Here is a 288,358-nt window from a genome sequence, read left to right on the forward strand (position 1 = left end):
CACGTACGCATCACTCTTCCCAAGCCTCTCAGTCTCTCTTTTTCTGTATCTGTCATTCTTTTCAGTTTTGTCCGTCTGTCTGTCTCCCATTCTATCTGTCACCATCTCGCTCCACCTGTTCAGCGTTAGTTAGCGAATCCCTCAAGTCTACAGCAGAAACCTTCCTTTGACACACACAGCAAAAGCTCCTGGACTGACAGGATGAGGCCAAACTTACCCAAAAGTTATGTATGCAGTGTATGTAAGAATGTTTGCAAAAGCAGAAAAATATCAGTTTGTGTAAACATGTAATATAAAGTTAAACATTTTTCAAATACTTTTTTGCAAGATACAGTCATCTGAATATGCCTAGATACACAACATCCACTCAGAATTTGGCTTGAACAGATTACTTACTGTATCCATAATTCACACTGGTGGTGTAATGGTGCCAAAAGCATTTTCTTGGGACTCTTTGATTCCCAAATGGGCATCATTTAAATTCCACAGCCTACCTACCAGCACCGTTGCTGATCATGTCCACCCGTTTATGTCCAAACTGTACTCATCTTCTGATGGCTGCTTTAGCATCATGTCACAAAGCTCAGATAATCTCAAACTGGTTTCTTCAATATGACAAGCTGAGTGTATACTGAAATGGCTTTTGATCTCGATTCACCTTTGAGATGTCGTAGAAAGGGATATTCACATCAAGGAGGTGCAACCTACAGCTCTTTAGCAACTGAGGGATGCTATCAATGTCACTGTGCCCAGAAAAGAATAAGAAATGTTTCCAGCACCTTGCTGAATTAAGAATTAAGAAATTTCTGAAGGCAAAAGAGGGTGCAACCAAAAGGTTCCACCTCAGTAATATAGGAGAATAACAAAACAGGAACAATACACTATGACAGAGATAACACAAGTTAATGGCATGCAGGGTGACATTATTTCGTGACATAGCGTCAGCAATGCACAGGATTATATTATTATGGACTCTCTATCTTAAGTGCCAAGAAACAAGGCATCAAGGAAACAGGGTTGCAATGAAACTGTGGGTTCATATGATAAAAAAAAATGCAATAAAACTGATCGGACCAAAGCCAAAATACATCATTTACTGAGCCTTTTTACTGAGGCTTATTACATGATCAGATCGGACCAGTTTTGCAGGCGATACATCTGTCATAAAAACCTGTCTGGAACAAGGATGACTTCAGGGGGAGGGAGAAGATAGAGACAGAGAGAGCCTTTATTAAGCTCTTGCTGCCTCTTAAAGCTTACTATTTAGTGAGACAGTTGGCCTTGTTTCAGATTTCAAAAATAATTTATTTCTGAATTATTTTTGACGCCACATGGAAAAAATTACACTGGGAGGTTGTTGATGACATGAGAGAGAGAGAGGCTGATGAAGTAAATCTACTGTTAGTAGGTGCACTCCCATCAGATGATGAGAATCAGTGAAATTACTCCAAATCAATGCACAATAATTGTGCACATAGACATAACAAGCAACCCATGAGCCATGTGGGGAAAGAAACCCAGTATCCTCCAAATGTCATGCAACAGGCATTATTGAGAGTCACGTGCACACTGCAGAGTTTAACATGAATTTATTATACATAACAAAACCATTAGATTTTCTTACACTTTATGCATTTATAAAAATAGTCATTGTAGTGTTAAAAAAATGGTTGTTATAAATTTGAAAATTTTGAAAGACAAACCTGAAATGTTGCAGCTTCTGGGGGTGACCTGAGCCTTTAAGCCAGGTATCCATGACATTTATTACACTGAAGATATATTGTCTTTTTACCACTGCTGCCACATTCTATAATACAGCAACACTCCAGTTTAAAGCAGTACTTTCATTTATGTAAGTTCTAGTCACCAGAAGCAGCAGAAAGCAGACTGATGGTGAGCACTCAGAGGGGTGAGCAAAGATAAAATCTGGTGCAGTGTTTGATTTTACATGGTTTGAATTGTCTCTACGGGAAGTCATCCCTCACTGCTGGTGTTCAGCATGTTTTTGTCATTTCACACCAGCCTGACATTGACATTTTGTGCCTAATTTAATCTTTGTCCAGAGTTTGCATTTTGAATATCCTTCCCATAACAAATTTCATGAATGCTTGAATGACTAACATGTTTAGGCTCCATCTGTTAGTCCACAAGGGATCTGATTCATTGTATGATGGACGGACATGATGGCACAAGGGCTAAAGAAAAGCATGCTGTTGGACCCTCAGTTTGAGCTTTGCATTATATATAATTTTGGTTGCCTTTAAGGTTGTATACATTTATATTACTCTACTATATAATATATATTTCTATATTATATAATATAATATAATATATATATATATATATATATATATATATATTATACATTATATATTTTATATATATCAAATTATATATAACAATTATATATTAATTAATTAAGCTAAATATCAAATTCCATAGCCACCTTTTTACTTTTAATGTTCAGTTTTCATATAGAGCAGTTTTCATTTATCAATTCCACTGAAACATTGAAGCCAAAGAAAGAATTATGCAGATCATCATAATCAACAGAAGATTATGAGAATTACACCTCGCACAGATGATAAGATCAAAAAGTCGGTCTGAAAAATGCTCAGAACAAATTATCCTGACCACTACCTGATGGCAAACAGTGTGAATATATGAGTCACAGTCTCTAGACATGGCATATACAGATGTAGGTTTATGTACAGATAGGTCCATAAGTATTTAGACAGTGACATAGATTATACACACACATATATACACACACACACACGTATATATATACACACACACACACACACACATAAACAACAACACCCAGCACGCCCCTGCGGGCGGTTTATCCTTCAAGCTCAGGTCCTCTACCAGAGGCCTGGGAGCTTGAGGGTCCTGCGCAGTATCTTAGCTGTTCCCAGGACTGCGCTCTTCTGGACAGAGATCTCCGATGGATCTGCTGGAGCCACTCGCCTAGCTTGGGAGTCACCGCACCTAGTGCTCCGATTACCACTGGGAACACCGTTACCTTCACCCTCCACATCCTCTTGACCTCTTCTCTGAGCCCTTGGTATTTCTCCAGCTTCTCGTGTTCCTTCTTCCTGATATTGCTGTCATTCGGAACCGCTACATCGATCACTACGGCCGTCTTCTTCTGTTTGTCTACCACCACTATGTCCGGTTGGTTAGCCACCACCATTTTGTCCGTCTGTATCTGGAAGTCCCACAGGATCTTAGCTCGGTCATTCTCCACCACCCTTGGGGGCATCTCCCATTTTGACCTCGGGACTTCCAGGTTATACTCGGCACAGATGTTCCTGTACACTATGCCGGCCACTTGGTTATGGCGTTCCATGTATGCCTTGCCTGCTAGCATCTTGCACCCTGCTGTTATGTGCTGGATTGTCTCAGGGGCATCTTTACACAGCCTGCACCTGGGGTCTTGCCTGGTGTGATAGACCTATATATATATATATATATATATATATATATATATATATATTATAAAAAAAAAAAATATAATATAATATAAAGGTTGTTTTTAATACTTGTAAACCTTTTGTAGTCAGTGACTACCTGAAGTCTACAACCCATGGACATCATCATCAGTGCTGAACGAGAGAGCGCTTCCAATTCCTTGGGGATGATCTTATAACCAGGTTTTTCCCATATTTGGGCCCATATTGTAGTGATTTGTCAAAGTAAAAGTGTATCAAAGCATTGAATCAGTCTACCATGACTAGGTGTGTTTAAAAACGAAGCAATTTTCTATTGAGACAGAGCACTATTTTTTTCACGATGCACAAATATCCATTGTGAAACCATATCATCGAAGGACAGATTACCAAATAAGTTACACGGTCACTGACTACTACAGTGCAGTTTCACAAGGAAATACTTGAGCATCAACAAATTGCCAAGTTGACTTTGCTATTTTCTTCAAGGACATTTGCTCCATGCTTATCTCTTCGACTTTGCGGGCTTGACTGGTGCAATGGAACAAAAAAGTTGACACCTTGTTTCAACAAATGAGAAATGACAAATGCATAAATCATTCAAGCTCTGGCGCGTAGAGATTTCAGTTTGACACAAACTCGGGCTGTTTGATGCTCTGCTGATGAAAACTTCCAGGAAAGCCCACGGAAGTCTCATGTCACCATTGATATGCAAAAATGGTCAGAGCCGTTGTTCAAGCTTCAAACCACGACATAAGACCATTACATCATACCACTCTGTACATATATGTTGCTGCACTTTTACAAATGCAATCATTCATGCATCTCACTTGTGGGCATACGGTCAATATAATTTAATAATAAATATTGTGAATCAATGTTCTAAATTAAGAATAAGGGACTAATTCAATATATTCTACATTATAGTTGATATATATATATAGTTGATGCTATATTGCCACTGATATTGTGCTTGACCTCAATAGCAAAAGACTCTTATCTTTGTCAGAGGTTAGTATTCCTCAGTGAAACAAAGCAATATGTGAGATTTCCAGGGAGAGTTCATCTTATTGGATGAAGCTACACAATGGTAGCTTAGATTATATTGTAAACACAAACCCAAAGTGGTTCGATATTTGCTCTTTTCTGAGAAAACATAATGGCGACAAACAATATTTTACAAAATCTGAAAACACACTTTATTTACTAAGAAAAAAAGCAATTTCACCTGGTTTTATGGACTCGTAAATCAGTAGTTATCATAGTATGGCATACTGTAAATTTGCTGCTTTGCATTTCTTCAAAAATTACTGCATTTCAAAGCATTCCTCAGAAGCATTAATTTATCTTCAAGCCCATCCAATTATCTATTTAGCCAATCGTATAATTACTTGTCTGTGTGCCAAGAGTGTTTATTAGGATTCCTAACACACAAATTAAATTGCCCCATAAACAATTTAGGAGCCATTAGAGCATCCTAAGAAACGATTCACTTAATGAGGGGGTGGGATGGCTATGGTGAGATGAGGAGACAGGGGGTTGTAGCAAATAGCAGCATCAACTGACATTGGGGTAACAGACAATTAAATCTTGGCAAGCTAAACTGCTATACAACCGATATGATGGCTTGTTTGAAATCCATATAATGAGCTACATGCAGAGTCTTGTAAATTTTTTATTTTTTTATATAACAGATGGAAAACACACCCTCCCTTGCTATGTTTATGAATGAGTACCTGTATAGAAAACCAAATTACAGACGAATCTTTCACTGTATCCCACTGGTGGTGGAAGCGAGTATCATCATGTCACCAGCATCTTGTTGAAGTTGATTTCTCCTGAAGGCAAAATGGTAGGCGTGTGAGTAAAATAATTACAATATGTAACAATCTGTTTCTCCTGCTCACAATAATTAATTTAAACAATTAATGTCCGAAGGTTAAATTTGCTTTATAAAACAAAAGGGTTTTCAGACAAACCCCACTCATAAAAAACGTCCAATATAAAAGATATTAGCATACATATACATATACACAATAGCAACACAGTTAAGTTTAAGGAGAAAAAAGTCCTACAAAAATAGAAAATGTACTTATTTTTTGCAGATCAGTTGTTTCTTTGGTTGGTATACAATACTATATTTTATAATTTCACAAGTTTTACTGTTAGATGTTAAACATTTTATCTTCTTTTAACTACACCTATAGCATATAAACCACAACCTTATACCATGAAATATGTTGCCAGCATTACTTTTTGCAGCATTACAAGTATGTGTTTTTAAACTTCTTCCAAACAAACCTTGAAGAATCAAATTTTGTCCACAAGAGGTGCTGTCATAACTTATTCAATAGCAAGTGAGGACTTGTGTTTTGACACCTAACTTCAAAGTATCTGGATTCTTTTTCATGTCGGCATTGGAGGAAAGTCAAAAGGATGCCAAATGCAAAATCCGTCACCGAGGTCAAAGCTACTTCCCAAGATGACAGAGGGGTCGGCAGATTCATTGTCAGTGCAGAGTCACAATGCCACCTGTCCTTGAAACACTGTTCTAAGCATCAGCTTTGTCTTTTCCATCCAGCATGACCAGCTCTCCTTTCTCTTTAGCTGCTCTTTCATCTGGTATTTAATGGAGGGATTGTCGACATGAAAGACATGACCACTTTGCCTTTCATCACAATGACATCATCCCTCTGGGTGCACCTGAGAACTTATCTTGTTAAAGTGGAATTCTGTATATTAAGATAAAATCCCACATTTCATTGGGAATGGTTCGCTTACACAGAAGAATGATAACATCGGGGGGGATAAAGCTTCAACATTTAGAATGATTTGTTGACAGGATCTTTGACCCTCTTTTTATTACACTATAACCATTTTAGGAAGAAAAAATGTAGTCCCTAACATTTACGTGCAATAATGAAATGTGTGTATTGTATTAACTTTTACTTCAAATGAGTTATCTGATCAAAAAATTACTTTTTTAGTATTAAATATTGTGTATGTAAAGCTTTTTGCTATTCAAATCTCCGTGTGACTGTTGACTGAAACTCCCTATGCTTCAGTGTAGTATCATTTTGAGTAACAAGCAGGATCTCTATTAGCAAAAGCTTTATTTCCCCTTGATAAAGCTTTAAGGACCTGTATATTTTTAATGGTACTTGTAGGCGAGGAAATCAGTGAACCACACAAAAAAGTATTATTTCACATTTAATCTTACTATCTGCGTGTTTGAGAAAAAGAGAGAGTGTGTTGAACATTACAGCAATGAAATGGATATCCTCTAAATCCAATAATTACGCTGCTAAGACACGCACTTCTGAATTTAATCAAACTTATTGAACAGAACCTCTTGTACCCCTGCACTGAGTTTAACAGGAGCTCCCTCTTTTTTATTGAAGTTGTAATGTTTTGCGGTACTTGGTCCCTCTGAGACTGTAGACACATCTTCAAAAGAACACCTGCCCTTATCTGTGTGCTTGACCTATTTCCCCAGCTTCTTTCCTCTATCCCTCCCTCTGTACAGCTTGGGCTACAGAGGACAGGTAATCCCATTGACAGTAGCAGAGACTGATGCGGTGCACCTGTGATCTGGTTATCTTGTCTAATCTTAATCATGAATAAAGCTGGTAGCAAACCAGTGAGGCTTTTGTAAGAGTTCCTGGGCTGTCATAGATCATTAGACTTAAAATAAGTGAGCACTGAACTAGATATTGTCAGGGGAAAACACTGGACAGAAGAGGTGAATGAAACTGCTGATAACAGTTTGTATGTAGGTAATGTTGACGCTTTTATGGAAGAGAGTCAAGTTAAAACAGCACTGATGGTATTCATAAAGAGAAAGAAATGATAAGGCCTTTAGTTCAAGGTTTAGCAGGACAGTTTAGAAATGCTTTTGATTGTGTTTTCTAGGACAAACTGAATTAACACAAGAAACCTAGACAAAACAGTACATGCAAACCTAGCGGCTTGGAGCTGTTGCAATATGAAAACAAAGACAAGAAAGGAAAATATTAAGTTCCCTGAGCATGGTCAATAAAGTGAAACAGCTAAACATAAACAAACTTAAATATTGATGGAGGATGTTATTCTCCTGGGAGGGAAAGCAAAGGCGTCTTCTGGTGCCTCGGCGTCTGTGTGAGCAGCAGCATAACGCAGGGAGCCTCTGTAGCTGTAAGAGATGAGAAGCAATGAGTACAGTCAGTATCTTTGCTCAGCCTCCAGGTGCTTAACTCGTTTTTTACTCGTTTTATAACGTAATGTGCACTTTGTTTTTATCAAAGCAGTGAAACTCGATCCATGCAAGAGTTGTCCACTCATTCAATTAATTGATTTTGCTGTCATCAGCCACTCTCTGCTGAACACTCTCTCTATCCTGTGCAGTCTCTCGTTCTTTCCGACCTCTCTGTGGGCTCTTGATGGCAGCTGAACGTTTATAGAGAGGCCCAGCAGGTATTTAGGCTTTCAACAGCTCAGGATAATGTGCATCTAGTGCACGAAGCTAAAAATGTAGCTACTCAGGCCTACCTAATTCATTTAACACAGCCCAAGGAGGCTGTGTTCTGGATCTTCAAAATCCATCAGCTTGTGGAGGAGTTCAGACACAAGTACAGCAAACAAACTGTTCCCAAGAAGCCGAGACAAGTGTGCGGAAGAGTTTTAATCCTCTGACACAATTTACTGCTTCCCATCAGATGAGGATTCATAATCCAGATTTACTGTGAATCAGAATCAGAATCAGAATACTTTATTCATCCCGAGGGAAATTAGGGGTTACAGCAGGCAGCACGCTAATGGCGCATGCGCACTCACAAAGGAACCTTCTGACCAACTTTACACAAACATCACATTGGGCAGACATGTCAGAAGGTAGGCTGATAGGAAAAAAACAACGAAAATACACTACATGAGGTAAGAGGAGGAGAAAAAAAACTCCACTCAGACTGAGCTCCTAGTGGGAGAACAGTTTGATAAAAGAAAAAACACCTCAGCACAAAAGCACATGACTATCAATACACCATAGAAACACGAGACAAGCAACAGGGGCGGGTAAAGGGTAAGAGAGGGCCGGCGTAGACAGCGCATCCGGTCCTGCAGCATCTGTGCTGGTCCAGTTGACTGCTATCATCCCCGGTAGGGCACAAGCATCGAAGGCGTTGGAAAGGGAGGGGGATGAGTGAGTGCTTATCAGTGTAAGTGTGTGTGTGTGCGTGTCCATAGTTTAGCTGAGACAGTGTCCTTCGGCCTATCAGGCTAAGTAAACAGTCCTCCAGCCAATCCAGGTGTCCTTCATGGGGCGGGAAGAATAGTCATCACACAGTCGTTATCAGGGAGTTGTTTTGGTGGGCTCCAGCCTTGGGCCTGCAGCTGGGGCCGTGGTGTCCAAATGTTGCATATTGTTGATTTCTCCTTTGTGAGCAGCTCGAATTCTAGCACTCCGAGGCTGGTCTCTCGATCTCCCGTTGAAGAGCTGCGAGCCTCCCCATGATGGTATCAAACTTCTGTTCCGTGGTGTTGTCAGTCTTTTGATTCTGAGACCTCACAACTGCAGTGATCCGTTCCGCGATGTTTTCCAACTGTCGCTCAAGGGTCTCATTTTGAGCAGGCCTCTCTCTGATGTTTCCCCTCATACGCTCAATGGTGTTGTTTTGAGCCTTCACAGCAGCTGTAAGCGTCTCCAAGGTGTTGACCATATTACGTTCGTTGTGAGAGGTCGCACCTCGTCCCGTCGCTTCGAATCCAGCGGGCAGCCTTGTGGGGGTTTGAACAGCCGGTTCCGCTTTCTTATTTCTCTGATAAACCAGGGCTAAGCCAACGCCGATCAGCGTGAACCCTGTTATCATGGTTCCGAATAGGTAGATATCTTCAGCCTCCTCGATCGACAGTCCCGCCAGGCACACGGTCCTCCAGTTCTGCCACCCGTCCAAGGTGCATAACACTAAAATAATGACAGAGCTGCTCATCGTTCTCAGTATGGTCAGACTCAATCTACTTAGTTTTGCCTTGTACGAGAGTTTCCCTTTTTTCAGAGCTTTTCCTAATGGTTATTTTTTATTTGCTGCATTCAGGCAGATTGCATCTTTGTTCTGGGGTTGTGCAGGAGATGCTCATCTTTCTTGCTAAGGAAACCAGGGCAACCACCTTCTGACAACTCCCTCGACTCCACTGGCTTATGGAGTCAGACAGTGAACACATGCATACACAGAGGCGCACGCCAACACATACTGTAGGTGGTGATAGACAAGTTAGAGGAGGAAGAATGCATTCACATACATACTGTATAAGGTGAGAGAGAGGTTCAAAGATGGATTGGAAGGCAAAAACAAGTGCACTGTAAAATTTGATTCTGGTTTTAATTTTTGTTATTAATAACATAGATAATCACATCATCCATAATCCTTAAAAAAAACATACCACTACATCAATGTGACAAAATCTGTACCATTTAAAAAGCTACAAATCCTTTTAAAGTACTCCTGAAAAAAAATATTCTATCTAGCTTGCTGATATGGTGGGGTTTATCAAAAATTCTTAAAGCTTGTCTACCCCAATATATTTGCCCCACATTAAAGAAAAATACCATCTTCTAACTTTTTTATGCATTCACACAGTCACAAAATTTTCTCTTGCAGCGACAGAGGTATTGAGGCCTGTCTATACGGATGCGCTGTGGCATGGTTGTCTTCAGCTGGGAAGAGGACTGCAGAGGGTTTTGACAGTGTTCACTCCAGATATCCTGCTCCAAGTGGAACTGATCAGAATAGACGCCTCTCTCAGCACTGCCGGGTGAGCTCCACATCATGTCTGTCACTGCTGTCAAAAAGTGGGGCCTGCACTTGGATGCTCACTTTATAACATAGAGATGGGCTGTAACATCTTGTTAAACTCTCAAAATTGCCTATTTTCTTTCTTTCTTTTTCTCATTGCATTTTTTACCGTGTTACCTACTAATTTAAGACTAAAAAGATTATCTGAATGATCTGAATAAAAACTACTGCTTACTCACGGCCCTCAGCTAATGATGAAACCCATCTCTTTGCAGGTCTTATGACAATTAGACAGAAAGCAGATTTGTTTATTTATTTATTCGTTCATTGAATCAGCACATTGGCAAGTTTGTTGAATGTGCTACATTATACCATACAGTTATTATTTCTCGTCATATGGTAGTTAGTTCTGCTTCCTCACAGCCAGAAGGTCCTGCTTCTGAATCCTTTCTGTTTGGTATTGCAGGTATTCCAGCTTCCTCCCACAGTCCAAAGGTTAATTTTTGGGTGTAGGTGTGAATGGTTGTCTGTCTTTATGTTTTATATCAGCGACTGATCAGTGACCTGTCCAGGGTATTCCCTGCCTCGTGTCCTATGACAGCTGGGATAGGTTATATTCCCTTGTGATTCTGAATTGAATGAGTGCAGGAAAATGAAGGGATTATTATTTCTTTTAATTTCTTTGTGCGTCCAATGAGGCAAATCATTTTGAGTGTTCCATAATATCCTAATATTCTATTCTAGATAATTGTACATAATAATCACTATTTAGTATTTAGAAACAAGCACCATCTTGACAGAACCACAGTGGTGAAATCTTCTGATAAATACCCAGTTATGTCATTTACCCTCATCTTTCTCTGTGAGAACATAGTAAAAGTAAGAAAAGATTTTTGTAATTTCATTAGAAAATGAGCCTGAAAAAATGAAGTGAGTTGTGTGATGCTTTTCTCATCAGTATTTTGATAAAGGCTCTGTCGAAGTGTTTGGCTGCTGTACTGGACGGGTGGAGAGTGTCCCCATCAACACTGAGGTGAAGTGAAATCTCAAACCGACGGAGCTTTCCCTGGTGACTCGGCAACATGGCTAATGGCTTTGCTCAGGGCCTGTCCAGGCATAGCTTGTCAATACAATTCTGTTCCGCTTTTCCCACTTGCCAGTTCCCATCTGGAGCCAATTCATGAACTAAGATGGTGTGTACCTTTCCCATGAGGTCACTGCCTGTTTCTACACAACACTTAGCCCCAGTCCTGCCTTTCACATCCCATGTGCTCCTCTTTCTTCTCGCTCCACTGAGCTTCTTTTTCATTGTGACAGACCATACAGGGAAGTGCTTTACAGTAACTTAACTTCCTCTTTACTGTAAGGCCTCTAAGGCCTTTATGTCAAAGAAAGTAATGAAGATGTTGCTATAGGTCAAAGCACAACTTTGTGATCTATGTATGCAGTAAAAACATAGGTGCACGTGTATATAATATTCCTGAAAAGTTTGGGATCATTGTAATTTATTGTTCTGTTCTTCATGTATAGCCTCTTTTTGTGTCAAAATACATTTGACTAGAATAGGAAATTTATGTTTACAGTTTAAGTTCACTTGAATTATGGACTGGATTTTCATTCAACAATTCTGAAATGCTCAGTAAAATGGTAGAAACAAAATCAAAGAGAGGATGCTGGTCATCTGCAGTGAAAGAGGTTGATAACAGCAGGTACAACCTGCAAATTATTGGCCTGCTGTTGTTAGTCCACTGGCCATGCTGGCTCCCACAGTTAAAGCATGCAGCCCTACCCAAGTCTTGGGGCCATTATTTTCAAAAAGACAGTGTATTACACATTTCTAATTACTTTTCATTTTAATTTGTTACACTGGTCATACGGCTTGTTTTGCTCTCTGCAACATCACCAGGGATCCAGTGTAACTTAACTGACAGTTAATAATAGAAACCCTGAAACTGCCCAGGTATTAGCACAAATCCCTGATCTTATAAGCAGAACACATGCAAGATCTCTGCACTTTACCATCACATCCTTTTGTTGATCAGTTTCAAAGTAATGTGCATATCTTCAACCCTCAGCAGCCAAGGATTTCTGCACCTATTGAATTCAGGGAGCTGTTGCACGAGGGAGTATAAAAGGCACTTGTTGGTACCCTTCTCAAAAATTTCAGCTGGGGATAAACAAGTACTTAATTACTTTTACATACGACAGTTCCACAAGTATTTCTGAAGGGCGCCAATTCTGTATACTGCGTTCTTCTGTTACTAGGTCAGTAATTGCATTCTGACACCACTTTAGTGGAAATCACTGTCACTTTGATTGTGGCATAAGAAACAAACAAAGAAAGAGGTTAGATAAATTATATCTTTATCTAACCTCTATATTTATATAACCTCAATACATACTTTTATTTGTCCTCCAAATAGATTCCTTGTCAGTCTCCAAATAATAATTTGGTAAATTAAGTGACCAAGCTTAACAAGTATATAATAAAGTTTTCCTCTTATCATTTAGGAGCAGCTTAGCTTTTGAGCCACTAAAACATATCATCCATAAAGAAAAGAAATGTAAGCTGCCACAAGTCAAGTACTAAACAGCAGGAGGTTGTCAGACAGCCTGGCTAAGGGGGTTACGGTTTCTACTCACCCAGTTAAAGTGCATATTCATTCTTGCTGCTCTACTCTGGTTCAGCACTGAACTGTTCAACTGTGTCTCAAGGGTGAGCATCAGACAGGCATAATTCCAGGGCCATGCACTGTTGCTCACATTACTATGCTGAGCCATATTTACCTGTTTAGTTGAAGGAAGAACGAGTGAACAAGGAGAAACTGTTAGATCAACTGAAGGAGCATCAGGGACTTTGGATTTTGTATTAGAACATTTAAACAATGGTCTGTAACTTGACTGCAAAATAAATATTTAATCTTTTTCTGACCAACTCTGTAACCTTTTTGGATTTGAGAAGTTTGAACATTTAGCAGTGCTGGGTAAAAACACAGAAATACTTTTGACAGATCTTCAATATATCACAAAGAAAAAACACACGTTAAACCTAGGAGTATCTGCCTGCTTGTACAAGTAAACTAGGAAGTGGACGAAAAGTAATACAGTCAAAAAACATACAGCCCCAAAGGATGGATGGCTACATTTGTAAATTTGCCTTTGAATTTTGAGATATACTGCACAATAATTATTACACATTATTATTTTCACTCATGTAATAATGTGGAAACAGCAAGAATGACCCATATATAAGCAGTTACACAAGAATGCTTCCCAAGTCTGCTGATTGCTATTTCTTATTATGCCCCCTGATCAACGTGCCTTACAATGTGTATTTGCCCTTTTTCCTTTTCTATGCCTGAGATTTTTATACATTTTAAAACTTATAGTTTACTTTTTTATATTTTATACTAACAAGAGTAACTAGAAGGGGAGCCAGAGAGTACATTTTGAACATCGTATAAAATCTTACAACTTACTTCAGTCAGTTCTGATGTTGCCCATGCTACAACTCTGGCCAGGGGCCTGTTCTTCGTACCGCGCTAAGTGAGTTAGCTGGATGAGATTGTTGACGATTTCGCGTGATCCTGGATCGTTCGGTTCCCCGAAGCCCATCCGGGACTTGCTGTCATAGCAACAGAGCCGTAAGCGTAAACCTGCTGGGGAGCAGGTTTACATTATGTAAACAGGATTAGATCGCGGCCACGCAGGTATGTCCGCGTCATTCATACGAAAGCAACAGCGATATTCCACCACTGTTTCACCATAAATAAATAACATCAATGTAACTAAAGATAATGCAGCACTTGGTCCTTTTATTGATTTCACACAGATACATACAGGTCATTCCCTAAAAAAGGGAAATGTACTATTAACATTCTATTACATGTATGTGATTATTACAGATGTAATTCATATTTCAGAGTAGTAATTGTAAATTACTTCGTGTAATCAAGATGAGAGACCACGGCTATAAAAGCGAAGGTGGATTTGGGAAGTCTGTCGCAGCCATGTCCTGTCCGTTTACGCGAGCCACCCATTGCGGAAGGTGCAAGATTGATAAGGAGAGTCCTCAGAATTCAGCGTATATTGCGGGACAGACAGGATCCTTTAGCTCAGCGCGACAGTGTGCTCATAGAGAGATATCGATTTTCCCGTGAGGGTATTATTCACTTAACCAACTTGTTGACGAGGGGGTGCAGGACCACCACCTGTCTTTTTTTTTGCTCTGCCCTTTTCTTGGTTGCTGTTATGAACAAACAAACAGATTATTTCAGGGTCTCTTTCCAAGAGACGACAAGCAATATAAGTGATAAATATTACCATTCTGTAGAATATTCTTATATTTCACTTTTACTTGTTCCCATGTTCTAGTGGGTCCTGTCGTCGCTCTAATGTGAAAGGGGATATAATATAACATATTATAATATAATATAATGTAATATAATATTGGATAATATGGTGTGATATGATAAATCTACCCTACCGCCTACTGGTGTTGGCCAGAGGGGCCGATGGCGCGATATGGCAGCCTGGCTTCTGTCAGTCTGCCCCAGGGCAGCTGTGGCTACAACCGTAGCTGCCTCCACCAGTGTGTGAATGTGAGAGTGAATGAATAGTGGCATTGTAAAGCGCTTTGGGTGCCTTGAAAAGCGCTATATAAACCCACTCCATTATTATTGTTATTATTGAATTACTTACGAGTTTGATTTGTCAGCAACTTTCTGCCAGCCCTCTCTCCTTGCTTTTGCAGCCTTTGCAGTGTTCCCTTGCGTTTTAATTAAACTCTGAAACTCCTGAAATCCCTCACTCAAGAGTTCTTGCTCTGCTGCCGAAAAATACCGAGCGCGCTCCTTCGACATTTTCGCCGACCAATCAAAGGGTTGCCGATCAATGTTTCTACTATCGATGCGTAGCCCCTGTTGGGCCACCCAGTGATCTCACATTACTTCATCCAGCTATACTAATCGTCAACAACAGGTGTGTTCGGGGAACCGGAATAGCGAGCTCAGAGTTAGCGCGATGATTTGGTCTTGGATGTTTCATTTGATCTTGGATGTAGTAAGCGACGTACGAAGCACAGGGCCCAGGTTTCATGAATTTTTGTTTGGTCAGTGTCCTTGTAGTCTTGGTAAATTCTAAATAAATAAATAGTGTACCTTTAACTTCTTAAAAAAGTTCTTAGAAAGTTTGAAACTTTGCCGCAAATAAGGGTTTCAAAAACTTTCCCTCTTCAGATTATAGTTTTACTATGTTTACTATGTATCTACAAAGTTTCGCAACTTGTTGCTTCATTTATGAATTAATCCAGAGGGCTGACTAGAATGGTGGTCATTCACTAATATTTATGTGAAAATGGTCCTACCCTGCACAAAAAACAAATGCATATGTACGTTTACCATCATAAAACATTCATAAAACCCTGTGCACCAGAATATTTTGTTCTTACCATTGAAAGGCTTGTGAAATCTGCACACAATCGGCATAGTGCCCCATTTCTCAAACCTCCAGGTGAAATGGAGAAACTGGTTACAATGTGAAAGGCAAGCCTACACCGCTAAAGGCAAGAAAGTAGGTCCCTGCATTACAAAGGGAGTTCAAAATACCTAGCATACGTCTCTGTTATCTGGATTCCCTTACCCTTAGTTATCAACTCTTTTTGTTAACTCAGGGTTTCCCCTGCATGAAAGTGCACATGAAAGACATGACCTTGGCAGCATCTGACCAATTCCAGTTACTACAAAGTCTAATGCCAACAAGTGGAAGATGAATCTATACTATGGAGAAAAAATTTGAAGAAGTTAAACACAATACAAACTGAAAACAACACAGCTGCTCCCGACAGATCAATAGTGTAAATGTGCACAAGAGGAAAAACACTGTAGAGTAATATAGTAATAAAGGTGTATGCTTTAAGCACTTTGGTAGGTAAGACTGGAACAGCGCTACTACATTAATAAAGTCCACCTTATTCGAAGAAAGGAAAGAAGGCCTGGAAAAATGTTAACAGACTCGTCAATATCATATCTCTATCATTAAGACACAGGAGAATCTGATGGTTTATGATTGAGTATTGCCCTGGGGCAGACTGACAGAAGCGAGGCTGCCATATCGCGCCATCGGCCCCTCTGGCCAACACCAGTAGGCAGTAGGTGAAGTGTCTTGGACACAACGACCAGGACAGAGAGCCCGGGGAACAAACCGGCAACCTTCCGGTTACAGATGCGCTTCCCAACCCCCTGAGCCACGGTCGCCCATAATCTTTAGACTAACCAGATTAGGTTTAGATTAGCTTTACAGGGTAAGATATAATGACTGTATACCACATCATTGTACTTTGAATCCAGTGTTAGCCTGGATAAAATAAGTTACTTGAAGAAATTCCAACAAAAAAATTGAAACAACAGTGGCCACCAAGGAAGCCGGAAAAATTACATTTTTCCATGGTTTCAAATATTTAATGTGGTGACACTTTAGCTCGGTGTATAACCAGATAACAACATACGACATCTACACTGATCCATTATGCAATTAGTTTTTAATTAATTACAAAATCTGAGGCTCCAAGTTCTCAATGCTGTTTCTCCAGTGCTAGCAATTGTATTCAGTTAAGGGTGTGTGTAAATTATCTGAGATAGCTAGCCCTTAAACTTAGTTTGCATATATGGTCAGAGGGTCTTCTAAATTTGTTTGGAGAGTATGAACACATTTAGGAAAATATTGACAAATCAGTTTTGTGAATGAGGTCCATTTTTGGATCTTCCTACCAAAGTATTTGAACTAAGAACATGCTAATGATGTGGATACAGTAGCCTAATGAACAGATCACACAGTTCTCTCATGATCTTGCTTCAGTGGGACAACATGACTGGCACATATATTTCCAGGCTGGGCTGCTGTTTGGCTCTTTGGAAGCAGTGGCTTGAACACAACCATTTTATTATGCATTATGCAGTTCTCCTGTAAAGTTCTGCTCAGGATATTGTGAATACTATTTCTCTCCCTCCCTCTCTCTCTCTCTCTAACTGTGTTGGCATTTAGATAAGCAAATGCAACAATCACATCTTGGCTTGGCATAATTTTCGTGTCATGTTTGTGTCCACTCAGCAATTCTATAGTAGCATATGGTTACAGTATGCTTATGTTACAATGGGAGTTAACAGAAATGCATATCTGTGTATGAAATGCATGTCAACTGAACAAAGAGTCAGAAGCATAGTGACACATGTCTGATATTACACAGTGTGTGTTTGTGTTTAGAAACATTAGCTGTAACTTTCTGAAACTGACAGTTTCTGATGTTTACATCTATTTTATTTAATGGTAACAGTGAAGATTCTGGCTTTTTTTTTTTAAATTTCCCAACATCACATTCCTTTCATCTTTATACACTTGATTTTCAACAAGTCATAGTTATGAGATGCCATGACACAATGCTCTGTACTGTCTTTACATGTCAGTGACCTAATCTCAAATGGTATTCAGCAGTGTTTTGCTTAAATCACATTCTCACATACTGTACTGTCACTTTTCAGCAAGGTTGCTGGAAATAATCATGACATCTCGGTGTGTCATGCATCATGGTGGATAGCTCAGGTGACACAGGGCTGATGTCAGCACCCCACATCATATAAAAAAGCTCTCATCATTCATACCCACAGGTCTCTCCCTATAGCAAAGAGTGCTGAACCTGACACACGCCAACCGTCAGGGAAATGTGCTACTTCCCACGTAGCTTTGCCTGTTGGAAAAGTTGGTGCAAACATGCAGTATAGCGTACAAGGTTTGACTCGGTGCTCAGCACTGTAGGCCTAGGCATCTGTCTCTCACACCCACAGGTCTCTTCTTGGCCCACAGGTCTCTTCTACAACACCCTCTCTCAGTCAGCAAATGCCACCCACCAGCTATCCCAGCTGCCAAACAGTAGGTGGTGGAAAGCAAAATAGGCAGGTGTATTAAGTACAACAACACCTCAAACCACAAAGCACAGTCTCATCTGCCTCCTCCTGGTTCTTAGCACAGATACAGGAAGCAATCCACAGTTTCATTTGTAGGTAATAATTACAAAATTCATTTTCACAAGAAATGTATTTAAATAGCACAAGAACAATCTTTTCAGGGCACTTTACATCATAAGGGGACTGATTTACAAATGTTATATAGGAAGAAATCTAACATTGCCTTTTAGGCAAGGACTCAAATGTGCAATATGTACATAAAAAATATGAAATAACATAATAATAAGACTGTGTTTAACTAACTGAGCCATTTCCATGCTACATGTAATAAAATAGAAATCAAGTGGTGGGAGATTATTTCTTTATGCCATACTTCCCCATTGCAGGAGATTTCATGAATAATTCACCTTGAGTGGACATAAATGACATGTAATTGTTGTTAAATTAAAATGATAGGATGATTTCATGGGGTATTATATGTTCATAAATGGTAAAATGAGCCATTTTAGTCCATTGGTTACTAGACAACATCTCGGTATCTAATACAGCTAAGAACCTTCAGGTGCATAAGATATACCTGTGTGTACAATCTGGCTAGTAAACTCCATGTGGTCAAGGAGTAGTTCAAGGACCAAGAAACAAACAAGCGAACAGAGCATGATTTTGTGTATCGTAGTAAGATTGATGTGCCTCATGCAATTTCTGTCTGCGCCTTACAAAAAGAAAAAAAGTCTGCCCCCTTCTTAACCGTTCATCCACTTCTGAGGGAAGCTAGAGCCTTTCTCATGTGTTATAAGGCAAAAAGCAGGGTACACCATGGAGAAGTTGTCATTTAGTCTTTTAAAGGGCCAGAACAGAGAGACAGACGGTCATTCACACTGATGGCCAATTCAGAATCATCAGTCAATCTAACATACATGTCTCACCCCAGTCTTTAGAGTGTGGGAGTATGTCAGAATAGCCACACGGGCAAAAGAAGAACAAGCTCCATGCAGACAGGCCCTGGCCGCTTAATGGATTCAAACCCAGAACCTTGTTGATGGTAAAAGGTAGTACTTACCACACTGCCACTGTTGCTGCACAGAAACACACTGCTGACACTGCTAATTAAAAGGTTAGTACAAAACATGTTGCAGAAAACTTCCAGACCAATGGTGTCTTTTGTTTAGGTATATGTAAAATTGGAACTGCTTATAAACTGTCTACGGCACTCTTCACACAAGCAAGGTGTGGACTTTTAATATGATTCGCAGGCAAGCCTTTTGTCAGAGCTGTGCTTCTTTCCTTCTGTGAAACACCACCTATTATGATGCAGAATCCAATTACAGATGGCAGAGGCTTGTCAGGTGCAATGAGCTCTAGTGACCCCTGACCCTTCAGTCAATGTTTTCTAGCTTTCCCTTGCAGCTGATCACTGGTGCTGTCGAATTCTTCCACTGAACGGTTATGCAAAAATTTAAACAGCGATAGCGATGAGTTAATTAGTGATGGATGGAGTCAGTCATGACTGAGCTAGGTATCAAACTTACATTATGAAACAAGCACATGTTTTAAATGAAATGATGGTTCATATTGTGAATTTTACTTCTGATAAAGGTTTCAGTTTTTTTTATGTTGCTTTGATCCTGCTACAGTCACTTTAAGTAAATACAATATTGCACGAGGCTGTTTGGGTTTAAAACTGATAAAATACAATTTGAGTGAACATTTTATAGCAATGAAAATTTGAGGATGTATTCAGTACATTTTTCAGCTTTCCTGGTAAATAATTTACAAAATGCTCTCATTATTTTTCTTTAAAAATAATTGTGGGTGAAATCGAGGAGATATGGTTGGATTTAGAGTTAGGGTTATGTTATTGCACATGATCCCAGTGTTGTGTTCACTTGCTTGTACTGGGTCCAGTTGTATTTGTTTCTTTACTTATGTCCAGACTTGTTACATTGTTTGCTGCCTTCTTGGCCACATGTGTCTTATACAAATAAAAGATTATTGATATTAGACCAAAACTCTTTTTGCAGTAGTTGTGTCTACTGACATTGCATCACAACATCTTCTGTGCCCCATGACTTATGAACATTTGAATTAAGAGTCAGTGTCAGCTGCATTAATTTTTTAAATTAAATAAATAATCACTCAAAGCACAATCATACAGAGTCTAGAGTCTCTGAATGGAATATAATATTGTTGAATAATAACTATGTGGTGAGGTGTGAGTACTAGAAATTTGGATCCATGCAAACGACAGGTAACAACAGACGCAAGCCTAACGAGGCTTTCAAACTTAGAGCCTGGCTTTTCATGTGAAATGAAAAGAGTGGATCTTAATATCCTTGCATACATGGCATTTCTGCTGCTCTCTACCTGCCAGCCTCTCTGAGGTAGGGCGAATATTACATGGCTCCTTTTTTAATGTTCTCTGCAAATCCTGGGGGGAAATTACCCAAGCCCGGTCACCGCCGTTTGTGACAGATGGAAAACCTTTCCAAAGGGATTACGATGCCCTAGACTTACTCTCATTCTCATTTCTTTTAAAGCCCAGGTATCAGGTATCTGTCAGGCGAGCTTGGGATTGCCTTGACAGAGGTTCTCATGTCTCAGCTCACCCCTCGTCAGAGAGCAGATGAAATTCCCCGTTATAACCCCTCTGTCTCTGCCATTCACAGCTGTCAGGCAACACAATGACATAATGGCAACATTTGAAATGCACCCTAATAGTGCCGTGTTGGACCTTGTTAACACTATCATCCAAGCCAAAGAAAAGGCTTTATAGCCCATCAGACGTGTGCCACATTCACAGTTGCCCCTTGAAATGGGATTAACTTTTAAGTACACATCTGAGGGAGACACTATGAGGAAGAATTGATGGACTGCTCCATTAAAGGAGATGTTGTTTGTTGAGATTTAAGGTACCTTGGGGAAAGTCACAGTGAGTGTGTATCCATGGTGTTGACAACATGTAAGAATGTGTGCCCATTGTTCTCTATTTGTAAGAATGTTCCCAGGTACATACTTAAGAGTATGCAAGTATTTATGATCTGCATTTGTTGTGGTTTCAATTGATTTTGATAATGTCAATATTATTTTTAAATAATAGTATAGTATATAAAAGTATTATTTATAAATGTTTATATATATATTACTGTGTAAAAGTCTGTGCAAATTAGTCAATCCCCATTTCTCTATATTTGCTATGAAAGTGGGAAAAAGGAGCAGCAATGTATTATTACTGCTGATTTAAATGCATTGCATGAGGCAAAAGCAGTGTTTGTACAATTCAAATAGACCTGAAAGTTAATATTTGACATGACCACCTTTTTTTCTTCAGAATAGCCTGAACTCTCTTGGGGTAGCTTTTCAGTAATTTATCAGTGGTCCTCCCAAAACACTTCCCCACACTTCTTGAAGGACATTCTGAAGCTCTTCTTTCATTGTTGGCTGCCTATTGTTCAGTTCTCTGTCAAGATGATCCAACACTGCCTCAATATAGTTGAGGTCCAGTCTCTGGGGAGCCCAGTCTATGATTGTGCTCCATTGTGTATTTTTCTACACTGATATGTTTTTAGTGCTTCAGTCCTAGTGGGTTTGGGATTATTGTCCTGATGAAAAATGATCAACCAGACACATTTTTTTAAATATGATTGTATGGTGAGTCAAAATCTGACCAAATTTTTCTGCGTTCATTTTCAGGCCACTGCCTGAAATGCAGCCCCAAATGAAGACAGATCTTCTGCCATGTTTTTGGAGATGTCTATAGCTATTGTACATGTGTCCTGACCTCCTTTGTACAATCTGAACACAAAGTTTGATGTTTCAATTCATCATTCCATAAGACGAAAGTTGCACAAGGTTTTCAGTCCAGTTCTTGTGTAATTTGGCATACCTCAACCTTTTCTGCGCATTTTCCTTCATTATCAATAGCTATTTGACAGCCACCAGACTATTTTTGATGAGGCCTCGGGAAAATATTCAGTTCAATTCAGTTCAGTCCAAATCAATTTTATTTATATAGCTTCAAATCAAAACAACAGCTCCCTCGAGGCATTTTATATTGTAAGGTAAAGACCCTACAATAATACAGACCAAACAAAGAAATAGTAGATGGATTAACTGAAGGGTCAGATGTATCTGTCAGGTCCTGTGTCAACTTTGCTTGATTTTTTTCCTATTTCATAATTACTTGAATTTCAAATACTGTTCATCTGCTGTATATAGCTTTAAGCCAGCAGCTTTTTCTTTAGACCTCAACTTGTCCAGCATCCTCATTTTTAATAACACAGTGTACATCATGTTGAGTAAGTTTTCAGCAGCTAACTTTTTGGAAATTACATTTTTGATGCCAACAATGTAGTTTTATGTCTGTCAAGGTGTGTTATCTTTGGCATTTTTCACAGATTTGACAAAAGAAATTGGTACAATTATTTGTTTTGCCAAAAGAAATGATTTGAAATTGATTAACTGTCTGAGTTGTCTGTTATGTACAGACACAACACTGGCTCAGTGCCACAACAAACTAAATAACCTTTCCTCTAAAAAATGGTCAAGCAGAAAATATCAAAAGAAAATTTCTGAAATAACTTCAGAAAGCCTGGAGAAGTATTCCTCAAAACCAGAAAGCCATGCTCCTTGGGGGCAAAATAATGAAATAAGGGGTGACTATACTTTTGCACAGTACTGTTTACTAAATATTGCATATATGTTATTTATCAGTCTCGGTAGGCGGGGATCAGCCAACCGAGGCCTCCGCTCCTAGCCGCTTGGCACACATTGCACCCGATCCCTACGGCACCTCCTTTGGGTGGTGGGCCTGCAGGACGATGGGCCCATGTCCCTTTTTCGGGCTGTGCCCGGCCAGGCCCCATAGAGTAAGGCCCAGCCACCAGACGCTCGCCCTCGGGCACCCTCCCCAGGCTTGGCTCCAGGGTCTAGGGCCCCGGTAACCTTATCCTGGGCAGTGTGAACTGTCCAGGCAAAGAGCCCCAGTACAACATATCCCCTGGAATCCCTGGGACACACAATTCCCTGCACCACAATAAGGTAGCGATTCGCGAAGGGGAACATTAACAACAATTATCAGCAACAATCAAAATTATGCAGTTTATGTTTAATTTATGTTTTTCCATGTGGACTTGTTATTAAAAGATAGTCAGTGGAAGTTATCTTCCACTGACTATGTGTTTTTGTTATGTTTTATTATGTTTGTATCCTGTTTTAACAGCATTGGTATTAAAGGTTTTTTAAACTTTCTGTTTTATTGTATTGTGATTATTCCTAGTTTTTACTTATATAGCTATATAGGGCTTTGTGACTTTGAAAAATTTTTCTGTACAGTGTAAAATATATAGATAATTTTACTTGTCCATCCCAAGTGGAATTACTTTCTTATTTGTGTATTACTAGTACCTCATTTATCCATGTTCCTGTCACACACTATGCTGAAAATACTCATGAAAGGTCCCAAAGGTTGCTTTTTGAGTGACATTCAGAATATTTAAAGAAGCAAGACTAAGAGTCTACCGTTCTTCTATAGCAAGTCAAGCTGTACAACTTTAACAATACTAACAAGTTGCTGTTTAGCAATATTTATTGTGATACCATGTCCACATCTACTAATTGCTGTAGCTCTAAACACAAATTAGAAGTCTACACACTGAACAGAAACATTTTAATGACAGTCTATCCAATAGATGTTTAGGCATTTTGGTCAAAACTTTATGTTAGCCCCAAATAAAAAGTCAAAGAACAACCAGAGTCATTAGGACTTCTCTAGACAGCATGAATATTTGCCTAATTAAAAGTAAAAACCAAAGGCTACAGAGACAGTTTTAAAAAACAAAAATATAAGGTTGTTGAGTTGAGGAATTGTTTGGAAATCCACCAGCCAAAACTTCAGTTTAACGCCTCTGGACAATCACTAAAACCCAATGTCAATTGAGTACAGGCATTCCATGTTTAAACTGCAGTATGCAAAAAATAAATGACACATTTAACAGTATGAACATCGGACACACTTGATTTTTTTTATTTTTTTTATTTCAGGCTGCATTTGCTGTTATTGTTAATACTTTCTCTTTGTCCAATAAGATATTCCCACTGGTCACTAAGCACTTATTCCAGACCAGCCACACTATTAAAATTAAATAAAACCTCAGAAGAAACTAATTTCCATTTGCTTTAACTGAGAGTGGAGACTGTATTCTATGCATTGTCTACAGGTTCACCATCAGCATGGATATAGTTCTTTTCATCTTTGATATTAATTTAAATTCCATTGTCTGTTTCAATTGCAAATTTTTTCAGGTCCATAATTTCCACTCTCCTCATTAATGCTCAAAAAGCATAAAGAAGAATATGTAAGGAACTGGTTAAATAACCCATTAAGAAAAAAATAATTACTTAATGCACAGAACACAGTTTGTAAGGCTGTTGTTGAACTGCATAGGTAATGCATGCTTTTGTTTGAAGTGAATCAAAGACTCATCACCCTAGGGGTGATAGAGTCAAAATTAAAGAACGCTTTCAAATATTGGGAAATAAACTCACTTGTCAAGAGTGATGACTACTGTGGTATGCTAGGTATTCAAGCACTGTGCTTTTGGGTTCAGACATAGATGGAGCCCTGCGCACCTTCCTAATATTCATACCATCTCCTCCCAGCCACTAACAGCCACTAACAGCTCATTACTACCTTTTACAATTCTTCATAATTATTAAGAAAAATATACTGAGATTAGCAGCATTTTTAGTTCTGCAATAAGTAACCTGGTGTAAGGTTAAAGGGATAGTTCAGCATTTTAAAACTGTAAATCTTAATAGTAGTCCTGCCAGTTATTTGAAAAGAAGCTTCTCTTTGTCTTTGTCTTTCTTTATAGAATGAAACTGGTTCAAGCTTAACTTAATTTAGCTCAACTTAGCCTAAAGACTATAAATAGGTGGAAACCTCTATGCTACGCCCAAATTTTATTAAGCCGTGCAAAGACAATATATAAGTGTGAATATTCTTAAATGTGACTATACATATTTAAATACATTCCCAGTAACTGGAGTGGATTCTGCTCCTTGTCAGTTATAGAGAAGCACAAACCAACCCTGTAACCAAGGCAGTCCACTACACATTTCTCTTGATGACTGCTCAGTAATGATTTAATATTATGCCCACGGACTGCAAGAGCAAATATCCACTGTGCATTAAATGAGGGATTTCAATTTGAAACACAAGGGTGTTTGTGTTAACATCGTGATTCAGTTAACCAGAACGCATCAGGTTTCGGAGTTCATCTCTCCTACGCTGATGTAGTCCAGGATCCATGTGTGAGACTTTCTTTCCAAGCTCCTTAGACGACTTTCTTGTGGTCAATCCAGGCGGTGTGCAGGTCAGTCTGGGGGGCTGGGGCTATCCTAGCTACAATAGGGTGTCCGGCGAGGTATACACCCTGGACATGTTGACAATCTGATGAAGGACTAACATAGAGAGACAAACAACTATTCACTCTCACATTCACACCTACGGGCAATTTAGAAGCACCAGTTAACCTAACCCCACTAACTGCATGTCTTTAGACTGTGGGAGGAGGCCAGAGAGAGAATGTGGAGAACATGCAAACTCCACACAGAAAGGCCCCGGCCAGAAGGTGGATTTGAACTCAGGCAACAGTGCTACATATATATGTTAAAAGATATAAACAAAGATCCATAACTATATTAGGAAGATGGCCACGATCAACCAAGTGCTTAGTGAATACTTCAGGCAGCAGAAACCTGAGAAAGAAGATAAAGCAAGAAGAGGAACCACCATGGTAGGACAGGCCCCCGCAAGGCAAGTGCCATTGGCAGATAGGATTTCTTTATGTCAGCAGCTTCTTCTATCAACGGCTGGACATAACTGGGCTGAAAGTCAGCACCGAGACACTATTCATTCTGTAAATTTTAGCTTTCTTTTTGTAAGAAGGCTCCAGTCAGGTGGTAATTCAACATTGGCTTCCTTCTTTCTTTTTTTTATTTTGCTGAGTTGCCAAATGCGTTGCCACTTGTAGTAAAAGTGAATGTTTATATTACATAATATGTCAGAATCCTCAACAAAACTAGAATTTTGTTTAATTATAGGCATGACAAATTAAAATTTCTGAACTATTTTAAAACAGCACCTGCTCAGAAATACTCTACATACTCTTACTTTGGTGTACTGACATATGACGGATTTTGCCAAAACCAAACATGGCCTGGAGCAGAGAGACCTGGGTGTCCAGGTGGAGTGGCATAGGAAAACATATGAGCAGGAAAGGTTGAATAAATAGTCGGAGAGCATGGCAGACAAGAACAGTTGCACTGGAGCTAGGAGACAGGAGAGAGACCTCAAGAGGTCACCAACTGAGGTGAATCCCCTCTGTAAGCTGGGCAGGATTCTGAACTGACTCTTGAGCAGAAGCTGAAAAAGACCAAGGCCAGCCAAGGGCCTGGAAGCATTAGAGGCCAGGGAACTGCAGTGGCTGCAGGACCTCCAAAGCACTAGGGAACAGTGACCCTGGCACGCTGGGCAGCTGTGGGTACAATGAACATAAATAGCTAAGAGAGGGGCAACATAGACTGTCAAAAATCTGGCTAAAAGTTATGGTCGTTTCATTCTATTAATATAACACAGGGGAAAAGACCCAAATGCATGACCGTGAAGCATAATTAATAATGAGAAAGTAAGTCTTCAGTGTCTAAAACAAAAAAGCAAGAAATATTTAGCTCAATGAGCTACTTAAAACAAAACAGAATTCCAGCGTGAGTAGACACAACTCATACATTCAGGGCTGAACTGTTGTGTATGAGACAGACGGTCACAGAGGATGAAAAAACATAGCAAAAGCACCAGATATGCTGAAGAAGCTCAAAATAAAGCAAAGGGAGGACAGGGAAGCTAACACTGAGAGAAAACAATAGATGATAGACAATGACAAAGAGATACAGGAGGCACTGCAAAAATGTGAATAATTACTAATCGCTTAGAAATACAAGAAAACATGTCAGATAAATGAAAACAGGGAACAAATCTCAAACATAGCCAGGAAAGCTAGACTAAGAAATTATCTAATTGAAATATAAAATGATCAAGTTTATGCGACGAGTCCATCAAATGCTCTGACATCTCAAAATTAAGTCTTTTAACTGCCAAACAGGGGGAGGGGGTGGACTAGGGAGGGTAATCTTTGGAGACAGGGTTGTAATTTTTCTAAGTGAGTCATCAAAGATAGCCATTTAATCCCACATCTGTCCCAGACAGGAACAGAGAACTCTTTTGATCAGGAAATGAGGCCAGCACTGGGCCTCCAGAAAAATACCCAAATTCCATTTGGGGGATTGAAGTCAATTCAAGGGATGAAAAGATCAACAAACCATCGATTTGTTACATGCAATGTGCATGTCATCTAATTAAGTAAAATGTACACAAATTAGACTACTGCTGTTTCGCGGTTCTTCTTACCCACATATTTTAGATAAAATGAATGACCTGTCAGCTTGCTTTTAAACTCTGTGGATACGAGGGATTCATTAGAGAGCAAAATATGTTATTTATTCTTCTATAACAGTCTATACATGCTGTAAAGGATGTAAATACATGTGTAATAATACACACTGTTGGATGTTTATGTTTTTAGCATTATTGTAAATGTGCTTTATATCTTTCACTGTTATGCAATCACCACTCTCTTACACATAGAAATATTACAGCTTCAACTGCTGGCCTCTATTATTGAACAGAAAGAGGAAAAATATTGCAGGTGGTTGGCATTTAATATTTAAGAGGTTTTGCTGGATTCAAGCACCTGACTCGCATGCTGAAGAAAAACTGAGGATTTCTCTGCAGACCTGGCCTGCAGACCCTGTGGCCTCCACACTGCCCTCTATCCCACAACACCCCCTACCCACTCTCAAGCCATCCCTGTCTTGGACACAAAGCCTGGTCTGCACCCAAATACTTCGCCTTCATGCCTTATTCATTTTCCATAACATGAACATCCCAAGTAAGTCTCTGTCTGTCAGCCTCTCTCTGGATTCTTGGATTAATGTAAATCCCAGCAAACAAAGAAGATTCAGTAGTGGGTGATAAAGAATAGCTGCTATTTGCATCGTAATGTGAATTTATTAGATCGGTCTATATCCTGGAGATGGCTGCCTATTTCAGCAGTGATGTGGTGTTTTGTTGTTTTTGTGGAAAATGATGCTTCCTCCGGATGAGGGGTGGAGATAGAAGTGTCCTTGTTCATCTGGGGAAATGTTTATCATGATTCCCACACATTTCTTTCTCTTCTGACAAATCAGCTGCAACACTTTTTACACCAACATTTGAAGTAGATATCCCAAGCGACCTCCTTTGGGACTTCCAATTCTGAAGACTCTTGTTTGTGTCCTCTCCGAGGCTCTCAGCAGGGAAGGATGCAATGTTCTATGTTTAAAATGAAAAGAGGTGTCATGAGGTGTCACTAAATGCAGCGGGACTGTTTGATTGCTTCACTCGGCTATGAGGGGCTGTTCTCGTGTCTGTTTGGTGCCTATCACTTGCTGCTGGTTTGCCTCATCATAAATAATGCAGTCTTCATCCTGCCCACCCAACAAACACCTAAATGAAGGCAGCCTGCATTGCAGATTCTCAGAATGGGAAAGGTTACTTCAAGGAGTACAGCAAAGCCGAACGAGAAAACAACAGGAAATGTTTGACGAGGATGCCTCTGTTTGAGGGCGCTGTTTACAAATATGTGTATTCTTGTTGGAATGATATGTGTGTGCTGGTGTCAGCGTACTCTTCTGCATATGTATCTATCTTGTGTGGGTGGAATAAATAAAAGTAGCAACATATAAGGGGTAGTATAGAGAGAGAACAGAGAACACTATGGGCAAATTCATAAGCCCGCAAAATACAGTAGCTCTATTTCCCAAAATATCGTGTTTTGGGGGAAGATGAGATTGGCAGAAAAAAAATATGTGATGACAGTTATCTCCAACATAAAAGTATGCTCACGCAATGCTCCAGAAAACTTGTGGCTGAGACATTCCAACAATTGGAAATCTGCTCCCCCTCTACTTTTAATCACCTGAGTTTCTGATGAAATACTGAGCTGGAGGCATGTCAGTATCTGTTAATACTGGGAGCAAGACAAACCAGTTGTTGTCATTCTCCACTATATGTGTGAATGGGGATGAATGCATTAACAGATGATCTTATAAACCTGGTCTAACCTCAGACTAACCTGGATTTGGTCTGGAAACTAACTTTTTCCAGAGTCCATCCCTGAGATTACAGACGCCACGCTGGGTAATTTGTGACTATTACATAAGGTGCAGTCGATAATGAATCTTTTTTATAACAACTATTTAGAAATAATAATATCTTGCCGTGTTTGGTGGCAAGAGACAAGCAAGTTAATAGTCTCTGAAACAGCAGTAAGCCAATTTCTGCACTATTCTAATTCGAAAGTGAAATGTGTGTAGTTTGGAGGAGCTAGTGGGAGCAGGTTTGTTATTCCTTCTGCTGGCTGGAGTTTTTGAAGATGTGATCTCTGCTCTCCTGATAGTAAAGAAGCTCATGCAACTGAGTTCAGTTTACGAGCAGCTAGAGTCAATAAAAAGTAGATTACGCATGGATTGGTGACTACTTAGTTCAGCATTTGCATATCGCATATGCACACAGAAATCAAGACAGTGGACTCCTTTTTTTTTTTTTTTTTCTTTTTTTTAAACATTCCCATAATCTGGGAATCAATATTCTGAAACCACACAGACACCAGAAGCAGTTTTTATGTGAAAATATGTTACCCTCAATCAAAAATAGATTAGGTAGAGGTCACGGACTACCTTGTTGGCTGCCAATGGTCCATGTTGAAAATAATGAACCGCTGAAAACATGACAGACGCAAATAGCATGATATATGGGAGTAACAGACTGTGCAGGCTTAATTGATAGTCAGGTGATAAATAAGGCAGAACACAAGAAAACTCCTATCAATTAATAGCATTTGCAAGAAAACATGCCCATGACAATGCTTGTAAAACAGGGGGAAGCATTTGACTGTGAACAAGGATTAATGAATGACTGATCAGAACTTTAATTAATGACTGTTAAAACAGTGGTCTGTCCTAAAGTGTTTTAACATGTGCCTAGCATCAGCTGGTTAAACTCAGTTTTGTCTCCAGAGTACCTCGACAAGCTATATTCAGAACTCTTGTTCTTTGTAATACAATCCAGTTTATAGATAATTGATTCTGGGATATAGTCCAACTAAGTCAGCCTTCTGGGAAGTATGTTAGTGGTCACCCAACTACTGAAAAGCTTCTAGACATCCATACCGAGCCAAGAAACAGCATCCCACCCTGAATCTAATGATTTTCTTTTTTATTCTTCCTGAAAATTTCAGGGAATTTAATAAACTTTACAATGTATAAGTGACACAGCAGTTTCTCTGGATTCTGGCATTAAACCTCACCAAATGTTATGCTGGCAAAGATAAAGCCAAACAGCAATTACGACCCAGCAAATAGGGTTACCAAAAATCTATTTAAAGTCTGTTTTAGAATCTGAAATTGTGAGTCACTGTGCTGTGGAATAGACTGTTAGCATTATGATCCACCAGAACTCTTGGAAGAAAACCTCAGCTTTCCTCTGCGCCACATAAAAAGTCAAAACCTTGTCAAGACACAGCAAAAGAACCTCAGGGAATACGGGACTTTTTGGCATGCCATACCTAATAAATGTCAAGAGGCTCACATGGGTTTGTGGACATGTGAATCCGATCTTAGAGCTATCAGAATCAATGCTTTTGTTTAAAAAAAAACAAAAACATGAAAGGCTCCTTCAGTCTATTACCAAGTCGAATGTTCTTTTTCACCTCCAAACCTTGAAGTGTTTTTATTTTCAGGCTTGTCCACTCACTTTCAGGCTTGTTTTGTGAAACCTCAAGCACTTTGATTCTATCATTGTGAATACAATTTTTTTCAAGGTCATCTTTTCATGAAAATTTGAATAAGCCCATGGCGAGTATGAGCTATCTGCCGCGCATAAAGCCACAATTGAATACTCAATAGCATCATCTCATCTGTCTACTGAAGTAAAAGGGCAGGAAATAATCAGAACGTGTCAATTGGCCTATCGTTCAGATGGGAATCGTTCACAGTTATCACCTCATTAGAGGTTTTAAATTTTAGCTGTCGTCCTAAAAGAAAGCCTTTACCTCCTCTCAACTATTAATGAGCGCGCTTGATGAACTGATTTGTTGTTACGGTTAAAATTGACTTATGCTATCCATCATGTTGTAAAATGTAGAACAGCTCCCAGAGAGTTTGGCTTTTTGCCAGCAGCTCCCAAACCAAGTGATGCTGGGTTCCAGCTGCTTATGAGCCCTGGTTTTGGGGCCAGATCATAGCTGGCAAACAGTTTAGGTGTACTACCCAGTACCCACTCAACACAATATATTAATATATTTATTTATAGTGATGTTTACAATGATGAGCCATTCCTATATGTAATGTAAGGTGCTTCTTGCGTTTTACACAAGACTATAGGAAACTACTGGGTTTATTCATAATGTGGTTTAAGCTCTGAGAAAGATTTCCACTACTACTGTTAGCCTGACAATCAGTGAGTATCTCTGCTTCTTTTCACTTGTTTAGTCTGACATCGTCTTTAGGTTTCTGTTTTTCAGGCATAGAGAACAATCCATAGTGGGGAACAAGAGACGGCAAGAGACGACGCTCACTCAAGCATATCCATGAATTGTTCAGGCAATAATTAGCATGATTCACCATGCAAGTCTTGCTGAGAAATTCCGATAAATTAAACTTTAATACAAAAAACTTTCAAATCATAAATCTAATGAGATTTTGAAATTGCTGGCATTAAAGGAGAAGCGCCTTCATTAATTTTGTGCTCAACAACAACAACAATAACTCGTCTGGCTAGGCTGCGAGTCCTTTACAAGGTGCGAGGCTCCACGAGGCCACCAGATTCAAACCCAGGACCTTAATGCTGTGAGGCAACAGCACTAATTAGTGTACCAATACTCTACCCAATTCCTGCTCAGTGGTGGGTCTGCTCTAATGAAAGGTGCAGACAGCATATAGATTTATTTGTTGTTGGCAGTTCTGTTGTGTTGACACTTTTTTTTGTGCACTGGTAAATAAAAGAAATAAAGATTTTAAGATAGTGATGTAATCCACTAACTTTCATCTGTAACATCTCACCAAAGAAGTAAATAAGGATGTTTACAAACTTAAGTGTCTCAAATGAGCAATACTCTTGCCTGAACACACATGTACTCAAACAAACAAACACATGCACACAAGGACACACTGCAAGTGCTTGAACCAATTCCAAAGAGTGTTTCCTGCTTCTCCCAGCTCCTTCCTTACCCTGATCACTTCCTGTTCTAAGCTGCACCGCAGTGGCTTTGGCATACTCTCCAGAACAGTGTCACATATTCCTTCTACACAGACACTTTTAAGTGTGGTAACAACCCACTCAAATTCACAACTATGTCTTGCCGGGTGAAAAGCTATACTGTCACATGCCAACACAGGGTTGCTCAGCTCATCATTTCAGAGGTGACGTTTCACTTCAATTGTGAGTAAGCTTCTAGTGATGCAATCAGCACGTGTAAACAGTTATAAGAACCTCTTCACCTAAATTCTGCAATAGCTGAGTGATGTTTGTCAGAGCATGTGAATTTTACTTTAATTATAGCCGGCAGGCCTCTGAGATCTTTATGTAAATCACCAATACCTGAAAAAAACAGCTTTTGGGTTAACTTTCACAGGGACTTGGGAAGTTATCTAATATTTATACCCCCTCTAATTGCATGCCATAATTACAACCTTGGCCTTAAGAAAGGTTTCTGAATAAATTGAATTAATTTGGCAGCCATAAGTTGTGCCTGCATGCTGATTCACTTTGCCCCACCTCTAGAGAGAAATAAGATTAAATACACCAATAATACATTTAAATAGGATAGAAATGTGTCATTAGGAAAAAAGAAGGAAATCTTAAGCTAGGCAGAACAAAGAAAATGTTTGGAATTTGGAAAAGGTGCAGCTCACCAAAAACATCTTATCTATCTCATCTCTGCAGGTCCAAATGTTTCCTTATCATCTCTGCATGTCAGCCTCTCCTTCTTTTCCTCTTCCTCTTGACTGCTCACACACACTCTAAGTACGAGGCTGCTGATCCTGCTGTCCCACTGTGGTCTTCCAACATGCAGTGGGGTCACAGATGATTAAAGCAGTGGCAGGTGGACTCCACTTTGAAACTATCAATAGACCCCCGGGAACTGAATCAAACAGCAAGCGCTCCATCTCTGTCAGCCTAGGTTCTTGGTGGCACCAAGGGAAAGGGTGTGCAGAGGGTGAGAGGGCAGACTCCACCTCTGTATCCTCGTCAAACACTGTAGCACTCTGCTGAAAAACTGTGGAGCTGCTATGGTGGAATTCTAACTCTCTGATGTGATTTCAAGGAGGCTTTGTCTATTCACTGAGCTGACCCTGGAGCCTTTGACCAGGGGGGGCTGAGGCTGGGGTTTGCAAGAGTAGCAGTCTGCATTTTTTTATATAGATCAACTTGAATAGCAGTCTGCCTAGATTAAAGGTCCCAGTACTTCACCGACATTGTGCAATCAGAAATTACAACTATATCAAATTCACATGGTCAGTCTATCTACCTACCTATCTATCTATCTATCTATGTATGCCTCAAATCAAAATGAAGCGGGGCAGTCATGTGACTGTCAGGGTGGTATGGTAGTATTTCCAGGAGGAATGATTTAATGGAAATGTCAAGAGCAGCAGTAGCTGGAAGCAAAGGCTGAACCCTCTGATACAGCGTGAGACACTTTACTCACTGGGGTTGAGAGACTTGTTGTCATGCAGCTCCAGTCCTAACCAAAATCTGCCTTTATCAGAACAGAAATGGCATTGTCACTTTTTAATGGGATTACAGGTCTTTCATTGCATATCAATTTGCAAGAAATCAATATGGGCTTTGGTGCTATTTGGGGGCATTTAAAACACATAACTGCTTAGCTTACATTCTACAAAACCAGGGACAAGCAGGGAAATGAAGGGTAGAAATAAGACTTCTATTCAGATTTCTGGAAGAAAAAAAAAGAGGCGGGAGGAAAGGGAACAAAGAAGGAATGAAGGTCAAGTAGATGCCTTGAAAATACAAGAAAAAAATTGTAAATTAGATGGATGAATGGATGATGAATATAAGAAGGGAAGAAAGGAAGGTCATCTGCATCCATAGATATGAGAAGAAAAGGACAGAAAACGCCAACAGCCAATACTGGAAAGCCCTCGGCTTTCAAAAACGCAATAATTATTACCTATTATAGCAAACAACTTCAACGCAGAGCTTTGAAACGTCACATATTTGAAAAATATTTTGCTCTTATTGAAAATCCACTTATACAGCCGGTCAGTTTGCCTAAAGGGCGCAAGAGCCGCCCAGAGTACTCAAGATTCATGCGAGTCGCAAAAACGGTGAAAATGTTTAATCGGAGAAAAGATTATCAGAGAAATATGGATATTTGCATTTCTTATTAAACTTACAACAGAAAAAGACCGTTTTTCACTTCGTGCCTCTGAATGTGCATAGTAATTTTGCAGCTGGTAGAAATATGAACTAAGAATAAGCGCGAGACTTATTGATTCTGATTGCTTTAGAAGTTTTTAAACGGTTCCAGCGTCGACGTGAGATGCGGACTGCTCAATTACTGTGGTGACCTTCAGCTGGGCGCGGTTGTTCTTATCGTGCAATCGCCACCAGTTGGCATTACAACACAATTAAAATGCGTATTCAAAGCGACCTGTCACCGTGGTTGTTTGCCGTGCTGCTTGGCACCCTGTAGTGGAGCGGGTGACATCTGTGACTCCGCGCCAAGGGAGCCCGCCAGACGCACCTAACTGTAGTTATTCTTTTAGCTCTGCCCGCAAAATTCAACGAATAATTACAGCACGAACTCCGACCGGAGGAGTTTTTTTTTTTCACTTATCTGTTTTACAAGCGCAGTTATTTCCCCACATTGTAACATGTACAGGTAAGATCTTTTTTCCCCTTTATTTATTTTCTGATCGCATTAAAACCTGAGGCGGTGATGTTGTAGTAGCAATCAATGTGTCAGACAATCGGGCGGTTATTGGTGCATAGATGAATAACCTATATTATATTTTTAGAGGAGGGGGGGGTCCTTCACTTATTTCTTCCGAGCTCGTGTTCTCAAAACTCCGCAGGCTGCATTCTAATTGTGCTGTACTTGAAATTTTCGCCCCGAAGAGTCGCAGCTGTCAAGTTTTGGGGGGTTTTACTCTTCACGTGCAGCCCTTCCTTTTCATGGTTCGTGCGATGTGATAATGAAACCGCAGTGAGTTTTGCTGATGATGAGATCTGTGCGGCAATAGGGTTAGATTCAGAACTGTTATACAGTAAATCTAGGTGGACATCATTATTGTGTGTGCGCGTGTGTTTGTATGTGTGCGCAGTGCAGCTGTGGTTTCGAAATATCATTAGCGCATTTACAGTTACAGCTGGCTTCAAATGAGTTGGAAGCTTATGTAGAAACCGATGTAGTCCGTTGCAAGAGATCATGGAGCAACTTTATGAATATTATTCAACTTCAAGACTACAGCAAGTTTGTCTACTTTGGAATAATTTAATGTAGATTAAAAATAATCAAATGCTCAAATATTCTAGCATTTTTGAAAAGCGCATGTTTTATTGTGCCTGCTCTGATTACATTTAATTTGCGCGTGAAGGGGAACTGGCTGTAATATTCTGGTAAAACAACGACTGAAGTTGAGATTTACCAGCCAGTCAGTGTTATCTTTAGGACCCGGCGGAGCGCTCATATGTAACTGGACATAGTAGCTCCATTTGAGAAAGATTGCTTATCTCTTTCCTCCTCCGAGCACAACTCGGCTGGGCTGAGAAATCAGTCTAACCTATCCAAACGACCCCGAGAGTTGTTCTTCATCGGGATGTATTTTAATAGCCGTTGATGGACTTCATCGAATTTGGGACAACTGAGAATTACCTTAAAGGCTTCTGAAGTATTCGCGTGCGCCATTCGGATGAACGCTGCGCCAACCAGCGCTGCGTAAATCAAGGAGCCGCTTGTTTGGACACCCGTGAAGGCACAGTGGCGTTTGTAAAAGGGGGAAGAAAAGCTCTGGTGATCGGGTCCCCGTGTTCATTATTCGGATGCAAAAGTTTAAAGAAAGTTGGGAGCAAGAGAGAACATCGTAGTCTCCAGGTCAGTTCCCGCTTTCTGCGCACACATCATTTTTATTGATCTATGTGGTGCAAAAAATAGAAGGAAATTAGAAAGAAAAGAGCCAGTCAGAGACCAATAAACGTCTTTCTGCAACTACCGGTGGCCTCAAAATAACTTGTTGAATGAGCAGATTGTCCCAGGAGCGTATTTAAATGTAAGTGTTATGTTTTGAGCATTCAGATGAGTTTGTACGTTTTCGTTATTTGTGTACTGTTGCTTCTGTGACCGGGATCGTCGTTACTAAATGGGCCGCCGTAATAGGGTAATTGCAGTAGGCTGTTTGTGGGAACGGTAACGTTTGTTAGGTGAGAAGTGGGTAACATAACCACGAGTTTTATATGAGATATATAAAAACTGTTGTGCATGTCCATAGTGTTTAATTGGCATCCTTCTTCAAAGAGTTTAAATGTATTCAGAAGGTTTTCTTCATTTAACAAGAAACTGAAATGTGTAGTCTGCACCTAAACCTAAACCCTTTCTTCAAGTCCGCCCCCAAAATTTAATAGTGGAAACAATGTCAGTTTAACCTGTTGCGCAGCAAGTCAGCAAAGTCAAATCTAGGTGTGCCATGTCTCTGCGCAAAACTGGATTCAGAACATAAAAGAACAGCTTCTTTAAAATATGTCATTTTTTCAAGCTCTATCAGATATTTGCATGTTCCATTTTGAAATCATTTAGAGACCAGAAAAATACTTTTTTTTTTTATTTAAAAAGACTTTTGCTCGAGGCTCTGTCTTTGAACATTACATGTGCTGAACAATAATTTCAAAAATTTGTTTTGATGCTGTGCGTTTTTGCATGTTAGTCGTCCTGGAGAAGAACTCATGACAGCATGATTTCATATGTGATTGTAGTGAAGGCTGTCTGGCTGTGTCTGGGGCCATCACACTGTAACTACATCAACCACATCCTAGAGTGAGTCCTTAAATAACAAGTGACCTAACGTGGCTCCAGTTGGAGAGGTTAAAGGTGCAGCCCAGGGGCAATAATTGTATGTTTTATGTCAAGTGTTCATATTGGGAGAAGCTAAGAGACACAGTTGTAAACAGAGAGAGAGACAGAAAGAGATAGTTGAAGAGAAATAACAATTGAATGAAGGATCAAGACGGAAAGGAATGACAGTCAGAAGATAAATGTGTTACAGTACAGACATGCTTCTGCTTGCCAGTCGATCCCACTGTGACTCATATTGGGGGGTTTGTTCTTGGCTGTAAGAAATTTGGAAGCATTAACCCGTTTATTGTTGCACTCATCAGCCAGAAACAAAGCATTAGTCTGCTCAAACTGGCTATGGATCATAAGTTATTGGTTGGAATTCAACAAAATCAATGAACACAATAGGAGGTATTGTATGTGTGCACATCCAAAAGCCTGACTGATGCCCAGTACAAAAAAAAGAAAAGAAAAGGCAAGACGGTAAAATAGCAATTGTCAGTAGAAAAACCACAAAGCGCAAATCAGACTGTCATGTTAGGGTCTTTTTTTTATTTCAAAATCAATACGAGTGTTATTTTGCAATCATTGATGTCAGTTGGTGCAGATTATTGGAGTAGATCTGAGGTCCTGCCTTTCAGCACCATGGACAGCTCTCTTTCACGTTGGTTAGAAAATGAGAGCTAAGAGGGGATCAAAAAGCCACACTCAGAGACAGAGAGAAAAGCCACACTTAAGCAGGATTACTATAAAATGAATGGAATACATCCGTTATGGTTTTTAAGAGTCTGGCTGGGAGTTTGTAACCAATATAAGCCACGGGGCACGACTGCCTGCTGACTTTTAAAACACTCTGCTATGCTTGAGCTGCCCAGGGGATGGAATGCAAGTGGACACAAGGGGGTGTTTCAGAGGCTTCAAAAACAAGTAAAGGAAAAGAGATGAAGAGAGAGGGGAAGGGAGAGAGAGAGAGAGAGAGAGTGTGAGAGAGAGAAGGAGTGGGGGGGTGGTCATCCAAAGTTCTGAGCTTTCTCCCGGCATATGGAGGGCTACTCAAATATTAATAACTTCTAATATAGAATCTGACTCATATTTTTCTCAGTGAAATTATGACATTCACAGGTTTCTCCTTGCACTTTGAGTAGCACAGAATATGAGGTAGACATGCGATGACAGAGGAAACAAGTGTTCTTCTGCATTTAATTTTTTCAGTGTAATAATTTTGATGCAAAATATACAGTGCTGCCAATTATTGCAATGTGTTCCCATGTGCAGCCAAAGCAGCTCTGGTCCATCGGGGCACTGACATTTCTATGGTGTCCTACAGTGTCAGGCTAGAGTACATTGTCAGCTGGTATTATGGTCCTCTATGGAGCTGCCTTGTTTTGGTACCTCCTATGGATGCTTAATCAATTTGGGATTTGTGGAGACTGGAGGTCAACACACAGAACGCGTTTTCTTGAGAAATGTCCCAAGTGTTAAACAGGTTTTCATGTCAGTGGTTTTAATGTTGTGGCTGATGGTGTTGCTGTATAGCCCAATATGCAAACACTACAGCACGGAGGCATATTATTAATGCAGTACAAATTGCTGTGGCTATCACAAATGTCACCTCTCTTGGTCATGTTTCATTGAAAAGCAGTTGAATTTACTTCATAAATTGTGTGGGAACGCTTACTCGGCGCACTAATTTTCTCTTTTAGAGGAGTAAAGATTAAAAAAAATTGCAATTCCTTTTTCCTACCTTAGCACCAATGAGCATACCTGTCTATGCCGATTTACTGAGCTACCTGATACCTGCCTTTCATCTGGATATAATTTCATTGCTCTAGATGTCTGTGAATTAAATCCAGTATCCCATGGTCAGGCCTATTTGTTGTCCCTTATTAGCTTTGAATGTTCCTAGCGATAAGTGACCTACACCACCCTGCTGCTGCTACCTAATTTGACTGTCTTATGAAAGCCAACCTCAGCATTATGAAAGGGGGTGTGGGACTTTGCAGTATCACGGTGTGTGTGTTGGTTTGCATGTCAATCGTAAGTGCTCCATCCCATGACGCACCTCCGATCAGCCACTGACATTTATATTTATGAAATCTTATACACACATCCTGCGAAAGAAATTACTTAATCAACAATTACACTTCCAGGCATGTTTTAAAGACACTTTGCCGACTGATACGAATGCATTTAAAGAAAAAGAATTCTACCTTTTCGCCTTTATTTCCTCTACTTTCTTTCTTTTTTAAACAACCATTCATCTATACCTTTTGTCATGGCCCACTTTGAAGGGTCTGAAAAGCAGCTCAGTAATTTCTCCGGCTCAGATGAATAACTTTCATTACATTTGGAATGTATTCAAGCCCATAGTCATTTTGTAAAAGGGGCATTAGGTTAGAAAAAGGAATGCAGTATTTCTAAGGAAGTCTGAAATGTGATCTTAACTCCTTCAAATTGGCACCATTTTCAGTCCAAGACAAGATGACCAAATTAAAATATTGAATTCTAATACCTCCATATGCTAGCAGGCATCACGTAGTATGTGTTCGTGAACAGAGACATCGCTCATTAAAATGAGTTTCTCTTGATAAATATTGTTAAATTGCTTAATTGATTAATTTGATTTAATAACCTCAAATATGGTAATACTTTGTGTTGACACACCAAATTTTCTCACTCTTCTGAACATAAAACTCCCTCCACACGCTTCAAACCCCAGGTTACCTAAATAAATAAATAAATTTCAGCTGTAACTGTCAGTCACAGGGGGGGTGGCTGTAGCCTGAAGGGTAGAGAGGAAAGCTGCTGACCGTAAAGTTACGGGTTCAACTTCATGTACTGTATCAGCTGGAGGAATCAGAGCAGAGAAATTCAATGAGTAATGGTTCTGCCTCAACAAGTACTGCTGAACTCCCCTTGCACAATGCGTTTAACCTGCACTTAAGAGGATAACCATGCGGGTTTCTTAACATTGTGACCTGTGTGGGCAAAGGTTAGATTGAAATGTATTTTTTCTGTACAGCTATTCACAGCAACAAATACTTTTCACTAAGGCAAAAGCTCTGGCAAATTGACAGTCAACAGTAGCTTAACTCTTATTTAAAGTGATACTCAGTTGGAGGTGCTAGTGTATATGCTTGCTTCATTTAGTCCCTGCTACTGCACACACTTTTTACCTGAGTCACTGAGATGGTGCAGGTCTCCGCTGACTGCTGCCAGGCACCATTACCTGATGAGTCGGGCCATCTGACTGATGGCTTGCGATTGCTTTGAGAAATGTACAATCCCTCAAATAGACTATTTCTGTCTTCCAATTTTACTTTAATATTTCCCAAATGCCTCTTAAGGTGCTGAGACAAATGCAACTCCACATTCGGCTATAAAGGAGCAAGAATCAGAAAAGGCAATAACTTAAATGTAGTGACTTGACACATGGAAATAAGTCTTTTTGCACAATGTATGAAAATCACATGGAGATTAGACTCTACCGAAGAAGCTCAATTTGAATTGTACACAGTGATTTTGAAAAGGTTATTATTGAGGGACCCATAAAAGCAGCAAAGCCATACATTACACTTGTGCACTTATTGCACATACGTGTGTCTTTGTGTCTGGGTTTGTGCATGTGTTGGAGTGGGTAGTAAGATGTAAGACTTCTCCACCTAGCTCCCTGCAAGCCATGCTAAAACTCATTTAATATTTTAATGTCGCATTTCAAATGTTTTGTAAATGTATCCAATCTTTTTAATTCATTAAGCTATCCTTTTCTTCTGTCCTTTAGGATGCTGCTGGTGCCAAAAAGTATACTTGGGGATCAAGCTCAGATATCTGCTGATTTATGAGGAGTGTCACTCCTCTGCACATCACATCTGACCGTTAGTTCACCTTTTCATCAACTACCAACACTAGCGAAGACACCCCCTTGTTGACACACCTCATCAGCCTTGCAGAAGCGGTGGCAATCAAAGACAAAATAACTGAATGGGGGCTAATAGTTGCCTGAAGCTCCTCACACAAAACTAGCAAGATGCTGCCACAGTTCCTAAATGCTCTATTGCCCCGTTCAAAGCTGCTGTTAAGTTAGAGTGCTATCGTCATTTCTGTGACTAAGCAAAAGACAAAAAAGAGAAAGAAAAGAAAAGAAGAATCCTACAGAAACCATACTGAATGAGATCAGCGATGTTCTTGCCTGTGTTGTTCGCTCTGCAAGCTTTGTGCACCAGTGTGGGCCACGCTATGCAACATTACCCTGCGGTCTGGGGACACTATGACGTGTGCAAGTCCCAGATCTACACAGAGGAAGGCCTGGCATGGGACTACATGGCCTGTCAGCCCGAAGCCACTGACATGACAGAGTACCTGCGAGTGACCCTCGACCCTCCAAATATCACGTGTGGAGATCCGCCAGAAACATACTGCGCTTTGGTGAGTCGTAACCTCGGTTGTCCCCTGATGGAGACAAATGAGGCTGTAGGCAGGATCGCACAGCATACTGGGTCAGGGATAGAGAGCGGCGCATACAAGGCAATGAGCTGCCGCTGCAGCGGAGATTAATGTACATGTAGACCTGTGCATTAGGACAACAGCAGCAACATACACACACATGCTGTTGTGCAAATCTTGGAGATGAATTTGGAGAGACTGGTAAATGTAAAAACAGACAGATGCACAAAACAACTGGAAACCGTTACATGCACAAACAATCTGTAAATATGTCCTTGCACAACTGATGCACAGGCATACACAAATCTGTATGTGTACATTAGATGTACACAAATTTGGAGCCATTTTTTTCCATATTGTGTTGAAATTCTCTTACAAATGTATTTTTTATTTAAGTTTTTGATGTCCTTCCAACTGTTGCCCTTTAGCGGTCATACAAAGGAAAGTTTTAGGATCGCTCTAATAAATATGTTTTAATATCAAATTATACTGGGGCAAAAATATTGTGAAAATGGATTTATTACTAAGTCTAAACAGACAAAGTACATGCAAATACATAAACAAACATCTATCTTTATAGCTGACTGAAGACTGACTGCATCTGTGCAGATGACTGCAGACACACACACACACACACACACACACACAGGCACTGACAGGGTAACTGCACTGGTGCTGGCACTGTTATTAAACAAAGAACAGTGAATGCAGTATTCAGCCCCCTTATCAACCTTCATCAACAGTTCAACCCCAGGTTGCATTTGTTTAGAATCACACTCAAAGTAAGCTGTAAGAGCCCATAGGCTTTAAAGTGCTTCATTAGACGTTATGTTCATGCCTGCCAAGAGCTCGTGCGAGTAAATATTTACCAATTAAAATGGGCATCTTTAAAAGGAGGGCTTTTCTTCTCACAGCTCCAGATGGCATTGAGACATTTAATGCCACTGTAGGATGAAAAAGGAGCTAGTCTCCAGTCGGGTGTGACGTTCTGGTAAGCTTTTTTTTTTTTTTTTTTCTCTATCAAAACACAAACTGAAACCTTTATCAGACCAGTAGATTATCCTGAATGTTCAACATTTACATAACACGGGGCGCATAAAGAACAGAACAGAGACAAACAGAGTCAACGTGGTTGGAATACTTTGTATGTTTGTTTGATTTTTCTTGTCAATACAGAATTTGTTCATAGAAAAGATGTCTTATATTTCTTTGCCATGTCATTTTTTTATGCATACTCAGCTTATGTATAATTTAGAAACACTTGTGTTTTATATTTCTTTTGTTGTAATCTATTTTTATTTTTATTATTTATTGATTTTTTATTAAAATATTAATAGCACATGAAATCTCTATCTATTTTGATGTTGGCAAAATACAGAACTAACAAAATATATTGTGGATCAGTTTTCTCCACAGATGTTATGATACACAGGGACAAACTAAAAACAATTTTACGTAAAATAGTTTCAGTTCAATTTTATTGAGTTGTATTTATATACGGACAAATCGCCACAGCAGTTGCCTCGAGGCACTTTATATTGTAAGGCAAAGAGCCTACAATAATACAAAGACGACAGAGAAAACCCAGACAAACATATGATCCCTTATGAGCAAGCACCTTGGTGACAGTGGCAAGGAAAAACTCCCTTTTAACAGGAAGAAACCTCCGGTTGGGGGTGAAGGGGAAGAAGGCAGGACAAAGACATGCTATGGAAAAGATCCAGAGATTAATAAGAACTAATAATAAATACTTCAGTCTGAAATCAGTCTGTCAAGTGAGTCCAGCACTTAAATTCAGACTGAAATATGTCCGTATTTACAAGCAAATCTGTATGTACGACCCCGTTCACAAGATGGATGGTATCAAATTTTTTGAACAAGCATTCATAGTTCGCATATGATATCATAAAGATTTTGGTGGAATTTACATGTTTCACAGGACTTTTATAATATTTGGTTCTGACTTTGCTACAAAATTTCAGTTCCCCCTTGAGATGCTTTACATAATTTTTTCTATGCGGAACACTTTATTTACAACAGATTACACTGCTAAACAAATGACATCAGCAAAACTTGCTGTTTCACTTAGGAAGTGCCTAAGAAAACAATGTCATGTTGAAAATAATCAAACTTCGAGGATTTTCCTTCACTGGATGATTGCATGTGCGTAAAGACACAAGTAGACTGTGTTCAGCCACCAAATGAAATAAATTGAAAAGATTAGCTGAGGACAAACCATATTGATCTGTTGTGAGACTTTTCTGCCTCATTGGTAGGACAGAACAGTCCCATTAGTGTAAATTCCAGCTGTATGGTAACTCTCAACTATTCTTGCTTCTGGCTAGAATGCCTTTCACCTCTGACATGAATTTGGGGTCATGATTATCTAGATCATCAAGAACACAGACTCCTTCTGGAAACACTTAAATGCCTGTTGTGTGTTTGATCTGTTTACATGCAGACTGACACCAGTGACCTTATCCACCAGTGCTTCCTGAGACTTTGTTGAAGATGAGAGGAGCATGCAAATCAGCTCTTTCAGCCAATCACTAAGTTGCCTGTTGTTGTGAGCCGACTCTAATCAGTTTTTCCCAGGAGTTGGTTTTCCTCATAGTGGATGGTCAAAGAATCCTCAATGTCTTGGCCCCCATCCCTTTCTCCATGTGTTTATGATTCCCATTTCCTATTTCGATTGCTGCTCAAAGAAGATTTTATGCATATGAAAGGTTCATTAATCATTCAATTGTGTTGTGGTTTTGCTAAAATGACAAAGATACAACCTTTTGAATTAGAGACTCAATATTCAATAATGAGACTCCAGGATATACAGGGTGTAGGAGATGTGTTCTGCATCAAGGAGTTAGCCTTGTTTATATTTTTAGCTGCAGACCTTCAGGGGTTCTTCAGAATGTGTTGGTATTAAGCCTGTTCTCCTACGGTGTGCTATGGCGCTGTCACTCAGTAGCACTCAACACTGGTATTTTTTACTGTACAGGTTGTGTGAAAGGAAGGAAACAATAAAATTGTAATATTCCGTATTAATACAAATGATCCAATTAAATGTATTTAAAAAGTTGCTGGCCAAATGATAATTATACTATTGTACCACTTGGGCATTAATGAAAATTAGCTGTTAAAACAGAGAAACTAAATAAGTGTTTTCAATTACACACCTTTTTTCTGTCTCTAAAAGCCATATTAGGCTGGCTTGTGGGGATCTGATAGTAATTCACTAAAGTAGCAAACCATTGGATCAAATGCAGCGAGAAATGAGGTTTAATGTTCAAGCATTTCATAGATAGACTTAATTTTTTGTAGTTCAAGTGCATGAGCATGGATATGTTTACTCCACAAAGCATAAATTAGCATCAGGAAGATGGATCTGGATATACTGGATAAATAAATTCTCTTTTGCTGAATAGACCACCCTGTCAAGCATTTCCCTCTGAAGCTGCCATAGTGTAGTAGTGTCTGGATTGTACCTTTCTGATTAGAGAACCCAGTGGTTTGGTGATTTGAAACGTGGCAGAAGATGAGAGATACTCTGTGCTTCCACAACATCTAGGGATCTGGCAGTTAATCTAAACGAATGAATGTGAGCTCTGAGTTAGGTGTCATCTGCCCACATGCTCTACGCTATCTTGAGCCATGCTGGTTCAACCACATCAAGTTGGCAATTGTGTAAACATTTCTGAGAGTGATTCAGTAATCGTGCTTATGCCAGCTACTCTGGGTCTAACTGGGTATATTCTTGTAATTCCTCTGAACTTTATTCAGCTCTCTCAGAATGGATGAAAGAAGTTGTGGCTGCCAGTTTGCCACACGGCCCCCTTTGGAGGCTTAGTAAGGAGAGACGAGACGAGAGCCCCGAGTAAGCTGCTTGGAGACTGCCACATTATTGACAGTCAATGCAGCAGACTTATCTTTGCTGGCAATGACAGCAGTCATTGTGAAATTTCAGTCTGTGTCTTACATGCACACAGAATTGGCGTAATAGACTTTAAAAAGACAACTAGATTATGGGGGAGAAAAGGGGACGTAACCTTTGATACATACATTGGATGTGAGGGCAATGACAGATGAATCTCCAAAACGGCTTTTTTCTCATGGCATGTAGGGGCCAGTTCTGTGGTTTCATGAATCAATGAAGACCTATTCTATGAGAAAGTCAAACTACATCTCACTCTGTGACTTTGGTAAATAGCCCCCCTTACTTGCCAGCTTCCAGTTATTTTCAATAGATCATGGTGTGCATTTATTAGATTGCAGTGAAACATCTTGCTTGTCAAGTTCAAGTTTCAAAATACAAAATGCTCAGCTGTTAACAAAGCATATATCATGTGTGTTTTTAGGCCTGAGTTGGTGAAATATTTGGTTGTGCAGAGCTTGTAATTAGGGCTAAAACTTGGTAAAGTAAAAAGCATTAGGTCTTCAATGTCAAGTCTGCACTGATGTTTGGATTAATCTGTAACAAAAAGACCTGAAGCACACATCAGTGCAAGTCCAGTGATCCTTATTTTCAGCATCTTTCGTGCTTTTCTTAGAGCAGCTTTCCAGCTACCTTCTTCACTCAACACTTCACACACCACTCGCGTCAGGTCCCTACAACTTACTAAAACAGGGAAGGCTTGACCAGGTGATGAAGAACAGCGGTGTGGGTCAGCCTCCTATGCCACCACACCCTGAACCAACTGCTCCACCCCTCCCCTTCAGCTGTGCCACAAACCACACCCCATCACATAATCACGCTCACACTATACCATCAATCTAGTACCAACTGCAAGGCAGAAAAGATTAGATTATATAAAATATGAGAATACATTGTAATTGTATTCTTATGGTTTTGACCAAAATCACTTTTTTACACTACTCCCAGTTATTTCAGTGAATAAAGAAGCAGCATTATTCATTTTATTATTTTGTATAGTTTGTGATCAGCTGTAATCTCTCACTAGTCCAATTTTCTGAGATAAAATGAGGGTCAGCAATAAGTGATGAACGTGTCTGTGCAGAACCAGGTTAAGTAGTGGTATCAAGAGTTATGTGTCTATCTCCAGTTCTGGAACTAACCAAGCAGTTCAGAGGTCAAGCCAGAAACTGTCACTGGACCTCTCTGATCTCTGTACCCCTCCTCCTCGGTGGGGAATTCACTCATCCATGTATTTGTTTGGAGACAGGGAACAGTTGGAGCATTTAACTTGCCGTCACCCCGATGCCCTTGACTCTGTTCTGAACTGGCCCTGCCCAGCACATCATCACCGCACCACTGCGTACCAAGACACCGAGATGACATGCAACATGTCCCCTGACTCCGAGAGAGGAGGAGAGTCATCATTTATTCTTTCACTCGCCTGCCACTTCTTTTGTCTCCTGGCTTTTTAATTTCCTTCTCCCTTGTTTTCTGTCAGCTGATGATGCATAATATCCATGTCTTGTTTGAACATGTGGAGGTTGGATGCTCCATATGAGGTGAGCACTTGACAGATAGAGATATGTCGGCATTATTGCCCCAGGATCTGTGACAGGTTAAATCTTAGAGGGTTGTAAATACAAAGACGGATGAATTATGCATGGAGATATAAAAGAAAATGATGGGCATTGTGGCTTAAATAGGCAGAGTATTCCTGGCTTAATATTCAAAGCATGTTTTCACTCTGATTTAGAGCACATACAGTATTATTGCTGTATATCGTAATTGCTTTATTCTGTTGTCGAGTACACAAAAGCCAGTTTTGACATTTTAATGTGTATATGAAAATACTGCTTCCTGAGCAAAAATGTTACTAATTGTGTTGCTATAATCTCAAATTACACCCCCATGATATTTGCTATCCATATAAAAGTGCATGCCTATTAAGATTATCTATTATCTATTACAAAACGGGAAAGCTTACCATTCTGATTCAGTGAAACAGATGGTTCAGTTCTTATTGTGGATTTGTGAGTTTTACACTCCACTACTTTCACCAGCATGTGATGGAACCAAGCTGGTTGGCACGGCAGATTGTCAGACCGTGATGTTTCTTGACATTATGTTTGCCAACTGCTTTTGAAATCAAGTGAAAATGTGACATACATTTCCACTTAACACAGCTGGGGTCAAGCACATGCAAGTAAGGAAATGCAGGATTTTTCAGCTGAATTACCAAAATGTATTTAAACTTCTATTGTTATAACATTGGCCAGCTGTTTCACAGATTTTTCTTTTTATATATCTCTGCAAATCCTAAGCCTTACATTTTTGCTACATATGTCAGCATGTGTTACCCTTTTTGTGGGTTTTTTGGTAATTTATCTGCATAACTCTTGATCCATTATCAAAGTGTATTCACTTTGCTGACTCAAAGGCTCTGTAATTGCTATTCATCAAATTGCTTTCTTGCCAAAGTAAGGTAAATATTATTTGTGACCCCAATCTTTTCATTGGAGCATGTTTAATTTGGATAGCTGGGTTTTCATTTTCCACAGAGAAAGTTATTAAACCTATACTGGAAACATTTAGCAAATAGAATAATTCAATAAAAAACACTCCCACAAACTTCATGTAAGAGAGATTATCGTGAGCTGAATACATCTCAGTACCTCATCATTCTCTGTTTCAACGTCAAAACATTTCATTATGAGTAGTGACACAAAGTTCCACGATTCTGTCAACGATAACCAAACATTATCCATAATTTAAATCTGCCCGATCCCCCCTTCAGAGTTGGTTCATGGAGAAGGTATGTATGCTTTCTAGTGCATTTGTAATGTATTGCTTTAATTTACTTTGAGAAAAAGGACACAGTCAAAAGACAGAGACAAATCTGGCAAGTAGGGTGGGATGGTTAAGGGAGGGTTGTGTTGGCGTGACAAAAATGTGGGAAAATTCTCAGAATAAAACCCTGTAAACAAGCATGCTTCTGGTCACATACCTGACATCATGTGCTGCCTTTGGGTTTGGAAGCTGCGTGCTTGTAGTCTGAGACCCGCCCTGCATCCATTGTGATGATTTTCAGCACAAAGTAATTTGGATACAGAAGTTGTTGTTTTCCATGCACTTTGAACTTCATGGTACAATGACAGATGCACAAGTAGAGATGAACTCATCTGTATACCAAAGTATTCTAGACTCAAATGTGAGGCCATCTGTTTGACACCTAAAGCCAGAAAGAAATTGTGTCATGTAATAGGACAATGACGGCAAGCACATCAACAAAAAAGAAAAGAATCAAGTGTTGCAATAGCCCAGTCAACTGAAGCCACATTGTCAAGAAGAACGGGCCAAAATTCATACACAGCATTGTGAGTCTTATAAAGTTATATAGAAAATGATTTCTTTGAGTTGTTGCTGCTAAAAGCAGAAAGCTACTGAGACATGGGGTGTACTTAGTTTTTCACACAAACGCACAGTCCTGTGCAAAGTTTCTTTTTCACAAGACTGTAGTAGGAATATGTATCTCAAAATGATTCAAAGGAAATCCACTTACATCATCTATGACACATCTTTTTTCCCATAGTTTAGCCACATACAGTTAGTTCGCTACACATGCAAATGCTAGCACGTGTCAAACTCAAGGCCCGTGGGCCAAATGTTGTCATTTTATGTGGCCCACGAGAGCTTGTGCACGATTGTCTTAAAATAAGTTTAGTGTACGCTGCCTAAAAGTGCTCATTGGCCGTAAAGCAGCATGTATGAAACCACAATGCATTTCAGTTATTTGAAACTCAGTGAGCCCTGGTACCAGGGACAAGAAGGAGAACAGCTAGTTTAACGTGATGTACTGCCAGATCTGTTATTTAAATATAGTAATGTGATAATGTGTGGTATCGACAGAAAGGTCAGAATCTCAGCTAAAAGTTTATAAAACCATTTCAATGACCACCAAAAAGCTAAAACAGCAAACAATTAAAGAGCAGGTAAACAGATTCTGCCAAAAGATGTAAACACAAAGCCCGGATCCCACATACAGGACATGCCCATCGGGCATGAAAAGCCAACATTTGACAGCTTCTCAAACTCCAGATTTGGTCACTCTCCAACCGAAAATCACTGAACCAGCAGCAAAAGAAGACCAGTAAACTACACTTCATATTTGAAAAACATTGTGATGAATCCCCACTTACTTTAGCTGTCTTGCTTCCACCACAATCAAATCACACTTCCTTCACAGCTCTACCTCAGTGTGCTTCAAGACTAGTTTCCCACCAAAAATCTTTATTTTCTGTCTTATTTGCTTGCTTATTACGCACCGGTCTGCCGTTGTGTACAGTGTTGTCAACCGCTGGGTTTTTTTCCCCAAAAAATGCCATCTGACAAGAAAGCCTACAGCACCAGACATTTCAGCTTTCACAATTTATGCAAAATGCTGAACTATATCTCTAATAAAACCTCTATGACTTTGTTTCTGTTTTTTTGCTTTTTACTATAGAAATCTCTGGTTTTTTTATGACTAAAGTTAAAAAAAACAACAACAACCACAAAAAATGGACAATCTGGACAATGAGCTACCAGAACTACTACTGTAATTTTATACATTTATTTCTTACAATTTAAGTCCAAAGAGTCATGCTGACCGATTTCTTTCTTTGTCACAGCAGCTTTTTCCTTAACAGGTGGAAAAAGTAAAATATGTGACTTTACACAGAAAGGGGAGTGTCATGTGTCCGGGCCTCCTAAGATCAAAGTGGGCTGTGTGTGGTCTGTAACTGTGCTAGCACATTCGTGGCACTCTACTGGCAAAGACATAATACAAACATGAGTAAATGAGCACTTAAGAAATAATTTGTCATTTCACTGGGCATGGTGCCTGTCACTACCAGTGAGCCAGCTTAACTCTTCAAGAGAAGTTATAATTCAGAGCTGTTAATGAAGTGCTTTCCCAGTGAAGATATTGTTGCAGTGACTTCCATGTGAGCATGTTTTGCTTTGCACACCTTGCCTCCTGTAGCTTTTCAGTAAAGACATAAAGGTGACTGGACATTGTCTGCTGCAATTTAAAAAATAAAAAGATATTCTTTCACTATTAAGCTGCATTCTTTGTGCTTTCTCGGCCTTCAGTGCTTGTATATCTATTCAGCATCCTTCATGCTTGACAAGCTGAACTAAATTCTTATTAAGATATAGTAATTGAATTACTCAAAACCTACTTGGCAGCATGGCTTTCTATTGGTGCCCCCTGAAAAAACTCCACTTGGTTCATCCATCTGTGAAAAAAAAATTTTTTCTAAGATGTGAAGTGCATGTGTGTGTGAAGGACTTCCAATCCCTCAAGACATTGCCTATAATTTTGCCTAGAATAAAGGGTTTCAAGCAATCAAGAAGTTCTCTCACAGGGGAGGAATGCTTTCAAAGCAGTAAACACAGAAGTCTTTGTTGGTGAGATGTTTAACAGGTTACCAGTTATTAGTGTTAAAAACACAGCAAATGTTTTAATACAATAAAATGCAAAGTAATGTAAAGTATTAAAGTGTTTGAATTTTTTTATTCAAATGTTTTTGGAAAATAATGTTAGTGCTCTTTTGCCAATTTCCAGAAAAAAAAAACATTTTGTTGAATTTCCAGAAAGGCATTCTTGTCAAATGTCTACTGTGCTGGATATGGAGGATTTAGGTTGATCAGAATGATCAATGATTATTGAGCTGATTAATAGATGAGAGGCAGTGTTAATTCATACAAGGAAATTAATCAGAGAGATTGAGCACACGCACTGAAACAAGCACAGTCTATCTACAGCACTGTGGAAAAAGTGTTTCCCCCTTACCGATTGCTTTGCTTTGTTTTGGTTTTTGCATATTTGTCAAAAATCTTTTCGATCATCAAACAAATTTTAATATTAGAAAATTATTCATGAATGCTTCCATTTTCTATCACTTATCTGGGTTCGGGTCTCAAGCTTGAGCAGAGATGCCCAGAATATCAATCTATAGATATATAGAGAGATATAGCTTGTATATAAAGATGTATAATATTTTTTTTTAATTAAATCAGTGCCCGGATACGAGAAATGGTCCCTGGAGGAAGAGATTAAAAGTTTAACTTGGGTTTGTATAATGTGATTTTTTTTTTTTGTGGCTGGCAAGAATGTCCAAGAATTACATGAGGCCGCATCTGGATATTGGCACCACCTTCATTTGGAGCTAAATGTTCAAAAAGTTGAGTTACAGACTATAGATTCTACATTTTACTGCTTTACTGTTACAGTATCATAAGGTGAAAATATACATCTTCCTTAAAAAGTTATCCTATTTGTTATTTTTTATATTTAATGAAGCAAATTAACTTTCCATTTTCAAGTCTTTAAGCTAAGCAGGCAAACAGCTTATCAATTGTAGCTTCAAATTATCCACAAACATGACCAAAACAATTCTGCACTGTTCTGTTAAGGTGATAATATTTATATTGCATCAGACTTACCATATGTTGCCTTTAAAATCTCAAACAAGTCCAAATGAGAAAAATGAAATTTGAAAGGGTCAGCCCTTACAGAGCATTGTTTTATGTTTTTGTATTTTTTTTTAAAGAATCATGCACTGAGTAATAGGGGTCAGACTTGAAAGACAGAAATGGTTAGGAGATGACAGGCAACTGTTGCAACCCACCTCCCCTTAGGAAACCCAGCCATCATGTTGTCAGGCCATATTGATCGCTGAGAAAGAATGAAAAGAGAGGGAGGAAGTGAGAGGTAGAGATGTAAAGTACAGAGGGGAAGAGTGTTCGTTTCCAAAAGTGGCTGGTGCGATTTTATCATGCTCAGTGAAATGGTGACATTTCAGTAATGTTTTATTCCTTACTTTGGCATTTCAAATTAATAAAAGCCTCTAATAACTATGCAGACTGAAAAGATGGAGGTTGAGTTGACACACTATGAGCTAACACACTGATGAACAATGCAGCAATTTCACTCTCACACTCGCCTCATTCTTGCTTTCACTCTTTCAATTTCATCCCAGTTTCTACCAATTTCTTAGAGATGGCCCCTGCATCCCATTGTGAACAGCTAAGGACTGAGTAGGTGTCTTTTGATTTTCTTCTCAATTAGAGTGCACCTAGAACCAGTGATCGATTTCTATCTGATTCCAAGCTGCTTATATGAAACAAATGAGTCAAATCAATAAAATATTGATTTCACGGCAGCTTATCAATGTATACTTAGCCTGTCAGCATTCTGAGGCAAGAATTGGATTACACTTTAATTCTAATTTAGTTTCAAAATACTTGCAAACTGTAGGGCCAAATAGGACTGAAAGTGAGTGCACTGATGCAAACAGTTGCCATTTTGTGGGTTTTATGTGGCAAATGTTAAACAGGACACAAGCCTCTTTACTCAGCAAGTTTACCTGGACTACAGAGTGAAAAATATGTTAATTCCAGTGGAATAATTTGTTTATGAGGTCAAATTACTTGGTATTAATAAGTTTGACTTTGGTGAACATGAACTTCCAGGGCTGAAAACATTTGAACATGCATTTAATGGCAAGAGGTAGATAAGAAGGTGTTACAGATTATACTCTATAGCTGGTATTAGTTCAGAATTATGCCTGAAACAATGGTTTATATGATCTCTTTAGGACTGTTTGGAGTCATTTACTTGCACTTTTGGATTAACTGATTAGATTTAGATCTAATATCAAGGTCATTGTGACCTTAAGTTTGTGGACCACTATTCTGAACCCTGATATGATTGCTCATGTCTGGACAGGTAAATACTGATTTCACTGACACAGGCATGCAAGTAAGACTTTGTATCATGTAAAAACAAAATGGCATTTAGCCAAAATGGAAAAAAAATAATTCATGCAAATAAAAGTTTGCTAGAAGGTGTAAATAAATCACTTCCAATCTCCAAATGTAAACACAACCTACTGTTTTGCATTGCTATGGAAACTTGAGGTGGGCCTCTATTATAAGCAAGTTTCATACTTAATATTTGTGTATAAGACATAAACACAAGATGTGCAAGATATCTGTGACTAAACTGGCAAACAAAGAGTATATGTGCTAAAAAGTATAATGTCAATATATGCAGTCACATAAGACAAAGGCTCAAAATGTAATTCTGTGGTTTTTCACGTCTTGCTGGGTTCTTACTATAGGTACAGAAAACAACTCTTCCAAAAATACTGTCAAAGTATTTGGACAATGATTTTTTTTGTAATTCTGCCTCTGTACAACACCAAAGTGCATTTTAAATTGAATAGTCAAAACGAGGTTGGACTAATCTAGTGACTTTTAGCTTTAATTCAACTGATTTAAAAATACTGCACTAATTATGTAAGAAATACAGGCAATTTTGTAAATAATTCTCCATTTTTAGACGCTTAAAAATAACTGGACTTTTGAGCAGGTTTATGGCAAGTGAGGGCTGTTTTCTTCTTTCTTTCTTTCATGACAAATTAAGCAGATAAAAAATCTGGAGCTGATTCTTTCTCATGAACTTACATTTGGTAGCTGCCTATTGGAAATCTCAATATGAGGTCCAAAGAGCTGCTGGTGCATTTGAAAGAGGTCCATTATTAAAATGAAGAAAAAAATAAATCTATCAGAAAGATGACAAAAACTTGCTAATAGTGGTTAGAGTAGCAATCTGGTCCACCCTCAAAGAAAGTGAATCTACAGGCCTGCTCAACAACACCAACAAGCCTGAAAGATCACAGAAGACATCTCGAGTGGATGATCACAGAGTTTTTCCCTTGATTAAGAGAAACCACATCTCAGTGTCTAGCCAAGTCAAAAATAGTCCTGAGGAGGCAGATGTATCATTGATGACATCTACAATGGACAGACACCTCCAGCAATAGAAATACAGACAGTTTAGAAAAGGTGTAAACCACTGCTTAAACTCTATAAAAAGCTCTTAAAGGCAGTGCCCAGTTGTGGAAAATGATTCTTTGAACATATGAATGCAAGCTTTATGACATAGAATAAGGCCATATTAAAAAAAAAAAAAAAACAGTATTGTTGATCATTTTGAAAATAGTCAAAATTGTATTTTGAGGAAAAAGTTGAAATAATATTTTGAGAAAGACAAACTGCCATATTTGCTATACCCTTTACAAAAAAGCCTTGTGTAGTAGAGATAGTGGAACAAACTGATCAGCCGTCTTGTGATAAAACATACTTCCTCTTTATTGTGCAAGGGTGTAACCATCCTTGCATCTAGCCATGAACAGAAATTTAATTTTGTACAAATCCACTCTTCCAAGTTTGTGTGGTTTTTCTGACTGAGCCGCCGCAGCCGCAGATTTCTGCACCAGCTTTTCAGCATCCTTATACTCATCACCACAATATGTTTATGTGACAAAAGAAAAATTATTTCCTTCCTTGTTACTAAAGCTGATTCTGAAGTATGATTTCACTAACTTAGAGGGTATAGCATCTATGGCAGTTTGTCTTGAAACAACAATTGTAAACACTATCTCAACTTTTATCTCAAAATGATTGATAGTATTTTTTTAATGTGCCCCTAATACTCCTTTGTACTTTCACAAGAATGATGGCAAAAGTATGGATAGGGAAAGAAACAGCTCATAGTCTGAAGAATAGCATCAAACATAATGGAGACAGTGTTAGATCATGGATCTGTATGGCTGCCAGTGAAACTACTACTATTTATTTATTATGTGAGTGCTAATATAAATAGGAGAATGATTTTTGAAGAGTACAGGGCTATACAGTCTGTTCAGATTCAGCCAGATGGTGTAGAACTGATCACTGATTACTTCACAGTGCAAGTGGATAATGACCCAGAATAAACTGCCAAAGAAAAATAAGTTTTTCAAGGCAAAGAAATTGGATAGTTTGATCTTAACCCAGCAGAGTCTGTTTTTAGTGCTGAACACAAAAATGAAGATAGGCACTCATAAACAAGCGGAAACTGAAGATGGTTGCAGTAAAAACCCGGAGAAGCATCTCAAGGGAAGAAACTCAATATTTGGTGATGTCCATGATGTCCGCTATTTAAAATTATGTTAGTCTGTCCAGCCTGTCCAATTTACTTTTGCACGCTTGCTTACTTTATACAGAATCAAAACCTTTTAAATTTGAGTGGTGTTTTTTTTTTTACACAGAAATATCTGACTGCATTAAGTGTTCTGTCTGACAGGTCTTGACAAGAGAAATATAAATTGTGCCATATAAGTAGGCAAAGAGATAGAAATCTACCAAAGAGAATTAAACATCTTCTATTAATCACTGAAACATCCACTCTTTATAGCATTGCTAAAGCTTTTTATTGAATTCTGACACAAGAGAGGATATATCCCACACAAAGCAGATACCTACAAAGCACACACAGCAATACACAGATACACATGGGTGTATAAACATACACATCCACATATACACATATACAAGCAAAATCAGCCACACAAATACACAAGTACAAAACACATTAATTCACTTCTCCATATATAAATGCACAAATTTCATACACAGAATCAAGTGCTCACCTCCAACATCCCCCATGATAATAAGGCAGTGTTAAATATACCCCACTGGAACTCTGCCACATGGGATAGATAATGAGGCCAGGTGTTAATTAATGTGGAGTGCGTTTCTCCTAGTCTGTTGACACCCTGTGAATCCCAATCAAGACTGGGGCACTGGATCGTGGTGCGCTTGATTTGCCAAGCAGTGTACTTTAAAAGGCCAGACTGGCTGTGCTGCAACCCTCAAAGGGACTCCTTTGGCAAGAGCTGTGTTCCAAAGGGCGGAGTGTTTGGCATGTGGCAAATTGAAACACGAGCGCCGGGAGAAGTTTGTGTTTTCGTTTTGATCAAACGTCTGCACCAATAACACATTACAACACCCTCCGATATGTTGTTTGCATAACTATCTCATGCATAAGATTTTATCTGCAGTATGCGGTGTCATGCGTGACACTCAGAGGAACATACTGGTGTATTTGCACAGTTTTCTCAAATAACCATTGAGTATATGTCTTATTTATTATCTTTGACGGGTATAAAAACTCTTGCTATTACATTTGTCATGGGGCTAAATTTTTTGTCATGAGTTTAAGGACTGGCTAATCTTAATTTCCTGTTTTATTTTGAAAATATTTTATATCTTGTGTCTTTGGTGTCTTTTGTTCTTATCTTTGTTTTCTTGCCTTTTGTAATGTCTGCCCTAATTGTTTTCACTTGTGTGACATTGTCAGTTTCCCCTGAGAATGCATATATAGCCTAAGATCTATATATAAGACCTTTATATAGCCTCTTTCTCAGATTTTTTGTTTTCCATGTTCGGTTTTGTATATCAGTCTGTTTTTCCAACCTTGTGTCCTTGAGGGTTTTTTTCCCCTGCGTTATTTTTTTTTCCTTCGTTAGATTTAATATTTTTCTGCCATCTTTATGTAGCATCTTGAGTTCCTACCTTTTTGTAACTGGTAAATGGACTGGTTCTTATATAGTGCTGTGCTACTCTATCCGAGCACTCAAAGTGCTTTATACAACTTGCTTCATTCATCCATTTACACCCATTCATACAGGCATTCTTTCTTTGCTTTCTATGCAGTTAAGGGTTAAAGTGAGATTCAGAAGGTGGGGGAACCCTAATATCTGTGCAGTGGCTCAGCACAGGGGAAAAAAAAAAAATCACAGTAATTTCTGTTGTGAGCTTCAGTAGATTTTCTTAGTCTGCAGGATATAATCAGCTGATGTGCTGCTGATTGTGGATTTACACATCAGAATCAAGCAAGATGTACACAGTTTGAGCAGTTATCATGCCTAATGTCCATCCCTTTCACTGACACTATACTGTTTATACTCACAGTATAAAGTTGGAATTCAGTCAGTTAATTTGAATTAATCAGCTTAATGCAAAATGATCTCTGCTACACTTGATGTAAACCTAAATCTGACCACGAGCACCACAGCCACTGTGAATTCTACTGCAAGCTAACCTGCTTATCCTGCACAAAACTATCCAGTATGTTCATGCAACATTTGAATAACACAGACATAGTATACTTTGTTTTGCAGGAGGTTTCACAATATGAAAATACATAATTTATCAAAACACATCCTATACAAAACCAATATGTGATTAAAATTATGACATCAGATATAAGCTTTAAATTTGCAGTTTATCGAGTGTTACTGAGCAGGCCTTACCTTTAAATCTAACCTTTTTTCTTCCTCTCCTGTCCTGTCTGTCTTCCTACAGCTTCCTTAAAATTACCTGACAAAAATCCTCCTCCCTTCACATTTCCGTATCTTCTGTAGTGCTAGCCAGATGCAATGTAAGGAGTAGAAAGTAAAAAGTTGCTAGAAAAATAAATACTCAAGTAAAGTACAGATACCTGAAAATTCTATGTAAGTACAGTAACAAAGTATTTGTACTTCATTACTTCACATCTCTGAGGTTAAGTAATGGTTATATTAACTTTTTTTTTATCTCCTCTGTAAAGCTCCTGCAATTTATAATAAGTATAATTTTACTGTTAAAAATATTTAGTTTAAACTATCCTATTGTCTTGTGTATTAAATGTACATGTTTTATATATAATTTAACTTATGTGTCGTCAGGTCAGTAACACCCATATCCCACCAACCTCAGAAATGATATGATAGCCCGCCCGCCCGCCCGCCCACCCCCACCACCCCACACACACACACACACACACACACACACACACAGGTCGGATGTCCTTCATTCCTCTGAAGGTCAGAAGAATGAAAAGTCTGGCTCTGTTGTGAACCACTGCTGGCCCTGACTGCAGGTCATTAAAGCTCTATTGAGTTTCTGCCAAAGCTCTGACTCTACCAATATCTCACCATGGCTCATCTCAGCTGTCTTTTCTGTCCAATTTATACCAAGCCCTGAAAAGATCAACACCCAGCCTCTGTGCTCACTATACACATGTGCATTCCTGGATATCATCGTTTTGGCCTGTCGCCTGTGCATCATTACAAATGTATCATCCTCACTTAAAGCCAGGAACAGTATGAGTTCAGTTCAAAAGAGAGTTTTCCTGAGAGTTGAGAATTTATTGTCACATCTGATGGGCATCTTCTGATTTTGTCGAGTGGCGCTTCAGCTCAAATTATCGCCATTTTGGTTTTCTTGGATCAACTACCTGAACACTGAATCGCAGCCGAGTTACATCTTCAAACTGTCATTTGTCAGGGTTTCTCCTCCTCTGGTGCACCCCATGAATGAGGATGGGCATCCGATTGTGTGATAAAGGGGGTTTGGGCCAGCGACAGGTCTGCAGGTGTCATGCGGCAAGTCAGGAGGTGCAAGGCCGAGCAGGATGATGGGCTGATTAATCCAGCAACACCTCAGGTCCAATGGGAGAGATTTTGCTGCCACAGAGGTGCTGAGTCAAATAAGTTACTGAAGTCTCAGTACAAACTAGCGAGGCACACGCAGGTCACAGATTAATATTACCAGGGTTCATATTGCACTTTTACTTCAATTTGTACATATAAACAAATACTGAAGCATCTTAAAAATTGTAGTTGCAGATTTCATGAATAAGAATGGAAACCACAGAATTATACTACAACAATCTCCAAAGTACCAAGAAGTCATGTTGTTGTGTATTTCAGGAAGCCCACAGGTTAGTCAGATTTACCGGGGAAGAAAAAGTGTGGGTGAGTGGAAAATTATCATAATATTATATTATCAAAATAATTATCAACCTCTATTAAAATTATTCAAAATCTTGCTAATTTAAACTTTTCCATTTTAAGTCCACTGCTATTTTCTATAAACCTCCAAATAATGCGGTTTAGATAATCTAGATAAACTCTTGTTTTTTCCCTTACCCCCTCAGATTTTATCATGCAAATAGTGCTTCTGGTTGTCACATTTACTTTGGCCACCCACACTGCAAGAAAAAAATGCTTGCTGCATTTATATGCTTATTTTTGTTGCATTGAATCTGATGAAATTGCATTTTTGTTTTTTAACATAAATGCTTACTGAATCATTGTTATCAAGTTGTCAGTTTTAGCTAGAACTGAAAATGTGGTTTCTCTCCTTTTTTGTATAAATTTGTTCTCTACTCCATTTGTATAAGCATGCATACAGAGTATCATTGTAGATATGTATTATTTTGTATATGTAGGTGCTAATGTGGGTTAACACTCCATATGAAAACCCATGGAAGTTGTTTGATTTAGTCTGACTCTTAGTAATAACTTGAAAAATATGACTTTATAAATGTCATCATTATGTCTTCCTTTTGTTTTTCTTAGTCAAGGTAAACTTAAGTGCACAAATTGCATCTCTCTTCATATCCTCTGAGCCTCTTTTTGCACCTAAAATTGAACACATTTATCACAGGGTAGTGTGTAAATTTAAATGAGACATCACCATGAAAAAAGTGAAGTCTAATTCACTTAATACACATTTACTATGCAAAGTGATATGTCTCCAAGCAATAGACAGACAAAGTAAACCAGCCAAAACATGTTAATGTTCAGTCTGAAAATAGTCTGAAATAATAAGCACGCCTTAAAGAAGATGACTGGAGTGCAAAACTATGCTGAGTTCAATATGTAATCTGTGCTTCAGGTCCAGAAATCTGTCAGCTAAACTGATTGGTTGGATTGCCTCTATCCGTTCTTCAGCAGTGGCTGTCACTGGCCACAGAATTTATCTTCCGAGCCACATCCTCTGTCAAACGGCACCTCAACAGGAGGTTGCACTTTGTCTATCTCACAGGCCATATGTCACTCATTTAAGCATCTGCCTCACACGTGTGTGTGTGTGTGTGTGTGTGTGTGTGTGTGTGTGTGTGTGTGTGTGTGTGTGTGTGTGTGTGTGTATAAAATGTGGGTCTCCCTCATAAATGGCTGTACAGTATAGGCTCCAGAGATTAGGACATCATTTGCTGTTCAGGCCTCCTTTCACTCTTTCACTAAGGCAGTGCCCCCGGACGGATCATCTAGCATCAATAGAAACTGTGCTCCGTTACACAGCAGCCATGAGGGTAACAGAGATGTCAGCAATGCCAATGAATGATGACCCATTAGACGCTCTTGCAGTGTTGTATGTTCTGTAATGTCAGTGGGTGTGAGATACATAGGAAGGTCATCAATCTATAACATGAACCTATATGTACTATGCAAGATAAAGATTTAATGAGAAATTATAGTGATAATATGGATTTGTAGATCTGCATGAAGAAGAAAATTTTCACATGACTATGCAGTTCTGTAAAAAAAAAAAAAAAAAAAAAAAAAACCACAAAGTATACTACCCCATGAGACAATGGTTTATAGAAACACTCTTAGCAGTGATAAGTTGAAGCAATTATTTTCTGTATGAGTTTTTCGGTCTCTTACATCATTGTGGAGTTATTTTACAACATGTCTTTAGTTCATTGTGATTTGTGGACTTTGTTTAAGGACAGCTTTTTTTATTCTCTACCACCACATTTCAATCAAGTTGAGGTCTGGACTTTGACTTTGTCATTGCAACATTTTGATTCTTTTCTTTTTCTTTCTTCAACCATCAGCTGAATGCTCTAGACGAGCAAACTATCAAAACCTCTGTCTGCAGAGAGTTTCTTGGACTTCATGCAGTTAAAATCAGCCCTGACTCGCAGTCTGCATTATTTTTTTTTACTGTTTTTTCCATCTACAAAACTGTCAGGTTTTCAGAAAGTATTGCAGAGTGGTTGATAGGTCTGAGTATTTTCAAAAGCCACAGAAAATTAAGCTAGCTAATTTAGGGCTTTTTAAAATGGATAACTAAACAGTTACAAGCAAATAAAAGTTGGTTTCCACCTAAATTATTCTGTTTGAAGGAAAAATATGAACTCAGCTTTCAAATTATTTTGACCTGCAGGTCTAACAGTACTACTTGCTTGCACTGTTAATGTTCACTGTCTTTTTGTAACAATCAGTCAGTTACAATCATCTGACTGTGAAGCCACTGGCATCACTGTGTGTCTGCAATCATCCTGTGTGCAGAGACCTCTTTTATAGAAGTGCTCCCACTTATTGATAATTAATTTATTAGCCGCACTGTTTAGGAGAACCTGGCTGCTATTTTTTAAATACTTATTTATCCAGGTAAAAAAATCTCATTCAGATACAAATCTCATTTCCAAGAGAGACCTGGCAACTTAATTCCTGAAAGTAAGAATGTTTTTCACAAATCTGCATAGAGTCCTTGGAAAACTTTGCTTTTCACGTGACCATAAGGACCGTGCAAACATGTTGGCTACTATAATTCTTCTAATTTGACAATTAGTTTTGTCTAAATGCTTTCTGTCTGTTAAATGTGAAATAAATCTTCTTGTCTACTAAAATAAGGTGATATTTAAAAAAAAAAAAAAAAAAAAAACAACATGCTGCTTTAGCAAAAATGTGTTTTTAGTATTTCAAACATGCAGTGGAATTGATATTGTAGTCGAATCATATCATCACCATGAAACATTTTGGTTAGAAGTGGTGCCATTATTACTTCAATTATATTTTTGTGGCACCAGTTAATTTGTTTGGCCACATTTTTCATTTGATCAATATCTCATTTTAGTCCAAAACTCAGGGGTTTTTTTTCCCCAAATCCTCTGCTGACTACTTGCCCCTATGATCACAGGTAAAGGATCAAGTTGAGAGGGTTTATTGTTTTTTAATAGCTTCCCCCCCGGCATAGCGCTGTAGCCTTGGTCTTGAATGACCACAGAAGGTATTGATCTTCATAAGGCACTGTTTTTGTTGTTAAATAACCACCACAGGAAATCCGATGGAAGGTCCTGACCTTTGTCTAAGTCTTTCATTTCACCTAAACTGGGCTATATGAAAGCAGTGAAGTATGGTGGGGTTTACTGGTAGAAACTAAATACTGTACATGTCACTTCACGTTCAACTGGAAAAGAGACTTTAGATTATTGTTTGTTATTAATGATGGACAGGGCTTTTATGAAAGGTTTGTCCCTAGCCAGCTCCCAAATATGAATGGGCTGTTTGGTTAGAGTGATCACTTCCCCGAAGGCCTGAAAGTTGAGGCAGGCACTAAGAAAATGATTATGGATCAAATTTATGACTGCTTTCCACTGGTCTCCCAACACTTCTACTAGTGTGATGAAGCAAATTTCTCTCTTTTTAAAGCGTCTGTTCACTCTGTTTCTCACTGTTCTGCTGGGAAATTGTTTTTCTCATTAGCTACGGACGCCGTGGTCGGAGTTCTTCATATCGACTGTGAATAAGGCTGCCATTTCGGAAGATGCAAAAACAGCCACCCCACTGCTCCCCGAACCAAACCATGACAACAAATAAATCAAATATAGGTGAAAATTCATGGTCTTGAATGACAACAGGGAAATCACTCTCTTACAATATATTTCTCTCCCTCCCTCTCTCTCTAGGTAACATTAAGGTTTGAGCTCTGAGCAGACCTCCAAGGCTGTTCAAGCACAAGTAGGGAATATAAGGAGCCTTAGCACACATCACTGGTAAACAGTTGACTCAAGTACAATTTATTGTCCCTGTGGCAGAACTCAGGCAGCCACCAACCTGCCTATTACTGCGCAACTCTCTCCTTCAAATCTCTCTTTCTCTGTGTTTCTACAGCCCGGCCTTTCAAGCTTTTGTGTTAGCTTTGTATGTGTGTGGGTGTGCATGGGCGTGAGAGGAGAATACTTTTAGCAGCTGAAGTCTTGCTTTAAAAAAGGTTACATTCACTTTCCCTCCCACTCTCTCTTATTCTTACAATCTGTGGTGGCAGCATAACCCTTATTACCCTCCTAATTGGATCATGCAATGCTCCTTTGAGTCAGCTGAGCAGGCCTAGTGACCCACAATCTTTCAGTCTTGTCATCAAATAGTTATCACTTTTAGCTGAGGAGTAAGGAACTGATAACATATCATAGTCTCACAGGAAATAATGCGGTCTCTGGAGAGCTATATCTAAAGCAGGGAAGTCATCCATACATTTTCCTGTGAAGAAAATAAAGCATCACTTTTTTTTTCCCTCTTTGGGGAGGAGATATTTGATGCACTTACTCAAAAACAAAAAGCAGCTACTGGTCTTTTCAAATGAAATATAATAGCGTCTGCTTATCAGTATTCCTGGCAGTGATCTTCAGAGAAAGTGGCAGTCTGGGTTGAATGCACTACAATATTGGAGAGATAAGTGACTAATGTTGCAGATAGCACTTTTCTCACCTTTAGATAATTTTGCGTGTAGAGTGTTGGATGATTGCTGATTATCGAACCGCTTTACAGTTGATCTGAATCTCTTCAGCACTTAACCTCATTGTTCCTGCAGCAGAGGTGAGAGGAATGTCAATTGGAGTGTGTCTTCTGCTCTCTGGGCCTGTTTCAGCTCTCTCTGCTCCTCTCTTTGCCATCCACACACACACACACACACACACACACACACACACACACACACACACACACACACACACACACACACACACACACACACACACACACACACAAATACATACACACACACAAACAAACACATTCAGAGCTCTCTATCCCTCTCACTCACAAACAAACACACAGACATCAAGAGCTCCTCTTTTCCTCTCACAAACATGCTCACTCAAACATCCAGACTCACTATGGTACAGAGCAGACACAGGCCTATGAAAAATGCATGTCCCTTTGCGTGTTTCATAAGAAACACTCATCAGGATTCCATTCCCATCTCACCTGAAATACAACACAGGAATATCAATTACGAAAGCAATTTGGGTGGCAGTTTAGGCAGGGAATTCGTGCAGCTAGAATATGGCATCCACAGTGTCATCTTAGTGAGAGGGTCACTGTCTCCTGGAGCAGATTATAAAATACACATTGGCCCTGAATGTGATAGAATGTTACTGAGTACAGCAGTGGGATCGTGAGCCAACAAGGCAATGTAAAAGTAAATAACTTTTCAAGTTAAAGTACCTCAACCTGTGGGATATTTTTGGATGAGAATATTGCTCAATGTTGCCTTATAACTGTTTTGTAAGTTGTGGCATTTCTACTGAATACTTTATGAAAAACTAAATATTTACCTACCGTTTTGACAAGTCACTTGCCAAGCTTTCTTTTCTAAAACCACAAAGGGCAGCTTTTAAACTGTCAAGTACATAGTAGAAAACAATTTCTGTGCAAAGGTAAACTGGCACGTTAAAATGTTTCAGTATTGGCTGCATTTCTAATGTTTTACTGCTGCTTTGATCATTGCCTGCCTGCCTGTTTAGCTGAGGGAGTTGCTCCCTGATAGATTGTACAGGTGTTAAAAGGGAAGCAGTGTATAAAGAAGTGCATTTTCAACATACCTTGCACACTGAACGCTTGTCAGCAAATTGTGAAATCTTAATTCACTCTCATGAATAGGTCGTGCAGTTTTAACTTTCTTTTGGTAAATTTGATGTTGCATTCATTTTTATGCTACAGTTGTCTTGTGCTTTTCACTAAAATTATTACAGATTCTGAAGTTTTCTTGCACATGTTAAAGAGCTCACATCATCGCTCAATGGGCATTTTTAAAGTAATACATTTTTAAGAATATACTTTTAAATACTGGATTGCATCACATACAGAATGGGGCAAAAACAAACATGTTAATCGATACTTGTATCTTTTTTTGTTTTTTTATAGGAGAATCCTTATATGTGCAACAATGAATGTGATGCTGCCACTGAGGAGCTGGCTCATCCTCCAGAGTTGATGTTTGACATTGAGGGTCGCAACCCGACAACTTTTTGGCAATCAACGTCATGGAAGAAATACCCAAAGCCTCTGCAGGTCAACATCACGCTGTCATGGAACAAGACAATTGAGTTGACTGATGACATCGTACTCACATTCGAGTCAGGCCGACCAGAACAGATGGTCCTGGAAAAATCACTCGACTACGGCCGGACCTGGACCCCTTACCAGTTCTACGCCACTGACTGCCTGGACGCTTTCACCATGGAGCCCAAGACAGCGAATGACCTCACCCAGCAGACCTTGCTGGACATCATTTGTACCGAGGACTACTCTAGAGGGTACGTGTGGAAGAATGACAAGACAGTACGTTTTGAGATAAAGGACCGCTTTGCATTGTTTGCTGGGCCTCGACTACACAACATGGCCTCACTATATGGCCAGTTGGATACCACCAAGAACCTGAGAGACTTCTTCACAATCACTGATCTAAGGATTAGGCTGCTGAAGCCAGCCACTGGAGCCACCATGGTAGATGAGAACAACCTATCTAGATACTTCTACGCAATCTCTGACATCAAAGTGCAGGGCAGGTAAGCTCTTTTACATATGGTAATGTTCAGTAGTAATAGTTTCCTCAGAAAGTATTCAGATTCTTAGCATTTATGCACTTCAGCTGTTTTTTTCCACGTTGAGCAGATTTTTACCTGCTTTATTAAGATGGACTTGCAAAGATGAGCATTTTGGGGGTCAATATTTTACTCCCAGTCTAAACAACTTAGCCACGATGAAGAAGTAGTAGTAGTCTTTGGACTCTTTGATTTGTGGCTGATTTCATTCCCGTGGCACATCTGAGCATTCTCCCTGTCCTTGCTATTGAGGTTCACCACCATGTTTCACTGTAAAGGTATTTGCCCTTAGGCTGTTCAACAGACATAGTATTCGACAGCAGGGTTCAGAACAGTCTGTCTAATCAGGACATAGAATCTTTTCCTTTATATTTTACTTTAAATTCTGTTTGTCAACTCAGATGTGAGCTTTCATGTGTTTCTTGGTTCATTATATTTAGCATTTCTAGTATAAAGGTTTGACTGATGAACAACGGCAGAGTTGGTTGACAACCAACTCCATAAAAAGGTCTGGTCATTCCAAACCTCCCTTATTTCAGAGTCACTGAGATGACAGATTTATGGAAACTGAAACTTTAGAAATGATTTTACACTGCTGATCCACACCGTGTCACAGTTTTAACAGAAAGGTCTGCAGAGAGTTTCTTGGACCTTGTGTCAGTTAAAATCAGTCCTGGCTGGCAGTGTCCATTATTGTCAATTACATCTGCAAAAATTTAAAATCATCTTTCCATGTCATCATTATGAGCTATTGATTTTTTTTAAACTACGTAAATTTCCATCTACAAAACTGTCAGGTTTTCAGAAAGTACTGCAGAGTGTTTGATAGGTCTCAATATTTTTGAAAGCCACAGAAAAGATAGCTAATTTAGGGCTTTTTCAAATGGATAAGTAAACAGTTACAAGCACGTAAAAGTTGTTTTCCCCCTAAATCATTCTGTTTGAACAAAAACTATGAGCTTATCATATATATGCATGCATGCATGCACACACACACACACACACACACACACACACACACACACACACACACACACACACACACACCTTAATAGGTTGTTGTAGTTGCATATTTGTGTTTATGTTCAGTGCTACTGAATGAATGACAAATGATTTTGACTTGTAGGTCTAACAATACTACTGGCTTGTATTGTTGTTAATGTTCACTGTTTGTATCAGTCAGTTACAATCACCTGACTGTGAAACCACTGGCATCATTGAGTGTCTGCAATCATCCTGTGTGCAGAAACCACTTGAAAAAAAAATTGCCTGGAGACAGTACTTTACATTTTGTCCCCCACTGTCCAGATATGAAGTGAGATGAATGATTGAAAGACTGGATTCATGTTGATAAGCAGGCTTCCTAATGAAAGAAATTGGTACAAAGGTACACTGTTAGAAAAAACATCTTTAAAAAAAAAACAAAAAAAACAAAAACAGTAATATTCCGGCAGCTGGGGCGCCAAAATAATACCGTAAAATAACAGAAAATAACTCAAAAATACGGTTATTTCCAGTAATGAAAATACAATTTGTTGCCCTAATTTTACATGGGATTTTGCCTTTTTCAAGTGCTTTTAAACATTAAATTAGGAACAAATTAATGGATTCCATTCATATCGCGCATTTTGAGACCCTCAAAGCGCTTTACAATTCCACTTTATAATTCCCCTCTGGCCAATATCAGTAGGCGGTAGGTGAAGTGTCTTGCCCAAGGACACAATGACCAAGAGTGTCGGAGCCGGGGCTCGAACCGGCAACCTTCTGATTACAAGGCGAACTGCCAACTCTTGAGCCACGATTGCCCTAAATAGCAATAATGATAATAATAATAATTATTTGATGTAAAAAAAGTTTATAAGAATCATTTTATGCATTTTTCCATAGCATTACATTTTCAAATAACGGACAAATATTTGTGAAATCATGATACATTTGTGAATGTATTTTAACAATCTAAATATGCATATGTACAGACAAATACATAAAAAAAAAGAAAATTATGTTTTATTACATTACAGTGATTTTACGTTAATTTATGTAGCGAGTAAAAGCCACCGAGTAACTGCTAAGGGCCTCTATACTACTCATGCAAACTTTCAGGACCAAAGCTCTTACAGAAACGAGCCCAGAATAAACGGGACAAGAGGGTCGATATCAGTCAGATACGTTAAAATTTATTATTTTAAAAGAAAACAAAGGGTTTGCAAAAGGCCTAAAACATCAAAATGGGGAAGGTCACTAACGACCACAATATAGTTTTATTGGTGCAACCTGCCCATATGGAAAAGATATATATAAATCTTATAAAGTTTGTATCTGTCTTGTGTGAAACTTGTATGAAAAGCATATAAGAGTGAAAACAGATATAAGGTCCCTTGAAAAATTATATAATGAAACTTGTATGTTTTGGATACTTACTAAAACAATATATGAAAGTAATGAGAAAGTGGCCACTTTCATGAGTAATCACATTTTTTACTATTTCTTTCTGTATTCACAGTTTTTACCATTTCTTTTCCGTATGGGTGCCAGCAATGCAACTATCACCTGAGGGCTTGCTCTACCCCGGTGGTCCCAGATGCTCGCTGCTTTAAAAGAAACAAATCCACCCCAAATAAATACGAGCCCAACAGAACACTTATCGCATGCACTGTGTTTTAGTTCAGGCAATAATTGGTGCCACTAAAATCACTCTTAATAAAACTTATTCACTGCAAATCCACACGGAGCACCTCTAAAAGACCTAATTCCCCTAAGGTAAGAGCCCAGCTCCGGGATTGCACATTGCCCGACTAATATTGCACCAGCCCAGTAGAAATAAAAACAAACCCAGCATAAAAAACAAATAGTTTTAAAAGGTGACCCTACTCTAAAACCAACTTGGGAGAAAAACGCAAAGAAAAAGAGAAGGAGGAAAAAAAACAGTGACAAATTCACATGTGCAGCCTGTCCTGCAGAAGGCAGTACAATATAAATTAGATTGTAGTGCATAAATATACTTTTTTTTTTTTTTTTTTTTTTTAAATGTCAAATGTATTAAGTTAACATACCTCCAGCAGACAATTGTGTTTGCTGCACACCTGGCTTGTCTTCTAAAATCACTACTAGAAACATGAAATACAATAAACATCAAATACATTTCAACGAATTTTTTAAAAAAGCACTGAAAGAAAAACAGCCTGTACCTCGAAACTCTGCTGTAGAGGTTTAAAACAACCGTTTGTGTAGAAGACAATTAAAACTTCTCAGGCTCTTCACCTACTCACACAACAATTGTTCACAGCCGCTCATCAGTACAAATGAAACGACGAGCACCTGCTGCTACTTGGGTCCCCTGGGTCCTAAAGCCTTCCCCATTGCATTTACATTTGAAATGTGAAATCAAAGTCTATTGATGTAAATGTAACGATATTCTAGAAGAACAGTACAAAACTGTAAAATACACAGTAAAATACTTTTATATTAGGATTTTTTTTTTACAGTGTAATTCAGAAAGATAGGACGCTGACTCTTATAGTAACCTTTTAAACTTTCACAAGTGTTTAGTTTGCAAAGGCTAAGTTCAATGCAGCCTTTTTATTTAATTTGACCAGAATTTTGGGAGAAGGAGCAGACTGAGCTGATACTAAATTTCTTAATTATTTATCAGAAAAATAACTTGACAGACGAATGGCTGGAGGATTAAGAAATAATCATTGAGTCAAGCTGTAGATCAAGAGTTACCTTACTTACTTCAGTTAAGTGTTTGCTTTGAAAATCTTCTGGCCGTGCAGTCAATAGCCAGTCAAGACCATTACTGTCAGAAAAATAAATGCCTGAATTGGTGTTTGGTGTGATGGCTATATTTAGTGCACAACTTGCTATCTGTTAGGTTGTATACCTACAAAATATCCCAAGATGAGAAGAGCATAAACTCAACAATATTTGCTGTAACTTAGATGATGTCATGAGAGGGAGGAGCTGGGGAAGAGTTGGGTTACAAAGCACCTTGCAGATGTGGAGCAATTGTAGAAAACAATGTAACCATAAATGTGGCGAGAGATGGCAATGAGAGCTACTGATATTTTTATCAGTAGAATTGTTTTCTGATTATGAACATCCATTATTTTTGGGTAATTGTCCAAAAGATCTGTTTAATTAATTTTGCCATTCTGTCCACTGGCACCTAAAAAAGGCATTTGGTGCTGAGCTCTTTTTCAAGCCTATAACCATATTTGACATATTTTAATTTCAATACTCTTCAACAAGAGTCAATCCCTCTTTTTCCTATATTTAAACAACCATGCTTTGTTTAGTAAAATCAAGGGAACTTATGGTGCGCGTTTAATTTACATAAAGTGTGATATTACAGAGAATAATAGCGTTTTTTTTTTTCAGTGAGTCATCAGAATGCCTCTGTGAGGAAAGGAAATGGAAACACTGTCATTTCATGATGCATGGAAATCACCCACATGATGATCATAAAGCCTCCACAGCTGCTCTCCAAATGGGACCTGTGCTGCTTTCTGCAGTGAGTTTATAGGAGGGTAACTAGGTTGGTAATGACCCATCAGATGGGCCCTAGGTGAATTAAAACAGTTAGTCCCTAATTAGAATTCAGTCAACTTCAATGGCAGATTAGAACCATTAGCACATTGGCTAATTGGTAGGAGACTAATCTTGTAATTAAGAGCATTTGCAGCTGATTAAATGGTAATCATCAGGGACACATCAGTGAAACGTGAATACATTTACAATTACCAGGCTGTTGTTCCAAATTTAGCCTTGCCTTCTTTAATAACGAGTAGATTTATGTTGTGTCAATGAGGTTTCCTATTTGAGCGAGCAACACTTTTTGTTTCAGAAGTAACAGTTTCACAGGTCTCTAATATTCTTATTATTACACTGCTCAAAAGATTAAAGGAACATTTTGAATACACATCTGATCTCACTTGGAAGAAAAACATGCTGGATATGTATACTAATATGGGCTGTGTAATGTGTTAGAAAAGAAAGGATGCTACATCGTTTGATGGAATTGAAAACTATCAAACTACAGATGATTGAATTAACAAACACCAAAACCTCACAGTAAAAAAATGGTTCTGCAGGCTTGTTCTTTTTCGGAAATTTCATTTTAATTGCTCAAAATGTTACTCAGTAGTTTGTAAGGCCTCCACATGCTTATATGTAAGCCTGACAATGTTGGGAAATGCTCCTAATGAGACGATGAATGCATCCTGTCAGGATCTCCTCCCAGATCTGGATCAGGGCATCAATTGAACTTCTGGACAGTCTGAGGTGCAACCTGCCTGTGTCAGTGGTATCAAATCCTTCATTCTCCAGGAACTGCCTGCATACTCTGACTACAATTACCACTCCCGGTCATGGTTATGAGCCAGAAGGAACCCAGGACCCACTGCACCAACACTGAGTCTGACAGTAGGTCGAAGGATTTCATCTCAGTACCTAATTGCAGTTCGGGCGCTGTTGCCGAGTCTGTAGAGGTCTTTACATCCCTTCATGGACATGCCGGTTGAGTTGGTGAGCACAAGGCCCACTAGCCCACCAACCGCCTCAAGGCACCCTCATGAAGTCTGTTTCTGATTGTTTGGTCAGATACATTCACACCAGTGGCCTGCTGGAGGCCATATTATGATGCTCTTGCACTCGGAGCTCTCCAAGAATAGTTGCCTGTCTCCTGGAATCTCCTCCATGCTCTTGAGACTGTGCTGGGAGACGCAGCAAAACTTCTGCCAACAGCATCATGATCATGTGCCATCATGAATTTGGAATACCTGTGCAACCTCTGTAAGGTCAGGTGTCACCTTATGCTACCTGTAGTGACACTGAGCCAATACAAATGCAAAACTAAGGAAAAATAAAAATATGAGGCAGGCATAAGACAGATATACAATACATTCACCATGATCTTTATGGAGTACATGATACTAGTACCAGTGAGACACCTTTTTAGCATCAAAACATCTTTAACGGGCGACCGTGGCTCAGGGGGTTGGGAAGCGTATCTGTAACCGGAAGGTCGCCGGTTCGATCCCGGGGCTCTCTGTCCTGGTCGTTGTGTCCTTGGGCAAGACACTTTGCCCTACTTGCCTACTGGTGTTGGCCAGAGGGGCCGATGGCGCGATATGGCAGCCTCGCTTCTGTCAGCCTGCCCCAGGGCAGCTGTGGCTACAACCGTAGCTTGCCTCCACCAGTGTGTGAATGTGAGAGTGAATGAATAGTGGCATTGTAAAGTGCTTTGGGTGCCTTGAAAAGCGCTATATAAATCCAATCCATTATTATTATTAACCTTTCATGACTTTCATTAAACAAGCTGCTGGAAGTATTCCTCAGAGACTTTGGTCCTGAATTGTGGACACAAGGCAAGATCGATCCATGCATTTGTGTTTTTTACTCCAACTTCTGACCGTACCAACTGAAAATAAATATGAAGCTCTTCAGGCAACATTTTTCCATTCTTTGTGCAAATTGTAGTATCAGATTACTGTTCTTATTTGGCAGGAGTGGCCTTCGCTGTGGTCTTCTACTGCTGTAACCCAACTGCTTCAAGACTGTGTTATGAGTTCAGAGATGCTCTTCCTCATACTTTGGTTGTAATGTGTGTATATTTGAGTTACTGTTTCTTGTGAACTTGAACATTTTGGTTATTTTCCTCTGACCTCAGGCATCAAAAAAGTATTTTCATCCAGAGAACTGTCTCTCACTGGATAATGGACCATTCTCTGTTAACCCTTGATATGGTTGTGTGGGAAAAACCAAGTAGACCATCACTTTCTGAAATATTTGCACCAGCCCATTTGGAACAATACCCATGCCACATTGAAAGTCACTCCTATCACAGTTTTTTCTATTCTGATACCAGGTGTGAACTTCAGCAGGTCATCTTGATGTGTCTACATCCTAGATGACTAACAGGCGTACCTAACAAAGTGGCCAATGAATGTACATATTTTGCAGTAAACATAGTCTTTCAATATTCATTCTTTTTTGTGTAAACATGAATTGATGAGTTTTAAATTGCAGAGATTGCTCCACAGCACAGAATAGCATCTCCCACAGATATCTTATTCTGCCATTCATTAGAAAGAGTAGCAAAAGGTTGAATGTGAGGAAAATAAGCTATTTTTCCCAATTTTCCACCTTGCCCCTGGGCATCAAATTCAATTTTTGACCAAAAGTTTGCACTGAGAAAGAAAAGAAAATAAACATACGATTTTTGTCCAGAGGTGGATCAGTAACTCACATGAAAGAGGGTGATGGAGGCAGGTGGGGAGAGACTGATTAGAGTTCCCACCAGCCTCAGCAGCCTTCTGGCTACAACCAAATGTGAAAGCCTTATCACAGAATGGCCATCCTGTCCAAGAATTCCCAGAATACTCCACAAACACTGATAAACTTTAACTGACGTATACACACAGTCTCTCTCTACCACACACACGCACACACACACGCACACACACACACACACACACACACACCAGAATATTTAGTCTCAAGTTACATCCTGAAGTGTTTGTAAATGTGATGTTATTGCTCTGAACATAAATATTAAATTATTTTTTCACGGTGATCTATAAGTTAGGATTTGGATGTACATATTTTGCAGTGACACACTGTCTTTCAATATCCTTTTTAGTGTAAACACAAATTGTTGGTGTGGATTTATCCAAAAAATGTCATTTTCAAAACCCACAAACATAACATAGTAATGATAATTTTCCTTTTTTTGTTTATTGCATGTCATGATAATTTGGGGCTTTTTACGATTTTTTTTTTTTTTTTGATAAAATATAGAGTGCGTATGTAACCCCTTACTCACTTCAAATGGTTTAGAACAGCCAAAAGTACAGACCAGTTGCTAGGTTCGGCAGGAATACAATAGGAACTGAGGTGAATGCGAAATGAAATGGCTGGAGACAGGAAATGAGTGACAAAAGGTTTTTTGTTTTTTTACAGAAATGAAAATAAAATGAGACACAAATTCCACAATAACAGCAGTAATAGTAATAATAAGCCAGCATAAGCTTGTTGTATCCATTCCAAAACCAGTCTTGATATGTGTTTGGAATCATTGTCCTGTTGGAACCCCCAACTGTGTCCAAGTTTCAGCCATTTGCCTGTTGGTTTGAGGGGAAGTTGAAGATGTTGAGAAGTTGCCACGTCATAACTTGTCGTACTAAAGGCAGCTCAGTCCGCTTCCTACTGAATGTCTTTAAATCTGACAGCTTCATGCCCAAGAGGAAGGATTTCAGAGCAATGAAAAGCGTTTGGTTTCTCTATGTGGACAGCTTCAAATTTCAGGCAAGCTCGATGCTGTCGATTTAGCAGATGGACTCCTTTTTTTGATCAGCAGCCTCTCCGTCCATGGCAATGTAAAACTCATTTTACTGTGTACAGTGATCCAGCAGTTTTCAGTTCATGGCAGTCTTGAACCTTGGTGGTTCCTGGGTTGTTCCTAAACATCCTAATCAGTTTCTTCTAATCTAACAGTCACAGTTTGTTACACATCCAATTAACTTGCATTAGTTGTTAGAGCTGATGGTTGTGGAATCAGCATCGGTTTAGAAATGTCTTCCCAACTTGTCCTCCCAGTGCACTAGACAGGTGTCTCAACGACTCAGCACACAACTAGAATGCAATTAATAATTATCCTTCTAAGATATCAATAAGTTACTTTCCCACTATTTTCAGTATCGGTCAGTTCAATTATTGCTGTTAAGCAAATCCTTTTTATGCTGTCAAAGAGATCATTTGTAGTCAATCATGATTACTAACAAGAAGTTTATAGACATTCAAATATCATGTTTTGCCTAAACTGCTATACATCACATCTCTATCACTAAAATCTTATGATTTTTCACTGAATGTGCGTTCATCCATACAGCTGTAGTAGCTATCACAAATAAACTGACAATGTGCTTTAAAAAAGAAAACGGCAGCTTTTCCTATTTGGTTCATTTATAAAAGGCATGCAGATGGCATATCTTAGCAGATTCACATTACAAAAGTGAGGAACCTTGAGTTTACCTCTTAGGGCAGCCAAGAAAAGGAGTAGATTTCTCCTTTAATAATCTACGAGTTGTTTATAAAATGCCTCAACAGTGCTTTGATTCAAAATGTACCAATACTGTCACAAATCATCCCCTGTAATGATTTATTGTGACAGAAAGGAGATGGGTAAAAGGGAAAAGAATTGAAATGGAGTTCTCCTTTTCACCTTTTCTGAATAGAGAGTCAGAGAGTGCGGCACTGCTAGCTGTGCTATTGATTTCTAATGTTATTCCACATCAACAGAAAACAAAAACCTTGAACCATGCAAGCGGGCCCACCTTTCTCGTCTCCCTCTCCATCTTTCCTCACTTATTGATCAGATGTCTGCTTGTTAATTAAGACATGACCGCTACCGGCAGGTTGCGCGGTCACCGCTGCACATCTGCAGGGCTGCAGTGGGGCCTGGGAACGAGAGGCATCTAATCTATAAGTGCTAATGTGCTATTTCTCGTATTCTCCATGTCACGCTCTAGATTTTTTCACCTTTTCTCCTTTATTTCTTTCTTTGAGCATCACTGTTTCGTTCTCCTTCATTTCCCATTTTACACAGAACGGTCTCAAAGTAACATTAAAATTAGCAACTGTCAACAACATGGCTACGGTTGCCTCATGATGGATACTGTGTAAGATCACTTCAGGATCACAGATTGCTAAACATGAGGTTCTTTTTAGGTGAGACAGAACATAGAGAAAATCTGTGGGTTTTGCTCTGTTGTATGAACAAAATCACCTTAGTAGATAAAGCGCCTTTAGATGCGTTTAGATGAACACTGTCCTGTGTATGAAAGGATTTAAACACCCCCTGTTATCTTGCAAGTGCAATTTTGTAAATAAAATATTGATTTGTCTTCCGCCTGCTATTCATTTATTTGTTTGTGTCAATTTTTGTTAGTCTTTTTAAAGTTCCTGTCACAGTCCAATGTTGGGAAGGCAGTGAGGACATCCCAAATGCACACCAAAGCAAGTCAGGAAAAGTTGATTATGGGTTAATTGGGGAAAAAAGGATCAAGCAAACAAAACAGGAGGGTGAGAACAGAATAAAGACTGTAAGTAAGGCAAGAAATCTCAGAAGGCAATAAAGTAAACAGGACAAAACAAGGCTGGAATGCTTGATTGAACATCCAAAGACAACCTGGGAAGAGTACATTTGGAGAGACAGAGAATCTTGAATATATTGTACACTATGCCAGAGTGATGAATGGAAATAGACAGGCTAATGGGAAAACTGGGAGCAAGGTGATGTGGGTGTGGCAGACATGAGACTAGGTGGAAGGGGTGAGGAAAAGCAGCACTCTCACATATCTAGTATTAAAACTTGATATCTTAGCCATGAAAGACTATAGCACTTTCTAAGTTGACTGTTGGTTGGGAATTGTACAATCATTATACTTGTGTTTAGTGTAGTTAGTGTAGCTGTGTTTAGTGTTAGCAAAGATGCAGATTTTCTTCTCTTGTGTGAGTATTTGTCTGAAATGTTCATTTAATCAAAGTAAAAGGTCTGAGGTCCATTAAACAGCCTTCTTACTGACAGAGAAATTTCATGACACAACAAAGAAAAAAGCATTAAAAGAAGACGTTGTGCTTTTTCTTTGACTGATGTCAGTCGTGAATCTTTAGAATGACCATAGACTGGCTGAATATAGATCAACCAAGAGATATTGCTGAAATGCCACAATCATTTTCCAAGACATTGCAGTTGCTTGGTCATATGTTTTGTTAATGGTTGAATGTGATTGCTTTCAGAATGCACCTGTATTTTCATTTTATTTTCAATGCTGTGGTTTGACTGGTAGGTCTCACTGGGATGTATTTCCATTTTGAATAGGTTTAATTTGTAACAACTGACCATTATGACATCTTGATAAAAATGAATATTTTACTTTGCCATCTGTAGTAGAGTAATGCTGTGGCTGCATCGGTTGGTTTAGTTAGATATGCAACCAACTGGCAGATACTGCAAAAGCATGAATAGATTACAGTTGTTGTGGGTGAATACAAGATTGCAGATGGCATGCCTTGGCTAGGATTATGGGCTGTACTTGCGTAACTTTTGTGTAATAAGCCAGTTTTAAACTTAGAATAGACATGATATGCTAGTTTTTCTATCAACAGATCTAGTGCAGATCAGTGTAAAACACAAGCTTTGTAACACATAAGAGTTGTGTTGACATAACTGCAGGCTTTCAGAAATTAAAAAGAGATCCTTTATCCCCCACTGACTTTTTATGCTGACAAATTTTAAACCAAACCAAATTTTCAAAGACCAAAAATTATTTTATCCTGAACAGTTCCTCTGAGGTAGACATGGGAGTTATTCAAAGGCAATTTTAATAAAAAGAATAATAGGTTTAGATAAGGTATGAAACATTTTACTGTTATTTTACACTCCCAAATGTTCCCCTCAAGCCACAGAAAAACTTTACATCTCCCTCCCCTTGTGGGAATCCTAAGTGCATAAAAGTACTGTATCCCACATTTCAACTGTATCTTGCACTTAAAAGAAGACTAAATTTGTAGCTCTTCCCCAGTGCCATCACATGATGGTTACCACACCCCATTGAACTGCATAAAGAAGATCTAAACCCAGAGGATATCTATCAGTTTGTGTCTCAAAGAGCTGCACACAGGAATTGGGGAAAAGCAGAGTAATGACATTATGCCACGTTATCTCCTGTATAATGTGCCTACACATTTCCCTCCCTCATTTAAACTAGAACTGACATTTGAATATCATTCTATGCAAAAGATAGCCTTTTTACTGTCTCTGCAGATCTTTCTTTCAAGTTTCTCAGTTTATATCAGTGTTTGTAGCACTATAGATTTTTTCCTTAAGTCTTAGTTTAATCCATCTCCCATATTCTACAATTGAAGCCTGTGCTGCTGACAAATGGCAGTAGTTTGACCTTGATTGGAGAATGTTTTGCAAGTTCATAACATCACAGTGTATCTGATTTGGGAAATGCTTAGCAGTTTTGCTCTGCAGTGTGGTATTTTGTGCTGATAATATTGTAGAGCTGCTAGTTGTGTTCTAGGATGTCACCCTTAACAGGACTGAGAAGTGACTTATTTTAAAACTACTGCACAGAAAACCCATGCTCTGTGAATCAGCTTAGTCGCTGGGTTCTTACCATGGCTTGTTCAATTTTATACTTTTTCGTCCTGAAGAATTTTTACATGGAAATTTTCCAGAAACCAAAATCACCTTCTTTGCATAATTTCTCTTTCCCTCCCTTGTAGGAGGTTGCCCTCAGAGTGTGTCAGACCTTGCTGCCATGGCCCAAGATTTAACTGTGCACTAATTGCATTTAAATAATACCCAACCTACAGGTATATACAGTACGTAAAAATCTAAGTATAGCGGGTTAACGAGCTTGAGTGACCATTTATCATTATCAAGCTATAGAAAACATAAAAAGTCCTTATTAGTTGTTGTGTACAGTTACAGCACAGTGTATCTGAAAGAAATACTGATAGAGTTGTTACTTTTTAGGTTATTAATAAAGGGTGATTAATAAAAGGATTTTTGATATTTATGCTTTTTAAAAAATTCAAATTTTACATTTTACAAAGTTTCACTGACACACGACAAAGTGAATAGCTGGAAGGAGATATATTGTTCAAAGCACTGTGTCTCACTGTGACTTAAACACAGCTTTGTGTTTTGCAGTTTTTTCTTGTTAGTTTTTTTGTTACAGAATCTCTATTGCTGACACTGTAAATGCGAGCTTGCTCTTCACATAGCCACAGAAGCCAGCACAAACTGCAAACATGCTTGCACACAAAACAAGCACACCGACTTACTGGCTCTTATCCAGTCTTTTACATACAGTACACACACATACACACACTCCCAATCCTCTAAGCCCATGCCCTGTGAACCATGACAGCTGTAGCCAGCTTGATTGACAGAGTTTGAAAGTCAGGTTCAAGTGCAGGTTCACACGACCCCAGCATTACTCTGCTTCCAATGTAAGGTTCTTCCCAGCTCTGCCAACGCCTGCTCACTTATCTTCCACCAGATGTCTGTCACATGCTGCGATGTTTTCTGCCAGTCATCTCCTAGTCTCCAGTGTTTAATTAGTGCTCATTAAGGCCTAGGTTTTCTTTGTAAATAATATATGGTAGATAGAGAAAGTAAATCAACATAAGCAGTCTCCGGAGAGGCATCAGTCATTTTTCCAGTAAAATCATCACAAATTTTCTCTTGCTACATTTATTGTATGATATTGTATGATAAGGCTATACCAGAAGTGAAACAGACAAGGTTGCTTTGGCTTCTTGAGTGCTAATGCTATATGGGCATATAAAGGTTTATGTGGGTGTTTCCACTCTTAACGAATGCAGTGGCAAATTGTTTTCTCTCCTCTTCCTATTAAAGTGCTAAAACTATTTTCCTGAAAATATTGTATTAATGCTTTCACTCATCATAATGCACTAGGTGACTGCGTGCCCATGCAAGGGCCTATGCTGTCAGATATACTGTAGAGCATGCAGCCAAACTCTGATTTTCATATTAATATAGCTTTCCCTTTCTGGTTCCTTCACTACTTCCTCCTTGTCTCAGCTGCTTAGATCACATCACGAATGATACAGCTCTCCACCATGAGGAGTGAGGTGGGATTAGGGGGATAGACATTACCATACTGTATTCCTACATCAAAGCACAACCTCAATAATAGGCCCTGTCATGTAAACAAATCACAGGCTTTCAGGGGCAGTGGCCCAAGCCATGCAAATTCAAATTTCATTTCGCTTCAGCAGAAAATTGGAGCAGGGGGAATTAACTTGTGATCCATTCCTAATATTTCTCCAGCGTTTTGTGGAGCCTTGGCGGTGCTACTCTATATTTCAATGGGGAACACAAACAATTTGCTTGATATGTATTGCATAACACCGCGAAGAATGACAAAATTGGCCACAGCGTAGAGCGACAAAAACAAGCCTAATCGGACTCTTCAATTTCACGGTGACACAGGCTGCTGTAATGAGGTGACTCTGCGACTCACCAGCCTTTTTGTGAAAACTTCAATGCCATCTGAAATGTGAAGGAATTCAATGTAAAGAAACCCTGGCAAGCTCACTGTGTTAGCTGGATTTGTTCTGTTCATGCTGTAGAAAGACTTGTGTTTTCTTTTCATTGCATTTTGATGTTATGCCAATTTATGAAAGGTAAAGGTGAGGCCTTCAAGCTTAAGAACACTGTACCAACTGTCAAGCATGGTGGTGGCAGCGTCATGTCTGGGACTTTTTTGCTGTCTGTGATATTTATACATTGCAGAACAATGAAGAGGACTACCTCCAAATTCTTCAATTTCTCCTCAAATCAACAGCTAGCTGGTAACTAGGGCCAAAATTTTGTATTTTAACATGACGTTGATCCCAAACACAAATTAAACCTGGTTCTGGAATGGATTAAGCAGGCTAACTTTAAGTTTCTGGAAAGGCCCCAAACTCAAACCTGTGTTTTGGAAAACCTGGTCTGTGCCAGGAAACCAACCAATTTAAATGAACTCTACTTTGCCAAGAATGATGGTCAAATATCGGAATTATGCCACACACCTGTTAATGGCTACACGCACCTGGTCAAGTTGCAATTTATTAACCAAGTATACACACACACACACACACACATTTTTTCAATAATAAATCCATACATAATAAATCAAATAATAAATCAATTCAAACTTGTACACCCAATTGCTGTTTGAATGCAATTATTACACCCAGGAAAAACAAAACTTCAAAAAGATTACCATAGTATTCATACCCATTATGACTTCATGGCCACTTGTAATATCATTAAACCTTGACACTCACTGATATATATTTCCCCAATAACTGGTTTTAAGGTTATTCCAGAAATGTAAATATTGTCTTAGCCACTTAAGCCCCACGCCCCTGGTACCGGGGGAAAAAGGAGGAGATCACGTTTAATCGGTTATAACACGGGTTGAGAAATATAAGTCCCAACATGTGTGGTATCCACAGAAACCTCTGAATCTCAGCTAAAATCGCTTATAAATCGTTTCTACAACCACCAAACACAACGAAAACAAGCCACGATTAAACGAGCAGTTACACAAATCCGCAAAACAAACAACACCAAACAAGAAATTCTCCAAACTTCATGTAACTGGCTAAAGACAGGCTGGTTATCTTCCAGAGCTATTACTGACCCCAAACACCAAGTTTCACCACGCTCTGACCAAAATTCACTGAATGCGTCGCAAAAGAAGACCACAAAAACACACACTGCGCAAATGCTAAGACAGAAATTGGCTTACCGTCCTGATTTCTGTTATTTTTGTCGTAGCCGGTAGCCACGTGATTATCAGCAGTTACCATGCCTAACTAGCTGCATCAGAGCCGTTTCCGTCAACAACCTCCATTTTAGACCCACCTACAGACACGTGACTGGACAGACATGCAGTAAATTTGGGCCCACGGGATTTGGCCTTGCAACTTCTGATTGGTTGAAGTAACATGACCGTGACATCGTTATTGTGCTCCTATTGGCTCAAACGAATAAAAAGAGGTGTCAATCATGCAAATTGACCCAAAAAAACCAAAGTTACAGCCCCTCAAATTTTAAAGGGCCAGTGGCCAATTAAATGCTCCATGCGCACGGCAGAAAAGGCCATGTAAATGTGTGGTTAATTCCTAGAAAAATATATTTGTAAAAAAAAAGCATTTATAGGCTTGTTAATAAAATTAATTAATTTCTGCTCTTTAATACCTAAAAAATTCAACTGACCTAGTGTCCAATGTGTACCAAAAATTGACATTTATTCATGTATTGATAGTGTTGTAAATTTTTCACTATTTCACTGTAGAAACAAATCAAAATAAATCTTTGCACAGATGATGTTTATATGTTGGTTACTGAATTTCTGGAATGAAATGTGAACTGAAGCATATTTTTAAAATGGTTATATGCTGAAAAATAAATAAAAGAAATTAGGCGAGGTTAAAATCTACTTCCTTTTTCTGTGTTCCAGTCTCAGTAACTTTTACACAGTAATATCTGCTGCAATCTTTACACCTCTGATGAAATTTCACAAGTGTTAGCTTTATTTTGATACCAAGATTGTAAGCACAGAGTTTGTAATTGCAGAGAAATAATCAAATAATTTTGGGCATTTCATTTTCGAGCACGAAGCTCAGAAACCCCTTTGGGGATAAAGAGGTTAGATATTGTTTCAGGGGAAATAATTCTTTTTAAAATAAAACAAGGACTTCTGATTTTCTTATTTTGGAGCCCTGTAGCGTACTTGCACTACAGTGTTCATTCAAACAGCCACCATCTCTCTGTTAGGTGGTGGCCTTTTTTCTGTCTTTCCCAGCAACACATTGACATTCTAAAACTCTCACCAAGGCCAAAGTTTCCCTCAACAGCCTTGATCTCTCCATATCTGTCAAAGCTATCACTGGTCAGGATATGTGAGGCTCAGTACAGTGTCTTGTAGAGAAAAAGTGTCAGGAAACCTCAGTATGTATTTATACAGCATGGAGGCACATTACGGACTCTGACCATGGGTGACTTGTGTGAGGAAACAGGTGAGATATGGAGCTGAGGGAGACTGGTTTGCTCAGTCTTATCAGTCAAAGTGTCGGCCATGGGTTAAATCTCGAATGAAAAAGGGAGAAAGGCTATCCATTCTAAGATACTGTGTGTCCATTTTAGAAAAAAAAAATCTGACAGTAGTACCAACATAAACATTTTCAGCTTTTTTAGACAATTTTCTTGCAGTGATGCTCTTTGACAAAATAGGAATAATAATGAATAATAATAATAATAATTTAATAGTATTAATCTGTTGTATTTTTTAAGTGTAAGTTATATGGAGGTGTTCTTATTTTGCCTGTTTTCATAGCAGTGGACAACGCTCTAGCAGTTTATATCCTAACTATGTAGAAGTGTTAGTTTGCATGCAACCACAGTAAATTATATCATTTCAAGAATCCAAGTTGAACCAGCTACAACAAGGCACATCGCACATTAACACATTAACATGAAATAATATTTATAGCAGCAACAAATTAATTGAAGTGGTAAAAGAAAAAAAAAGGGCTTCCAGCTTCCTCCTACAGTCCTGCTATTAAGTTAATTAGTGATTCAAAATTGGCTATAGGTGTGAATGGGACTGTAAATGGTCTGTCCCTCTGTGTTAGCACTGTGATGGAATGGGATCTGTGGAGGGTATATCCTGTCTCTTGCCCTGTGACAGCCGTGATAGACTCATTAGATAAATAACTAAGACGGATCGATGGATGGATGGACCTAAGATAAAAAAGTAAGATGTGAAATAAGTTAGAAACAGAGAGTTTGTAGCATTTAAGCTTTATGTAGCTTTTTGGTAGACATGGATTTGGTGATTTATTAATCTGCTAACAGTAAAATATTACTGGAACAAGTTTATATATAACCAACATCTTCTTTAATGTCAGTGGTCTGCACACATGTTCCTGCACACCAGCACACTTGATTGACTGGACCTATGTTCAGGCTAAAGTTAGCAGCGCTATCCTGGGAATTATAAAAGGTAAAGGCCAGACTCAGTGCACCAGCAGACCTTTTCAACATGGAAAATTTGTAGGAAAAGTATATATGTTACTAATAATATTGATTCTGTCCTAATAAAGTGCTTCAGAAAACATAAATTGCAGACAGGTTTCTCTTTCATCTTAACTGTATCTTGAAAGTGCCGTTAAACTAATGCAGAAAATGTAATCTCACAAAATGATTTTTTTAAGTCTGTTTCCATTGCACTTTGTCACTTCTTACTTTTATTTGTTCAATAACACATCAACTTTGCCTTTCACACAAACCTGAAAGATTTTTTTTATAAAGTGAATATAAAAAGAGCTAGATCAAGATGCACTTAGAGAGCCCGCAGTAACCAATGAGACCTTGAAACCATGACAGCTAAATTGAATTTGTCACCCATCAATTATATCATTCATACCGGTCCTTTAGCTTATATAGCTTGTCAAAAGGAAAAAAGAAGTATATATTTTTTCAGATTCAGACCAGTGCAGAAGCAAAACATTATGTTCCTCGAGTGCCCACTTGAGGCTGGCTCCACAAGCCAACTGTGGTCACCTTGACCTCTTTAAGTGGATATCTAGTCTTAGATCGAAAGTGACAATAATTTAAGGAACTAACTCAAGGAATTCAATCACTTGACCATGATTGTATTGCATTTTAAAGGGAATTATCTAATATGATTCTTTAAGGTAACGTTCCTAACAGACTGTCCAAGAAGTCAATTTTGGGGGTGGAATTACATTTTTATTATTCATGTTAATAAGCACAAATTAGTAGGTACCTAGTGTGATGCCTCTTTTCTCAACTAAGATTTCTTGTTATTAAAATGTTTGAAATGTTTTCTTAAATGAAATTGTAATAAAAATATAATTTTTATCAAAATAGTTTATTACAGTGGTTTATTAGTCAGTGCTGCTTCACAATAATACGTTTATATAACTGTAGAAAACAGCAGTAATTACAGGTATTTGTCTGAAGTAAAACTACACTCTAGTAGATAAATTAATGGGGGGTTTTTTCCGTTTGGAAAATCCAATTTGACGGTTAGCAACAAAAATGTAATAAAGGGAAATGAAAAAAGAAAGAAAAACTATAATAAAAACAAAAAGAAAGTTTCTCTAACCTGCCAGTTCAGGCTCTCTATTTAACTTAAGTTCTGTACTTCTCTCTTGTCTTGAATCAGTGATGCTAGAAGCTGTCACAGGGAAGAAAAGCTGTGTTAGACATAGTGAGCCTGTCAACACAGTGCCAAGCAGCTAGGAGAAGCCAAGGTTAGGCAGCAGCCAGAGGAGAAGAAAAGGCACTTCTGCTGTCTACTCGAGAGTATCAACAGAAAATAAACCAAAAATCCATCTTGCTTAATAATTTGCTAATTGCATGAGCAGGCAGCAAATTTAGTTGGAATCAAGATCCGTATGTCTCTTTATTTTCCACATGTAGCAAAAATTAGCAGTATTATAATGTCTTCTTTTTTAATGTCAAGATTAAAGACTCCTTTTGCTTTATTTTGTTTTGTTTTGTTGACAGCAGTAGTAGGATGAAACATCTATTCCACCCTGTTAAATCTGCAGTGTTGCTCCTTTTAAATTACCACATTTTAAAAAATTTTCTTTCTTTGCACAGCAGCAGTCAGCTGTTTTGGCATTTGAAATAGAGTTCATTGTTACTTTGTTGCATAATTGACTGATGGGAAGATTTTAATATTTTAGTGCTAGTTACCTGTTTGTGTCATTTGTATTTATTGAGATGCTCATGTTGTAATTGTTTAATAATCCCCTCACTGCAGACAAAACACGCCTATATCAGTACTGAACCAGCAATTATAAAATGTGTTTTTATAGTGTTTTGAGCTCAATAGGTTGGAATTACAGGGGACCGCTTTCCTCTTGTGGCCAAAACCATTTATTAAAAAATAAAATTCTCTGATTTCAATATGACAATGCCAGTGGCAAAAGCGTCACATCCCCAAGCTCCCCCGAGTCCACATCCTCTACTCTATCAGCCTGCTAGCTGCACCGGTTGGGCCTGATGATCCAGATTTTGCTGGTTTTTAATTAAGTGGAAGGTCAAATCTCATCGCTCTTGACTTCAGGGAGCTGATGCTGTCTGCATGGCAGAAGAGCTACACCCAGTCATTAATTTTATGAAGCGGGGACTTTAATTGATTAAAAAGTTAAGGACTATAGGGAATGCGTGGTAAGAGGCACTAGTATTTCATTGCTGTGATTGTCGTCCAATATTCATCGCAATTTATAATGGTTGCTAATGAGGAAAGATGATTTGTGTGCGTGCATTTAGACACAGATAGATAGATAGATAGATAGATAGATAGATAGATAGATAGATAGATAGATAGATAGATAGATAGATAGATAGATAGATAGATAGATAGATAGATAGATAGATAGATAGATAGAGACTTTTTCTATTCAATTCGGTTTTATCTATACACAGCCAAATCACAACAGTCAGTCACCTCGAGGCACTTTATATATTGTAAGGTAAAGCCCCTGCAATAATACAAAGATGATCCCCTTTGAGCAAGCACTTTGGAGGCAGTGGAAAGGCAAAACTCCCCTTTAACAGGAAGAATCCTCCAGCAGAAGCAGTCACAAGGATGTGACGACATCAATGTCACGATGTCACACAAGTCACGATGGTTTGGGGGAGAGGGGAGGGAGACAGGACAAAGACATGTGAGAACCAGAGATGAATAAAAACTACTAAAGTTGTGTATAAACGCAGCATGAGTGAAAAAGTATGAGAGAAGGAGAAACACTCACGCATCATGGAAAGCCCCAGTAGCCCAAGTAATGTAGCATAACTAGGGTTGGATTCAGGGTCAGTTTATCCAATTGTCATTGTACATACTGTAAGTAAAAAAGGAAAGTCTAAATCCTAGTTTTAAAATAGTTCTGATATTATTGTGCTGATGGTTATTTAATGTCCTGTTTTTATCTAAATTCTACTATTATTTTATGTAAAGTACACTTTTGAGCTTCTTTTGTTGGTATTGATTGAAGTAGGCCATGGCAGAAATAGTTTGAGAACCGCTCCTTTAAAGCTTATTCACTGACTCTCTAATTCTGTTTAACAGCAATACCAGACGGGGTCTAGTTTCCTTTGTTTCCCGCAGTTATCTATCATTAAAGTGAGATGTCACAGTAAGGCCAGAAAGTCAATTAGAACAGATGTATTTCAGATTGCTGCTGCTATTTCTTTGTCTCATGTTCAGCGGTGATTATAGGAAACAGATACCCAGATCCTGACTCTCAAATGAGAGAAATCTTCCCTCGGAAGCACATTGTAAAAACAAACATAGGCATGATGTGAAACCATGAGCTGACCAAACCTCTGGGGAGGTCTCCCGTGTCAGATTCACTCAATGGCCTGCATCCCAGCTGTTTCTGTATCAGTGCCCTCCTCCTTACAAGATCTGAGGTCACTAGCTGTAACCTTTTACCCTCATGGGACTGAAATCAAATAAAAGGAATTATATTTGGAACACTTACTATATGAAACTGTATTATCTCATTTGGCGACAAAAACAGCTTGTTCTGCCTCGGGTAGAGCTCTTTCCTTGGAGTTAACACAAATGGAAAAAAGGTTATATTCTAAGTGTACGTAGTTTACTGTCTGCTCATTCAGGTTGTTTAGAAACACTCAGAGGAGACTCAAATTGCAAACAGCTTGTTCTTTTTCAGCAAGCATAGGCGCATGCTTCTTCCATGTGGTCAGAAGGGAGGTGGATTTGGAGCGCCTGAAAGCCATCCGCCCTTTTCTCTTCTCCTGTCAGGAGAATCTGTCAGCTCTGCCACAGTTCGGTCTAATAAACCAGCTTTGCCAACTGGTAGGGTTTCCTGCCTGGAAGCTCCCTTGCCAAATAACTTTGAAGAGAAAGAAAAAAGGAGTATTCTCTGGCTGCCCAGCTTCTTTTTATTGTATCATCTCTCTATCAGATCCCTGCTTTGTGCTCAATTAGCGAATCTTACAGAGTGCCTTTCATTTAGAGCAAGAGTGGCAAAAGTGACCTTATTCGCATTGCCGTTCTCTCCGCAGGGGCAGTAACAAATGAGGCCTTGTTTTTTTTAAAGGAGAGCATAATGAAGCTTTGTGGAGGAACAATCCAAGTCAGATAACCCACCAGGATTTTAATTTACCACTGTCAAAAACTTTGAAAGCTGCAAAAAAACATACCGAGGGCAGGGTATGCATATTCCCTCCAGAAAGTATTGATTCAATGGATGCAGAATGATGCCTATTCATGTCTCTGTCTTTTGTTGTTATTCTTGTGTCTCAGGTGCAAGTGTAACCTGCATGCCAACAGCTGTGTGTTTGACAAGGGGAAGCTGGGCTGTGAGTGTGAACACAACACCACAGGGCCAGACTGCAGCCGCTGTAAGAAGCACTACCATGGAAGAGCCTGGAGTGTGGGGTCCTACCTCCCTATACCCAAAGGAACTGCAAATATATGTAAGTACGGAAGCGCTTGTAATGCTATGTGGACAAGCACTGGCCATGCAGCTAATTTGCAAGTGGCTGGCAGCACATTGTTTCCACTCTTGCTGCTTGTTACCAATAAAGGGAGCCACAATGAAACATCTTTTTTCATTCTCTTTGAGAGCTTATTCTGCCTCTTTATGATTTCAGCTCTTTGCCACTGCACTGCATTTTTGCCAGATGCTGTTTGTAGCCTAGTTTTTTGACTATGTTTTCTAATGCATTGTAGATTTAACAAACTGCATACTGAGGACTTGCATGTCACATCATATTTGACAATGATCAGTAGTATAACTTGTATTTTTGACATTTGAGGTGAAACTCGTTAAAAGACCCATGTTTACATTGTGACAAGCTGACTGGTGAATAGCTGGGTATTCCAAGAGTGCACAGCCTTTCAACATAGTTTACTCAAATCATTTGTCAAGAGAAATTACAACATATTAGTTATAAACACAAAAACATTAAAATATGAAAAAAAATTCATAAATAAAAAGGGTGAGCTTTCATTTATTCAATATTCATTTCATGTAAAGTCAAATAATATAAGCTTTTTTGTGTTTTCACAAAAAAACAATCAAACTCAATTGTCTCAATTTATTAGAATAAATGATGTACAGCTTTCAAAATGTATGTCTATTTAAACATTCGGTAGATTACCAAGAATTACTTGGTAAAGTGTGGTGTGGTTTGGAGCAGATCAGCTTTTGGCACTTTAAAAGCGGTCTTTGGCTCATCTGTATTTCTGGGTCATTTGTTTCTTATCTGTCTTGACAATACCTGGTTCAAGTCTGGCAAGTTGGCTGGTTAGTCAAGCACAGTAATCTGAAGGTCAGCAAACCATTTGGTAGTAGCTTTGGTGGTGTGGGTAGATGTTTGGTACTGCTGGGAAAGGAAATCAGCATCAAGCTCTTGATAATACTAAATGCACTAGTATTTGTTCTCGCTAATGATTTTTTTCAGATCCTATAATTTTCTTATTTTGATATTGTATTAAATTGCTACTTATAAATAATTTTAAAGTATTTCCAAGTAGTTAGCAAAGCCAGTATAGAAAAAATATAGAAAAATACAGCGGAAAAAAAACCCTGTTCACATTCATGTTTTGTCAGACAATAACCAGATGGGCGACTCAGTCCAAACATGTGACATATGGATGTATGTGTATGTAAAGGATTCATCGGTGTCACATTTAAACATACTGAGTAAGTCTCCATTTTTCAGTGTGAAGGGTTAATGTTGGGAAGGGGAAAGCTCCTGAGCAGGTCACAGACAGCTTTCTCCTGTCTGACAAACGTAAGGCATACTATAGCGAGCTTTAACAGAGAACTTTAATCTCTCTGTGTCTAATATTGCTGCAGCCAGCAAGTCAAGGCACTGACACCAAAGGACACCTTGTCCATATCTCTGCATCTGACGGAATAGAAGTATTTTGTGCCCTGGGATGCGAACGCAATGGGATCACTGACTCAAATTCAATGTAACCTGTTAGTCTTAGGGTCTTTGCATCACTGGTAACCTATTTTCTGTATTTCATTCATTTAGTATTCACAATTAAATAAGTGTCAATAGTCCTCCTACAGTAGTAACACTTTAACATTGAATTTATTATTGCTACCTCAACTCCATGACAAGTGTGAATTTGGTATCTCTGAGGCAGAAGGTGCTCTTTTGCATTATCCCCATTATAATCTTGGACTGGAGTTGAGTCACATTTATCAAATCCCATGCCTGAGGCAGGGGGCTCATTGCTTCAATAAATCTAATACAGCCACGCAGGGATATGGTGGTAGACGGCCAGGCAAGGCCAGATGGTGGAAGATCTAGCCCTCTGGTCCCCCATTCGCTCTGATTCAGCCTCCAGTCAGAAACACTCTCATAGCAGCCGTCTGCTGGGATTGACAGCAAGTTCTTCAGATGTTCAGTTTGATTGTCTCACTTGAATTCTCAGACATCGTGTTATGATTAGATTTGTACAGAGATATGGTATTGCTATCGATCCGCTGTGTTGGTAAATTTGTGCAGTAACACTAGTTTTCTTGCTCTTCTAAGGGAAATTTCTCATTGATGGATTGGATGATTATTCGTTCATTAGAATTTTTTTTATCAGTCTCCTGTTTGCATGTATGCACGCTAAGCTGTGTGCACGCACACGCATGACATACACGCTCACGCACCACACTCGATTGTGTGTGGGAGTCTGTTTGTGGGAACATTTGTGAACTCTAAGGAGATATTGCTGGATTTACCCCTACACCTCCTCTGTGTTATGAATCTCCTGGCAATGTGGTGCTCACTGCCAGATTGACAGGGTGTTATTAAAAAATCCAACACTTGGCCGCATCTGCACTGAACTGATGAAACCAAGGTCTACCCATATCAAAAGCAATATTAGCAGTTGTTTGGAAGTGGCATAAAATGCAATAATGTTGCACATGGTAGTGACGTAACAATATTGGTCCCCCAGGTGTTGAACGAACACACTTTAGTCTTGAATGATTCTTATTTCTAAGCTTGGGTCCAATAATATGCCTTTACCTATTATGTGAAGCTCATTTTTCCCATGAGGATATTAAACATACAGCCCTTATATTACCACAAATATGTGGAACATGCGAAATGTAATTACGATTTAATAGCTTTCATCTGTCATCAAGTCTTCCTCTTTAATCTCGGAAGTCATTTATCTCACCGCTCGGAACAGGGCAGGGTCTATTACATATTCAAAACCACTGTACATGCAGATATATGGACATACGTGACCCTTCATCTAATAAATTTTAGCCCAAAATGGTGCACTGAGTTGCTAGGGGCCATAGCTGTCAGCAGCAGAAAGACTGAGAGTGATTCAAATCCATGATTTTCTGAAGTAAATAGCTCTGTGTGTGTGTGTGTGTGTGTGTGTGTGTGTGTGTGTGTGTGTGTGTGTGTGTGTGTGTGTGTGTGTGTGTGTGTGTAGGTGGTGGTGGTGGGGGAAAAGGGGTGTTGTCTGTAAGTTGCCTTCAGAGCAGAAGAGGAATCACTTCAAGAATTATGTTGACAGTTCACTTTGCAAAGAGCGTCAACTCATCTTGTGTTCCAAAGCAGGTTCAGAGGTTAAGGCAGGTTGGGTCTGAGAGTTTGATCAGACTGTAGAATGTGCTTTGGCTTCAAAGGGCAATATTGTTTGCCCTCCATTTCTCACATAAAGCTATGAGTGAGAAATTGCAGCCTAAATGTGCTTTTTGCAAATTGGAGCTCAGAATCTCTGATTTTCCGTTTTTTTCAACAGTTGTTGTAACAGGTAATTTAGTGATGAATAGGCTGCAAACAATATTAAAACCCCCAGTGAAACATAATCACGTGACGCAAAGTGATAAAGCTTGTGAAAGGCATCCAAAATTGCACTAATCCTGGAGTCACATTTGCTTGGTGATAAATATCACACAAAGATGGTGAATCCACAGCCAGATCGAAACACACATGGATTGTCAGGTTGTCATTGTTTGCAAATGTGTGTTTTGTTTTAAGACAGTTGAAGGTAATTTTTTGTTGTTCTTCTTCCCCAGTGTGTTTAATGAGCTACATATTAGGAAGTTCCACGAACCTGACAATGAAAGACGATTACAGCAACTAGCATTTGTAGATGACGTTTGATGTGTTGATTCATTCATTCAAAGATGATATTGAAAAACGGTGAACATAAGCCAAAAGCAGATGAGAGAGAAAAACTCTGTTTATTGAAAACATGAATGAAACTGCTGATGACAAGACTTTTTCAATAGAGTTTTGATTCGGTTGACATTTTGTTGCCAGCAGGCCTGTTATTATCATCAGAAGAAGGCGGAGTGGTCAGGTTCTCTTTAGAGCAATACAGTAGCTGCTGCTAATCAGCGAATGCACTGGAGATCAATGTGATAAGTGCTGGTGTTTTGTTTTTTGTTTTTTCAAAGTAAACAGCACCATCAACAATATTTTCTCTCACGAGTAAAAAGAAATGAGTCGATGCGTTAATGATACATTATTTCCTTGCTCTTTCCGCAGGTATTCCCAGTAATCACGGACCAGTGCGTAAGTTGATCAGGCTTTTTTATTGGCATGCTGACTAATATTTTCCTCCCTCAGTCATGGCTAACTCTTGTTTGACTGATGATGTTGTGTGAGAAATTGTGCTGTACGTTGCCATTACCATTGATCAGCATGTTTTCCACAGTGGGGAAAAAAATCCATCCTACCAGGGCACTCATGTAGAATTGAATCCTAATACCCACGTCTATTGAGGGGGTGAAACGATGCATGGCGTGAGGTTGAGTTTCTCCAGTGTAGTTCTAATAATGATCACTGACATAAAAGTAAGAGTGTTTGAAAACTTTAGAGTTTATCCTACTAATAAAAATTTAACCTTTTAACATTCCTCTAATTTATTTCAAACCTTTTCCACATTCCAGCAGTTTTTCATATTTCATGCTGCCGGTTTTCATAGTTTGAAATGATTGTTTTGCCATATTAAATAAAAAACAATGTGCATTAATTCCCATATGGCACTAAATCAGTTACACTTCTTTAAATTAAGCTATCAAATTTCTGGGTTTTAATTATACCATAAGCCAGTCTGAATAATCTTTGAGGTTTAAAACAAATTCAGATCTTAAGATTTGCCATATTCATTACTTTAAGCTATGCATAAATTGGATTGGTGGTTAGAAATATTATGTATATTTGGTAGCTATTATGTGAAAACTTGCAAAATAATGGTAACAATTGATACATCTTGGTACTGGCGAGTTTATAAAATATGGTGGAAGTCCCGAGTGTCTGGCCAGTGTATCAGAATGATTTTTCCTTTCCAAACTAGAATATTTGTTCTAAGCGCACAGACAGATATTTGCCCTAAAGAAAGGAAAACCTTTTTTTTTTTTTAAATGAAGGTGTGGTTCCAGCCATGCTTCCCTCTGCATGTTGATGCCTGAAGGTGTCTCCACATACTGGATAACAAAAGCAGCTACCATGCATACACATTGCTATCTTTGTACTGTGGAAAATTCATTTAAGCTGCATGCACACTATTCTACATTAAGCCATTTACTACTCCAAATGTATGGCAGGAATCTTCTGGAAAATTGGACATATCTTTGGCCTGATAAAGGTCATTATTGTAAAAACCAGCAACTATGCATGCTGTCCCTGTGCTTTAACTAAATAACAGCATGACTTATTTGACAGCCAGTGTAATACATAACCTTTCCCATTTTTACACAGATCGGGCAAATGCTTCATCTCTTGGTGTTGCAAATCGTAATCAAGGTAGGCTTATTGGCTTTGTAACTTCAGCGTGACATTACCCATAGATAAAAAATTATCGACTGGTTATTGATTGACCGTTTGGAAAAAAACAAAAGTGTAATGTAGAATATGCAAATTCTTGTGTGCAGTAGGTTGTCTTCCCAAAGCCCCAATGCTTTCATCCTGCATGCAAACAAACACACGCTGGTCCTTACAAGGCAGACCTTTTGTTGTGAGAACACTGCAGGGAATGGACCACATGCCTCATGATCACCGAGTCCACAGCCTTCTAACCCCTTTGATCATGCCCTTTTTTTAATTACCCAGTATGTTCTCTAGGGGTGCACCCTTTCTGCCACGTTCTGAAAGGAAAAAAATGAAGAAGAAGAAAAAACAGGGAGAAAAAAGAGGAGAAGGAGAAGGAATGAGAGAATAGGCTCCAGGGGGGGTTTATGTAGATTGATCTCCAGCTATCTCCAGATAATCCTCAAACCCAGATTTTCTGTGTAGTGTGTGTTAAGTCACATCTGCACCACTGCTCTCACAACCAGGAGAGAAAAAAATTAAAAGAAGACTTTGAGGATTTCCACAATTAAGATGGGGAGGGGGGTTCCCTCTTTTTTTTCTTTTTCTGGATTTGTAAAACTGTGTATGAGATTAAACAATAATCTAATCTTTCTGCCGTCAAAAAATAATTAAATGAAACTGGCCATTAAACAACAACTCCATCAAGAATTTTCTAAATCAAACGTGACATCTTTAAATGGATTATGTTACTCCACCAGTAGTTTGAAGCAGACAATGTTTTGAGTAATTATTTAGAAAATTATCTGTTAATTTTCTGTTGATTTGTGATATATAAAACTAAAACCTTAACCTGAACACCCGCTGATTTAATTGCTCTTAAGTGTAAATAGCATTTACAACAAACCAGTCTGGACTATAATAATGGGTATATAGTTGACCTAATACGCACTTCTGTTGTTTGCGAAGACCCAATAAAAAGCAAAACACACAAAAAAATCAACTAACAAACTACATTAGCAGAGGTTTCTCCCGTGTTTCCCGTGTGCTAAGCTAAACTGGTAGCATGTTAGCTGCATTGAAGTATAGCATATCAACATAAAAGTGATAGCCTTGTCCTCATCATACTGTCGGCCCAGAAGTAACTAAGCACATATACTAAAATTTTCTTAAATGCAACTTTCAGATCTTGCAGTTTTGAGTTGACAAGCAGTAACAACTGCAACATTCGAGTAAAAGGAAAATCATGCACTTTCTGTCTTCAGATCCTCACCACCTTCAAGTGCTACTGTACAACTGACAGTTTATATTGAACTTCAGAGCGCTGAGTTACTGACTAATGATGAAGCCTTCATGCTAATACGATAACTGGGGATATGGCTGAATGAAAGTTTCAGCTTTCACTGACATCATGGCAAAAGATATTGACTGAGTGTAATTGAAACAACAGTATTCTGTCTCCAGGCAGATAATAAGATGCTGTATCTGACAACTGTCTCCAGGTAAAGTCAATTACCTGTACGAATCCATAGTTATAGAGACATTTTAAAAAATATTAAATGCATAACTGTGAATGAATATATTTTAAACTTAAATTAAATACAGGGGCATTTTGTTTCTGCAGGGTAGTCTTTTTTAAAAATTGGATCTTAAACTTTATGACTCACTTTCAGTCATCATGAGCAAACCTCATTCATGTAATAAACCCGATTGGCTGGTACAGACAGATGTATGTAACAAGATTGGATGTTCAATAGAATACACCTCCACTACATGACATATCTAGATCTTTCATTAAAAGAGTGACACTAGCTACAGTGTGATCCAGCTTATCGATTTGTGCCTTTTAACTTATCGTGCTGTGATTTTCGGTATCTCAGACACTTCATCTGCGGAGTATGTGAGGACATCAAGAGTTCACAGAGATGAGAGGATAAAAGAACTGTCTGAGTGTGCTTTTGGACAAACAGACTACAATCTCCTTTTAAAAAACAGAAAAGAAGGATGAATAAGTCCAAAGTGTCACAACCACAATAGACTCAATGTATCCACAATAGTCTAATCCAGTTGTAGCACAATGCAATTGCTTTAAATTGTGTCACAATTGCAATTCCACAAACAACAATGGGAAACATAATTCAGGTGTTTGTCCTTCCTGTCACTTCTGTGCTGTTGCTTTGGTAAATGTTCTCCATGTTGCTTCGTGCAGCACCAAAACCCCAGAGTGGCTCTGTCATAACAGTTATATTGCTAAAATGTCACACATGTGACAGAGGTGTGAGGTGCACATATGTCTCCCGCAGAGTACGCCGGTCCTTGGGTACGACTGGAATTGCTGTGTCTTCACTTGCACAAGCCCAAGAGTGAATGATGTCACACAGGGTAAATTTGTAGACCCACTGCATTAAAAAAAGGGGGGGGGGGGGATTTTTAATGTCTTCTGGAGGGTGCTTTACAAAGGCTGAAAAATAGCCCTTTAATGTTTTCATTAATTCCTCCGAGCCAGACTGAAGACTACAAATTTTAAGCTAAGAGCTGGTGTGGCATACAGTGAGGAATCTCTACAGGGACGCTCCCTACAGTGTCCCACGGTGTCCTTTCAGATTCCATTATTCTTACATGGGAAAGGCTCATCTATGTAAATTGAAGATAGAAGGAGGACCAGCTCTGCCAAATTTCCCACATTATTACTGTGCTGCCAGCATCCGCTCCATTGCCTATTGACTAAGAGATGCATATGTGCCACTGGATGGGTTTGAAGCAGGAGGACAGTTTAACTTTCACTGCCAGTGCACTTATTTAATGTGTCACTTAAAAAAGTAAACTACATAACAATCTAGCTCAGGAAATTTAAACTACCCATAATAATGAATTTCTCATTCACATCTTCCGATTCAAAAGACACTTTTCTCTCATGGAAGATGGTGTGATACCTAGTGTTAGTAAACCACATCTAATAGCAGGTCTTGAATAAATATTCATGTCAGGAATTATTTTAGATTATATGATCTTGCTGCTTCAGATTGCAGGCCTGGAGAGACTGGGTGCATTTGTTGTCTTTATAGAATATTTCTTGATATAACTTGACAACTATTATCACCACAGGGGAGAACTGAGTAATAGATTTACTCTAATGTTTGTCCAATAGTTTAAAAAATATTGGGTATATACGAAGACTTCATGATAAAAGTATTAGTCACTTCAGCGATAGCAGAAGAGCTGAGAAAATAAATACGATTTATTCTTTAAAAAAAAAAAAGTAAGTAATTTAACAAACGTTCCACACCCCAATTTTAAACCTAGGGAGCACTCTGGGTTGAGGGCTGGGGTGGATGTAAGCCAATCTGTTCTTCTTCTGTTGTCCACTCTGTACACGGTTATGTGAAATGTATTGCATCCAGGTAGTTTACTTTGTGGATGTTGTATTCTACCATGCTTGGTTTGCTGTCCTTTGTTACTATAATACAACCAACTGAGAAAGTTTTCATTTCACTTTAGATAACAAAAAAATAATAATTAATTTATAGCGTAAAGCATCTTTTGTCACGACAGCACAACAAAGACAGAACAGTCTTAAGCCTCTGCATAAGCAAACTAATTGGTTTTACAGATGCTTTTAGAGAGGTAATGGTCCTGAGGGTCTGCTGGAGGATACACAGATTATCCTTCGGCCACAGGCAACAATGTTAATGTGTTGACTAAACTACTGAGACTTGAAGTGTTTTCCAAAACACACTGAGCAGGTGTTTGCATTAGCTGTTAGAATTTTTATTTATTTTTTTAACTGACTAGAAATCACTGATTGGGGAATTGCCAGAGGGCCATTAATGTTTGCGCCCACTCTGGACCCATAATTCATGAGTCCATTCCCACCACACCTGGTTAAAATATCTCCCCAGTCATATTTGTCCCTTCTTTGAGAGCAACAACTACAACATTGTTCCCACGTGGTGGTCCAGTCAGTCAGTTTCACACAACAGAAAGACACGATTAATGCATTGACATTTGATTGACACCTATTTAGTTATGAAATGGTTGTAATCTGAAAGTCCCACAACCTTCAAACCGTGTACAGAGACTGGATTTGCCATAGGCCCATTTTATTATTAATTAGTTTAGTTTGTTTATTGCATTTACATATATCTACATGTAAATTATATTCCTGTCTCATGTGTTACTTAGCCTATGTGTCATGCTTTGTCTTGCCCTGTCCTTGTCTCTATTTCAGTCAGTTTGATTGCTTTTCCCAACCCTGTTAGTTTTACTTGTTATGTTTTTTAGTCAGCTGTTAGTGCATGTGTGAGTTATTTTGTGTTTCCTGCCCATTTTCACTTGCTTATTTCTTTCTCTTACTGTTTTATTTGGTGGGGTGGGTTGTTTCTTTGCTTTTTATTTTACTGGCTTGTTGATATTACACGTCTTAACCCTCCAGCATCTTTTTGTTATTCATCTCTAGTAAATTTCATTAAATTTCACCTTTGTTTGCCTTACCCGCCCTTCTGCATTTGGGTCTTTTTTAGAACTCTCCTTTCCAGACTCATTCTTTTAAACAGCTACACAAAGAAAAAAACTTTTGCATACAGTAACAAACTTACTATTAAAATAAAGGGTTTGACTACCATATTTGCTTGTTTAGTGCCACTGTTATTGACGCTTTAAATAAAAGCACAGAAAGGCCATTAAACATAACAAGGCTAACACAAAACAAGTCTGGAGACTGTTCAAAGAAGATGTAGACATGTCAGGAAAAGCAGATCTACCAGAGGCATCATTTCCAACACTTCATCGCAAAGTTATTGAAAATCCTATATTAAAGATAAAACCCTGTGTCCACAGCTGGAATTTCCATTTAAAGTGCATAACAGCAGTGGTGTCTATGTGCAGTGGGTGGGAATATTATTAAGTTAAATGCAATACCAATGCCTTCTTAATCGGTTTTGGCATGAGCAATGATTATTTGTTGAGTTTATTCTGATGCATGAGCCACATTACTGAAAACCAAAAATGTGATTACTATTTATGCAAGGAGAGATATCCAATTACACTGAAATCTCTTGGCAAATATTACCTCTTCCAGGATTTCACCTCTGCAAGCAGAGAGGCTTCCTGGGATAATTGAGTTGTGAGTTTTTGTCTGGAAATGTGGATATTAACTTATGTAGTCCTAATCAGCCTACATCAAAACAAAGAAATGTTTGTTAGCCGGTAAAACTCCAGCCACTGATATTACATCCTTCTTCTGACAATGTTGTATTGCTTGCTGTAAGGTTAACTACAGAGAAGAAAATAACAGCTACTGGTGAAATACCTGGAAATGCTCATTTGCATATGAAAGGTTGTGGTGATGTGATGGAGCCAGGTATCCATCCCGTGTCTTCTCCTCTTTCTGTTCTCTTCACCTCAGCACAGAGGGGCTGTTTCACAATACTCTGGCATCCTTTGATTCTCAAATAATTAAATTCACCTCATCAGAGCCATGGTTTGCTTGCTCTTTTGTTTTGCCAGAATTATTTGCTATAAAGTCCCTTTGGCGCTACTAAAAATATCCATGAATCCATACAATGTCTGTGTTCCTTTGTTAAGTATTTTCAGAGGCTGTTGGCAGCATTATATTCTTTTAATATGTACCCTTGCTGTCGGTGTCCTCTTCCTTTTTTTGCACACTTTCTGAAGTCCTTGGCTTTACCCTCTCTAATGTGTCAGCTGTGCTCTAAGGACACAGAGCAGTACAGACAGGACAGGAAGAGGCAGCTTGTGCCCCGTGAACCTGCCTGTTGATGTTCTCTGCCGCCCTATCACTGAGTGATCTATTAATCACGCTTTCCTGTCTCCCCTGCCCTTTCTGCTTTGTCTGTGCAGCTCGGGTGTGTGACAACGCGATGCTGCGCTGTCAGAACGGCGGCACGTGCCACCACCATCAACGCTGCCATTGCTCCCCCGGCTTCACGGGCATCCTGTGCGAGAGAACTCGCTGCCAGGGTCCAGGAGACTGCGATGACCAATTGTCTGGACAGGCCTCGCTCCATCATCGCCCCACAGGCCGCCACCACACTCTTACCCTTGTAGTGTTCCCGCTATTATTCGTTTCCCTTTGCTGAGGGACCTGAACCAAATCCTCAACCAAAACATGAAATGCTGAGAATGAACACTCAACCTTAAGGACATGAAGAACAAAGAATGTGTGGACAATGTGCTCAGCAGACAATATAAGCAACTCTTTTTTGTATATCCAAGGCCACAGTGGTGGATGGCAGTGTTATTAGCGCAAATGGCTGTGCACTGATGTGTTATACTGAATGATAGAAGGATTTATGAAAGGTCTGGTGAAATCACTGCTGTCTTATAACTTCCCAGAGGAAACAGTTGGAGCCTTTGCTTTGTGATCTTGTCATTGGCTTATACTTCAATAAAGGCAGACTGGATACTCCACTCAGATAAAGATACCCACATCCTGAGAGCAAACTGTATAAAACTAGACACATGATTTCTAAGTATCATCTGAAGTTTAAAAAAAAAAAAGTATATATATATATATATATATATATATATATATATATATATACATATATAATAGTGTGGACGGGACTAAAATCATGTTGCCTCACTGCCTCCTTCCTTACTTGCTACCATCTTCTCTCCTTTCCTCTTTTCCCTCACTTTCTCCTTCATGTGCTTTGGTGACCCTGGTGATTTTACTTTGCGGAAGGGCGTCTGTTGTTTTGCCAAAAGCTGCACATGCGTTTTCAATTCCCTAAAAGTACCAATCTAGTATGTTTTTTTTTTTGTTTGTTTTTTAAGAGGCTTTGTAGTCATGCTTGAACTCACCTGTATGGGGGGAAAAAAGGTGTAACATACTGTAACTGTATTTAATTTTGTATAAAACAGATATTTTCATGACTACGCAAAAAAAAAAGATGTATTACTTGTTTTCTATTGCTGGCGACCTGTCATATAGTAGATGTGGACTATGAGTGCGTAAGGAGTTTTGGTTGTATTATTTCTTTGCTTGTGTGGCACATGGTTCTCTTCATGGTTTGAGAACTGCTGTCAAAACTATGTTTACATTCCCACTTACACAATACACTTCCACCAAAGCGAAAAAGCGAAACATGTCTTTGTGTTGTTGTTGAACAATGGTAACATTATTAGAAACAACATATGTAGAGTTACGGGTTTATTGTTTCTAGATAGGTGCAAACCAATGACAATAGATGAATGTCATTATAAAGGATTTTAAACTCAACAGCAGTTGCTGATAATAATATCAGTTAACGCGTAACTCCCTGGTTCTTTGTCCATGGCTGGTTATTTTACTGTGTTGTGACACGCTCTTGTTGTGCTCATGAAACATGGGAGAATGAAAAGAAACTCAAGACAAAATCCCATCAATTTTATGTAAATTTAACAAGAAGATTCAAAGAAAAGGAGATTGCTCCGCTGTCACAGAGGTTGTTCAGCTCAAGTCTGTAATCAGATCTAATCCTTGAATCAAATGGGAAGAGGGGACGTTTTTCTGAGCTAGTGCGACTGAAAGCCTGCATCCTGCTGTGGCAGCCACCACAAAGCTACACGTTGAGGAAATGAGCTTTAATTCATGCAGGGTCAATGAATAGAAATTAAGATGCATCCCACTGGGTGACATATTGAGCACTGAGACCAATTTCATTTGAGAGATTAATTGTACTCCCAAAGGTTGTCATGAAACATCTAATTGTGCTAGAGTCTATTATAAGTGCCTCTCATTAAATTACTATCTATGATAAGAGTTGCAAATGCCTTTTTTGACAGACTCTTGCTTATAAAGCGTCCTTTGAGAACCAACACAGGGTATTTGAAAAAGGCTAATTCACTATATGTAATCACTAGAAAGGTATGGGTGTATTTTATTTAGCAAGGTTTAAAGTTTTGGAAGAGAAAAAACAAAATCTTTTGCTTAGAATTTCTGATGCAGAAAACACTAACAGACTTATCAGTTATTCAGAAAATGAGTCAGCAGCAGCAGGTTTGGTCTACACCCGACTGTATTAAAAAGGCTAAATCTATGTTATCTAGTTGAGGTGTGATGAGCTATTCTGTTTACTTACAAAAAGAATACAGTGGAAGACCAGATGTCCCAGTTTTCAAATAGGACTTGAATGCAGCTTACATTCGTGGATCTGTGTGAAAATCTGTCTCAAAACCCTATGTGGGCCTGCGACTCAGTGCCAAGCCCGTGCCAAGCTACATCAGCAGCAGCACAGAAGGGTATCAGCTGACCCATAAGGTGTCATCCCGATGGATCAGCAAAGAAAGAACAATCTCCAGGATCCTAGAGACTGTGATGACCAACTGTCTGCATAGGCCTCAGTCCATCATCACCCCGCAGGCCACCACCACCACACTCTTACGACTCCTTGTTTTGATCTCAATATTATATTATTTGTTTACCTTTGCTCAGAAATTTGAACCAAATCCTTAACCAAAACGTGAAATGCTGAGAATTAACACTCAGCCTTAAAGACATGAAGTACAAAAACACATGTGGACAATGTGCTCAGCAGACAATATAAGCAAGTGTTTTTGCTGGCAGTGTTATTAATGCGAAGAGCTGAGCGCTCTTGCTCTCCCCACGTATTATTTCCAGGTACAGTTAGATCTATATTGTGCATGACATGTAGCTTTAATGCAAGGGGTTTTACAAAAAAACATATTAAGTGTTTGGGAATTACAGCCATTTTCATACTTTCCCCATTTCAAAATTAATTGATAACTAACAGCTGGGTAACAACTGACTGACAATCACTTTCATGACCAGCTGAGGCCTGTTGATGAATAAAGCAGACATAATATCTGAAGCTGATTAAAAGGGTTGAATTTTACGTTAGGCATTGCTCTTTCAATTACGAGGCCCAACAGTGCCATGCTGCCAAACTACTGCAGATGGAAATTACAGAAGGGAAATTACTTTTTACTATAGTTGTCCCATCCTCTGTATATTAATAATGACAATAGCCAATGTGACATCACCCACTGGTTAATGGAGACGAGTCATGAAGCACTGAGCTGAGCATTTTTATCTTGACAACACAAGTCAAGGAAACAAGGGATGCTGCACACCTTACCACTCCACCCTAAAAGCACACACGGCTATAGCCTATATAGGATTCCATGGGAGCAATAATGCATTATGTGAGCATCATGTTGTGTTCAACCAGACTTAAAACGAACAAATTAGACCACAGTCGTAATGATATCCAAAAGCTACGTCTAACTTTGAAATACAGTCATCTGACTGAGAGGTTCTAACTGAACATTACGCTAAGGATTGCAAGCTAACTATTTACCAGCAACAGCAATAATTGAGCTGCTTTTAAAGCCAAGGAAAATTTCATATTTTGAAAGTCTCTACTCAGAGTAGTGCATATACTGTGGTGTATTTGTCTAATGTCTGTAGGTGCCAGATTTCTGCCACAAATTTTGTCCGACTTGTAGTTTATAGACTACTTGCAGTTCTGTGATGGATTCATGAAGGTTCACACACTACCAAATATCCAGCTCTGAGTTTATTACAGTTTTCACTAAAAGGGCTGTAATAATAATAAAAAAGAAACATACAGGTGGACAGACAAAAAACGTAAAAGCCACGTTTTCTATCTTGTTTATTCAGGTATCCTATGTAGCAAGCAAGTGCGTAAGCGAAGCTGCTCAGCTATAATTAGGCCTGTGATTTATTATACTTGTTTTATCTTAAAAAACAACAGCTTTTTTATTTGAATGTCTGAAATCATTAGCTGGTGATGCAGACTTTTCCCTGGGACATACAGCTTTAGCTTCAATTATTTCACATTATATTGCAGGCATCAGATTAATGGAAACTTTCATCCTTTTTTTTTTTTTAAATGACCTGATCTAAAGCAGAAAGAAGTGAGCCAGAAACAGCACTAGCTAATAAAATCTATTTGGTAAAAGGTGCTATTATAATTAGCTAGAAATGACTATCCATTTTTCATCCGGAATGACTAATACATTTAATGGTAAAGTTGGCTCCATTGTTATATTCACCATGTGAGAACAGAAGACTTCATATGTGTCTCTGCAGTAAGGGGATTGTGCTCAGCTCTTTAGGATGTGTGAGTAAATTGGCAAATAACTACACTGTTATCCTAAATACAGCAGCAACTTCATCTGTCCAGCATTATATCGCCTTCAGTGATTTAATACTTTGCTTCAAGGTTCCTGTCTCCGAACTGGCTTTGGAGAATGTGAAGTGGTCCACTTGAGGCTGTGGTTATAGTTCAAGGAAAAGAAGTTTTTAGAGCAGTGTGTGTGTAGAAAAGAAAATTACCTTTATGACATGTTAGTGCAATAAAACTAGTGCTTTATGACCCTTTCTCTTAGCTTTGGGCTGTATTTAGCTATTGCCACTAAAATGTTTTAAGGTTAAATCCAAGTCTCTTGCCCTTAAATACTGATGAATGACTGGATAGGGAGCATTGCTCCAACTCAAAAGCTGCTCCAACACTCTTGCAATGAGATTCACAAGGAAACAGTCTGCTTAGCACTGACATATTTTAATGGTAATATCAATATGTTTTTCTCACTAGTTTATCTGTCTTTGGAGAGAACAAAAATAAAGGTGGAAGGTAGATATTTTTATTCAAGAATTTTTACTAACTTATTGGTGGCAACAGTGGAAGTTGAATAACTGGGATGATTTTGTAAAGTATGATGATTTTTCGGTCACCAGAATTTAGACCACAGAGAGAAAGAAAGTTTTTTTTTCCTCCACTAGCTCTGCTCCCTACTGTTTTATGTCACAGCAACGCCTTGTCCTTTTTACTTTCACATCTAAGACTCAGGAGGGGGTATTAGGAGGACATTTTTAGACATGTACAGTCCTTGTGTTCTGCCACTGTCAGCACTGGTGGCACCAACAGAAGGTTACATAACGTAAGACAAGGGGTATTCAATATCGAGGAAAGAAGAGGCTCAGCAACATGACTGGAGCACTGAGCAAACCAATATCCATATTCAGCTCTAAAATACCCAGCAATAGAACTGGTGCTGTTCCACCAGAAATCTCCACTTTTCTGTCAATCGGCATTACAGATCGTATTAATGATCTGCACTTTGTTATCCATAAACCTATCAAATTTGTCTAAATATTTGAATATTGATAAACTCCATTCTGTTTGCAACATGAACTCGTCCTTGACCCTGTCGCTTAGCAAGCTTCAACTGCTGGTTCAGCTGTCGCTGTAACAAAAGAAAGGATGAGAGGATGTCTTGTTCATGCAGCACTAAAGCAACTTTATCCATTGCGGTGAAAGTTGTTTTATTTATTCACTTACTAACTTATCGTTTCATTTATTGAGTTACGCTTACTGACTTACTTACAATTGCGTTGTTCATAGTTTTATTTGTTTGTTTTGCAAATGCCATTTGAAAAGAAAAAAGTTAAAGCGACTCTTCTTTAGACACATCAAACTAAAGGCATTTTTTGTACATTATCTTAATAAACTTTAAACTTTAATCATTTTTAGGATAAACTTTTGATTTGAACTTAAGTACAGTAATATTAAGTGTCAAGTAGTCAGGTTTAACCATCAGTTAGTGAGCCTAGTAAATAAGGGACACCACATCTCTCATAACTGTCTTAAAATAATTCCTTCTGTAGTTCAGTAGCATAAAATTTTCATTGTGGACTCTTTAGAGGAACCAGTGAGCGGACAGTCTTGATCCTTTCAAGTAAATCTTTTCATTACAACAGTCCTGTTTAAAATGATTTTACTTCAAAATTGGGTTCGTCTAAATGCCACCATGAGGAATAAGACCATGTAATAAAAAATAATAATAATAAAAAGACCATGTAGGTGCAGAAAACCTCTGCAAGGAGATATCTGCTGTTTTAACACAGCTACTGTATTCACATATTAGCAGAGCACAAGTCAGGTGTTTTGAATAAAAAATAAGAGCATTTATTAAACAGATAAATGGCAGTAATGTTGTTTTGGTGCCAGAATTGAGCAGCGTAATTTAGCACTTTTAGATATTTACTTTTTGAGCCAGCATAAAGAGGTTTAACACCTTATGTGACAGCCTGAAAGAAGCATACTTGCAAACCTGCATCACCTGTGCGCTTATGTGTACACTGACTCACCAGCATCTATAGGACTTTCCACCCCCTCCATCCTGATCAATGTTTATCGACTTCATTTATGTGACACCACATCAGGAATGGCACTTATGGAGAGGTTGGAGCAGCATGCCATATGTGGCTTTATCAAACTGCTATTCACATTCCTGACATTGCAAGGACAGCTGGTGGGTGGTTTGCTGGCTTGGCACAGAGAGCCAGAGTACGCTGGAATCAATAGACAAAACAAAGAGGAAGTTAAGCTGCCCCTGCTGAAGAAACCTCGAAATACCCATTTACTCTGTTTTTAAATATGGAAGTCCTTTTACTCTTTAACTATTTTGTGGAACATGGGATTAATATTATTGTTCAAAATGTTTTGATATCAGTCCTTGTGTTGTTGGACACTTGTGCTATAATAGTTGTCTCACTAAGGGGAAATAATTACAAAATATTTCTTATTTGCTTGAAAAGCATAGACAGATTTAAGCAGAGCAGCGTCATGTTGTAGAGATTAAAAGAAACCTTACAGAAAATTTTGCTTAAATCAATCTGAAGTCCCCCCTCACTTCGATACAATCTTTGCTACAGATTGCAATCTTTTTCAGTGTCAAACATGATCACAGCACTTGTCTTCTACTGTTTTCTTCAGAGCCAGATCCAGCACTTCTGGCCTTCAGTGCCACACCTAAATTGCAAATCAGCCCCGTCTGGGATTGGCACCACGAGCACCCCAACACCCTGTCGAAGAAATTATTTATGTATCACACCAACACTGTCCATAAATAAAAGATACCTTTCACAGTCTGTTCCTGGGTTCCTGGAGCTCGGAAGAAATGGTTTATCCTCATTTTTTTGCATGCTGGTAAGAAAGTGTTTTTTTGTGTTGAACCTCTAGGTTGCATTACAAACACGTCTGACTGGAAAAATAAAAATAACGCACCTGGAGAATGTGTGAAAGATTGCCACCTGTTATTAAGTACAGTCTACACTCAGACTGTGATATATAAACTGAGCTGCAGTTACAGGCTACATGTATATTAAGAAAATCTGAGTTGTTTTCTGGGTATGGGAAAAATATTTTTCCAAATGAGAGATTCAAATGATTGAAACTTAAAATTGAAGTTGCATTGATCCTTTTAGTCCTAAATTGCAGCTGTAGCAGGCCGACTACCAAGTCAATCAGTCTCTGACTTCTCCAGTCCAAGTAACCCACTGTTCCAGTACCTCCCGATGCATTCATTGGAGTATTAGAATATAGTGAATATTAGAACGTGCTTAGACACATATAAAACTGATGATTGTGGGACCGGGTGAATGAGACTTCTACGAGAACACACTTTGAGTGCTCAACTGAGTAGAAAGAGGCTATTTAAGTACCAGTCAGTTTACCATTGTGGAAATACCTACATACTAAATACCTGAGCGATCCATCCAGCCCTTCAGCAGATCCATCGACTGTTCCCTGAAACCTGATTTCAGTGGAAAGGTGGCTGTCAAGAACCCAATCTTAAGAACAGAGACAGGGAGAAAAAAGGCTGAGGTGCTCCAAATTACACAAGAAATATACTTGTGAAGTGATGAATATATATTATGAGTTTATGCTATGAAGGATGTTCCTCCAGCAAAAAATAAAGCTGAAAATAATATAAAGTTTATTTTTCATGCACGAGTGTCTGCATTTGGGTCCACTTCCTGCCTGCCCCAGCCATACATGACACAAAAAAGACATGCAAGGTAACTTAATTAACTTTTTACTTTCATTTTCAACTAATTTTCCCAATTGTAAATTAGATTTAACAAAATAAGTATGTTACGATTAAGTTAAGCTCATTTTACACATCATCATTTTTTCATTACAGATCCCAAAGGTAAAATATATTTTTATGACCGACTAATAAGCAAAGGGCACAACAGCACAATTCCTCAATACATCTAAATCATTTAATTGCTGTAGAAAAAGAGCCCTAGAGAAAAATTAAAAATGAACTTTGGATAGAGTGTGGTATTAGTTATGCTAAAATAAGGAGATATAAATAACAGAGCGCTCACTGTGAAATATTTGAACCGATCACTGCCTGTATTTTAAAACTGACCACACAGCTGGCTACAATAAAACAAAAATATGTTTTAATAAATTACTGTAGAAAGGTTAAAGTTTATCACCTTTTTCACATCTGCCTGCAGCTTCCCATGCCTGCCTCTCAGCACCATTCGCACCGCTCTGCCTCATTTTTGCAGCTTTTACATTCTCAGCTCTACTTTTCAGGCTTGAAACCATCTGATTCTTCTGCTCTGCTCCAGATTTAAATCTTTATTTACTCGGATTGGTTCCCCTGGTTCTCCATGTGTCCACAATCCGCTATGCCACAGCTCAATATTCCATCCATGACCCTCAGTGAGCTAGGTGCTATGTTGATGATAATGGATGGCTAATGTGGGTGATTGCTAATAAACAGCTAACATTACCTTGTGCACAGACCAAGTTAACATTTTATTTAGTTAATACTTGATATTGCTGAAACAGGAGCTTTACTGACCTTTGAAATTCCTCCTAAAGTGATATGAAACTACTTAACTACTAATTACAATATTCATTTGCAACAGCATCTTAATTCAATTTTAATGTTTAGTATGGATTGATGTTTTTTTACAACTCTATTTCATTGTATATGTGCATGTTTCAATAAATCAGTGCACCTATTTTCATTTTTCTAGCAACATGTAAAAAAGTGAGCTGTGACTCAAGACTGCTACATATCACTTTTTTCACACAGTTGCATAATGTGAATACACTGACTGCTGGAATGTTTTGCTTTTGGCAGGAATTAGCTACCTTCTTTATCATTTCCCTCCAATTAAAGCATATTTGGACCTTATTAATCTGTTCTTTACACCTGTAATTCATGTTCTGCAGCAGACATTTTTCACAGCCATAATCTTGACATGAAATAGTAGCATCCTCTTTTGTCACATCAACCATCTGCATTTCCTCCTTCACTAGATCCATGAATCTCTCTGTGGTCTTTCCCTTGTCCTCCTCCCTGGCAGCTCCTTCTCCAACATACTTTGTCTAATATATTCACTATCCTTCCTTTGCACGTGTCCAAGCCACAACAGCCTCACCTCTAACTTTGTGTCTTTTACCCCCCTCTGATATACTCATTTTTAAACTTCCATCCTGCTCAATCTCAATTAAAATGATGAGATCTTCAACTCTGCCACTTCCACGTCAGCACCATGTCTTTTTGTCCGTGCCATCATCTCCAAACCATACATTATAGTGGATCTCACTACCATCTTGTAAATCTTCCCTTTCACTCTTGCTTGGTGTCCTTCTGTAACAAATCACCCCTGACACTCCTCTCCACCCACTTCACCCTGCCTGCACTCTCTTTTTCCTCTCTCTCGTGCAGTGTCCTTTGCTTTAGATAGCTGACCCAAGTTATTTAAACTCATCTACCCGCACTATCTCTACTCCTTAGACATTCACAATTCAAACACATGTATTCTGCTGTGCTTCTACACACCTCCACTTCTCTCCAGAGCATACCTTCGTCTCTCCAGGCTCTCTTCCACCGGCTCGCTACTCTCACTACAGATCACAATATTATCTGCAAACATCACAGTCCACAGAGACTCCTGCCTGTCCTCATCTGTCAGCCTCATACATCACCATTGCCACACTTACATACTTCTCTGATCCAGCCACAAGGGGGTCAAATGCTGGTGTACATCTAGTGCCGGTCCAAGCCTGGATAAACAGGGAGGATTGTGAAAAGCCAGAATACTTTTTCCTCTGTTTCTGTCTACTGCCCTCACACAGACTTAACGTTATTTTATTAAGCATTTATTCGTGATTTATTACAAAGCAGTATTGACTTTGGCAATTAGTGAATCAAAGGATTGCTATTACATGTATTAAAAGAAAGCTGGAGGTAGTGGCACAAATAATGGGGTCAAACAAGCAGAAGAATATAAACAGAGAATGACAAAAACCGAAGTAACATGAAGATAGACAGCTTACAAGGGGGACAAAAAAACAAAAAAGGGAATCAAGTGGGAAGAAATAATAGCGGGAAGACAGAAACCTTCATCACAAAAGGCTGCCATGAAACAATGGTTCCCTGATGGAGGAGGCAGCTGTAAACATGAACACCCCCATTTGGCAGACCTGAAGGAAAGGGTTGGAGGAGAAGAGGTAGACATGAAGGGGGGTGGGGGATGAGCAGGTGGGGTTAGAGACAGACAGACCCTGCCAAAGCAAGCCCCCATGACAAGCACCACCACCTCGTTAAACCTGTCCCCGGGAGTCACAGGCAGATGCTCTGCTTTTCCTATGATAATGACCGACCTGCTAAGCAGCTACCAGCGTCACGCTCCTGTGAACAACTATTGACCTCAAAGCTGTCACTCGCTTTCACGCCACTGCTGCTTCCAACTCGCCACACTCAGAAGGGGCTTGTTGCATCATTCGTTTTAATGCAGGCCTGGACATTTTAATACTGCCTGTTATCAAACGTTGTATTAAATCTCTTCCTGCCGATGGGGTCCTCAGAGGTTTTGTGCACTGCATGTGGACATCAGATACAGCGGCTACAGATTCGTGATCGTCAATTATGTCTTAAGAGCTTTGAAAACATGCTCCCCAACCTGTGCAAATTGACATTAAGGATATGAAAGCATTACCCATTAATACACATTTATTCACCATTTTACATTTAGAAGACCCACCGCTGTCAAGCATCAAAGCGCAGTCAGCACATGGAACCCATGAGTCAAGAGGAAGTAACTGGGGTGAGGGAGACACGGAGAGAGAGACAGACAGAGAGCAGCGGTTCTCTGAGGATTAGCTCATTTAGACTGCTTTGATCTGTGAGATCTTAATTGCTGGGTAGCACTGATAGAGTCCTCATGGAGACTTAGCAACACCATACAGGCGAGCAGGGAGGAGGGTGGCTGTGTTCTTACCTTCTCTTCTTCTCTTGTTTTACTGATTAACTCGTCTCAGTTCGACAGACCATTCAGCAATGGTGGCCTATGGCATACTTAGCAATCACTGCATGTGACTACAGCAAAAAGAATTAATGAGCATTTTCAACTTTGTCACTGATACTCACTAAGTTTTCTGTACAATTTCTTCTTTCCTCGATACCTTTCCTCATAATGACATTTTTGAAGCGTTAAAGTCAACCGCTCATACTTCTTCTATTCTCTTGTAGGCACAGAATTGATCATTTCCCTAGGGTTTTCAAATAGGTCATGTGACTCAGAGCCTTTCTCCTAGTGGGCCAAGTAACTAAGGACTTCCAAAAAACAAAAGCACTGTGGTCAGATTGAGTTATTTTCTAGCATATAAATTAATGAATTAAGCAAAACTACCGTTCATGTTTGCTCATGTTTCTAAATGAACAATCAATACAGTTTTTTGTTTTTTCTTATGAGGGCAACTTCCCCATAAAATCCCAGTAAGAGCACTAAAAAGAAGAATAACACATTATTTTCAGATTTTAATCAGAATGTTTTGCATGTATGAGGTGGAGCTGCCATCAGATCATATATGTCATGTTATAACAATTCAATTCATCCACCCATTTTCTTCCGCTTTTCCAATTCAGGGTCGTGGGAGGTTGCTGGAGCCTGTTCCAGCTGCTATGGGGTGAAGGGCTAACACAGGGAGAGATTCACTCTCACATTCATATCTACAGCCAGTTTAGAACTGGCAGTTAACTGAACCCATTGCATGTCTTTGGACCGAAGCCAGAGTACACAGAGTGAACTCACACAAGCTCTACATACAAAGGCCGCAGCTGTACGACCCCAGCCGGCAGATTTAAACCCTTCTTGCTATGACGCAACAGCGCTAACCACTGTGCCATCATGCTGCACCCCTACCCATCCATTTCTGTTCACTTATCCAATTCAGGGTCAGGTTTGGGTTTTCTCATAAGATCTGATAACTTTTTCAATCATTCCCTTTTTTCTTGTGAGACATTTTATATGCACCTTCCCTCAGTGAAGAAAAACATTAGCTGCAGTTTTAGTTTGTAAGAGGTTTCATGGTCAGAAGTCATCAGAGCCGAGCCCCTTTGAGGGGACGTGAGAGCTCACTGTATTTGCAGTTTCAGCTTTTGCTAAACTCCCTTTTAGCCCCATATAGAGATCCAGAGGGACTGACAGGTGAAGACTGGGGTTAAGAAGATCATCCCAACAGATGAAGATGATGCAGGGCCTCCTTTGCTTTCTCTTTCTGCCTTTGTCCCTCTCTCATATCCATACACACTATCGTGTTTCTACCTGTTCTTTATCTCACCATACTCCATGCAGCTTTGTACATCCATTTCTCTCTCTCTCTCTCTGGCTGGTGTCCAACTTCTCTGTTGTCGCCTTTCATCTCCTTGGCTAAGACAAGAACAGACAGATTAAGGAGAGGAAGAGTATTAGGGGAGCCATTTTTTCTACCTCTTTCGTGATGGGAGGGTTACTGTTAGCTGAGCAGCACCCTCCCTCTGCTGGGTTTGGTCATTAGAGTGGCTTCAGAGCAGTGGGGGGAAAGAAAGCCTGAGGGAGTGTTTACATTACAAGAATACTGATACTGTGAGGCTCCAGTGTGTAAATCAATCCATTGTTATATTTGATAGAGAATTTCATCTATGGTAATATATGATCAGACTGTATAAAACAGCAGGAAATGCACATTCAGTAATTAAGAGAACTAGCTTACTGCATCACGGCATTAAAATAAACCGAAACCAGTAAAATGAACACACCTATAGATAAAAGAGCAGCATCTCACTAGATGCAGGGTCATCAGGATCACAAGGGATTAACTTTGCTTAATTTGTTTGCTTAAAATACATAAATTTAGCTAAATGTAGCAAATTCTGACTTTTGAAGTCAGTGAATACAAGGTGGAAACAATAATGTGAACCATGTCATCTCTGTACCAGCAGTCCCTCGAGACTGCCTGATGTGGCCATCTGCACATCAATAAAGACCTTTCCGTTGATGTTGTGAAACTGTTTCTTTTAGATGGTATTTTGATGCAGTTGTTACCATCTCTTACTAACATGACACATAAGAGCTGCGAAGTATAGTAGTGTGTAGTGTCTACAGCTTAGACACAAGTTCAGCAGTGAAATGCTATTATAGGCACCCCTGTTTTTGGTAATGCTAACAAAGACTTTCTTATTTCATTTATTTAGGTTTTGGTTTTCCATCATTATTTACTCAGTAGGACATTTTTCTGTAATGCTGACCTATCAGCCCCACAGTCCTATGACTGTTTTCTCTATAATAATTAATCTATAATCCACCTCCTATGCAATTATTCTAATGCCCACTTTGGGGTGGTAAATGGACTAAATGGTAAATGGACTAGTTCTTATATAGCGCTTTTCCACTCTTCTGAGCACTCAAAGCGCTTTACACAACTTGTGCATTCACCCATTCGCACAAGCACAACTGACATTCACACACATTCATACTCCGATGGATGCATCGGAGAGCAATTTCGGGTTAGTATCTTGCCCAAGGATATTTGGCATGCAGACTAGGGGAAGCCGGGAATCGAACCACCAACCTTCCGATCAGTAGATGACCTGCTCTACCACCTGAGCTACAGCCTGCAGAAGCCCATCAATCCTGGCAGACTCCCATGTTTAATAACTTTAGCAAGACAAAATGCTAAAAAGACTTCAAAATGCAGGGTCAAAAACACTGTGCGACATCATACTGCCTATATCTTTTTTTTTTTTTACATATACTATATGGTTATGACAAATACATGCATGTGACGAGTGTACAAAAAAATCCTTGCATTTGCAAATACTGGAAATCCTGCAGTCACATTCTTTTACTTTAATTGAGCCATTGCGCTCAAGTTATAAATAATTTAGGACAAAGGATCAACAAATATAATTTCCAAGAGAGGAAATATGTTGCAAATTTTAGCCTGTACAATGCAAATTTGCTGAAGGGGGTACAATTTTGTGCCAAATTTCAGTGTGGCAAAGAAAAAAAAATACTGTTCTACATCTACATGTTCCTACATCATAACGGTTTTCAGTCGTCTTCCCTGTTCTGTTTGTTTGGACATTATTTGAGCACTGCCTGTTCTCCACTGCGCCTCCAAAAACAATATCAGACACAGCTGTGATTTGTGATGCAACCTCGCAGAGCCTTTGTTCCTGCAATGTAACATTTGTCCGAAGAGGGAATAATAGCCTATCCCATTTTAAAAGTGCAATTCAAAGAGCGTGCTTTTATTAAATATTTATGTCAAACACATGGTTAGTGGGGTATTAATGTTTGAAGGAAAACAGCATCACTTAACGCCCTTGTGCTACCTTGCTCTACAGTGAACAGCAGTTACATCACCCTTGAATCATTCATACTGAAACCAAAAAAAAAAAGAGAGAGAGAGTTGAGGTAAACACAAAATCCGTGGAATGCAAAAGGGCTCTCTGGTTTCCACAGTAAATGATCAAAAGATCAAGGAGCTCATAGTGAAGTATAGACCTATCCACACCACACATGTACTTTTAAAATGTATTTGGCTTTATAATTCCTTTTATGCATACACTTTTTCTCTTTGATGTCTAAAAATGTATGAGTACTGGGCATTATATTTGCTCTAGTGTCATCAAATGGGAACACTGTGAAACCACCTTTTTCACTGTGACAAGTTGCCATATTCATTTGTAGTCTTGTAGGCCAGGAATAACCACGGCTGGAATAGGTTGATATTTTGGGAAATGCTTATAGAGTTCCTTGGTGAGTGTAACAGAGGACTGATAACTCTTGTGTCTTTCCACTAAATATGAACCTGCAGCCACAAGGAGGTTAGCTTAGCTTAGCATAAAGACTGGCTTCAATAACCCAACTTGCTATGGAGATTTCAATACCCACCTACCAGCCCCTCTTAAGTTCTCTAACATCACTCGTCATCACTATGGGTTTGCCAGACAACCCACAGAGACATAAAAAAGTCCCCACTGACAAGAAAGTCCAACACATATACAAGTAAAACCGCACATTGAATGTTTTACAGTTTTGCTTTATTACAAATTGAACAAATGAATTCTAACCTCTCAATAAGTGAGCCTTTATGCCAATGACTGTTTCATACTTTATATTAAACAGACTAAATTCAGACTGGTATTAACCTTCTCATCTAATTTTGCCAAAGGAGCAAATAAGTACATTTCTCAAAATGTCAAACTATAGCTTTTCAGGCTAAACAGATTTTTAATGATTTTCATCAACTCAATGTTTATTGAAGGCTGCACTTAAAGTTGAGGTGATTATTTAAATAAAACAGTATTTAAAAGGACAGGAATCTAATTTGGGAGATGTAGCTTTATCAGTGGCGTCCTATGGCCACATAATCAGCTGTTTCTCTGCAGATGTGCATCACTTCAGCGTCCACAGGTCCACTGACTGACAGATCAGTCCATCATGGTTCCATCCTTTTTCTCCATGTTCCACCCCTTTTTAAAATTAGGGTCAAATTCAAAGTTTGGCAGTTACAGTTTTATCAAAGGTTTGTGTCCACGCAGTTTGGAATGCAAAAAACAAGATTAAAGAGAACTGAACGCAAATATCGACACAGCCATGAGGGCTATAGTGTTCCAGGAAGAGTCAAAAACTTCTCAACACTTTCACTTTAATTTGGTACTTGAGCAGGGCACTATAAGCAGAATCTGTGGTCCAGCTAGATGATTGAGCCTTGCTGACCTCGATACATGACAACAACGAAAGGCAAGACTCATACCAGATGATGGAGTCATCAATAATAAGAGAAGTTGAGTGGGAGAGGAAGGGAAGGGGGAGGGTTATCTAGGCACAGCACATGTACTTCCCAGTGGGCCGCAGGGGCAGACAGGACTGCGTAGAGGTAAGATATGGCATGACGCTCCTGGAATCTGTGATTTGACATTTCTGTGTGAGAGTCTGTCAGAGGACAGGAGAAGGTTTTTAAGGGCACTGCCACCTCCTCTTGTGTCCAAGTCTCTGGATTTTTATCAAAGAGAGATATGACTGTGGGCCCAGACAGTGGCAGAGCAGCATGGCGTTCACTGGAGGGTTTCAGCCTGAATGGGTGCTGAATACACGTTCCAACAAGCGAAGTCAGTCCTCCTCTTCCACATAAGTAGAGGGAAACCATCCCACCTAAGAAGAGAAAAGTAGCATCTAGATCAGCATTTCAAATTCAACCAGACCTCCGCTGATCTTGTGAAGAATTCTTCTCCTGTCACAATGTACAGACTGTTATATGTAGTCTTGATCAGGATGGGTCAATAATTCTGACAATTTGGAGGTGAGTACAAGAGATAATTCATTGTTAACTCTAGGATGAGTGGTAACTGTGATACTGTGCCTGCATGGCAGGGTTGGAGAAGTGTGTTCACAAGCAGTGCCATACTCAGATGTGAGCAAATTTAGTGGCGAGTCGTTGTGCATCGAATTGCATAACAACTGATACTTTGGCTAAACAAACCTGGTAAAAAAAATAATAAATTAACTGACGGACGTTTTGTTGTGCCAATGTGACATGTCCCATTAAAACTAAGGAGCTTTTTTCCATTTAACTATGGATGAAGTGGTTCACCCTTCATGACATGCACACTCACAAGCTCCCTGCCAAACACAGCCATTTACTGATTCACCCTTTTTAATTTCATTTTTAATACAAAATATTTGTGAAATATTTATTTGTTGTCCCACTTTGAAACAAGTAAAAAAAATCCTGCCAGCTGCAAAGAGCAAGTTTGTCAAAGACATACCCTGCCACCGACTACTCCCTTCCACCACCCATTGGGCATCTTGGTGTAGATAGTGATAACGTCTCCCTGTTGCAGAGAAAGCTCCCGCGTGTCTCTGGAGCAGAAGTCGTAGCGTGCAATTGCATAACCCACCACTCTAGGAGAAAAGACTGAAACAGAGAGAGATCTTATATTACTTTTGGACCCATTTACAAAATTTCACCTTATCTTAGACTCTGTGAAAACATCTGCTGACACTGATCCAGCAAGAAATATCACACTTACAGATCAGAGTTACACTCCTCACAAAAATGTAAGCTGAATTTAATATTTAAAGACAAAGTTTACAGATGTACTGCTGTTTTCAGGGTGAGATTAAACTTTCATGCTCACTTACTGTAAGAAAACTAACTAACAAGGATCAAGAGAGAACTTGAGCCAAACTAAATTCAGTTCATCTATATAAAATTATTATGGTTCATTGATTTTTTTCTTTTTTTTTTTAGTACAAAACATATTCCTCACAGGTATTAATCGTAGTAAACTGACTATGTCATTTTGTGAGAATGATAGGGCAGCGATTCTAAAAAGCCTTGACTCATGGGTTTGATTCATGTAAAAGCAAAACCGCAGAGGCAGAAATGAGATAATGCTTAAGGTTCACGGGTGAGAGAGGAGAAATGTATCCGACAGCTCAGCTTGGTGGGTCCAAGCACGCAGCCAGGATGAGAGAACTTGGGTTATCATGGTCATGTGTTCATCTTATTAAAAGTTAAAGGTGAATTCAAGCGATGCATCCAGCACTTATCAGGTTATCCAAGTTTGTTCCTACGCATGCAGGTCAGGGCTCATATCACACGTGAACACGGCTGTGCATAGGTTTGTTTACCTTATCTGTGAAAACACAGATGACACGACTGTGCAGATATGCTGGACGAAAGGAATACATCTATCCTCTCATGCACACAGACATCCAAAGTTAACCCACATCACAACAACTCAGGTGCTCAGTTCCACACACGCATGCTTAAAGTAAGCACAGAGAGAGATCATTTCATTCTTAAATATTCTTAATAAACTAAAATTTTTGCATTCGTGTCTTGCTGGAAACACGAAAATGTGAAAAACCTCCAGTTATTCTGACTCGGGAGCCCTTACTCATTATTTCAAGAGGGTAACCACCACTGTTGGCCTTAAAGTCACAACTTTTAATGGATACTAAAGCTCAATTAACTGTTTTATTGTGTAACATATTTGTCACAGTTCATTAAGTGAAACCATACAAACAAAAGCGCATGTCATCTTTTTAATTAGCTGAATTGATAGTGTTATTGTTGGATGTAGTAAAATGTAAATGCCAGCAATGGTGGCTTTGCAGCTCTTTGCCAGTGGTTTGCTGACATTTCTGCAGTTATCTTGACCAAATGGGAGATATCATAGCCGGCAGAAATTCATAACATCTGTGATATTTAATTTCCAGAAGACTGATGCGAGGGTTTTTCCCCAACGGGGTGACTTATACACTCTGTGTAATTACCAAGGAAAAAAATGCATTATTTAAAAGAGACAAGAAAACAAGACAGCTCATCTTTAGAAACGTGGAAATGTGGACATACAGCGGGGGGAATTCAAAGAGAGTAGAAAAGCTGTACCTGTACCTGACCAGAAAGGCGAGGAGGAGGGAGGAACAAAGCTGCAGCCGCCAGGAGAAACTACAGAGAAACGAAGCGAGTGATGGGAGGGGGTTCAGGCCGTAGTGGGAGCAAAGAGAGAACATAAGCAAAGTAAACACAAGTTTGACAGAAAGAGAGCGTGTTTGTGTGAGAGTAAAGGAGAGAGAAAGAGTAAAAGTTGTCAAAGTCAAAGTACAAGCAAAAAAGCAAATAAGGTTGGGGATACGCAGTGAGAGAGGAGGGCAAAACAGTGAAACCATCAGACAAATTGTTACTGCCCCGGGCACATGCACAAAATCTTACACAGCACAAACCGCAGTAAGGTGGGTTAAGTGAGTGAGCCTATAATGCATTTTGATGCCTGAAAGTCAGTATAGGTATGACTTTTTTTAACACTTATATGTTGCTTTTTATCACTGGCAGTCCCAGGCTTCTACCTTTCTACCTTTAAAACCCGCCACCAGCCAAATGGCTGGTAGGCTTTTAGCTAAGCTTTAGCTTCAGGCAAGTGGAAGCTAAATTGGCTAGTCATTCATATGTAAATTGGGTTGTTACCTGGGAATTCTGGAGGGAGGGGAGTGGGGGTGTGTGGATGAGGGGGTGGGGGAGCTGCTAAAAGCGGTGAGCTTCCTTTTGTTTCATCTTGATGCATTCTTAATCATCCAGGGAAACAAATCTCCAAAAGTCACCAACTTGGAGTGTTTCAGTTTGCCATCTTAGGGAGAAATCAACACACATGGGTGTATGTCCTTTGTTGCTGAGATTTATTGATAAAAACAGTACAAAAAATCAACCATTTGTACACATTTTTACAAATAATTATAAAAAGTGAGTGAGTACATTTCAACATTTTCAGCAATCACTCACAATCCTGGCACTGCCATGGTATCTGTAGTCTGCATTTACCACATGTGTATCTGTTGCAGTGAACACATCGCACAGTGGCATGATTGTTCTTGCAATTGTGTTTGACCTGACACATGGCTCTTTTTCCAGGGCTCGGTGTGGAGGGTTGTGTCAAAGGCAACTGTTCTTTTCTTGCCTTCTTCGCAGCTACATGAGAGTGAGCTAACTCCCTTGCAAGCTCCACCAGGAAGTCCACCCGTCTTTCCTTCGTCCCGGAGCATGCTTGATACAGCACATGTGCATTCAGTGCTGCCATGTCAATCATGTTATAAAACACGGCAACTGGCCAGCGCCGTGTTCCTCTGCGGACAGTGTACTCCCGAACCATCTGGTCCATCTGGACCATCTGGGTTTTGTGCCTCGCCCCGCGCTGAAACACAAAAACGTGCTCCCCAGGATGGAAGCTGGCTCCAGCAGGTTTGTGAGGACCTCAGAGCTCAGCTTCAGGGCCTGCAGGGGGATGTCTGATCACAGCTACAGCTGCAGTTATTATATGATATAGCTGTTTACAACTAACATTTAAACTCTCCATTCCTTCAACCTCTGCTGCCACGCTGACGGCGTATGCGGCCAAACGGAAGAAGACAGTCTATATTCTTAGCAGCATGCACGGCGTGGTTCAGACTGATAACACTACCAAAAGGAAGCCAAACACTGTCACCCTTTACAACAAAACAAAGTGTGGCGTGGATGTGATGGACCAGATGGTTCGGGAGTACACTGTCCGCAGAGGAACACGGCGCTGGCCAGTTGCCGTGTTTTATAACATGATTGACATGGCAGCACTGAATGCACATGTGCTGTATCAAGCATGCTCCGGGACGAAGGAAAGACGGGTGGACTTCCTGGTGGAGCTTGCAAGGGAGTTAGCTCACTCTCATGTAGCTGCGAAGAAGGCAAGAAAAGAACAGTTGCCTTTGACACAACCCTCCACACCGAGCCCTGGAAAAAGAGCCATGTGTCAGGTCAAACACAATTGCAAGAACAATCATGCCACTGTGCGATGTGTTCACTGCAACAGATACACATGTGGTAAATGCAGACTACAGATACCATGGCAGTGCCAGGATTGTGAGTGATTGCTGAAAATGTTGAAATGTACTCACTCACTTTTTATAATTATTTGTAAAAATGTGTACAAATGGTTGATTTTTTGTACTGTTTTTATCAATAAATCTCAGCAACAAAGGACATACACCCATGTGTGTTGATTTCTCCCTAAGATGGCAAACTGAAACACTCCAAGTTGGTGACTTTTGGAGATTTGTTTCCCTGGATGATTGAGAATGCATCAAGATGAAACAAAAGGAAGCTCACCGCTTTTAGCAGCTCCCCCACCCCCTCATCCACACACCCCCACTCCCCTCCCTCCAGAATTCCCAGGTAACAACCCAATTTACATATGAATGACTAGCCAATTTAGCTTCCACTTGCCTGAAGCTAAAGCTTAGCTAAAAGCCTACCAGCCATTTGGCTGCTCTCCGGGTTTTAAAGGTAGAAAAGCCAAATGGCTGGGCTCTGGGCCTTCCTAGTGTTATGCCTCAGTACCAATTCAGCAAAATGTCAGTGGTAGGCAATGGACCAATATTTAAGACAATTGTGTGCTTTTGACGTAGCAAAAACAAGTCTGAGAAAGTATCATTCCTAATTCAGGATAAAAATGTGGAGACAGGAGCACTACAGTGTGGCAGTCCTACGCAGAACTGCCAAAACTGCCACAGCCATATCAAGACATTACAAGATATTTCACAAAATGCTGTATAAAGTCCTTTATTTGGTTACCACTTCTTCTCTAATTGTGGTCCAATCCTAAAAGAGAAAAACTTCAACAAAAATAATCTGAATAAATAATTTAGTTTGCTTTGGCATACTAATATAGCAGGATAAAATGAATGATAATGTGTTTTTCACCAAAGGACCTAACCCAGTGAAAATGAAAAATTGATGGGAGACACTTAATTTGGAGATGGTATGAGCAGGACTGCTGGTCTGAATACTAAAGACTATTTTGGTATACAGATGGATCTACTTGTTGTAGGAATTTCTGTAAAGAATCCCTTTGCCTATTAACGTCCATCATTTTTGGTTTACTATGCTGAATAATAAGTCTCGGATGTAAACTTTTGGCTACATAATGTGGCTTTCTTCAACTTTGTGCTGGTTACACTGCATAAAAATCAGCAATAGCAAAATTTTCAGCTTCAACTAAAAAAGCAGCGGCAGCTTGTGTGTAAGTATACGTCTGAGCAGAAGCACGGTGCTGTGACAAGGCAGCGTCTGGGATTCCACACTGCAAAGCTAAGAGCTCCTGCTCCCATATGAAATCTCACCTGAGCCAGCAGACCCTCATGCTCAGAAAACAACTCCCGTCAGCACAGCAGTATGGTTTCATGCCTTCTCTTTGTACCGTACAGGCAGAGACCAACATGCGTCAAATGTCTGACCAGAGTTCGCACAACTATTAACATACTAATATAGCATGAGTATTTATACTTTACATGAAAATATTTTTGATTCTTTTAGACAAGAACATATGTGCATGGACCGTGCACAGGGTGACATGAGTTTCTATTATTTAAAATATGCTATTTATATCAATGTGGGCCAGAGAAATGACCACAAAGCTACAGCAACTGAATACTAGAAACCTTGTGAAAATGTATTGCAGGCCTGATGTATTCGATGTTTTCAGGTGAATGCACAAGTTGAGTATCTTAAAATTCTTTCAATAATTCTGTCATAAATATTTTCAGGACATTATACATCAAATTTAATGATATTGATATAAGATAACAGACTCCGGTGTCCCAGTAAAAGTTAGACAAAATGATTACCCTGACAGACAACACAAGATCATTGCATTGCTAATTAGTTCCCAACTCCAGCTTTCACACACACAGGGAAATGCACTCAGTCAGACTTAATTAAAAATTCTAGCTGGGGTTTTTCCAAGCAAATTACTCCAGAGTTTTGATGGCTTTACAGTAGTTCTGCATCTTGTGATTGTTTACTCAGCCTTGCATTCTATTTTCTTTGCTATGAGGTGTCTGTTTTGAGATTGTTGTTGTTTTGGCATGACATCTGTCTTTCCACAGAGGCTGTTTACCAGACAGAGAATACGGTGCCCACTCTAAGTCTGTCTATGGGGGTGGACGACTTAAGGCAATAATAATCTATCCCAGAATGCAATGAGGCAGCGGCAGGTCTGTCAAGAGTTTTTCAGAGACAGCGGCGCGGTGAATGGCAGCAATGCACAAACACGGCTCTTGCAGAGCTGCTTTGAAGCTTGATGCGCTAGGAGACCGATGCTGACAAAGGAGTGAGAGGGACAAGGATGTAGCAGAATTTTACATCCGAAAAGACACAAAGGGCTAACTTTGACTTTGTTCCTGTGTTCAGTTGCTTGCCTCTGCCACTCTTGCGGCAGCTATGGTTGTTTACACATACACCTTTCTTTAAGTTAAGACAGTTTACCTCCAGCTGCTTCCTGCTCTTTTACATCAGATCATATTTGCAAACTTTTCCCACTTTTGCGGAAACAGTCACGGTCTCTCGGTTGGACCAGGGGTATCCCCCAGGTGTGTGTCAGCAGGCGGCTGTCACAGGTTTTTTTTCCACGGCAAGCCCAAGTAAAATGTTATGTCCTGTCAGGAAAATTGTGAAGCCATCTCAGAGCTGAGCAGAGTGCGGAGTGTGACGTTTGGAGTAGCAGGCTCCTGGTGCTTGCCTCGGGCACTGGGCTCTAACTGGGACCTCGCTTTCCCAAGCCTGGTGAGCTACAGAGGCTCTTTTATATTTCTCTCACTCGCTGTCTCTGACTCTCTTTTGTGTTTTCCTCTCCTATCTCTCTGACTCCACATCCCTTTGTACTCTTTGCCTCTCTTTGCATCTATTAAGATGCAGTAAGATGTATAGGATGAAAACATACACAGATTAACTTGACGCACAAATGCACACAGAATAAATAACAATTAGAATAGAAGTAGATCACATATAGGTGGCCATGAATGTCACAAAATCAATGGATTTTAATGTTTTTTTTTCCAAATTAGTCATCTATAACTGTGAGTCATTTACAATGAGGGTAAAATCAACATAACAAGAACAGCTATTAATAGCCAGCGTAAATCATCATCATTATCCAGATTACGTATCCGGATGCATGTTAATACAACGTATCATCTTTTGCACTGCATTCTCTGTCTCGCCTGTTCTCGCCTTCTGCTGCTGTTATTCTCCGTCTCCGGGCTTCCTCCAAATGTCTATCCACATTTTCTACTTCGATTTTCTACTTTCTACTTCTAGTGTATGCTTCCTTCTTCACTGAAGACAAACTGAACAAATAATTAGCACAGAATCAATTAATGAAGTCATGTTTTTTATATTCTTCATTTAAAACCTAGATTATACACCACCGCTGATACAGACAAGGACAGCTGGAGAGCCAACTGCTGACTACTTCTTTGAAGTCCGCCACCTGGGGCACATGTGTAGTTGTTGTACTATAATGTAAATTCTCTACGGAGTAGTCTGTGCAGTCACAAAAAGCAGGCAGGCACACCGACGGTCACATGGACCCTCGTGCTCGCTGTCTGATGACGAAATTTACGTCAATGGGACCCAAGCGGACCCTAACAGGCTTACTGAACATACAATCGAAAAAGTTCATGCTGGTTTTTATAGAAAGGTGTCAGAATACAAAGTGCAATGCAGTTTGTTGTGTGCAATGCAGCTTCTTGGTGCTACATACAACAACACACCTTCAGGGGTCTAGTGAAGTCCATACGTCAATGGGTCAGGGCTGTTTTGGCAGCAAAAGGTGGACCAATACAATATTAGGCAGATGGTCATAATGGCATGCCTATTAAATATACCGATCAGGCAGTTAAATCTTAAATGACATGAGAAGACCAACCAAGCAAAAAAAAAAAAGAGTTTCGAAGATAAATCTGCTGCTGTCTATGCTATGCTATTCCAAGGGGAATCATGTTAGCTCATTATGCTGAACTAAGTGTTTCTAACATGTCTCAAATGTTAGGAATATGACAGCCTTGGGTATCAAGACAGAGGTATTAGACACTTAAGTGTCTAATAATGAAACAACTGCTTTGTCAGCATGTTTATATATATATATAAAGCAAGAGTGTATAGTACACTGACTTGACTGTAATGTAAGAAACTGTGTAGTAGGTGAGAAACTGATTACAGCAAATGGTTTTGGGGTTTAGAGTGTTTTATTGTGTCTATGAGATGGCATGGGAAATATAGACCACTGACTATATCCATCATAAAGACAGGTCTAAACTTCCCAGGGAAAAAAAAAATACTACTCGCCTTGCTTTATCTGACCTGGTCTGTTGTAGCAAAAGTCTGACCCTCTGGTCCTCCAAACAGGTCAAAACAAACGCTCAGAATATCTTTCAGCTACAACTGGATAAAGCTCTGATCTGAACTTGGAGCTTTTCAGCCTGTCATACAGATACCATCAGGAAAGGAACCTGAATGTTTGCAAAGCAGACTTACCACTCCCGACCTTGGTAATGGCCGTGGGCACGTTTCCATTGGGCTGTTCCCTGTAGGGGTGCTGTAGAGTGGTGTCGAGACTGCTGAAACCCTCCTTTAGAGAGTGCTGTTGGTAGTATTCCACCAAGTCCTGTGTCAACCACACAAGAAAAAGAAATGTACCCAAAGCACCGCTAAGCCATAAAAATACAGACTGTATAGTGCACAAGTCTATAGAAGTGAATGCAAGGACAAGTTGAAAGGTTAGCTGCTCATTATTCTTGACAGTACAAGCAATGCAAATACAGAGAGTATTACAGAGAAAGTGTCCATGGGCCAGCGTACCACAATGTTTTTTTTTTTACACCAATGTCAAGTGCAAGCACTGAATACATTTGAATATCAGCTGCTGCGATACAAAGCCACAGCTTTAAAGCATGTCCCTGTGGCTTTCTAAGTGGGTACAAACATGTCAGAATAAACCAGTGGTAGTTATATAATTTTAATTTTAAAAAGTACATTTTTACTTGTATGGAAATTGCATTTTTCTCAAGAGAGGTCTGCAAAAATAGTGGAAAGTAAAAATGATTATGCTTATTAATGCTATAGCAGATTGTAGGCTGCAAAAATCCATAGAAAGATAAAGCCATTACCAGCACAGTTTTGAAAACCCGACTCTCGGCAATGTAAAAGCCTCCATCCTTGGTCAGAATCTTAATGTGCTTGACTTTATCATTGAACCTGTGGAGGATGAATAAGACATGGGTTGTTAATCAAGTAGACATGCTTCTGCATCAGTCCAGTCTCTATGATGAACTGTCACTAAGGTCTGTCTGTGCTGAGAGTTGGTTACTATGCTGAGCCAATTTCTATCTCTTACCAAAGCACCGTATAGTCAAAATTATGCCAGAATTAGACTGATCCTTTTATTATAATTCACAAAAAATGTAGAAAAACTAAAAAATGAAGCCAGGGGCTTTGTTCGGTGCTGGCTTTGTTCAGTGCTGCCAAAAATATGTTGCCTACCCCAGCTTTAAATACATTAGCTGACACAACAGTGTCACAACTGTGCTCAGGGTTAGACAACAGTAATTATTTTACTCATAAATTATACTCCGTAACAGTTTCTAATCAGCCAGTCACAAATAGACAGAATAACAAGAGTGTCAGCTTTTGACAGCCACCATAATACCAAAGTACAGCGTGCCCTCTTTTTACTAAGGAATGTGAATTCTGCAATAGAGTTGCCTAATTACTGCTGCTGATTGTATGGACTTGGTGTGTTTGCCACACTGAAAGTTAGTACAATTGCATCACAACCAAATGTAAAACATAACAGTTGCAATTGAGTGATATTGTGGATTAAACGACTAAATCATCACTCAGTGCTGTGCAAAAGTCTTGAGCCATCTCTCATTTCTTTATATTTTTCAACAGCTGTCCAAGGTTCATTTATTCATTCATTTTCAGTGCAGTCTTTGAACCTGACCGCTTTCAGAGGAATGCTTTTTGTTTGTATATTTTTTACTACGTCATATAACATTGAATCTTAGTCAAAGAGCAGCTGTTAAGAAGCGTTTCCTAATTAAAGGAAACAGGCTGAAGTATGGCAAATTACACAGAACTGGACTGAAAAATCACTGGCCAGGTCTTATGGACTGATGAATCAAAACTTTACATTTTTGCTGCATAGTTATCATACAGTATGTACTGAAAAGAGTACGACAGAGGACAAATGCTACAGTCATGGCTTGGAGTTGCACTTAAGTCAAATTTTGATGATCTTGACAAAAGTGATGAAATTATAAATGTAGAAACTATTGTCAGATTTTGATTCGGTGTGTAATACCATCTGGAAAGTATCTGATTGATAAACTTCTAGCATGACAATAACCCCGAACACACTGCCAATGCAGCAAAAGAAGACCTGGATAGAAAAAACAAACAATTGAATGTGATCTACCATGGATTGGGCTCCCCGGGGCTAGGACCTCAACATTAATGTGATGTAAAAAGAAGAAGAAGAGCTTTAAATGTCCTTCAAGAGGCATGGACAACTATTCCTGGAGACTACTTAAAGAATATACAAGAAAGCCTGCGTATGATAGTTCAGGCTTTGTTGAAGAATAAGTGTGGTCTCTAGCTTGTTAAAATTGGACAAACCTTTTTTTTGCCTTGTAGACTGTATTCCCATGTATGTTTGCAAACGTTTCAATAAAACACTGCATCTATTTGAGATTATAATACTATATATAGTTCTATGTTTTAATGTAGGAGTGTTTGAAGTGGTAGTGAACGTAAGTTGGGAGTTTGAGCCATTTCCTGTAGTGTGCTGTATCTAACATGTCCTTAATATTAAACGAAGGCAGACTGAAAATCTCTCAGTGCAGTGTATAACCAATGAAAAGAATATTTTCAAGTTGCATGTACGACTGTATGGATGTACTAAATGTATGACTGTACTGTAAGTAACATGTTACTGATTTGCAGTCATAGGGTGCCTAACACACAGAGACAGATAACCCGTTTGGTGAAGGCAAGATGTTTCCTTCCCTCGTAAAGGCTCCCAAGGTGTTACACACATGCAAACAGCATTCAGCACACACAAACTGACCGCTTGTAGTGTTTGACACCAGACAGTTCCAGTTGATTAGTAGCAGCTCTCTGTGTAAAGCTCCATTATCTCAAATGGCCATCCTGATAATGATCTTAAGCATTGAGACAGGCAATTAGGATTGGAGTGTTCAGAAACTGGCCCTGTACATCAAAGCTTTGAATGAGGAACGGTATGAGTCCACCAAACCAAATGGGCTGGAATGGTGTGTCACAGTCTGAATAGTCTTAACATCCAAACACTATTTCAGAGTGCACCCTCACTTGTTATAATCTCTTGGAGCCATCATGGCAGGTCAGAGGGACTCGATAGTCCTTTCTTTTTTAACAGAGTGAACAAGCTTTGATGTGCCCTGAAACGTATTCACTAGTTAAATGGGCAGGGCTGTATTTGAAAAGAGGAGTACGCAGGCACTCATCTTGTAGATAAAGCAGTCATTTGTTGAGGCCTTAAGGGAAGTATGTTTTATCTACAACTCAAGTGTGTTTCTAGCCATCTTTTGAAATACACAGACTGATAACTGAAGAGCATCAAACAGTCTGATGCAACGCTATCAAGTTTTCGTTGAATATACGTCTGAGACAGATGGTGAAATAGACTATTCGATTCCCCCTCTTTCCCATGCTATATTCAGTTGAATAACTGTCATACAATAACAAAAATGAACTTCTACAAACTTTAGGCATGATGTGCAAATGCCGGACAAGGTCTCCTTCACCAAAAAATGTTTTTAACTAAAACTAGAAAAGTTTTGAGAATTTTGTACTTTAGCAGTGACAATTGAAAAATGTGTCTTTCAAGGAACATTGTTAATCTAACTCTATATTGTCACAATTACAGGCATTTGAGAATCAGAGTACAAATACAAAATGCAGCTATTCAATGATGATTTCATTCATTAAGGGGAAAAAGCCATACAAACCTACCTGGTTAAAAATGCAAAAAAGTAATTGCTCCCCTTGTTAAATAATGAAATAACTGTGATTAACTTGGTTATACCCATAGTCTAACATGGTGGTTATGTGATGGTCTATGGCTGCTTTGCTGCTTTAGGACTGACACGACTTGCTTTAATTACTTAAACCATAAATTCCGCTCTCTAACACAAAATCCTGAATGACAATGTCCGGCCATCAGTTTGTGGCTTGAAGCTCTGGCGCACTTGAGTTATGCAGCAGGACAATGATTCAAAACACACCAGCAAGTTGACCTTTGAATGGCAAAAATAAAAGAATTGAGGTTTTGGAGTGGCCAGACTTAAATCAGATTGAAAGGCTTTGTTTTGATGTTAAACAGGCCGTTCATGTTCAAAAACTCTGCAGTGTGACTGAATTAAAACGAATGTGCCGAGAAGAGTGGGCCAAAATTCCTCCACAGTGATGTGAAAGACTCATTGCCAGATATCGCAAACACTTGATTCCAGATTGTGCCACCCTCTGCAAATTTAGTGGATAATTACTTTTTCACATAGGGGCAGATAGATTTGGATGGCTTTATTCTGTTACAACATGAAATCATCATTTTGAAAGCTTTATTTTGTATTTACTCATTTATCTATCTCCAGTACTATATTTCTAAGTACTGCAAGTACTATATTTCTAATTAAGAGACCAGTAAGCTCTAACTTGACCTTATTTTATTATATCAATTTATAATTATATAACTAGAGAAGGGCCAAGTTTAATTAATTGTTGTCCTTATAGAAAAGTTGTAAAATAAACCACAACAATGGCAAATGCAGTTTAGCGTAACCTTGAATAATAACTGTTGCATGAAATAAACTGATGAAATTTAACCCACAAACGCACTAAAGTGCAAAATTAAGTAACTGTGTAAAACCATAACAAGATGCATCCCTGGATCCATTTCAGCGAGAGACAGCGTTATAGAAAAATCCCCCAGGACGAAACTCTTCCGATTTTAACCAACAAAGCAACAACAGGATTTAATGAATTCAGTTTTATTTCTTCACGCCTGTAGAGCAAACGGCGGCACTTTTTGCTGGGTGAAGGATTTTTTTTCACTGTGAAAATGAATTTTTAATTTGTTGGATGCTTGTGTCAAGAATAGTGAAATTTTTTCGTTGATAAGATGGTCTCTTAGGAAATTAGCTACCTCAACAGTCAGCACTGATGCATTTACATACTAGGAGGGCTGGGAACAGTATGTTTTCTCCCAACTATTTTGTCAACATTTAGAAGCTTGTTAGAAAATTAGGGTGAAAGCAGACACTTCAAAACTTGGACCAAATAGGTTTATATTGCTAGAACAAACCCTAAGAAATGTTTCTTTTCTCATTTTAGACCTTTAGAAGCGACACTGCTTTTCCAAACGTTTGCACTTCAGTATAAACTGTGACTCATTACACCAGACATGATTTTTTTTTGTCAATCTTCAGTTACTAGATGCTGCTGTCACTACAACTTATTTTGCAGTGACGACTGGAACATAGCATGATCTCCTTCTGCTGCAGCCCATCCACTTCAACATTTGATGAATTGTTTGTTTTCTGAGTTATTTGCATGTGGGCATTTTGTTTTCTTGAATTATTCCCACCATCCGTCTCTCGCAAGAAGGTGTTTTTGCCCACAAGACTGGTGCTGACTGCATGTGTTGTGTTAATTTCATTTTTATTTTTTTGGTAAAAGAGTGAAAAATGTCGGAGAAAATAAATAGAAAGCAAGATGTCACTTACTTTATGCTGATTGCATATTCAGTGCACTCTTTACTCCTGTGCCGAATCAGATACGTGCTGTTTTCCCGGTCCAAGAGGGCGACCTCAGCTTGGCATCTTTCCATAGGCCCTGCAAACCTCAACATCCATAAACAGCTACTGTAATTGCACTGATCCACTCACAATGCATTGTCATAGTCAATGTATAGCCAACATTATCTATAATCTGGAGTAAGAATGAACTGTGGCCATCCTTAGACATTTATTTTTGCCACTTACCAGAGCTGGGCAGAGTAATCGACAGGTTTTGGAACCTGGCATAGAAAAATAATTGTGGTTATTTTGAGTTTTGATTGAGTCAGATCAGAAGGTAGAGGTCATTTATGTGATATTCAAGGCATATCTAATAGCTAAAATCCATCTTCTACAGTGAGAAAACTGCAATATAAAAGCACTACATTCTTCTGCCAAAACATCAATACACTGAATGCATTGTAATGATACTAAATTTGTCTTATTGATCACAATAAACATGCACACTTACACACGGGCAAGGCCTCACAGCATCGCTTGGAAAGAAGCCAATCTTGCTTGTAGCCAGATTTTTGCCCTGCAAAGGCAACCGCTTGTTAATCGCATTATATTTGTCTGGGAGCAACTGCACCTCTCTCTCTCCTTCTCTTCCTTTTCTCTTCCCCTCCCACTCTTGCCTCAATAAATCCTCAGCAATTAGCACACAACAAGCACTGCATCTAATTTGTAGCCCGAGTTAATTATGGTTCAAACTCTGCCGGCAGTTAGATTTGTACTGCATCAAAACAAGAGCCTCGTTTAACACTAAATAATGGATCTTATTCTGGTCTTTGAATATCCAAACAGCGTGATCTCTTGGGTTGGTGCTAAAGACTCACAATTGCATTTTAGCTAACCCGCCTGAAGCAACAGGCTTTATGTGAAATCATTAATTCCTCCAGCAAACATGGAGTAACAGACTTTTGTTCTCCAGTTAAATAAACCAATTTGGTCAAACAAATTACTTGTTGTTGTTTTTTTTTACATAGACTTGTCTCTACTTGGATTGTTTAGTTTATTGTATAACCTTGTTTCTCTATTATGTACATTGTCTGGCAGACAGTAATAAGAATATGCATCAGCATTAAGCTGAAGATAATCTGAGTTTCCAGTTCCAAGTTAGAGGTCAATTTGAAGTCCATTGAGCCAATCTGAGAAGACGTTGAGTGGTGAAGGCATGTGGAGCTCTTCATTCGCCTTCCTGCCCCATTTATGCTTTCCTACTCACTCCTCCTTATTAGAGTATAAAATGCTTTTTGGGACCGTGCAAGCCCCGAAAGTAACTAGATTGGAAAGCAAATCTTTACCCATCTCTATGATTCATTCTGTGTAATAACATTTCATCAAAGGTTTTTTGAGAGCCCTTCTCTATTTGTTATGCTTTCGATAAGCGTATGATAAAGATTAAACTTATTACTCTGTTGGCATAAACAGGCAGGAGCCAAGGGATCAAATGAAATTACAGTGATTGATTGTATTGTTCTGCCAGTGGGATGGGGGATAATTGCCTTCTGGGTAACAGGGGATATGAATTCTCAATGTTCTGTAATTCCATCCTCTGGCGCCACTGGGGACATTGGAGATTAAAGATACCCTGTGGAGTTTTCATTGTAAGCAAACATGACTTTGTTAGGATTCAGGGTTTCTTTCCAAAATGTAGTGTGTGACTGTAAGACCTCACAAACTTACTGAAAACAAAACCTTCTATTCCTTCTTTTATTATAGGTATCACAGACCTCTTCTTCAAATGTAAAAAGTAACAGAGGCAAAAATAAACATTTTGAGGCTATATAGTTAATAATAACAAGAAGAAGAAGAAGAAGAACAGAATAAAAGGCTGATCGACATAGTGTTGAAATGAATGAGCGTGGTTAACTGATCCTTGCTGCATGCAGAATGCCAGATAACCAGAGGAATTTATCCCATGGAAAACTAGGCCCACATCATTATTCAAAACAACCACCTTTAGCTACAGTAACTCAAAATAATCATTTCTGTGTGACTGATCAGTTTCTCACATTGTTGTGAAAGAATTTTGGTCCATTCTTCTTTACAGTGTTGATTTTGTTCAAGCATTCATTTCATCTGCTCTCCCTTATGTAGCAGGCTTGTCAGAGAAAAACGTTCTCCAAGTGTGACAATATGGTGCATTTTTATGACCGAGTAACAGCCTCAGACATAAACTGGTTCATCCCAAGGACAGAACGCCCAAACACAGGGTAAAAAACAGTTTATGAGCTGAGTGCAGTGAGGAGTGTTTGGACGTCTACATAGCAGAAACCAAACAGGGACTGCACAAATGCATGGCACAACATAAGAAAGCCACCTTAACAGGACAAACTTCAGCTAGGGTGGCCGTAGTTCAGGTGGCAGAGAGGTGACCTCAGAGTAAAGATGGACAAAGATGGACAAAGATGGCAGATGGGTTGAAAGAACAGTAAAAAAGGCCATCTACATCCACTGTGAATGATCAGCATTGAACACAGGTGATGGCTTACGACACCAACTATCAGCCACCTGCAATCCAATTCTGAGATCCCTTCCCAAGTACGTCAACCCCTATTCACACTATGCCTAAGGTGACCTCAATAGCTCATGTGATGCTGGAGTGGGACAATGTCTTACAGTGGTTTCACCTGTCAGCCCCGGTGACAGGAATGACTCATGCCTTTTTTCACACTTTGGCTCACAGAACACACCTCAGAACCTCCTCCAACCCCTCTTGGATAAGAGGCAAAAAAAACCCTAAAGAAGTTTCTTTCTTTTCAATTTCTGAAGGCTGCCAATACCAGGATGCCAATGAATCTACACAGTCCTGATAGATGATAAACTTCCGTAAAAGAATTTCTTGAAACATGCATTCACACCACTTGAAAACTTGTACAGTCATATTACAATAAGGTTGATTACAATAAGGCGGGTGTTGATAAACCTGGAAACTGCTTGTGTAGCCACTTCTCCCTGCTTTCATAGAGTGCTTTAAAAATTCTGTGTCAGTGCATGTGTGGAAACCAGCTTCATATTTAAACCAATGGAAAAAAAATGATACAAACATAACAGGAATCCGCTTATCAAATACTGCTCCACTGTTGGTTATAAAGTCAACAGGACAGCTTTTAGTTAAGCTATTTACATTATCATTATGCAGAGCTCAGGAATACACAAATGTGTTTTATCAGATAATTCCTGTGATTATCCCCTTCCAACATGCAGGGTTACCATGGTAGCAAACAATGCAGTGCCATCAGGTCTGTGGCATGACATTCTGGTCGCTGCTCTATCAGCTTACATGAAGTCTCATGGCATTCATGTCCTCACCCTCCACTATGTGCTCTGTCACAACAGAGAGAAACATGAAGCACAGGAAATCGGGCTAACTGCCTACTTCCAGCTGCGCTGTTGGCAAAGACTGCAGTACGATTGGACCTGTACCAGAGGAGAAGGATGAGGCTTTAGCACCAAAATAAAGCAGAGTGAGAAAAAGCTAAGGAGGCTGCCGGAAGACCCCAGATAAATCGCCATCCCTTCAAAAATAGAAAAGGTCAAATGCTCTCAACCGCTGGCTGACCTCGTGAGATGGTTGTTAATGTGCCGGTCCCCGAGGTTGCACACCACCATTAGAACGTCCTCCAGAGCCTGAGCTGTATGCCGTTTTATTGTTTCGCCGTGGCAGTCAATTAATCAAGTGGAGCCACTAATTGGTTAGATCATCTGATGTAGCCTCTAATTCAATCTAAAGAGTGAAAGAACAGCCAAATAACCCGTTTGTAATGTAACAGGGGTCCAGTGAAGCTCATACAAATCTTCAGCTGATATTTTTAATTGGAGCTGACCTCATCATACTGTCACATTTGCGGCTCACCTGATAGGACACCCGATGTGATGAACAACAACAATGCAATTAGTGATTTATAGCAAACGGCGGCCAAAGGGAGATAAATTGTTGAAGTCACCACATTAATCTACATTTTTGAAAGCTTTTCTGTCACCTAACGGCATCATCCAGCATTAAAGGAAGATGTAACATACAGCACAGATTCAAAGTCATGACAGTGCAAAGACATTGCGTGCACCACACCAAACCTAGTCAGCCATAACATGTTACTTTTTCATAGAGTCACAGATGTTGAGATAAAACAAGGTTGAGCTGAGTGACACGCACCTGCCACCAAGAGCTGTGCAAGTCGGCAAACATCAGTTCAATGATATCCCCCACGTGAATGCTCAGTGGGGGCGCACACTGAGAAGAGGGGATGCCACTGTAGTCTCTGATCACAACCATCCTGGGCAAACCTAGCAGACAGGGAGCGTAAAGACATTAACACTCAAAATTAGAAACATTTTGTGTGACTTTTTTGAGCAACATAGAGAACTAATACATTGTGATCATTCATTTTATTTAAGGGATATAAATAGTGCAGCTACATGACCGAGAAATGTCATGAAAAAGGTGCTTTTGGTTGATTGCTCAACAAGCAGACCTGGGCTATGCAGTGAAAGATATGAGAAAATACACCTTTTTTTTGGGAAATTCAAGTGAACCACCCATTCCATCATTTTATCCACTTTCACCACTAAAATGCCCAAAATAAATTTCCTGTATTCTTCTTACCCTGAAGGTTTAAGCACATTCTCTAACCTGATGTGTAACAGGTACATAACTACACAATTGATGACAGTGGATTCTGTCAATTTTGATAACAGCCTAAACCATCATACTGTCACTATTCTCAAAAGCAACAATTTGCCATTGCAGGAAATTCATCTCTTTGATTCCTGAATGGCTCAGTACCAATCTTTCCACGGCATGGCAGACAAATACAGCCATGAGCACGGGGCTAAGGCTAAGACTAAATACCCCTGCCAACTTAAAAGACACAGCCACTTACTCTCTCCTGACTCACACATCTAGACTTCTCAGTCGCATCTCCCTTCCAGCCACAACTGCCTTGCAAACCAGCCTGGGGAAACTATTAGCTGGCTCTGACCTCAGATGAATGGAATATCTCACATTCATGTTTTTAATAAGAACAATAAGCACAGATGTCTTTCTCATAAAGGCCCTTATGGAAATTGATTTATCACAAAGGCACAGCTCAGCAGTTGAGGCTGAGGCATATAGACTGCTGGAAGTGTTTTTCTGCCGACATTTCTCCTGCCATGGTTCTCATAATGATTCCACCCACACCAATTCATCTCGGTGCTGTCTAGAGTTTAAGCATCACGGCATGAAGTGAGAAAGAGGTTTCTGTGGTCTGGTTAAGGATTTCTTCTGCATTCTATTATTCATTGGTTATTCTTGCTTAAGTATATTTGTCAAGAGGAAACTGTTGCTGTTCATTACCTCCCTTTAAACACTGCATGCATGTGAGCAAAAGAGATTTGAGTATTTGTGCAGAAGTGCATTTCTAAGGAAGAATCTTGAGGATTTTTTGTGGCCAAAAAAAGAAGCATTTCAGTTGAGTAATATGTGATCAAAAGCGAATCACAGCATTGAAGGGTTAGCTTTAAACCACCCTCTATCTGTTACAAAACTCACTCTGGCCTGTGACTAACCATCTCCTTTTCATCCTGTCTGCGTTTCTGTTTTGCTACAGAAGTGAGATGAAAGAAGCTTAAGAGGTACCACGTAAAGCCCTTAGCAGGTTCACAAAAGTGGTCAAGCCATACTGACCTGGGTCCGCTGGTGTTGTGTTGTCCTGTGAATGGAAAGAGAAAGCAAGATGCAAGAGAGAGAAAAGAGCATGAAACCAAGAAAGGAAGAAAGAAATATGGAGGAAGGAAAAGATTGATAAATATAGAGGTAGAGGTTTCTTACTCCCTGTGTAGGATCAGCCTGACCTGCACAGTGAGTCACATTCTTAATACATCATTCTGTGAGTGTTCTATTTTTAAGGTGGTTAGTTAAACAATATGAAAAGTTAAAGACGGAAATCAAGAGTAAATTGTCAAGGTTTCATCTTTTTAGTATAATAACCAAATAAAAACTGTAAAAGACATAAATATTGTATTATTTTATCCTTGTTATGACTACAATAGATTGTCTGCAAATTATGTGGACACAATGTCTTTATTCTGCAATTGCAGTTGAAGAAGGAGAATGAAACTTGGCCATTTAAGGATATTTTTGAGGATTTTCTGCATAAACAGTTGGCTGTTACGTGCCACAGATTTAGCTATGGACTCCTATACTTCTTAATTGAGGCTCTGTTTCAAAGTTGACACATAAAGACTGCCATCTAAATAGTCAATAAAGACTAAACTGGCGAGATACACCAGCTGCTGTGATTGGACAGCTGTTACATGCTAGTGCTCTGCCTTGTATTTCATTCAAATTGTAGGCGCTACACTCTGTACAAGTCTTTCAATTAAGGAGAGTCTTTAAATCAGTGTAATGTTGCTGCAAGACGAGGAACAATAAAATTACCACTTAAGCAAAGTTTTCAAAAGGGAGTTGACATTTGTATACCAACATCTTTTATCAACTTAACAAGTGTAAACTGTTCACTAGTATGACCAACTCACTGGAATATCAGTTTACATGGGCACAAAATCATTCCTCACTTATATGTGTCCATAGATGAGAGTGCTTTTGTGCTCGGCGCTACAGTTCATCTGTCTCCATAATTATGTTAGCTTAAGTGTCTAAGTCACAGAAGAGAAACAGACCGGGTCTTACCTTGGGTCTCAACTTGACAGGCTCTGCAGTGAGGTGAAGAACAGCTACAGTGAGAGGAATACAATATGAGTGCGTGGTGGCTTTCTGACATGCAACCTCAGCTGTCAACCTCTGCTAGCCCTCATCATGCCTCTGAATGCATAAAGACCACAGCACTTCTGTTAAGAAGGCTTGTCAAAGGCCTCAGCTAGCTTTAGCCAGCCTGTGCATTCAAGGAGAGTAAAGAACTCAAACTACAGCACCAGAATGGTGACACAGGCCCACAACTAGACATAGGAATAAGATTCAGCAAGTACTAAATGAAGCAAACAATTATATATGTAATATATATAATTATATGTAATATAAATATTTGTAATTTGCTACTTTGTTTGCTACTTTGCTACTAATACAGAATTTAGATTTTCCTTCAGGGAGAAATAATCTGTACCTTTTCAGAGGAGTAACAGTGTGTGAAAAACTAAGTACATCGAATTAATCGGTAGCCTTTAGAGCTACCTTTAGCAGCAACAACTTTAAATGACTGGTTTATCTCACATCATTGTGGAGGATTTTTGGCTCCCTGTTGTTCACAGCATTATTTCAGTTCACTGAGATTGTGCATTTCAGTCAGGTTGAGGTCTGCACTTTGACTGGGCCAACTTCATTTCTTATTCAGCCATTCTATTGGAAATCTGCTCATGTTCTGGGGATCATTGTCCTCTTAGATGACCCAGTTTTGGTCATTTCATCATTTTCATCAGCATTATGGCCAAACATCTCCATCTTGTCTGTCCAAAGGATACCGCTCCAGAAGTTACAAACCTAAGCCATGCTGCCATGTTCTTTTTAGAGAAAAGGTGCTTTTTCTTGTCAACTCTCCCAAAGGAGCCATACTCATTTAGTCTTTTCCAATCGTAAAAAGCTGATGTGTCTCTGAGATGTGTCTCTTGGGGTTCTGTTTTGGGTTGGGTTTGTTTTTTCAAAATTTCTCTTGGGTATTAAACGGTCTGATCTTGACCTTGAATTTGCCACTCCTGAGAAGATTGTGGCATTGTGTTAAGACAAAGATGATGAGTTAATTAAGTTCCTTTGATTAGCAGCAACTGGCTTCTACTTTCTCTCTTAATTCTTATAGCAGCAGTTTAGGTGTACTTAGATTTTTCACATGACTGTGAAAATCCACATGGCTGTAAATTTTCTATACAGTTGCAAATCTGGTACGAGTGTTTTATACCAGAAAAAAACTCAAAAGAGTGACCAAACTGTTAAAAGGACTTTCTCTAAGGAGCACAAATGTGCTCAGTCGACTTCATGGGTTTTTTTGCCTTTTAGATGTTTATATTTTGTGTGTTTTTAATCAAAACTGTGGCATGATGGTGATGACAAGGGTCACCCAAAATGTGGGATTGAGCAAAACAATTGGTTTGAGAGGTTTTTCTCTCACCTGTTCTCCCACAGACTCCCAGTCGACCCAGACACTCTTTATGAGCCCCCAGGCCACATTTTAGACAGAGATAACCCTGGTTAAAGATGCCCCTGGAGACAACACAGAATATATTTCATGTACAACAGCGCCCTTATAAGAAACACACTGACATTTAGAATTTGCTCTGAACACCCTCAAGATAAGAGGAATGGTACAGCACGTACCATTCAGCTTTAAAACTGATGATTTCTGTCAAACACTGAGATTCAATTCAGTATCATGTTCTTGATAAAATAATACTACTAACAATTAAACTAAGCTCATTTCAAAATAACCTTCTTTTCCCCAGAAAAAGTGACTGAAAGCCAAAATATATAATGGGTCATTATGTTCCTTCATGCATTCAATGGAAAAAAGATTTGAAAGTTATCTTAAGAGAGCTATCAGTGAAATAACACATGATGGTTTGCTATCTTTGAGCTATTCGTGTAGTTCGAGTTCATGGCAACCCTGTTTCAGGTACACGAGTGTTTGAACTTCATCCCAAAAACATAATCATCTAAAAAAAAACAAAAAGAGCTCACTGACAATTAATCTTACCTAAGCAAAAGATGACAGAAGCTGCAGGAAGTGATCCTTTCAAACGTGTGCATCTTAAAATGGTGGGAGTTGTGGGTGGCCTTCTCCGGTCGGATATTTGATCTAAGACAAAGAAAAATGAGCAAAACGTTGCTTAAACACTAAAATGAACTAGCAGCTCTGCATGGTTGTGCTTAACCAGAGCGCGTTAATGCTAACAAGCATGCATGTGAATATGGTTACGATCACAATGCTACCATATGCTTTGCGGCTTTCATGTTTACCACAACCTCTATTGTAAGCTGTTTCACATATGAGTGTTCTGAAAATGCTGAAACAATCAGGTTAGAGCTTGTCCAAAGTTGTCCTTCCTCACATGTAGCACACAGTAGAAGCTAGCACATGTCAGCCACATTATTACTGAAATATTCTGTTTTTTTAGCCAAGTACTGGCCAGTACTTGAATGCTGTGACCACAACATTGCCTGCTCTACTGTGAAATTGAACACCTGACATACTTTGTTTGAAGAAGTCGACAGGTTAAACCACCTAAAATGGTTCCCATGCACCTTTTTCAGGTAGGCTTAAAAAAAATCCAGAGCTGCATTGAATATGCACAAACAGCTTTAGTTAAACGTGTGAGGATGCTAATATTTGCTAATTGTCTCTAAACACAAACTACAGCCCCAGGATCATGCTGCTCATATGGCTAAAAACATGTAAGAACTACGTTTGTATGAGTGGGCGTCTCAGTAGTGGGAACAATTTTCTTCCTGTTTACTCAAATACAATTCATTCTTAATAATTTCTTCATCAACTAAACAGAGCAACTTTGTTGGGGAAGAACAATCTTTAGTTTATTCCTTCAGCTGATTGAAATAAAAGCAATTTTACCTACAGTGCACGCATCCGAATAAATGAAGAGGACTTGAATGAGCCCAGGCAAATCTAATTTTGATCTGCATGTGTGTATCTGCACCATGAGAGGTGGAAACGTGAATAGCAGGAATAGGCAGCCTTTCTGGAACGTGAATAAACACACAAAACATTTTTGTATTAAACACGCCATCCAGAAGCCACTTAGACTGAGTGCTCCCATAAGTGAGTCCTTCATCAAAAGCCCACATCCTCTTAGGTAGGTACAATTTTCACTTTTTGAATTGGCCCCTTCTGGTGTCATTACTCAATGCACAGAGGCACAAGTCGCTGTTTTCAGGTGCAAACCCTGCCCGTGCGGCAAAACAGTTTTAAACCTGGGGTGAAAATGGATACAGCCTTTTCTTTTAAATTTTGGAAATTACACATTCAGTTTTTAGTGCCAGGGGCTTAATGGTAATGGAAGTGTAGAAATTCATACGTCACTGCATAAAGTTTAAGTTCAAGGAAAGACAGAGAAGTACTAAAACTGCACATTGTGTACTGTACAATTTGCATTGCTGGTACAGTAAACATATCAAGAATACTTTCACCGAGAAGTTTATTTAGAAAGGCCACAGCATACAGTTGGGTTTCACATATATATACAACCCCAACAAAAAAACATTTGTTCAGTCAGAGTGTGATGTCAAAACAAGACAGTATTCTTCCAAATCAACATAAAATAGGATGTGGATGGGATATCTGCCCGCAAAAGCTTCCTACTGTTACAAAATAATATGAAAGATATATCTCCATAAAGCACTGATTTGAAAAACCATCGAGGCAGAGTGACTTCTTTGTAGTTCTGCAGCTCTCTGGAACAGTTTATGTGCAGCTGTATATGTGTGTGTGAGTGTGTTATCTTACTGTTGTCAGCAGTGTGTGCTTGGTAACAGCTAAGACCTGATCAAACAGTGCACATGAAAGAGTCAACACCTCTTTTGGCCTTGGAATAACACACATGCAAACAAAGACAAATAAACAGCGTACACACCCACGCATAAGACCAGTGTGATTACGTGTCTGCAGCACGGCTACCAAACTGTCACCGCTGTGGTGTTCATGTCTCTGTATACTTACATGGCCATTTCAAACTGATCCAGCCACTTCTTCTTCAGCTCTCTGGTCTTAAAAAAGAGTTCAAAGCCCGTGTGCCCCTGCTGGTGTGTCACATAGAACCCGTAGCACCACTGTGGGGTTCAAGAAGAAGGAAATAATCAAATTCACTGGTGTGTTTTGTTTTCTTTTTCTTTCTGATGCATTTTGGGTGCAGAAGCATTTATGTGTGGGGCTAAACTGACTAAATGTATACAGGAATAATTACCTCACAGAATCAACACTTTCGTGGCGGGGGACACAGTAGTTTGGTTGGTGAAAATCTTTCTTCACAGCAAGAACAAACTTTTCATCTATGTCATAAATCCCCAATACCATGACAGGTTGTTGCAATGTAGTTATCCGTTTAACTGTAAATAGTGCATCGTGCTCTGTAATTGGGATGGATGCATTGTCTGAAATACCAGAGAATGACTACTGAGCTACTGGCTGTTAAAACAGCTGAATAAAAACCTTCAGGGAAAATAAAATACACCCAAGTAAACTCTGAGTGACTCCATCCGATGCTGTTGTTTTACTGGTTATCATATATTCCAGTTTGTGAGTTTGTATTCAAGTTAGGAATGCAGATGCCCACACGGTCTTTTGTCAAGCTGAAATTATTGTTTACCATACGATAATAATAAAATAGCGCTTCATTTTTGGAAAACATGTTTATAGGCCTTTTTTTCTTTTTTATGAAAAAAACAGGACAATTTTTACATTATTAAATATGAAACTCAAGTCGAGAGACAGTCACCTTAGCTTCAGTTAGTCTACACTCATTTTTTAATTTAGACTATAATTCAATTCAATTTACTTATATGCCATCTGCTGCAACTATAGTTCTGACTATACATTCATACAGTACTTTAGAAACCAATGCAGGCACAGTGACACCGTCTGCACATTGACAGACCTCGGGGGTCCAAACCTGCCCAATAAAGTCCTTGGGGCCCCTCTAGTGAGACCAGTGACACTTGAGTTGTAAGTTACACAAACCCATACAAAGTGGCAATGAAAAACTAAAGACTCATATTGCTGATAAGCTGCAGTGTGAGTTCAATCGATTCAGCTCCCAGTAGTTGCTTCTAAGTGAGGACGATGGGCAGGTCAGACTTTGAGAACTACCCCTTATCTCGCTTTAAAACTAGCTTGTGAAGCTGTTTCACTCAAAAACTACAAATACGTTGGAAATGTGTTGAGGACACTGTGTGCTCACAGTCGTTGGTGATTTCCCTGATCCATTTCTGCACCTACAGAAAATGTCTCTCTTTTCTTTTTTCTATTTTGCCTCTGCAATCAAAGACAACCATGTTTGCACTGTTATAACTATAGCTACATTTATCTATGATTGTACTGCATGTATGTGCCAGTGCAAGTACAAGTGCAATTTTTTTGTTTTCATGAAAAAGCAAAGTCACTTGAGCCAAATGCCCCCCCCTGTCAAAGTTGCCTGTCCAGTTCATGTGGTCTGTTGCCAAGCTTGCACATGCAAGGAAACCTCCTGCTGTGAAGTGACAGTGCTAACCACTGCAACCAGAAGTGCTACAGACACAGTGCTTCTAGTGTATGTGATAAGTCGATCAGGATTAGCTTCATATCTGCCATACAGACATAAGAGTGGTGCCTGTACTGCAGTATAGGGGAAATAAACCCATTCACCAAAATGCCAAATTCTTCCTTTATTGTTCCATCACACACGAGCCATGTCTAAAGAAAATAAGCACATTAAGAAATGGGTGCTATTCCTCGTCACCAGCATTTATGCCTTGTATCTGACCAAGACAACTAAGGGCTTACTGAATCATGGTAATCTCAAAATATCTAAAATACAGTCTGGGTTTAATTTTATTTAGCATCATTTTGAATCACCTTGTAATTTGTAATCTTGCCAATCACACATTTCTTTTAGTTCAAACAATGACATGACAAGATAGACAAAAAGAGGAAGACCACAGAGAAAGGTTTAGAGAAGCAGTGACAAGAGGACAAGCAGATTGTTGGTGTGACAGAAGAGAAGAAGATGATGAAGGTGGAGAAGAAAAAGACAAAGAATGACAAGGCAAAAAGAAATGCAGACACCACCCTTCTAACATAAAGCCATAACGCTTTTATCAGTCTCCACTGACGTCTTTGTGCCAAGATGGCTGCCACCAGCCTCACAGATCAGTGCATCAAGAGAGCAGCAGCAATAAGATTTTAACACGTGCTCTGCACAGAGAGTACTGAATGACTTAAGCTGTGTTAACATTGAGACAGAGCGTTCTTAGAGAAACTAGAAAGCTTCGGAAAGTCCTAAATTTCAGAACATAACTTCTAGGCCAGAAACCAGCCAGCTATACCAGATCTTGACCACATCTTCTGAATTTTAAACTGACAACTGTTTGCTTGTTGTCTTCAGAAGCATATTCAATTAATCAGCTATCCTCAAATGCATTTTTTTTTCAACCACTAGCTACTAAATAGCTCCACAGCAGCACTTTCAGTTTAAGTGCCTTGCCCATGGGTCCATTAAGGGACTTTTTAAATCATTTCCCAAACCTCTTGGCTTTTTCAAGTCTAATCTGCTTCAGCTGATTGTATCATATTTAATAACAGGAAAAGTGGTTGGGCTTTACCTGTCTGTGACTGGCTCTGAAAAGTCCTGAGAGTTTCTGAGTGTTAAATCATTGATAACCGTGAGGGTGCTCGGTGGTCACAGTGCTCAATGAAATCTACCAAAAAATGGGCTGTAGCTTTAAATGGCCTCGGAGGATTGCGCACATCCTTCACCTGATATTAATATCGCTGTCTTGTGTGTTCATGGGGGTAGGTACAGAGTATCTCTTTCTCTGACTATTAGCTTTTGGGTGCAAGTCTTGCGACAAAGAAATTCTTACACATGTGTCTGTGTCATTTTGTGCAGCATTAAATAAAGGTCGTATGTGATTGATGGAGCTTTAGGTTGAAAGCGGGATAAAAATGACGGGTAGAAATGTATCCGACCGTGTTAAGAATCATTAAGGGGTTTATGTCACTGCATGTTTCAGATGAGATTTTTAATTCAGAAATATTGAATAATCCTATCTAAAATATACCAATCACTGTCAAACGGAAAATAGACAATAGAGTAAATGAGGATGATAATAGAGTCTCTTTGAGAAAAACCACAGAGCCATTTCATTCTGGCAAGCTGTCACTTTCACATTAGCAATCAGCAGCAGAGTGAGAAGACACCATCTGTGGGCATACATCAACAAGACATCAACAAGTCCACTCCACTACAATACGGCCTGCAAATGTTCCCACAAGCCGAAAGATAGCATCGTGTGTAAACTGTATGCACCTTACGGGCTTCTACATCCGTGTTTGCCAAAAAACAAATAAACGCTACAGCCAAACTGAATGACAACATTCCTTAGTGTATTCATTAGCGTAATTTACAGACAGATAAAGATCCATTTCACAATAAAAGATGACACAATAAAAATACTAATATAGTACACCGTGTCTGACCTTTTTACCCTCTCTGTCAGGTGTGGGGTTGTTTGTGATCTTGAAGTAGTTGAGGTCGAGTATGTCTTTCATCTCATAGTTGTCTCCTCTTCGCTTGCAAACAATGACGGCCACATCAAATAAAAAGATGTGCCTATGAAATAAGAAGACAGAGTGTTACATTGCTTCATTATTAACATGAGTATATATGTCACGTACAGTTGTTGCAAAGTAGGTTTGTTTTTATTGTTGTTACTTTCTTGCCTTAGAGGTTAAGAAAGCTGACACCAGTATTTGGCTTAACTCTGAAGGTAAATATATCAGATACCACAGTTTTAGTCTGACGTTTTCTTGGATGCCTGAAAGTGTTTGTATCCCACAACTTTTGTTGTAGGGTAGGGTTCTTTTTTGTTGCCAACAAAACAAGAACCCTATGACCCCAAGTCAGTAAACTCAATATTGCTGATTCTTTCTTTCTTTTTTTTATTTACAAAAATGAAACCAACTTATTTTCACTCCAAATTCCACATTTTTCTGAAAATTTGAAAACCATTTCATTAAAATTAATTTAACATGCATGTGTTTCCTGTCTGCAATCCTAATTTTCCTTCCCAAACAATGAACTTGGAGGTACAACAACCTGTCCTGTTTCTTCTTGTCAACACTGGAGACTATGCGCACCTCTCCATCTCCCTTTGGCCGGCCGTAGGTGACTAGCGGCGTGTTCTGCAAACAAAACACGAAGGAGGTAAAAACGCTAGACTATACACTCTGGAGATCAAGCAACTCTTAAAATGTCAAGGTTCATCTTTCTCAAGGCTTGAAAAACATACAAGGATCATATCTGATTAATTCAACATTTTGATGCAGAACTGGCACCTACCAACTGGAATCCAAGCGAAAGTTGAATTTAAAGAGTTAAAAAGAAGAGAAAAATAAATGAAGATAGTTTGAGAAAGCAAAAGGTTTTAATCACACCTAACAGCTACTTCAGGAATGCAATATATATTCATAAAAGTACCTAAAAGTATACTAATATGAATCAAATCCCCATAAAATATTAACTTCTGCAAATAAATTTTCACATAATATTCACAATAAGACATCAGGTAGGTTTTTGGACATTCAATTGATTAGATCAGTTGATTCCTGCCACCTGATTCACTGATTAAAGTTCATTCATGTGCAATCAGGTCAAGACAAGGATGAGGGTCTTTGTAATCTGACAAGCTCTCTTGTCTCTGCTGCTGGGTTTCACGACTCTCTGTAACCTCCCTGTTTTTTCTTTGACCAGCTTCTCTCAACTACTGAAACCTTCAGAAATGTAAAAACATAATTTACATTTTAATGTCAGCGGTAATGCTGAACAATAATATAAATATATTTCAGTGGATGCAGCTAAATTGCATTAATTATCCATAATTATGCAGATTACTTTTAAATCATTCTTATCTAAAATGTTTTATTATCCCATCAGACATTTATTATGATTCTGTTTTTAATCACAGTTGAAAAATCTACAAAAAAAAAGAAAAGTTCTTCACATCTCGCACCTAAGAAGAATGACTGAAATATTTAGTAAGCTATTACCCAATACATTTTCTGTGGATAGTCATCACTGCAGCTCTAAATGGTATTATCTTTCTCTAAATCTCTGATATGGTTTAAGGCGGGATTTTTAAGACCTCAAAGATACATAAAATACACTTTTTGCCTCTATTATTAGCCGTATATAGTGGCATCTTTTATCATTGTGCATGTTTGAGCTGAATTCTGTTTCGTGGTGGATTCCCTTAGACTACATTAAATTTAGACAAAGACTGGACTTTTTAAGCACTTGCGAAAACTGAATGTCTTCTAAAAGAAAAAACATGTTGCAGTGATATTTTACACTCTTATGTGGTCAATCCTAACAGCTGCTGCTAATTGTTGAAAAAATCTTTATTTTACCAGGTTTTCAATAGACCTCTGGTACTGGTCGATCTCCCTTAGAGTCTCATTATCTCTCTTCACCTCGTTGACGTACTGAGCCAGGTCCTGACAATACAGACCCACACAGACACAAAAACACACATATTATGCTTTGTAAGTTCAGTCTGAAGGAATTTAAACATGTAAAACAAATCGTTTTGTAAAGATAGTATCATGTCTTTTGTGCTACATTTTGGGGGAAATCGCCCATTTAAAATATCTGCATGTTTCAGTGCTGAGAATTAGATGGGGAGACAAAGTGAATGACAATATTCTCCACACCTTTACTTTAAATGGATAAATGCGTGTTTGTATTGTAGTTTCTTTTTCTTGTTTGTTTCTTCAGTCAGAAAAGCCATCATGTCATGTTGTGTGTGTGTGTGTGTGTGTGTGTTTGAGTTTGCTTCCTATTTTTATTTAATAGGTATTGATAGCTGAATGGCACAGACCGTTTGGAATAATCTGCTGAATCAGCCTGCTTTTGCTAACAGTCTAAAATCACTATGATTACGTACCATTTACCATAAGCACTGCACTTACTTTCATGGCATCAAGAGCGATCTTCAGGTTGCTCTTGTCAGCAGCATCCTGAGTGTGTTTGACTAGCTCCTGTTAGAGAGGAAAAGAAAATAAGTGGCAGACTACATCCACTAACAGAACTACAATTGCATAGGCAAGCACATTTAGCATCACTACATGGATTGATTTTATATTAAGGATCACTTTTAAATTGTATGAAAGACAAGATTCATCCTATACCAAATGGGTCCCTTCATATTCAGAGGACAGCTGTTAAAACATCAGGATAGCATCAGGTAATTAGATAATTATACTCTGAAATCAAAATTAAATGAATGAAGAAAGAAAGGGAGGGTTTCTTTCTTCTGCTTTGTTTCATTTTCAGAGTATATGAAAAAAAAAGCTTCTCGGCAAAGGCTGGTTATGGGATTTATCAAAGTATAAATATCATTTGAAGCAAATGAAGTAAGTTTAATTCTCGTCCATGATCTTTCAGAATGAACAATTAGAAATACAATACTGTGCAAATGTCTTGAGTCGTTCCTCATTACTTTATATTTTACATGGAAAGTGGGATAGTGCAGTGATTCGCTGAAATGTGCAAATATTCATGGAAAGTATACAAAGCAAAACAGTTCTAATGAACATGAAATTTTATATTTGGTAAGATCAACTTTATTTTTCAACACAGCCTAAAATCTTGTGGGCAAGCTTCGGCTGCTGCTGCCTTTTGTTCCATTGTATATGAAGTTGAGTCCACACTGCTTCACTAATGTTGAGGTTTGGGCTCTGAGGAAGCCTATAACTGACAATGTTTGTGTGTTTTCGAATCCAGGTATGCTTTTACTGCATTGGTAGTGTGTTTGGGATCATTTTTATGCTGTTGCAGTTGCTTTTCAAATGGTATTGCGTAGGAGAGCAAATTCTGATGGTACTTTTCTCTGTTTATACTTTCATCAGTTTGACAAGACCCCAACACCATCCATCGCATTTGCCTCCACCAAGTTTTAAAGATGGCTGTAAACACTCACTGTTGCTGTCCCAGCGTCCTCCTTAGTGGAGATTTGAACCAAAATTTTCAATTTTGGATTCGTGACTCAATAAGACCTGCTGCCACTTACTGTCAGTCCAGTTTCAGTATGGCGCATAATTGATCTCAGTTTTTTTGTGCGGTTTCACATCCTCAAAAAACCTTCCGTGACAGACACTCTTCCACCGAGACCATTTTTGATGAGGCTTCAGTGAGCAGTAGATGGATGAACTGAAGAGTCAGCGGCATCTCTCAGGTGTTCTGTCAGGTCTTTGTTGACTGTCAGATACTTTTCAACGACTAAAAATACTTTTTATGCCTAAACCTTGGCATTTTGGGGAAATTCGGGAAGAAATTATGTGGTCTAAGGCGTTTGGAAAGAAAAGCGTCTAGACTTCCAAGAAGCTTCTTCAGTTCTAAGGTCAAATTTTGGAGAGTCCCAGACTTAAGCCCTGTGGGAGTGTTCCCCCAAGAGGGACAATGGCCCCCTAGTGATCCTCTAACCTAATCACACGAACCAAGGTGTAAAAACAGGTGTAGGTCACAATCAGCCAAGGTTTCGGGTGAACTCATTGTGAAACCTAGCCCCATGCTATCATGTGATTTCCTGAGGTCAGAAGGCCCAGGATGTGAGTGGGTGTTAAGGTGTCTGGGATCCTACACAGACAAGAAATTGCGTGCTTCTGCAACAAGCTGCAAGTAACAAAGTGCCTAAATACACTGTTTAAAATAGGTTCTTTGCTAAGTTGCCTGTTATGTGTAGACACAACATTGACTCATCTGATGAGTTGGCCAAGAAAAATAAATAAATAAATTTTTAAAATGGTCAGGTACAAGGACTGGATGCAAAATGAGTGAAAAAGCAGCCAATGTCCAAAGATAAATGAGGAAGGAAAATATAAAGACTTGAGGAGTGGCTCAAGACTTTTGCACACTATCTAAATATCAGTAATGTAAAGATAAAGATAATTAATTCCATAATATATTCATAAAATCCATTATATAGGTAAATTTGAAAGTGTACATCCATCCATCCATTCATTCGCTTCCACTTGTCCTCTTTCAGTGTCGCGGGGGAGGGGGAGCCTATCCCAGCTGTCTTAGGGCGAGAGGCAGGGTACACCCTGGACAGGTCACAAGTCTGTCACAGGTCGCAAGTCTAGCACATAGACACAGACAACTCTTCGCACTCACTCATAAAACAGTTTTAAATTTTAAAGTTCTTCTGTTCTTCAAGCTTGAAGTATAAAGATGAATACACGCATGGTTTTTCTCTTCCTAGATGCAATAAACAAAACTCATATGAATACACGGCACTGCTGACATTCAAATACTATTGAATGTCAGCAGTTAAAGTGCAGGAAGAAAAAGATGTCACACACACACACACACACACACACACACACACAGAAACATCTATTTCTTTAATCACATGGAAGTTACTGTTGTGAGCGCAACCTGCACAGGGGAATCAATCTGTTGATGAAACCTGTCCACAATCTCCCATGGAAGACGTTGGGTTCATTACCATCAAAACAACTGTTAAGCAATAAAGAAAACATGCAACAATTCTAGACCACAGTGAATTGTTTCCACAGCAAATAAGACTACGTACTTGAACAGAAAACGTGTTTGCTAGCATTGTGCTTCATTTTCTGCTGACATTTTATTTTTAATTCTAGACATATGCTGCTAGTTAAAAATACATGCCGCCGATACTCTGTTTGCTGTGTGTGTTTGATGTTCGTGGCAGAAAAACTGCGTTAGCAAGATTTAATCATTATTACAGCATTATGTATATTATATGTGCTTAATATTAAAAGTGGTAGAATGACTTTCAGTGTGACTAGCTCTGTGGTAACGTTACACAATAAGAGATTGACTATTGTTCAAACTGGTGTGTCTGCGCCGTGTATGGCACAATGCTCTTTCCTAACTGTGCTGTAACCTCTTTCACTTAATTTCCACCTCGCCACTTCTTTTCCCCTTTCATTCTTTTTTGTCCCTCCATCACACAGTTTCTCCTCAGGGGTGTCTGTGAACTCCCAGGATCAACACCATTCACCATGGAGGGCTTTACCTTCCACAACAATTTTTTTTAAAAGCTCTCTAGGCAAAGCCCTCATCTATCCTGCCAGCTGTAGTCTGACCTCTGATTCATACTGAGCTGGGGAGATGGTGTCATACAGTAAATCAGTATGCAGTGAAATCTGTGGGAATCTAACAAGCTTGAAGTCTGGAATCCAGTATGTGAATGAATACTTTATGTACAACCGTCCTGCAAAATGTGTAACAAATCTACATAAATTCTGAGAATGATTTAAAACAATCTTGGTTCAGTTAATTTTGGAGGAAAAAGGAGAATATATCAAAATGCACTAACATAATGAACTAAATAATAACCTAGACTTTTTTTGAGTGTGGATCTTCTGGGATATCAAAGGGAGAGAACAATGAATCAAATTTGTGGAGGATGTCGCCCTCAAGTGGTCACTGACATGCTACAAGGTAGTTGGAGCAACTAACATAAAGTTGACAAAAGCCCTTTTCGCTCTGAAGTGATTAAAACTTGCACCAAATGTAAAAAAATATTTTTAGTATTAAATAAACATCAAACTTTTTATGGATTTTTCTAGGGCACACATAGAAAAACCAAACAACATCTGGAAATTCTGGATGTTCGTTCCTCCCATAGCAACAAGTAACCGTGCAAGCACCCCAGCAAGAAGCTGGGTTGCAACTGACAACTATTTTTATGACCAGTTGATGAATGCTTTAGTATTTAAAATATTTGCAAATGATGAGAAAATTGGAACAACCCTATTTTTTTCAATTTGACATTTTTGCTTTCTTTTCTGGGATCAATCAACTAATTTTTCGCTACACATAAACATAAATTATTCCACTGAAATTGCTCAGTATAAATGTAGATGTATATAAAGTGATAAGTGAGTCATAGATATTAAAATAATACCAAATACTTGTTAACCCAAAGAAAAAGTGACAAAGCCACAAAGACTTTTCTGTCACATGTTATTTTTATGCTACTGCGTGAGTCAAACATCTCTACCTGCAAAAGGAGATGATACTTTAGGACTCTCTGCATTGGGACAACCAGCAGGTCCCTCAGTGTAAACTTCCCATTGTTGGCCCTTTTGGAGCACTCCTGGAACAAAAATGTAGTAACTGAACAGTACGACCTAGAATGCATCAAATACATTCACTTTAAGTGTCCTGTTGATGTAACTCTGACTGGCAGTAAGAATGACAACATATATATTTTAAATTCTAGTATCATTGTTGTTAAAGCTGAAGCAAAGGAAGCGCATAATGCATTATCTAAAGACGTGTAAGTGTAGTGAAAACAGTATACACTAGAGGTCACTGAAAGCTTGATCTGTATATCGGTGGTCATTGCATGTTATAGACAGGCCCGCTTCTTCTAATGTCTCACCTCCAGCTTCAGACGAACATCCTCCTTCTCTTTGCAAATGAGGTCTAAAACGGCGATGGCAATTTCCACTCGACTGCAGTATATTCCATAAATGAGCAATCTATAAAAATTCAATGGAAATGAGGTCATGATGAGTGGTGACTAGCAGGAAGGGACATTGGGTGTGCACGGAGGGCCACACATGTTGTTAAGGATCATTTCTCAAACAGCTGTATATACTCTGAACCTTTCTGAAACACACCTGTACAAAGTTTAAGGACTTAAAATGTGTGGGCTTAAAGAATGATTTTTACACAACACTGACAGCTTTAATATAAATTTTGCAGATAGCAATCAATGAAAATTAGATTACTACAAAAATCAGCACTTCTGTAGTTGCATATTTCCACAAGCGAAAGTTCAACTCAAATAACTGAGACTTTTCTTTTTTGTTACATGCAACATGTTCATAATTCCTCACATACCTCTCTTTGTAGCTGATAAAAATCTGGTAGAGATTTAAGGCATTTTTGTTTAAGATGGAATCCTGCACTTCAGCCATCAGGCTCTTGTGAAGTCTAACCAAGTCCTGCATCAGAGAAAGAAGCCGTCAGTATCTGAACAGAAAAGTGTATCTTTCAATTGTGTGTGGCAAGAGTGAGAACTAGCGTGACTTACTGGAATGTTTACAAAAACTTTGTCTATTTCAGAAGTAGAGAAGAATTTCTTCAGTGGGTTCAGGAAATACTGGAGACAGAAGCATTGAAAACCTAAATGAAACTGAATTCATCTCCTCTTCTTAGGCCATTTTACTTATTTACTGTACAGCTGGAAACTACAAACAGCGTGAAAGTGAATTTGTAAATAATTTATAACTCATACTGAAACCATTTACACACGTCACATAGGATGTTTGACAGCAAACAAATTAGGGAATTGGCAACTGGGGATTTCCCCAAAATTCCCCATAAAAACCCCAATATTGTGCTCCGTGTGTTGTATAAAATTATAACAATTACAGCATTTACTGTCACTGAGATTAGATTTAGCATTATGATGCAGTAAATCCATCATTTGTTAGTTCAAAAGAGGAAAAACAAGAGTTCAGTACCTTCTCAATTGACTCGAGGGTTTCCGTGTATTTCTCCTCTGTCTGTTTAATCTCTGTAAGGCAGCAGCTTCGGATATCAACCTCTGCTTGCTTCTAGAAAGACAGATATCTTAGAAACTGTTGCTTGAATGTTTAAAAGAAAAGAAAATCTTTTTGTTATTTCTATCTGCAGACAGGAAAGCAATGTTTTAACAGCCACCAAACACAGAGTAAGGTGCAGCAGGTGGCAAGTGAATAGATGAAGAGAACAGAATTAGGTCCCTTCAAACCAAAATTTACTAAAATACTTTTAAAACTATTAAGAAATCGGAAGAATCTGCCTTTGATATGCTTTAAATTTTAGGATTAATTAGGAGGATTTTTCAATTTGCAAGTATAACCCATATAAAATGTTTCAATAGTTAGATTTATTCTATTCTTTATTCTAAATAGTAGGACTTAAATAACAGACTAGTAAGGTATCTCACCTTATTTTATAATGTAATTTAGTCATTCATGTGTGTGTACATGTTTAGACATCTTTGTGAGGACAGAAAATTGTCATGCTTCTTTACTTGTGGGGCCCCACACTCACTTATGGGGACAAAATGCCCGTCCTCATGAGTTCGAAGGCATTTTTGAGGCTCAAAATGTGGTTTCAGTGTCAGGGTTACAATTAGGTTGTGGTTAGTACTTATGGTTAGCAGGTTAGTACTTTTTTTCACAGGACTTACAATCCCATGAAATTTTTCTACGTGACTCTATAGAGATTAAGGGCTGCAGAGGGACTACTATAACATATATGTCTCTTAACTCATTATATATTAGTATATGACTGGAACATTTTTTTACACTGTGGAAGTGTAAGTTATTTAAATTATGAGTCTTGCTCAGTAAAGATGTTGCAATGCTGAGTTTTAGAGGATTATCCTGCACCGGGTAAGAAGCTGCACTAAACTTTTAGTAATTAGGATTTTGTGGATTTTGTTTCCAACAACGCCCACCAACTATTCGACATGTGAGTTAAAGGTATTCAGTGTTTTGTGTGGTGTTTGAGGGGTGTGTGTGTGAGCGCTGACTAATTGTGGTACCAGTGGGGGAAGCTGCTCCGTTCTCATGAGGTCTTCATAGATCTCGCCACCAGCATAATCGTCTTCTAGGCCATAGACCGCTGCATACAAGTCATCTTCGTCCTCAGGAACATTCTCACTATGACATACACAAAAATAATAATAAACACCACTGAAATCTGCTGATTATCAGTTAATTTTTGCATTCACAAGAGATGCAAGAAGTAACCTTTGTTACACCGGTTGAGTAACTCAGCATTAAATAACAATCACTGCGTTTAACATTCAGGAATTATGTATTTCCAAAAGGAATGATTCACAGAAATGAAAATTCTGGAGATTATTAAAAGCCTTATTTGCTACGAGCGTAATGCAAAAATTGCTCTATACACCTGTGATTACTCTTCTCTGTCGATCAATCACATTGTCAGCAGCACCCATCCAGATCCCTGATGTGGGTGTGCAAGCACTCAGCAAAAACATGTAGAATTACTCATTCATTTCCTCTGACAGTAACATCGAAACGGAGCCAAGCCAGTTAACAAAACATGTGGGTGTCCAGACCCCAGGAGAGCATGGATGATGAGCAGAGCTGGTTCTGCTACTGAGTGAAATAATCACGTTCTATCAACACTAGTAATGGGCCCACAGAGAGAAGCTTCATACATACTCAATCATGTCTTCCAGATTGTTGTAAATGTCCTCGTTTTGTAGGCTCTCGTCCGTTGGAAATGGCCTGGAAGTGACAGTAAAGTAGTATAAGCTTCAGTATTTAACAGAATAAATGCTCCAGTCGGGGGGGAAAGCACTGCTGAGTAACTTAGGACAAGAAAATAACTTTTGATAAATCAGCATGTATTTAGATATCAAGAGCAGTCTAATAGAAAAAGATGGAAACTTATAAAACCAAGCGTACTTTGTTCAAAAGAGGAAGACTTGCAATTGTTTAAAATATATTTTACACTAAAAAATGATTAATGATCACTTGTTAGAACTGCTGAACTGATCGTTGAGATCAACAGTATCTATTCTTAACTACTTTGCAGCCTGTGCTTCATTTCTGTTTTTGACATATTGATTTTGTATACTTACTCAACAATTATATCTTGTCTTTTAATTTAATACCACTGCTGTTTGCACAGTCAAGTATAAATAGAAACATTTTTAATCATTAACTAAAACAGCTGTTAAAGATGGAAATTAGACATAGCTATAAATGTGCCTGCAGTGTGGGTAAGGTGAGAAGGAGGAGGAGATAAGATATAAGTGAAAGGAAAGTTCACATGGTTAGATGACCTTTTTTTCCTAGAAATAACACTTAGAAGCAATTTACTGAAAACTTGATGACTTACTTGAATCCTGCTTGCTGAGCAACTGTCGTGTGAGAAAGCTTGGACAGAGTGTCCATAACCTGGAGAAACAAAATGTGAAATTACATTTGTTGGTTTGGTATAGAGAGACAGAAAGAGAGGACTGACTGAAGAGAGAGATAGAGATATATATACATGTTTAATAATGCAAATATATGACACTTATTGTGATTCCCAGTTTCAGAATTAAATCGGATTCACTGAGTTAAGCTTTCAATTTAAGCTTTAATTATCATATGAAAGTCAGATTTAAAGCTCTGATAGATTTCCTGCTTAATAACAATACCAGCTTGCAGGGTTAACAAGCCAAATCGAAACAAATATGGGTGCTTCACATAATTAATTACTTTTATCCAAATGTTCCAGCGTGGAAACAAGATGTATCAGGGTCTAATCGCAAGCAACACTGTGTACTTCAACCAAGACAGAGGAGCTGTCACAAAAACATACAATTAAATAACTAGCCTTCTTTTACTAAATTATGTATGGATGTGTTCCCATAGCAACATAAAGGGGCAAAATGTAGCGTTTAAGAAAACACTGAGCCCATGCATTTCTTATATAACAAATATTAAGGACGAATGGGCAGTTGCCGGGTTATTCTGTGAAGGAAGACTCACACACTAAGCTGAATGCACAACTTGAGGGGTTTGTCCCAAAGAAAAAAAAATTGCCACTGTTTGGAAACATTTTTGGCTTTAGTAAAGAAAACAAACAAAAGGAAGACAACAAAAAATGGTTTCTGCTATCGAAGGTAATTCCACCATTTATTTATTTATGAACAAAGCAGGACAGCAATACCACAAAGGTAATACTACTAACCTGTTACAACACTTGGAGCACAATTTTAATAGCTGATTATATTTATAGTACAAACCTAGTGAACTATGAGTTTAGGTTATGTCGCCCTGGAGCTTACTCAGTCAATGTCTTGGGTGTGTCATTAATCACAATCTTTAATGAAGGAGCATTTTTGATGAGTTTTCCACTTGCAATTAATACGCATACAAATCTATCCCATCCCTAAAATCTATCTTTTGACATGAACGCAGCAAAGACCAACGCACAAACAAAAAGAAAGAGGCCACATGGAATTGCACAATAGATCATGTTATGACCATGTGAACAAACCTCACTTGCCCACAAGTAAAAGTTTACACTAAAACCACCAGTAAATAGCTGTAAGCCAAACTCACTGACCACTTTTAATGATGTAATGGTGTGAAGCACTGAGCATCATTTAAACGCCACATCTGTCCATCGCTTTATGTGTTTCTTGAACGCGACAGTGAGTTGTCTGCACTCAAATAGCCTACAGTTACCAGCTCTCAGTGCAATAGCGCATCTTTGGGAACTGCGGTGAAACAGAAAATTCACATTATGGATGTGCAGCTGACAAACGTGCAGCAACTCTGTGATGCTATCACGCCAAGGCTTTCCAAAATTTATGACGAATGTTGAACATGTCATCAAGAATTAAGGCAGTTCTTAAGATAAAGTCAGACCCCACCACGTACTAGCAAGGCAGTCGTTAACGTATACGTGGCAGTTACAACAGTTTCCTTCACCAAAATAAAAGTTAGCTTCATTCAATTAGATTTTTTTATTTCAATTCACACAATTATGTCGGGAAACTTCATTAAAGGTCCCTGTTAGTCAATATTAAGAAAGAAAACCCAGAGTGAAAAAGCACTTGGTGAGAACAGGTGGAAAAAGCTGCCTTGTGATAGGAATCAGTAAAATTATCAACTATTAGACTCTTCTATATGGCTGAAAGGAGAACAAACCCGCAAAAGTTAAGAAACGGGTCCCTACTAGTTAAACACCACATGATAGTAGCAAATGTGTCAGCGCATGACACATGACAGATACACACGACACAGACGCAGCTGTTCCGAGCTGTCAGATTCACTGTTTCTTTGATTTTCATTTCTTTCTCAATTCCATCTTCTGTGGTTGTTAAATTATCTCACATCATAAAGTGAGAATTTTTTGTAACAGTTTACTCTCTAATAGCAGTCTCTGTGCACAGAAGCATTGCGCAAACTACAAGTTATTCTTTGCCTATATTTAAAAAATTTTGTATTTATTTATTTACTTTATGTGTTTTAATGTGTATCGTGAATAAAATTCAAATTATGAATGCAAAGAGGGAAAGGCTGACAGTGACAGGGAGATGAATTCTCTGGAAGGAACGTTAAACTCACACCATGTGTTACACTTTGTAATGTTCCATAAAATAGTCAAATGTGTGTCAAATTAGTACAAATGTTGTTACACTGACACCTCAAACAGTGCGTATCTGTAAGGGTGTGTGCAGAATTGCATTAAATCACTTTTGAGTTATGTGTTAACTACAGAAATACATGATCACCCTGCACATGACAAGGACATAAATACAGGTAATTCGCAGCTTTTCATCCTTAACATAAAAATGTAAACTCCTAATAATATTAATGCATGTGCAACATTGTTATCAGAAAAGTATTTGTCATATTTACTCAGAAAAAGGATTGGAAACATCACTTTAAAAAAATCACTTAAAACTGTGTAATTATATTTTTTTAAGAGGACCTGTAAAGATCAGTTCATGGACACTGATCATTATTTCTTTCCGCTGAGGTACTTGATCATTATGAGATGATTAATTTCTTAAACTTGCTGTAGTTAGTGTCAATATATAGTCTTGCCAAAGCTTACAGTGCTGTCAGAAGTCTCTACAAGTGAAACATTGCAATGTAATGCAATGTCCCAATTACGACAGAAAAGTAAAATAAATACCAGTTATCTCATTCACATCATAGTTTCTCTCTATGATAAATTATCCAGTGACAAAGCTGCAAAGTTCGCAAAGTTACATTTTTGGATTTGCAGCTAAGATAGTTATTTGGGTTAGATATAGCACCCTTTGAATCTTGAGTTTATCTCCCCTTCCTGTGTGAATAAGTCCTGTGGCTTTGGCTAAACCCAGGTGTGCTTATGACTTGAAAAGAGGCCTGTTTGTAAAGTGTACCCAGCTTTAAAAGTGCAACATTGTGATGTTTGCAGCACTGGAAATGTTTTGTTTGTTTGTTTGTTTCCCCTGCATCACTGTTTGCACTTAAAAAAATTAGATGCCATAGTGCAGCATAACGTTCCACAATGCAAACAATTATATTGATCTCTGTGAAATTTCTTCGAAAATCTAAGACCACTGATGTAAATGTAACCCTGCTCCTGCACACTTTGTCCACATCATAGCTGGTTTACTTCTAGTGATAGTGATAGCTACTGAATACAAGATTGAAAATCTAAAGAAACATATTAAAGCCAAACTGTTTTTAGATGGATTCAGTGTAACTTGCACAAGAAAGGAGAAAGCTCTCTTGTGAATACATGAAATGAACAATCTAACACTGGTTTAAATCACATTCATTTAGTGAAGTGTAAATCCTTCTAGGCTGTCTTTTTTAAAAAACAAGTTGTTCTCACACCTGACATGTCTGAAAGCCATTTGGCTGAAGCTACATGTGAGTTGAGAAGCAAAGCCACAAGCTAAGCTGAAGACCAACCGCCTTGGTTAGTGTGGCCTATTTACGATGTCTATCGTAAATCCCCGGAGCACTGTGAAAAAGACAGAGAGCTGTAGCATCGGATAAGAAATCAAATGTTCATGTTTGCCACTCTGCAGGTGCAATGCAGTCACTTCTCTGTGAAACTTGTTCTAATTTTAGCAAGTACAAATAAATTCATCACACATTCTGCCCTGTGTTGTTTTTGAGTCCCCGAAATAAAATAGACGGTCCATCAAACTTCTGTAAATGCTCTCTTGTTTATGCAACTGCACAAAAGTAAAAAGATTGAAACTTCATAAAGGAGAAGCAACTTAGCAGTGAGGTGATTATTTGCCTCCTTACACTGGGTTTCAGTCCATTTCAGGATCCATTTAAAAAGTCTATTTCTTGTTTTTAAGACTTTCGATGGATTAGCACCACCTTCTATTATAGATCTTTTGAAAATCCACATACCAGAGATCTATGAGCCAAATGCTCTTGATATCTTCCTAGATCCAGGCTTGAAAGCAGAAGTAACAGAGCCTTTTCAGCAGGGCCCTCTAATCTTTGGAACAACCTGTTTTCACATAAGATCTGCCCAGTTTGAAACTTTTAAATCATTTAAAAACTCCTTTACACACACGCACACACACACACACACACACACACACACACACACACACACACACACACACATATATATGGAGAGAGAGAGAGAGAGGGGGGGAAGAGAGAGAGAATAAACTTTGACTTTACTTGACTAGTGCAGCTGACAATGATCATTTTTCATTATTATTAACACAGAAATAACGGCACTAAATATAAAGGTGAAACTTTACATGGTGTGATGGTACTAATGGACCATACAGTGATAATCTCTACATGACAGATTTTCAGTTTGGTTAAAGGAATAGATTGACATTTCAGGAAATACATATATTTGCAATAATCAAGGTTGGGCAAGAAGATTGATACCACTGTCTAGTTTGAATGCTAAATATTAGCATGACCCAGAAATAGGAACAGGCAGTGTGACCGTGTAGCTCTATCCAAAGGAAAAGCATGTTAAAAGACATGTTAATTTCATCGTTTTGGCAATATATATATGAAATTCATATTTCTTTTGTTTTGTGAAATTCTGTGCTGAGACAGACACCGAAGTTTAAAATGATAATTTTCCTGGTAGCAGACGGAGATTCTGATATTTCTTTCTACTTCTTTCTTTTATTTTCCAAGTTATTTGTTCAATATTTAACAGCAGAGAAACAAATACATTTTTTGGTATATTTGCAGATTATTCTGTGCAGAATTAACGTGTTACTTAATTAATTAATTAATTACTAATGGTCACTTTAATGGTCAATTTGTAAATATATTCAGTTGTTTAAATAATAATCAAGCTGTTCCCGTCTATCACACTGTACAAAATATACATTTTTTTTATTAGCTTCCCAAAACAAAATTAAAGTCCATCAACTTTCTGAGAATGCTCTGATATTTATTTAGCCACCCCAAGGATGATTCTACGAAGATACAGCCAGAAAGAGAATGTAGTGTCGTTAACACAAATTATAATCAGGAACACATTATTGTTGAGAGTTTTTTGAGGCTTTTGGTAATTGTCAGACTTTATGGGTTATGCAAATGTAACATTTCAGAAGGGGCTACTTTAGTTTTTACCAACACTAATGTGAGCTTTGCAGAGTTAAGCATCAAAGCACACATTTAAAACGGTATTTTCGCATTCTTCAGTGTGTGATGGTACCAACTGATCACACAGTGATAATCTGTGCATGAAGGTTGCATTTCGCAAGTTAAGGTAAGAAGACCGACAGCGCTCATATTTCTAAACGCTAAATATTAGCTTAGCGCAGAACAGTGAAACAGATCGCTTGATGTAACGTCCACCTACCTACACTTAATTAATTAAATTAATAAATGTTTTATTTGTTTTTTATTAAATGATGGGCCGATATGGACATTTAAGTTTAAAACAACAATTCCCCGACAAGAATTCCAGTTATCCATATGCTATCAGCGTATTTCTTTCATAACAAAAACCTGAATGGTTTAAATCGTTTTGTGTTTTTCACATTTTTATCACACAATTTTCAAAAAATTTGCAATTGCAAAATTGATGTTTTGCAACAGATAAACACTGAAAACTGATATCGCTGAATACGATCCTGTTCGCCGATATGCCGATACCACTCAACAACACTGACACTGGCCAGAAATGAGACTGTTAACACTTTATTTTCATTTCTACAAAGATTTGAATGTAAAATATATCTGTCAAAAAGCTCAAATAATAATGTTTAGAATGTATAATAATGTATAGATACAGCAGTTCTGGGGTAGGCAGGTAAGGAATACACCATGCATAAATACGTAACATGATAATTATTTATAGTGGTAGGGAATTTTACTGACGTCTTTCGATGTTTTTAGCTTAAGCCAAACTAACAGGTTGCTAATAATATGATTATATTTTATGTGCTGACATGTGTTATCAATGTTCTTATCTTACTCTCAGGAAGAAAGTGTGAAGTTATTTCCCAAAAAGAAAAACTGCATGAACTTCGCACAAAAATAATGTTGTTTTGTGAAAATATTAATAGTAGTTTATACTGAAGGAAGAAATAAACACAATTCTTGCCCCTCTGCTTTATCTCTCTAGCCTTCAGCCTTCTACGTGCAGTCAGTTTGACTCCCTGCAGTGAAGCCTGTAGTAACTCAGCTGAGAAATGTAGGTTACAGAGCTCTCATTAGATATTCAGTGGACTAATACTCAGTCCACAGGCAGAGCTGGCACAACTCGACCCCAAGTGGATTACACTGGTTGAGATTTGAGATGTTCCTTTTTTGGATTTTTCTGTAAAAAAAAGAAGAGATTGAGCATTTCTTCTTTAGACATACAGCCCTTCATGGAGCCAATCCAACCCAACTGCTTAACCTACAGTCACCCGTATTTCTAACTACCAATAAAAAAAAGCAATGATCTGGTGCAATCTTTATCCTCCAGAGGCTTGTTTGTTTGATGGACAACCCTTGAACATGGCTGAGATTATGCAGCCCGGCTTGGATGTAGTGTACATATTTGCAAGCCCTACCTCCCCTGTGGGATTATCAGCAGCCAGATTAACTAGAAGCTTCTTTAGAGCACAAAACACTGAACTGAAAGAAAAGAGAGCCTGAATGAGAAATTACACACACAGCTTGGTATGCACTCTCATAGTTCACGTATAACCACTTCCATTCTACAGAGGGAGGTGAATTCACTATTGCAATCATATATAGTATGCCTAAGTTATGATGTATATAAGATATATGGTATTACTTTACCAAACTAAACTCATGAGATACCGTATACATTATTTAGACACGATAAGCATTCAGGCAAAACAACTAAATGTAAAAGAAATGTAAAAAGAGACAAACAAGCCTATTTAAGCTTCAATAGACTGGCGAACTGGCCCAGGTCTGCCCTGCCTCTTGCCCCATGTCATGTCAAATAGGCTCCGGCCTTTCTGGAACAGTGAAATGGATAATGAGTTAAGAAAACGCATGGATGGATAGCACAATCTTATGTACTTCAGAGGTAAAAAAAAAAAACTCAGATAAAATACATTCAGCATAGATTAATACATATGCTCCAATAGTTTTATTTTAAAAAAAACAACTATAATTTTCTTCAAGCCTCTCAGTGCTTAGACAACTCATAATGCCCCCAGGTAAAATGGTGTACTTAAATAGGGAAATGTGGGAATAAGGCTCCTCAGAGTAAGTGTGCTTTCCGTGGCGAAGTTAAATTAGGCTCCTGTGCTTTAAGCGACAGTCCGCTGAGTGGCTGCACAGAGCGCACTACAAACCCACTGACCTGGTAACGCTGTGTACACACACTGAAAACAGGTCCCACAATAACACAGCAATAAAAAGAAGTCAGCCAATCCCTTCAAAAAGCTAGGGTAGGCAAACAGCGAACGCTTTCAGACTCACACACAGAGAAGAAGCACACGTACACTATGCTTCCATCATACCTCAGACTTGTATTTTAAAGAGTTGGCAGGATTTATAGATCAATTAGGACAGAAAAACAGAGCAGGTGTGGCATCACTTACACCAAAAGTCAGCTACGAAGACAATAATGCAGTGAAACATCACAAGCGTATTGCTTGTTTTGAAAACGTTATCATCTGTTCAAGCTGTTTTGTAAAACACTGGAAAAATTATTTTGTCAATTAATTGTTCTTTGACTCTTTCTTTAAAAAAAGAGATCCGTTACAGAAAATTCTCTTTTTAGACTTTTTACATAATGATTTTCTTTTTTTAGATGGATAATGTCTAAGTTTGGACAAAATCTATCATAACACTTACTCTGAACTATTACTTATGTCTAATATCTGAGCAATGGAGAAAAACTGTAAACTGGTTAACTGAGACAGACAATCTGCACAGTTATTATTACCAGTTCAAATGTAATAGTGCTGTGACATGTAATGTATTCACTCAAACTAATTTACAGACTTTTATAAATGATTCTAATAACTGTATGAAAGGCGAGAAGAATGTCATGATACATGAAATTACTGGGCTGTTTCATAGTGCAATGTTAGAAAATCATAATGACAGAAATGGGTGCTACCTTTCCAAAGTCTCGGACATCGAAGAGATCAAAGGCTTCAAATAAGTCACTCTTCTTCATCCCAAACACATCACAGCAAGAGGCCAGAAATGTCCGGATGTTTTTCAAGCACAGGAACTGCAAAGGGCAGAAACAGACTGTTATATAACATAAAAAGTTGTATGTAGATAGATTTCATTTTACATTGTTTACATTTTTTGTAACTAGTTTTTGTTTAAATACATATGTGAAAACATAAAAAGTTGTTTTTAAGGTTATCTCAACCCGAACTCAGTACAAATTACAGGTTTCAAGAGGGTTTTATCTCCACAAGATTTTTAACACTCATCATAGCGAAAAACTAACTCCAAAGTACAGTAATCTGACTTTTTTTTAAATAAACAATTTTACTTGGAATTATTTTGAAGAAACGGATCTTATGTTCCGAAACTGCTGACAGCACTGTTTGCGTTTTTTCCTAGAATAACAGTCGTGCTGTTTCTGAAAATACCTGTCGCTGTTGAATTAGTTACGTGGGATCTCATTTAATCTAGAGCTAGCAGACAAAAATTAAGTCAAATAAAAACTAAACTACCAACATGAGTAGATACCACAGTAACATTAAAAGTGTACTTTCCGTTGTTTGGAAAATAAAAACAAAGTCTTTAACCTCCTTTGTAATGTAAATCAAGTTTAATTTACAGCATAATTTAAAGCACCAAGAATTTAAAGTCCCTTTTCTAAACATAAAAGTAAACTACAGCCCCTACAAACTGAAAATGAAAAATGAAAGTTTTATACTGTGAAATGAAACCACCAACTATGTTCTCTGTTGGTGTCACTTCCTATTAGGATCTTTGTGTTAGTGGGAAGACAGCAGCCAACAGGAACATTGGACATAAAGTTATGGTTTAGAATTCAAGATACTCGTCTTTGTCTAGTTTGAGCCACTTCAGTTAAAAAGAAAACGTATACAGCACTGTTAGATCGCCTCAGTTCATTTTTCCTGTCAAACACATTGCTGAGAAATGGCTGATTTAGAAACTGAATATTTAATAACTTAAGCAGTAAGTAAGGGAATTCTTGAGAACAGATAGGCTTCTTTTTATCACATCAGCTCATCATGGAGACGCCTGTAATCACTCCGCCGCCCCCAGGGGCCCTGTTTGTCTACGGAGGAAGTGCAAGAACATGATGGCTTTGCACCACCAACAGCCTCATGCTTTTGAACACAGTCACAGCCCTGGTGCACATTCTTTTATTCACATTTAGAGTAACACCCAGAATCTCTGGCTCCACGATAATAAAAATACTTTTTTAAACACCTTTTAAGTTTATTATTTTTCATTTTTCATTTTCAGTTAATAGTGGCCTGTTTGTGATTTGTTTAGCTAAGTTTACTTCCTGTTATATTTAAACTAGACTACTTTAAAAAGCTTTTACTTTGTATAACTTTGGAAGCAAATAAGAGAGGCAGTGGGTATTTGCGTATCCAATGCGTATTTGTTCATATTTGTTCATGACTGACATAGTCAAAATGGTTATGTGAATTGTTATTTGAATTTGTACCAAAACTCAGCATACAACACGGGTCTTGGGTGTAACCTTTCATCAGTGTACACTTTAGTCGTGTTCACCAGTGCCCTTGTTTCTTTTTTCGAAGATAGCCCATCAGTAGATGAGAATGAAAGAGCCATTTAAAATATGGAGCCCACTGACACACATGCCTTTTGCAACCATTGCCAAGTGGCCTACAGCTACAGGCTATGTCCATCCATTGTTTGGCCTGTTATGCCCTGGGTTTGCTTTAACTCTCTTTTAAAAAATATTAAAGAAAAGCACATAGGCACTGGTGAAGCAGATAGTGCAAAGCATAGCACATGTGCATAGTACAGTTTGTGAGACAGAGCCCAATCACTCATGCAGATCTATCACTACAAAAAAAATATCATCATGATGATCATATCATGGTGACAGCTCATTTCAACCAAACTGTATATAATTTGCTTTTAGTGCCTAACTATTTGATGTCAGCTAACAAATCATAAAATGTATTTATGTTCTTGTGTGTGTGTGTGTGTGTGTGTGTGTGTGTGTGTGTGTGTGTGTGTGTGTGTGTGTGTGTGTGTGTGTGTGTGTGTGTGTGTGTGTGCATCAAGTCACTGTCCTTTTATGGTGTATTATTAACGGTTTCTTTGACTTTAATCGTTCATTACTCTTTCAACTAGATGCAGAAAGATCTAATCACCTGCCTGAGTCTGCTGCTGAACAGGAAGTGCTGCTGTTACAGTAACGTAGGAGCACAGAAAACGTATAAATATATTGGTAACCACGGCAGGCTTTATTTATGTTTGTAGGCACACCTGCAAATACATATATTACACCAAGGAAGATGCTTTTAATTTAAAACATTAAATTGTTATGTTTTGTTTTATTTTATTTAACTGGCCAAGACAGTAATGCAAGAGATTTAAATAAAAATTTGCTTAAAATTGGCTTATTACACATGTCATATGCCATCAAACCAAACGGCAAGCCACTGCACAAAATGTAGTTTCCCAACTAATGGGTGGATCAAAGGCAGGATTTTATCAGATGTCTCCAGAGCCTTCAGCTCCTGAAGGGTTACTGCATGAGCAAGGAGAAGTCTATTTGGACGATTTCTTAGTGTTTCCCAAACCAGACAAGTTTCACACAAGCTAAAGAACTTTCTCTCCTATCCAGAAAAAAACAAAGATCAAGACACCAGAACAGCACACGGAAAGTGAAACATCATCTTCACAATAAAAGAAAAGGGTGAAGATATCTGTCAGAGGCCACTCCACGGCTTTAGTGAAACTTATCTGTTGGACCCAAAGCCAAATAAGACAGGACACAAATAAAACGGTGTGTAACAGATGGAAATAATCTAAAGCTCGCCTTAAGCTGCAAATCCTTAGAATTTGCGGTTTTATTTTGAAAATATGGAATAACTTATAGGGAAAATCTCACCTAAGTCTAACCTTTAATAAAACTGGAACAGGCTTCTGTACCCTAATTACTGTAGCTCCTTGCAGGCAGAACAACAAAATATAAAACGCTCTAATATAGCTTCCACCATTTCTCTTCCATGTATTTAGGAACCTTATTTAAAATTGCTACAGCTTGATCTTCTTAATAAGGAGCTGCAAATATGTCTTTGTCCACTTTCACAAATTTTTGATTAGGCGTCCTCTTTCACCAGCGGAACTACTTTGGTTCTTTACCAGTGGTTATTGGGCTAATAAACTGACTTTTCCTGGACACCACTATAGGTTTAGCTTATGGCATGTTAGTGAACGCATGAATTTGATTTCACAATATTTTTTACAAGTAATTCGTAAAGTAGCGCATAAAATGATGGATGTACCTGTGACATTTGTGGCCTGAGATTGATCTCCTTTAGGTTGATAGTGTGGGGTCTTAGGTTGTTGAGTAGCTGGCACAGCAGCACCCCGTCCCGCAGGGTTTGCGCCAGGTCGAACACCTGCGCCGTGTCCGCAGTTACCCGGTGGTTCGCAGGCAGCACGTTGCAGCTGATCAGCCACATCGCACATTGCCTCCAATACTCCATGTTGGCGAAGAGCGGAATAAACCGCAGGCCAATGTTAAATTTAAAAACTTTGTCCGCTTATGAAGTCTGTGCACGGCATGGGGAAGAAGCTGCGTCCTGAGCCATCCTCATGTCTCTTCAAACTCCAGCATCGCCTCTGGAGGACAGACGAGCCGCTACAACTTATGAAAGCTGCACAGATGGGGGTGGCTGTTCTGAAACCCCCTGTGTTTGAGTGAACTTCCTCTTCCTTATTTTGTAATCTTTCCGTTCCTAAGCGTCTTATTTTGCTTGTTTGTTTGTTTGTTTTCTTAGTTATGTCCCCTTATTTATGAAAAGAGTCATGTGCAGAATTTTACGAAAAAAAGCTGTGGAAAATCAGGTCTTTGTAAGGCGTCTGTGCTTTTAACACATGAGCAATTGTTTAATCATACGTCTGTGCAGAAATGTTCTCCTGTTCGCCACATCTTTGTGAAAGAACATTGATTCACCTTTTTTTAAAACTTTAATTTCTCTACTAAAGTTGCAGGCAACGGATAAAAATATTCTTATTTACTCATAGATTTGCTGGTTTCTTTGTATTTGAGGAACTGTCAGTGATCATTCGCATGTTTCAATTAGAGCAAGGGGCAAATCACTTGAAACAGATTTAGTTCTTCTGCCACCATAAACACCACTTGAAAAGTCAGACGACCGCAGTCAGTGCCCTATACTGGCCAGACGGCTATGCACTGATATAGGGAACAATATAAAAAGACGTGGCTTCCATTGTGCATCAAAAGTATTGGTAGGAAATTTGTCAGAACTCAATAAGCATGCGTGCAGTTATCAAGGATCGCGATTTTTATGCCGTGATAACGCCAGAGCATTTTACAACAACCTGTAGGGGGCGCCAGAAACGTACAAGCTTTCTTCAAAATCATTGTGGATTACAGCCTACTCGACATAATTGTCATTTTATGACAGTTGTGTTATTTGTAAGCCCGGGCTTTGTGGACACATATCCCTTGGCCTTATAGGTGAAAACCAAAAAGGTCCCAAAATTAAAAAGTCCCAATCAGCCACAGGCACTGAAGTTCCCCTACCCAGAAGACTTGGAAATTTAAGGCTACCATGATGGATTGAGTCTAATTTACATTATGTGGAAAATTTAATATGGATACACTCAACAGTCGCCTCACAACAGGCATCTCGGTGAACTGTATAAATGAATGAATACGCTTGTGCTAGTAGTATCATCGTTAGACTGAACTTGGATCATTGCAGTCTTTGTTCTGTGCTCTAAAGAATCACATGTAAGTAAGTGTGTGAATGAGTGTTTGGGGGGGGGGTTCAGTGGTTTGTTAGGCTATTAATATGACCTTGTAGCCTCCGGTGTTATTCTTGCTGTTTGCAATTGGTCTTGACCTTAATAACCTTTACATTTTGTTCAATAGAAAAACATTTAAATGAAATAATTAAACATTTGCAATTTCTTTTCAGTGTTTTGCAAATTCTGCGTTTTGCTGATGTTCAATAAATTAAATGTTCACTTGAATTAAATATAAACTAATTTTAAGTATTATTAATGTGTTCTTATTTTTATTATCATCATCAATGTTATTATTATTATTATTATTATTATTATTATTATTATTATTATTATTATTATTATTATTATTATTATTATTATTATTACTGTTGCGGAGGAAAAGAAGCGTTGATATGAAATATAACTTGTTCTCATCCACTAGCTTGTATTGTATTGCTGGCTTTTTTAAAGATAATCTCACTTTGTGTGCTGTAGAAGAGATTCTGCCTGTTTCTTGTACTGTAATTAGTCAATATGACCCATCCCAGTGGTCTCAGCAACTACAGGACAAAGGTTTTTGCGCATATCGTCTTGTTCATACTATTATTATTATTATTATTATTATTATTATTATTATTATTATTATTATTATTATTATTATTATTGTCGTTGTTGATGCCGATGGTTAATCTCTGCGTACCAAACTTCCGGTAGAAAAAAAAACATGCGAGCACGAAACCGGAAATGTAACTAGAAAAAAAAAGAAAAAAAGAAAAAGCTGAACCGTCAAAACATAAACAGAGCAGGCAATCTTATGTGAACGCAGCTAGCTCGCAATATAGTCTGACTTTTCAAAAAAGCTTTATGCACGCATTCCTCATGTCGTGTGTTTTTCGTCATAGAGTTCCTAGTCAAGGCACTTAGCTCATTTGCTGAGTAGCGAGGTGGAGCAAATAAATCTGCAATAAAGATTAAGACTAAACTAAGAAGTACGCCTCGTCGGGCCTTCGACTACAGGTAACGCTAGCTGTGCTAGTTAGCGAGTATAAGCAATGCTAGCCGCTTGTTTGCATTTTGACCAGTAGCTGGTTAGTTGTGCAGCACAACTTAGAAAACTGTGTTTTAGTTTCGACATTTGTTAGCCTCGAGTTTGCTAGGTAGCATTAGCTTATGGTAATAACTGTCAGGCAGTCAAGCAGTTCTTTTATACAGGACAATACATAGTTAAATATCACAAAGCAAAACAGGCCCGTGATTCGGCTAACAAACGACTTCGTTTGTTTATATCTTTACATGCAGCGGTGTATAGCTTGTAAAATTAGCCAGACTGTTAGTTTGGAAGCTACGGGGCTAACAGGTAACTTGTACCCTATTGCAAATAGTGTCAAGTCGCTATTTGGCAAGAGCTTATCAAATGAAAGCCGTGGCGTCGCCTCGTTTATAGCACACAAACTGTCCAGTCTGATTTTGAGTAGTTGTCAATGCACCATTAATTTTGTTTTTGTGTCCAACACGAGGTTGTACCTCGGGTCGACGCAGGACTTCACAGATACAATGGCTGAGGCTGACGGCAAATCCACGGTGCTTAACGGTAAAACAAGTCAGTTTATATACTAATGACAGCAGTGCATGGTGTCATACTCCGCAGCAGTCATCAGAGTTCATCAGAGAAAATGTTTGGCTTCAATAGGTGGCTCTGAAGAAAAGGAGCCTGGAGAAGACCGACACAAAGAGGGGGATGCCTCTGGAAGCAAAGAGGGGCAAACACAGTCTTCCTCTCTAAATGGTAACTCTTATAGTTTTAGTATGGTGGAAAAATTTCATAATGAGTTTTTCCTACTATATATGACTAACCATCTACATATTTGTCTTTTTCTTTATGTATTTTATGAATCTCCCTATGTGACAGTGTTGCTTTAACCTTATATTGGGCGTTTCTATTTCCATAGCTCCCAAAGAAACAGCCGAAGCATCTGGAGACAAATCTATGCCAGATGTAGAAGGAGAGACGGGCACAACCAGGGAGGGAGAAGAGGATGAAGATACAGACAGCATGGACGGCAGCGGCCTCTACTCTTTAACTGAGGATGGTGAAAGGGAGAGCGAGGGAGGAAGGCGAGAGAAGGCCAAAGAAAAAGATGGTGGGAAAAGGGCAGCTAGAAAGAGAAACAGACCTGGCGGCGGCACTAACCACTCCTCAAGTTCAGATGATGATGACGACGACGATGATGATGATGAAGAAGAACAGAAAGATGATGATGACGACGACGATGATGATGAAGCTATGGAGGCATGGCTCGGGGCAGAGCTCCGTGACATGCGTGGTCCTGTGTGGCGGGCGGTACCCTCGCTGCGCTCCAGAGAGATCGGCAGGGACTCACACCAGTTTGTGAGGCGCGTGTGTGGGGCTCGTGGCCTCGTGCAAAGGCTGGAGCTCCAAGGCCGATTAGAGAGGCATACAGGTTGTGTCAACACATTGCATTTCAATCCATCAGGCACACGCCTGGCATCAGGCAGCGATGACCTGCGTGTGGTGATCTGGGACTGGGCCATCCGTCGTGCTGAACTGGAGTTTGACAGTGGACACAAGAGCAATGTCTTTCAGGTAAAACACAAAAATAGGACTACGGTAGAGGTTCATTATTAGTTAGTCCTTTAGTTATTTTTCCAAATAAATGTTAGTAATAGTAATGTGTTAGTGTTCGATACAGCAGAAGGAAAAATCTGTGGGGGGTTTTTAATGTTCTAAAAACTTCAGTTTCCTTCAAGAGTTAATAAGATGATGTTTAAATTATTGAGTAGTTTTTTAATATTCTCTTCTTCTCTTATTTGATTGTTTGTTGTTGAGACAAAATAAGTAGCTTTCTGGGACTTTTTCTTATAAGAAGCTATAATCATTATACCACAGAAACAGTGATAAAAAAGTAGAATGTGGAAACAAGACTAAGTTAGAGACAAGCAGTAAATTGCTATTTGATGATTTATTTATTGTTTTTATTATTTTATAATAATCCATTATTAAAAAAAACCAAACTTACAAGACAGATTGAAGTGACTAATTCATGAGCATAATTTAATCAAGTTAAATTGTGGTTATAAAATGCATGATTGGGCTACCCTTGGCTTTAATTTAGGCAAAGTTCCTGCCTCACAGTGGGGACTCCACCTTGGCCATGTGTGCTCGTGATGGTCAGATCAGAGTGGCTGAGCTTTCTGCCACACAGCGCTGCAAGAACACGAAACGGGTTGCACAGCATAAAGGCGCTGCACACAAGGTCTGTGAGAGGAAATCTTTGTCCAGTGGTGTTTAAGACTCTTAGAGACAGCTGAATTGGTATCATATCAATTTTTTGTTTTGTATTTTTTAGCTGGCCCTTGAGCCAGATTCACCTTGCTCCTTTCTGTCAGCTGGAGAGGATGCTGTTGTATTTGGTATTGACTTGCGTCTAGACCGCCCTGCCAAGTAAGAGTCAAGATTTTTTATTATCATTATGTATTCACATAACTGAATTCTGTGCAATGGCTCTCAGCTAAGTACTATTAAGTTTCACATTCAGCTAGTTTTGTCACAGTGAGTGTAGAGTGAGACTTGCTGTGGATTAGAGCTGGGCGATAGAACGATAACGATATGTATCGCGATATAACTTTTACTCGATAGAGAAATTAAGCTATCGCGATAGACCTCGCCGCTCTTGTCCTCAAAAAAAAAAAAAAAAAAAAAAAAAGGTCAGCCAATCCAAATTAAGTAGCGCAGAGCCGAACCAATCACAGCCGCAGCGTCACGTCGCGTGACTTGTTACGTACAGCACAAGTGCCAAGCCGCACGTGTGTTTGTTTGGGAAGCAGCCAGCGGGTAATGGAGGAAATGAGTGTGCCGACTAGAAAAATCAACCGAGCGTGACCGAAGAGAAAACAGATGATGGTTCCAATGCCGGAGAGATTGTCGAACGGAAGAGCCATAGAAGTTCCGTAGTGTGAAGGTATTTCGGCTATTTCAAGTCTGACAAAAAACAGAGTAGCGTGCACTGTAAATTGTGCTGAAAGCAAGTCTGGAAATACAATAAACTGGTGCATGCGTCACACTGTGCGCCACGTTATTGTTTCGGTGAAATGAATTTCTACAATACTGTTAATTCTACTCTCTGCAGTGTTTAAATGCTTACATATACACACAGTTACTGTCCCTCCACACATACGACTCGGTTCTGCTTCTATGCCCCAGCTTTGTTTACTTTTTCCCACCGAGGCTTCTAGACTTCTGATTGGCCAACATTTCTGCACGGTTAGGAATCTAGCGCCACCTGCTGCTTTGGCATGTTCATAGCAGCGTTTTCCTTCATTTCTGCCTTTATGTGTGGACGGGATTATTTTTTTAAAACGAAAACGGAAAATCTCCGTTTTCAAAAATACCCGTGTACGTGTGGACGTAGCCTCAGTCTCTGACTGGAAGCGCTAATTCCTCATTCGGCTTTTGTCAGACTAAAGTAACTGTTAAAACTGTTTGAAAAGCTAAGCTATACAACAAGGAGAGATTGAGAATTTCCTTTTAGTTCTCAGTTTATTTGATATTGACAAAAGTTAGTCAGTTTTGTCTGTTCTTCTGTAAAACAAACTAAGATTTATTTTTAGAATTAATATTTTGTTTCTAAGTGGAATTGACAATTTAGTCTGTTTTGTTTGTTCTATTTTGAAACTTAAACACTTTAGCGGCTGCCTTTTGTGTAGTTTGCAATATTTGCCTTTATTTATCTGAAAAAGTCTCATGTTCTTTAAGTACATCTACCCTGTTGAACTTATTATGGGAAATAAATATTTAAATAAAAACAAGCTGCTGATTATTTCACATTTTACTTGTGAGCAACGGCACATTTAAATCTTACAAATATAGTTATTTGGCTTATATCGTGATAGATATCGTTATCGCCTGAAATGAAAAAAACATATCGTGATATGAAAAAATCTCATATCGCCCAGCTCTACTGTGGATTGACAAAACTGTCTTGCGCACCATGTGAGCAAAACACATAAACAGATTAAAAATATTTTTAGGTTGATCAGTGGTAATACTGGTGTTCTTTTGTGTCTCCTTGTATCTTTGTGGTAGTAAACTGGTGGTTGTAAAGGAGGGTGATAAAAAAGTGGGGCTGTACACCATCTTTGTGAACCCAGCAAAGACACACCACTTTGCTGTTGGCGGGAGAGATCAGTATGTGAGGTATGAACCAGGGAATAGTAAAAATGCTTTTTTCCCCACTCTAAAGAATCCATTATCATTGTGGTATGATACAATTTTGTCACTTAAATGTTATTCTTTGACTCTTTTTCTCTTCTGACAGTATTTTGTTTTCACTTTCTTTAGGATCTATGACCAGAGGAAGATTAATGAAAATGATAACAATGGTGTACTGAAAAAGTTTTGTCCCTCACATCTGGTATCCAGTGAGTCTAAAACCAACATAACCTGCCTTGTGTACAGTCACGATGGCACAGGTAAAATAAGTTTTCTCATTCTTTTCTTATTCTATTATGAACATTTTTAGAAATATTTCTTAAAAATAAGGACACAGACCCTTGATAATTCCTCGATCTAGTCTTTTTTTTTCTTTCCTTTTTTTTTTTTTAGTTCAAACCTCTTCCCTTCTTGTGTGATGTGATGCAACCACTGTGCAATCTCAGTGACATTGAAATAGAACTAGGAGTTAGCTCACTGACTAAAATTCTAGGATTTTTCTTCTTCTGAAATGTGTATCTTTTGTAGAAAACCAATAAGGTCAGATAAAGTGCCAATGACACCAATTTATCAACTTTTGGCTTGGCATATATAAATGATGTGTGCATAGTCAAAAGTTATGAAAGTCATGACTAACTTCTGCCTTTATTGCATTAAAGGAAATTAAGCAAATGGCTGTTTGACATTTTCTGTATGTCCAGAGCTCCTGGCTAGTTACAATGATGAAGACATCTACTTGTTTGACTCCGACCACAGTGATGGGGCAGACTATCTCAGGAGATATAAGGGTCACCGCAATAATGCCACAGGTACTACTTTTTAAAATTATTTTAAATAAGCTGTATAAGGTATAGACAACTCCTACAAAATAAAGCTGTCAGCAGGTCATTTTTGAGTTTCTGGCATTGATATAATACCGTCCTCTTGCTCACAGTGAAGGGGGTGAATTTCTATGGGCCATGCAGTGAGTTTGTGGTCAGTGGCAGCGACTGTGGGCACATCTATCTATGGGACAAATACTCTGCTCGTATTGTCCAGTTTATGGAGGGAGACCGAGGAGGAGTGGTGAGTGGGAAAGTACCACAGATTTTTTTTGAATGAGACAACTTTGTAAGACCCTTTAGATCAGCGGTCCCCAACCCCCGGGCCTCGGACCGGTACCGGTCCGTGAGTCGTTTGGTACCGGGCCGCGATAGTTGAGGCTCAGGTCTGAAATGTATGGTTTTCAGGGTTTTTATCATTTTTCAGCGTTATTTTGTTATTGTTTTTATCGTTAACTCGGTGTTCCTGAGTCTTTTCGCGTGTGTTATGAATAAATCTTCTTTTTTTTTGGTACCGATACTAGTTTTATTTTGTTGTATTTATCCGCGACACCTTAAAGGCCGGTCCGTGAAAATATTGTCGGGCATAAACCGGTCCGTGGTGCAAAAAAGGTTGGGGACCGCTGCTTTAGATGTTGAAGGTTTCACTCCAATAACTTGTTTTTAGTAGCAATTTGCAGCATCAGACTTATGTATTTATACTTTTAAGTTTTCATTTTTATATATAAATTAGAACATCAATGTGTTATCTGCTGTACGTTTGACCTTTGAAAACCACAGGTGAACTGTTTGGAGCCACATCCACATCTGCCAGGTATGGCTACCAGTGGGCTGGATCATGACATCAAACTGTGGGCCCCCACAGCTGAAACCCCCACAGGACTCAAGGGTCTCAAAGAGGTATTGTATCCTGTTTTATTGTGTGAATTCAGACAAATGAATGCTTTACAATGATTGTGATATTGCAGATACTCACACAGATTTTTAATGAATCCAGTTTAAGATTTTATCTAAACTACTGAAAGTGAAAACGGAAGTAAATGTGCCCCAACACATTTGCCTGTTTGACTGTAAAACCTAATGTGTACAGACCTAATTTCATCTGTACAGTTGCTATTTATGTGAGAAGCCGACCGCTTGTGTGTTGTGTAACTCCACTTTGTCCACTCTGTGGGTAAAAAGTCCCCATTGTTTAGCATTAGAGGACCAACGTTGAAACATGGAAGCCTCACACCCAGAATGAAACAGATATGTTATAACTGTTTTATTTATTTATTTATTAGTCACTGTGATAATTGAAAATTTTCATCATACAGTACCTTTAGACCTTCCTTCCGGGAAATCTGACTGCATTGTTAGGCCGCTGCGTTTTTTTGTTTGGTCTGGAAGAGGCATTACACCAATTCTTTAGAAAGAGATCAGCAAATGACATTTACTTGGTTCACAAATGGTAATGAAGGATTTAACCTACTGTAATGGGTAGATGAATGTTGGCTAAACAACCAGTAACAAAACAGCTACTCTTGGTCTTAAATTAATTTCAGTGGTAATATAATTGTATTAAATCTTACTTTATAACATATACTCTCTTTGCATCAAGGACATGGACATGTTAGCTAATATTACACCCTCTCTGTCCTCCATATTCACACTCATTTTGTTTTGTTTGAGAAGGTAATGAAGAAAAACAAACGGGAGCGTGACGAGGACAGTGTGCGCCACGGCGATCAGTACGACACCCAGCTGTTGTGGTTCCTGATGAGACACATGAGAAACAGGAGACCTGCAAGGGTGAGATCTCAACAAGTCCAAAATTACTTTCTTTTTTGGGGGGTAGGGGTTGGACAGGGATTGACAGGGAAGAGTTAATATTTTTGAAAAAAGTTATGAAAAGTGTCTTTAGGGAAGCAATTTTCTAATACATCTATGTAATGTCTCTGCAAAAATAATTTATGTTGGAAGAAAATCTGAAAAAGTAACAATCCAATATGTTGAAAATGTTTCAGTTTTCTGAAAAGAACAGATGGGATGTTTTAGGGCTGTTCGATATAACGATATATATCGTTTGACGATATAAAAACATCTATCGTTTCATTTTACGCTATCGTTTGTTTCGTGGTGTCGCAAAATAAACTGTTTACGGCAATATTTTTTTCATCGTTTTGATGGTCACTGTAGTGGCTATAATAATTTCTTAAAGTTCTCTCTTTCTCTTATATGTAATATAACCACGCTACGGACGGACAAGCGCCTGTTTTTATGCGTTGTAGTTAGCAACAACGATGGTAACAGCATCGCGTGTCCGCTTGTTTATGTTCCACATAAACCTTTCACAATAAAGCTCAAGATCCTGTTGAGACTTTTCAAAATGAACTGAATCACGTGAAAGAGCAGATTATTTACGGATGAGAAGTAAAAAAGAGCCGCCAGGTGCTAAAAAATAAACCTTAGACTCAAACGTTAGAACAGGCAACCCGCAGCACGCCGTGTAATAAATACAACTTATGTCTAAAAATGTATAGTTTCATGCATCGGTTAAAACACTCGACTCCGGGTGAAGGACGCGCAGCTGGAAACACTTCACGCAAGTCGAGTTGCCTGAGATTCACAGAATTTACAGGAAATGTTAAATTTTTGTGATTTATATTGTTATCGGGACGATGGAATTCTTATATCGGGATATGAGATTTTGGTCATATCGCACAGCCCTAGGATGTTTGCATGTGACTCATTTAACTTGCTCATTGTCACTTTTCTCTGGCTCAAATCCAGGCCCGCCGTGAGGGTGCAGATGCAGACACAGATGATTCTTGGAGTTCTCCAGATTCCTCAGATGAAGAGGACGGAGGTCCAGATCACGTCCAGTGCATGTCATCATGAGCCACACACATACATAAACACACACACACACATACATAAACACACACACATACATAAACACACTTTATTGCCCTTGAATTGATGCACATAGGCAAGCACTATTGACACACTGGCACATTCAAACACTGACGAGCCACAGACTTTTTTAACACACAAACACAGATAAACACACATTTACTTAAACATACTGTTGAAGCAGAGTGATAGTGACAGAGATGCTTAGCACCAGGTTTCTCAGCAGTTACGAGTGTGCATATGGCAACTACAGACACACTTCCAGAATCCCTTTCTAGTTTTGTTTTTTTGAGACTTTTTCAAAGAGGTGAGGTTAGTAACTGCTTTTACACCCCTATGAACCATTTGGAGGTCCTTGGCTGTCCATACATCAATTAAATGCTCTGTCTAGGCCCAGAATGATGTACTGTGTGTATATGGCAACATATACATCCAGCTTTAGGCAACCTGTAGTAAGCTATACATCACCAGCACACAATCCCCTTTCTCTTAGTAACACACCTCTTGCTTTTGACTTTTCTGTGTTGAGGAGGGGTTTATACATTCAAGCCATCCCCTAAATGTGACTTCCTTTAAGATTTGAACTTTGAGGGAGAGCCCAGCGGCCCCCGCTCCCAGTATCATACTGATTCTTAGGCTGTTAGCTCAAACAGCTGATTGCATCTATCACTTGTTTGCTCCCAGAGAAGTACTAACTCTCTACGTGCTGCATTATCCTACATGCTGCCCTCAGCCACTCCCTCCTCTCCTCCTTCCATCATCTGCCCCCATCACTACTGAGTGCACTTTGAATCAGGGATGCTTTAGTTTGAGAGACAGACAAAATGTGCACTGAGTGTGTGATAGGAAAATCCAGTTTAGGTTTTTTTTTTTTTTAATGTTTTTTTTTTTCTGAGACGGGGGTGTTTTGCACTTAAGTGTTTCATGACTTGAGAAGAGGTGGTTTCCTTTGTTTTGACCAGCCTTTCCTCACCTCTTTCTTCCTCTTCCTCCCTCAGTCTCTATTTAGTTCGCCTCTCAGTGATCACAGAAATTGAGAGGTAGAAGGTGTTCAGCATATGTGTAGGAATTAAGGACTGATTTGGGGCTCTGTTGGGGAATTTGTCATTTTAAAGAGCCAGAAACGACCTGGATTAATTGCAGTTGAAACACTGCCTAAGAGCCAATAGAGATGGGAGTGATAAAGGGCTGCAGATGTTTATGTGGTTCCTTAAAGAAATTTGGACATTAACTTTCATTTTCTTGCCATGAATCTTGAACAAGGGAGAAATGGCTAGCCTGGTTCAGTCCACATAGCAGCACATTTGAATCTCTCCACTTATCACATTTTATGTTTGTTTAAGCTGTATGACAATCTTAATTGTCACTGAGGATGGTGGAGAGTAACCAGAAAGGAAGTTTTCTAGGCTTTGAGATTTGGCTTAAAAAATTGACATACAGTGTTATAACTTAGTGCTTATTAGTTGGTTTGGTTATCTGGACAGACCCAGCCTAGCCACATCCCTGGGTTGCATCCCCTTTGTATAAAACAATGCTAAGTACCTGATGGTGTTAGCTTCACATTTAGTATATTTAATAAGCCTGACCAATGTATCATCTAGCTTATGGCAAGAACAACAACAAAAGAAAAGGTTTAAAATGAATTCCACCTGAGCCAGGTCAGGTGTTAGCAGCCAGCACATCACTCCTGTCTCTGTGCTGTGTTGACAGCAGCTCAAAGATGAGGATGGGGGGGAGGAGCAGAGTCAATATGCTTGCCAGTCATTTGTTGTGTGAGAGCGATAAAAGTCCAGCTTTTCTCATTTTCTATGAGAACTGTAGTTAGTTGAATTTATATGTATATATATAAATATATATTAAAACTGTAAAAAAAGAAAAAAGAAAAAAAAAGACTTTAGCAAATGCTGTTCGACTTCAGAAAAAAATGTCAGAACATTTGATTGGTAATGATCCAGAGGTTTATATTCTATATGAGGACAAAATACTTTTAAATCCAGAGAAAAACATGTCTTGACATGACCATTTTCTGTTTTTTTTTCCTCTTCTTATGACATCTGTTATAAACAGAACTGCTATCATTTCAAGTATTGACTTTTTCTTTTTTTCTTCCCAGAGAAACAAAAAGCAGTGTTTCCTTTCTAGATATCAATCCATGATTTGAGACAGTTCTATCCAGATGTTCCCACTGGCTATTTTGGGTATCTTGTATACATATTACAGCTTTTGATGAACAGTTTTTTCCCCACCACTGCCTAATATTGCGTTCTACCAGTTCAGTTGGAAATAAGTACCATTCGTGCAATAAACAAAAACAGTGCTCTTGATGTTGTCATTTTATGGTCTCATTCTTTTGCATTTGTTAAAACACTTGCTTGCCCTATTGTGTGTGTTTTAAAATGTTGTCATTGGATTTGCAGAGACCTTTCTTGTGTGTCTTGTGGTAGCAAACTGGTGGTTGTAAAGGAGGGTGATTAAAAAAAACAGTGGGGCTGTACACCAGCTTTGTGAACCCAGCAAAGACACACAGAGACCTGTTTAGGTTTTGAATGTTTCAATCACTATTGCTCTTTTTTTAAACTGTCTCATTTAAATGTTCACTGCTAAGGTTTACTAATTTCTAATGATGTACTCATCCACTTCATTGATGCTCGGTCAAATATGAAAATAACACAGACAATCTAAAATATCATCACTTTGACTCTCATATTCAGGTAAATTGGTCCATGGCTCCATAGATTTTAGAAGGGCATAAAACATGATTGTAGTACAATCATGAATATCATGCTGTTTATTAACAGATTGATTTTTAAATTGCCATTAATGTTGCTAAAATATGAAAAATTGTAACTGATAATGAATCTTAAACAGTTTGCAAAAAATAAGATGCACAGAGGACAGAATTATAAGCCTGCCTTTGAAAAATTTATGTTAAACAGAGAATTTCTTTTAAACACAACTTTTCCAAACATACTAGATGTGTTTTTTTTTGTTGTAGGAAGACAAAGTGAGGACCTAGACCATATTTGCTGACTCAAAGATCTTTCAGACTCCTAAGATATCCTCTTTTCTTCATGATTTTTTTTCTACATTGATGAGATTCCCAGCTACGGACCAGGGCTGCCTCCAGAACTTTTTCATAGGGGTGGCCACTAAAAATATTGGGGTAGCACAGCAATAACAGAATTTCCAGTTTTCTTATGCTGTTGTCAAATATACTTAAAACAGATAGCAAAAAAAGAGAAAGAAAATAATTCTGTCTACTTAATTTCCTGTTATTAAAGTTGATATCACTGAAAATACATACATATGAAAACCAAATATAATTTTTAATCCATAAAAACCTGTTTTCATAGATTGATTGTAGCGTGTCTTCCTCTCTTTTGTACTCAAGTTTATTAAAATTAGTACCAACATAGACAGTGTTGCCAGAGGAGGGTGGGGGGAGCTAGCAAATTTTAGGGGGGTGGTCAGTGCCTGTCATTTAGCCGGAGATTTGCAGCAACTAAGGAATGTTTCCAGCACCTCGTTTAATCTATGCCATGAAAAACTGAGGCAGTGGTAGGTGAGTGTATATACAGTTGCTTGCGAGACTGCTGATTTCCATCTGTAATTGTAATCTGTTATTATTATTATATGTTATTATAATTGCTGAATTCCATTTAGCTGCTGCAGTCTCAGGTTTCATGCTGTTTAGGCTGTATTCTAATAGAGCTCAGTTATTGTTTATAGGTTTCTCCTACAAAGAGAATCACAATTCCTCCAGTTTAATTAATGGAATTGCATTTTTCTTCCATATGTAGCCAGTTTGCACAACAATCAAAGCCCTCTGCTGTCTAATGTATAATTTGGGATTCTGGTGTGAGGGTTCAGTACTGAGGTAAGTAGCCCTGAGCAGAAAGCATTGATTGAAGTCTCCACTCCTACACTTTTTGTTCATCATATATCTGACAACTTTGGCATGGTCTTTCCTTTCAATTGCCTTCTCCGTCTTACGCCTGTGACAAGCACGCATTTCTCCAAACCAGAGAAAGGATCTTCACGTGTTTTTATTCAAACTGTTTTTTGAGCAGAAACTTAAATTCTGGCAGTGACAACATTTATCCAGGCTTAAAACCTGCTGCACCAAAACGGTTCCTCTCATATGATAACGTCATTTATCATGAAAATAAAAAAAATCAATTAAAAAAAATCATACAAACTGGTAACATGTACAAAAGCTGGTGTCTAATTTGAAAATGTATTTTGCTGAGCTGATGCAGACAGATGATCAGTTCTTCTAGGCAGGTGATTAGACTCAAAACCAGATCTATGAAAATGCATTTTTAGGATCCATTTCAGACACCCGTGAAGCCAAAAAAAAAAAAAAAAAAAGCTCATTACAAAACAAAGACAGCTTCTTCGTTAGCCCTCGTGCCATCTCTTTTCAACACCAAAAATATTACTCAAGAGGACAGCAGCTGAAATATGAAATCCAAAGATGATGATGCACAGAGAGCCCTTTGTAACTCATCCCAATCAACAAACGTCATATATGAATTTCTCACATTTCCTTGTGAGGAAAAAATTTTATTTATTTATTTTGAGCCTCTTTTACTGTAGGGTAGATTAATATCTCCTAAACACAAGAGATAACAGTCCTTCAACCCGTTTCAGTCTGTTTGGCTTCCTGCTCCTTCCTGCATGTGAGAGATGTGATCTCAACCATCAAATATAATCCCACGGTATAGTGCAGACATAAATATTAAAAGAGGCACTATCATGGCCTTTCATTTGTTGACATCTTTATGCATCGATAAGAATCTCAAGGCACGGCCAGCGTCAAATACATTACTCCTTGTACTCCAGAAACTGCTGCAATCTTTTCTGATGCTCTGCAGACAGCTGAACAGCACTGAGGATCAAACAAAAACACCAAGGGTTATAATACTCAGCATGCAGTTTTCTTTCTTAATCACACAAAATACTACTCAGATTTTAAATTGTAAGCAGCCTTACTTTAAGTGATCACCAAATGTGGTTGTTATCCTGTAGATGGCAGTCTTTAGTGTGGCCCTGAGAGCAAAGCGCAGAGTTTTGTATGTTGAGTCTCCCATGCTGCTGGTCGACCTGACAGGCTTACTGGAGGCATGGGGCAGCTTGAAGTGTCGATCGACAGCCTGCAGACGAGAAGTACAACTGTCCTGTACATGTTCTACTTAAAATGGTCATTGTGCTTAATCAACCTGCGTTATAGTGAACTGGGCCCTATTAAAAATGGTCTCCTTATCCTAATGGAAAAGCCATTAGGACAGTTGTTTCTACTGTTCTTCTGTTTCTACTTTAAGGGAGCACAAGAAAATCTCCAGCAAGTATATCCAGAATAGGTAAAATAATATACTGTAATTTACCTCTTGTAAGACCAGCATGCAGCTGAGAATGCTGGGTAATGTAGTCTGCACAACCCCAAACTGATCTTCAGAGAATGAGGCTTGAACAAGGTAAGAGAGCCCTGTAATGGAAGGAAATCAAAGAAAATAAATTAATATGCGGGATGGAAATTGAATTCAAATCAAATGTAAGTATTCACAGTTTCTTCCTACCTTCCAAAGCCCAGATGTGGGCCTGACTGTCAGCAAAGAGAGCCTGACTCGAGGCTTCTGGGAGCTGCAACACACAATGTTAGCTAGCAGGATTTTTTCCCTTTAAATTAACAGATGCAGACTCACAATGCTAAATTAGGAAGTTGTTAGTGGGGCACACTTAGTGTGACTACACTACAGCACTACAGCATGCAAGTGTGGTTAAAAGAAATATACATAAACCTCAGAAAGTAGACTAACCACATTAGTTTCTACACAGAGGAAGCAAGGAAATGCAAGTAGTGAGATTTTTCTCTCATAATCTCACTGTGTGATCAGAAAAAGGAAATCTCTAAGCATATACTCCAAGCACTAAACTGATTGTCACATGACCCCTTAATTCAAGCTCTAAAGGTAATTAGTATGCTCACTGGAAGAGCAGGTTGGATAGAAAAGAGATGCATTAGTAATGCCTCCACCATTAGGTCCAGAACCAGGAGATAAATTAGTAATGGCTACTACACGAGAACGCTAGATTTGTTAAAAAATTAAAAAAAAAAAAAAAAAAATCTACCAAGCCAGATAAGAGCATGCCAGAGCCCCCCAGTGTGGAGAAGTTTAAGGGAGACAGCATGCACATGCCACACGTTCTTACCTTGTTAAACAAATACACTATCAGCACTCGCTTTGCCAAGAAATTTTTAACCTAAATGAGACAATTAAATGTAGAAGTGTTTTGGTGATAAAGTTTAAAAAGAGAAGAAAAAAAAAAAAGACAGACTAACACAAATACTAGCTTTTCACACTTAACCCTGGGTCGAGACCCTGTAGTAAAAGCAGTACTTCTAACAATAACCATAAACAAGCTCCCGATTTGGCACATTTCCCAGAACCTTACATCTGAATTTGTGATATCCCTGTTAATTTTCACATCTGTCCACCCCTGACTGTAGGTTTTTGGAAAACTAGAAAAGCTGGATGAAGTAGACCACAGCACTTGACTCCTGTTATATTATTCCTGAATTAATAAGTGTGAAAAGCCTTACGTCAGAAGCACAGTGCAGGACCAAAAACACATTATCATTTGGCTTTGAGACAAGGTTTTAGTACCTGTTCTCTTCTGTTCTGGAGGAACTGAGCCAGAAAACTTGGTTTGGAGGGTTCCTGCTTGTCACTGGGAACTGAAGCTGGTGATGGCGGGGGACTGCCATTAACCTGGGAATCTGTATCAACAGAAGCATAAAGCTTATAATGTACCCAAAAATGGATCAACTTATCAGACCAACCAAAGTAAAAAAAAGTATCACTTCATTGCCCCCAAATATGCCATCATTAAAAAAAAAAAAGAAAAAAAAAAAAAAGGGGGAACTGTACCAGTCAACACATTCTCTCTTTTGTCTAACATTGCATTTTATTGCAGTTGTACGATCTGAATGACCTGACGGCTCCCATTATTCCCTACTCACCTGTGGATGTGGACCAGAGTTTGGGCACTCGCCTCATGATGTGGGGGCTCTGCACTGTGCCATACCAAGGTGAGCCTTGCTCCACAGGAGCAGCAAGACGCCGCAGTGCAGGAGACATAAAGGGGCTGTCCAGATCAGGGGTGAATGGGGCTGTTAGAGGGCTCTGCTGGCCTCCAGCAATGGACCGAGCGAAGACTGAAGCTGGAGTTTTCATAAAAGCGGTAGGCCTTGGACTCATGAAATCTTCTGTACCTGAGGTTAGGATTACAAAAAAATTAAAATATACATACATGCCATAAACACACTCACACTATGTTAATATACTGTTATACAGTTGGCTGACATGGACAGCCACTTCTGTGATACTAATGTACCTGATGTTTCAGAAGAGGTCTTCCTTTCACTCCCACTTGACAGTGATTTGGCCCTGCCATTGGTTGCTACAGTGTCATGATAGGCTACAAGTCTCTGGGTAAGATCAGCCAGCAGAGAGAGGCACTCTTTACTGATAGCATTCCAGTTATGAGGATGTCCACCTGGGAATAAATAAATAAGAAATACATTCTGAGCTAGATAAAAGCACAATCTGAATATCTGACATGCGTCAAGATTAATTCTTACAAAAGAACTGTGGCTCCTGCCTTGCATGTTTGATGTTTGTGATTGATTTAACTTGAGGTTTGACGTGAGGTCAGAAGGAGCTTGACAGTTGACTACCAAAATCTACATATTATATGCCTGATGTCACAATCAGAAGAATGGGCTATACAGCAATAGAAATAATAAAAACTTCTTTTGCGCAAAGAAACTATGATCAGACCTGGTTGACTCAGACTGAAGACTTCACACCGTCGTAATGGAGAATGCTGAGACAACAGAGCCAAGTCCTGCAAAGCTAGGAACTGAAATTTGGGAAAAGAGAGCACCAGAATTTGGTGATCAGTGGGGTTTAACCTAAAATGGATATGTTTGCAAGAATATAAATGTGTTTTGTACCTACTTTTAATAGCATTGGCTGCTTTTCAGTCAGTACTTTAGGAAGGCAATGGTCTGCATCCTCAGTAAAAGATGACTGCACAGGAAAACTGTACCCCTACAGAAGAAATGTATTATGTTTAATTTCATTTTATTAACTATCTTTCATTAGAAACTGTAGTCAAGATGCTTTTCACTCCTTAGAAACCCATTGCCTTGACACTGCTGCCCCCTAGTGTTTCCAAGTTATTAAAAATATAAATAGAAGTTGTGTAGTCTTGATTATGGATGTTATTGTGGTTACTATGTACTGTTTTCCACTGACCAAAATCATTTTGAAATTGTCAGCAGAACCTCTGTATGACAGAAGGATATATAACACGACACACACACACACACCTAAATTGACAACTTAAAAACAAAAAACAAAAAACAAAAAAAAACAGTTTGTAAATAAATGGCAATTTTGAAATAGGTCAATAGTTCCTAGAGGAACTGGACTCAAGATAGGATTTATTTTATTTAGGAAATGTAATTATCACAGTATTAAAACAGGAAGAAACAACCTTCCCTCGATGACTTGTTAAGGATACTTAATATACTGAACAGCACAATTGGTTTTAAAATATTTACAGATCTAAATTTTGCCTTTAACGGATACATACCTCAGTGAGAAAAATCCTAAAGAGCAGCAGCATGATGTACCAAGTGAAGAGGAGAAAGGTGGCACTGATCCAGAGGTGGTAGAGGAGGGAGAGGTCCAGCAATCCAGCTATGCTGTCAAGAGGGTGGGCAGAGCTGGAAGGGTAGATCACACATAACTATGATAATGCAGTGTTTTGCACGAGGCGAGCTACTGATCAGGCAAAAAGCATTGCTAAGTATTTTCAATAAATCATATATGATCTAACACTAACCTGCCCAAGTGAAGATTCAGTGTTTTACAGATCCATGTTCTTGGAATGTGCCCTGTTGATATTAAATTTAAATAATGAACACTTCCAGTATGCTGTGCAGAGAAAGCCAAAATCCAGACAATCTATATCTATGTATCTATTGTTGTGGGATTTCTCTTTAGTGCATTGTCCTGTAATTTATTGTCTTGCTTTCATGTTACTTAGTTTAGTATGTCTGGTTCACACCTCATTCACGCTGGGACAGGCGGTGAGAAACTGGTGAATGTCTCCCAGGATGCGGAAGCTCACACAGGAAGGCTTGACCCCAGAGTGGGGGAGATTCACACAGGTGATAGAGAGTCTGTCTGTTTAGAGCCAAGGTGTGAACTGCAACTGTAAAAGCCTTTTGTTCTGTGACCGTGTATAAAAAAAGACCTGAACTGTTCATTGTCAGAGACGACTTTCAGTGCCCCCTGACTGACGGCCCTCCTTATGCATGAGATAGCTGAAATAAAGGTGTTGTTACAACTCATCTGGTCTGCAGGCTTTGGTAATTAAAATTTCCACAACACTATCTATAGTGGTGTGTGTGTAATTATTCAGCCCCCTGAGTCAATACTTTGTAGAACCACCTTTTGCTGCAATTACAGCTGCCAGTCTTTTAGGGTATGTGTCTACCAGCTTTGCACATCTAGAGGCTGAAATCCTTGCCCATTCTTCTTTGCAAAACAGCTCCAGCTCAGTCAGATTAGATGGACAGTGTTTGTGACCAGCAGTTTTCAGATATTGCCACAGATTCTCGATTGGATTTAGACACCAGACAGGTCAGGGATAAAGTTATTGAGAAATTTAAAGCAGGTTTAGGCTACAAAGAGATTTCCCAAGCCTTGACCATCCCACGGAGCACTGTTCAAGCGATCACTCAGAGAAATAGAAGCAGTATGGCACAACTGTAAACCGACCAAGACAAGGCCGTCCACCTAAACTCACAGGCCAAACAAGGAGAGCGCTGATCAGAAATGCAGCCAAGAGGCCCATGGTGACTCTGGACGAGCTGCAGAGATCTACAGCTCAGGTGGGGGAATCTGTCCATAGGACAACTATTAGTCGTGCACTGCACAAAGTTGGCCTTTATGGAAGAGTGGCAAGAAGAAAGCCATTGGTAACAGAAAACCATAAGAAGTCCTGTTTGCAGTTTGCCACGAGCCATGTGGGGGACACAGCAAACATGTAGAAGAAGCTGCTCTGGTCAGATGAGACCAAAATGGAACTTTTTGGCCAAAATGCAAAGCGCTATGTGTGGCGTAAAACTAACACGGCACATCACTCTGAACACACCATCCCCACTGTCAAATATGGTGGTGGCAGCATCATGCTCTGGGGGTTCTTCTCTTCAGCAGGGACAGGGAAGCTGGTCAGAGTTGATGGGAAGATGGATGGAGCCAAATACAGAGCAATCTTGGAAGAAAACCTCTTGGAGTCTGCAAAAGACTTGAGACTGGGCTGAAGGTTCACCTTCCAGCAGGACAACGACCCTAAACATGAAGCCAGGGCAACAATGGAATGGTTTAAAACAAAACATATCCATGTGTTAGACTGGCCCAGTCAAAGTCCAGATCTAAATCCAATCGAGAATCTGTGGCAAGATCTGAAAACTGCTGTTCACAAACACTATCCATCTAATCTGACTGAGCTGGAGCTGTTTTGCAAAGAAGAATGGGCAAAGATTTCAGTCTCTAGATGTGCAAAGCTGGTAGAGACAGACCCTAAAAGACTGTCAGCTGTAATTGCAGCAAAAGGTGGTTCTACAAAGTATTGACTCAGGGGGCTGAATAATTACACACACACACCACTTTTCAGTTATTTATTTGTAAAAAAATGTTTGGAATCATGTATGATTTTTTTGTTCCACTTCTCACGTGTACACCACTTTGTGTTGGTCTTTCACGTGGAATTCCAATAAAATTGATTCATGTTTGTGGCTGTAATGTGACAAAATGTGGAAAAGTTCACGGGGGCCGAATACTTTTGCAAGCCGCTGTATATAGAGATAGATAGAGAGATAGAGCGGGTGAAGCTTCATTAATGGCATTTTAATTAATAAGAAAGTTACTTACCCAAAAAGTAATAAACAACGATGAAGTTCCTGACAGAGTAAAGTGCCTGAGTGGCACTGCACCTAACCACCAAAGGAAGACATCCCTTGAAGCGAAGGTATTTGTATTGCTGGGGAAATAATAAGTGAACATGAACAACAAATATTAACTCACACTAGACAGCTGCAACTTTTTTTAAATTTATTTATTTTATTTTTTTGGGGGGGGAGATTTAATGGTAAATGGACTGATTCTCGTATAGCGCTTTTCTACTCTCCAGGAGTACTCAAAGCGCTCTATACAACATGCCACATTCACCAAGTCACACCCATTCTCACAAGCACTGACCCCAAACTGAGCGCCATCTAATCACATTCACACACATTCATACTCCGATGGATGCATCGGAGAGCAACTTGGGGTTAGTATCTTGCCCAAGGATGCTTGGCATGCAGACTGGAGGAGCCAGGGATCGAACCTCCAACGTTCGGATCAGTAGGTGACCAGCTCTACCTCCTGAGCTACAGCCACCTCATTTACTTGTTTTGTCTCAGAAAAATATGTTGGCGCTATTCGCAGTCAGGATACTAATTTTGATTCACTGTCACATGTGAGGCAGAATCACAGATAAACAAAGAACATTTTAAAGTCCACTGTTTACCTGAACAGTATGGAAGGAGACATAGTTCATGTTGTGGATCACACCCAGCAGACTGTGAGAGAATCCAACAAAAGCTCCACCCAGCAGAAGGATGAGATGATATTCATTCAGACACATCTGATGATAACTGTCAGGGTTGCAAATAAATGAAGGCAGTTAAACTGTGGAAGAAACGTTTAAAGCTCACCACCAAAGCTTAGTGTGGTAGTCACTTACCCATCGGTCTGCGCACACGGGTGGCCAAGAGTTTCGTATCTAAATCCAATGGTAACGGCAGAACACCAAGCTACAATCATTCCCATGATACAGTGGACCAGGGAGTTGACAAGCTGTCGAGGGTGGAGAAGCTGACCAAAGAGCGCGATTTTCGAGCATGCAATAGTTGGAATGACTGAAAGAAAAAACAGTAACAACAAAGAAGTTACATAATAGACAATTTTTTAGTGGAGTACCCATTATATTATCTTATCATTTAAAACCTGAGTAAAGCTTATTAAAGTAATAGCTGGCCCCATGGATGTGTTGAACCAGTACTAAACAATCAGGTATTTTAGTTGTCCTGAAAAGAAAGTAAAACTTAACTCATTTTACTTTCATTTTGTTTTATTATACAATTTAAAGAAAAACATAACACTAATCTTTTTATCCAAGGGAGAAGGATCGTGTGTTTTTCATGTTGTGGTGTCATTCAACAAACTATTCCCTATTTAACAGACAACATTAGTCCACAATCAAATTACTTAATTCTGTTAAACTAATGATAGCATTTTATTTATTATAAGCTCTACCATAACACTGAACTGGTGACATTAATTCCAGCTTCAGTAATGAAAATTTACATATGATCTATCCACGTAACATGTTAGTAGTAAAGAAAATCTTTAGGGAAGTTTTGCAGTGCTCTGTGACTCACCTGTGTAATACTCAAAGTTCAAGAAACCAACCATGATGATCACTCCACACAGCAGGATGAAAGAGAAGATGGCAGTTGCACTTGTTAGCATGGAGAAGCATTCTGGAATTTAAAAAAAAAAAAAAGTGTACGGTAAGCTTCATACTCAGCTCTGAGTAATCTTAAAATGCAGCGTGGTGACTCACCTGATATGGTCTGGATGGGGTGGAGAACACTGAACTTGCTGAGGAACACAAAAATTGCTGTGCTGGGTGGCAACAACAGTACAGCCCAAGCAATACTGGCTGCAGCTCTCCAACAAATTACCTGAACAGAGCAGTCATTATTACATTATAGACATTATATAGCCCATCCTTGTCCATAGTCTTATTACGTCTCATATTGATTACTGCAATTCCCTCTTATTTGGTCTCCCTAAAAGGTCCCTTCATCAACTCCAACTTCTTCAAAATTCTGCAGCTCGGGTCATAACTCGTATTCCGTCAAGAGCTCATATTACCCCAGTTCTTCAGCAGCTTCACTGGTTAGCCATAGAAGCCAGGATAAACTTTAAAATCTTACTTCTCACATACAAGTGTATCCATAAATCTGCTCCTTCCTATTTGTGTGACCCGCTTCACATCACCACTTTCCCGCCCTCTCAGATCCTCATCTGCTATTCATCTTACTGTTCCGCCCGCATGTCTTATGGAGAACAGAGCCTTTAGTGGTGGCTTTGTTCCTTGGCTCTGGGACTCTCTTCCTCCAACCATAAGAAATATAGACTCTCTTCCCGCATTTAAGTCACAGCTCAAAACACATCTGTTCAAACTGGCTTATTCGCTTTAGTGCTGATTTTATCTGTTGTCAAGTTCTGTTTTGCAATTTTTACTTATTTTATGCATTTTATGACTATTACTCCTAATAATTTTTCTCTTTGGTAAGGTGACCTTGGGTTTCTGAAAGGTGGCCTCAAATAAAATGTATTATTACTATTATTATTATTATTATTATTATCATCATCATTATTATTGATCACCAAGTATTGGGAAAGAATAACCACGTGATTCAACGCTATAAAAAAAAAAAAAAGAAATTTGAATCCATATGAAAAGGTCTTTTTTTTCTTTTTTTAAATTGTCTTACTTAAATTTCACATTCATGTACAGAACGTGTTCTGTGTTAATCAGGTTGTAAAGGAAATCTCCAGAGAGCATGTAATTTAAAACAATATCTTCTGGGGTGTAAAATTCTGAAACCAAGATGCAAACATTCCCAATATTGCATTGCAATTCAATTTTCTCAAAGAGTGATACCCATGTGGAACTGTTAATGCCTCGTTAAAGGTGTTATGTTCAAAATTTAGTTTTTTGTCTTGATAATAATGCAATGAAGTGGCTTCTGTTGAATATAGGTAGCTGGTTTGTTTTTGTTTGTTTGTTTTTCCCTTTAGGCTTGTTTTATAGGAAAAGGTAGGTATGAACTTAAAAGTGGTTTTGAATGACTGTTACATTAGGGGTAAAAGTGATTACTGGTAACTTCCAAAAAAAAAGGTTACTCATATTTAATAATGGATTGCATTTATATAGCGCTTTTCAATCAGAATCAGAATACTTTACTGATCCCTAGGGGAAATTATTTTTCGTTACAGTGCTCCATTATAAACAAGGCATCCAAAGCGCTTTAAACTGTAGTAGATGACTTATTGTCCAATAATCTGTCAGACATATCTTACATGAAAGACATCAAATCAGTTTGAATAGGAAACAATATTCCTACCACAAGATAGAAGCTGAAATCATTTTTGGTCAAAGTCACTTTATATATTCTTTATTTTCCCCAGCTAAAATAAAAAATAAAAAATTACTGACATTAAACTTTTCCTTTTCAAGCCAGATCCGGTCAAGAGGGGGACGGATAAATGCAACAAACGTAACATAACAGCTCTATAAATATATTTAGGTGGCAAAAAAAAAATGGATTGATTATAATCTAGAACACATTGTAGGTACAATAAGTCAGAGTCATTAGGATACATGAAAAACAGGTCATTTCTCTATCATATATATAACGACTTCATAAATCCTATTGAGTACAGCCTATTTTCCAATAAAAACAAGATATCAGACATTACAATAAATAAATAAATTTAAAAGAAAAAAGAAAGAGAAACATGAGTCAATTTTTGGCACGACATCTTCACTTCATTCAATGTAACATAAATTTTAAATAAGTGAAAACATTTCAATTCAACATCAGCAATTCTTTTTCTGTCATTGTTTGGTAGAAACTACGGAGGCCTATATACTTTCAGTGTGAGCCCCCAGATGCCTATCGTTAATGTTTACAACATGCGTGAATCAAATATTTTCATATTTCAGTCAAATAATACAAATAATCACTAAGTTAATTTTCCTTATTGTTTTTGCTACCAGAAAACACGCTATACTCAAGTTGCTATTTATCGATCGGGTTTAACGTGTGAAACTTACATATCTGCATAGTTGTTACTAACTTCATATTTGTAAAGACACTTTTTTCCCCTTTTACTTTGCTCGCGTTTCTTTCTTTTATTTGAATAGCCTCCATTCGCACCTCGGTTTCTCAACTTTCTGTAAACACTTTTAAAGATAATTGTAAATAAATAAAATCTGAAGACGTTCATTAGCTGCATTCAAAGAAGCTAGCATAAACAGATCTAAGTTTAGCAAGCTAGGAGACACGAAAAATCACTTTCTAAATAGTCATCTGGTGTCAGAAGAAAAACACTCACCTTGCGGATAAACCAGCAACTCTGCTCTGAAGAAAACATGTTGTTTAGATAAATTTATGCCTCTCTTTGAGAAGAAAACGACAATCAAAACTATTTACGCCTCAGTTTCCCATATCGCGCCACATGCATTCAAAGGACCTCTGAAGGACCCCGATTAAAAGCTGTCCATCTTCCTGCCTGCTGCCAGCGTTTCATATTCATTCAGTATATGGATTTAACGTTGGGTCTTGAACTAAAGATTGTACATATAAATTCTCACTGACTGGCACACGTACACTACGTTAAATTTCATCATTACATTAAGCTCAGCTTACAAATGTTTTCCTGAAAGGTCGACTTTCACCGATCCTAAAAATCAGGTTACGTTTAAATTATGCAAATGCTATTAAAACAACATTGTCACAAGATGGAATTACACAAGAACATAAATCAGCTTTAAAGTTCTGTCTCATTTTACTCTGTCATTATGTAACATTAGTCCAGTAATTAGTTGCCATCTCAAGTGCAGAGTCAGTAGCTGTCAGTGAAGTCAGTTCTGTATTCCTTTAGCTTCATCATGCACGAAAGCTTTCTTTCCGTGACTATAGCCGTTTCCGTAAGATGGGAAACTGTGTTTATCCAAAACAGTATTTTTGTCACTGTCCCGTGAAAATGGCTTTATCTCAAAAGCATTGGCTGGAAGCTTTTGAGTGGAACTGATGGACATGTCGGTTTGAACTGCTTTATGGACGGGTGGCTTCAGTCCAGGTTTCTGTATTATTGCAGGGAGGGCAAGCTGTTCCCTCTGGGACTTCTTGTCTTCCCACAACTTAAGCAGACGACGCTGGTTATTTGTCATATCCTTGAGATTTTGCTGCAATGACTGTACTTGATCCTCTAAAAGTGTTTTAGAGGTGACTGTATTTGCCAACTCTGAGGTCAAGCCATCAATGGTCAGACTCAGTTTTCCAGCCTTTTCCACCAGGGAGTTGCACTCACGTTCTTTTTCATGCAAGTCATTGATTATGTCCTTGGTGGTCTTTCCATTGAACTTAGGGCTGCACTCAAGTCCAATTTCAGTACGAAGAGCCTTCACCTGTTTCCTCAGCTCCCTGTTGTCCAGAGCCAGAGTCTTCAGTTTCTGTTTCATAGCCTCTGTTGAACGCATCCTTGACTCATACTGCCTGAGCTTCTCTCTGAGAACGCTTTCTTTGTGCATGGCATCGTCCCTTTCTTTCCTGCATTTCTCCAAAAGTTTCAGCATCTCAAATTTGGACACTTTTTCACCTTTGCCATTTGAAGTGGCCATCCTATGGAAAGGTCTTCAAGTCACAATATATATGTCTATAGCTATAAAAAATAATTAAAAGGCATTCCCCAAAAATGAGAACAAATAGCAAATCAAGTCCTCCTGTGTTGTGCTGATAAATCTACAAGTATGTGCAGCTGTCTAGACTTCTGAGACTGAGGCAGGTGACATTCCTCCAATAGGGTTACCTGTTTGACAGGCAGCTCCTGTGTAACTCAAAGCTGGGGCTAGAATGACCATTAATTAGGACGCCACCATCCCTTTGACAAAGGTTCAAGTGACACTTTTTTCTGTTTTGTTAATTAATCAAAAAAAAGTAGCTCTACTTAATTAGTGGAAATATTAAGCATAGTCTTCACGTAGGTTCACTGAATGTAAAGTGCTGACCACACACCGTGTGCCTGCATGTGGTCAGCTTTGGATATATACTGTGAGATTTTCCACTGCGGGTGATCTGCGAATCCAAACAGTGATACGATAGATTCTATCGGTTTGCTCGACCACGTGACAGTTTAGATGGATGAGCTGGAAAACGGTAGCAGCAGCTCACTTTTAAAGTTAATCTCTTTGAAATGTTCATCTTATACCTATTAGTTACAATCTCTTCTTTAAATATTTAAAATTTCCAATTGTTGACATGTATTGGAAAACAAAGTAGTTAGAAACCCAAAGAAATGAGTCACGTTGCACATGGACGTGAAAGCCGGGGTGACTCAAGGCTGCCTAAAATGAAGAATCACATGAAGTATTTTAAGCACTCATCCAATGCAACCACCCAGAGTTCAGAGTATGACTGTTAGATAGAAAGCACTTAGACATACAAAAAAGTGCTTGTATGAATGTGTGAATGGGTGAATTAGATATGTTGCATAAAGTGCTCTGAGTGCTCAAGTTGAGTAGAAAAGCACTATATAAGATTTAGTATTTAATTAATATTAACTTTTGACCTATGACACCTGAGATGGATATCAATTTTCTGCAGGCATGACAAGAAACAATTAGGCAACTACTTATGTTATATAATATAAGGAAACCTGTCTCAGTTTGTGTTAAAGATCTGCAATAAACTAGAAATATAAAACAATGACATTCAAATACAGCATTTCCCACAATAACCATGTTTTATTTTCTCCATGAATCAATAAATTCCACACTTCCGATCAAAAACATTACCAAATTAATTCCAGAAACACTTACATGACCATTTAAAAGTTTAGCACAGGTCTTTGGCATTAGTTGGGTGGACTTGTAGAAACTTAAGAGTAACGTACAACAGCTCCAAGTGTAATAACGCTAGTCGTTGGTTAACACACCATATCTATAATTGTTTACACAGAAAATTCTGTTTACAAATGATTCATTTCCCATTATAGGAATATAAAAATACATGCCATCGATGCTGTCACCAGTTATGAAATGTGTTGTTATAGAAATATTTAAAAATGTAACTTAAGTATAAAGGTCATACTAAAATATACCTTTTTTGTTATTTTAAACCATACTCCATTTATATGCATAAAGTTTAGAATCCAGCACCCGTAAAAAGAAAACAAAACCCACACGCTTGCTATTATTGTGCATTTTCAGATGTCACACAGCTGATCCAAACACGCACTCAGGATACAGGGGTTAAGGTGTTAAGACCGGATGTACGAGTTCAGGTGAAATTCAGACGTTGCATGACTTCATCAGCACAGCAACTTGATTCTCTCTAATAAGGCAACACGAGAGCCTGCAATTTCAAAGAAAAAAAGAAAAAGACAAAAAGGGGATAACACTTGCCTTGGCATGGCAAAATCATGTACAGGAAGTCCTGTGTCAGATTTAGTAGGTCAAAATGACACACATGTGAGCCAAGGCTCCAAAAATGGGTCAATAATGTATTAAAGTCCTCCTTTGTGACACTACTGAGTGTAAATATGCAAACAACAAATGAAATAAACACAATGTAGATACATATTATAAATACATATCAGATTTTCAGTGTATATGTAAAAGCTTAAAAAGCTTCTGTGTCACTATTGGTACCTCGAGACAATGCAAGTCTTTCATGTCGTCGAATTTGTTGGCTTTACCGTCTTGTTCCCTGGAATAGTAAAAAAGTAGGTCTGCAAAAGAAAACCCAAATGAGTAAAAAAAAGTGTCAAAGAACTTGTGCAAAGGAGTACTGGCAGGGCAAAGACATGTTATGAGAAACTGGTAAGCACGAAATCCAAACTGTGAGTAGGTGTGAAGCAAATGTTCAGGGGTAGAGAAAAGAATACAGGATTTCTGGAAGCCATTCATCTTGTTAAGCGTTCAGACATGGCTTAGTTTGAAGACTAATTACTTCAATGTGGTGGGACATATGATATCCCTGAGGACCGGACAGTATTCATGATAGGAAGTTTACTAGAAGCCCTTTCTCACACCATGTAGTAATGTAGTCATAGTTTCCGCTGAAACACATCTCCCCAGAGGGATTCAACTTGACACTATAAAGTATATTTGTTTCCCAAAAACCCACAGAGGAGTCAAATGCCAAAATATCAGTGTAAGTGATCGGATCTGTGAATGGCGAATGGAGAGGTGGGTTCAAAACTAGGCCATGCTGACATCACAGAGGATAAATTAGAAAGAGTCAATCATTGTTATCTAAATCCAGATGGATAAGCGTTATGAAATAGATGGATTAGCACAAATACTATTTTGTCATTAAATATCAAAAGTAGCCATATTTACCTTACAACCAACAGCCAGCAGGATGTTGAGCAACACAATCACAGACAGGAATGCTATCATAACTCTGGGGTGGTCATCTCTGACTGCAGGCCAGAAAGTCAAAACCAGTACTGAGCCAGAGAGGCAGAGTGCCACCACAATGGTGCACCAACTCAGCCAGTTAAAGGGGAGAATCCACAGAACCTTGATTTAGAAAATAAAGTTAAAAAACTAGAAACCAGCAAATCATGTAATTAAATATGCATCTGCTTTTAGGGGGTTATATAAATGCCTAAAATTTAGTATAGTGCTTCATTTGTTACTACTACTTTAAAATGAATAAACAAAACACAAGACAAAACAAAAAAACAAAATTTCTTACCACTGCAGGTATATATATTGAAAGAGAATAGCCGTACACACAGACAATCTCCATAAAGGCATATGACACCAAGTTCACCATTTTATTGTTTCTCCATAGCAGAAAACCCCAGACGGCAAGAGGCACTAACCAAGCATAGCTGAAGATTATTGTTGCAGCAATGGTTACTGGAAAACATAAAGAATCAAAACTCAGTGTGAAATGGCTGTTTCCCTCCCATATTTAATGTAAACGTGTATGAGAGTAGGGCTGTTCGATATAACGATATATATCGGGTGACGATATAAAAAAACGTCTATCGTTTCATTTTACGCTATCGTTTGTTTCGTGGTGTCGCAAAATAAACTGTTTACGGCAATATTTTTTCATCGCTTTGATCATTGATGGTTTTGATGGTCACTATAGTGGCTATATTAATTTCTTAAAGTTCTCTCTTTCTCTCATATTTAATATAACCACACTACTGGCCTGTTTGTATGCGTTGTCGTTAGCAACAACGATGATAAAACCATCGCTTGTCCGCTCTTTTATTTTCCACATAAACCTTTCACAGTAAAGCTCAAGATCCTGTTGAGACTTTTTAAAATAAACTGAATCACGTGAACGAGTATGCAGAGTGTTTACGGATGAGAAGCAAAAAAGAGGAGTCAGGCGCTAAAAAAATAAACCATAGATTCAAACGTTAGAAGACGCCGTGTAATAAATACTCACAAATAAAACGGCGGCCGTTACAACTTATGTCTAAAAATGTATCGTTTCATGCATTGGTTAAAACACTCGACTCCAGGTAAAGGACGCCCAGCTGGAAACAATTCACGCAAGTCAAGCTCCCCAAGATTCACAGAATTTTCAGAAAATGTAAAATTTTTGTGATTTATATCGGGACGATAAATGTCTCATATCGGGATATGAGATTTTGGTCATATTGAAAAGCCCTATATGAGAGTGAAGAGGAGCAAACCTTTTCGAAACTCTGGGGTATATTTGTAGTCCCGATCGCCTTGGTGGGCCAAAAAGTTGGATATGTTTCCACTTATGGCAGTGGCAAACACAAGAGTGGTGCAAATCCAGAACGGTCCTAAAAGCAGTTGTTACACACATGTAAGTTGTTTCCTTATTGGGGGTTTCCATGAAAATAGCATTTACCAATAGAATACAACATCAAAGAACAATACACCTAGTGTCATACAAAAAAAATCTGATTGAGACATATCTGTTAAAACTATGAAGAGCTAACCATAGAGATCAGGATTTCTACGGAGGTAGACATTAATAAAGTTCTTTCTAGGCCATGGCATCATTGATCCAATTATCCTTTCCTTTACCTGAAAGAAATATTAGAAACCACTAAATATGGAATCTGATGAGACCTAGCAAAAATGGTGCCAAAAAGTCATTAGAAAAAAAAAACTTACATGATGGGTCTCGATGTCAAAGAACCTTTGGTAGTACTCAAAAGACCAAAAAGAGGGACTTTTCTTTTGCCCTGAGAGAAGCTTAAATTCAAGGATTTGGTGGAAAAATTAAATTAAATCTTAAAAGTTAATAAAATATATTAAATTCAAAGGCTTGTCCTAACCTCTGCCTGGTCATCATTGGCAAGTGGATCCTCAGTATCAGCTTCAGTGGAGAAACCAGTCGCAGTGCTTTGCTTAGGCTTCACATCTTCATCATCGATGCTGATGGTAGTTGCATCTCTGTTGGCTTCCAACAGATCGCCAGCTTCGTCAAATTCTAGTTAGTTGACATGGATTAATGCAAAATGTCAACGATCGCTTCTTGTGAGTTTAAATTTTTCACAAAAATAAACAACTACATTTCCATAACACAGTGGAAGATTGACACTCACCCTGAAATTGAAACGGATCATTTTTCGACGCCATTTATAAAGATTCGAAGAGCGAAGTCCGTCTCAAACGCACAGGAAATTAATTGTCACACAAGGGCAACAACTTAACCTCAGGAAGATATGGGGAATGTTTAAGACTTCGCACACTATAACCAATAAAGGAAAAAGACGTTATGAGTTAGCTGAGTTAGCTACCAAGTTCTCACTTAGCAGATCATCAACTTTGACAACTATGTAAAATCTGATTAAGACAGAAAAACAACCATTAAAAGTATCAGTCTTTTTAAAATATGTTTTAGCTATCATCTTTGGAAAATCAATTACCAAATTATCCTTCCAAACCCATAAAAATCACTTAATTTCTGCCGTATACGTTGGCACTTCCGGGAGCAGGCTCGATCAAGGATGTAAACAAGACTTCTTCCTAAACATTTTCAAAATAAGGGTTTGGATTTTTTTTTTCATTTAAACTACTAGTTGGTGAGATCCTGAGAGGTTCATTATAAAGTATGTACACGTTTTCTCATATTACATTCTTGTTACTTAGAATACGCAATTTGGTAAGAAGTTCCTAAAAAAACAAGCATTCGTTGTTAACCATCTTTTACTTTGAAGTGAGCAGGCACAGCTGCCAGTAACTTGCTTGCACTGTAGGAACCGCGGCTACCGTAGGAAACCCGGAATATTTGTCATAATGCATACAAGTAGTAAAGCAAATGCCGTAAAATGTGAAATATTTGGAGCAAAAAAGTAGTAAAAGAGTTTTACTGCAGGGTTTGGGTGTCCTTTTATACTAATTTTAGCCAAGGACATGATACTATTTAATAGCTAGCTTGTGAGCTACTTCGAGTTTTTGCTGACTTAACGTGCAGCCCTTAATAGTGCGACCTTACTATGGACAATAGCACCATTTATGTCCGAGAAAGAGGAAGTCTTCGTCGTGTCAGTGACATAGTCCTGGCACAGCCAAAGCCAGCGTTATCGTGCAGAAGGACAAATCCGTTTGTGCCCAGAAAAGAGCATTTTATATTCACCTACAATGAAGAGGGAAGTCTGCGATATACCACAAAATCTCTCTTTGACATCACTTTGTTGTTTGTAGTTGACAATATTCATCATGTAGACTCTCTGATTGGCTTCCCTGAGCAAATAGGTGATAAACTTTTTGTAGCAGCTGAGGAAAATCGTGTATTCTTAAACCCAGAAATTTCTTCAAAAGCCCTGCAGTTATTCAGTGATGCATATGGAAGCATGGTACTTGAATCACTGTGTTTACGAAACAGGTGAGTCGGACTGCCACCAAAAAACTGCGAGGTTCCTTTTCTTCTTTACCACGGACAGCTAGCATTTGTTGTTCCTCTTTTATTTCTGCAGGTTTCCACTTCTGCACGAGCGAATGGATGAAATAAAAACATTTCATAATTTGAAGTCTCTGGATTTGTTTGGCTGCAAACTGGGTGACAATCATGAGCTTTTTCAACATCTAACATCCACCTCACTGGCAAGGTATTGCATTCCTAAATAAATTACATGAAAGATTTAATAAAAGCTGTTGCTAACATTTTTTTTCCCACTCTAGGAGCCTGATTCAACTTTTCATCGGTAGTAACAGCCTGTCAGATGCTGGCCTCCAACGACTGACCGCACCTATCCGTATGATGCACAAGGGACTGGACTGTCTTCAGCTTCTGGATATTTCCTGTTGGTTACCAAACTATTAGTTGATTTCATGGTGATGGCACAAATACCATCCCCTCCAGATTTGAAGTATTCAAAACTCACATCATTATAAAATTGTTGATCAGCTATAATCTGTCATTTCCAGACAACAATATCTCAGAGAGGGCTCTCGAATACCTCACATGTCTCCCAAAACTTGCAAATCTTGATGTATCTGGAACCAGTTTGAAGGTATAACATCAATAGTTGTGTGTAACACTTATCTGTGGCTCATTGTTATACTGACATCTAAATGTAATGTATACCTCTAGCTTGGCACAGGATTGAAGGCAACAATGTCGAACCTGTTAGGACTAATTTATTCTGAGAAACCACTGGCTGCCTTTGATCACTCAAGATGCAAGACAGAAGGTTGGGCTGAACAGGTAAGTATGTTTAAATGCGGATTTGACATTGATAGAAGAATAGAGTAGTGGTCAGATGTTTACATAAACTCATTATGGGTATGATGATGGTAAAATATTTCCCCCCCAAGGTGGAATCACTGTATTGTACACATCTTTAATAACTTTAAAAAACATGTACATGTTTGAATTTATTCTGGAATTTCTGTATTCCATTCATACATACAGCCTCACCAACATTTGGTTAAATGTCCCTTAGCAAGTTGCACCTCAACCAAAACCAATTTTGATTTGTGTTTGGGAACATTGTCCTGTTGGAACACAGTTGTTTGCAAGCTTTAACCGTCTAGCTGTTGATTTGAGGTGGACTTTTGGAGGTAGTGCTCCTTCATTATTTAAACCACTTTGTGCAGTGTACTAGTACCACTGGCAGCAAACAGACTCAAAGCATAATGCTACCACTGCCATGCTTTAGAGTTGATACAGTGTTCTTGGGTTTGAAAGCCTCACCTTTATTTTTCCAAACATACCTCCTGTCATTGTGGCTAAATAGTTCAATCTTTGTGTGGTCTGAACATAAAAAAATTCTCCAGATGGCATTTGGTTTTGTTCATGTAGGGAGCAGCAAAATTCAGTCCTCCTCCTTTCTTAGTCAGCACCGTCTTGGTCCATAGCCATTTAAAACTTCCTTCAGTGTGGACCGTGATGCTGGTGTTACAGTCGTTTCCAATTCAAGGCAGCCTTGGGTATTGGTAGTTTCTGGGTTGTTCCTGAATATCTTAACAAATTTAATTTCATCTGGGGGCGACAGTTTGATCAAAGCACCATTGTTTCAACTGATGATCTTGGAATCTGCAGTTCTTTAGAAATGGCTCCAAGAAACCTTGGAAACTTTTGTAAATCCACAATTCTTCTTATATCTTCATTGACTTTCCCATTGTTCTGCTGATGGTCAAGTCAATGAGTGCTATAAAAACATATTCTGTTTTACAGCTCAAATAAATAATTAAAAGCTCAGAATAACCTGAAATTCATGCCATGATGAATGGATTTAAACTTCTGATCACAACTGTTTTTTGTTTTTTTTTTTTGTTTTTTTAAATAACAAGTGTCAGGAAGTAATGTTTGGCATGTTTTCAGGTTGTAAACCAGTGGGAAATGAATAGCTCACAAATGCCAAAACAGAAAAAAGTTGAAGACTCAAGAACATCGGCACTTCGTTTTTGTAAGTTCATATTTACACAGCGATGGCCTATTTTTAAATAAATAATTGGACACTTTTAAAATTTGTTTTTTCTGTAGTTGGCAGGCAGAAGTTTGTCAGAACGGTACTGAATGCAACACCTCTGACTCATAAGAGCACGGAAGAGAATAAGAGTGAGAGACTCCATTTCTACAGACCGGCGAACAATGACGTAAGAGAAAAACAGGTTCCCTCCAGGACAAATGACTTAGAGAATCCCTGCCATGATCCCAGAAAAAGGAGGCTTCAGTCGGAAACGTGTGACACTTCAAATGAAAGCCCTCCGGGAAAATGTTCGTCCTCACCAACTCTTACTGCAGAGGACATTGACTTGTTGAACAGCTATTAAGGCATGCGTCCAAACTAGCACGCAGGTTGAAGAGCTACTTGAACATGTCAATGAATAGGTTGCCTTTAGACTCAAGGGAAGGAAGATGGTTTCCACTGGTTATAATACAAAAATGTCTTTTGGGATTAAATTGATAAGGTTTGTATATTTTTTAACAATAAAGTATTGTTTTTGCATTCGTCTTCTTTATTATCCATTTTATTGTTCAACAGTAACTTTAAACAGGACAAGGTGGATTATTGTCCTGGGCCTAATCTTGGGGATGTGTTTGGAAGAAATTTTTGCTCATGGGTCCTAGCAAGAACTTTACTTTTCTGGACTTTACACAGTGCAACTCAACTCAAAGGTTCTGGTTTGTTATGGCAGTGGGGGGTGATGACTTCAGGCTTTAAGCAGAGATGATGAGAAGGCTTCACCGGTCTGGGAAACCCACTTCTTTCAAATTAAGCAACCCTAGATTCTTCTTTCATTTTCAAACTTGGAAGTCCATGCGCGACTGGTGCTGATTCAACTTAAATCACTTCGGGCGATTTATATTGATGTTGCACACATTTCTTTAATGCCACAAAAGGTTTTGTCCAACTTTTTTCATGTAACTGCAGAAATACTGCCCCAGACGTGTAAACAGACTTTGATGTGTCAAGTCTGTGCAGTTCCCCCCCTAAAATCAAATTATCACACAGAAAACCTGGAGGCACGGTCATTTTTCAATGTAGAAAAATGGTACATGTTCCACAGAGAGGGAGCAGCAGATAAATTTGGTCATGATTTTTCCCCTTATATTCACCACGTAATTGTCTCTTGAGATGTCTTCTAGGACATTTTATTGACAGGTCTTTCTATAATGTTTATAACATCAGGTAGCTAGAAAATTGCTTTAGGAGGCCAATGGTAAAGTAGTCATACAAGCAAATGTTCAAATAAACTTGGTATCTGTTTTTTTTTCCCCTCTGCAGTTGTAAAGCTGTGTGAAGGCGCATTACTTTACACGCGGCCCATCATACAATTTTTAACCTCATAGCAGAGATTGAAGATAAACACTAACACAGGAAGTGTTAGCTACTCTCAGTTTTGCCTCAGAGTTTTTATAGAGCCATTCTAGAAAACAGTGAGGTGTAGCAATAAGCGATCAAAAGAAAGTTTTGCATGTCTTGCACTACATAAAAAGGCAACATTGTGCCCACTACAATGTACTGTCAGAGATGCAAATTAGACCACTGCAGTTAAATGTAATTACTGTGGTATAATAAAAAGTAAAATCTACCTGTGTAGTTGTGTGAAGGCATTGAGCAAGAGTTCTACGACTCCTTTTGCAAACTATTATCTATTGCAATAGGAGTCATACGTTGGCATTTTAAACTTCAAGAACAAAAAACAGACATTAGATTCACTCTGTATTTAATTTGACTTATGATAAGAAGAGACAACAGTTAAGCAGGAAGGACTTACTGTTTGTACCATCACTATCAATTTATATAAAGAGCAGAGAATTTTGCTGTAAAATTCAATATCGTTAGGTTATCACCCCAGTAGAAACATAAAAGCAAACAGGGTAAGTCTGCAGTACCACCACAACCTATTTTATCAAAAGTTAACGGTTTGGAAGAAACTTGCATCACTTCAAGTCACAAAGAGTTAATTTAAACATTCAATAAAGTAAGCACACGAATAGAGAGCTAATGCACACCAAAATTGCAATAAACCCCCCAAAACCTAGTTGACTTGTACTGCTGTCACTGTGCTATAATGCCTCAATTATGCCAATATACAGAAAAACTATCACTCCAACTTTAAAAGCTACGATTGACAGGAGGCAAAAAGAGAAAAAATAAAAAAATAGGGGTGGAAAAAAAAAGTTCTGCAAGTAGTGAGACTCTGAAAGTAGTGACTTAAGACTACAATCAGGACAGGTCTTAAGCCAAAGGATAAAAATCAACTTGAGATTATACATAAAAGAAAATAACCCCCTTTGGGTTCTAGATGTTAGACTGCCCTAGGTTCACTTTGGAAGGGAGTGGTCCAGCCTCCTCTTCTGATCCATTGGAGGTGATGATCAGCAGGGAGGATGCTGGATATGGAATCAGTTTCTGTTCTTTAATGTATTCACTGTCTCCATAGATGCTTAATTTCTGAAAGAAAAAAAAAAAAAAAAAGGAAATTTTTTTTAAACATCGTTTTGATGATTCTTTTTTTTCCTGTCAACACAAACCTCATTATTCAAGGAATTCTTTAAAAAACATTTTTGCCAGCCACGATCTCTAAAGCTTCCATATTGTTTGGTCTATATATAAACCAGAAGTGTCAAAATGACTGTTCAGGAAATAACTTCAGCCCAAATGCACACACCAAGCCCACCCGCTATTTGTAAGGTGCCCTTTGTCTGGTATTTTTGCTGGTATTCTGTTCATTCAGTCACTTTTTTGCCCGTGTTAGTCTAGTAAGGTGGCTATTACATTTCTTGAGACCAGTCTTTGGTGATACAGAGTGAAGCATTTTGAGTATGCGACCAATGCAGACATGCTTGCATGCACTTCTCTAAAACACACAATGATGGTACGCGCAGGCAGAATACTGACTGGCTGAAACATCTGCTTGAAGGGAGCAACAGTGGCATTTGGCACAAAATGGAAGAAGTGTATATACACTGTATGAAAAAGTATGCATAAGAAACTGAATTAAGCAGAAGTGGATATCATATTTTCTTGTTTTTAAACAGTGTTTCTCTTCACTGTAAAGAAGCCATTTGTCTGTTATGATTTCTGTGTTCTCTGCAGCTCTGCCACCAGCTGTCGTTGGAGACAAAATATTTTGATGCTGCCCCCTGGTGACAGTACACTGCTATAACATGAGGATAAAGGTCCACGTAGCTCCTTGAAGACTCCACAAAGGACTGGCACACATATAAAGCATAAAGACGAGTTGGAAACAAAGAAATAGTCCTTTGGTATCATTCTGTGCTGCCACATTATAATGGGATTTATTACATATGAATGACATGTAGATTTGTGCAATTACTCTGCAGAGGGCTCTGGAAAGGGCATAATTTGAGAATCCTCATTTTAGAAATACTGGTTGGGTGATTTTGGACAAGACTGGCATTTCCAACCTTTGTGCCAAGATATGCTAGTCACCTCGTAGCTGTAGCTTCATAATTACTATGCAGATGGGAAAGTGGAACCAAGTTTCTTATTTAACTTTGCAACAGCACAATAAGCAATTATCCATTTAAAAATAATTTATACGGAGTATAAAAACAGAACTACAGCAACTAAATTCACACATAGCAGATACGCCCAGATTAAGCTTGTGTGCTAAACAAACTGCTGTAAACCACTTAATCAAACAAGAACAGATATCATACCTCAGCAGGTACATACTGATCCACAGCAGTTGCCACAGTGGCACAGCAGATCCAGATCAGGACAAAAACAGACAGGACCAGAGTTGTGGTAAGGATCCACCCCGGTAGCCAAGGATTCCTGAGGAGTAAAGGATAAGTATCAAGGTTATGTAGCTGCACAAAGGCAAGACCCTCAATACCATTAATATCCTGTTCAAGTTAAGTAACAGCACCTCTTGGACAATGTAGACAGAAATGTGCTAACCAACCTTGAGAGAGAGCTGAAAAGATTGTATTCGTCATTATAGGTGTGGTCCCCAGCCATGTCTCTGTCCCTCTCCTGGATTAAAGTGCGTTCGTAGTCCTTAAATACAGGGCTGCTCAGTCCAGGAACTTGAAAACAAGAAACCAAACTCAGAAAGATATTCAGTGATGTCTGCCTTAACCTAACACATTCTTTGAGATCAAAACTACTTTCGTCCTTAACTAATTACTTTATTTATTTTTTAAGAGGATGAATGAAACTCTTACAGCTCTTCTGAGGTTCCTCTTTAACATATTTTTCCAGTTCAAACTGGGAGAAGAACTTGATTTCAGGTACAGCCTGTTAAATATAGGGCAGATTTTTATTCATTTATTTTTCCTAGTCATTTTGCTCCATTACATTTGCACATTACCAGGGTGAAGTGCATTGTTTTGCATCTGGTAGATTAGGGGGTTGGTTTTCTTTTACTTACCTGGCAAATGATGACTTTGCCATCATCAGCCTGGAGGTAAAAAGTCCATGTGGAAGTGATGAAGCTGTGGGCCTGACTCATTACATCATCCCAGAAACCTCGGACCAAAGTCAATGGGTACAGAAGGTGAATCTTAGGCATCATGCTCTCCAACTGGGGGAAAAAAACAAACAAACATATTGAACAAAGGATTATTTTAAAAGTGGGAGCTGAAGTGCAACAAATACAGAATCAAGAGAGATCAAACAGCTGACCTAAATGAAAGCTGCATGCTCCAGTACCAAAGCCATCCCTACAGTAAAGTTGCAAAAGCAATTTCAAGTCTCTGCATTTAAACTTTAGTTAAATGCATTCACTGAATCTGAACTAACTATGAAAAAAACTACTAATACTGCAGATGGTTCTGTGGAAGCCACTGCGTGAATGCGTTATACACAGTCATACCTGCTTATTTCGCTGCTCAGCGAAGGGGAGCTGATTCTGACAGCCCAGGTTGCATGCGTACTGCTCATCAGACTGGGTGTAGGCTTTGTGACAGGCTGCAGAAGTTTGAAAGAGGTGAGCGATAATAGATGATAGAGCCAACAGATCAAACTGGATTGTGGATACAGAACAAAGAGTCTCTAGAGCAAGCTTACACCATGGAACTGGATGTATTAAAACGGAAGCAGATTGTAAGAAATACTTTATTGTTACGAGCATAGCACGTAATTAGTTAGCAAACCTCTTCGACAGCACAGCTGTGAATTAACTGGGTCAGTGCATAGCTTACTTGATTCACACTCAGATTTGATCTGATTTAAATCTTCGCTGTCACGGACAAACTGACAAATGGAGAACAGGCGGTAGCCTCTCTGACAGGCATATAGTTCTTCCTCCTGTACAATAAAAAACAAACGGGAGGACCAGTTGAATGACTCGACAAACAAGGATATCCAGCTGAAAGATGACGCACTTTCAAAACTTGTCATTCACAAACAATATTCGCTGAAGAAAAATGCATTGCAAAAAAGGAAAAAACACACGCTTGTCCATTTATTAAACGCAAAAGCTAGCTAATGGTAGCAGCAGTCGCTTTCCTTTTCAATATGACAACTTACCCGAGGATAGGTATGCAAACTGTATGTCATTTCACATGATTTATGGCAGGACGCAGTGTTTCCCAAGACGCTGTCAAATACATCTGAAGATACTAAAGTGCCTGCGAAAAGGACGGCGAGTCCCAAAGTGCAGACAATTGAGGAAAGAGACCCCATTTCGCCTGCCAAAACCTAAACAAATAACACGATCCTCTTCCTCGTTCTCCTTATCGGGTTGTGTTCTCGCGGGAACTTTATCTCGCGCGAGACTTTTTTCAGAGTTTGCTAAATTTAAGGTTTGCTAAGTTTAAAAACCCTAAAATCTTGTTTGGAAAACAATGTTCCAACATGAGAAGTTCTGTTTTGTATTCAATGTAAACAGTTTGTGTTTTCCGTCTTCTTTTTTTTCTTTGTAAACTATATCCACAAATACTCAACAATAATATTTTGACTAAAAAAAACCTAAAATCCTAACAGTAACAATAATCAAACAATAAATAGTGGAAAAAAATCAATGTGTTCATTTGTATTGTTTTCCGAAGCAAAAATAATAAATAAAAAAAAGACTGATATCCGAAAAGTCAGAGAGGAAGATAAGGCCAAATTATTCAAAAGACATTTTACTGAGAATACCAGCGATGATACTAATATAATAATAGTATTATATTACTTTAAAATTAATATTCATATTATACAAAAACGTTGGTCATTTATTTACTGAAATTTTGTACACGAGGGCTTCCACATCTTTCTAATCTGCTGAAGAGATTCATTGTTTCCGAGTGTACGTAAAGGCAACATTGCCACTGCCATTATTTACCATAGCCATCCAGCTACTGTTAGCTCTATCAAAGAGATTATTTATCGCAGTTGTAGCGATAATATGGAGCTATCCTTTAGTAGACTATAGCGGAATTACATAATTAACACTGGCAAAGCATTTATTCAGTTAAATTTGGCTTGAGTTAGACAACGTTACCCGAAAGGCAAAAAGTAGCTGTTAGCTGAACCACGTAGGAAATCGGCTTCTTTTTAGTCAAACTGTTGTATTAAAATTTGTCAATCTCATTCTTTCTACAAAGGAGCTTCCTGGCTTGCCTTTGAACATGGACAAGTTTGTAGTGCGGCTTCCTAAGGGAGACGCACCTAAAAAATCGAAGACAGACGAAAAGGTGTACAAACAGACTACAATTGAATCTCTACGGGTAAGACATTAGGCATGCATGTATTGTGTGTTAACGCATTTATGTAGTAATTGCTTGCCTTTTGTGTTTCGTAAAGCGAGTGGTTGTTATTGAGGACATCATGCGTTACAAGTCAATGCTGGAGCTGCCAGAACAGAGCAAAGACAACCTGCTGACTGCCCTGAAAGAGCTGAGTAAGAAGGTCCCTTCCAAGGAGGTGCTCAAGTCCACGAAAATAGGTAAACACAATTTTTAATAACTCTTTATACAGATGGGCTGTCGTTAGAAAGTCATTTAAGTTTCCATTTTAGTTCAAAGATTGCACAACCAACCTTTATAACATGAATAACAGCTTACATGTGAGCTGAGTTTGCTTTTACTCTCTTATTACATGAGAATTATAACTCTGAAGAGCAAACCACTCATTAAAACAGTGTTCTCCTCATAAATGCCAGGCCAGTCAAATTCACAATATTCACATACGTAATCAAAACATCTCTCTGCTAAGGTCACACTGTCAACAAAATGCGAAAGCATCTGGATCCCGAAGTAAGTTCAATGGCAGCAAAGGTTTACACGGACTGGAGGACGTTCATCGAGGAGAATTCCAATAAGCCATCCATTGAAGTGCGCTCGGACAAACAGTCTGAAGGACTCAGGAGCAACGCTAGAAGGCTCATGTCTGAAGCACTAGAGGTCAAGGTAAGATGGAGAATCTCAGGGCAATCGTGAAACATGGCTTTAGAAAGATTTATTTTTTTTATTATTTTCGTTTCTTCCCGTTTCCTTCCTTATCATGTTACATGTTGAATGTAAGCCTGAAAATCAGCATATATGATTTATTGATCGCTGTTTACGAGTGTATTTTAACTTATGCACATTTATTAATTTAAAATATTCCATTCCCAGCACTGGCATGTTCTTTATAAGAAGTATCTGAATGCTTGTTCATCTTACAGCTACTTGTTGTCTGTCTGACTCATTCCTGAAATATTTCTGTTCATCTTTCACCTACAGGAAGATTCTGGTCTTATAGACAACATCGAGAGGGAAGTGTTTCACCAGAGCTCCCGACTGGTCAGCACTTCATACAGACGGACTGTTAGAGCACTTGTGTTTGCCTTCAAACACAACCCTGAGGTCAGAGCTCAGGTGAAGAACAGCACAATAGCAGTCAACAAGCTGGTCTCTAAATACAAAAAATAACAGAATAATAAACTATGTAGAGCCAGCTGTATATGGAAAATAGTTTTAATACAATTGGAGAAGGATTTTATGCACACATTTTTTTACATTTTATTTTTATTGTTTTCTTGATTTTCTGTAAAGAAGTTTAAAAAAAAATCTTTTTGTGGCACATCAGTAGCCTAGCACTTTTTGCAACTGCACATGAATCATTGTAAAGAATACTGTAGGTGATGATATTAATGCTATTCCTTTTTGTAATGTAATAATGTAGGCATTCTTTTTCAACAGGTGCATTGTTTTTTTGTCTTGTAAATGAACATTTTTATACGAAACATGATTTAAAGCATGACAACTTAAGCACTGGAGTCCTGTCTTTGATGAAGAAGAGCTAATATAATCACATATATATATATATATATATATCTAAAGAAGCACTAGCCAAACAATAGCTATAACCATGAGAATAACAGCCAGAACACAAATGCTAATAAAGACAATATCGCTCAAATCATGAGGCTCAGCTTCTGGATCCCCTTCACTGCCACTGCTACCATTGTCAGTTTGCTGGGCCTGCTCCTCCAGACGACGCTCCTCTGCAGAAATGATGGACACTGATGCTATTTTCCGCAGGGCATCGCACTGCAATTTATATTCTTGTACATTTTCCTGCTTCCCATCAGAGAAATCAATGTAGAGTTTGTTTACAAGCATGGTGATGTTCCGATGTTTCTGTAAGGGATCATTAGATACAGTATTAATAGAAGCAAGTCGCAAGTGTCTGCAACAATTGTTTAGCAGTTTAAATAGGGCAAATTGCTGCCTATTATAGTGTGCCAGTAAATGAGAACATGTTAGTCACCTGGCTGGCAGTACCACAGTCGACAAACTGAGCCACTATCTTGTATGAAGTGGTCGTTAACTGCGCTGTACAGGTCGGGTTTCCTAAGTAGATGCTCTCACGGTCCAGCTGAGGTAAGGACTGCTGGGGTATCACAATGGTGAATTCTGATCTTGTGCAGCTAACATTTACAGGCACCACTTGGATTGAGGAAAAAAAATCACACTTTTTAAGAGCAGCATAAGAATGATATGGAAAAAGTTAACAAAAAGATATTTTAGAAGTTAATCATACGCCTGTACAAGGAATATTTACCTCCCTGATAAGAAGCGGTGAATCCTCTGTGTGCTTCATTTCTGTCTGTGCTGAGCACGACCAGCAACTTGTTGCCCTTTGAGACGAGAGAAGAAGGATGCTCCCTGCCACACCAGCGTCCCATCAGAGCGTCCGTCTGGCTATTCCCATCATAAACTGCGACAGAGTCATAGTCGCACTCATCTGATAAACTGTTGCGGTCCTCCAAGTCCATTAAGGGGAAGAAGAGTTTGATGCGGTAGCCTGCGGCTAGAGTGATGCTCCAGTGGCAGTTAATGTTGTTTGGGTAGATGTTGGGGAAATTTGGGCTGCTAAAGTTGCCACTCACATGAGACAGCACCTGCTGGCACTCACCTATTAAAGTACAGCCAATCAGATAGTCATTTGGATTGCAGATGTTAGCTTGCTGCACTGCGTTCATTTTATGATTGGCTTTTTTTGTACTTCATCCTCTCCATGCAGCCTCATGTAAGTCTCGGACTAAAAGTTTATGTTTAAGATCCTGGTCACTGTGTCTGGCAAATAAATTTTAAATGGGCAAATGACATTACCAGAGCCTCCTCCAGATGTTCTGTTTAACTCCCACAGACCAAAGACATGTTTATATGACTGATTTAATCAGTGACTGTAAGTTGGCTGCGTGTGTGACTATTAGAGTGTGTGGTTGTCTGCCTCTCTGTGTTAGATCTGTGATGGGCTGGGGGTTATAAACGGCATTTATACAGGTGTCTCTTCAAGTTTTTTTTTTTTTTTTTATCCTTTTTGCCAGCTGGCTTATGCTCAACAAGGTCAAATGGGCACAGTCTGTGAGCAGCTTTCTAAAAGTTACTCTGCAGTTTCGACTGAACTCGAGTGTCCCTAGACCAGTCAAGGACCTTCACATTTGTGTTTATGATGGTGGTGTTTACCCAGTTTCTATGAAAGAGGATTTTTTTCTTTGCAACTGAAATGCTTCTATTTGATCAGATTGTTAGGGTATATTGTTTCATGCTCTTGATATCTCCTGTGGCTTGTTTCAGTCGAGCTGCAATACCTTTAGCCAATAATAAAATCCATTGTTCTCTGTTTTTTAAAATCCAACATTCTCACAAAATGTTCCCTGTTGATCTTTAGCTTTTTGAAATAGATTTTTTTGTGGGTTTCAAGATAGATTTTCTGTTCTGTGAGTGAACAGAAGTTTTTAAACATAATTTGCTTTAGGTCGAATGTCAAATTGTTGATAATTGAAAAAAAATTACCTTTAGGTTTCTGCATTTACACCAAAAACATGAACACTCAAGGAGAAAAAACACAAAAGGACTTTGCATATTGATGTGAGAAAGCCGAAATCAAATTCACCTACCTGAATAATAGTAGGCCTTGAACCCACGTCCCCCAATGTTGAAGTCAGACTTGAAGACTACGAGAAGTTGGTTGGAAGTAGTGATGATGTTGGGGGGTTTATCTGTCCCACAGTATTTACCCAGATGCCGGTGGGTGACTGTTGGGCCGTCAAACAGGGCTACAAAGTCAAAGTTACATCCTTCATTGTTTTCCAGCTGGAAGTCCAAAAACACCAAGGTGACCACACTTGTGTTAGACACATGGATGGCCCAAGAGCAGTCGGCATTGTTGCTATACTCCTGGGGGTAGCCTGGGCTAGAAATTACTCCAGATAGTCCAGTCAGGACTCCACCACACATATCTAGAGAAGAAAAAATGCAGATTTAGATTTGCATTGGAAATCACATGCACGCTTTCTATTCAGTGTGCTGCATTTTTATAGCTAACTGTTAGTCCAAACTTTAGGCAACAATTCAGGCATTTCTAGTCATGCTAATAGTTCTGCAACTTTTAGAAAAGAAAACAGTAACTAAATTGTAAACACGATAATATGTTCACTGTGAGCATTATGGTTTTGTGAAATTTGCCTCATCTACGCAGCCACTAGGATCCGTATGAGCTCTAATTGAATATAATATACAATATTTAAGTGAGGTCAAAACCAAGAAATTTCACTTACAAGACACGACTTAAACTGTCTAAACATGGCCGGACAAAATCAACTCAAGTTTTGGCCAACTATCCCTGTCACATTGCATTAAGTGTAACAAGCTACCTTTTCTGTAGCCAACAGTGAAGCCCCTGTAGGCCACATGGCGGTCTGAATGAAAGATGATGGACATGACATTCCAAGAAGAGGTGAATTGAGGTGGAGAGATGTCCCCACAAAATGTCCCGAGGAGGTTCCCTTCATCCTCAGATATGCCATTGTATATTTTAATGTAATCATAAGCACAGCTTGCGTGGTACTCCAGCTCAAAGTAGTGGAAAGTGAGGAGGACAGAGGAGCCCTCTGCTACCACAATTAGCCAGGAACAGTGTGTGTTGTAGGGGTATAGGCCTGGGAAGTTTGGGCTGGAGAAATTGCCAGATGGAGCAGAGAGGATTCCTCCACATTTGACTCCTTATAATGACAAAAAATAAACAAAACAAAACAGAAAAAACATTTCATTTCAGTTCAGAGAAAGAAGTCATGGTTCACCGTGAAAGTGTATTACAAGCTGACATTGAACAATTGGATCCCACCATTCTCTCTATATACAGTACCTGCAAGATAAAGCACTCCCATGAAATTTAAGCATTGCTCCATCAAGATAAAGAATGGCAACTCACCTTTTTTAGAATCAGCCTTGTCAAAGAGCAGTACTAAATGAATCAGTATAGTCACCCTGAGAGTCATGTTGTTATTGCTGATTTGGCTTTTGTCACACCCCAGCTACAATAACGGCAGAAACGCACAACGGCAATGTCAGAGCGCACAGCCTTGAGACATCAGCAGCGGTGCCTGTAGAGGTAAGAGGACTTTGAAAAATTCATCCGTAGCCTGAATGAGTAACCTGATAGCTGCCTAGGCCATGCTTTGCCTTTCCGCTAAATTTTAATGACTGATATCCAATGAGCATGAGTGGCTTGTCAGGACACTGTTTGGAGAGATGTTATACATTTTTAATGACACACACACACACACACACACACACACACACACACACACACACACACACACACACACACACACACACACACACACACACACACACACACCCCAGTACACTAAACACCAGCTGCAAATGGAGTTAATAAAGAGGTAAGAAGGAGAGAAGGATGATCGTATTTGTCACTAATATAAATGGCTTCATTAATGTGACGTGAAAGAAAAGATCCCACAGTCACAAAGTAATAAGGGCACTGTGCAGGCTTTGTGTTTGTTAAAGCAGCTTAAGCATGCATTTGCATTTTAATGCACTTGAGTATATATAATGAGGTGAAGCGCAGAAATAGTGTTTATTGTTTCTGTTACTACTGAGGTTCACACCTGCAGCTTCTGTTTGAATAGTCTCATTGTACCTAAGCACAATTTTTAAAACAATGGGTTTCAGGAGGACGAGAACTTTATCATATCAAATCTTTTATTCTCAACAAATGCTTCATAATTGCTTTGTGGCAGTTCTGTTCATATAAGTTAAAGGGCTCATTTTTTGTGTAATAATGTGCTTGTTTTAAATTCAAACAAACACAGACTGTGCCACTGCATTGTATCTGATGAGTAAGGTAATTTTCCTCAGAAAATGCAAACCTTTTTAATGCAAATTCTGTTTATACTCTAATTTCTGTTTATGGGAAGAGTAATGCGGCGACTCTCAGACAGAGATTTTGTGGTATTTGCCAAACGCCAATCATATTCCATGAGTCATTCCTTCTGTTTTTGCAGCCTTATAGCCGAGCGGTGGAGACACATGTAGACAGTAATCCTGAGTCAATGTGATTGCACAGCAGACAGGGAGATAAAGTACTCTTAGTAAAAGCCTATTCTTCAAATAAATGTTTACTATTCCAGCAGTGCCGTGAAGGCAAGGCTTTTAGATTGAGCGTGTCTAATAGCTTCAGTGAGCAACACTAATTCCTAAAGAAACCTGCTAGATGGTGCTGTTACACTGTGAAAATAAAGTGAAAATCAACACTGGGTTTTAAAAAGTCATGTCAAGCTCTAAGCTGAAATAAATAAGAATGTGATTAAAATCAGTCAAGTGTTTTTGCACAGGGGTTCCTGGAACTAAAATGAACCGCCTTGCCTTTGAATTTTAATTCTGTCCTCTCTGAAAGCTTGTCATTGTTCAAGGATGTGGGTGCTGGGCAGTAGTGAAATGTGTTTCTGAAAGATACCGAGTGTTTAGAGCAATTAAATCACCTATTAGCAAGTAAATACTATAAAAAACAAAATGGTTGAAACTGAATTCCCGCAGAATAAAAATGAACTTCAGTCGCACAAAAGCAGACGTTTGACTGAAGAGTTTAATTCAATGATTTAGTTCCAGAAATGCATGAAAGGAGTGTTAAAATTATATTCAGGAACATTAAAAAAAAGAAGCAATTTTAGTAAATATCAGAAGTGGGTGGTTATTTAGACATTTGGCAGTTGTGAAGAGTGGATGCTGTTGTTGATGGGCACACTCCACAGTCTGTCTAGCATCTTTTAATTGAAACCACACAATGGCAAATGCTATATTTGTGTGTGTTTTACAAAAATCTGTTTACTAAACATGTTTTTCCAAATGAAGACTGTCAAACTCAGCTGTAAGACTATGGTGGTAACTGCTGTTTGTGATGAATGGTTTTTATAGTTTACATAATCCAATTTATATAAGCAGGTGAAAAGTTAAATGGAAAAATTAACAATCATTGTGGGAATCAGGTGTTTCTGTTATGCTGCGGTGGGGCATTTGATGATTGGAGTCCAGCCTTTTCTTTAAAGGGAAGAGTAATTCCAAAGTTATTCTAAGTGATCATTGCATAATGAAACATCTCTATCCTACTTAAAGTGGGCTCTTACAGGATGGCAATGCCACCATAATTGATGGGTATAAAAATGATGTAATCCATATGCTATGGCCTTTAAAGTCATCACCTCTGTACTCAGTATGAGATCTTGACAGGAGTTAGATTGCAGAGACTATGTTGTGGAAAAATTGAATTTCTGCATGTGACACTACATGAAACAGTTAATCACCACAGTTTTATGATATGTACAACTGTATCCAGTGACTTCTTGCCGTAATGTGTCTTTTAATGTCATTTAATGCATGGTATATTTGTAGAGATAAGATCTAATGATAACTTTTGGTGAAACAGTGAGATCAAGGTGCATTAATAATATTTAAATCTTAGAGCTTTACCTCTTGACTTAATGAATATTTTAGATAAAGCAGTGGTGATCAAGCAAAATTAAACAGGGACTTAAACAGGGACACTCCACTACAGCCTTGTACCCTGTAGTCCTGTGCAGTGTTACCTTTCAGCCAGAAATTGTTTTTTTTTCTCCATTGCAATGATTTTGTTAACATCTCCACCTTCTCTATACCAAGGACAATACTGATTTGTTATTGCGCCGCCAATTGGGAGAACTCTCAGACTGGATTATGGCCAATAATGAGCTAAGCCTCCCTCTATAGTTATGAGGGCAATGAAATCCGTTATTCGGGTTATGAAACAGAAAGGAGAAGGGATTAACATTCTCCTGGCAATTGTGGCTATACTATCATTACTTAACTGCACCAGATGAGATGAGATTTGTCTTGCTAGTGATAGTTTTTGATATAAAATTAAAGAGTGGAAAAACGCACCACAGAGAATTTACACAGAAAATATGATATATATGATGGAAATTGGCCATATATATATATATAGCCAATATATATATATATATATATATATATATATATATATATATATATATATATATATATATATATATATATATATATATATATATATATATATATATATATATATATATACCTTGTACAGTGGGGCAATAAAGTATTTAGTCAGCCACCGATTGTGCAAGTTCCCCCACTTAAAATGACGACAGAGGTCAGTAATTTGCACCAGAGGTACACTTCAACTGTGAGAGACAGAATGTGAAAAAAAAAATCCATGAATTCACATGGTAGGATTTGTAAAGAATTTATTCGTAAATTAGGGTGGAAAATAAGTATTTGGTCACCTCAAACAAGGAAAATCTCTGGCTCTCACAGACCTGTAACGTCTTCTGTAAGAAGCTTTTCTGTCCCCCACTCGTTACCTGTATGAATGGCACCTGTTTGAACTCATCATCTGTATAAAAGACACCTGTCCACAGCCTCAAACAGTCAGACTCCAAACTCCGCCATGGCCAAGACCAAAGAGCTTTCGAAGGACACCAGGAAAAGTATTGTAGACCTGCACCAGACTGGGAAGAGTGAATCTACAATAGGCAAGCAGCTTGGTGTGAAAAAAATCAACTGTGGGAGCAATCATCAGAAAATGGAAGACATACAAGACCACTGATAATCTCCCTCGATCTGGGGCTCCACGCAAGATCTCATCCCGTGGGGTCAAAATGATCATGAGAACGGTGAGCAAAGATCCCAGAACCACACGGGGGGACCTGGTGAATGACCTGCAGAGAGCTGGGACCAAAGTAACAAAGGTCACCATCAGTAACACACTACAACGGCAGGGAATCAAATCCCGCAGTGCCAGACGTGTTCCGCTGCTGAAGCCAGTGCATGTCCAGGCCCGTCTGAAGTTTGCCAGAGAGCACATGGATGATACAGCAGAGGATTGGGAGAATGTCATGTGGTCAGATGAAACCAAAGTAGAACTTTTTGGTATAAACTCAACTCGTCGTGTTTGGAGGAAGAAGAATACTGAGTTGCATCCCAAGAACACCATACCTACTGTGAAGCATGGGGGTGGAAACATCATGCTATGGGGCTGTTTTTCTGCCAAGGGGACAGGACGACTGATCCGTGTTAAGGACAGAATGAATGGGGCCATGTATCGTGAGATTTTGAGCCAAAACCTCCTTCCGTCAGTGAGAACTTTGAAGATGAAACGAGGCTGGGTCTTCCAACATGACAATGATCCAAAACACACCGCCCGGGCAACAAAGGAGTGGCTCCGTAAGAAGCATTTGAAAGTCCTGGAGTGGCCTAGCCAGTCTCCAGACCTCAACCCCATAGAAAATCTGTGGCGGGAGTTGAAAGTCCGTGTTGCTCGGCGACAGCCCCAAAACATCACTGCTCTCGAGAAGATCTGCATGGAGGAATGGGCCAAAATACCAGCTACTGTGTGTGCAAACCTGGTAAAGACCTATAGTAAACGTTTGACCTCTGTTATTGCCAACAAAGGTTATGTTACAAAGTATTGAGTTGTATTTTTGTTATTGACCAAATACTTATTTTCCTCCCTAATTTACGAATAAATTCTTTACAAATCCTACCATGTGGATTCATGGATTTTTTTTTTCACATTCTGTCTCTCACAGTTGAAGTGTACCTCTGGTGCAAATTACTGACCTCTGTCATCATTTAAGTGGGGGAACTTGCACAATCGGTGGCTGACTAAATACTTTTTTGCCCCACTGTATGTCAGTATGATTAGAATAAGAACACTAAACCACTGATAAGATGTTTTTAAACAAATAGAAGTAAAACTTATTGTTAATAGTTACATATTAATATTAGTTACATATTTCAAATTTACCTTAACCTCCACTCCAAATGACAGCCCTGAAATGATATACTATTAGTCTGTCACAGTAAATGAAATGTTATGCCAGCTGAAAAAAAGGATAATAACAAAAAGAATTTAAAGAAAATGTTTAGAGAGGAATGTTGGCGAACGTGCTGACAGAAATGTGAGAAGTACTTAAAGCACAAAACATATCTCATCTTTCACAATGACCTTATTATTACACTGCACAAAAATAATGAATGCAGTGATTGGTGGTTTGAAGCCTCTACTTGTGAGTAGAATGGGTGCAGTCAGTGAAACCAAATTTGGTTAATAAGCTGTATCCCTGGCCAAGGGTGCGTCTTACAAAGAGTAAATAACATTTCAGTTAAATCCTAGAATTTCACTCACCTAAAACATAAACACATATCTCCTATAAAGGTTGGCAGATGGTTGCATTAAACCAAAAAGCACAATCCAGTTTAGTGACTCATATTAGCTGAGGTGATGCCTAGCAAACAATTAAAGGGTTAAGCATCCGCCTCGTGGGTATATCTCTTGTTCTGAATATTCTCTTATTCCTCGACTGGCACACAAAGCAAAATAAAGGAGGCAGGACTGTACTGAGAGCCTAGAGTGTCCGGTGTGACTGGGTGGTAATGGCAAATGGTTTACATGGCTTGAGGCTCAGACAGAAGGGCCCATTACCAGAATTTTGCTTAAGGGCTAGTGAGGTGAGTATGAGCTCTGTTTGAGTTGATGGCATGCTATAATGTTACTGTGTGAATATAAACATCTAAAGTGCCTCGAGTTGCATCTTGAGCTAAAGTCTGTGTAACACTTGTGATTTTAACTGTTACTCTCCCACATATGCACTTGTTTGCAATGTCACTGTGTTTGCACTTTGCAAGTTCTTGGTAACTGGTCATTTTTGCCTCATTTTGTGTTATTTTTATTTGTCATGTAAATTATAAGGTCATAAGGTGAAGAATGGATTGGATACCGCGTTCCCCTTTAGGTCGTTACCATGCTTAGTGGGTCTCATTGGCTTATTCTGTCATTGTCCACTTGGATCTCAATTAGAGATGAAGATTGTGTTATTGTAAGGATGATTGTTCTCATCCATGCAGCCTCTTCGCATAATTATTTCCCTGTGGTATGTGCCTCAAGAGAAGAAAAACATTGCTTTTAGCATCAACATAATGGATGTGTTCAAGACAACAGATGTTCATTTGAAGTCATGTCAGATGTCACACCACAGAACGATTTATAGTGCTATGTAAAGTAATCATTTCATTTTCTCTTTTTGTCGGAATGTAAAGCAAAGAGCAGGACTGAACAATAAATCTGTGTCACATTCACTGCCGATGGGGGAAAACTGCAATGAAAGAAGAATTTAAAGCAATCCTTTACGTTTTTTATTCTTCCATTACAATAGAGTAATGATGATGGTATCTATTTCACGTGCTAGTAATCTATTTTTTGTGAATATTGAAATTATTCTTGACATTATGTTACAAATAGAATTCCATACTACAATATCTGTCAGAGAAATCATAATTATGTGTTTCCCTAAAAGGTTTTTGGCTTTTAGTAATCAGTTGAAATCTCATTCCCACTTCAAAATAATCTGCCAGGAAACTGTTCTTGCATGGCCAGTGAGTTGTCAAATGAGCCAAGTTCAAGTTTTTGTGTGTCTCTGTCGTTTGCTAGACCCGTCCATATCCAAGCAAGCATTAACCTTCTGGACTGAAAACTGAAGCCAGAGCAGAAGTGCTGAAAGATTAGTTTTTGGAATTACAGCTCAAGGCTGGCATCAATAGTAATTCAGTGTCCACAGACTGCCATATTAAAATGTACAACTTTAGAGTGGGAATAAACATGTTTATAGCATGGTGTAAAAAAAAAAAAAGAAGAAGCTTTTGGCAGGTGGTGCCAGTGCAGGTATCTGAAGTCTTGTCTTCTAGGCTTAACAATGAAGACACTGAACTTGAACTCTTCACCATTTATGTGGTGCTGGTACATTTTGAAGTAGTTTTAATTTTGTTTTCTGACCAACACAATTGTTTGTTGTGCTCTTAATTGTACAAGTGAAACTATAATATCTGTGTTTAGACATTGGACCAATACAACATATGAATACACTTTGTTAACCAAGCTCTGTAGCATCAGCTGTCCACTTTCTGTATGGTGATTATGTTATTACTGTAAGATCAGAGGTACAAGGTATAATGTTAAACCAATATGTAGATGATATCAGGTTTCTCACTCACTGTTGATAAAAAGATGTCTATTTTTTAAATGTATGGAATGTCTATAATTGTGATATCTGTTCTGTTGTGGTTTTAACTGGAAGTCACCAAGACACAAAAAAAATCTCAAAAAGAACAAAAAATGAAAATAACAAATATGGTCAATATATTACTAATAAAAGCTTCAAAATTTATGTTCACAAACCAGTGGATGACATTTTATTGGCTACATCTGCAATTTGTATACAGTGCCTATAATATACTGCCATTTTTTGCTATTTTCTATTTGCCCTCTTAACGACGTGTTTCGAAGAATGTATTGTTCAGTTAGCTCTGTCAGTTTTTAAGTCAATTTCATCATCTCTGTTGTAGTAAATTTGTGATCCAAGCTTGCTGGGGTAAAACAGGTCACATCTTCAGTGCCAAATACCAAAAAACACTTTTTAAATGTTTAAATAAATATAAATCAAAGGAATAAGCTCTTACATCAATCAAAAATACATTCTCCTATAGCACTGTCTGCAGTAAACAGCATGGCAATGTCTCTACCAAAATGCAAGTTTGGAAGTCTTTTAAATTGATTAATAACCCCTAAAACACAAACCATTCAATATCAGTTTTACTAAAAAAAAACAAATTATTTTGAAAGGCACCATTTATGATGCACTCCCATCAGTAATAAGTGAAATTTCTGTTTAATGTATTTAAAAATATCACAGCAAACACATCAGTGTATGACATCAAAAGCAGAGCTCTGTGTATCAGTTCCAACTGAGCTTTCTAGACGGCTGTGTTGTTTTGGGCAAAAGGCAAAAGCCTTTTATTCATTCAAATAGTGATACTGCCATGTAAATGCTTCAGATAACAGGAATTCATAGGAGGAGAGGAGCACCCAGGCACACAAACAGACTTAAATCTTGGTCCTCAGCAAAACCACTTGATTAAGCTGTTTTAGTGCCCTTTAATCACTGGGTACTAAATATCTGACTCATAATGCATCAGTTATATCAGAAGATAAAACAGCTCTCGCTACGATCTGGCATTGATATTTAAAAAAGTAATCGAACAAATGGAATGATGATGTGGATGTGCAAGGGAATAAATGATACAAAAAGCTTAGATACTTGATGACAAATGTAAGAGCATTGACGTTATGTGAATTATTAAATCGCTTAGGACACATTTTTAATCTTTTGAGTTGAATGATGTTGGATTCATTCAGATGTACGTACTGTATTGATGCTGTCCTAAAAACGCAAGCATAAAATGTCCAGAAATGACTAAGCCAAGTTACAAAACCCGTTGTATTCATAGTGATTACAAATACTTGAAAACCTGAATAAATGAGTGAAAACAACAAATGCAGATGCTTCCACAGAGGTGCACTGAATATTAACATTATGCAATCAACTTCCAGTAATTTTATTGAGTAATTTTATTTATAGACATGCTGAATTTGTATCAAGACAAGAAGAGGAAAAGATCCAAACAGGGGTGGGACTCACAAAATAACAATTCTGATAGGCTGGCCACAACAATGACTAGATCATGACAATCATCTACCGCTGTGTGACCCAAAACTATGTGGCATACACCAAAAGAAGAGTACAAGGAGAAGATTTTTTGTAGTTGTAGCAACCACTGTGCATGTGGTTTTTGTCCATTTGCTTGGTAACTGCAAATCAACACGAAATTGCTCTTCGTGGTTGTCTTTATTTTTTGATTAAACATCTCCATTCGGATCAGGGTGGTGCCTTTCAAGATATCAGAGGCCCACTGTGCCGCTCTGAATGGTCTGATAAGTATGAACGCATAAGTACTTATTAAACACCTATCTGAGATTTTGGACTGCTGTGTGAACCACAACTCTACTGCTGTGACCAAAATACCAAATACACCCAGAGATATGTGGAATCGATACCAAGGTACAGGAGCAAAGGGAACAAAGGAGAAAAACCACAAAGTCTCTACTAACAGTCGTTATTTGAAACCATGACCACCAATTCTAATGAGCTTGAAAGTCAGTATTTGGTAAGATCATTTGAACCCTCTTAGACAAGCTTTCTTGCAATTTCTTTATAAGTAGTCTTCTGGAATATTTTTCCAGGTTTCTTGAAGGACATTCAAAGCTTCTCTGGATGTTGGGATTTTGTTCTGCCATTATGGGTCATCAGAGTCTAATCGCCAAATACATTAATGTCCGATTTTTTTAAGGACACACTGTACTCCCTGAGATATACCAAGTTTTCAGCAATAGCTGTTTGGGAATTACTTTGTTGCCACATAAATGCTATTTTGTCTGTCAGACTGATTCAACAAAAGAAGTGTCACAAACAAGGATGCAGTGGACTCAAGAGCAGACTCAATTGCTCGAACTATGTACAATTTATTGAAAGGAAAAGGGACTTAAACAAGACTGGGTCTAACAGAAATCATTCGCAGGAACTGAGGGAGGCCCGAGGGCAGAGAAACGGACGTTGAACACAAGGAGAACATGGGCAGGAACTTCTGCAAACACAGGAGAAGGGAAACAATTAAAGGGCAGAGGTGAGTGGTACTAGTGGAGAGTCTTGTGCTTACTTGAAAACACCGGCTTTTAGGCGGGGAAGGGGTTGCCGTGGGAGCATCCCAGGGATGGTTGAGAGTGTGGGGAAGCTGGTCCAGGTTCCAAGGTGTCCAGGGAAGTTGAAGTACGGGCTGGAGGGCAGGCTGAGGAGAAGGTGAGTGTATGGTCCTAGGGTTCTAGGCAGACTGGAGAACGGGATGGAAACAGAACCAGCGCTGCTGATGAGTACGACGGGTGATGAATCTGGAGAACACAGGAGATGGAGAACACATTAACCCACGATCCAGGCACACAGAGTCCGAGCACAGAGGAGTCCAAGTTTACCACGGGTGGTAGCAGGACGAACTGGCGAGGAGTGGCAGGCAGTGCTGGCTTAAAAACCCTCTAGATGGAGCCCCCGAAATTGGAAGCAGGTGATGAGCTGGCCAACTCCACCCCAGGGGATGGACAACAGGAACCTGGACCACACCCGACCAGACACTCCCACAGCATATGACAAGAAGCTGGAATAAATTATGTGTTTTGTGACAACCTGCTGATAAGAAAGGACCAAAAGGTAGTTCATCCATTTCATTCTTGAATGATTCATAGGTCAGTGTTAAGAGGTGTAACAAACAAACACCATTCCTCTAAAAATAAGACATGACAGGAGTGAAGATGAGTGGAAAAAGCAGCCAGTGTCCAAAGGAAAACTTTGAAAGACCTTCAGAAAGACTCTAGAATTGTTGTTTAAGGAGTTTAAGATTAAGTTCCCATTCCTCCAGAGAGGCCAGGCACAACAAAATGCACTGATCCGTCTTTAGAACTAGTAGCTCAAAATGTGCTATAATTATGATTTTGATAGTAATTTCAGAGGGATTTGCCTTATTTACCAAGTAGTTTAGGTTTGTTACAAACACACACACACACACACACACACACACACACACACACACACACACACACACACACACACACACACACACACACACACACACACACACACAAAAACCCATGCATAAGGCTATTTATTATTCTGAGCAGAATAACGACCTGTCTTTGGCCACATTTTTACTCCATATCACCGCTGACCCTTTTTGGCCTTGGTGGCTTTTTGGACCTGAATCTACTCTTTACTTCCTGACAGATGGTCAAGTGCTACCAGTCATGTCCTAGTCTGTGGGGGGCACCAGCTGTATGTACAGACTGAGCACATGCAGAATACCCTCAATGTACCTTTTCTTCAACATTCACACCATATTTATTGCAAATAATGTCAAGTCTTACATTGGTCAACAATATGAAAACCAAATTTACCAGTTATAGTACTTGTCAAAGGCCAAGCTGGCAGTGCTCCACCTGAACAGTTTGCATAACATTGCAGTACAGCATAAGCAATGTGGTCAAAAATATTGCAATGTACGACATAGCAGTACAAACTGTGAGTGTTTATCTAAGAAACCAATTCATGCTCTTAAGGAATAATACGCCTTGCGTGAACAGTTGGAAATGATCAACTCTTTATTGGGAACCAAGGAAAATTCTTCCCTGGTGTCATTTGGAAATGAGGCCCAACAGTATATTAATAGTTTTGGGGGACAACAGCAGTGATAGAGACAGAAGGTTAACAGCTATTGGCCAGTTACACTCCTGGGATGCAGAATGACCAATTACTTTGATTAATAGGGGTCTAATTAAATCGCCTCTCTCCCAGCCATTGCCAGTAATGTTTTCAGTGTGATAAAACTGTAAGTAGATATTACTTGTTCTTTCTCGTATTTTTATTACTCCTATGTTGTCCATGTTTGTGAATCTGTGCTGTGGGCTGATTGCCAGTGCTTCTCATAAGACATTATTATTCTTTGCATTCAGACTGATGGGAGTGTGCTTGTGTATTTCTGCGTGTGCATGGGGTTGTTTGTGCCATGTTCCCTCATCTATCAGTAGGCTGCCCTTCTCCGATGACCACTGAAGCTCCATTAGTACCCACAGTCCTGATTGATGTTGCACAGTACTGTGTCGGAAGGCTAGGAGTGTTTTTCTGAACCAGCGACATGCTTATTACAACACCTTTCCACCGCAGAAAATGGAAATTGCTATGCTGATGTCGTGAGGCTCAGATTTGAAATGATGGTGAAATCGACAAATGCCTCAAATGACTTGCTTTTATATATAATATATAGAGAGATATTTTAAATATGACTGCTTAGGCAATGGACTACTTTAGGAATTCATTAAACAACAACTTCTTTCATGCACAATGGCTCTGGACTGTGTCTGGTAAACTGTACAAGCTCCCTTAATTCAGGTGATTCAGGTGAGAGCAGCCAAGTGGTTACAACCTGTCAATATCTGCTTGTTTGGAAGGATTTAAGTAGTTGTTTTGGGGGTTGTGTCAGAGAAAGTCCAGCCCTCTGATGGATCATTTTATGAGCTGTCTGAGACATCATAAAACTGGATAGCTTCTCTCTTCTTTTTTCCCCGTATGAAATGAAACCAAGTAACCTGAAACCCTCCTGATCTGACAGAACCAAACAGCTGTGTTTAACATCCTTGATCAAATAAAGATGACATAGTTGGCTATTATAATGAAATGCCGTGAAAGGCAAAAATGGTTTGTTTATGAGATCAATTGCTGATGAGGTTTCACTGATAAAAACATACTTTTTCCATGTTTTCTTTCACCTGCTCTTCTGGGTGTTTTCACTCTCTCAAGTCTTGTCTGTGTCAGCAAAACGGCATGTCTAGAAAAGTGAATGCTTCAGTTATGTCGCTACGTCTCAACATGGCCTTTGAATTCTTGTCTGCATTTTTTAGTGGAAAGCAATGACACCATGAGTACAAGGGCCAGCTGCCAAAATATCCATGCCGCGAGACAATGAGGGAGATGGGGGGCTCTGTAGCCTGCTGATGAGTACACAGTCTCTTTGATTTTCCATTTGAAACAGAGATGTGGTACTTGTAGCCCGCTGGACTGTCAAAATGAAGCCTAGCAGAATCACTCAAGTTTAGATTAATTTGTGCTAACTTTGCTTTTCTTCCTTCCACAGTGGCTCTCTGTTGTCATTATCAAGGTCATAAATGAGTCATTGGTAGGAAATGAAAATAGTTATCTTGTTGTTTTCCGTATGTAACTGAAAAGTTTTTAATTCGTGTTTAAGGATTAGTTGCCTAAAGTGTAGGTTGTTGTTGATGATTCAAATTATCTTTGAAATTAGTTTTCTATACAGAGATGTAGGAAATATGAGGGAGAGCTGATGACATGCAGTAAAGGCTGAGTCGGATTGAAACTGACAGCCTCAACCAGCAGAGCTTCCCACGCACAAATTATTTTTTTATTGTTAAATTCGTGCTGTTTGGCAGATGGTGTACATTTTTTCCATCATTTTTTTTTTGCCAGCAGTTTATGCATACCATTGCCTTATGTACAATGACATGTGACAAAGTGCAATGATTGCTTTGCTGCATATTGAACGTACCATTTTAGTATTCCAATGCTGCACGTTATTACATCCGTTTCCACACATTAACCTTTTCCAAGCTCTTTCCTTACTGTTGTGCTCATATCTGCCTAGACTATGATTAATATGCCTTTATTCTCATGTGATAAAATCTTGCCAGTCTCCCTGCCTGCCTACCGACAACTCCAGTCACCTTATTATTTTCAAAAGGTTGTATGGTCACTGAGTTTAGATTATTCCATTCCCTACTCTACATCTTATGCCCCACATGTCCCTTCCTCATTCAAATCAGTTTTGTCTCCAGGAATTGGAATATAGAAATAGGTTTAAGCTTTTGTGCGGATGTGTTTCACTACTGTATAACCATTTCATCAACTTCCCACTAGAAAAGCTTGTGTGAGTTCCCTTGGTTTGGCTGTGTTTTCTCAGCTAGTCCTTTGTGGCAAAAAGTGTGCATTCTGACTCAAAGAGGGAAATGGGCCAAACACCACAGTATTGAAAAGAGAAAATAAGGATGTCATGAACCTCAGTATTTTTTTCCTAGCATAAGATTGTGCATATATACATAATCCCAGAGGATTTTTGTCCTGTTTGTTTGGGTTTTATGTGCTTGGGTTTGTGCACGCAGATCCTTTAAATAACATCTCTAGGATTTCTCTCTGTTCTTAAATGAAAGCAAATCCAGTAAAAAGAGTTAACTCAATAAAGCCTTATCTTGTTTATCAATATTTTTTTTAGCTTTCTATCCTGATTTGTTACTCTCAGCTCCAAGTCCAGCTAGTGTGAAGCACTATAGCGATCCAGGAGTATTCCAAGAGTGTAGCATTTGGTCTGCGTAGGATGTTGTATTTTGTATTTAGAAAATTAAAGGAAAGCTCTATGCCCTTCCCATCTCTGCCTTCCTGCTCTCAAACAATAACCTCTGCACATATATTTAGTGTTGCTGAGAGCTGTTTTAGGGACACATTGGCACATGTGATGGAATCAGTTAACACTCACGCATACGTGTTGGATCATTGCTTGATCTAGACCATTCCTGAACTTTTGGGGGTTATCTCTGCCGGCTCAATTATCATTGCAATCAGTAACATTTTGAAAACTAACCAGGCAGGCTAATATTGCCTCAAGTAGCATAAGCTTTGCTAACTGCCTGTGACTAAGTATAATGACATGAAATGGGGTGATTACTCTAAAATGATCAACTTTTCCATTTTGGTGTTAACTGCAAGCTGCAACTGCACTTCCTGAAATCTCTCATAATACACAATTTGATTGGTCAGTGCCTGTTCTGGAACATTTGACTGGCTGGTGCTTGTACTACAGAAAATCATCTTTCTCAGCTCTTCACTGCAAATGTGAATGCTAATGACTGCTAATGTGAATCCTGTTTTATATCGTTTTCAGTGGCCACAATCAAATTACATTTTGACTGCTGAGCTGTCAATGTTTAGGTGATGATCTCAGCTCTCAATTCTGCCTGAACAGACAACTAATCAGGTTCATATTGTATAAAAGACTTTTTGATGCCACCAAACTCTGTGTAGCAAAAACTGTATAGTTATTATTACCTAATGCTGCATTTATACAGTTTTTACAGCTTAACAGAGACCACTCCACAATGTTTTGCTATGTTATACAGCTGTCAGTATACAGTCTGTCAAAACTGTGCAGTGAGATACAAACAAATACACAACAATGATGTAAGTGCTTTTAACAGTCAGAATCATATGACTCAAAACTGGTGGTATAAAACTAACTGGACAGTGAGAGACATGTCAATCAACTGCTGTTTGTACGCTTCCATGCAGCCCTGAAGCTGCAGTCATACTTAACCTGTAGAATTGCCAAAAGCAGCAGTAATGGAAAATTGAATGGAAAGGTTAAAAATAGGGTTTAAAGTCTGATTTGTCCACTGTAGGAACCTTAAGTGTTGGTGTAGCAGTGCAGCAGGTGGAAAAGACTCACTTAGAAATAAGTTACACAATAATTCTGTTATGGCAACAGTAGATTGTTCTTTGTCTACAGGTTGGGATCAGCTGACCTGTGTTACTCTGAGGTTTACTGGTCTTTATAGATTTATCCAACCGCATGTAGGCTGAGGTATCATATCTGCCTGCCGCCCCTATCCAGTATAAAGACAGAATGAAGGTGCAGTTTACAAACTAAATCACATGATCATCTTAAATTAAAATTTATGACCAATACTGAGACAAAAGGGTTGATCGGCTGTCTATTTCATGTGAGCATTGGATCAGAACAGCAAAGGATTGGTTTGGCTCTTAAATGGAACGAGCTAGATCTGCACATTGCTAATGAACTGCACAGACTGCCTACACCGGTCCAACACAGTCAGTTACTGTAAACTGTACCATAATATTGCAAACAGACCAGTTCAGCCTCTACTGAACTATCAAGTATTCTCATACAAATGTTGAATAAAACAAGACTTCATAATATTAAATATTAAATATAATATATTCTTCTTTAAGACATAATGTTCAGATCCAATTTCAGATTAAATAAATCTACAATTAATAAGAACATTTCATTTAAGCTCTAAGTTTCCAATTTTCCAGATTTCACTTGCTGCACAGACCTTAGATTTGAAAATAGCCTGTCATCTATCTCCCCCATCCTCTCCTTCTTACATCTTCCTCCATTTCTGAGAGTGAAGTTATCACACCGCTTTTTGTTCGGTAGTAACCAAAGAGAAGATTGATAATAAATTCCATGGAAAATGGTTCTACAGTAAGTAAGACTGGATGCTCGGACAAGGCTTTTATGCCAATATGTCATTACAAAACAAGAATAAATGACACATCTCAACTTTTAAATGTTGTTAAAATTGATCTGGATTTTTTATTTGTGCTAAAAGCATTGCACTTCTGGAATAAATTATTAATGTAGTGTAATGCACAAATAATCTGTTAGGCATGACAGTATATTTTACTTATTCCCTTTGGTGTTTTTGTACATGATAGGAAAAACGTAACTCTTGCTTACTGGTTTCAGTTATCATATTGCAGACTATGTCTTACAGATTTGAATAAAAAAGAAAAAAAATCTAAAATAAAAAGGTTAAAAAGAACAAACTCTGACATCCATTAAAAAAAAGGGTAAAATCCTTATTCCAAAATGTATTATCTCCTTTGGGGATGTTGTAAGAAAGTGAAATAGCTATTACTATTTTTCCTTTCCAGGGAGAGCCATTACTGCCTAACTCCCCTTGTGTCACTGACTATCTTTTGACTGTAGCATATGCGCAGACAAAAATCTCGATGCATTAGCTGCAGTTAAAAGCCAAGCCTGACCAAACGGACCACTTTGCACACAGATTCTGTTTCAATTAGCTCAGAGACAGCGATCAAAAGACATTACAGTCCATAGCAGGTCTTTGATTGTGAAAGTGAAGTTTTAGATGGGAAGAAGAAGTAGATAAAGGGGTTACTGTGGTTACTCTGAGCAAACCATTTTGTTCTTTAGTGCAAACTTCTATAGCGTCTCTTTCTGAGCTTTCAGCATTTGACATTTCTTCAAAGAATACTGTTAATTTTCCCAGTGAGAACCCTCTTTCTGGTGTGCTATTGCTGCACAATTCCTGTAGAAACAGGAATAGCGCCACTCTGTGCTACCTTAATTCATTAGAAAATAAATAAAAACAAAAAAGGATGTCAGACAATAAAACAGGATATTTAGGTAAACCTCCCATTACAACATACCACCGAACATATTTACATAAGAGCTGGCAGAGGATATAAAAATGATAACCTGAGCACCCCTCACAGCGCATGTTATGAACCTTGTGGCTAACTTAACAATCATTTGTAGCAGTTTAAAGATATCATAACAGACTCTGGACTGCTTAACATGTTGGAGATGGCAGATTAATCATTTAGCTGAAAAAAAGTCATAAAAATGTTAAAAAAAAATAATTTGTTGGCTTTGAAAAGAGTTATTTATCTTTTAATGCAATGTGAAAGAAATTACAGTTTAGAAGAAGGTTATAGTTTTAAATAGACTTGTAACTCTTAGACATAAGACTTATTTGTGCGCATTGTTTTCTGGAACACACTGTACTTTTATTATTAACCGTCCTCCTTTCTGGGAAGGGCACCTTGTCTTCTTAAATTCATGTATTGTGTGTGTGTTTGTTCATATTTATGTGTTCGCGTGTGTGTGTGTGTGTGTGTGTGTGTGTGCTTAGATCAGAAAGAAAATCTGTATCTTACCGTGTGTGTAGCCACTCAAAAGTGGGTAAATTTGCGTGTCTCTATTGCAAGTCTGATCTGGGTGGAGGCTATTAAAAGATGTACATGCTGTGCAAGTGCCCTTTCCATCATGGCAGGATCTCCACCTAATGTCACCTTTGTCACACTGACTGACAGCATCGAGGGAAGCAAGGGGGCATCACCTGCTTTCCTATACACGACCACCTGTCAGAGCCAGCAGGCTCACAACTGATGATGCTTAAGATCAAGCTGAGGGCAGCAGACTTCACTTCAAGGATATCCTGTATGCTCCATAAACTCCATTGTGGTGCATTCATTAGCTCTATTAACCCTAAACTTTTAAAGGGTAAGCATGTAATTGACCTGAATAGAGAGATTTCTGTTGGAATCATCATTCACTTAATGTCCTCATGTCTCCCGTCTTTCCTCTTGGGTCCTACTAGTCAACTTTCTTTTTAGCTGACGGTTCTTATTTGCTTTAGGTCAGTGTCCCAAATTCCCCAATGTGAAATCACTGTTTCTGCGTGTCTTATATGTGTCACATTATTACACTCATGGTATCACTATGTATGGGAATTTCCCAAGGATAGGTGGCCCCCCGCTACCACGGGATATTCAGTGATGCAGGAAATTGAAAAACGTTGAGGACCAGATTTATAGCCCATCGTCTTTATTAAGCCTTGTTTGCAGACAGAAAAGTGAGCGTGTTTATTTTAAGCTCAAAGTTTAAAGTGTCAGCTGTGCCCACTTTCTACTTATGTCGAAATGAGGAGTCAAGATCGATCTGCTGTTTTTGTCACGAGAGTTTTAACAGATGGGACACATCACAGAACATTATCCCAGCATGCTTAGCTGTTGATGTATAATGTATTTGCACATGTGCAATCAGCAAAACCAGAGAGAAATATATGTGGATTTACCAGTTAAAAGTTGCTCTTAGATAAAGTAATATATTAGCAACATATTATTATTATAGTAGTAGTGATAGCATTACTAGAAATACTAGTAGTAATATTTCATTTTTTTTAGAAAAATAAAAAGGGACCTCCAGTCGAAGGATTTACTTTAAAACAAAGCAGTTGTATTACATTTACACTGAACGTTTGCATTTGGTTGCTACGGCATTCCTCAATTATCATTTAAATTTAAAATCAAATGACCAGTTTTCCCTGGAGTGAGCCCAGCAGACTCAGCAAGCAGTCCAAAACAAAAACAAAAACACGACGCGTAAACGAGAACGCAAGTCCTGAGAGGATGTGTTTAGGAATGTACGTACACATTCTGAACTGTGGCACCGAGGAAAAGCCGCGGCTCCTTGAGACAAAAGTGGGTCATGCAAGAACATCTTAAGGGACTGCTGTGAAATTCTAAAAAGTCATTTGCTGGGAATTGAATTTCTAATGACACTAAATGAAAATGGAGCTGTGAAAGTGTTCCTCTCCTGTGTGAGCCCCAGTTTCTACAACCCCACTGAGACCTCGAGGCGCCACGGGAGGGTAGTAAAGACAGGACTTATGGAAATGAATGGCACCATGTGAAAATCACATTTCATTGGGCTTTATTAAACTTTATATTTGTTTGATGAGGCCCACGGCTCTCAGATATGAATGTGATTAGTTTACAGTGTTGGGGGATGTTTTAGTTCTTCATTTTCATATATTGTAAACATTTAATCGAGTAAGACTACAGTATCAGCCTGGGGGAAGTTGTTGCGGAAAGTTTAGCTATTAAAATTACACGTTCCAAAAATCCCAGCACACCTGCATTGTACAACAGAGTAAGCCGCTTCACTGTTGCAGCATAGTGTATATGTAGCTGTTACCTAGAAATCACAATAGAAACTGAACTAACTTAACCTTCCTGGACATTAGTCATACTCAGTATGTTTTATTTTGTGTATTTTGTTTATGATCCCTCTTTTCAAATCAAATCAAATCACTTTTATTGTCACATCACATGTGCAGGTACACTGGTACAGTACATGTGAGTGAAATTCCTGTGTGCGAGCTTCACAAGCAACAGAGTTGTGCAAAAATACAATAACGTAAAACAAGCAAAATATAAGAATGGCTAAATCTGAGCCTAATAAATATATGTACAATATATAATACTATATGCATTACTGGATGTGTACTAAATATGTTTTTCTACGTGTGTGTGTGTGTGTGTGTATACATATTTTACAAATTAAATAGAGTAAACAATAAATATATAAAAAAATATACAGAGTTGGTTAAGATTTAGTTTTGATTTAATGGTTGATGGTTTAGTCCATAAAATGTCAGACAGGGCAAAAAGTTTAACAAAAAATAGAGAGCAAAAGCTTGTTTTGTCCCCATACTCACAAATACTCCACTGCAATATTATAAAATGGAATAATATTAATAAAAGTACACCAAGTTCTCATATTTTCTAAGGTAGAAAAGATGAACATGTGGCATTAATGTTTTTTACGTCACCAAAATCTTTTACAAAGTTTTTATGCTGTTGATGGGACAATCAATAGCTACTGTAAAAATCAGGAGGTAATGTTGATCGTGGAGTAAATGTTGGCCACTGCTGCCTTTTTCATCATCCTCATCCTTCCGTACCCTGAAAAATCCAGCTCTGTGTCTCAGGTCTGTCTTGTGATTGTGGTTGTAATGATCACTTGGCAGTGGAAGTACATTGATTATCGGCTTTTGCCCATATCTATTACCTTGTCTAGACTTTTGTCTGTGTTTGCCTTTTCTGCTTGTTGGAGTGAGTCACAATTACGCTTTTATTACACTGTTTTTTGTTTTGTTTTTTTCCGTCAAGAGCATTTCATATGTTTATGTAACATAGACCATATATATATATATATATATGATCTATGTTACATAAACATATGTAACATATTGTGATTTCTAGGTAATAGCTACATATGCACTATGCTGCAACAGTGAAGCGGCTTACTCTGTTGTACAATGTAGGAGTGCTGGGATTTTTGGAACGTGTAATTTTATATATAAAAAACAAAACAAAACAAAACAAAACAAAACAACACCCAGCACGCCCTTGCGGGCGGTTTATCCTTCAAGCTCGGGTCCTCTACCAGAGACCTGGGAGCTTGAGGGACCTGCGCAGTATCTTAGCTACAGTATCAGCGGAAGGGGCTACATCAATAGGATGAGGGACCTATGGATATATATATATGTGTGTGTCCATATCTTTTAAGGACACATCTTTTATGCGTGTCCTTATGCATCTTGCAGCTGTTGCCCTTTACAAACACCCGGGTCTATGTTACATAAACATATGAAATGCTCTTGACGGAAAAAAACAAAAAACAAAAAAACAAAAAGTGTAATAAAAGAGTAGTAATTGTGACTCACTCCAACACTGGTGAACACTTGAACAGTTTTCTAATTTGTTTGATTATCTTTGAAGTGACAGTCATGCATAGTAATCTCTATTTATGCTAATATGCTGTTCCCCTTCTTAAACTGCGGTTGAAGATATTGGCATCTGTTGGTTTTGACGTGTGTGTGTGAGTCTGTGACAAGTGAGGGTCTGAAATATAAACTGAAAATGAAGCAGTGTGATCTGTTGTGCTGAGTGCATAAACGCTGAGGCATGGATGCTCCTTGTTGGCCTAATGGTAGAGAGGCTAATTAACAGCAAAAGCCGGCTCGTTTGGTTGCCAACGCCAACAGAAGGTCATGTTCCAGATGCCAGCTGGTATCTAGAGGGTGGCTGCTTTTAAATTAATGGAGAGCACATCATAGAGGGGATGCTAAAGGTACATTTTTGTGGGCTCGGTGACAACCACAACACCACCTCCATTAAGAAACAGTTTATTTTAAACAGATTAATTACAGTGAAATCAAAGCAGTGTTCAAACCGAGGCTTTGTGCACACATTAACTGTGTTTCAAATTATTATCATTATTGTCCCTCTGTCTACATGTAATAAGCAATTTTACTAAGAAGAAAAAAAAAAATACAACTTAAGGAGATAATAATGTTCCAAACGTTTTATTTTGAAGTTGAAATTATCTGTGCAACATCTACATTTGATGTATTTTACATTCAGCTTGTACTGATGGATCCATAGCTGTTATGAACACAGAAAACTCCTGTCATGTTTTGATCCACCATGCAATACCTTGGGAAAGCATCTGATTGATAACAGCTTCATTTTTGCATATGACAATGATTCCAAACACCCTGCCAACACAATAAAAGCATACACGGACAATGGAACACTATCATCCCTGAATCCTCCCTTAGTTATGCTGCAATAGGTGTAAGCTGCTGGGGGGATTCCCATGATGCATTGAGTATTTCTTCTCCAGTCACCTTTCTCACTCACTATGTGTTAATAGACCTCTCTGCACTGAATCATACTTGTTATTAATCTCTGGCTGTGTTTTTTCTCTCAACCCAACTGATCGTTCCAGATGGCCCCGCCCCTCCCTGAGCCTGGCTCTGCTGGAGGTTTCTTCCTGTTAAAAGGGAGTTTTTCCTTCCCACTGTCGCCACAGTGCTTGCTCATAGGGGGTCATATGATGTTGGGTTTTTCTCTATGTGTGTTATTGTAGGGTCTACCTTACAATATAAAGCGCCTTGAGGCAACTGTTGTTGTGCTTTGGCGCTTTGAATTGAATAAAACTGAATTGAATTATCAGTCATGCATTGGCCTTCCCAGAACCTGCACCTCAACATCACTGAAGCAGCGTGGCATCATCTTGACACAGAATGCAGCAAAAGGCAGCCGACATGCAAAAGAAATACTTTTAATGTCCTTCAAGAAGAACTTTTTCTGAAGACTCGTTAAAGAAATAACGAGAAAGTTTGTTTAAGAGGGGTTAAGCTGTATTGAAATATAAAGTTGGCCCTACTATATGCTGACTTTCAAGCTTGTTAGAATAGTACAGACTCTATTTTTGCTTCATGTACTTCAAGTTTGTACTTGTTTTAACAAATTACTGCACCTATTTCCAATTTTCCCAGCAAAATGTAAACAAATCAAGGGCAACTCGAGACTTTTACACAGTACTGTATCTGAACTAGCATCCAAAACCAACTTCCCTGTGTAAAACAATAATCTAAAGTGAACTGTCATCACCCTTTGTAGAAGTAGCTGAACTTAGTTAAAGATAGGACTAATCCAAAGAAAAGTGTCCATTGGGAAGTATTAAAAAAATCACACTGCAGTTGCTAGTTTAATTACAAAGAGAATGATCTGTTGCTTACTTGGTACAGCTTTAGTGAAACTGCACTCATACCTGGCGACAGGCAATGCAGTTTCATTAACACGCAATATGAGACTCTTCATCTTTGCAGGTAGGGCCAGTTATCATTCTGAAATGAAGGCTGATTAAAATGAGTGAGTATTAGTAAACTCTGGCACATTTACATTTCAGTGTTGATTACTGCGCAGTTTCCATGACATATAAGTAAAATTAAATAGATTACATCCTTTTCAGCTATTTTTTGTGAAAAGCTGTTATGTTGCTGATGAAGTAATATTAAAGCCTCAATGAATGAGTCATCTTTGCTCAGTTCACATCTCCTGTAAATTGTGTATGTTAATACTGAACTTAATTCTCTACTGAATACCTCTGCTGCACTGTGGGAGTGTAAAAGCCACTTTGATGACAGCAGTTCATTTCATGTTGTGTCAACTAAACGCAAAAGAGTGGCCATTTGATATGGTTAGCTTTGCCTTGTTCAATTTTCAATGTATAATGCCCAGATTTAATTTATTTTTTCAAACTGAATTTTATATTCCCACGCACCAGAACATTATGATGCTCTCTGCTGCAAAACTCAGTTTAAATTTTCTTGTGATGTGCACAAGGCAGACATTTTATCGGCAATAAAAAAGGGGAGATAATGTAAATAACTGTGCGTGTACTCCTCAGTCCCTCTAAGCATGACTGAAACACAAATAAGGTGTGTTTTTCTTGTATTTCAAATTTCTCATGTTCAGAATAATTCATTCATTCATTTTCTGCAAATAAACCCATTTTCTTTTAGTATAGGTTCTAACACTGCTGGAGAAATTTACCATAACTCGCAGTGAAAAACCTACTTAAACACTGACTTGCGAGAATTCTCAAACTGCAGCATCTGTGTATGCTTTCAGATGTCAGTCAAGAGGCTTTGCTCTTCAATTCAAGGTAATATTTGCAAACAGAGAATAGAAAAGGGGGATTTGATTTCAAGTACAAACTCATGGCAGGAATTTAATTTTTGCAGACAAATGCCCTGGTCCAGCTCATATTTACATGCTTGCCTACATACATCACACTATGTTCATCCTAATGAAATGGAGATTCAATTATATCAGTCACTGCAAACCCCAGGTAAGAGCATGATTAGCATCTTTCTGATGCTTAAACATGTGACTGCTTTCTCATTCCTGCAAAGTATTATGTTTAGTTTTGGAAGAAGGTGGCATGAGTAAGAACTGATCACATTGGTGATGGCAAACACCTCCTCACATTCATTAGTAGTCTGCCTGTGTAAGTCTGTGGTTCTCCTGTCTAGCCACCCCATGGCTTGTTTGAGAAGAGAACTACACCTGATATGATGCTGAGCACTGTGCTCTTCCTTCTGGTGTTACAGAGATAATGACTGCTTCTGATTATATTAACAAACCAAACCATCATTTGCAGTAAAAAACAAGAGTAAAAAGTAAAAAGACCGAGAAATTTCAAAGGCGTTTTATACAACTTGGCTACAATATTAACATTTTTTCCCTACTTTTGTGCTCCTTGTCTAGCTAATGGTGACAGCTCTGCCTACAAAGAAAGGGCACAACTCTCAGGTGGTCCACGATCGATCAGCTGAAGGCGGCATATATTCTATCTTTGTCGGAGCAGGCATTTGTAACAGCATGTAGAGAAACCTATGGGTGAACTAGAGCGCATAAACTGTAGTGCTTTAGTTTTAATTCCTTAAGCTTAATATGTTTATGTTGTTTGAGCACAGGCGTTTATCTCCTGAAAGTGAGAACAGTATCTCAAGCTTTCAGATATTTACTTCAGATAATTAACTAGAGGACTTTTGAACATGCATTATGTTTATGCACAAGACAAGCAATATAGGAACATTTCTGTGCAGAACTGCAGCTGTACAGACTGTCTACATACACATATTTGTACATTTTTACATCTTTCACAGAAAAAGGAGAAAAAAGAAACACTGCAGTTAGTGGTGACATAAATTATAATATAATGGCGTATTTATATTATGAGTTGTTTTAAAAACTATCATAGAAAGTTTTAGTTTAACTGATACTTTGCAATTTTACTATATTGTGTGTACGTCTCATTCCTTAGACATTGTCATTATTTTTATTGTTACCTCTGTAAAGCAGATTGTGACTGTTTTCTTGCTTTTTTTGCATTATATGAATACATGTTTCTTACTTACTTACTTTATATCGGTTTAAGTCAAAACTTCAGCCCCAGCATTTATGATTATATCCTGCCCTTTTTTGTCTTTTAAGACTTTTATGTCTTCATTTTTGTAAATAATAGATGTTAAATTAAAAAATTCATCTAAATCATTTAAATTTAATAGATAATTTTGCCAATAACAACATATAGTAGAATTTTTGTGCTGTCAAATATGTCACATCAATCACTATTTATCTCAAAATAATTTTTATTTAAACATTTCAGTAGACTCAAATACATTTTGCAGTTTGGGAACCTTTGATTTATTCATCTAGCCCCAAGATCTGTATTAGTATATAGCTGGCTGAGGTGTAACCGTTTACATGGCTCTGTACAGATGTAGTCATTGCTGAAGATGCCTGGGGCATGCCTCTGTTTACAATCCCGCTGATATTCATCTTTAATCAGCTGGGCCACAGTTGGATTAGCATGCTACATGTAGAAGCTGTGTCAAACATTAACATGTTCCCCTTTAGTGGTGGAGAGGAGATGTAGGGGAGAGAAGATAAGGTCAGCAGTTAAATATTATCACTAGCTATGGGAGAGAGGCCTGAATTTGGTGAAGGACGGCAGGGAGGTAGCTGCTGTGCTAAAATGCTTCATAAATGCCAATCAATGAGCGCTAGCCAGTAGCTCCTAAGAACCATGGCACTGAGCAATACTTTAAAAAGAGGAAAAAATAGCGAGCAGGAATCAGGATAATGAGTAGTTAATGATCATATGTATCAGTCACAGATTTACCTCCATCCACGCCAAATTATACCGGGCTGTAAGTGTGTGATTTGTCAATGACGTCCTACACTGGAGAGATTACATCAGAGATTTTCTTCTTATTGACCTGTAATAAGAATGTAATCGGTCACTGTAACACCTAAAGTGCTGAACCAAAGCTGGTACATATTTAAACATCACTGTTCATACTGGACCATGTTTCTTTTTCAATCATCAGGGACCTCTATTCCATCTTGTTCACACTTCCATCACAGGGTAAAGCCTATAGTCTATTTCCTAAGTCTGAATCACGTTCAGTAGATCCCTCTAATAAGCACAGGTCAAATAGCCTCCATAAATCATAAAATACAGCACTTTTCCTCTGGTTTCACTGCAGCTCTGCAGTAATGCTACAAGGAGCCAAGATAAATTGTTATTACTGCTCCTATAGTAGGAACCACTGGTAGAAAAAAATCAATTGTATAATCACTTGTGGACGAGAGGAGGAAAGGGCGACATTGAAGTGTTCCTCCATTTCAGGTTATTCCTCTCATGGAGGCTTAGAGCTGCTCGTAACCTGGGTAAGGGGCAAAAGAGAGAAAACACTGAGAAAAATGATTCATACTCAACAGCTCTCATCCAACTCGATCACCCAGCTGTAAGGCATAAGGCAGGTATGCAGCTCTTTGTCGCTGGCATTTACAGTTCATTTGTTTCCCAGGAAGTAATTTTCATTAAGAAAACCAATTTCCCCTCAAGTCCTCAACATGAATAATAAACACAAACTCTTGCAGGGAGAGGGCGAGAAACAACGATTCAGATCAAACTCTTCTAAGCAGCGCTCTAAAATATTTCGGGATGCTCTTTTTTGTTTGGGCTCCGAGGTAAGAGGTGTCATAGTTTGCAGAGCATGTCGTAATCACTCGCCTTAGGAGAATACTGCTAGAGAGCTAATCATTACCACTCTGCCAGCTTGTAGAAGCGGGGCACATTTCTTCTGCACAACTTTGGGCTGTTTTTGTCTGTGTGGCTGCTGCCTGTCAAACAAGCCACCACTGGTTGAAACAGCAAGTTTACATCAAAGCCGCTCAAGTTCATTTTGAAGCTGCAATGAAAGATTTAATGCTCTCTCCCTTTAATCAGAGCACAACAGCACTTTTTGCTGCATAGCTTGTTTACCTGAAAACAAGCTGCATTTCGCTAATAGATTTTTTTTTTCATGTATGTGAGTTTGTGCACACGCCCTCTATCTAATGTAATATTAGGAGGAATTAACATTATATTCTATATTTATGCTTAAATATGTACAGGTATGGTCAGAGGTTTACATGGATTCATCTTGAGCATGAATGTCATGGTAATTTTGGGCTTTTGATGATTTTTTTAAAAACTTTTCTTTTTCCTGGGTGGAATGATTGCACAGAATATATCTTTGATGAACCGGGTGCACAAGTTTGAATTTAATTAGGATTTTCTCTAATCCACACAAGGTCAGAATATACATAGAGGCTCAACAGTATACATACACTCAAATTAGTGGCCTTGATGGTTCTACGGTGTCAATTAATCTCACAAACCCAAGACCTATTAACTCGTCATTAGTGATCATGATTGACTAGAACTGCTAGTTTCTCTGTGACAGCTCTCAATGGATCCACCAATACTCGGAACAATGGAAAAGACTGAGATTTACACAAACCGTGAAGATCTATTGGAGCTAAAAAAATAAAAAAAAACCCTGTAGATTCCAAGATCATCAGTTCAAACAATTATACACAGGTAAATGGTCTTCAACTTATATAAGGCTTCATGCAATTCACTGTGCTAATGCCGTGGCTCTAGGCCTGGCAATGACAGTCTGTAGTTGGTTAGTAAATTACCGATATTTGACTGAACAACAACATTTAGATGAATTATTATGAAATTTAGTGTAGCAAACAGATGGTCGCCGCCACTCAGGCTTTTGCAGTTATGATTATTCTCGTCTCAAAGCTCAGGTGAGCACTCTCCCCAAATATTCACTTAGCAACAGTTAGCAAACAATACTTGTTTGCTAACTGTTGCTAAATCATTGTTCACAAACTGAATTTGTAGTCACACATGTATACATCATGATAACATGACAGTGTTCCCACTGGGGCGTCCCGCTGCAGCTGTAATCAACTATCTTCTTTTGTTAGAAAATTGTTGCTACATAATTATTCTGTTGTCCAGTCATCTAAGAGTGTATTTTGTGATTTATTCATTTATTTCTTTGTTGATGATCAAGAATCTATCTGTATTTTTACTGTGCTTAAATACAGACGTTACAGAAATGCATGTCTGCTGCACAGTTTGCTGGTAAAGAAGGTAGTGACCTAAAGTAGGCCAGCATTTGATTACTTCTGATCAAATGCTGATAGCTCATCTTTAACATTCACAGCAGCACTCGGTCCACCCCCTGGAGCGACTAGATCAAATTCTCAATTAGTCTTGTTGTAAGTGTGCCAGTGACCTTGAGAAGGGCCCTTTTTTTAAGCATAGTTCCTGGTTTGAATGTTAAGCCTTTCAAGTCACTTGAGGATAAATAGTTTGTGAAGCATACACAGCAAGTGAAGAAATGTAGAGATGCAAGACGACAGATATTATACATAACTAACATATGATAATTGAGCTGCACGCTACTGTGTCTGTTTCTTTTAAATAAATTATACTGCTAATGCAAATATTTTATGTTAAGTCGCTCTCAATAGCCTTATCTCTTGTTTACAAACAAATGATTTACAACAGATGCGTTCACGCACACAAACACACAACTGATTCATGGCTTCTAATTGGCCTTTAATGGAACCAGTGTGTGTTAATAAAAATCAGCTGCTCGTATCTTTTTAGGAGTGGTGAACCGTGGGAGGAAGGGATTAAACTGGTTATTAAACAGGTAAGATGCTGGAACCCTGGGGTGATTAATTCCACAGGGACCACCTTTCACAGTGAAAGTAATTGTAACAATTCCCAGCCTGAGCTTGTCTCTCTCCACCCCAATTCACTGTCCCTGGTGCAGAATTACTGCGCAAAGCTAGAGACAGAAATACTGTACCTCTGCTAAGCGGAAAAAGGAAGCTGGAGTTGCTGAAGTTAGAATTCTTAAAATGTACATTCAACAAAAATATAAACGCAACACCTTTGTTACCACTCCCATTCCCCATGGGATGGACGTAGAGACCTAAAATTCATTCCAGATACACAATATAACCATCCCTCCCAAACAGTGGTCACAAATCAGTCCAAATGTGTGGCAGTGGGCACATCTGCTATATTGAGATAATCCATCCCACCTCACAGGTGTGCCACATCAGGATGCTGATCTGACATCATGAGTAGTGCACAGGTGTACCTCAGACTGCCCACAACAAAAGGCCACCCTGGAATGTGCAGTTTTGTCTCACAGCAAAATGCCACAGATGCCACAAGCAATGAGGGAGCGTGCAATTGGCATGCTGACAGCAGGAATGTCAACCAGATCTGTCGCCCGTGCATTGAATGTTCATTTCTCAACCATAAGCCGTCTCCACAGGCGTTTCAGAGAATATGGCAGCACATCCAACCGGCCTCACAACCGCAGACCTCGTGTAACCACACCAGCCCAGGACCTCCACATACAGCAGGTTCACCTCCAAGATCGTCTGAGACCAGCCACCCAGACAGCTGCTGGAACAATTAGTTTGCACAACCAAACAATTTCTGCACAAACTGTCAGAAACCGTCTCAGGGACGCTCAACTGCATGCCCGTCATCCTCATCGGGGTCTTGACCTGACTCCAGCTCGTCGCCGTAACAGACTTGTGTGGGCAAATGCTCACATTCGATGGCGTCTGGCACGTTGGAGAGGTGTGCGCTTCACGGATGAATCATGGTTCACATTGTTCAGGGCAGATGGCAGCTGAGAATGTCCCAGTTCTTGCATGGCCAGCATACTCACCGGACATGTCACCCATTGAGCATGTTCGGGATGTGCTTGACCGGCGTATACGACAGCGTGTACCAGTTCCCACGAATATCCAACAACCTCGCACAGCCATTGAAGTGGAGTGGACCAACATTCCACAGGCCACAATTGACAATCTGATAGACTCCATGCGACGATGTGTTGCACTGCATGAGGCAAATGGTGGTCACACCAGATACTGACCGGTTCTGGGTCCCCAGACCCCCAATAGCGCAAAAAACTGCACATTCCAGGGTGGCCTTTTGTTGTGGGCAGTCTGAGGTACACCTGTGCACTACTCATGATGTCAGATCAGCATCCTGATGTGGCACACCTGTGAGGTGGGATGGATTATCTCAATATAGCAGATGTGCCCACTACCACACATTTGGACTGATTTGTGACCACTGTTTGGGAGGGATGGTTATATTGTGTATCTGGAATGAATTTTAGGTCTCTACGTCCATCCCATGGGGAATGGGAGCAGTAACAAAGGTGTTGCGTTTATATTTTTGTTGAGTGTATTAAACTCAAGTCCACAGTCCTGAAATGGCAATTTCAGACAAGAATGATCAGGGCATTTATTGAACAAAATGTTGGCTGTTGATGTCTCAAGGCATCAAGGACTCCTTTGTAACAAATAATTAATGCAAGCCTTTCAGAATACAAAGTCTTTTTTTGCTGATTTTTACCAAGTAGCATCATTCACACAAACTTGGATTAGTTTGGTCAACATCTGGGTGTGTGTACAGTGGATTGTGTATCAGTGTTTAGCTTGTTTTTAATTATGTTTTTGTTTTTATAACAGTACTAGGGCTAATTCAGTAAATTTACTAGTGCTCAATCTCACTTGCCACGTTATTACTGTTCACTAACCCAAATAATCAGCCAATCCCATGACGGCAGCTCTGTGCATTTAGTTATGTTGACATGCTCAAGACAGCCTGGTCAAGTTAAAACAAAATATAAGTTGTTCCGTAGTGTGGTGGTTTACATGTTCCCCTAACAGCTGAAATTTCCCTGGTTTTATCCTAGAAGGAGGCAAAAATCCCCCTTGTGTTAGTCAAAGCTAGAAGCTGTCTACTGTGATGACCTAAGGGAGCAGCTGAAAGCTATAATCGACAAACTGGGACTGAGAGACTAAGGAGAAATTTATGAAGCAACATTTTGGATGGTCACTGGTCACAGAATCATATTTACTTTTGTATTTTAGAATTTTTGTGTCTAAGCTAATGTGAAACTTTTCAATTGTTGTTTTGCACTCATTTAGCAAAAACAAAATAAGAATATATTTAAAATGGCATTTTCTTTTGTGCGTTTTGTGGAATGTGTTTTCATATTGATAAGATTTAACAGAAAAAAATTACAGCCAAAAGCACAACATCAACAAATTCTACTAGAAAATTATGTTTTGAACACATGTTTGTGTTATGTGCTATGGCTCCAGTACAATACAAGCAAATGATATGCTATCTATCTAATAAATGTACCATCCAAGGTTTATAGCAAAAGCAGCCTTTCAGTCAAACATGCTTGCATGGATTAACTGAGAGGAGCTGCTACTGAATAAAATGAGAGCTGTATCAGGTCTGTAGGTAGCACATCAAAGACTCATATACTGTATTTTTAAATTTGAAAAGAAACATCCAACAATACTTTGCCCTCTGATTTGTCTAAATCACAACACTTGATGACTTTTTAAAGTGTTTGTAGCACTTCACAGTCTGAGGCCTATCATGGGATTGCAGCCTAGACAGAAAAATTGAAATGAACGAATTGAAAAACTGATAACAGCTGGCGGAGAGGATTGGGAATTATGAAGAATATTCAGGCGTTCCTGAAAAATGAAGCTTTCTCTGCAATACCTCAGGAATCCCTTGGATATTTTTCAAAGTTTTCAAGCGTTTCTCTGTAAAAACCTGAATGCGGGGGGGAAATGCGACTGATGTACTTGTCTCATAGTGTTAAGAAAGTAGTCACTGCCTTGTCTGTGTTTTCTCATCACCCTCAGTGTGGGGTGCCACAAAAACGCCAGCACAGTGCGCGAGGTTGAAGGCGCATTTTCCAAGATAGCTGTTTTATCTCAAGAACCTTAGGTGTGCAGTGATGGTGGTATCCATCACCTTGCGATATAAACAGTGTTGGGAAGGTTACTTTTAAAATGTATTCCATTACAGAATACATGCCCCAAAATGTATATTGTAACGTATTCCGTTACGTTACTCAATGACAGTAACGTATTCTGAATACTTTGGATTACTTAATATATTATCATGCTTTTTACAACAACGTGAATGTACTATTGCTGTGTGATTTATTACTATTACTGAAGGTCCGCGACTCCGAACTGTAGTAAAGGGACCTCTGACTAATATGGCGGGGTCCCTGTCGGCTCGTAGCCGAAAAATAGCTTTACTTTGTTGTGTGGGTCAACTTTTCTTGCGAGAGACAGAGAGAGGCGTTGAAAGGCTGCTCCAACGGAACTTATTGTTTTCGGAGGAAAACACGAACACGGCGTACAGTCGAGTCTTAATAGCTTACTTACAACTGGGCTTGTCAGGCACTCTTCTTGGCTGCAGTGGTTATTATTATATTTACATGCTTCCAGCTCCCGTTTTTCCTCGATGACAACTCGTACCTTTCCACTCCCCTTTTTCTCCCTCCTCGCGCTCACAGACCCATAACGTGTATGGCAGTCCATTCTCCCTGCAACACGGACTACACTGCCCATGATGCTACATTCTTTAGAGCTATGCTTGTAGCATTCTGCCTGTTAGCTTAGCACAACAACAACAACGAAAAGGCGCTCTCTCACCCAGGAAACACACAGTCGCAGAGAGAGAGAGCGTCACCCTGTAACCATGGCAACCGTAACGCTGCCGCCTGGAACAACAGAACGTAGCTGTCAAACAAAACCCAAACAGTCCTGACCCGCGACAATATGTAACAGGAAAGTACCGCAGTGTAATCCATTTATTTCAACAAAGTAACTGTATTCTGAATACCACCTTTTTAAACGGTACATGTATTCCGTTACTCCCCAACACTGGATATAAACCATAAGCACCATTGTTTAGTAGCTGAAACAACTCGGTGCCTAGTCAAATATTTTCAGTAGTGACACCGTTTACTCTTATCCAAGTTTCTAGGAGTTTTCCTTTAGTTTTCTGATACAACAGAAAATGCTTTGAATTCTAATTGAATGCAGTATTGTGCTTGTGATTGTGGCTACTTTTCCCATTGGGAGGTGTCCCCAGCCTGTTATTCATCTTTCAGATTCTTTGAGTTGTTTTTTTTTTCATTTGTTACTAAAGGACCAGATAATGGCAGACTGGAATCGTGTAATTGCTCCAAAGCCGTCTGCGTATTTTTTAGGTGAGTTCAGCGAAGCGTAACAGAAAGAATGTCTTCTTTTGTGTTAATAGAGTGACTCTGCATTTCTCTGTGGCCCACTCTTGTAAGATTAATGATGGGGGCCAAGCCCTCCTTAAGGCTCATTCATTACCATGGGCTCATCTCCCTTCAGACAAATATAACACCATGAATCACTATTCTCCTGTGCCATGTAGGTCTGTGGACATCACTGGATCAGTTTGCTGTCTGCAATTTCCTATTCAGAAGCACTGAAAAAGAGATAATTGTGTGTGCCTTTGTGGCTTTGAGGATATTAAAAATTTTCAGTGTGTTCTACATGTCCTTACAAGATGGGTTTTTATATCAACCTGGCAAGTAAGAAAAAGGATCTGTTGTAAGGCTCTCTCACCATCCCATGTTTTGTTTTGTTAAACAAACATGACATTGGGCATGGGGCAGCATGGTGGCACGGTGGTTAGCACTGTTACCTCATAGCAACTGAGTTCAATTCCACCATCAGGCCAGGGTCTTTCTGTGTGGAGTTTGCATGTTCTCCCCGTGTTTGCGTGGTACTCTTCCCAGTCCAAAGACATGCGCTTTGTATGGATAGGTTAATTGAATTAATCTAAATTGCCCATAGGTGTGGATGCGGGAGTGAATGTGAGTGCAAATGGTTGTCTGGCCCTGCGACAGACTGGCGACCTGTCCAGGGTGTACCCCGCCTCTCGCCCTATGACAGCTGCGACCCTGAAAAGGATAAGTGCAAGCGAATGGATGGATGGATGGACATTGGTCTTCTGCAATAATGTGTTAACATATATTGAAACCTACAAGATTAAAACTAGTTGTTTACTGTTGGGTAGGTTCCTCTCATGACGCCAAGGCAGCTCTAACCCTGCAAAGTATCAACATGATACCTCTGGGAGTGCTCTGTAATCTCCGAGTGTCCTCAGATATCTCCTAAGTGTGATTGTGGAATACTTTTCCCATTGGTGGTGTGCTTGGTTTGCAACAGTGTTTGGGTAGATGGTATGTCCCATAAATCCAAGGGCTCAAGGTTTCCTGGCAGAACATTGTATCACAATGATAATGATAACCAAGGTTGCTCACCGTTCAGTGGTTTTAATGTTGTGGCTGATCAGCATTTATGAAAAGCACTGGAACAGAATCAAGTAAGAGTCTTGCACACAGTTCCCTATATCATGTTCAGTCTACTGATATACTGAGAAGTATCACAATATAACGAATGTTCTTCATAGGATGTTTCCAACAGTGTCCAGTGAGAATGTTGCTTAGGCTCTTCAGATATGAATGTAATGCTGTAAAACTTTTACTTTGTTAGTCCAATTCCATGCATTCATTTTATAAAGCATAAATATTTGTAGATTCAATGGACCAAGAGTAAATTCAATGTTTCAAAGTATGCAGGTAAGTAGGTAAGTAAAGATGAAATAAATACAATTATTGAACAAAGCATCGCTTCAGCAACAACAAGTTGCTTCCCCCAATAACAGAAAGTAATGGGCTTCAATCAGTAATATTCTCTCCACTTCTTTTTCACAAAATGAGCTTCAACCATCAGGATCATGAAAGATTTAATAACCTATAATAAATCTTACAAAAGTATAGATGTGCTTCAAAAGATCTTCAAGTCTTTGCAGATTTTTCTTCTCTGAAACATAGGGTTTGAGTTCAAATAGAAGGGTGACTTATTGACTCAAGCATCATCAAACTGCAACCTATATTACACCCAAAGTGCTTGCAAACTTTTGGCAAGAGATTACAGTGTGATATGTTTCTGTACAGGGTTGTGATTGAATCACAGCTGTAGTCCAGTTGGCAACAATGATATTGTTACTTTTCAGTATTGGCTGGCTGCACAAGTTGGAAAAAGGGAGTGAGTCAGAGATGTGATCGAGGTATAATGGAGTTCTTCACAGGTCAGCGCAGAACTATTGACCTCTCAGTGGGTTCTCTCTGTCCTCCGCTCATCCGCCACAACATGCACCTCTCATCAGCAGTCCATCAGACCAGGGTTTCCAGGAAGAGCTCGGAATTTCGAATTGTACTTTCATCCAGCTGCTGTCCCGTTTTACAATTTCAATTTCTCCTTCCCTCAACAGTCACTGTAAACTGTGGCCAGCAGTGCTCTCATGCATCAATCAAAATAGCAAATGGTTGTGTAATGAGATGAGATGGCTGCATACAAAATAACTGGCTGGCTTCCAAGCACATTAGTCTCTGTTACAATTTTCTCCTAATCAGCAATTTCCCCTGCTTATCGTGCTCCATTTATTATTCTCTTTTACATTTGCATTTTACATTTCGGATATAGGAGGAAACACTGAATTAGAGGTTATCCCTACCAACCCACACAAATTGAATTGTTTTTACCCCTCCATGCATATTTTCACAGCAGATGATTTGTATCCACTAGAGGTGTTTTACCCAGTGGTGAGCTCATATTGTAATTCCAGGCAGGATGACAGGCTCCATGTTTTTCTCTGGTTCTGTGCTGCTAGATTGCTCTTGATGCATTTGTAGAAAGTAACAATCACAACACATTTTTAGGTGTACTGGAGCTATATGCGTGTGTCTCTATGTGTGTGTGTTATGAAAGTGTCTGTATGGGTGTGGGTGTAGTTTAAGGGACAGCAGGAAAAGCTGTTGCAATGTCAGCATCTTTCCCGGAGGAATTTAAAAGGTGACTTTATCGATGATTAAATACTTTTAAAGCCTGGGAGATAATCATAGATAAAGTTTGTGCAGTGCGTGTGCAAAAAGTGATAAGCTTAGTGTTTACTGTCAACAAACCTCATGTAAAAAACCCAAACTAGCTGTGTATTAATCCACACCAGAGCTTGACGACTACTCTACCTTGGTTGTTGCACTTAACCACAAGTTCTTCGCTTCTTACTGAAGATGGAAAAACTGTATAGATGAATTACAAAAGTTGTAGCAAGTTTGAGTTTTCGGCTGTGGATCTTTACTCACTAAAGCCTTCTGCCCTGTCTGAAGGTCTTACGTTTTCACTGCAGAAGCTGCAGACAAATGTAATGATGCCTTCCTCAATTGGGTCTATCCCTAATGTAGCACTTCTACAAAATCCAGATGAACTATTAGCCTTTTTCAAAATTGAACGTCTTTCCATTCTTCCAGGAAAACCAGAAAGTTTAAATTGAACACAACCCTCCGGCTAAATAATCTCACTCAGTCCCCAGTGCAAGTGAAATCCTACAAAGTCTTTAACTATACTATGCAGAATAAGGATCAAATGTAAAAATTCAAGAAGGCAGAGAGAAAAGGGTGCAAGATGATAAATTACCATTGCTCAGTAAGACTCATTTTAGTGAGTTTAGTGAGTTATATCTGTTGTCTGTGGATGATCCAGTACTGATCCTGGGCCTGGTAGTGACTGAATAATTGTTTTGAACTTAATAAAAGCAAAATCTCTCTTTAAAGACAACAACTGGTACAGAATATCACTTGGTAATTTTTAATTTTCACTATAAACCTTTACTCATGTGTTTACCTACTTGATGCGTACCATGCCAATTGTTCAGATCCCAGTGTCATCGAAATCCATTTTTATCAAATGTTTTTTACAGGAAAGCTTTGATCAATATGTGTCCAACCGTGTGTCCTTCATTAGGCTGTGGAACACTGTATTACCTCAGCAGAGTGTTGTTTAAATGTATCCTGTTTGAAGTTTCAGAGCTCTATTTGTAGCTGTAATATTAAAATATAAATTCTTTATAAATCTGATTGGATTAGGGAGCACTCAATCAAAAACTTTTGTGCAGATCAACAGTCAAATGACATTTCAAATTCTCCTTTTTACGTGAGTGCACGCAGACCCTGAAGCAGTCCATGTTAATCAAAGCTAATGAAAGTTAATAACCAATACACAGAAACAAGTAATTTTTCCTATGTTGAACTTGTTTAGTAGTACAGCCCTCATAATGTCTATGCACAGATTTTGTCAACAAAATAGTGCCACTGCCATACAATGTGACCATAATGGCTACATCTCACTTTTATAAAGGTAAAGATAAAGAACAAGATCACAGATGGATGTGGTATAAAAACCTTTTGGCAGAGCGAGTGGTGTCAGGCCACTGAAGGATGGTCTTTAGTTGGAAACTAGTTTTCTGTAAATCCATCCTGTTAGTGTGTGCAGAGCTATAGCTAAGAAAAACATTTAGCTGTGTTACTTGGTCATAACATTAGTAATGTATCTGAACAAGGTAGAATTCATAGTTTTCACATAATTTAATCATGGACAAATTAGCATTGCTGATCCAGGGATATTTTATGTTTTTTGTTTGTTTGTTTGTTTTTAATCTCTGAGGATAACATAAAATTAACATTTGGTTTTAGATGAAATATATTAACTTGTCAGTGGCACAGTGGTTCCATGGTTAGTAGTGTCACCTCGCAACAAGAAGGTCCTGGGTTTAAATCCACCAGCTGGGTGAAGCCTTCTTGCATGGAGATTACATATTCTCCTTATGGCAGCATGGACTTGGTCAGGTTACTCAAGCGTCATCCCACAAGTTAATTTGCTGCAAATGGGAATAAATGTCTGTATGCGCCCTGTGACACACTTGCAACCTGTCTGGGGTGTACCTCGCCTCTCGCCCTGTAACAGCCGAAATAAGCTCTTGCAACCATGAATTAGTTAAGCGTAATAAAATTGATGGATTGATATTAACTGATTTTTATTGAATGAATGTCCATGAAATTTGGCATGGGCACACATTCCTCCCTCAAGATGAATTGTTAAATGTTTAGTCATTCCTCTGTCTTCTTCAGGTACAAGCTTCATGTCTGCACAATGCTTTAGTTTGAGGGTAGGTTGATATACAATGGTTAGCAAATTCATTACACCATCTGTCATGAAAATAAGAAAACACAGAAATCTGTCAAAAATGCGTTTAACACAAAAATAATATTGTTATTTATTAATAACAAATTGAATTCACATTTATGTAGCTACATTTGAGCTGGCACTCTGGACTTCTAATAAGAATACGAATAATGTAGTTTACTAAAACTGCTGATTTGAACATTTATGGATAACAGCAATAGTTATATTTTACCATTATAAATATAATTTCACTTAAAGAGCTTGCACATAATTACAGAAACATTGAAAAATAATTGTGGTAATTACCATTACTGTTAATTTAAGCCAGCTGTAGCACAAACCTGGATGGTGATCTAGTGAATTTGCTAAGAAATGTATATGAAATGTGTTCATTTTAATCAAACTGGGTGTTTTCTCTGCTGTCAATCGAACACCACCAGCACTGGTAGTGATGCATATTGTAAAATATAAGCTTTCCTTACAGAAGCCTGCGCTTGTGTGCCTTGAATAATGACAGCAACAGCTGGTGAATGAAATTTTTCACAGAACTGTTTCACGAAACTATTTTATGCTAAATATCTGTATCTTACTGAGCCAACATGTATCGAGCACAAAAAGGTTAATTTGCTCTGCCGTGGCTGGTGTTTGACAGTCATTTTAGAGACAAATGCAAGGTGGCTTGTTGAGTGAATAGGGGACATACAAGTGAGGTTGGTCTCCATTTACTGTGCAAGAGAATGGATGCTCAAGGACCTTGACTACTCAGAAGAGCACCAGCCGAATATTGAGAGGATAAGAGGTAGACCCATGTAGTAATTTGTAGTATTCATGCTACATTACACAAGCAGTTGTTGAGTTAAAGCACTCTAAAGAAGCAGATGAAATTGTAACTGCTGTCCTGGCTTAGAACATATCTGCCAGTAAAGGGTTTTGTGAAATATTTTTTTTCTTACTTAGATCCTTTTTTATTGCAACGAGTGGATGTAAGTTAGAGCTTCAATGTGTCGTTAATGTCCTTGGAAAGGGTTTTTGTGTTTTGTCAGTGTACCCTCAAAGAAAAACCAGCGCTAGCAAGTGCTCCCAGAACCTTGTGTTTCCAATTACTGTCTGTGTGGCTCTTTTCAATATAGAAAGAGAAATGTTCCTGTGATCACAACGTTCTTGTAATGACAGAGTGAACCCATCAACAGGGTGGCAGCAGAGCCAGCCGGCATTAATGAATCTTCAACGTGAGACACAGAGCAATTACATGTGATGTTACTATGGCTTATTCTTTTCTTGTGGAGAACCATCCAATTATCAGTTGATCCGAGAGTTTCCAGGGAATCACAACAATTGTCACTTGTAATTTTGTTGTCGCTCACAAGATGAGAAATGTAACTTAGCAACAAAATGGATGGGTTTACAGGACTGTGCCACACCAGGGCAGTTTGTTGTTGCACTCTAATTAGATCTGACAAGCATGTCAGCATCCACAATTTCCTGCCATTGCTTCTTGCTTCTTTAAAAACAAAAATGCACTTTTTGTACGCTTAATAAAAAACAGAGAAACAGTAAACAGTAATTGTCACATTATTATCAAATACCAGAAATATTATCATAAGTGTTGGGCTGACAAATTGCTGGTCCCTTTCTTTTAAATTTTTCTTTTGTTTCAAAGTTTAGTTTAAAACATCTGCCATCTCTTTTTGTTTGTGCGTGCTGTATTTTAATTTTTAGGATGATATCTGAATTTATTCTTTGAAGATTTTCATAAGTCTTTTGACTTCCTGAGCCTCCTGTAAATCAAAGTGACTCTGAGGAAAATCTAGTCAGAAAGTCCAGGTTGGAGAACACTTCTCTATTTGTGCTTTTTGTCTGATATCACAGGAGTAGGAATAGATTTCATTTTTCCTTCAATAAACTATTGTTAGAATTTCATAAAGAAATCAGTCAGCACGAGCCACGGTGGGTTCTCGGCCTTTGGATGATTCTGCACTGCAGCTTTTGGAAATGAGTCAACCTGGGTGTGTGGTTGGGACGATACCCGAACAGCTGCACGTACGACGCAGAAGGAGAAAATGTTCTACAGTGAATGTTTATGTTGTGCTGTTTTCCCTTTTTGAATATGCAAGCATGTTTTGTGTTTCTACAAAGGTACCTTGTGCTCCGTTCTGAAACTATATGCCAGATTCTGACTATGTTGGATATTTTAAGTTGAGTGGATAATGCATACATTACTCTGTATTTCAACCTGTCACTCAACTTCAGCTCCTTCACTTCTCCCTGTTTTTGATGAGCAGGACACTAGGGGGCACTATGTGACCTGCTGTCTCCTTTTTTATTGTGGACTGGTTTCCATTGCAAACTGGTAGGCTCCAGTTCTGTACACGGACACTGCGCTGTGTGACCAGTGTTCCCAGAACCACACTATATAAGTGGGAGAATTGCAGACATACTCCCGGAGGCAATGCTACATTTCATACACGGAGGAGTTTGAACACTTGCACTGCAAGTCATCAGATCCACCCACACAATCAGAACTAAATGAGTGAAATGATTCTTTTTCTGCATTCACTGTTTTTAATTCAAACCTGACCCAGCCTTAATACATAGGAGAACTGAGGGGAAGCGTATTCATTTCTTTTCTCTTTTCAATACACTTGCATTTTGTGAAAAACAGTGTTGTAATATAAGCCTAGATGATTTTATCATCAGAAATCTGTTCAATATGTCAAGGAATAACTTTCCACAAATTAATCTTTAAATTATATAGTTTATATTCACTGACATGATTTTATATAAGCAATGAATATTTATTTTAGATAAGTCTCTTTTAAAAAGCTCTGCTCTTGAACCAGTGCATTCTCTCGCCTCATTTAAGGCACTGGTTTTATAAGCCGTCTGATGTAATAGCAGAATTACTCCTGTACTGCGTGTTTTAAGCCGGACACCTACCCTTTCTATACATAAATGCACTGCTATTTAGATGCTCTCACGCAAGTGGGCTGTTCTAACAAAAAAAACAAATAAATAAATAAATGGTGAGCTTTGCATGGAATGCTCTTATACAATGTCTTCTAACGGTCATAATTGTACTGATATGCGGGTCCCGGCTGATCCGTGCATGAAAAAAGACAGGCATGTGGAGGCATGCAAACCTGTGTGGATGCAGAGTACATGCTGTCAGCTACAACACAACTATACATACTGTCACACTTAAGCACCTCTGTGCTTATCCAGCTGAACGGAAGAATGTCTGGTATGGGAAGCTATATGATATTGTCCTGGCACACGAACACAGAATTTCTTCTTTCTTCCTTCTTTCTTTTTTTCTTTAAGTTTATTTATTCCTGAATAATGCCTCACTTTGCTTAATCAACCTTATAGCATCTGCATAGATGATGCATGTTGCAGTTCATGCTTATAGTAAAAAAAAAAGAAGAAGAAGCTATTTAGTTAAGCATTAATGTCAAACCTTCTATCATGTAAAGGTTTATGGTTTTAGGAGTGTCTGTCTGTCCAGCTCTATTCTCATTTTCCTGTTCTCAGTCTTGTGTTAAAGCCTTTATTATGCAATGAAATCTTTGCTGTCTTGGTGGCAAACCTACTTTATAAATTGGCCATAAAACACAGCAGTTGTCGGTTTTTGATTTTGACTTTATAGCACAACCGTTATGCTTTTAGTCGTACTAGAGAAGATAAATACAAGAACGTAGTATGCATGAATAGATTGTCACATAACATAAACAACGCATCCTTCCTTTGGTTATCTTTTAAAACAAGTCATATAATGAGCAAGATATTTTTGCAATGGAAGAATAAAACAGCAAGTCTGTCTGCTCTCCTTCAAGTCAATTCTTTTTTTTAGCGAGGGAGGGTCAGTACAAAGAAGAGCAGCTTGCTGTTGTCGCTTTCTGTTATCTTTCACTTTCTCTTACCATTTGCAGTGACTTCTGCATAATCTGTGCTGTGACTTAGGTGTCAGTTTCACTATGTAACACAATGGGAAGTTGGGAATCAATAATCTGCCAGTGAGTGTGTGAGAGAAAGAAAGACAGAGACTTTGCATATATCCAGCAGAGTGAAGAGAGTAATTTCCTTTCTTTGGAACAAAGCACTGATCCCTAGAACACAGCTCAGTGTTTAGACAGAAAGCACAAAACATTTCACACTCCATAGCCTCCACATTGGGGACCACTAGCCAGCACAAAAAAATACATTCTTAAAGTCATTGATTCAGCCAAGTTCTGAAAACACTGCTCATCCTGGTCTACTTCAACTTTATTCTTGTAAATCCACTTTTTGTGCTTTTCCAAAAGTATAATTCTCTTTTAAAATATAGACACTGTTCTGCATATGAATTCACTGTAACTATGGGACATAATATACTAAGTGACATGTTACATTTTCAGTTGGATGGATGCATTTCAAAACTAGAACGACTGGTTGTTCTTTTGTTGATATTCACATATCTGTACTAGCAGCTACATGTGTCCTGTCTTTGGTGGCTTTGCATGTAGAGTACAGCGGCTTTTTAGAGTGCTTTCACTGAAAACAGGTCCCCGCTGTGGCTAAAAACAACGCTGCAAGAGTCAACCCCAACAATAAAGTTGGCTGTAACTAATGTAGTCGTATTAATAATTAATAATTACATTTTTATGCCTCCATGCAGGCGACAGCCTTCACCATCTTGTAAAACTTGACAGCCAACAGTGGGAAAAGTTGAATTTTCAATGTACAAGATGCTTCCAAATTTCTCTTTTTTGACGATAGTCATGTTTGCTTGTTGCTCGTGTTGAGTCTTTTGACAGTCTGGCAAGGCTGCTGACACTGAAGTTCCAGATGTCCAGAGCTTTGCACCAACATATAAAAGCAAAGCTATAGAAACAAAGAAATGTCTGTTCTTTCTGCATCCTCCTTCTGTTTCAAGTCCACAAGACCAGATTGTGATGTGACTGGATTCTAAATTAGTTTGCTAACTTGTTTCAGATCTGGTGGGCATATGGATTCATGTTGTGACTCCACTGACCCTGCTATCAACATTGCATATTTGCTATAAACACTGAGCCTCTTCCTGTTGTTCAGTTGTGAAGCCATACTGCACATGTGCACAATGCACCCTCCATGCTTGCCTCTCTTTACACCTTTCTCTCACAAAGACTGGACCAATAGATAACGTGGGAACAATTGCATATTACGAATCTGTTGTTTGTGTAGGCGTAAACATAATGAACAAAGCAATATCGCAGACACAGTCCTGGTAAAACATAAGTACATTCTCTTTGAATAATAAGGTTTTACGTATCAGACCATGATAACAGCAATCTGATTGATAGAAGGTCTTGAAATTGAGTAAATACAATCTTAGATGATGAACAACACATGACACATTACATCACATCATTTTTTTTAATTAAACAGAATTTAGTCAAAATGCAGAAACAGCGTGTGAAAAACTAAGTACAACCTTACTGTTCCCATATAAACTAATAAGGTAGGCAGCCAGGTGCTAATTGCCAAATACATTTGATTACCTGATCATCAGAAAGTGTGAGTACATATAAAAGCAGAAGCTTTGGCAGTTTTCTAGTCTGTAGTATTTAGGTGTGTTAACATGGTGCCAAGAAGGAAAGACATCAGTAATGACCTTAGAGAAGCAATAGCTGTTGCCCATTAATCTAGGAAGGGCTATAAGGCGATTTCCAAACAATCTTATTCAGTGAACAAGATTATTCACAAGTGGAAAACATTCACAGTTACCAATCTTCCCAGAAGTGGATGTGCCGGCAGATTCCCTCCGAGGTCAGACCTTGAAATACTCTGAGAAAGTGCAAAAAAAACCAAGAGCTACTTCTCAGACTCTGCAGGCCTCAGTTAGCATTTTAAAGGTTAAAGTTCAATTAGAAAAAGGCTGAAGAAGTATTACTTACTTAGAAGGGTTGCCAGGAACTGTCTTGTCTCTAAAAAGAACATGGCAGCACAGCTTGGGTTTGCAAAGTTGCATCTGAATAAACTCAAAGAATTTTGGACCAATGTCTTTTGGACAGACAAGACCAAAGTGGAGATGCACAGTGCCACATTTGGTGAAAACCAGAGCATATCAGCACAAACTGCGCAGGACTGGAGGTGATGGTTTGGGGTTGTTTTTCAGCCACAGGACCTGGCCACTTTGCAGTTAGTGGGTCAACCATAAGGTCCTCTATATACCAAAGTTTTCTGGAGGTGCACTTTGACTTCATTTTTGTGAAATAAATGATGATATGTAATATGTCATGTGTTCCTGTTCATGTGAATTTATACTTCAATAATTTCAAATTATTTAAGGACCAAATGAGTTTTTATCCTGACGTACAAAACCTTAGAGCTGACTGAGAGAGGATGCACTTTCTTTCACAGTGACTGTATATCTCATCCCATTATTAGACCGTGCCAAAATAGCACCTGTTCAGTTTTCTATGACAATCTGCAAATATACTCGAAATAGTGGAGCAGTTTGGGTGAGAGTACTTTTTCATACTGCTGCCTGAGACACAATCACCACCATACTTATCTGTTTCAGTAATTTAAAGTCATCTCCCAGAATGGGTTCAAAACAGCATGAAATGACACGCGAAAAGCAGAAAATTAGTTAACATGACACTTCAGATGTACTCAAAAGTGGCATGTTAACATTTAAAAAGCGTGTTTGGTGTTGCTGCAAATGACTTTTTGGTTCATCACATTTGCACCAACATGAATAATAGATTCATAGTCTTTTACAAATTGCCATGAGGTAGGCTTGTGTATATTCCTGTGTGACTAACCTGGGCTCATGCATTTCTTCCCTCGTCTGTAATCAGCAAGCCGTTTTAGCCCTCAGTGCTGCCACTGAGGAGAACGATGGCAAACCTTCTTGCATATCCAGAGAGAAGACATTTCTGTCCAGTTACAATTGTTTCTGCATTGCTTGAATTGGATCATCAGCCATCATAAAAACATTCAAGGTCACTTGAAGCACACATCTCGTTGCTCCTAACATTTGCTTGAACAATAACTAAACATTTTATCTCTGTATTATTTGTACTTAAGCTTTCTTTCCCCCAGTGTGCATCAACATCAAGGTGTGCCAGAAAGAGTTGTGTTTATGTGTGCATACACTTATAAAGCGTGAGTCCTCTTGTTGTATCCTCAGGGGTTGATGGCTGAGCTCCTTGGGAGGGGTGCTGCAGTATTTACCACCTGCTATGAAACAAGCCTTCTGTGCAACTGTGATAGTGTCATATGAAGTGAAATGAAAGTGACGCCTCTCCATATCAATGCGTCCCGTTTTTAGAATAATCTTTCCGTGGCATTCCTACTTTTATTAGATTGTGTACAAGTGGTGAGCAGGGAGGCGAAGCAAGGAGACAGAGCGGGGATGACAGGGAGCAATTGTCACGTTCATTTCTGTATGACAAGCTGTTGGCTCCTTGGATTATTTCCATCGACTTAACAAGTGAACTCAGCTAACATTCATATTTCAATATCACTTTGTTTACAAAATCTCCGCTTTTCTTTTCTTTCAAATTTTCATCTTGTATACATATAAAGAAATAACAAGACCAGAAGAGCAGAGACAAGATTTGCTTGGTAAATATCATTTCACCTTCTTCTTGTCTAATTCTATTCCTTCTTTTATTTTTCTGCTGGCCGCAGTACATCACCAACACTAACTGGACCGGTTTCTTATTTAGATTTGTCTTTGCCTCTCTGACATTTTTGCACTACCCTGGTTTTATGTCTTTGACTATTGTGTGCTGAGTAGATCTCGACCTGTTGTTGATCTAAAATTATTAGTTTTGTAGTATTCATTTGAGTGGGAATTCTTTGTTTTTTGAATAGAACTGTGGAAAAGTGTTGACCTACGTCCAAAGAACTTGACTTTCTTGAGATTATTGTTTACTCAAGCCTCATCAGAAAAGAAAGATGGCTGTCAAGAAACCATTATAAGGAAGGGAAACAGGGGGGAAAGGTTGATTTATGCCAAATTACACAAGAATTGGACCTAAAATCAGTGGCAGCGGACCTTATTGAAGTCTTCTATTGAGGTCTGATATGAATCCAAATTGAAATTATTGGTTGTCATTGGTATATCCTGGACAGTGATCAGGAGAGAGGCACAACAAGCTCATCCTGACATAGAACAGAACAAAAACCAGCCACCATCCAAAGAAGAGCTTTCAACGTACATCAAGAAACTATTCCTGAAAACTACTTAAAGAAATTTCAAGAAAGCTTGAAAGAGAGTTCAAGTTCTGTATATCCATGTATGTTTGGGTATGTTTGAATACATTTCTGCACCAGGTCCTCATTTTTCCAGCAAAATATAAAGAAATGAAGGATGGCTCAAAACGCGTATATTTCATATAGTCAACCAATTTGTATTACCCAAGTGCACCATGGTCTGAAAAACATTCGTGTAGAATGTTTTTCTCCTTGTTTTTACATGAAGGGGGATTACTCTTCCTCAAACATGAGTTCCCTTGTCAAATTTCGCATAGTCTGCGCTATTCTAGGCCAAATCCCTCTCTTCGCAGTTGAATAAATTTATAAAAAGTCTACGCTCTTTAAAAATGTCCCACAGTGCAGCTAAGAAACACTGTGACCCTGTTAACATACACACAGAAGTGTTCTACTGTCTTTCTAACGCGTGCATGCTGTACACTGTTATATTGTTGCATCAGCTGCTGCTGACATCAGGACAAATCTTGGAACAGGCTTCATACTTCTGATTTAATTCTGGTTACTGTCCATCCCATTATGTGTCTGTCATACCACCAGTTCACTACTGCTGACATATAGCTTTACTGACGTCAGCAGTCCTTTCTGGTCACATCTAGGAAAAATATGAAAGATTATTGGAATTAAGAGACTTTGGTGTCTTGGATGCTTCAAATCTCTTGTAAAGATGCTCATGCAAGGACACAGGGAGTGGATTAGATTCCAGCTAAACATTGAGAACTGGAGGAAAATGCAGTAAAGCTGACAGGGAACAAGCTGTAAGTTTGGTGGTGAGTGTGATTCATTGGACTGTTGACCTTCCTTTAAGGGAGATGATGAACAACCTGGTACCAGACCCCAGGCATCAGGCCCTGCTCTCTCTCTCTCAGCCGTCTGCAGCTTCACCTTCAGCTCACATTTAATCACTCTGGCAGCCATCGGCTGATAAATACCCGCCATATGGCTACCTTCCTCACCTCTTGCTCCATCCTGCAAAACAAACAACAAAATGTCAGTGCTATGGCAATGGTGCCACCTAGACCTTCCATAAGCCCAGTATCTCTTCCAATTTGCACTGCACATACTACCCACTCAAAATAGCCAGCATCGTTGCTGACAACGAATAGAGGAGATGAGAGAAAAATAAGTGCACTGCTGCCCTTGAAATATTATAGGCATTGCACCTTCTTAATTAAATAAGCTTTTTGAAATAAAACTTTTAACAGGCTGCTGCTAGCTTTTTAAAAAAAAAATCAATTAAAAATTCATGTTTGATAAGAAAGACTTTGTAATCAACTTCTCAAACCCAGTCTAGGGTCAAGCGTCACTGCTTTCTTATCAAGACATGACGAAGAGCGCCCCAGGAGCTCACATTTAATACGGTCCTCTGGTGGCAGATTGAGAAAACATATAGATATAACTATTAAAAGTCATAGACCATTTCTGACTTCTGCTCAGCTCTGGGATGTTGCCTGGATAGGAGTTAGCTTGGGGGTCCTCTACAGAATACCTCAAGACACACTTAAAAGGCTAAACTCAGAAAAAGTTCCAAATGAAAGATGAGCCCGTGTGGTGAAAACCCATGACAAGAGGTTCACAGAAAACCGAGAAATGTTAGTTCTTTAAAGATAAAAGGATCATTTATAACTTTTACTTTTTGATTGTGTTCTTACTATCCAACATTAATTAATTGCTCTCGGTTTCTACATTCTGGTCAACCATTTTTATGCGGAGAGTTATTTTGCTGCTATAATGAGACCACCCTGTGAGCAATTAGGTTTCTTAGGTTTCCTTGGAAACACCCATTAATTATGATGCCTTAATATGAATGAGGACATTATTCTGCAATACTATGTAACATTTTAATGTTGCTATTTAAATGCAAATTTTGACTTAATGACCCCAATTGATTTGCAATGAATAAGTTCAATTTCAATGTTTGTATGCCTTTTATGTGCATTGAAAACACTGAAATTGTTTCAGCGTTGCGTCATGGTTACTCATTTTAGTGCACAAAATAGTATCTCTGTGTATTATGGAGTCATGCAAAGTAGCTGACTGTTATAAATACAGCTACTTCTTTGGTGAATTAATTTTCAAATGAATTCTGTGTAGTTAGTGTCAAAATAATGGTGTTGTTAAATGGTCCCCACATAGTACTATCAATAATTAAATGCAACATGAAGGTAAAATAAAGTAAAACTGTAGAAAAGCTCCACTCTCAAAGAAATTCAAAATCTCTTCCATGCCCAGCGTCATGGTGGGCCCCATCACATGCTGATGAGCACATGCCTCAGCTGTAACCTTGGCCAATCCTCCAGTCCCTGCAGGGCCCGTGCCGGTCAGAATGGGGTGTAATACGACTAATCAGACACTTTAACTTTTATGTAAATCGCCCTGGCTTATGAATCTTTAAAGAGGTGATGTCAAAGACAAAAAGGGGCGGGGTGGGGTTAGGTGAGTGAACAGAACTGTCAGAGATGTGAGCTCTAAATCTTATTACCCAGCGCTGCTTTGAAAAGATGCACTAATGAAGTCATACAATTAGTCTAATTATGATGCTGCTGTCAAACCGGCCAGAGATATACTCTTTCTGCGAAGTGTCTGCTTTAAATTGTCCTCTAATGTGACAGGCTTCTGTCATAGCTGTGTCACTGACATCAGGATGAATCTCAGTGTTAAAATGTTTTTCAAGGCTAAATATCTAGAAATATACATTCGTCCTGTCGTGCTTAATGACCCACTTTGAAGTTAGAGGAAAAGAGTAATTGTTGTGCCTTTAGGTGTGATAAAGCTGCATCCATATATAGACAGCAACAGATTAACAGTGTTGCTCAACTGAGCTAACCGTAATTACTGACCTGCATTCCGTGCTACCCAAGGCTAACACATACACACCCACATGGGCACACACACAGACACACACGTGCACACGCTGTTGTTGCTGCAGCAGAATGATTTCACGATTCAGGTCAACAAGAGGCCTCGGGCACATAAACCCAACTCTTCCTTTCTTTCACAACTTAATTTGTGAGGAATAATGGTTTAGATGTACAAGCAGGCCATAGAGCTTCACCAGTTTAGGCAAAATATATTAGCCTCAAGAACAGCACTCCCTCACTAAATAATTAGTATCAGTGTGACTATTTGTCAAATACGATACGCTATGACATTGGTCTGAAAATACACAAGAAACTTAAACGGTCACATAATACATATGGTCACATTAAGGTTCACTAAATCCAAAGTAAGTATAAATGTGCATTTATGGGATATATTTAATATAGTTGAGTTATATTTAAGCATCACTATGTGACTGGAAACATTACATTACATTCAATGAAACAAATGTTTTATTGAAAATTTATTAGGAAAAAAAAAAGTATTTTCATTTTCATTTCTTTTTTGTCTCATGCATGTAGACTCTGCTGTTAATAAAGAAGATTCATTAATGTAATGATTAATGCAAAACTCATTTATTCAACTAAAAAAAGAAGAAGCTGCAAATATATACAGTTACAATATCTCTATATTAATATAATTATAAAATAGTATACTACTCTGCCTCTTAGGCTCTGTGAAATGATGGCTGTAATAACAGCGGCAGTGAATCTGTATTGAGGCAGGGAGAAAACTGCATCAGTGGGGCTGAACAGAGCAGTGGAGATGTGGCACTGCATTACTCGTTACCAAGGTATTTTGGTTTTAGGGTACAGAAAGTCACATGTTTACAGTCTTTATGTACAGTAAACACTCTGAATCAAAAAAGGTACATTCATATACATCCTGCCAATGCAGAATGTTCATATAGAACATAAATTTGTTTAATTCTAAATATACATGTTTTATGATTTAATGTTAGGTGCATTTTGTGATTATGGTGTAATTTGGCTATGATACACTTTTTCAAATTTTGGAACACAGACTAAGAAACAACACTTTTATTTGACCAAAACTCTAAATCCAGTAGATATGTTGTGTTTAATAATTGTATTTGCTTGAAATTCTTCTGAATTACAGATTTAAAAAATAACTTCACTGAGGTCTTGTAAATCTCAGTTTTAACTTGACAGTTTTCTTCCTTAGTCTTACTCACCTAATCAAAAGATCAAAAGTCTAATGCAAAAACATTTGGAGCTAAATGAGTCTGTGTTGAGAGTGAGACAATATTATGACATTAGATGATATTTGCTAAAAAATCTTGAGAATTAATTGTACAACATCCACAAAAATAAGCACTTATTTATGTTTGTTTCTGTCGTAGTCGAAGCAGAAACGAGCACTAAAGCCAAATTTAATTAAGACAACATTTTCTGTGACTAAGGCATGGCGCCTGTCGTGTCCCATTAAAAAACAACTTTTTCAGTCAAGGAATCCTCTATAAAGTAAATATGACGTGTCTTTTACAAAATGAAATCATAGTAATTAGGAGTTAATGGTTTAGATCTGCAGTTAAGAAAACAACATTATGAAGCAGTAAATGGTCTCCCTGTCCCTGGAGAAAGAGCTGTGTTTTCCATCAGGGGTATTCATAGCCATCAGGGAATTCAAACAATGTTATAGGATTCAGTTTATTCTACAATGTGATGATTAACTGGTCCTTGGATTTTGGAGCCTGTAGGAAAATATCTTCATGCCTTCCTTTCTTTCTTGTGGTTAGATTACTTTGGCTAATTCTTCCCTTATTAAATTTTCTTGGGCTGACTCCTTGGTTTATTTTATAAATACACAAAAACAAAGGGCATAAACTCATCTGTCAAAAATGGCCCCAGAAAGCCGTGTTTACATTTAGAGTGTCCGTCTTCTGTCTCTGCCTGACTTCATCTTGGGTTTTTGTAATTGGGACATGATTGGATTAAGAGAGGAAATGATGGGGACATGTTGCACTGCTGCATGTAATCCACTTTTAGGCCTCCTGCTTCTGGAGTGTCTCTGATCTTTGGAAATTTGTTCTGCATTAAAAGTCCTTGTCTAATGACAACTAGACACAGTAAATTAATTGTTTCCGCCTCTGGCATGAAGGGTGTCGGTGTGTTGTTGCTTTTTTTAAATTTATTTTTTTATCCATGCTTATAATTATTCTGTCAGTTATGTGATATTTTTGTATTTCATTTTCAGTGCTGTCCATTTTTCAATCTATATATATTTAATAAAGTGATATTTAGCGTTATTTTGGCAATTAATTGCTTAGCTATTGATGTTTTTATGTTTTAGTTTGTGTAATCAGCATCTTGGTGATGTGCTGATGCTGCATCATTATAGCAATTAGTATTATTTTTTTTCCCCAACAACCGTTCCTGTTGTTCATAAATTAAACCCCAATTCCCAAGTTACATTACACAGTTTTTGCACTATTTTTTCCTATAAATCTTTATTGTTATTGAGGAAGAGTGAGGTGGAAACAAGAGAGAAGTGGGAAACAATGAGATGAAAGTTTATCCGTTTGTTTCAAAGAGACTGTCTCTCCTTGCTGGAGACATTCTGACTGATCTCGCAGAACAAAGCCGATATGAAAATAACCATGCTTCTGGTGCCACACTTCAGTCTATCTTATTTCTATAAATCAGCAGAACATAGAGGCCGGTGTAAGTCTGCTGCACAATGCAGTTAGTCTATATCAAAACAAAATGTGAGGTCAGATGCTTTGCAGGTCGCTCTTTGATTGTTTTCCTTATTGCATTATTGCACAGCTAGGATACTGCTGACACCGGCTGGTGAAATAGGCCCCTGTCAAAACCCATTCACTCACTGCAAATTAATTCCTATCTCTTTCCTCCTCATTCCTTCTGAATGAAAGGTTGACGCAAAATGAAGCGCTTTCTAGTTCAGACTGCTTTCTTTGTGCAAAGGGAGGTCATTTGTATTAAAATGAATATCCAAGCGGACTGTCTGATTTAACACACTCCCAGGGATGCATATAGCCTGAACAAATGTAGTGACTTCAAGCTAACTTAATTGGACGTAATAAGAAAATGCCCAACAAGGCTTTATGCTCCAGGGGAAATACATAGTTATAGTGGAAGGGTTCCTTACCCCAACTGTGAGGTTGAAAATAAATATCTAAATATATACAGTAAATAATAACTATGCTATGACTGAATGAATGCTAAATAAGAGCTGATTTATGTAGTGCCACGAAAAACAATTTTCTGTACTGCTGCCCATAATATTCAAAGGTAATTTTAAATATTCTCCTCTGTGCCTGCAGCAAACAGGTTAGTTGAGAATGCAAATATACCCTTAATGGAGAAATAACTCATCTTTGGACTTTATTCCAAGTATAAAAAATATAAATCCATTTAGCCACAGTGTGGCATTCACATATTTCATGTAAAATTAAGATTTCTGAGTCAGAGTTTTTGCTGGACTTAATTTTCTTAACCTGCTTCCTCTTGTTCAATTGAAGAGTTACTACATTTCCCAGTAACCCCTCTGGCAGCCCTAGAAATCAGGTTTAAATGTTGAATTTAGATCAGATTTTCAAGTGTAAGTGCAACACTGATGGTATTCACATTCACAGCCCTTTCTCGTGTTTTGTTGTTGATATTGTTGCATTTTGTAATATTACATGATTATTCACTGTCAGTACAAAATAGAAAATCTCTTCTATAAAAAGCAATGCTGCTCATCTTTCAGATATCTGAATAAAGTTCTGTTATTCAAACTCGCTGCCTGGTTCAAAAAAAATACCGGCCTCTATTCTGAACTTGAAACATATAAATTTTTTATCTGCAGCATGAAATGTTTGTTCATAACTTTGCTCATAAGGCAGTAGGGTATATATATCTGGTAGAAACAAGCTGAAAATATGGCGGTAATTAAAAATAATGAGCTGTGGCAGCTTGTCCAGCTATAGGTTAAGATAATGATCCTTAATAACAATATTTCACATCAACACAGTTTACAGGTCACACGATTCTTGTTGACTAGTCCAACAGCCTGAGGCCATTCTGTTTACATGTAAAGTCCTTGTGGAATGACTAATACATTTATTTGCTATTAATCAGCAACAGCACATACACTAAGGAGACACTTAATTGGGTACACCTTGCTAGCACCTTATCTGCTGCACGTCTATGATGTGAATCACCTGTTTCACCACATCCCAGAGGTGCTGTGTTGGATTGTGGACACCTTGTGAGCTCAGAGAACCTGGTGTGTTAACCATCACAGGATGGGTACTCTTGGCACTTCAGATCACTTGAGGAGCCCAAAGAAAATTTTACAGCACCAGCAACAGTCTGCACCACTGATACAAGGTAGGACAGATCCATGTTTTTGTGTGTTGTTTGCAATTTTCCAATCAGTTCATTTCATTTCAATTCCATTCATTTATATAGTGACAAATAGAAGCAATAGTAGCTTGAAGGTGTTTTATATTGTAAGGTAAAGACCCTGTCATAATACAGAGAAAAGCCCAACAATCAGATGACCCCATATGAGCAAGCACTTGTGGGAAGTGGCACAGTGGGAAGCAAAATCTCCCTTTTAATAGGAAGAAACCTCCAGCGGAATCAGGCTCAGCGAGGGAGTCATCTGCTGCAACTGCATGAGGGGACGAAGACAGAACAACAAAGTGACCCAGCGATTAATAATAGCTAATGATTAAATGCAAAATCGTGTATAAACACATGGAGAATGAAAAGAGGCGAGTGAAGAAGAAACGTGTATCATGGGAAGGCACCAGCAGCTCCAGCAGTCTAGACCTATTGCAACATAACATGTCCAGAAACCTGAAGGTCTTGCCTCACATTCTACTTTTAAAACCCCAGGAATCACAAGTAAGCCTAAAGTCTGAGAACAAAGGGCTCTTTTTGGGTGATTCGGTACTATGAGGTGTTTAAGATAAGATTGGCCCCATCAATCAGGGGGCTAATGTGAAGTATACAATGTGAAACACTTACATCACACGTCAAACCTGTAGAAGCATCTGATGTAACATTTTCTCCTTTAACTTGGCAGAGTTATTGTTGTCACTTGTGTGCTAGACTCAAAAGTGACAACATCTTGTGTCTTGTATTCGGTTGTTAATGTTAATGTTGCATTGTAGTAAAAAAACATCAAGGTGGAAAAGTTGCTGACAGGTTGTGTGAGGAAACAAACACTCTAATTATGCACTTTCTTTTTTTTCTGGTAGCCACTTTGTCTTTGTTTTTCCGGTTCAGGTGCCATTATGTTCTTACGTTTGCCCAAGTTAAAGAATTAGGAGCAGTGCAAGGGATGTCTTTATTGTAATGCAATGAAAAGGCCACTTTAAATTTTTTTTTATATCTTTATATATTTACAGCAGATGGTGTTCTTTTGATTAAGTAGACCTAAAGCATACCATCAGTAATTAGTATTTAGCTAGATGTTTCTTTGTACCTCTGGTCACGTGATGATTGGGTAATTCAGTTTGAATTATCCATTTAGCCCCACTGAGACTGTTCTGACCTCATAAGAGTTATTTGATAAATCTTAGCACAGTTTTTCTTCTACTTGTATTGAGCACTGGTGCTCAGGGGTATTGTGTTTTTTTTTATTTTCTTTTAGTTCCATGCCTGTCCTGGTTTTTGTCCCATGAGTCTGGCACACAATGAAAATTTTATTTTCTTACACTTTTCTATTGTTTGATAAAGCAGTGCCTCTAAGCAGCAAATATGCACTTGAGTTTGTTTTAGTTCAGATTAATTACATATTACACTCTTCTGCTATTGTTTTTTTTTTTTGTTGTTGTTGTTTTTTTGTTAAGTTTCTGCTACACGGAACAGAAACAAAAAGGCCTTCTTCTCCTTGCTTCACTACTTTAGTAATGGTCAAACTTTGCCTGGCATCAATACTAATGGATTATTGAGGTAGTCACGGTTGGCTTAATTGATTAATTAATCAATAAGCAATTTAAAATGCTGTCTGAAATGTTAAAATGGATGTTTCAGACATAAGCCAGGTGTTACTTTTAACAAAAAAACAGTATGCAGTTGCATGAGAAATTTCCAGATTCAACACTGTCAGAAGGTTAGTGTAGACTGATGTCTTGGTCAAGACATTGTTCTAATATTACTTTCTTTCTGCTGTGCACAAAACACATACATCTTTTTGTCCAGCAGTGAGAGATTTTCCATCAAACTGGGAGGAGTTCAAACCACGAGAAGTGAAAACATCTTATTGTCTTCCTTTTCTTTATTTGTGTTTCCATTAATTTGACTAAGAAACGATCATATTTCATTTGTGGATTTCTGAACTTTTTGCTCATATTTTGATCTCAATTATTGGTACAGATGAGAGGTGCACATCTCATGTCAGTCTTATCAAACAGAAATGTATATTCATGTTATTTTTAAAATAAAAATTAAAAAAAAAAAGTTGTTTGCAGACTGCTCATGCCTGAAGTGCTGAATTTAATTGGGACTGAATTAGGACATTAATGATGAACTACAATAATCATCTTTTATGCTCAACACGTTGCTTGTTATGATTCTGCATCAGTAGAGCAGCCTGTATTGAGTGATGACTTCTTCTTACTAATTAGATGTGGAATGCTGATGATGTGCGCTGGTAAAGTTATGGAATATATAATACAAAATTTGATCTTCTCATATAAAAAATCATAAACTGTACCCAGATGCTGATTTAAAAAAAAAAAACAGACATTAACAAATAAAATTAATGTGATAAATCAGTTACGGACAGTAGTGCAGTGACTGACAGTCAGAGCATTGCTGTTGTCCTCTGGGATATGTTTCACTGGCAAACACCTGATGTGTGTGAGGGAGACTTATACCCACTCTGAACACTGATTAGTTGGCTCTCAGCTTATGCTGTATGAATTATGCTCTTTGCATCAGTGGATCTTTCTGGAGAGTAATGACTTTGCCAGCTCAGCAGTAATATAGTTCAAAGGTCAAAAGTTTACTTATGTTTGCTTAGAATCTTCCCATAAAGTTATTCATACCTCTAAGTATGAACACGTAGATCATACCAAAGTGTAAAAGATGTCACACTGAGAGAATCTATATGATAGTAATACTAAGTTAAAAAAAATACAACCTCATTCCAAAAAAAGTTGGATTTGCAGTGATTTGCAAATTCCATAAACTCAAATATGGGTTTATGGGATTAACTGAACAGAAATATTTTAAATGTTTACATTGTGAAAATGTATCATTTAAAAAAAAAGGTTAAATTTGATAGAAGCAACATGTTTTAAATAAAACAAAACTGGGACAGTGCCATATTAACCACTATGTAGCATCCTCTCATGGAACTGAGGAGACCAGTAGATGGATTTTGAGGGAGGAATGTGTTCCCATTCTTCTCTGATCTAGCTGCTCAACATTCCCAGGTCTTTTTCATATTTTCAGCGATATGCTAAATGTTTTCAGCTGGAAAAAGGTCTGGACTGTTCAGTCTGCTCAGCACCTGGACTCTTCTACTACAATGCAATGCTGTTGCAAGGAATGCAGTATGTGGTTTAGCATTGTCTTGATGAAATATACCAGGCTTTCCCTGAAAAATATTTCAAATTATGTTGCTTTAAAGCCTGTAAATACCTTTCCGCACTGATGGCGTCTTTTTAAATATGAAAAGTTCCACAGGCATTATTGCACCCTCAGAACAGAACAGTTTTCCACTTTGCCCAAAGACCATAATGTTGATTGTCATTTGCGCACAGAGATTTCTCCAGATTCTTTGAGTGTTTTAATGATATTATGTTCTGTAGATGTTGAGATATTATTAAGTCTTCCTAATTTTATATTGAAAAACATTATTCTGAAAGTGCTGCACAATTTGCAGACACAGTTTTTTGTAGATTTGTGAAACTCTATCTCTGAAGTTATCTTTTTATACCCGTTCATGTTACTGACCTGTGGCCACTTAACTTTAGATTTTTCTTTATTAAATGCTCCTCTGGATTTTTTTTCACTTCCAAATTCAGAATATTCAGAATTCAAAATATGAGCTAATATTTTTCATGAAATAGTGAAATGTCTCAGTTTTAACAGTTCCAACTTTTTTGTAATTGGGGTTGTATTATATGCAACATTCATTTAGGTTTCTGCTCATTGTAAGCATGTCTGTTTGAGGTCCTAACTCACTTACTTAATGTTTTTAGCAAGCTATAGGTACCGTAATTCATTATCATTTAATATATATGCCCCGTTATATCTAATATAACAGGACGTAATGCAACATCTCGGTAAAACCCTGAAATACTAGCTTTTCTGACAGGTCACAATGAAGAAACATAAACCTGTCAGTGTGAGTGAATACTTTGTTTCTCCTGACATCTATGTCTATCTTTGTTATAGCCTTGGGAATAGGTTCTATGTACAATGGGTAACATAGTTGAGATTACAGCTATCCTCAGCAGATAGTGGAAGATAAAGAAAACACAGTTTGCCTTAGGAAAAAAAACCCAGAGAAGGTGATACTAACGTGTTCTACACAGCCAGTTTTAAAGAGCTGTAGCTGCTGAGCAATATTTCTGTATAAAGAGAAAATTGCTCTCAAACAATAGGCCCCTTGAGTAGAAAAAAATATATATAGAGCATGCATTTAACAGTAGCTCTTTTTAATCCTGCAGAGCTCTCAATTTTAGCTTCCTTCTCTCCTCTTCTTTGTATGGCAGCAAAAAAAGGGAGAAAAAAGAGAATTTTTTACAGTTGCCACATCCAGGAATTTTAATACTTTTATGACTTTTCTTTAACAGATGGAACGTCTTATTTTTAAAAAATGGAAGAATTAATGTTCTTCATTTTTCTGTCACTATGGAGAGGACATGGTATTCAATGGAAAAGTTTTGATATGACACGAATCAAATTATGCGCAGACGTGTCGAGCAATCTGCTTGCATTCTTAGAATATTCACAACAAAGCAAAGCATACATATGTATTTTAATAAGCAATGCACATGGATTACTGTTTTCTATTTTTATCTTCTAATGCGGACAGAATAATGTTATTGTTGTGCCTGTATTAAAGACAGTGCGCTTGGAAGAACTACATTAAGAGCTGGCAAAATCCAATAGATGGAAGCTGTTGCAAAACCTTATCAAATCTGAGTTGTTGAAAAGCCCCTCGCTCACATGTGCACATATAGATACTCTGCCTTCACCGACACAAATGACAGAAGCAATCCACTTAACATGGAAATTGTCCTTTCATCTTTTAGGAGGGAATCACTCTGAGGAAGAAAAGAGGCAACTAATCAACAATAAAGGAGATAGTTCGGCTGCAGCATTGACTTTGGGAAATATTTTCCCTCTGTACGCTGTGAACCCAAGCCATGTAATTTCCTGCATGTGATGTTAGCTTCAAATGAGATATTAAGATCAGATTGAATTTGGTTAAATATCTATATTCATCAGTCCCTTTATTATTTATGTTCTCTGTGAAACTGTAAGTCTCGCCATAATTCCCTGTAACAATGAGTCTTTGTGGTACAGATTGCCAAAAAAAGATTTCATTTCTGCTCTGTTACGTGACGAATGCAGTGTGCGTTTCACCGCCGCTTAGGGCCACTGGGTTGGAGCTAAGCTATTCCCCCCACGTGTGATAACTTACAAGCTCTGTGTGGTGGAATGGTGTGTGAAATATGGACACCTCCCCTGCCACGTTTCGACTCAGCAGCTAGTCAATTGACCTCAAAGGCCACTTAAGATTTGAGTGTGTAATATTTTATCTGATCGAATTTGCATTAAAACACCATTTTTTCTGCCCACCTCTTCATTTATTTGAGTTAAACCAACAGAACAAGACTCATGACTTTGTCTCTTGCTCCAGCTGGACCAAATCTTGAGTAATAACTCTGATTTAAACCTTTTTGTCCTAATTCAAGCCATTGAATTTCTGCCTCTACCCAGACAGTTTGGTCCAGCATAGAAAATCAGGCAGAAAAAATACTGATAGAGACACTTGAGGTTGATCTTTATGAATTTCTATTAAGATGTGCAAATGGTTTTGGATTTTAGAGCTCTTCTTTGGGCCAGAGATTTGTGAACATTCACTGTAAACTGAATAAGATGTTGAAGACTGTATATTTACTGGGAGGGTTTTATTCTTGCCTATTTGAGAACCACTTCCATTCCACATGAAGTAAAATGAAACGAAACACGCATTAAATGATATGCAGAGTTTAGACTCTTGCCCGGGACATCCGAGAGCCCATTGGCTGAACAAAATCCAATTAGGTTTGGAGAAAACGACATTATTGTCTCATTATTGTTAATTGACCTCTCAGAGACCTGTTACTGGAACACTGGAGAGGATCCCTGTATACAGACAAAAACATTAAATGGGCACGTTAAGAAGACTGTGAGAAAGTGAATGGAAAGCACATTACAATACGCATATGTTGATCCTAAGGAGGATCCTTGCTCTTTCTAAGTTTGAATTGCGACCTTTAAAGATTTGGTCAAGCAGCTTATAAATATACTGAGAAACTTGTTTTCCTCAACACTTCCAGATCTTGATGAAAAGACAAGTTTGGTACAAAAACAATCCAACTGCACTTACAGTTCGCAGTTGCGAGGAACTGTGGTATGACACTATCTCCTTTCTTTTTTAAATGTTGATAGAATACAGCCTATGCTACAGCAGATAAGTAAGCAAGCTCTAAAGTTCTTTTTTCTTATCATTTAGATATTACAACCAGTTCTTATCTTAGCTGCTACTTCCAGGTCATTTTATCCAGTTAGGAACCATCCTAAGCCTAAAAACTAAATAACTAAAAGTGTTAGACCGTAACCTTACAGTGGGGTGTCCATATATCAAAGGGTAGCTGAAGAAGCTAATTTTTCTTTGCTTCAGATGTATGTTGCCTGAGGCATGCCTTTGAATCAAGCTCACTTTTCAACTAAAGATGAATCAGGGGATTTTGCTTAGGTGCAGTGGTGTTCTCTGACATAGATTCTTTTAGGTTATTGTTATCTGTGGCATGGTCTTTTAGGTCAAATGATGGGCTTGAAGCAGTTGAAGTAGGGGTCACAGAAAGAGAGCAATCCTTTTGAAAACAAATAATAAAATACCACTTGGAATGCGTGCACTATTTTGCCGAATCCCATATAAAGGTATCAAACTTATAGCGGCAAAGAAAGAGGAATCCCCTTCTCTCATTTCACATCAATAGGTGTCCATAGCTTCAGGCTCACTCCTATCTTGCCTCATTAAATTCTAATACAGCATTCATCAAAACACATCTTTCATCTAGACACGCTGTTGGTGCTGCATAGAGACTGGACTGCACTACTACCAATGAGATTTCGTTCCACGGTGTGCATGCTGTGGACGGACTCTTGCTGGTAGCACAGTGGGATAAGCAGTTTGTTTTTGTTTTTCTCTTCACAAACAAAATGGATCCTTGAAGATGTATAGAACTTTTGAAGTTAATCTTTTAGCAACAGCTGGTGCCAGTGTGAGCATTCACACATTCTGCACGAATTAAAGTTGAAATATATGTGATTTTCCGGCAGATATTTGCTTTGAGTGCAACATTGAGTGCTAGTATTGTTGGGATAGTGGCAGGCAAAGGAAAGGCCTAGTATACTTTGCGTAAGTACACTATGCTTAGTATACTTACGTTATCTTGCCTTTTCCTTAGAACTCTTAGGACAGCTACTCCAGAGCTGCTTCTCCTGGACCAACTGTAAATAAACACAACAGCACAATGAACATTGCTATTTGCATTGCCTGTGCTTGAACAAGCCACTGACACCAATGAAAAGTAAGCTACAAACAACCTACTACTGAGTTTTTTCTATAAAGCCTTGTATGGCTTTATAAAATGCAACAGTAAGAAGTTATATTGCCAGATATTACAGATTAATAAAAACAGAGGAAAAGGGTTAGGGTGTTTGACATTGGATGTTGATGCTGGTGGCCACTGTTAAACTCAAGTGTTTGATAGTATAACCAAGAAGACAACATTCCCTTTTGCATAAATCACGTAGTTGTTTTAACTAGAAACTACAATGTTTTTCTAAAGAAGCGATCACCTGGGGAGCAATTTGCTTGTTGCAAAGGCTCCAAGGTAACCCTCCAATTTCATACATTGTCACATGTCAGTTAACTATAGCCTGAAATCTCATTTGCAGTCACTTCAATCAATCACCTCGGGGTTCAGAATAGTTTAGCTTGGGACCCACCTGTTTCACATTTTATATGTTCTCCCTGTCTGTCTTGGTCCTTTGGTACTGCGGCTTCCTCCCACAGTCCACAGATATGCATGTCAGGTTAGCTGGTGATTCTAATGGAATTTAGATTTTAAGTAAGTATTATAAAAGAATCCTGAATCTAAAGTCTTACACTAAATATGTTAAATAATTTACATCAATATGTAAAATACCAACCCAAATTTAACCTTGGTGATTGAATTACTTTGTTATTCATGTGCGTACATCAATGGTTTTTGAAAGTCGTATAGCTAAAATTGGTATGCAGAAATTTTTTTATTAATATTTATTTGAATATGTTGCTGTCGTGGTGTTGTACCTTGAAGTGGGAGAGTCCGTTAAAATGCTATCATTGCTTAAATGGCCGCAAAAGTATCTCTTGGCAAAATAAATCAGCCTTCTTTGACTGACGTGACCTAATCTGTGGTTTAATCCAGCATCATCTGGGTTTGTTGTTATTCTGTGTTCTTATCAGTCATCAGTCAAGCAATCTGAAATTAATCAACCTGCATTAAAGGTGATATACAAATACAGTTAGGTCTGTGGGTTTAAGGGCAATATCATAACACTGCGGCTGTAGATCTTTTCATTGCAGATTTAATTCACAGGCTTTGACAACAAGGTATTGTGTTAAATGTTACAGCCATTTCTATTCATAGTCCACCATTTTCAGAGAATGAAAAGTTTTAAAAAATTAACGGCAAGGAGTGGCCTGTTTAACTGCCATTCCATGACACATGCAAAGGTACATCACAGCGTGCAGTGGTCAAAGTTCAACTGGGACAATCTTGTGTTTGTGTGTCTGTGGGTGGAGACTTTGCCCGGGTTCCTACCTTCTGGTTCTCCACACCTGCTGGCAATCACACACCTGTCTGGAAGTGGCTGAGCTTCAGTCTTTACTAGTTATTTGATTTTTAGCAGATAATGTAACCCAGCTCCTTGCCTTGGTGTGTGTTTTCCCTTGTGTGTGTTTTCCCTGCTTTTCCTTGTGCTCAGGTTTTGCCTAGATAGTCCGCTGTTTCGGAGTGGTGAGGGGGGTTAACACGTGAACTGGAAGCTGTTTGTAATGTGTGGAAAGCCTGGGGGGAGACTGGGACTGTCACAACTGATCTTTTACAAATTGTTATGTTTCACAGTAAAAAAAAAAAAAAAATGCACTGCATTTTCACTCAGAGTCCTGAGTCCATTCGAGTCCTGCTTGCACCTAGAGTCTTGGCAATTATGTAAATTGTAAATAAAGTGCAAATCCACTGATTGCACCCAGAGTACACTTTGCCAGAAAACATCTAAAATGGTCTGTACAGTTCAGCCTTTGGATGTATGAAACCAAGAATAACTGGAATCATTAACAAGAATAAGAAAAGGACCAGCTTATGATCCAAAGCATACTGCATTATCTGTAAAACATGGTGGATGTAATGTTATGGTATAGGCATGTATGGCTGCCAATGTAACATTTCTACTAGTATTTATGGTTCCATAAACTCAGCTCAAGTTCAGCCAAATGCTGAAAAACTGACAGTGCTTCCCACTACAAAAAGATAAAGCAAAGTATACTGCAAAAACAACCCAAGAGTTTCTTAATGCCAAGAAATGGGATATTCTTCAGTGGCCAAGTCAGTCAGGGGATCTCAACCCCACAAAGCATGCTTCTGTTACTGAAGACAAAAGTGAGCATATAAAGAGACCCACAGAGGCACCTGCAGTAAAGCCATAGCTCTGTCATTTCATAAGGGGAAATGCAGGATTTCATGATGTCGACTAATAATACATTTATAGAGTTTCATCCAAGCATAAAAAATGCTTTTTACACTTAAAATTGCATGAGTTTCTCCAGTAATATTTGAGCCCCTAAAAATGGTATACTCTGTATAAAAACGTCTGTAATTCGTAAATGCTGAAATCAATGCTTTTGTTAAACTGCTTAAATTAAAGCTGAACATCTGCACTTCGATCACATCTTGATTCTTTTGATGAAAATCCATCAAGTTGGTGTACAAAGGAAAATGTGTAACTGTTCCAACAGATATAGGCCTAACTGTCAGTAAAACACTGGGATTGTAAGTCTCCCTGTTGTTTTTCTTTGACTGACACATTGATGGCAGGTGTTATTGTTTTTAATGTAGTGAATGTACCCATATCAGGTGGTTTGGAGAAGTATTGCTGTTTTGATGTATGATTTATGTCGTTGTACCAGTCAAAGCAATGTGACTTTGTATGTGATCTTCCCCTTCCAGACACACGTTTAAAGCATTCTGTGTATATTTTTGTGCCTCCGTGTGTGCTGTGTATATATAACAGTTTTATTTTGATGCATTATTTCTTAATGTGGTTTCACACTTTCTTAAAAGGGTGTTAAATTTCCAAGTTTTATTTTTTATTTTCCTTTTTTCACAATGACTTTGATATTTCACTTGTGTCAGAGAGAGAGAGAGATTCTGGCTTCATCTACAGCATTTCTGACTAAACTGTTGTTGGCTAGTCTGGCAGACACACACTTACGGGTCAGGTGACTGTGGCCCCTGTCAAGGAGCCCTAGGGCGATATGCTGCGATTACATACTAACATACTTTTTTAAGACCGTAATGGAAAAACAAACCTTTTCACATCAGAGGAGTCTGAAACACTTGAGAGCAAAATTGTTTAGTATGAACACTGACCCTGAAGAGTTTTTAAAACTCTGCTTCCGGTGTTTTGCTTTAAAACTTGGAGCAAAATAAAGGGCTTTTAAAGAGTCCTGCCTTTGCATAACAATAACATTTATTTCCATCATAAGTTTCACAAGTCTGAATTCTCTAGCTTTTTGTAATTTCTCAAATTGTTTTCAGAAATAGTTCTCCAGGCTTCTTGAAGGACATCCAAAGCTCTTCTTTAGATGTTGTCTGCCTTTTGTTGCATCCTGTCAAGGTAATTCCACACTGCTTTAGTAAGGCTGAGCTCTGATGAGGACAATTCATGACTGATAGTGTACCAATATGTATATTTGTTTTTAATACAGGCCTGCTTTACTGCCTTGGTGAAGTGTGTTGGGTCATTGTAATGCTAATACATGAAGCAGTTACAAATCCTATACTTTCAAGGCAGTGTTGCATAATTCAAATTTGATTAGTTCTGACAGTATTTTTCTGCGTTCATAATTCAGACAATTTTAACAAGGTCCACAACATGACTGGCTGAGATGCAGACCCCAACCATATCAGAGCTTTGTTTAATAGATGGCTTTAGGCACGCACTGCTGTACACCTCTCCTGATCTCATCTGTACACGAATGAATTTCAAAACAAAAATTCCACATTCCTCTCTTTCCTTCCTTAACAATGGCTTCTTCACAGCCACCCTTCTACTGAGACTATTTTGGATGAGGTTTCAGCGAACACCTGAAGGTGCACATTTTCTTGCACATTGTGCCAAGATTGATCAGGTTTACAGTTAACAGTTATTTGGCCAGTCAAACGGTCAGCTAATGAAACTGGAACAAAATGTGTTTTTGTGACAGACTGCTGGTAACAAAGCACCTAAAGATTAAACTGAATTTAAAATTAGGATAATGCTAAGTTGTCTTTAATGTGTACACATAACACTGGTTCACTAGTTAGTCCCAATAGTTGGCGTTAAGTGGTTTAAACAACAACAAAGAGAACAACAAGAAATTATTTCTCTAAAAAGGCTCAGATACAAGGAGTGGACTGAAAATGTAGCCAAATGTTCAACGAAACACTTGGAGTCTGGAGAACTAATGCTTTTGCTCCGGACAGTACATCAGCACATTTATTTAAGAGCAGTTTTTTAAAGCTCTTTTTAGCCCTTTATATTTGGATACAATATCTCTGTCAAGAACTAAGCAGGTGAGATGAAGAGATCTCAGTATAGATCAATAAACATTGTTTTACCCTACTTTGCCCTTGCAGAAGATTGTATGAGCTCGCATGGATACAAAATGCCACTAAAGCTGCTGCTGTTATTATTCACGACATAATGAAAAGAGCTTGAAGTTTCTAAATGATTTGCATAGTTATTCTGATCCAGTTGGCTGATCTTAAAAGATTCTCTTCTTTTTTTTTTTCATTGATCAGTTAAGCTGAAAGACTTAAATAAAACTTGCTGTTGTCCTTAATTGCTATTTACATTACTTAAACAACACGTGGTAGAAAATGTGTGTTTCATGTTCTAAAGGGATTTATTTTATTGCATTTAAGGTCAAGTATGACTGCTCTTCCTTAGATGCAATTTAAATGGTTATAATTACTTATGGTATCATTTAGAAAAGGCTGTGTTTGGATGATGAATCGTTTTAAGCCAAACACTTATCTAATAGTAGTTCTGCCGATAAAAGATACAAAGGAGCCCATAGTTGCAATTTGCTAAGAACAAATTTGGTCAGTCTATCATGTAATATGTTGTACTAGGTAATCGTAATGTGTCATTTAAATTCCTGAATATTCATGTTGCTATGTGATTAAAGCAACTGTGGCAAAATGAGAATGTTTAAAGTCCTGATACGCTAACAGAGTTTTGCAAGCATAAACATCAACACTAACAGATGCCACGTTCAACAACAGCACTTAATTTCACACTGTGATGGTCCTTAACAAAGGCTGATCTGCCGTCATTCCACCTTTGTGTCTGCTAAGTAGACCCACACTGCACTGTTCCATTTCAAAAAAAAGTCAGTGGCCTTAGGCGAAGAAGACGTGTGATATTCAGGCAGGCGTGTGCCTAGAGTGATTTTAGATAAGTAATGCATCTTGAAACAAAGTGATATAAATATAATTTTACCACTCTACTTTGACACTCAGTGTCTTATGGCAGACATGTAAGACCTTTCTTTTCCTCCCAAGTCTCCTCCAATAAAAGCATCTTCACTGTGAAACCCTAATGGATATCCACAATGGGTATTTTATAAGCTTGACAGTGGCAATTGCACCATCTTTTTTTAATCAGCTCAAGAAGAATGCAAGGCTTGTTTTTCTTTCTGTTTTTTTGGTCATAGAGCATGACGAGGAAAAGTGTTTTTTCTGTCACTCTATGACTTTTCTGAGTCTGTATCATACTGATTTTAATCTATAGTGTGCTAGAGGAAGTCTAAATTGCATTTGGCTGGACCACATACATGGGCATGAATCTTAATTGCAGAAGAATTCTAACATCTAGTAAGTACAGTGACTTATTAATTCAGTTTTATGTAATTGGCTGTCTAGGTCTCATTAGCCTTTACAGTGTATGGAGCTCTTTAATGTTACTGGGCCTTAAATAGAGTACAAATATCAGTCTAATTTCTTTAAGTACTGCTCTAATGTTCACAAAGCTCTTACAGAAGAAATATAGTGAAGGCTTCATGATAGTCTTACAAATAACAAATTCAGTGGCTTTTAAAGTAGTAATCTCATAGTCGTGGCTTTTTTGTGACACCTGTGAATGGTGGTGTTAATAGATGCCCTTTTATACCACAGCTTTCAGAATTCTGGAAGAAGCAAAACAAACTATTTTTATTTCAACAAAGAATTCAGGGATTAATTGGCTTTTTTTATCATTCAGTGAGCAACCGTGATCAGAGTTTATGCTGCAGACAGCATGAGTTTGGGAACAGCAGGGCACAGTTAAAGTAGTTGGTTACCTCACTGAGAAGTTGGAGATGTGAAGTCTGTCGCCTGCAGCTCTTTATCAAACTGCTAAATGTGGCTTTGCTTTCTTGTTCCAATCCTCCACGCAATTTCTGCAAATGTGCAGAAAGCCACTATAGCAAACAGTTAAATGTAACACTGCTGTATAGCGTACAGTATAATACCTCATTGCACAATTGTTTATAACTACTTATATATACACACATACACACACAATTTGGCAGAGTCAGTAGAATTGTAGTCGCTATATTGGTTGGATTATCACTACAAATCTGAGACAATTCTGGGACATTTTTTGTGTATGTTGCATTTTTTATTTGTCAGCATTGTGCTTTTTAAATGGTTTTGAATTAGCATGTCACACTGCTTCTATATGTTGATGATCTGTAGCTTCACGTTGAGCTCTGTAGGCAGAAAGAGTACTCTGTGCAGGGGAATGAACAAACACATTCAGGCTTCAAGCTGTTACAGGCAGTAAAAAATAAATCCAGTTCATTCAAATAAATGCAACTTTTGTTTACAAACTTTTTTTTTTTGCAATAATTTCTTTAACAAACCACAGCATGAATTCCAAAAAGCAAAAACTGCATTTCTGTGGCTGACTTTTGTATTAAGCGTAAAGATGTTTTCAAATGGAGTGATTTCACTTTTTAATTTGTATCTCATCTATACACAAAGCGAGGGAATTATTGCCGTAATAGCTACCTTCAGAATCAGAAGAGATCGATAATATTTCTTGAAAACCATTCTGGTTGCGTATTCCCCTGGGGAATGTCCTATGGTCGAGAAAATAGAAGTAACAGCATGATGGCACTGAATGATCACTAATCACTAAGCAGATAGTGAAAAGCAAGATCTTGTTTCTTTTCTATGCCAGTCGTTCTTTCTGTGCTACTTGCACGATGAAATAAAGCTAGCAGTAATGAATTCCTGGCATTTAATGTTTAGCATTTCAAAATTCCATCAGTTAAGAGGGCCTGTTATTTCTGGACACAGAATGAGCTGCAACTGGGCACATGCAGTACTTCAGGCTTCACAGTTTGTAAGGAAGCAATCAAATGCTACTTATCTTCATCCTCATTAACATATACAGAAATCACAGTCGCATGTGGTTCTAGTAGACAATAGCCACAGATGGATGATTAGTTGAAGTATTTTGAAGACCATGCCGTTCTTCCATCGATTCATATGGAGCTAAAGCCCCCAGTGAAAAGATTTTTAATCATAGGCCCTTCAAGGCTGGAAACCAACAGTAAAGGACGTTATCTTTGTACAAGCTCACTTTCACAGAAATAGCAATGCATCTAAAACATTCCATTTAAAACACTTCACCACTTGACTGTCCTTTTTTCTGCTTTAGTTCATCTTTGCCTTCATGTGCTTTATGCTTCAAAGATGCTGTAAAGGTGTCTTAAGGTTTTAGGGCCTATAACCTTAAGTATAGCTGGCTGTGTTCTTAATGAATCACTTGCCCACAAAGCATAGCTTCCATGCTATTGAAGTACAAAGATGGCTATTGCAGCGATCATAAAATGCTGTTTAAAAGAGCTTTTCTAGTCTGTTTTTTCCCCCAAAGGTATTAATGGCTGTGTGAATTGTTGGATGATTAGCCCTAGCTATGATGGAAAGAAAGCATTAATCATACATTCTGATCTGCTAAGAGAACCTCAGCACTCTGCTCGGAGAAACCCTGTGGAGGTCACTAATTGAAGTGGTTTGGGGTCCCACAGAAAGAGTCATCTGCTAACCTGGATCCAAGAGATGTGTTGATGAGTCCAGAATTATACCTTTCTGCAATGTATCTGAGCATGCATGTGTACTGCTAATGCACGTGCAACGCTACCAGGCTGTGGCAGAAAGAGCTGTCAAATCAGAGCAGAATGAAACCTTTTCAAGCCAAAACAGACCGAAATCTTTTTTGAGGTGGTTTTAAATGTTCTATCAAGGGCAATAAGCAAAGTGTAGCGTGGGAAGATTTATTATCACATAAAGACAATCAACAAGTGATGGCGAGTGCATGTAAATCCATCTAAATTAATGTTCCTCAACTAATGTAAGTGCAAAATTAACAGCGTCCTATCATTAGAGAGACTTTAGAGAATAAGAGAGCTGATGTGCAGTCCTCCTTGTCCGCCTTGTTGCTAGGTTTTTCTCATTGAAATCTTAAAGTATTTCACTCTGTCTCCTCTTTTCATTCTAGCCTTGGCTTGTAGACCTCCTTGGAAACTAGACAGAGTGAGTAGGCTATGTACATAGATGGAGATTTGAAATACATTTTTTAAAAATAATCTTTTTTTAAAAAAAGGAGGGTGATTATCCTTAAATGCCAAGGACTCAAGTCTATATTTTATCATCTAATCTGTGTTCTGTTTTATGGTCCAGTGCCAACATTCTGTACAGAACATAGTGTTCACTGTATATAGAACATATTGCAGAAAGTGAAGTTGACCATGTAGTTTGTCTGACATTAACGCAGAAGACAAACTTGTGTCTTAGCCTTTGTAGAACTACAGAAAGTATTGATTGTTGTATTTAGGAGAGGTGGTTATGACTAAGATTTGTGGCCAGTGTCATCCACTAACTTCCCTGACTTTAAAGGAGGATGCAGTGACTTTAAACCCAATGAATATGGAGCATTTCATATGGCAGGTGACCCACCAGGTCTCTGGTCTGTCTTTTTGCTGGTTTCTATTCATTTCTTCTTCTTTTATTATTAGATGAGATACACCTTCATGATGTTCAGTTACTAATGAATGGGTTAAATAAGAATATGGCTATGATACTTATTAGCTCGATCATGTGTTGTAATTTATGACTATACCATATATGTACTTACCATAAAGTACTTTTAATGATCTACTACTTAAATATCAATTGTTACTTGCTTGGTATATAACAAGAATACAACAAGTTGAGTCCCAGATTGTAAAGAGTTGCATCACAGACAAGTTGCACTCACTGGTGCAGACTGACCACAGCGGCAGTCTATATACTATCTACCTGATACTCAGTGTAGTCAGTGTGAGCTGGGTTTGTTGAGAGCTCCCCCCCCCCCCCATCAGGAGACCTATGCCACTGCTTGCATTCAAAAGTGGGCACCCAGAGGATTAGAGCATTACCCACTCAACCTCTAGGTGACCAGTTGGTTTGTTTGTGTACTTGCAATGGGTCTCCAAATGTGAAAAAATTAAATATAATCACCTCTACTGATTTACAACAACTTACTTGCAACTTGCTGTAAATTTGTGGTATTTTAGTTTTGTTGAGCCATAAACATAGTCAAAGATCTTCTGTCAGCTTTAGTGAGGGGGATTTAATTGAACAGGCAGTTCAAACGATGAAAGCAGTTGGGAGCATTGCATATCCCTGGAAGATAGTGCCCTTGACAAACCCTCATAAAGGTCTTCACTATGAAATAGGTGAAAAGTGACTAATTCTAAAATGCCAATTAAATTAGGAATTAACTGTATTTCTTGCCTAGACTGATTATCATTGAGTTCTTGATCTCCTGATTGGTCTCAACAGCTCGACAATAAACGAGTATCATCTAGTTCACTGGCAAATAATTAAGGATTATCCAGAAAGACTGTGTTAATTATGTCTACAACAACAACTGGAACAGCATGATGAGGGGTTCAGCCATATTTAAATAATGGCCTGTGGCGTTTGACTTTATAGGGAGTAAAAAGACATTTATGTCCAATATGAGCATATTGTATATATCTGACATTTGACACCTACATATTGTGATGCATCATTATTTGTGTATGATTTGATGCATACAGTACATAAATTTAGGCTTTGCATATCTGACATGATAAGCATGAGCGGTCGTCGTGACTTACGAATAAACATACACCCAAATGTCCTCCCACTGTGAGCTATATGTATTGAACTGCTCTGAGAATGAGCATTATTTAAAAACCCTGACTTTTTATTGCTGTTGTTAAGTATATTGAAGATTGAAAATCCACTATTATTGAGTGCACTTTGTAAAGTTCAACATATTTACTTACATTTTTCATGTAATTGATTGGATTAACAGATGTCGAATCTATTCTGGTAAAATCATGCCATGCTCCCACTACACAGAGTCTGTTACTAAGGGACCTCTACACGTGTTTTGTTGGAAGCTGTCAGAATGAAGTGAAGCACTTTTCTCCTATTTCAGCCACAATTTCAAGAGAAAGCTTTTGTTTTGTAACGGGGGCTGGAGAGAAAGTGAGTGAAATGAATAATTGATGTTGTGAGATGGATAGATTCCCCTCTGTGGGAAGCTGGTCACATTGTCTGTTGCATTACTTGGAATGAGGGGTCCACTGTGCATTATCTGCAATCCCATCATACTGTTTTTTTCTCCACTTTTGCTCACCATCTTCAATTGTTTTCTCTTTTTCCCCAGTTTATTCTCTTTCCATTGGTTTAACGTTAACCATGTGATGTCTGCAATACATTTTTTGAAATATCTGTTTGTCAAGGAACTGATTATGGTAGTGTATTTATTCTGTTTTTCCACAGAATATTTTGTAAATGTAGAACTTGTGTAGCCCTTGAAGAACTGCCTCTTTATCAAGATGGAGATATTTGCTTATCCCGGTGATCCTTGCTGCTGTGTTGTTGGGGGTAATAGCCCTTGGTAAGTCTCCCAAAACAAATTGGTCAAAGAATGATTTATTGTCCTGATGAATTTGCTAAATGTGCCTGCGACGTGCCCCAGAAAAGGGAAAGCCTTGTCCCATGGGGCTTAACCAGGCACAAAGACATTCCTTTGATCCACAACCCAGAGGGGTTGGCATCAGGGCTGGATGTATTGCAGCTCGACAGCAGGCAAATGGTCCAGGGATGCTGAAAATCATGGGAGGTAAATTAATGCTAAGTAACAGTCAGGCTTACTTGTATGCCTTTGTGCAGAGCACAACTTTCATAATTGTATCTCCTGGAAAGGAGGTTTACTCCCTACTCAGGTTGGTAGGTGCTAGAGAAGTGAGGAAATAGGTACACACCTAACTGTGTTTGAATTCCTCCCCAAAGAAAAAAAGTGTTGCCACAGTGTGACCATGATCTTTTTAGGTGGAAGGTGGAGTGTGTGTCTGTATGGGGGAAAAAGGAGCTCAGATAATCCAGCCATTTCTGGGTTTACATTAATGCAGACTGTGCAATACAGTAACTGAGAAAAATGAATTAGGAGTATGTGGAAGAAAGACTTTAACTAGATAGACATGACTTTTTTTCTCTAAACAGATGACCTGGATGAAACACAAACTTCCACAAACATAAGCCTGTTGCTTTGCCTGTTTGCTCTGTAGTTGAGAACAAAAAACTCACTGAGGAAATTCAACACACTCATTAATTCCTTCCTTCATCATTTAGCATTCATTTATTAATGGTTATGATAATCAGTTAACACATACAGCATGAACCGTTGAATTTATATTTTATAGTATGGCTATACATTAATTTTTCATGAGCTACTGCAAATACTGAAAGTCCTAAAACTATTAATAGGCTTAAATTTTACATGTATAGATGAGAGTGAATGTTGATGTGATCTGTTGAACATATATCACTGATCTCAGTAAGGCTCCTCAGTCTGTTTGAAGTTTTTGGAACAGTGAAATTACCTAATGCCATAAAACAAGTGTTTCAGAGTGAAGCATCTCTATTTATATGATCTGTGTTCGAGTTTGCACATCAGCTTACATGAATGTCAGGCTATTTTGAGAGAATCAGGTCAAAATGGTTTTCTGAGCTGGGGGGGCAGGAGGCAGCCCACATGACATCTAATTGATACGAGTGAATGTATCAGACTATCAGCTGTGCTAGTCAAACATCTTCACAATCCTTCACAAGACTTCACACTGACTTTTCAATACGGAGCTGCCAGGTTAAAGTCCAGATGCACACTTGTACCTCTGTTGGATGATGTCTAGAAAAGGTCATGGCTTTATGTGTGAAAACAGCTTTACATCTTTAAATATTCTACATGTATAATGTATTTCGAGTAAGTGCAGGTCACACCAACATAATATCCTGATATAAAATTTAAATAAAACTGTTTGCATCATTATTCTTTGAAAATAAAGCTTGTTATTAGCTCAGTAGGACAACCCTGTTGTTATGTTTGTAATATTTGAACAATATTGTATGATTAGCCCAGTGCCAAGATCCATCAGAGAAATAAATTGAATGGATTGTGGGGGTTTTTCATTGTTTTTTTTAACTTCATATTTTCACTAACTATCTCTTTGTGGGATTAAATGGAATCTAGCAGACTACTTTAGATAACGGTTAAAAACGTGAACTCTAAAATCAGTGTTTGGTGCATTTGTTTTGGGCCTGTGTAGACATGTTGGCGCAGTTGTAGATATAAGGGCTTGTACTGAAACAAGCCTTTCTAAGGTGAATATACACTTAAAAAATACCCCTAAATTCTACTACACTACACAACTTGATTAATTTTTATCAAGAAGATTAAACTTGGTGAAACTTATTTTTTTTATGGTATTTATGTGGCTAATTGATGGATTCTAGCACAGACAGCATTCTGGCAAGTAAAAAAAGGTGACAATTTATTGACACAAGAGTGAAACCACAGTGATTTGTATATACAGTGAGTAGGGCAGAGGTCCAGGGCGCCGACTGCTCCGTGCCGCAGCGTTAGATAGGCAAAGGGAACGCCAGCTGATCAGCAACAGGTGTTGTAATCACCTCGGGTGCATGGGCTAAGAGCGAGAGCCCATAATGAGCTCTGCCCAGGCAAGCAAGAGAGAAAAAAGAACAAATCTGTGGCCAACATGAGCCGGCCGGAGAGGCAAAGGGACCATGACACTAGCAGACACTCATTGGTTATTTTGTTAGGAAAACCTTGTCAACGGATGTAGATTATTGTAGGGTGTACCTTACAATATAAAGCATCTTGAGGCGACTGTTGTTGTGATTTGGCGCTATATAGATAAAATTGAATTGAACTGATATCTTATCAACCAATTGTGTCCATGGTTATCCTGTTTTCCTTCTCTCACCCCAACCGGTCGCAGCAGATGGCCCCGCCCCGCCCCTCCCTGAGCCGGAGGTTTCTTCCTGTTAAAAGGGAGGTTTTCCTTCCCACTGTCGCCAAAGTGCTTGCTCATAGGGGGTCATATGGTTGTTGTGTTTTTCTCTGTATCAGTTATTGTACGATCTACTGTACAATATAAAGCGCCTTGAGGCGACTGTTGTGATTTGGCGCTATATAAATAAAATTTAATTGAATTGAATTTACGCTAAGTGAGCTTCTCTCAGTATTTCAGAAACTCATGATGGGAATTTTTTTTTCAACTCTTTTTTTTCAAATGCTGAAACCAAAGTATGCAAAAAAAAAAAAAAAAGAATCTGAATGCGCAACATGTTAAACCTTGAAGCAGATGGGCTGCAGTGTCAGAAAACTACACAGTGTGCCACTCCTGTTAGCTGCAAACGGGAAACTACAATTCACACACAAGATTGGGAGATTGAAAATTATTGCCTGGTCTGGTGAGTCTATTTGTCTGAGTTTATTTGTGCTGCAACATTCAAATGTCAGGGTCAAAATTTGGCGTGAACAATATGAAAACATTCATCCCTCCTTGTATCAATCTTTCAGCCTACTGATACCACTGCAGTGGTGTGATAGATATTTTCTTGCCCCGTGATTGGAAGGTCGGGGGTTTCGAATCCACTGAACGGCTACCCTGAGCAAGGAACCGTCCCACACACTGCTCCCCGGGTGCTGCATTGGTGGCTGCCTACTGCTTCACTGGGGTGACTGGGTTAAATGCAGAGAAGTAATTAACATACACATTATTATTAAAACCCCACAGCCTGACTGAATATTGCTGAGCATGTATATTCCTTTATAAACACAGTGCACCCATATTCTGATGTAACACACCGTGTGACAAAAGCCCAAATCATCTGAGACTGACTCCCAATGAATGATGAAATAACTCCCAAAGTCACCAGATCTAATAGAGCACCTTTGCAATAGGATAGAACAGGAGACTCACAGCATGCATGTGCAGCTGAAAAATCTGGAGCAACTGATGATCCTGTTATGTCCATATGGACCAAAGTCTCTGAGGAAAGCTTCCAGCATCTCGTTGAATCTGTGCTACAAAGAATTAAGGCAGTTGTGAATGCAAAGAAAGGGTACAACCCAGTACTGGCAAGTTGTACAGTAACTAATGAAGTGAATAATGACACTACTCATTCCATACCGTATATTTAGTTTGGACATATCTTTAATAATGTCGCAATAACGGTTAGTGCTAAGTCCCCGAAGTGATGTATTGTAAGTGTGCTGCAAATGGCAGACAATATAAATAACAGGGACAGGTATAACAACACCGTTAAGTCAACACAGTTAAGCCAGGAATGACATAAGACAGACTATCAGATACACCCATTCAAAGTTGCAAGGCAATATAATGATTAAATGTAGGGTTGATGATGATAGAGGGATATTACCTTCTCAAGCAGTGAAATGACTCCTTTAGTAGTATGGGTACACAAGCATTCATTTGACACAACAATAACTCTTGAGGTGAGCGGCTTTGCTTTGTATTGGCTTTGCTTTGTGCCTCCACAGTCCGGGGCTGCACAGTGGTTGCACAGTGGCTCAGTAAACAGAACAATGTTTTCCTGTGACCTGTTGGCTTGTCCATTTGCTGGGAGGTGGATAAACTTTACTATGACATTGAGACAGGGTGTG

General features: G+C 38.7%; 10 protein-coding genes and 2 long non-coding RNA genes across 18 annotated transcripts; 4 read left to right on the forward strand and 8 right to left on the reverse strand.

Moving 5' to 3' along the window:
• Nucleotides 1–35,002: 35,002 nt before the first annotated feature.
• LOC113010089 (netrin-G1-like) lies at nucleotides 35,003–101,230 on the forward strand. 3 transcript variants are annotated; one of them, XM_026148929.1, is made up of 7 exons: nucleotides 35,003–35,243; nucleotides 41,191–41,834; nucleotides 65,397–66,040; nucleotides 87,982–88,154; nucleotides 92,205–92,231; nucleotides 93,420–93,464; nucleotides 99,327–101,230. In XM_026148929.1, exons 2-7 carry the CDS (start codon nucleotides 41,577–41,579, stop codon nucleotides 99,563–99,565), a joined length of 1,386 nt encoding a protein of 461 aa, XP_026004714.1. In that variant the 5' UTR covers nucleotides 35,003–35,243; nucleotides 41,191–41,576; the 3' UTR covers nucleotides 99,566–101,230. The 3 variants fall into 3 exon arrangements, with proteins under 3 accessions (XP_026004714.1, XP_026004713.1, XP_026004715.1); XM_026148928.1 differs by lacking the exon at nucleotides 35,003–35,243 and adding an exon at nucleotides 35,468–36,455; XM_026148930.1 differs by lacking the exons at nucleotides 35,003–35,243; nucleotides 93,420–93,464 and adding an exon at nucleotides 35,468–36,455.
• On the reverse strand, nucleotides 63,963–69,425 carry LOC113010090 (uncharacterized). Its single transcript, XR_003270279.1, has 3 exons — nucleotides 69,265–69,425; nucleotides 69,130–69,183; nucleotides 63,963–64,056 (listed from the first exon to the last, which is right to left on the reverse strand). It is a non-coding gene; the product is annotated as an uncharacterized LOC113010090 (long non-coding RNA).
• A 12,959-nt stretch (nucleotides 101,231–114,189) lies between the features above and the next one.
• LOC113011120 (guanine nucleotide exchange factor VAV3-like) lies at nucleotides 114,190–166,301 on the reverse strand. Of its 5 annotated transcripts, none has more exons than XM_026150507.1 (29): nucleotides 165,974–166,301; nucleotides 162,607–162,723; nucleotides 154,411–154,469; nucleotides 153,729–153,794; nucleotides 153,080–153,197; nucleotides 152,010–152,099; nucleotides 151,577–151,645; nucleotides 151,384–151,487; nucleotides 150,920–151,019; nucleotides 150,536–150,631; nucleotides 146,457–146,525; nucleotides 145,896–145,982; nucleotides 144,829–144,831; nucleotides 144,586–144,671; nucleotides 143,967–144,099; nucleotides 140,454–140,563; nucleotides 138,477–138,578; nucleotides 137,895–137,986; nucleotides 136,469–136,512; nucleotides 135,464–135,488; nucleotides 133,952–134,082; nucleotides 130,262–130,327; nucleotides 129,997–130,031; nucleotides 129,739–129,855; nucleotides 125,083–125,170; nucleotides 124,451–124,580; nucleotides 118,001–118,060; nucleotides 116,370–116,518; nucleotides 114,190–115,755 (listed from the first exon to the last, which is right to left on the reverse strand). In XM_026150507.1, the coding sequence occupies exons 1-29, from the start codon at nucleotides 166,175–166,177 to the stop codon at nucleotides 115,714–115,716; spliced, it is 2,592 nt and encodes an 863-aa protein (XP_026006292.1). In that variant the 5' UTR covers nucleotides 166,178–166,301; the 3' UTR covers nucleotides 114,190–115,713. The 5 variants fall into 5 exon arrangements, with proteins under 5 accessions (XP_026006292.1, XP_026006294.1, XP_026006293.1 ...); XM_026150509.1 differs by having other exon boundaries at nucleotides 136,469–136,491; nucleotides 152,010–152,102; XM_026150508.1 differs by having other exon boundaries at nucleotides 118,007–118,060; nucleotides 152,010–152,102.
• A 1,908-nt stretch (nucleotides 166,302–168,209) lies between these two features.
• dcaf8 (DDB1 and CUL4 associated factor 8) lies at nucleotides 168,210–178,273 on the forward strand. The gene is made up of 13 exons (XM_026148723.1): nucleotides 168,210–168,464; nucleotides 168,965–169,038; nucleotides 169,138–169,233; nucleotides 169,397–170,052; nucleotides 170,582–170,722; nucleotides 170,816–170,910; nucleotides 172,552–172,662; nucleotides 172,807–172,937; nucleotides 173,379–173,486; nucleotides 173,612–173,742; nucleotides 174,279–174,398; nucleotides 175,173–175,289; nucleotides 176,271–178,273. The coding sequence occupies exons 2-13, from the start codon at nucleotides 169,002–169,004 to the stop codon at nucleotides 176,376–176,378; spliced, it is 1,851 nt and encodes a 616-aa protein (XP_026004508.1). The 5' UTR covers nucleotides 168,210–168,464; nucleotides 168,965–169,001; the 3' UTR covers nucleotides 176,379–178,273.
• A 2,150-nt stretch (nucleotides 178,274–180,423) lies between these two features.
• On the reverse strand, nucleotides 180,424–191,847 carry ndc1 (NDC1 transmembrane nucleoporin). The gene is made up of 18 exons (XM_026148722.1): nucleotides 191,711–191,847; nucleotides 189,144–189,264; nucleotides 188,959–189,060; nucleotides 188,262–188,436; nucleotides 188,046–188,172; nucleotides 187,406–187,514; nucleotides 185,310–185,361; nucleotides 185,058–185,190; nucleotides 184,418–184,510; nucleotides 184,238–184,319; nucleotides 183,792–183,953; nucleotides 183,418–183,669; nucleotides 183,062–183,174; nucleotides 182,607–182,657; nucleotides 181,973–182,036; nucleotides 181,781–181,881; nucleotides 181,389–181,549; nucleotides 180,424–181,284 (listed from the first exon to the last, which is right to left on the reverse strand). The coding sequence occupies exons 1-18, from the start codon at nucleotides 191,747–191,749 to the stop codon at nucleotides 181,221–181,223; spliced, it is 2,001 nt and encodes a 666-aa protein (XP_026004507.1). The 5' UTR covers nucleotides 191,750–191,847; the 3' UTR covers nucleotides 180,424–181,220.
• Nucleotides 191,848–192,124: 277 nt separating this feature from the next.
• LOC113009989 (uncharacterized) lies at nucleotides 192,125–194,040 on the reverse strand. The gene has a single exon (XM_026148726.1). The coding sequence runs from the start codon at nucleotides 192,996–192,998 to the stop codon at nucleotides 192,240–192,242; it is 759 nt and encodes a 252-aa protein (XP_026004511.1). The 5' UTR covers nucleotides 192,999–194,040; the 3' UTR covers nucleotides 192,125–192,239.
• A 60-nt stretch (nucleotides 194,041–194,100) lies between these two features.
• Nucleotides 194,101–198,346, reverse strand: yipf1 (Yip1 domain family, member 1). Its single transcript, XM_026148725.1, has 10 exons — nucleotides 198,254–198,346; nucleotides 197,930–198,075; nucleotides 197,660–197,814; nucleotides 197,496–197,576; nucleotides 197,318–197,405; nucleotides 197,042–197,158; nucleotides 196,081–196,247; nucleotides 195,720–195,902; nucleotides 195,027–195,106; nucleotides 194,101–194,730 (listed from the first exon to the last, which is right to left on the reverse strand). Exons 2-9 carry the CDS (start codon nucleotides 197,961–197,963, stop codon nucleotides 195,047–195,049), a joined length of 885 nt encoding a protein of 294 aa, XP_026004510.1. The 5' UTR covers nucleotides 197,964–198,075; nucleotides 198,254–198,346; the 3' UTR covers nucleotides 194,101–194,730; nucleotides 195,027–195,046.
• Nucleotides 198,347–198,544: 198 nt separating this feature from the next.
• Nucleotides 198,545–201,781, forward strand: lrrc42 (leucine rich repeat containing 42). Its single transcript, XM_026150253.1, has 7 exons — nucleotides 198,545–199,212; nucleotides 199,304–199,435; nucleotides 199,509–199,630; nucleotides 199,755–199,840; nucleotides 199,921–200,034; nucleotides 201,154–201,238; nucleotides 201,316–201,781. Exons 1-7 carry the CDS (start codon nucleotides 198,824–198,826, stop codon nucleotides 201,603–201,605), a joined length of 1,218 nt encoding a protein of 405 aa, XP_026006038.1. The 5' UTR covers nucleotides 198,545–198,823; the 3' UTR covers nucleotides 201,606–201,781.
• Nucleotides 201,782–202,986: 1,205 nt separating this feature from the next.
• Nucleotides 202,987–207,010, reverse strand: tmem59 (transmembrane protein 59). The gene is made up of 8 exons (XM_026150254.1): nucleotides 206,783–207,010; nucleotides 206,455–206,560; nucleotides 206,127–206,221; nucleotides 205,683–205,835; nucleotides 205,477–205,549; nucleotides 205,215–205,338; nucleotides 204,967–205,084; nucleotides 202,987–203,734 (listed from the first exon to the last, which is right to left on the reverse strand). Exons 1-8 carry the CDS (start codon nucleotides 206,936–206,938, stop codon nucleotides 203,582–203,584), a joined length of 978 nt encoding a protein of 325 aa, XP_026006039.1. The 5' UTR covers nucleotides 206,939–207,010; the 3' UTR covers nucleotides 202,987–203,581.
• Nucleotides 207,011–207,498: 488 nt separating this feature from the next.
• Nucleotides 207,499–209,490, forward strand: tceanc2 (transcription elongation factor A (SII) N-terminal and central domain containing 2). Its single transcript, XM_026149645.1, has 4 exons — nucleotides 207,499–207,966; nucleotides 208,043–208,184; nucleotides 208,454–208,647; nucleotides 208,963–209,490. Exons 1-4 carry the CDS (start codon nucleotides 207,868–207,870, stop codon nucleotides 209,149–209,151), a joined length of 624 nt encoding a protein of 207 aa, XP_026005430.1. The 5' UTR covers nucleotides 207,499–207,867; the 3' UTR covers nucleotides 209,152–209,490.
• Nucleotides 209,491–209,544: 54 nt separating this feature from the next.
• cdcp2 (CUB domain containing protein 2) lies at nucleotides 209,545–213,008 on the reverse strand. The gene is made up of 6 exons (XM_026149976.1): nucleotides 212,942–213,008; nucleotides 212,385–212,732; nucleotides 211,629–211,970; nucleotides 210,287–210,640; nucleotides 209,993–210,171; nucleotides 209,545–209,862 (listed from the first exon to the last, which is right to left on the reverse strand). Exons 1-6 carry the CDS (start codon nucleotides 213,006–213,008, stop codon nucleotides 209,557–209,559), a joined length of 1,596 nt encoding a protein of 531 aa, XP_026005761.1. The 3' UTR covers nucleotides 209,545–209,556.
• Nucleotides 213,009–222,408: 9,400 nt separating this feature from the next.
• Nucleotides 222,409–223,121, reverse strand: LOC113009924 (uncharacterized). The gene is made up of 3 exons (XR_003270264.1): nucleotides 222,965–223,121; nucleotides 222,655–222,883; nucleotides 222,409–222,582 (listed from the first exon to the last, which is right to left on the reverse strand). It is a non-coding gene; the product is annotated as an uncharacterized LOC113009924 (long non-coding RNA).
• Nucleotides 223,122–288,358: the final 65,237 nt, after the last annotated feature.

The sequence above is a fragment of the Astatotilapia calliptera genome, chromosome 18 (genome assembly GCF_900246225.1).
Source record: "Astatotilapia calliptera chromosome 18, fAstCal1.2, whole genome shotgun sequence".
Lineage (NCBI taxonomy): Eukaryota > Metazoa > Chordata > Actinopteri > Cichliformes > Cichlidae > Astatotilapia > Astatotilapia calliptera.

Bases quoted from the DNA above. Each gene is read 5' to 3' on its own strand.
- LOC113010089 (XM_026148929.1), top strand. From the start codon at position 41,577: ATGAGATCAGCGATGTTCTTGCCTGTGTTGTTCGCTCTGCAAGCTTTG. The intron at 41,835-65,396 runs GTGAGTCGTAAC...GTTTTTTTATAG, and splicing joins CAGAAACATACTGCGCTTTG to GAGAATCCTTATATGTGCAA. The intron at 66,041-87,981 runs GTAAGCTCTTTT...CTTGTGTCTCAG, and splicing joins GACATCAAAGTGCAGGGCAG to GTGCAAGTGTAACCTGCATG.
- LOC113011120 (XM_026150506.1), bottom strand. From the start codon at position 166,177: ATGGAGTATTGGAGGCAATGTGCGATGTGGCTGATCAGCTGCAACGTG. The intron at 162,724-165,973 runs GTACATCCATCA...TGCCCTTTGCAG, and splicing joins TCAGGCCACAAATGTCACAG to TTCCTGTGCTTGAAAAACAT. The intron at 129,856-129,996 runs GTAAGTGGCAAA...ATGGATGTTGAG, and splicing joins GATTACTCTGCCCAGCTCTG to GTTTGCAGGGCCTATGGAAA.
- dcaf8 (XM_026148723.1), top strand. From the start codon at position 169,002: ATGGCTGAGGCTGACGGCAAATCCACGGTGCTTAACG. The intron at 173,487-173,611 runs GTACTACTTTTT...TCTTGCTCACAG, and splicing joins TCACCGCAATAATGCCACAG to TGAAGGGGGTGAATTTCTAT. The intron at 174,399-175,172 runs GTATTGTATCCT...TTGTTTGAGAAG, and splicing joins GACTCAAGGGTCTCAAAGAG to GTAATGAAGAAAAACAAACG.
- ndc1 (XM_026148722.1), bottom strand. From the start codon at position 191,749: ATGTTTTCTTCAGAGCAGAGTTGCTGGTTTATCCGCAAG. The intron at 185,362-187,405 runs GTAAGTAACTTT...TAATATCAACAG, and splicing joins CGTTGTTTATTACTTTTTGG to GGCACATTCCAAGAACATGG. The intron at 182,037-182,606 runs GTAAGAACGTGT...TGTGTGTTGCAG, and splicing joins TAGTGTATTTGTTTAACAAG to CTCCCAGAAGCCTCGAGTCA.
- LOC113009989 (XM_026148726.1), bottom strand. From the start codon at position 192,998: ATGGCCACTTCAAATGGCAAAGGTGAAAAAGTGTCCAAATTTGAGATG.
- yipf1 (XM_026148725.1), bottom strand. From the start codon at position 197,963: ATGGCGTCGAAAAATGATCCGTTTCAATTTCAGG. The intron at 197,406-197,495 runs GTAAGTTTTTTT...TATTTCTTTCAG, and splicing joins TTGACATCGAGACCCATCAT to GTAAAGGAAAGGATAATTGG. The intron at 196,248-197,041 runs GTTTGCTCCTCT...TATGTTTTCCAG, and splicing joins TACCCCAGAGTTTCGAAAAG to TAACCATTGCTGCAACAATA.
- lrrc42 (XM_026150253.1), top strand. From the start codon at position 198,824: ATGGACAATAGCACCATTTATGTCCGAGAAAGAGGAAGTCTTCGTCGT. The intron at 199,213-199,303 runs GTGAGTCGGACT...TTATTTCTGCAG, and splicing joins TCACTGTGTTTACGAAACAG to GTTTCCACTTCTGCACGAGC. The intron at 199,841-199,920 runs GTATAACATCAA...GTATACCTCTAG, and splicing joins TATCTGGAACCAGTTTGAAG to CTTGGCACAGGATTGAAGGC.
- tmem59 (XM_026150254.1), bottom strand. From the start codon at position 206,938: ATGGGGTCTCTTTCCTCAATTGTCTGCACTTTGGGACTCGCCGTCCTT. The intron at 206,222-206,454 runs GTAAGCTATGCA...AAACTTCTGCAG, and splicing joins CAAATCTGAGTGTGAATCAA to CCTGTCACAAAGCCTACACC. The intron at 203,735-204,966 runs GTATGATATCTG...TTTTTCTTTCAG, and splicing joins ATCAGTATGTACCTGCTGAG to AAATTAAGCATCTATGGAGA.
- tceanc2 (XM_026149645.1), top strand. From the start codon at position 207,868: ATGGACAAGTTTGTAGTGCGGCTTCCTAAGGGAGACGCACCTAAAAAA. The intron at 207,967-208,042 runs GTAAGACATTAG...TGTTTCGTAAAG, and splicing joins CTACAATTGAATCTCTACGG to CGAGTGGTTGTTATTGAGGA. The intron at 208,185-208,453 runs GTAAACACAATT...CTCTCTGCTAAG, and splicing joins GCTCAAGTCCACGAAAATAG to GTCACACTGTCAACAAAATG.
- cdcp2 (XM_026149976.1), bottom strand. From the start codon at position 213,008: ATGACTCTCAGGGTGACTATACTGATTCATTTAGTACTGCTCTTTGAC. The intron at 212,733-212,941 runs GTGAGTTGCCAT...TGTCATTATAAG, and splicing joins CAAGGCTGATTCTAAAAAAG to GAGTCAAATGTGGAGGAATC. The intron at 210,641-211,628 runs GTAGGTGAATTT...GTACTTTAATAG, and splicing joins CAAGGCCTACTATTATTCAG to GTGAGTGCCAGCAGGTGCTG.